Raw genomic sequence first — 230,752 nt, 5'->3', positions numbered from 1 at the left:
TAGGAAACTGTATCGCCGCCTATAACATTTTAGCTCCAGAACAGCATTTGGGAAGGCAGAAGCCTCTCTAGGATATATTTTTAATTTAAAAGCCTCTTACAGCCATGACAGAAGAGACTGGTTTGTAACACAGGCCTTTGGAGTGACAGTGATTTTCTCATTATTTTTCCCATCCACCCTATTGAGCAGCAAGAGGGGTATAAATGGAAGCTGGGAGATTGGGCAGCCCTAGCTGGTACCTGTGTGCGAAAGAGTGTGTGGTTGGGCAGGTGGCAACCAGAGACAAAGCTTTTTCAGTGGTGGCACCCCTCCTTTTGAATGCCATCCTTGAGGCTTACCTGGCATCTACTGTTCTATCCTTTAGGTGAAAGATTAAAACATCTTTACCCAGCCTTTTAACTGAAATGTCCCATCGTTTTTAGCTGTCTTTATAGTCTATTTCTAGATGTAAGGTTGTTTTATGAATATCATTTTTAGGCTGTATAATTTTTTAAAGGCTCGCTTTAATAGTGATAATTTTGCATTTGTTGTATGATTTTATTGTATTTGTTTGTAGCAGGTCCTTGAAGAGGTGGCATATAAATTTTTCTAATAAATAAATAGCATCCATCCAGGGCTGGATCGATGGGGGGGGCAGGTGGGGTAGTCTGCCCCCGGTGCCGCCAAAGAGGGGGCATGCCGGGAGCATGCAGGCGGCAGCGCAGGGGGCTGGGAGGCCTCCTGCGCCATTCACCTGCCCAGCAGGACAGGGGGCGACCAGCTTGCCACACGCCCCCTGTCCTGTGGGGCAGGTGGATGGCAGTGCGGGTGGCTGGTAGGCCACCCATGCTATTCGCCTGCCCCACAGGACAGGGAGCGGCCAGCTTGCCACATGCCCCCTGTCCTGCGGGGCAGGTGAATGGCGCGGGTGGCTTCCCAGCCACCCGCGCTGCCTCCACCAACTCCGTGGCATGCCGGGGCAGCCAGCGAGCTGCGCGGGCGGCACGCTCCTCCCTACATGATGATGTCACAGAAGCGATGTCATCACGCAGTGCCAGGAGCACAAGCGCACTGCGCACGCGTGCGAGGAGCCAGACTTGGGTTGCCCTGGGTGCCGGCAACCCTAGATCCGGCCCAGCTTCCATCCTGAACACCAATCAAGCTGTGCACACACACAGCATATGGAACTGTGAACACAGCAGTCATCCTAATTAGCTGTAGAGCAAGGAGAAAGGATAGGGGGAGTAAATGCACCCCCATTCCCGCCCTCCAGAAGACCTGATGGACACAGTTACTGCTTTTTTTTTCCTGGGGCTCCACAGTCTAAATAAAATGAAGACCTGGACATGCAGCAACCTTTGTTAATGCAGGTTTTGTCCAATTGAAGATCTCAATTTTGGAGATTATTATTTTTAAGCCTCGAATATTAAACAGAAATGAGATAATACTGCATATTATGACAGATAAAGTAAAACATTTAGTGTCTACTGAAAAAAAAACTCCCACAGAAAAAGCAGTAAAATTCAAAATGCTGAGCTAAAAGTAAGAATTCAATGTTAAGCCCATAAAATCCAAGTGAAATGAGAAGCCGTAAGTCAGAAGAAAATACATGAAGAAGCAATTGATTTGTATTTTTAACTCCCAGATCTTAACTGGAGGGAGATCTGGAACCCCCTAATGATCTTTCACTTGTGATAGTTGCCTGTTGCTTGAAGGAGAGTGTTTTCCCACTTGCAAGCAAAATAAATTTTTAGCCAGAAAGTGAGTTTCTTCTTCCTAATCAAAAGTGAAAGCTATCTTTTTTACTTGAGACACACATCAGTATGAAGGGCTGGTTTTATTCCAGTCATGGTCCTTTTGCATCCTGCCTTCAGTGTTTTCCTTCACTTAGAAAATTCAGACCATTGCCAACAAGGAACGTCATCCTTCTGCATTTTGCTCCTTGGTGGAGTCTCCAAAAGAGAAGAGTTCTGCATCTAGCACATTTGGGGAGGGAATGGGGGGAGAAAACACGGGGTGTGCACCATTAAGGAGGTGATCAGCACTGCCAACTCCAACAGTGCTGAACACTTTTTCGGAGAGTGGGACTAATTCCAGAAGCATATTGCTGCATGTGAGGATAAATGGATTGGGACTCCTGCCTGCAGATTTGATCTTTACCCAAATTGTAGGCTTTAATAAGTCCTTTTCTTCATATATTATCTCATAGGATATGACTAAAGCAATGTATCTTCAAAAGCATATGAAATATTTCCTATTTCTGGAAATCTATGGCTTTTCTAAACAGATTTGTTGTATAAGTATCATTGTTCTCCCAGTAGATACAAAAAGTCATGTAAAATTTGTTTACTAATAAAGAACTTTTGTATGTCAAGAGCAAATAAAGACAAAATGATTTTGCACAAAACATAGATATGGAACATCTTTGCTAGAAGTCACTAACTGTTCTGGTTTTTCATTATTATCTCATGCACAGGAAAAGCTCTATGTGTCTCCGTGCCTTCAAAAGGTCACTAGAGTGAGAGACTACTACTCCATTCTCTTTTGTGTGGCATTTTTATAGCATCGGTGCATGCATACACTCACCCAAAAGACAACAACATTTTTATCTGGATGATCTGAGCATTTTGTAGATGCTTCTATTCATGCTACACATCAGAGTTGTAGGTAAAGTGTTGCAAGAACTGTATGTGTCTAAAGCTCATTCCAACTCTCACAATTTACAATGATGTCCCTTCTTATCTCTTGTATCATGCAGGTGAAGTGCTGATGGCAACAGAGACCAGATTTCATCGATCCTATTTGCATTTAGAATTAGAGCACTCCCCTCCATAGCTAGTCCTAAATTGATCAGTTCTGACTTATTACTCACCCCAGAGGCCCTACTCATTGCACGTATCAAAGGTGCAGCAATGCAACGGCACTAGGCATCATTCATGATAATGATTAAAAAGAACATTATAGGGGGCTGCTGGGAACCATGGGCAGCATCCAGGGCCACTATGATCCACGAGGAAAGCCATTCCAATGCTTTCAAGTATCCCTGGACGCTGGTCCTGCATGGTTACAGCAGCATTAATGGCCACCAGGAACTAATCGAACTACATTGCACTCGCTTGTTAACGATGAGACAGAAAACAGTGGGAATGAATAAACAGCCACCACTTGATTAATTAAAATCTGTGACAAGAAAAATTAATTCTGATTAAACTTGTCCCACCAGTGCTATGCCAATGTGGATAAAGTGGTGTTCAGAGGCCCCAGGGACCATACCTGTATTGATTGTGACTCCTCTCAGCTTATACATGTGTTGAGGAAGTCCACAAAGCTTTGGGGAGGCATTTATTCTCTAAGAGAGCTCCTGCCCAGTACAGATTTAGTCCTGGGGGACTAAATCAGAGGGGGGAAACCCTCAAAATGGTGCCACCTGTTCTCAGCAATCTCCTTACACCCATACAAACAGTGGTAAGTATAGAATAGGACTGATATTTAACAGAAACTCAGAGCAATCCTGATAACAGTAGCATCCCCTTCAGCAAGGCATAGGCTGCTGGCAAACCTTCATTTCCATAGATAATTTGGATCACTAAGGGGAAATTATTTTCAGCCTTGTAAGTAACCAACTAGCCCCTTACTACACTGCTAAGGAAGGAGCTTGGGTGACTGGCCTCTGGCATAAATAGTACTTTGCTTCCCATTGACCATCTGGAATGCAGGCAGTGGATGCTGACGGCTGTATTAATGTGGTCTATCAACTCTCCCTCAAGAAGTGGCATAGAAAAAGCATCCTTTCCCTTATACACTTGCACATAGGGAAGGGGGTAGTGAATCCCCCAGTGACTGCCCCAGTACTGCTGCAGGAGATTTCTGGAGTGCTCCCCACTGCTGCCTTTGGGAAATTTGGGGAAAGAATGTGTATGGGGAAGCATCCGAGTCAGTGGTGAGGCGGCCATTTAATTGGATATTTTACGATATCTAGTAGCAAATGATTGATAAGTGCTGAGACTGAGATGATTGAGTGGCCTGGTGCTGCTTTCCATCTTACCCACACAGCTGCTTTTCAGTCACAGTCATCCACAGGCTATGTAATGGTGAAGTAAATGGGCTCCGTATTTGGAGCACTGAACATTATTTGTAACATACACAAACACAGTCCAGCCCTCAGGATTACATTTCCATTTGATTTGGAATTGCTTGTAAAATGACATCAGTTTATAGCTCACTACAGTGCAACTCTTTGCAGTGATGGATGAGGGAGCAGAACGGGGGCTTTTGTATAAGATTACACGGGGAGATCAATCTTACTCTGGGTGTACTAGGGAAAAATACACCGAAGACTTCTTTCAATGATTAAATACCAAGCCAAATCCTACTGAAGGCCAAAGAAAATGATGAAGAGATTTTGCTTCACATTCTAAATTATATTCTATCACTGCATATAGTACCAATGGTACCCAGAAAGATTTGGCAACATGTGACAAGTGGTTTCCTATATTTTGAGAAGAGGGTGCAAAGGTTCCAGTAGGAAAGGAGAAATCTCAATTTTCCAGGAAATTAGTAGAATCAAAGAAAAACATCAGCTCATATTGTGCATGTTATGTGCCGGCATCAAGTCGCCTCTCACCTATGGCGACCCTATGAATGAAAGTGGTGCTTTCGATGGTCATAGATCCAGAGGAGTTAGCTGTGTTAGTCTGTAGTCGCAAAATAGTAGAGTCCAGTAGCTAGTCTTAAAGGTGCTACTGAACTCTTTACTATTCTATGAATGAAAGACATCCAAAACGTCGTATCATTAACAGACTTGTTCAGATCCTGCAAACTGGAGGACCTGGCTTCTTTTATTGAGTCAAGCCATCTCGTTTTAGGTCTTCTTCTTTTCCTACTTCCTTACACTTTCCCTAGCATTATTGACTTTTCCAGAGAATCTTGTCTTCTCATGATGTGACCAAAGTACAATAGCCTCAGTTTTGTCACTTTAGCTTCTAGGGAGAATTCAGGCTTGATTTGATCTTATTTGCCTTATTGGCTGTCCATGGTATCCACAAAACTCTCCTCCAGCACCACATTTCAAATTAATTAAATTTGAAGTTGACAATGAGGAAATTGAAATTGTTCAAGATTTTCTATTCCTTGGCTCAGCTCATATTACATGGCAGATAACCACCAGATCTCAAAATGAACACAAAACAGATTCGGGAAAGGGTTGTAATTTCCAAGCATCTTGGATTTATATTACCATCCTGGAGAATCATAATAATGTCTTGAAACATTGATTTCCATGTATATCGCCAGTTCTGAAATGTCAAAATACACACCCCTAGTAATAACTTTGTATCAGAATTGTGCTGATGGTTACAGACATTTAAAGAGTAACTCCTATCATTTCTAAGGCATTTACTACATAGTATGAGGTAGCAAAGCATGGCTATTCCCTACTAGGGCTGAGATGGCTGATTCTCTGAACCAGGGCCAAGGTCACCAGACAAGTGCTATCCAATTTCACAATGGCTGAAGTCATTAAAATTATATCCTTACAATGTTCAATCTTGTAATTTACTACCACAATGTAATAATGCAGCTTCCTCGGTGATTGGTCTTTGAGCAAACATATTTTCAACTTTTATTCCATAAATCCTCCTTAGCACAAGGACAGTGAATAAGCAGAAAACAGAGGAGGAGAACGCCACATAACTTCAGTGAAGTATAGATTAGTATCCTGGATGATTGGTAGGTTGGGCAATGACTCCGTAAATGAGGGACAATTGCACTGGATTAGATACTTATATCATCTTTCCATTGGCTGCGTACTATTTTTCCACGACGCAGTCAATACTATTGAACGAAATAAAGGAGAACATCCTCATATTACTAGTAACCATAAGCAGTATGACAGTAATGCTGCTATAAGAAAGAAAGATCGCCCATTCCAAAGGAACACTAAAAATAAAAATGAACCAACATTGTATTGATTAGTGTGTCATTACTCTGGTGAAGAAGACCAAAAGTGGGAAAGGAAAAGAATACCCCTGGCCTACTTTCAAAGAAGCAGTGACTATAAAATGCTATAAAGTTTTTTTTTAAGCATTCATGTAGACTGACATTTACTCAGAGGACAAGTTAATGTTTGGAACGTCTTCCCAAAAATAAAGGGCATGATAATGCATTAACTTCTGTGGGTTTTTAAATAATTTTTCTCAGCCATTATTCCTGCTGACCTGTGGTTTACAACTCTTTATTTAACCTTAAAACACATCTGGTATTTTTAGGATACTTCTAGGATACATTTTTTCCCCTTATCTGTAGTGTTCAGTTTGCCCTGACCTGGATGGCCCAGGCTGGCAAGTCTCATCAGATCTCAGAAGCTAAGCAAGGCCGTCCTGGTTAGTACTTGGATGCAAGACCACTAAGGAAGTCCAAGGTCACAATGCAGAGGCAGGCAATAGCATGACTTTGTTCATCTCTTGCCTTGAAAACCTATAGGGTCACCATGAATCAGCTCCATCTTGATGTTACTTTACACACACACTGTGCCCTGTTTAAGAAAAAAACAAACCAGCATGAACAACCTGCATGCAAAATCCAGCAGTTGCTTTTCCATTCCCCTTAACATCTTGAACGGCACCCACAAATGTGTGTTGTGTTGAGCACTTTGGCTCTAGGCATGATTCTCATTGCTAAGTCTACAGCCACCCATATTGTCTTATTCTCTGAGTGGTACAGTCAGTGACGTTTTTACAAAGATCGCAAGTGAGCCCTTTAATTCATCCCCTCCCACTGTAATTTTTTTAAAGACCTTGTCATTTTGCAAACTGTGTTTGTGTTTCAAAAGATATTTGCCCTGCAGTATATGAGAGTGGTTGTTCAAGAAACAGAAGTTCAAAGTCTACTTTGGCACCTGTGTGTTCCAAGCACATATAACTTTTCAAAGGCAATATGAACTTTTATTTTCTAGTCCTACATTGAAGCATTACTTTATGAGTAGTTCCAGATGGGTAGCCTTGTTAGCCTTGTTATTCAAGTCTAACAAATTCAAGTCTATTAGCACCTCAAAAATGATCCATCAGCCCTTAAATTCATGTCAGAAGGTGGGAGGGGTGCTACAGAGAAGGGCCAATGCAGAGGCACTATGCAAAAAAAAGGTTGATGGATCTTATTCTTTATTCTTATCTTGTATCTGATGGGCCACAAATCAATACTCTGCAGGTTTGAATCCCACTACTGCCATGAGCTCTGCAGGTGGCCTTAGGTAGACCTCTTCTCTCAGCCCCAGCTGTATTGTGGAGATAATAATAACACTGATTTTGTTCACCTCTCTTAGTGGGCACTAATCTATATACAGGAATGGTATATAAGCACAATTATTATTATGATTATTACAAAAGTTTAAACCCTAGAAAATGTTATTTGTCTTTCATGGGCTACTGGGCTCGAAGTCCATTCCAGATCTTCAGTCTTCTTTTAAAAAGGATGGGGGAGAATGGGAAAATGTAGGACACTTGTACTCATGCTAGAAAAGAAATGATATGTCTAGCTTTAACATACATTCCCTGGCAAGGATCCCGCTGTAAATCACCACTAATGAAAAGTGTTTCCGTCCACAAAATGGACTTCTTCCTCACGTTCCCACTGCTGCTGCAACCCAAAAGGGTGCTCTTGAGTGATTGGGACAGGAACATCATGGGGGTGAATCAGAGCCTGTAGAGGAAGGGGGAATCAGTGAAAATCGCCACCCCTTCTATTCATGGACATTTGGGGTCCAAGCCCCTTTCTGCATCTCCTTTATAACAAGGATGACTATATAGTACAGTCTATCTACCAATACATTTTATCTATACAGTTTTATCTCTTCCTTTTCTACAAGAAAATTGTTTGAACTTTGCATTTATTGGAGGAGTATCCACAAGCTGGAGCTATCCACCCTAATTTGATTAAGAAACCAGGGCCACGGTCTAGAATATGCGCAGTTCACTTTCCATGTCCCAGGGTGTCTTACTGTTTTTAAACACTTAATGGAAACTTTTTAAGTACCCTCACAGAACTCAAGGACATCTCAATGGACGTTTGCAATGTGGCACAGCAGAGTTGCTATTCAAAAAGAAAAAAATCAAAAAGTCCACTGGACACATAAAAGCCCTGAGTACAACTAAGTTTTCTCTCTGGATTACTAGTCTCAGGTTTATGCAGAAAAGTAACTAGACATGGAAGAGCTGAATATACATTAAGGACAGGTACTGTATATATAAGTATTGGATCTGCATTACCTTTTAATTTGCCTTCTAATTATTTTATATATGACTTGCAGTGTCCCCAATTCCTTTATTTAAGGTACAAATTAAAGTACTTCTGTATATACCCTCCCACAAAAATTCAGAGCAGAAGCAGGTAAATTTCTTAAAGGGCAATTCACTCACTTGGCTGCATGGATGAACACAAGGGGAAGAAGAACTGAATAGGAGGCAGACGTGATTAACAAATCTGTTGAAGTGGAAAAGGGAAGGTGATTCACTGCATGGCCTTGTGTCCTGCCATAATGAAAGAAAACGAGATGCTGTGTATGCGGTGCAGAAGCCCTGGAAAGAAGTAGCAGAAAATATAAGAACTTTTTTTTTTTTAGAGAAAAAGTGCATCCCTCATGCATTTTCTAAAGAAATTGATTTTTTGAGTTCTGAGGTTTAAACTGTGAACTCATGAATAACATATTACAGACCACCTGCAGAGAGAGTCATAAATGGAAAAAGAAGAGATAAACTGGTCGTTGGGCTCCAAATCTCTGGAATGGTGACAAAGATTGTTAACTCTTGCTAAAGAAAGTGATTTTTTTAAAAATAAAACCTAAGCAATATTAACCCTTGAGACAGTCTCAGAGCTTGGGATACTATTCCCCGAGTGGGGGCGGGAGATCCCCTGCTCCCGTCCTCCACCGCCTGCCTCTACTCACCAGGCCAGAGGTGGGGGGGGGGGAACCGGGCCTCCCAGACACATTTCCGGGCTGCACAACATCATCTCTGAGAGTGATGTTATCACACCACCCCTGAGAGGGCTCCCATGCTTCTCAGTGGGCTGATTTTGGCCCCAAATCAGCCCACTGAGAAGCGGTGCATGCTCCCACACCTGCATGATGATGTCACTTCCGGAAAGTGACATCATTGCACAGGTGCAGAGTTCCCTCTCCCAACAGGAGATTAAGGGGACCTGGCATCCCGACTCAGAGAAGATCAACACATTGGCTACAACTGAACACAGTTGTCTTCTCATGCTACCTTTGTGTTATGTGAGAATCTGAAGAGTGGATGCTTTCCAAAGTAAAGTCAAATGTTCCTGGCCATGTGGGAGGACACTACACTGCAAACTTCCCACATCTTGTCACAAATGTACTACTTCCCTTATCTCAGGACAGGAATCCTTCCATACAGACTGGACTTCATATGTTATCAGAGCAGTATGGAAAGGAGCAGCTCCTACACCATGACGGTTACATGAGAAAGTACTCCAGGGAGTACTGTCAGATTTGGTCCACCATGTTTAATATGCAGAGGCCACTGGGAATGGCATCATAACCCTGCCATGACCATAGCCTGTAGTAGTGGTCTGTACTTCCTACTTTATCACATTGGATGTCTCTGTACAAGCACTGCATGCATTTCCATGTGAAGAGGAAGTATTGACCAGTACTACATGCAGTAGCAACAGTTGGGATAAGTCATTGATAAAACGTACTCATGCCACAGATGTTAATTGCTTGAACAGAGATTCTTCCCTCCAGGAAGCCCTGGGAATTCTAGTTTGGTAATGGGGCCAGCTGCACTAACAGGGGCCATTGTAAAACTGGGCAATATTAAGCTTTTAAATTTAGACAAAAGTATGAATAGATTTAATAGACATTGTTCATAGGCTCCTCTGTCTGTCTGTCTGTAAGTCAAGGCATCTCTCAACCAGGCTCTCTCAGAGTTCTCTATCAGCTTTTTATTTCTCTCAGGGATCTTGTTCCAGAACTTTCTCCTCTGCTTCCTGAGGCTTCAAATACATCACCACTTCAGGGCAAGTTGAAGTGTTCATTTGTGTCATCTGTGTCATGTATACTGATTTTCTTCAAACATTTAGAAGTGTTGTATTGTCGAAGGCTTTCACGGCCGGAGAACGATGGTTGTTGTGGGTTTTCCGGGCTGTATTGCCGTGGTCTTGGCATTGTAGTTCCTGACGTTTCGCCAGCAGCTGTGGCTGGCATCTTCAGAGGTGTGCTACACCTCTGAAGATGCCAGCCACAGCTGCTGGCGAAACGTCAGGAACTACAATGCCAAGACCACGGCAATACAGCCCGGAAAACCCACAACAACCATTTAGAAGTGTTATTTGACCGCTAAGGCACATAGTAAAAAAACATTTGCAGCAAGATAGATCAGTGATCTAATTCCATATAATGAAATTCCTTATATTTAATATTCAGCATACCAATAAATCGTTCTGGGATTTACTGCCTTTATGTTGTGAACTACCCAAAGTTATTGCACTCAGAAGTGGAAATAGCTACTAAGTTAGAGCAGTGGTCAAATCAAACAATATCCAGGTGTCTTCTTATCATGTACTTCCTTGATATTCTAAAAAAAAAAGAGTTTCAGACTACTTGCAATTTTAGTATTAAGCCTTCTACATAACTGCTGTTAGATAACAGAGTAACCATATCTCCTAATGCTCATCAGAAGACATAATAATTCTTCACGGGATGGATGACTGTCAGGTGTTTAAAACTGAACTGTTTTTCACTCAGATTAATACACCAAGTTCTTATAAATGAGATCAGATTTGAGTTCAGGTTTAATTTTCCCGTGTCAATAAATTGTCTTCCATTTGGTACCAGGAATGATTATTTTATAATGAGTAAAATTAACCATTTGAGACTTTACACATTGCTTCCCCTGCAAATTGTTTTGTGAACTATTTTTTATAGTTCCAAACTCATAGGCATAAATATTTTCTGCTGATGAGGAGTGATATGTTCAATGATGTTTTCTACTATACAAGATCCAGAGGAGTTAGCCGTGTTAGTCTGTAGTAGCAAAATCAAAAAGAGTCCAGTAACACCTTTAAGACTAACCAATTTTATTGCTTATGCTGCAATAAAATTGGTTAGTCTTAAAGGTGCTACTGGACTCTTTTTGATTTTGCTACTATACAAGAGTGTTTGATTATGGTTACTTGTGAAATGACACTTTATTATTTTTCATGTACTCTTTCCTATTATTCACCATCAGTTGTGACATCTCCTGATGTTTCCCAGGCTAAAAGAATACCCTTTCCATGTCATAATTCATTCATTATCATACAGTAAAATGGTCTTTTTGTTTGCATGTGTAAATTCATGTACTTGTAATTGTGATAATTGGGTGGGGTGGGGGAAGGTCTCTGATCCCCCAGCTGAGGAAAATGAGGAGTATGCTGGAGATCTCCAAACCAGAGGAAACCCAGATGTTGCTCCTTAAACCAGGGTACAAGTGCTGACTCTGGCTAATGCTGTGTAAACTAGCAACAGAGTAACACTACAGGGGTAACCCTTGCTTTGCATTAAGGATAGCTTTGACAAAATGGTTCAGATTATGTCCAGAAAAAAAGACCCCATAGCCATGTCTCAGTTTTAAAAAGAAGTTTATTCATGTATTAAGAAGAGAAGAAAAGAAGCTGGGATTGGAATGAGTTCTCATCACAGATGAAGAAAGTACTTCAGCAGAATTCACTCAAAGGCAAAACACAAAAAATTGAACCAGACATATAACTGGAACCATTTCCACAGGTCTCCATCTTGAATCTCCAGAATTTTCTTCCTCTGGTCCTCTTCCTTGAGTCAAGGGCACAATTCATGGCTGAACACAGCTGCCCCTCTAAAACAAAACAACAAACGAGATCAGTCAGCTTGATGGACCGCCAGGACTCCATAGACATATTTTGTTTACTTTGTCTATTTGTATAAATGATTGTGGAATCTGGAACTTTTTAAATAAGTGCTGTGTGTCCCTCCAGAGAGAAAAGCAGCCCCCAAGCGCTTAAATAAATAAAATAAAAACAATCCTACACACTCCTATTGAACTCAGTGGGTCCCATTTCCATGAAGACATGCTTGGCATGTTCTCTCTCCTACTCTTTGAACGATATACATGGGCTGGGAACTTGCCTCTCAGTTGCACAGCTGAAGGTTTAGTTAAAAGAGGCTGGTGGTGGCTTTCTACCCTGGCAGGGAGGCTTCACTTGCCAGTTCTTTTGGAATTTTGCCTTTTGACATCAGCAGGTGACCAGCAGCACCCCCTGGGGACCTAGGCAGGCTTGCCAGAAACTGCTACAGCACCTTACATGATTCTCTACATGTTTATCTTCACAACAACCTTATGAGGTAGGTTAGGCTGAGTGTGTGACTAGCCCAAAGTTCACTAGTGAGCTTCCATGACAGAATAGGGATTTGAACCTTGGTCTCCCAGATTTCAGTTTGAAATTTTAACCACTGTTCCATACTGGCTATTTTGAGGTGGCTACTATTGAACAGTAGCAAGCTGCCAGACTTGGGCAGTTGCTGCCAGGCTGGGCCCCAATGAGTCCTCCTTCAAAGGCCAAAATAGCCCTAGAAAGGGCCTTGCCCCTAGGGTTGCCAGGTCCAGGTTGGGAAATTCCTGGAGATTTGGGGGTGGAGCCTGGAGAAGGCAGTGTTTGGGAAGGGGCCTCAGAATTGTATAATGCCATAGAGTCCACCCTTCAAAGCAGCCATTTTCTCCAGGGGAACTGATCTCTATCACCTGATGATCAGTTGTAATTCTGGGAGATCTCCAGCTACCACCTGGAGGCTGGCAACCCTACTTGCCCCTTCCCCTCCTTTCACTCACAGAAACCCCTGTTTGAAAGCTAGCGATACTGTTGTAATTGCCTAGAAACAACCACTGAAGGCATTCATTCTATCATTTTGAAGAGTTTTAACTCCTCAGTCCATTTTTCTTTGTTTTCTATTCTTCTTTCTTTTAGATTTCAGATTTTTTCTGTAAACTTGGGGCTTTTCTACAGTTTGTAGAAAGATCTGTCTTGTCTATCCATGGTTCCAATCTCTGAATTTAAATATCCACATATGATATCATGTTGAGCGTTAGATATATTGGTAATGGCACACCAAGATATATTGGTAATTAATGGCACACCAAGTATTAACTGTTTTTAAGAGTCTACTGTAATTACTATTATTTGCATGGGCACTATTTACATTGCAGTTGTTTAAAGAGCTGCTTTAATAGCTAACAGTAAGAAAGCTATCAACTCAGTGTGGATAATGCCAACGATAATGAGAGATGCTCTCAGAAAAAAAAGTGACCAGGCTGTAATGGATTCTGGAGCTAATTTTAAAGGGTGCCTCCCTCAGCCTGTAAATATAAACTAAATTAACTAAGTAAATGATTCAGAAAGAGTATGGGTGGGTGGCTATTGGCAAAATGCAAACTGGGAAAGAAAGTTATTAGTAGGAAGAAATGGAGAGTTTGGTTTAATGTTAAAAAAGGGATGGGGGAGAAACTTTTGAGGGCTTTTGGTGATTGACGTTAAAAACACCCACCCAGCTTTGAAACCTGGGAAGCACAACCATAGCTAAGGGCACATTTTAATTTGAATTGAAATAGGCAATGTAAAAGAAGCAGGTGGTAAGATATTTCATTTTTTTAAAGGAAATAGGTCTCTATTAGACATGCCTTGTGGTTTATACCAGTGTTTCTCTAGTGTAGCTACCAATGTGATAATTGTTCCACCCTTGATCTCTTCTTTTTAATTACCATCTTCCTGAATATTTTTAAAGAGGCAAAATGCTGAGTCACACTGAGGAAAAACAAGAAGAAAAAGGAAACCTGTTCATAAAATTAAACCAAATATTGGCACTGAGGCCAATCCTATGCATAGAAAGGGAACTTGGTGGGACTGGAAAAGCACCTCCCAGCCAGTGCCCACAAGCAACCCTCCCTGGGACCACTCTAGAGTAACCACTCTGCACCCAGATCATCGTGCCTGCTTGCCAAGATGCCAGCCACTGCTGAGATCCCTACAGGAACTGGGATCAGTAGTGGGCCAAGGAGAAGCCATGTTCCAGAAACAGTTTAAAAGGAAGTCAAAAAGGACAACTATTTTCCTATGGGAGCCATGACACACCAGTGTTCCTGTGACGAACCACTTGCTAGGTATGCCTCTTGGTATGTAGATGTCCAGCCACAGACCAAGACATGAAGCAAAATGCCTCTGGATTCTGTTATTCTCGTATCAAGATAATTGCTCCAACCCATCAAGCCATGGACTATTGGAAAATCCAATCATTCCTCACCTGTCCTTCCTCCTTGCCCTTTTGTCCATTCTGGAGTGTCACAAAAACAAACATTAGATTCCAGTGTCCACCCCAGATTCCTTATGTCCCACTAAAATGGCACATTAATTACTTTTGTTAAATTGCCTGAGAACCACTTTCGAGGCGTGGAACCCACCCTGGGTCTTGCCTTGGGATAGAAATTGGCTATTTAAGACCACCCCTTCTGGTCACTAGTCAGATGCTCGGACCCCTCAAGATCTCACTCCATCCCACCTCGTGTAGTGCTGGTCACTCCACTAGGCATTCTGATCCTCCCTGATGAATCTATGCCTCTCGATGGACAGGTAACATATTGCCTATCAACGATTTTTCCTGCTAATGCAACCGTCTCTATACCCTTTCCACCCTTTTTCCTAGTTCTGTATTGAATGTATGTGTGATTCTTAGACTCTGTAAGCTTAAAGGTTCTCAAGTAAAAGCTGTGATTCGTTTTAAAGTATTAGTCTCCTCCGTTATTGTGCGTGCTCCGGAAACTCTGACCCTGGTATACACAGGTTATGATCCCATAATATATGCCCATTGCCTATTAATTCCCCATCTTTGAGGCAATTCAGCTAACATCCCCCCTCCCAGTGTCATTCGGGCTCAGAAAAAATGACATGGGGGTGACAAGGGCCTTTCCTCCCCCCACCCCTTGTCATCATGGTCCCAGTCAGAGTTGTTCCCCTGTAACTTTGTTAAAAGAAGTTTCCCAGTGGGAACTCACTTTACAAAATGGAGGTGTGTACCCGCTATCCTTCTAGATTCCTTCAAAAGTGTTTGTCTTCATAGTCTCCTCTATGGTGGATAGCAGCCTTAAGCAGTAACTATCTTTGCTACCTGCTGTTTCTTACCTCTTGAAGAATGCAACATGAAGCTAGGTAGATAACCCCACATTTATAATCCCCCCAAGTATTGGTTTTGAGCAGTGACTATTCATGGAGATTGGGACCAGTGACTGGATAGATTTGCTTTTGGTTGATTTTTTTTTTTAGTTGAACAGGTAACCTGAATTCAGTGGGGGCTTGAGTCTATTACAATTCCAATTCAGTTCAACAAAACTGACAAATATTTGTTGTTGGGCTTTGGTAACAAGATGGGTTCAATCTTATTTTTCAGTCAGGTTTGGCTTGACTCCTTGGTTTTAAATTGTTACCACAGAATTTAGAAAGATCTTGTTTGCAAAATAACTCATTAGCCTCCCTGTGGCCTGAACAGATCAGTGTGTCCGGTTACACTATAGGATTATACCACAACCAGCATGAAGTAAAAGATCATTAAATGTGATGAGACACAAGGAACATAAGTACATTTACTTGAAATCTATTCAGGGTTGTGTTATTAGACTGTGAGTCACAGCTGACACATGCAATACTTATAGCTCACCTTTATTATTCCACTCCAATCATCCACTAATCGTTTAGTAGCCTTAGCAAAAACGTGTTCCTACTACATTCTTTATACTTATTTTTATTAACAGTGTTATTCTGTTCGGCAGATGCCACAAGACATTGTTATAGATCCAAAAGACTATCCAGACAAGACAATTCCCAGAGTTTGCCTCAGGGACGCAAAAAATTGGTCTACTTTTTGAACATATTAATGGAAGATATTAGCGAAAATTGCTTATGCAAGATGAGAGAATACCACATGCCTTGTATAGTGCCAAGAAATATTTTAAAAATCAGCAGAGCATTACACCAAAATCCTGTTTTTGTAGACTTGTATGATGTCAAATATCCAAACTATTGTGTTTGCCAAACGCCACTCCAGCAGTAAGTGTTCCAAAGCCTTCCCGTAACGTACTGTCCTAGCATCAGAATACAATTACATTTCCATGGCAATTGGTATGCAGGCTTTAGATATAGCAACTGTGTGCTACATTAGGACAATTGTGTGGCCATATATTCTACTAAATTAAAAAAAAAGCTTTGAGATTATGTGCTTGGCTTTTATAGGTCCTTTAAAGGTTTTCTCTGTGTTGTTATTTCTGGCACAACTGAACAAAATAGCAAAGAGGCTAAGGAAAGGGCTACATAGCTTCCACTTCTCCCTGGTCTGGAAACATGTACTGAAACTGCTTAACCATCTGAGAAAGGGAATTATCAGGGATCAATCTAGGCACAGGTTGAACATGGGGGTCTAACAATGAATCACTGCCAAATATTATAACTGAGTGTGAATCGCCAAACCGTATACTGCTACATGAACAGCCACTGCTAATATTCAATTAATGACATTATCAAGATGCAGTCATTCTTATGGAAACCTAAATTTGGAATTACACCTCTGGAAGCCCCCAGCTCTTGGCAGAGGCTTTCCCAAGACTGCAGGGGAAAGGAAAAGCTGGCAACATAGCTTCCATAAATTTGCGCCATTCTCATCGGCACTGAATGCTATCTATTGTTATTAGATCTCAGACTCAAGGATAAGGCAGCTCCACATGTTAAAGATAATCTCTACACAATGCTGTATTGTTTTACATAAGCACCCCCCCACACACACTGCATTGACTAAAAACGGCAGGAGTTTGTGCTTTGTGAATCAATGCCTTTCAATTAAAGTACAAAGGGCAGAAGAAAACTGATGCTGTTAAGAAGAAAAACAAAGGGCTCCAAACTAAACTGAGTCATTAGCAGAGAAAAAGAAATTACTTAACCTACATAGGAGAAATCTCATTGCTAACGAAACCCCATGGCTTTGGATTCTTTAGCAATTATGTACTGAGAAGACTTTTTTTAGTGCCTCTAATGCAAACCTGGTGGGAGAGAGACAGCCATAAATCAGACAATTTGCAAAAATTTGATTTTTTGATCCAGCCATAATAGAAGGCCTGACAGGGGAAAAAATACCATAGCCAAGCAAAATTGTGGAGAAAAATAATTAGATAGATATAAACACAGCATTCTGCTGATACCTGACCACTTTTAAAACACTCAAGAAAGAGATTTAGGTTTCTTCTGTTGACTGTGGATTTCCTACTATTGCCATGAGCTCAGCAGGTGGCTTTGGGTAAGCCACTCCTCTCAGCCCCAGTTCCCCAGATGTATTGGGGAAATAATAATACACTGACTTCGTTTACTGCTCTGAGTGAAGCACTAATCTGTCTAAAAGAACAGTATATAATCACAGTAATTATTGTTATTACTATTATTATTATTACTGACATCACTAGACCTATAATGGCAATCCCTCTGTATAAAAGCTGGTTAGCTACATCTCATCATACTCTTCTGTGGCAAGGATGGCTAACAAGCAACCCACAGCTAAATCAGCAGCAGCAAAAAAAAAAAAACCATTCACTTTCTCCCATATAAATGAATAGTTGCTATTTATTCCTATGGGAAATCTCCCGTGAGAGAGATGTAGAATCTTTGTTAGCAATTGAATGCTAACAAAGATTCTACAGGGGCTATAATGTGACCATGTGCAGGGGTAGGTTCTTTCTTCCAGCATACAAACCCTTCCTCTGTTATTCCATAATTATTCTGATGAGTATATTGCTGGTCAAAATAAAAAAGGCACTTTTAAGGTTTGCATTAATTCAGATCATATTCCTAAATATATGCTACAAGCAAAAGCATAAATATGATTTACACTGTAGTACATTGTCTGAACAGTATATTTCAGGATGTTTACTTTGGAACTCAGCCATGTAGTAGACTGTTTAGATAGCAAAGGAGCTGACTCGGGAAGACTTTGCTTTCCTCTAACAAGTTTTAATGGCTGTTACGTGGTTTAGGAAATATCACTGAGGGTAAAACTGGCCACACCAAAAATGAAGGGCTCAGTTGTAAAAATCAACTAGAGATCAATTTAAAAGTCAGATATCTCACAGGCAAAAATTTCATAGGACCTATGCCTAGCAGAATTTGTTCAGTAGTGTTAGAATACCAGATATTCTGCCCTGAAAGGTATACTATTTTCCTATACTAATAGGATAGAGATGAAATCTCTGCCTAACATTTCCCATGCCAAAAAGTGAGTTTAGGGAGGAGGAGGAATATTCTTTAAAAGATCACTCAAAACTTACATTTTTGCTTTGTTTTACTCACTATTATACATGGGCACAAACAGCAATACGAACTAAAAAAGCCACGAACAACCCAATCAGCTGTTCACGGACAAGCTGCTTGTGAGGCCCCATTCTAAACGAACAGGTGGTTGTTGCAAGCCTCCTTGCCGTTCATTGATGTTCGTCAAGCCAGGCAATCTAGCACCTGCAATCAATTCCCTTGGCAACTGGAGGCAGGGACTGCCTGAACTCTGTCTAAACTCCTGCTGTTGCCCTGGAAACCCCATTCTAAGCCCAATTTAGCTTTGTAGACAGGTCTTCTTTTCAAGTGTGGAGCTCCAAATTTGTTACAAGGAAGCAAAGAGCAGGGGGGAGGGGGGCTCCCAAAGCTCTGGTTTTGTAGACAGTGAGGGAGAGACAATTGCTTTTGGCATTTTGAGAGAAAGACAGGGAGTGCATTGGAGCTTGAATTTTCTTTGTGTGTGGTGGAATAGGGATCTACTTCTTCAAGTTCCAGGACTGCTGCCAGGCTCTGGGCCAAGCTATTATTTATTACTGGTACCTTTCCTACTGCCTGCTCAGGTAAAGTTTCTGGGAAGATTGTGGTAGGGATCTACCCCTTCAGGTTCCAGGGCTGCTGCCAGTCTCTGGAGCCAAGCTATTATTTATTATTGGTACATTTCCTGCTGCCTGCTCAGGTAGGGTTTCTGGGAGTGATGTGGTAGGGATCTTGATGGCTGGAGGAGAGTCTGCTGGCCCCCACGAACAACGAACAATGAACATGTTCATTTAAAAAAAATTATTAGGTGAGTACAAGTTACAAATAAAGTTTTTAATCAAGAACCTAAATATCAATTTTCCCCCACCCTTTCCCTCCCCCCTTTTTCTCAGACTTCCAACAGCTTTCCAACCCATATCTTATTCTATAACTTACTTATCTATTCTCTCTATATGTCATTATCTCCTATTTCCTTAATAAACTATTTGATATCCGTTAAAATCAAATCTATTCAAAACTTAAACTTAACAATAATTAAAACTTCACTTTAAATGGTAAAGATCCCTCTCTCTAATAAATCCCCCAATTAATAACTTTCAAATTGCCATAATTTCTCCTTCACATCCCACTTTTTCTCCAAATACTCCTTCAATCTCCCCCAGTCATTGAAAAATTCTTCAGAATTCTGGTCTCTCAACCTTCTTGTCATTTTGTCCATTTCTGCCATGTACAGCAACTTTTGTATCCACTCTCCAATAGATGGTATTTCTTGCATTTTCCATTTCTGCGCATACAATATTCTTGCCCCTGTTGTCATATAAAATAACAGTGTTCTATATTGCATAGGAACATCTTCCGTATTTAAGTTCAGTTAGCAGGAGTTCTGGGTTCTTTATTATTGAAATCTGCAAAATCTCATTTATCACTTCTAAAATATCTCCCCAGTACTGCCTAGCGACCTCACAAGTCTACCACATATGATACAGTGATCCTTCATGACTTTTACATTTCCAACACTTGTCTGACATCTTAGCATTTCCAAAAGCGATTTTTTTTGGCATTAAATACCACCAATATATCATCTTGAAAACATTTTCCTTAATACTGGTACAAGTTGAAATCTTCAATGTATTTTTCCATAAATACTCCCATGCCTCCATTGTTATGTCTCTTTGACAATTTATAGCCCACTTCACCATCTGGACTTTAACAGTTTCATCTTAACAACGAACATGTTCATGACAGGATCATGTTTGTCAGTGTTCATTGTTCGTGGATGGCAGCGAACAACGAACACCATGTTCATTTTTTTTCTGTTAGTGCCCATGTCTACTCACTATTGTTCCTGTTCATGGCCTCTCTCAACCACTATTCTGATGACATTTTTAAAAAGAAAATGAGAAATTTTCATACAGGCTATGTGATCCAGGTAACCAAGTGCCGTGTAGTGAGATTTGTCTGCCTGATAACTTCACAAAGACAACCAGAAAGAGGATAAAGATTTCTGCCCTCATCCTAAACGGAAGAAGAGTTTTGCCCCATTTCACAGAAACTCAGAATAAGGGGACGGGTGCATTTCACAGAAAGTTTTTTTTTTCCCCACAAGCTGCATTTCTCAATTTTGTCTCAGGGCCAAGCTACACATGATGAATGACACTTGAACGGCAAGTGGCTTGAGTGAAGGGCAAGTGAACAGGGAGAAATACACTTGCCATTCAAGTGTCATTCGTCATGTGTAGCTTGGCCCTCAGTCCTATCTTTAAACGATCAACTAGGATCAAGTTCACTTTTTGGTCATCTCACAGGTGTCCCTTCCTGTAAGAAAGTAGCCCTCATCTGTGTTCAGACCTAAATGTGACTTTGAGTTAAAATAAAATGCAGAAGGCTGCTGTTTCTCAAAATTAGTTAAAAACAGTTGCACACAGCTGTCATGTCAAATTTCCCCTCCTGAATTCTGTTTGAACTGATAAACACACTTGAGCCTCAGTGAAGAAGTGGTTGAGGTTCTTAGTAAACAAAAATCTCAACACAGAGAAAATTCTCCTTTAGCTTAATGGGAGTGCTTTGATGAGGGGTTTTTTTCTGCCTTTGAGGGTACAAGAAAAGTATCTTTGACACATTTCAGCCCCACTCAAAAAATAAAAAAGTCAAGCCTTACAAGTACTTCACAGTGCATATTTCAGGAATGTGTGGCTAAAGCCTCTTATTTAATGAGGTAGCTGAAATTCAACGGCTTCCCTTAACTATTTTATTCATATGGAAGAGAGCAGAGGAAGCACATTTTTCTTTTTTATGTTTGCCAGCCTGTTGAACTATAATATCTGGGATCTGGCCAAGCAGCATGAACAGTTGGAATGGATTGCTTTCTGAAAGATAGCTTCATTTTCTCCACCTCACGTAGTTACTTAGTGCTTCTACTCTGTACTACTGACATTTGTTTTTTATATGCCATGGAGGATCCCACTCATACCTGGCATCCACTTCGTGAACATCACATTTAGACAGGGGCCTACATGAGCCAAATGAACAGAGGCCTAAACTACAATATGGAATATACAGACTTTTGACCCTCAAATGTTGATGCCGTGTTAGGAGGAGGGGCCATCACAGCCCTGCTTTCCCACCCAATGTAGAGAGCCAGTGTGGGATAGTGGTTAAGAGAGTCAGACAGGACCTGGGAGACCCAAGTTTGAATCCCCCCTCTGCCATGGAAGTTTGCTGGGTAACCTTGAGCCAGTCTTTCTGTCTCAGTCTATCTGAACTCACAGGGTTGTTGTTGACGCATAAAATGGAGAAGGCGAAAGTAATCCTTTAAGCAGCTTTGGGTTCCATTCAGGAGAAAAGCAGAGTAAAATATCTGAATAGATTTAAAAAGTACAAAAGTTGGCATAGATACTGTTTCCTAAGAGAACCAAAAAGGGCGGGGGGGGGGGGTTCTTCTTCAGTAATTGGAAGAAGAACTGAGAACTTGAAAAGCAAGGCTATATAAACTGAGAACTTGAAAAGCAAGGCTATATAAATACATTTTTAGCAGTTCACAAATGCCTTCAGTTTTCTTAAAAATATATATCACCCACAAGATCCAGTATGCTCAGCATTTTATTAGATTTCATGCTTTTATTCAGTCAAAGGGGGGAAAAGAGGTGTTTCCAAGGATACATGTATGTGTGTATTCACAGGGCACACTTAGCCTTTGTACACATAAACATATTTAGAACTGATATAATGGAAAAGATGAGGAGGGCATTCCAGTTTCAGAGGTTCAATTTTATTGGCCACAAGAGATGGATAAAACAGAGGGGCAACAAAATGTTGTGGCTGGTGTCGTGGTGACATTGGAGAGATCCAAGGTGGGTCTGTCAAAGGTGAGAGTTGTGGGTGTCCCTGAATATGTAAGCAGTGCACAAAGTTGCACAAAGGGGGAACCCCATTCTCCTTGCCTTTGCTTCCCCCTCCCAAAGATGCTTCCATGTTTCTTTCTCCCCCCCTTCCTAAAGATCATTGCCTGTTCTTTTACTCCCTTCTGTGTTACTGTCCCCTCACCCTGTCATAGTCTTTCTCTATCCCCCATTCACCCACCCTTTCCCCACCTTGTCCCTTTCTCTTCCCCCCTTCCTCCCACCATTTCAGCATCTTTCTCTCTTGCTTTTCTCATAGCTCTTCTTCTGCTGAAGCCTTTCTGCAATAAGACAGTTGTCTGGAGCAAGGGAACCCCCCGCCCTGCTTTTCTCCCACTTCAAGATTGATCAGCTCTCATGATCCACAACCCACCAAAGTTACAGTGAGCAAAAGTAGTAAACACTCCTCCCAGCATGCAAATTAAGTAGTTGCTTTGCCCAACAGTTTACACTCCCAAAGCTCCAGGTGTAAATGAATATAGTCATTATGAATTTTTTAATTTGACATACAAATAGGAAGCTGAAACAAAAGTATCACAGCATCATGTTGTTCAAGAATCAGTATACATCTCATATGACTGTGGTTTGAAACAACACTAGGTGTTATATACTTTGGTTATAAACTTAGGTCACTATGGAATAGTGAATGGACACAAGATTCACCATGAAGTATCAGAGAAGAAATGCAGTCATATTAGGAGAACACGACAAACCTACATTGAAATGCTACACAGCACGTATAAAAGAGGCAAGGTCCAAAACAGCATTTCATGTCTCTCAGTTTCTTTAATCTTGAAAAGGTATTCATGCATAGAACAAGTTTATACTTAAGACTGGACTCTTGGAAAGTACTTAACTCTGGATTCAGCACAGTTAGTGCCAGTGATAAACAAGAGAAGTTCAGGAGATAACCTCAGCAGCAAAAAAGGTTAGCTTATAAAATTTTCCTTTCAATTTCTGGAAGAAAGTCTGTAATGTTTTAGTTGTAAGAAAGAAGGGTTGTTATCTCAGACCCTTTCATGCACAGGGTTTTTTCAAAGATGATTTATGGTTTTTATGATAAATTATGCCATTTAATGGTACAATATTTATAATTAAGTAAGCATACCAGATTGTTCATCAGTAGGTTTTACTAGTCTACACACATTCTTAGAACCGGCTTTATGATTGCATGTTGATAATGTGGCTCTCGGTCACTAAGAACACTGACTTACCATGGAAAATGTGGACCATTTCCACTGCAAAACAGTGCATTCGAGGCAATTTGAAAAATGTGACGCTAAATTTGTAATGGCCACTCATGCATGCAGTTCACTCTGTGATGTTGTATTCATTAAAGGATGAACAGAGTCGAGTTGTTTTAGAAGCCTGTGACTTGGATCAAAGAACAATCAAATGTACATTGTACATAGAAAACCTGTTCACAAGTTACAGTGAACCCATGTTCAATCTGTGTACAATGTACACTTATTTTTTCTTTACAGATATGTTGAGTAATTCTTGTTACATTCAACACATGTACAGATGAGTATGTGATTGAAAACACAAATTTATCCAGGTGCTGGTCTTCAGTTTCATTTTTAAAACAAACACATGTTGGCTCTTTCTTACAGATGTATGCATGTACAGGCAGGATACACGTACATTCATTGTAACGCTTGAACAAGGCTGAATCGTATGTGTGTTCACTGTAACTTGGGAGCAGGGTTTCCATCTTCCTTTAAGAATGGTGAAAGGTTTTCAGATGAAGAAAAGTCTTTTGTTGTTGCTGTTGAAGGAAATTGGAATGGCCTTATAAGGCTTCTGTCTCTACCCCTCCAGCATTCCCCAGATGCCCAGAACCACTCCGCTGCCTCCCCCTCTGAGGGGGCAAATCCCAGCCCCTGGCCAAGTGGCTGTTGCCATGGCCAGGAGTGCTATATTCTGTTGGAGGAAAACATGGTAAAACTGAGGCACAAGATACAACTCAGTGGGGGGGGGGGAATTAAAAGGATCCATGCCTGTGTTTTTAGGATTAATGTATATTTTATAAACAATGCTCAGCTATAAAATATAACATGGATTTTTATTTACAGCTGTGATCCACAATTTATTTTGTTCTAGAACAGCCCTATTGATAATAAGAGAATTCATCTACAATAAATGTGTAAATGTGTAGAGGAACTCCAGTCTTAAAAGTTTTCCAAGTGTCTTTAAAGGAAACAAATGTAAGAAAGCAATGATTTAAAGTTTTGTTTGAAAACAGGAGGTATCTTATTAAAAAATTGGCTGTCCAAAGTCCTTTGTTATACAAGTTCATAGGGTGCCATCCCCAATACGTTAATGAAACCCTTCGGAAACATTTCTATTTATCTCGACTTTGTTTGATCTGACTTTCCACAGTTATAGAAAAGAGAGTGTTAATCTTCTGATTATTTGAATATTTAAAGAGATTGGAAAAGGATCACTTTTTACGGAGCTGAAAAAACAACTTAAATGCATATTATATGCTGTTTCTATGAACTGTAATCCTAACGTTCATTCACTGTAGTGTTTTCATTTTTTTCCAGATGAGAATCTTCATTTTATTCATAATTTCAATAACAATGGCCAGCATGGCTATTTTTCTTTCTTTTGTTCAGAAGAGCAGAAATGACTTATTCAGTAAGTAAAAATAAGACAACCTTTATTCCCATGCATACTAACACTGGGAGAAAAATGCCACTAAATATTTAATTTAATTTAATTTAATTTATTATATTTATATTCCGCCCTCCCCGCTTTCACAGGCTCAGGGCGGATATGTAGTAGTTGGCATATCTGCAAAGAAAGAAAGTCCAAAAGAGACATTTTGTTCACTTTAGTATTTTTGTGGCTGTATTTTAAGATTTGTGAGTTCTCCCTTCTTTGACAATCTTCTTATACTCACATCTTTCCCATTAGTTGATGTCTGACATTTAATTTTCCTATGTTAGTGTTTGCTGCATTGGAGGCACTGTAAATGATATCAAAAGCAACCTTGAGTGCCACCTGTCAAACTTTTATTTCACACATAAAATTAAGTATCTTACTGGATGAGAAAAATGTTGATATGCAGTATCCTGTGATGAATATGCCCAACAAGTTATCTGGGTTAATTCCTGTTGTGGCTATTTGATATAGAATCCAATAAAGTTTTAGTAGTTCCATTTAAACCCATTAATTTAACTGGTCTTTGGTGTGCCTTATTTTTTTTTGATGAATTGTCCTGATTCTGTTTTGGAGTTAGCAACACCTGTAGAGTGAAGAGAAAGAAAAAGAGGCATCATTTCCAGATGCAGTTCTCAGAAGGGAACTTATAGGCTATATAACACAAATGAATTTCGAGAATATGTGGCTTTTTGTCAGACACATTCATTGCATGCTGTGATTCTGTTAGTGTTGTGCTAAGGATATTACAAGTTGTGCCAAGTTATGCTCTGCTTCTATTTGCACTCTTTCATTTTTATGTGTAGGAAAAACAAAAAAGCATGGAATTATCAGAACTATCCTGGATGCAGCATCTGTAACAGATGAGGAAGCATATAAAATACCCGAAAGGTAAAAAAAAGAAGAAACAGCCACCTGTGCCCTGTGAGCTTTTGTACATCCATAATATTAGCTGAACTCTACTGTCTATAGTCATTTTAATGGTACAATGGGTGGGAGGAACTGTGCAGAAGGAAGTGGATTGTACAGGGGGGAAAGTTTACTAAGAATAAGTCTGAAATTCTCTTTATCTGAATCTCTGTACTCATGAGTTCTGAATTACTTGGTCATGTTACTGAAGTAGATCCAATGCAGAAAGAATCCTCTATCATACTGCGAGGCCCCGCCCCACCCGCCACTGCTTCCCCACCCTCCGTCATCCTCCTTGGCTCCGAAGGGGGAGAGTTCCCTCCGCCTCAGACTGTGGCAGGGACGGTGGTTGCGCCACCTGCGTCCATCTCCTGCCAGCTGGACTGTGAGCCTCAGTCTCTCCTTCTCTGCTCTAGTGCAACTCCTCCTCCTTGGCTTCACCGGGACTCTCCCCCTTTATAGTGCCTCCCCGTCCCGCCTCCCGTGTCCTCCACCATTCCCCCCTGGCTTCCCCTTCCCCAGCTCATTTCCCCCCTGTCTTCCCCCTCCCGATTGGTTCTTGCCCCTGCCCTTCCCAGCGGGTCTGCTCTTGCCTTTTCCTCCTCTGGCCCCCCTCTTCCCCCGTTTGGCCAGTGGCTGTCCTGGGTGGCTGAGTTTCTACGCGCCTGTCAGACTGGGGTGCCTTCCCTGGCATCTCCCAGCCAATCCGAAGGGCAGGTAGAAGGCTCCCTAGCCCAGCTTCCCCCAGGGCTTCTGGGCCCGCCCACCACCTGGCATGGGCCTTGCCCAGCCACTGCCGATTTTATGGTTTGTGGGGGAGGTGGTTTGAGTTGGCAACCCTAGTAAACTTTTAGGGGAAGACTGCATACTGTTTAGAATGTGGGGGGTGAAGACCAATCAGACCGCATATGCAAATGACCTCTGTGTTCCAACTGTCTCTTGGGGTGGGGATGAGAGATGGAATGTGAGCCCCAATCAACCTGCATATGCAAATGACCTTGAAAAGCTAGCCCAATCAGGGAAGTGTGGCCGAGCTGGCAGTGGGCAGAGGTGCAAGCAGGCAGCAACGTGCCAGTCACATAGGGACGCTTTATCCCTTTGGGAAAACACGTTTTACCCCTTTTTACCCCCTTAGGGGGCGAATTTCTTAAAATCCCTTCTTAATGAGTCTTTACATCATGAGAGGAATGTTCTCCCCAAATTTCACGTTTCTAGGTCCAGGGGTTTGGCTGGGCGTTGATGAGTCAATCAGGATACTTGTCTTTATATAATTGTGTTGTTTCTAACCTTGGGATTCAGCCTTACTACAATGATAATTGTTTGTCTTATATTGTTCCTATTGCATTGCTAAATTTTGTGATCCACTTTGAATCTTAGCAAGAAAGGTGGATTATAAGTAAATAAACATATAAATAAATAAATCTTAACAAGCACAGGCAAAGCATCAATTGTGCACAACAGTGTCCTTGAGCTACCAAGTTTACAGCATGCACGAATAATGACAGCAACCTCACCACCCACCATACTGAGTAATTTTTTTGGTGCAAGACCCTGCCCACCAAGCATATCAGGCAGAGACTGATGGATTTCAAATTTCAACATTTCATTTGTTTTCTTCCTGTTTTTGATACACAATGAAGTAGAAAGGTGGGGGGGGGACCACCTCAGTAACTATCCTGTGTCCATTCCCTCAAGGTTTCTTTTTTGCAGTGTTTTACCAGTACAAACATATGGCACAGTAAAGAGTTACAAATAAATTTAAAGAATTGAAAGTTGCAGTTAATAGAAATTATTTTAGAAATTCTCCTGATTAGGGGTGTGCACGCCAAAAATTTTCGGCTAAAGCCGAAAGCAGAAAGCCGAAAGAGGATTCTCTTTCATATAAGCCGAAAGCCGAAACGGCCAGCCGTTTCGGCTTTCGGCTTACTTTCAGCTTTCGGCTTTCGGCTTTTTCAATGGGAAAATGCCTCCGGCGTCTTCCCGGACGTCTGGGGGAGGCATTTTCCCACCGAATCAGCCCAAAATTGGTGGGAACCTTCCTCTAACCCCTCTCTACAAACCCCCCAAGTTTCAGACCGATTGGACTTTGGGGGGCCATGTTATGGCCCCCCAAAGCAGGTCCCCCTATCCTCCCATAAGAAAGCGAAGGAGCAGCATATTGTTAGCATGCTGCTGCTCATCTTCTTCATTATTTCCTATGGGGAAAAATGAAGAAGCAGGCTTCCTTTGCCAGGGGTGGCATTTTGCATGCAAAATGCCCCCTTACCCTCAGGGGCCCTTCTCCCACCCTTCCTCCCACCCCCCACCAAGGCTCAGCCTGCTCCCACTTGGGGGGGGGGCATTTCATGGCCTCCCCAAGTAGGTGCTCTGCTCTCATCTCTACCACTGACAGCTGGGGGAGGCTTGTCTTGCCAGGGGTGGCATTTTGCATGCAAAATGCCCCCCAGCCCTCTGGGGCCCTTCTCCCACCCTTCCTCCCACCCCCCACCAAGGCTCAGACTGCTCCCACTTGGGGGGGCCATTTCATGGCCTCCCCAAGTAGGTGCTCTCAGCCCCCAAAGTCCACCCCCTACAGCCCCACACAAACCCAATTCCCACCCAGCTGCCACACACAGACCCAAATCCCCACATTAGCTCCTCACAGACCCAAATCCACCCCCACCTGCCCCACACCCATAACCCCAGGAACAGGCTGGCAAAGGCCAGCCCTCTCCCTTTGTTCCCTATGCTGGGAACTTCTAAACTCTCTTTCCCTGGGCAATTCTGCACAGCCCAGGGGTGCCACGATGGTGGGCACACTTCTGAGTGCCAGCTGGTCCCTGTGAAAGAGCACCTGAACCACAGACACCCTCCCTCAAATTCCCCCACCACCTACAGAGATGGCTGGCCAGCCAGCCCCATTGTTCCCTATGATGGGAACCAACTGCACAACAAAGAATAAAACAAGAACAACACAAAATAAAGTTTTTAAAAAATTATTTTCTCCCTTCCAAAGTACAAGTAGGCAAAGCATAATGACACATTACACCAACAGTCCTCCACACAGAAAAATAACACAACTCACTTAACATCAGAGAATCACAAAGCACGATTTCTGTCAAAAACACTTTATTTCTTGAACAGCTTTAGGTTACACAGCAGGGGGGAACACCAAAGGGCATGGCAGCACTATCTTACACAAAAATAACACAACTCACTTAACATCAGAGAATCACAAAAGCACAATTCCTGTCAAAAACACTTTATTCCTTGAACAGCTTTAGGTTACACAGCAGGGGGGGAACACCAAAGGGCATGGAAGCAGTATCTTACACAAAAATAACACAACTCAATTCACATTAAAGAATCACCCCAAAAAATTGCTGTCAAAAGCACTTTATTTCTGTAACTGCTTTAGGTTACACAGTAGGAAGGCACAACAGAGCAGGAAAGCAGTGTACTACACAAAAATAACACAACTCACTTCACATCAGAGAATCACACAAACACAATTGCTGTCAAAAACGGTGAAGTGGGTTGTATTATTTTTTGTAGTACATTGCTATCATGCCCTGTTGTGCCCTCCTACTGTGTAACCTAAAGCTGTTCAAGAAATAAAGTGTTTTTGACAGGAATTGTGTTTTTGTGATTCTCTGATGTTAAGTGAGTTGTGTTATTTTTCTGTGTGGGGGACTGTTGGTGTAATGTGTCATTATGCTTTGCCTACTTGTACTTTGGAAGGGAGAAAATAATTTTTTAAAAACTTTATTTTGTGTTGTTCTTGTTTTATTCTTTGTTGTGCAGTTCGTTCCCATCATAGGGAACAATGGGGCTGGCTGGCCAGCCATCTCTGTAGGTGGTGGGGGAATTTGAGGGAGGGTGTCTGTGGTTCAGGTGCTCTTTCACAGGGACCAGCTGGCACTCAGAAGTGTGCCCACCATTGTGGCACCCCTGGGCTGTGCAGAATTGCCCAGGGAAAGAGAGTTTAGAAGTTCCCAGCATAGGGAACAAAGGGAGAGGGCTGGCCTTTGCCAGCCTGTTCCTGGGGTTATGGGTGTGGGGCAGGTGGGGGTGGATTTGGGTCTGTGAGGGGCTAATGTGGGGATTTGGGTCTGTGTGTGGCAGCTGGGGGGGAATTGGGTTTGTGTGGGGCTGTAAGGGGTGGACTTTAGGGGCTGAGAGGACCTACTTGGGGAGGCCATGAAATGGCCCCCCCAAGTGGGAGCAGTCTGAGCCTGGGTGGGGGGTGGGGGGAAGGGTGGGAGAAGGCATTTTGCATGCAAAATGCCACCCCTGGCAAGACAAGCCTCCCCCAGCTGTCAGTGGTAGAGATGAGAGCACCTACTTGGGGAGGCCATGAAATGCCCCCCCCAAGTGGGAGCAGGCTGAGCCTTGGTGGGGGTGGGAGGAGGGGTGGGAGAAGGGCCCCTGAGGGCATTTTGCATGCAAAATGCCACCCCTGGCAAGACAAGCCTCCCCCAGCTGTCAGTGGTAGAGATGAGAGCAGAGCACCTACTTGGGGAGGCCATGAAATGCCCCCCCAAGTGGGAGCAGTCTGAGCCTTGGTGGAGGGTGGGAGGAAGGGTGGGAGAAGGGCCCCAGAGGGCTGGGGGGCATTTTGCATGCAAAATGCCACCCCTGGCAAGACAAGCCTCCCCCAGCTGTCAGTGGTAGAGATGAGAGCACCTACTTGGGGAGGCCATGAAATGCCCCCCCCAAGTGGGAGCAGGCTGAGCCTTGGTGGGGGTGGGAGGAGGGGTGGGAGAAGGGCCCCTGAGGGCATTTTGCATGCAAAATGCCACCCCTGGCAAGACAAGCCTCCCCCAGCTGTCAGTGGTAGAGATGAGAGCACCTACTTGGGGAGGCCATGAAATGCCCCCCCCCCCAAGTGGGAGCAGGCTGAGCCTTGGTGGGGGTGGGAGGAGGGGTGGGAGAAGGGCCCCTGAGGGCATTTTGCATGCAAAATGCCACCCCTGGCAAGACAAGCCTCCCCCAGCTGTCAGTGGTAGAGATGAGAGCAGAGCACCTACTTGGGGAGGCCATGAAATGCCCCCCCAAGTGGGAGCAGTCTGAGCCTTGGTGGAGGGTGGGAGGAAGGGTGGGAGAAGGGCCCCTGAGGGTAAGGGGGCATTTTGCATGCAAAATGCCACCCCTGGCAAAGGAAGCCTGCTTCTTCATTTTTCCCCATAGGAAATAATGAAGAAGATGAGCAGCAGCATGCTAACAATATGCTGCTCCTTCGCTTTCTTATGGGAGGATAGGGGGACCTGCTTTGGGGGGCCATAACATGGCCCCCCAAAGTCCAATCGGTCTGAAACTTGGGGGGTTTGTAGAGAGGGGTTAGAGGAAGGTCCCCACAAATTTTGGGCTGATTCGGTGGGAAAATGCCTCCCGCAGACGTTCGGGAAGACGCCGGAGGCATTTTCCCATTGAAAAAGCCTAAAGCCGAAACGTTTCGGCTTTTTTTCTTTTGGCTAGCCGAAACGTTTCGGCTTAGCCCGAAACGTTTCGGCTAACCTGAAAGAAGCCGAAACACTTTTGTTTCGGCTTTCTTTCGGCTTTCAGAAAGCCGAAATGCGCATCCCTACTCCTGATTAACCAGGATCTAAGGAGGAGTTGAAGATAATGCAGGGAAATTACAGAACAATAAGGGCCAGGGGAAACATTCCTATCCCTAAAGTCTGCGTGAGCTCTTTCTGAGCATTGTAATGGGCATAGGACAATGGACTGGAGTGTTAAGGCTCAAGCAGAAAAAAATAATGCATTAATAAAAACACAGCTACAGAACTCTCAGATATAGATGTAAAAGGGGTGGCATAAAGGGACTCACGGACTTACCTGCAGGTTATATTGCGGCTGGGAGGTGAGACTGAGGCAAAGGGAAGGGTATTATCCTCAGTGTATGTATTGGCAATGTATGCCAATGGGGGGGTTGAATGAGGAGGACCAAATGAGGGGGTTGGTGCCACACCAGAAGTCTCTCGTGATCCTCTCCACCATTCCTCAGCAGCGGAGAAAGTGGACAGATAGTCTCCTTCCCTTCTTAGGTGCCAGTGATGGCTGGAGGTACTGTCATAGCCTGGAAGTTTTGGGTTATTGGGCCTGGTCCACTGGGATGAGTCATACTGGGTGAGCTGTTCACCCCCTTTTAAATATCCCCTTAAGGAATCTGGGGGAAGCCGAAGAGGATGCACCAGATCTGGCCATTGCAGGCTGGGTGGCAGGGATCACCAGACCATGCCTGGACAGTCACTACACCTCCTGTCATCCCATGGTGCTCAGCAGGCGGGCTGAGGAAGGCATGCCATCGAACAGCGGGCAGATCATTCAATGCAGTGGATCTGTGCCCTATGTTACGCAAATTGCTCCAATGGCAGTAATCAATAATGTTGCATCTTATTTTTCAGCCAAGATTAGTGTATTGTTTATTCATGCCCAGGCACTAGCCTCATGCATTGCCTATGCAGCTGCAAAGTACAGAACATATTAATGGCAGGACTCTGTACATGTTAAAAATCTCTGGAAATTGTGGTACCCCTTTCTTTAACTTTATGTACAAATAATTACCATGGGCCTAATTACATGCAAAATTTACAATAATACTTTAAATCAGGTTATTATGGCCCTGGCCTGGATAGCCCAGGCAAACCTGTCCTTGTCAGATCTCAGAAGTTTAAGCAGGGCTGGCCTTGGTTAGTAACTCAATGGGAGACTTCAAGGAAGACCAGGAACACTATGCAGAGGCAGGCAATGGCAAATCACCTCTGTTAAGTCTCTGAAAACCCCAGCAAAGGGTCACCATAAGTCAGATCTGAGACTTCACGGCAATTTCCACCATCATTATAGTTACTAAAACTGCTTTCCATTGACTCTTTGTTTGCTGAGATGTGAATCTGTAGGTTTACACCTTAGCATATTTATTTATTTATTTATTTATTTATTTATTTATTTATTTATTTATTTATTTATTTATTTATTTATTTATTTATTTATTTATTTATAGTCTGCCTTTTTCACTGAGTCTCAAGATGTTTTAGATAGTGTGAGATTAGTACAATCAGTGTCAAGGACATTTCCATACAGTGTCAAGGACATTTCCATCAACAATGCCATAGGGTAAATAAATACAAGTTTACAAAGACATAGCATTAGCAAGGATCTAATACAGAATTGAAGAAATGCTGAAACAGAACAGAATAGATTCTAGGACTGACATTAGACAACATGAAGCACAGATAGTATAGAGTAGTACATATTTAAAGCAACAGATAATATGTAAGGCAACATAGTGGTAAAGTCTATGTTCCCTATTGGGGAAACTCGCAAAAGGCATGACCTATTTTGTTCTGTTTTTTGTTTTGTGTGTGTGTTTAATAGAATAGATAACCTTGGTATGTGATAATAATTTTGATAAAGTATAGGTCTTTTTAAGGTCAGTATGCACTGGCTGAATGATTTTTTTATCCTCTAGAATTTTATTCAGTAAATATAAGTTGAAAGGAGGGTTAAAGTGGTCTTTATTTCTTTTACTTCTCTTTATTTGTGGTCAGCTTGTCTCACAGGTTATTGTGTAAATAATATGACTTGATGTGTTTATTTATATTCTGCTTGATTCACTGTGAATGTAATGATTTTTTCCAGATATACAGATATAATCAACAAAATGCATGGGGGTTGGGGGTGAATTCTGAAGTCACAATCCTACTCTCCCCTATGTTCATTAAGCACACAATCCCCCGCCCCCGCAAAACGTGCCTCAAATCAATTATTTGTGATACTTTCCCAAAGTTTAATAAGTTCAATTTAGTTTTTTGGAAATCGTGGCCATTTTCACACTACAGTTCTCGCTTGAAATTGCGCCAGGAAGATACTGTTGTTCCAGGAGCTTGGCGCAATGTTCTGTGGCCGGTAAGCAGTGTGAAAACGGCCCGTGTTTCTATTGGATTTACCTCATCCACAAAATAATGGTCTTGCATAGATGTGGCCACCAGCTAAAATCTTTGTCTCCTGTCCTCCTTGATATGTGGTTAGCATTGTTCTGATATCTAACTTCATTCTTCATAAACAACCTTAATCTCCTCCCTGGCTGATTTTGGGCAACCTCAGTATATTTCCTAAGTAATCAATTGGATAGCTTGAAAGTATTTTCTAAATCCTTGGCAGTTGTGGAGGCTTGAATATGTCTTTTGGTCTCTTTTTTTTCCTGGAAAGACTTGCTTTACCAAAGTTTGAGAATTCTGGACATGGAGCATAAATAGTGCATGGGGGGGGGGGCAAGACAGTGAAAATACCTAAAAGAAAACAAATCAAGGAAGAAAAAGTGTACCGTTCCAGATGTGATCTTCAAGAAGTTACACTGTTCACAGTACTCTGAAAATCAAAATGTTTAGCTCGCAAATAACTGAAGACATGACAATACAATACAAGGGACTTCAGCACTGCCCTTGAGAAATGAAAAAGCACTCCTGGGTTGAAGAGGCAGTTTCTCATCCAGCTTCAGACTGGGAAACTCTTCATCATTCCCTGTACAATTTTTCAGGGTTAAGTTTCCTGATTTAATGAACTAAGTTTTGGAATGACTTGCGCTGAGTGAACAGAACTGTGTACCATCTGTGACCTTAATTTGAACTTGCTCACTGATCTGTGGGCAGACATCCTCATTTTGAAAGGTTTCCTTCCCAGACCTCACAATTTTTAAAAAGAATGGAGATGACAGGAATACCTTTTGTGAATGTGCAGTTGTGTTTTTTCTTGTTGCTGTCGGTTTGTCCTGCCTCATTGTGTAAAAAGCTGCTTCTTGAGTGATTCTTCTGCCACTGGTACCTGAACTCTTGCCTAGCAGAGGCTGTGGCTGAGGCTTTTTTCTGAGCTATCTGGGTGATATGGTTCAAGCGGCCATACTTCCTTCTTTATGTGTCCACTTGTTTGTAGAATGAGATTCAAATTCCCTCTTCAGAGGTCCCAGGAGTATGGTAGATGTAGTGCTCCTGTGGAGCCTGCCCCAGTCCTTCATACAGTGAAGGGTACTTTATTTCATTTATTACTTCCCTTGTTACGTGAGTGGGTGGGTGGGTGGGCACAGGCTGCTTCCATATCTAATAGGCACAGAAACATCATTGGCAGCAGGACTTGATTAGTGGATGTTGGCAGTATTGATATGAACTCCAGAGAAGTTGATCCGCCATCAGCTCCTTGAGGATGGGTCTTATTTGACATTTTTTTCTCTAATGAGAGAACACAAGATACTGATTAGCTATCAACGATGCATCAGAGTCATGGAGTTTAGATTTGGGCTGTACATACCATAGCAGAACATGAAAAGAACAACTAAAACCCATAAGCAGAAAAAAATATACTACTCCAAAGGAGGGGGTTGGGATGCAGTCACTCAGGCAAATAGATGGTGGTTGGTTGATTGGTTGGTTGGTTGGTTGGTTAAACTCACTGCCTAAAAATAAGATCAGACAACAAGTGGATAGTTAGTGGGATTGTATTCTTCACACAAGGAGTCAATGCAGAAAAGACTTCCTATAATGGCCATTCTACCCCTCCTGCTTGATGTCATTTTAACTAGCAATGGTAGAGACTGAATGCAAGACCTTTTATGTTGGAAGTACATATTATACTACTGAAGTATGAGCCCTCCTGGAAAGTTCTTGGGATTGGTTAGATTGTTCCCATTCTGTCACAGAATGTTGGAGAGGGAAAATGTACATGAAGTTAGATAAAATTACTCTAAATAGGTAAATTAAAGTTTTTAAATGAAACATAAGTGCATAAGTGAAGTATACTACTAATTATCAAAGATACACAAAACCTCCAAAATGAACAACTGATTTCACTAGTTGAGAAATTCCTTCTAATTTCCAAAGCTAAATATAGCCGTTCATACTGTTAAAAGCAATCTTGCAACCTCCAGCAATAGAATTTTCATAGTACTTTTGACACCTGTTCATCAGTCTTGTCCAATCATCTCATTAATGCAGCAAATTCTTTTAAAGTGAAATTTATTGAAACTTTGTAATAAGGTTGATCTTATAGAAGTGAGGCTGATTGAACTCAATGAGACTTAAATTCCAAATAAACAAGTCTACAATCAGATGGCAAACTGTGGGAACCTCTTTGGAGCAAGGTGGGAAGCAAAATGTGATATATAAATTAATTTTCATTGCCAGTTTTTGGAAGTCCTCAATGGGGATTGTCAAATATAGATGAAGGAAGATTTTGACCTTTGTTTTAGTAGATAGATAGATTATAGACATATTAGATAGATTATAGTGTTAGCTGAATTGCCTCGAAGATGGGAGAATTAATAGGCAATGGGCATATATTATGGGATCATAACCTGTGTATACCAGGGTCAGAATTTCTGGAGTTCGCACAATGAAGGAGACTAATACTTTAAAATGAATCACGGCTTTTACTTGAGAACCTTTAAGCTTACAGGGTCCAAGAATCACACACACATTCAATACAGAACTAGGAAATCAAAGGGAGGAAAGGGTATAGAGATGGCTGCATTAGCAGGAAAGATCACTGGTAGGCGATACGTTACCCGTCCGTCAAGATGCAGAGATTTGTCACCGAGGAGCAGAATGCCTAGTGGAGTGACCAGCACTACACGAGGTGGGATGGAGTGAGATCTTGAGAGGTCCGAGCATTTGACTAGTGACCAGAAGGGGTGGTCTTAAATAGCCAATTTCTATCCTGAGACGAGACCCAGGGTGGGTTCCACGCCCCCTAAGTGGTTCTCAGGCAATTTAACAAAAGTAATTAATGTGCTGTTTTAGTGGGACATAAGGAATCCGGGGTGGACACTTTGGAATCTAATGTTTGTTTTTGTGACACCCTAGAATGGACAAAAGGGCAAGAAGGAAGGACAGGTGGGGAATGATTGGATTTTCCAATAGTCCATGGCTTGATGGGTTGGAGTGATTCTCTTGATACGAGATTAACAGAATCCAGAGGCATTTTGCTTCATGTCTTGGTCTATGGCTGGACATCTACATACCAAGAGGGATACCTAGCAAGTAGTTCGTGACAGGAGCACTGGCGTGTCATGGCTCCCATAGGAAAATAGTTGTCCTTTTTGACTTCCTTTTAAACTGTTTCTGGAACATGGCTTCTTTTGGCCCGCTGCTGATCCCGGTTCTGGTAGGGATCTCAGCAGTGGCTGGCATCTTGGCAAGCAGACATGTTGATCTGGGTGCAGAGTGGCTACTCCAGAGTAGTCCCAGGGAGGGTTGCTTGTGAGCACTGACTGGGGGGCGCCCTACCAGTCCCATGAAGTTCCCTTTCCATGCATAGGATTGGCCTCAGTGCCAGTTGACACAGTTCATGTAAAGTCCGTGTCAAGGTTCTGGGAGGGGGTTCCAGGCAACAATAGTTCAGAACTGGGGGTTTCTTCACTTCTTGTTTTAAATTTCGTAAATGCAATGGCTGTCTAAATATAGGGATGGATCCAATGAACTGTGAATGGAATGAATTTACCTAACAAGTCATTCCCCCACTTTCTCTGCAGCCTCTTTTACCCCTGAAAAGCTCTGAGGAACCATCAAGAGCATAGCAGAATGTATACTAAGGAGGTTGGAACAAGAAGAGGGGTTTACAGAATCCAGAGATACACTCTTGCATGAACTCTTGCTCCATCTATGGAAGAGGTCATGCAAGAGGGGATAAGGACAATTTTTGCTTATTTCCTCTTGAGCTGCTGCCCCTACCCAAACACAGTATCCCACTTTCTTCCCAAGGATCCCACAACTCTTTTGGGGACCCAGAGAGCAAGAAAAAGGGAGAGGTCTATTTAATGAACACTTTCTGTTCACAATGAATTTGATCTAACCTACTGTCTTCAATCAAATGAAGTTATTTAAGGCTGGTTTACAGGGTACAAAGCAGGGCTTTTTTTCAGCAGGAACACGGTGTAACAGAGCTCCGGCACCACATGGCCAGTGGCCCTGCCCCCTGATCTCCAGACAGAGGGGAGTTCAGATTGCCCTCCACGCCATGCGGCGCGGAGGGCAATCTAAACTCCCCTCTGTCTGGAGATCGGGGGCGGGGCCACCGGCTATGTGACCATTTTCGCCAAGGGCGATTTAAACTTTTAAAAACTCACCCCTTGTTCCAGCTGGTCCAAAGTGATGTCATTGTGTGGTCCTGAGTTCCACAACTGAGTTCCACCACCTCTTTTCCTAGAAAAAAAGCCCTGGTACAGAGTTTAAGTCTTATCCTGTGTCTGGCCTGACAATGAGACATGAGATGTGGGTTCTAGTCAGTTTCCACATTTGTTGTGCCTAATTTGGATCAGGATCATGATGCATATGGAAAAGGGGCTCCAGCTTTCCCCTCTATGCCATTTTCCCAACCCAAAATAGTCTCGGGGAATCCTATTTGGGGAAATGTATTCCCTGGGATACAAAGGGATTTCCCCACAGGGAAACATATCCCCAGGATGGTTGCCGGTTGGGAAAATATGGGGGAGGGAGGCTGAATCCCCATCACCGCTGACCCATGGTTCTGATCTAAATCAGGAACCGCACACACAGGTGGTTGAGAAGAACCTGCAACTCATGTCTGACTATCCTGTCTGACACTGGGTGGGGATCCCAGACTCAACCTTTATAAGTCATAATCTGTGGATAGATCATTGGTTGTTGCTGTCACTGCAGCCAATGGAACTATTAGTCATCATGACAAGTTCATCCCATTACTTTTTATGGAATATAACCATGACTCATGAATAAAGTTAGTTAGATCAAAGCCAGTACCCATGAGCCATACACTTTTTTCATTTTAGAATTTTATCAATGGCATATCAGCTTTCCCCCCTTCTCATAGCACAACAGTGTACCTATGAAATGCCAGTGCACAGCTTCTCCAAAGGGTAAATAAGTCTGCAAAACCCCTCCAGATGCTGTCACTTCAGATTCGCTCACCTGCTCTAATGCTGGTGCCTATTTGTGTCCTGGTGAGAACACAAAGGGGACCATATGGTATTCAAAGAAGCAGAAAATTGATTTTATATGCCCCAAAGAAGAAACTGCTATTTCAGAATGTCAGTAAACATTGCTATCACTCTATGGCCATCAAGACGAGAAGAAATGAATGAAATGCAGCAACTTTGCTTCATGCTATGTAAAACAGTTTTGCTCCAGTACATCTTTCAGGAGCATAAACAGACTCAGAGATATGTATATGCTCTATGGAACTTGTAACTGGTGATCAGTGGACCATCTTAAAGACTGTTCTGCTTCTGCCATATGTGTGTAAAGTGCTGTCAATTCACAGCTGACTTATGGCGACCCTGCAGGGTTTTTAAGGCGAGAGACGTTCAGAGGTGGTTTGCCATTTCCTGCCACTGCATAGCATCCCTGGACTGCCTTGATGGTTTCCTACGTAAGTACTAACCAGGACTGACCCTGCTTAGCTTCCAAGAACTGATGAGATCAGACTAACCTGGACTATCCAGGTCAGGGTGCTTCAGCCATATCTAATATCATATAACCATTGAATGTTAGCCCCTAACCTGAACGTTACATTTTTGAAATGAAAGCTCATAGCGAAATGTAATTCAAAAATCATGGACAGAAGAAACAAGAATCTAATTCTGAGGAGCAACCTGTAAGCTGATCTATACTTATCTCTTTGCATGATTGAGGAAACAGGCTCACAAACCTTGTTCCCTCTGGATCTGGAAGCTCAGAGAGTTCTGCAGCCATCCCAGGTCTCTGCCTGGTGATGCATCAACTTTCCTTCATCCCTTACTCACAGAGGATTTGTCCAACTTCTCTCTGGGTATTACCTACTGCTAGAATCTCAGGATAGAAGGATTAGTGCTTCAGGCACTCCTTACTGTATTGGCCTTTAAGGGCTCCACATCTCCTGTTTCACTTGAACTAGCTAATGCAGAGGTCATCTATTGCACTTTCACAACTTTGCACTTTGGGGATGGTGAGCTCCTCCATGGCCCCTCCCCCTTGAAGCTGTTTGGAAAGAGTGACTGAATTAGGCATGGCAGGAGCACAAAAATCAGGTTTTGACCATTCAAAATCATAATAAATAAAAAGCACACACATGATCTGTACAAGCATCAGTCTGAGCAAGCTTTTAAAGAAAAGGTAAAAACATGCAATCTTCTAGCCCTAACTCTAGACATACCATAACAATGTTGTTGTTAGAATAGTTTACAGCTTTTAAAATGCCCTCTGTTGCCTCTAGTTTAGGAACTTCTCCCCATTGCCCCTCCATATGCAGTCATGATGGAGTCCTAATGTAAAAACCAGCCGTTCATGGCTTGGAAAGTTGAAGAGGCAAGCCAAAAGAAAAAAGTTCCCCTTGTGTATCCAGAGAATTTATAATCTCTATTTTAGAAGTCCCTCCCTTCTCTGAAGTAATTCCTTTCTTCCTGACCCCAAAAGAAAAGATACAATCTAGCATGTGGCTCCCCTAGTTTCTTACCCCTAGGTGTGACATTCTGGCTAAGTTATAAGATGGTAAACATTTTGTATCACTCCAGCCAGGTTCACTAAGGGTCTCGCTAGACAATAAGTTCCTACATGGGCATGCACTGGTTTTAATGTGCTCTCTGCAGTCAGACATCAGCTGAAGGGAACTTCTTTAAAAAGAGAGAGCACTCAGAACCACAAACCCAAGGAAAGGGAGTGCTCCTGCCTCCCCCAAGCTATTTTCCTGTGTGAAAACAGCACAAAGGGGGAATTATTTTGCTGATTTTGCTGCTCCATGTGCTGAATCAGTGAATTAACTCGCCTCACACGTTATTTTCATGAGAGAAAACAGCTTTAGGGGGAGGGTAGGAGCCTTTCCTCCCCTGTGGTGCTGTTCTGAGCTTGTTTGAGCACTCTGTTTTTTTAAAAGAAGCAATTCCCTTCAGCTGATCTCTGACTGCAGGAAGAACGTTAAAACCAGTGCGTGCCCATGCAGAAATGGATCACCTAGCTGGATCCTAAATATAGGTTATTGGACCAGGTCCATCCTGGTAGAGAAGCACGCTCTGTACTTGTCAAGGGAGAGAAAATAATTTTGTTTGCATATGTTGACTTTCCCCCATCCATATCCTTAACACAGATATCAGCATTAAAACTTTTAAATATATAAAATCACATATATTTCTATGTCTTTTGTAGACATCTTCAAAAGAGCAGAACAATGACTCCTTCGCAGTTTCTGGCTTTCTTCAAACATCCAGAACAAGAGACTCAAGCTGTCTCTCGAGCAGCTGAAAAAATGGAAGCGTCGATACAAGTTTTAAAAGAAAAACTTCACCAGAAGCATAAACGATCACTGCTTCCAAGTGGTAAATACACAAGCAGATATTCACAAAGATCCCCTGTGGATGCTTGCAGGCTGTGCCTCTTGGATTAAATCATTATTGACTTTATGTTATTGTGGGGGGTTTGCTGCAGGTAGGAGTTAAATTTATATCTAGACTTCAAAGTCACAATTGCATGTTTTAAAAGATCTTCGAAAACTCTTATTTTGTGCTTCAGAAGAAGAAATTCTGATTTTCTGAACAGCATCTGTGTCCACATATACAATCATGGTGTTCAGTTCCTCGCATAAATATTTTAACTGTTGGTTTGCTATGTTCAGTATCCACAGTATTATCTGTTTCTTGATGTATGCAGCGACGGGTGGTTTGAAGCATTTTAAAAAGCAAATTGAGGTTGGCTGTATGAATTTCCACAATCCATTCAAATAAGTCTCCAGTCATGGTCAGAAGGCGCACAATGTACCAATGTTGTGGAAAATATGCTTGGGAGCAGGCAGTGCCTGGTTGGGAGACTAACTAGAACTTTGCCACTTTATGTCATTTTGTGGTCCATAGAATAAAAGTGGACGGTAAATATAAATTAATATCAGCCGGCAAAGTTTTGACAAGTGATGCTTACATCAGCTCTGTGACTGGAAAACTCCTCCCAGTAGTGTTACACTCATAGTAATTGCAGCAATAACAACATTTATGCATTAAAATGTATTATTTTTCTTTAAAAATACTGAACTGAATACACTGCAGGTTGAATTAATAACAACAACAACAACATTCAATTTATAATATACCGCCCTTCAGGACAGCTTAATGCCCACTCAAAGCGGGTTACAAAGTATGTCATTATTATCCCCACAACAATCACCCCGTGAGGTGGGTGGGGCTGAGATTGCTCTGGAAGAGCTGTGACTAGCCCAAGGTCACCCAGCTGGCTTCAAGCGGAGGAGTGGGGAATCAAACCCAGCTCTCCAGATTAGAGTTCCATGGCGCTCTTCTTAACCACTACACCAAACTGGCTCTCAGCTTTGTGCTGGGAAAGTAGATGAGTCCCCAGCAGTTTCCCAAACAGCACCATACAACCTCCCAACAACTGATTGTTGAAGTCGTGGGAACCTCATTGATAAAAAGCCAGAGAGAGTGGGGAAGCAGACAAATTGCCTCTTTCTTCTGCCATATTGCCCCATAAACCCTTATTCCCCTGAATGTAACTTAACATGCAGAAGGGAATTGGTTTAGGGCTCACTTTATCTCTCTTTTCTTTTCCTCCCCACGGACACAAACTGGAAGGGCTGTGTACAGCCCCTATAAAATGCATTCAGCCTTCTCTAGGGTGCAGGAACATGTGCACAGCTTTTTACAGCCACATATTTAAACAACAAAAACAGTCATGAAGTTAGAAGGCCATCAGGGATGGGTATTGTGCAAAGTTTTGCAAAGAATGGCATGTTTATTATTATCTGCCTGGTGGACAGAAGTTGTGGGTATGTGCTTGATGCATTAAGCCGGTCTGTTACCTTTAGGCTATCGTTGCTGAGAGAGGCAGAGAAGTAGGCATACAAGACCTGCAAGAACTGTCCCACACCCTTGCTGACTGCTCCCCTGCAGTCATGGAGATTAAAGATTTCTAGATGAGAAAGGAAATGTCCCCCTAAAAGTGACACATTCCTCAGGTGACAAGTCAATATCCTCTCATGGCAAGGATACTGCTCTGCAGTTGAGGGGATCTTGGGATGACAAGATAGCCCTGAAAAGGGCCCATCCTCCTCACTTCTGCCTTTTACTAAGAGAAACAAAGGTTTGAAGACTGGCAATATTGTTGTGGTTGCCTAGCAACAATATTGTTCTGGTTGCCTAGCAACACTCACAACACAGCTGAGATCTCAGAGGGCATTAATTTCTTAAAGGATTCGGTGCTGCTTCTATTATTTATTACTTATTTAGAAAATGTTTGTGCTACCTCTCCATAAACCTGCCCAAGGCTAGCTCAGAAAACAAAAATAATAAAAGCAAAACACTAAAAGATATTAATTAAAATCCAGCGTTAAAAACAAAATCCAGCATTAAAAGAACATATTCAAGTTTTTTCTGCAAACCTGGGGCTTTTTTCAGGTTTGTAGAAATATCTGTTCTATCTGTTTATGGCTTCATTCTCTGGATTTAAGTATCCACAGATGGGGTTGTGCTGAGAGATGCATTGCTAAGACTCCATGTATGGATGATACATACCAAGGGTTCTGAAGAACTCATATGTGAAACTTAATCTTCTAGCTAGTATACCTTACTTGTCAGTAAAATCAGACTGCCTACCAAAGTATTGGTAAGTAGCAAATGTAAAACTAGTTCTCATTTAATAGTCCAGTTAGCCTAACATCTCATCTGGGTAAATTAGCAGAAACTGTTATTGACAATAAAATTATTAATCACATAGAAGAACAAGGCCTGCTTTTGGGGGGGGGGGGATCAGGATTCTTTCTGTAAAGGTATACCTGGTATATCACAGCTATTTCTTCAGATGACATCTTTTATTCTAGAGCAGTATTGACCATGTATTGTGTTAACCATTACATTAATACCCATATTTCTGAGAGAGATATATGAACTTCCATCTTTAATACAGTACATTTAAATCCAAATTTAATTTAACATGTTGAAACTAGGAACTCATTCCCTTCCTACAACATTGGAGTAAGGCAAAAAAACCCAACAACCCATACCATGTATTGTCAAAGGCTTTCACGGCCGGAGAACGATGGTTGTTGGGGGTTTTCCGGGCTGTATTCAACAGGAAAGAAGAAACCTTAAGAATGAACAGAGCATGGGCTCCAGTTCTGAAAAACACCAGGCCAACAAAACACTCCACACCCGACAATAGCCCTGCAGAGAAGATTAGCACATCAAGCACCAATCCATATGCAAAAGAACCTCCTCAGGATACAGTGAAGCCTCCCGCCATTAGCATTCCACACCCTGGGAAACTCTTACAGAATGACTCAGCTCAACCCCACCCCTCCTGAGTAGATACAAATGACCTACATCTTTTCCACACTGTGACACTGAGAGATCTCTGTCTTTTGGTGCTACACCTCTGAAGATGCCAGCCACAGCTGCTGGCGAAACGTCAGGAACTACAATGCCAAGACCACGGCAATACAGCCCGGAAAACCCCCAACAACCAACCCATACCATGTTACAGTCCCTTTGATGTTATTCAGTACTGGTAATTGTTAAGAAAATATTGGTAATATTGAATGTGTATATTTAATTTCCAGATCTGCTATCCCCTGATGTGCTGAAGATAGCCAGTGTATCTGGATGCCTACCATATATTCTGCCCCCAAAATGCCCCCAAAATTGTGTGACCAGTAAATATAGACATATCACCGGTGTTTGCAACAACAGGTATGTCTTATAAATACAATACTACCAATTCCTTCACTTTGAGTGGGAAATTCCTGATTCTAGAACTGACGTCCCACCTTTCAACTGAGTGATTTGATGTCTTCCCTTTGGCTTGAATGCAAAGGACCAGCAGAAACAGAAATGGAACTTAGCACAGTCCCACTTGCATGAGATCTTGAGCAATACCTAGCACTTTCCTCCTTATATGTTAATGCCTAGAAATTAGTTGCATGAGATCATGCACAAGTGGAAATGCAAGTGGTGATAGAATAAATGTGACTTAGTACAATTAGCTACTGTGGGTTTGGTTGGTTGCGGGGGTTGGGGTGTCATTTCTGCTTGGGCAAGAGCTCTAATACAAATGGGAATTTTGCTCAGAATTCTACCCCCTGGTCTTTATTTCTTCACTTCGTCTTTGCTTTTCATTGAAACTTGAGCTGACTTGGATGATGTACATGTTCACATTAAGAAAGTGAATCTAGAATTGTAGCAGTTATTTGGTATCAAGGAGAAATATTTGGCTTTGTTCAAACTATAGGGCTGAATTTGGCTCAAAACCTGTCTTTCTGTACATCTGTTCAGTGTGAAATTTCTTTTAAACTTTGATCTAAGTTTGAGAGATCCCAATAAGAATCTTACAGAATTTGGTAACTTGGTAACTTAATATATAAGTAACTTAAGCACACAAATGTTTTTTCATTAAAACTATGAACCACCACAATTTATCCACAAAGGTATCTTTCTGGCATACATCCCAATTGAGAGACTGCTGTGCAATCCTACACGAATATGGACTCTTGCACATGTGAATTGTCCATTTGTTTCAAATAAGATCTCTGTTTAATATGTACAAAGGTGATGAAAGTTTTGTCTATCCCATTAAAATTAAAGGCAAAGTGGTTCGACTACAAATCAGTACTCTACTGATTTGAATCCCACTACTGCCCTGAGCTCAGTAGGTGGACATGGGCCAGCCACTCCTCTCAGCCCCAGCTCCCCAGCTGTATTGTGGGGATAGTAATAACACTAACTTGTTCACCGCTCTGGGTGAGACACTAATCTGTCTAGAAGAGTGGTATATAAGCACTGTTGTTGTTGTTGTTGTTGTTGTTGTTGTTGTTGTTGTTGTTGTTGTTGTTGTTGTTGTTGTTGTTGTTGTTGTTGTTGTTGTTGTTGGGGAGGCTCCATATGAGCATTAGAGCTTCTGAATCAGAGCTCCATATGAGCATCAGATATGGTGCACTTTCTTTGTCCATAGCAAATTTCCTTTAAAAATCCAGTGGAAGGTGTCTTATGCCCAAGTTCCAGTGATCTTTTAAAATATTAAAGCAATCATGAGGAAAATCACTGGTTAAACTGTTAAATTAACATATCATTACTTTTAATTGAATGAAATAGCACTATGTGTGGTATGCTATTTCAGTAGAGATGAATCAACTGTAACTAATTTGAATGCTTTATTAAGGCATATGTCAACCTTCAAGCGTGAATTATTGCTGTTAATTAAGTATATTATTGTCCCACATTGCTTTTCAAATAGAGCCCTTTGGTATTCTGATGATCAATGAAGTATTACTAAAAGTAACTGTTCTCTGTTTAGTGTCCCCACAGAAATGCAAGTGTTTGTCCCACACCAAGGAAATCCACTTTCCCACTGAACATTTACACCTGTCAAGAGCTGAGAGACAGATGTATATAAGAGACTGCCATAAGTTTTATTATTTCCAGTAATATTTGGCATGGCTATTATTATTCATTACTGTTGTACTTAATTCCTGTCTTCTTTTAGAAAGTTGGGGGTGATTAGATTGGGCTTCCAATAATCTTACATTCAGGAATTGCCATGCCAGAAGTTCATTAACCCACTCTCCAGATCTTTCTCCCTTCTCTTTCCACTCAGTGAAAAGTGCATATGCATACAGACTCCCAAGAGAATCCTCCAACCATGCACACAGAGCTACTACCACTAGAACAAAAGTAGTTCCCTCAGTAAGTCCAGCTGTTGTCCCCCTGTCAAGAGGAATTATCAGTTTGATCAATCTGTTGCCTTCTCCTCTCTGAGGAAAGCTTTGTCAAAGCAGTGGGGTGAGCTTGTTCTGGCTAACTTCAGGCAGGTCAGGTGTGTAAAGGAGTTCTTTTACCTGAAAATTTAACTGAAAATTCCTCAGTCGTCTTCAGATGAGAATAAGGAAAGGAAGAACTTGGTTTCTTCCTTTGAAGTCTTAATTTTACATAGGTTCCTTTCTTGATTGCATTCATATGGTTCTGATATATTCAGAAGTACTATAAGACTTCCATGTCCTTATTTCTCATAAATCTATTATCAAATGAATATGTTGATTTAAGTCTGTAGATAGTTGCCCATTTCTCTTTTGTAATTATTACTTTAAGTTAATTGCTTTTTTTTCCAAAATCATTTGCAAGAGAACATCCTAGATGGGGAGCTTCCAATACAGCTCTGGCTAGATGGCTTCCTCCAGCTTATGAAGATGGATTAAGTCAACCCAAAGGATGGAATTCAAGTTTCTTACATAATGGATTTCCACTGCCATCGGTTAGAGCATTTCAAATGATTTACGTATCTGTACTAGTCCAATGGTTCTGAAAATGGGTTGTAAGCTTCATTTGGAGGCAGGAGACATGGAGAGAATGAAAATCTAGGTCTAGTGTAGTGGTCAGAGTGAGAAGACCCAGGATTAAATCTCAACTCATCTATGAATATTATTTCGTCTTCTTAGGCTGGAGGAAAGTTCTTTGGAGGATGGTTGGATCTACCAATCTATCTCTCAGCCTAGCCTAACATATAGAGTTACTATGACGGGAGGGGGGGCAATGTATGCTACCACCTTGGAAGAAGGAGTTGACAAAAATGAGCAAGATAGAATTCTGAAGCAGACAGTGCATTCCTTACTGTGCAGTCAGGAGGACCCAAATAAACTGGATGCTCCCTGGCAGAGGACTTTCACTGATCAATTGTAGCTTATATGGGGTGGGGGAAGACAATCCCCTCATTGCCTGAGGTGATTTGGAAAGAAGGAAGCTCAGAAATATCTGCTGCTTTGTTTGGTTAGTCTTAGTTTTCTCAAAATCTAGTATTTTTAAATTACTAAAATTAGTTCTTCCTCTTAAATAGCATAATTTATATAAAATCAAACTGAAAACTGGTAATGTTATACATTCTAATATAAAATATTAGAACCATCATTAATTAGAAACCATTTAAGACTAAACTTTTACTACTCTGAACTTGAAGCACGCATCTAGTGTGAAATGAAGCCGTTTTATGCTATAATAGCAGTCTATAGGTTTGTGGAAATGAAATTCTACTGTACGAGTGTCACAGAATTCAGATTCTGTCATTTGAAACTACTGCTAACAACCTATATTACATCAAGGCAATCATTCTTCCAACTTCTCAAGAAATTGACAACATGTACAGTTTCTCAGATCCTTCTTTTCCACTGTAGCAGTGGTCTCCATCCCATGGATCAAGATTACAAAGCCACAATTGCTAGGTTGCAAGTCCTTATAAAGCAACCATTTTTGCTGCCTTTTGGAAGGCCTTTTTGCTAGCTACACAAGCATAGAAAGCTAAGATGTCTGTCTGTCTTTGCATGCAAGTATGCAACATGGCAACAAAGATCACTCATTGCTTGGAGAGGACTTCTCCATGGCTGGTTCCTTAGCACAGTACTCCTGGAGCTTGGCTTGGTTTTCCTGCCCTGATTCTTTGGTCTTCTGGCCAGAGTCCTGAACTTGACACATGTAAGGCCATAAATCTGCCCCTCCCCCCAACATGGCTTCCTTTCACTGCTTGCTGCTTAGCAGCTCCTATGAACAGAGGATTCTGGATCTAGAAAATATGAAGAACATTATCCTACAGGTTCCTTGTGCTAACAGCTACCCACTACATTTTGATTTGCCCTTAAGTATGACTATTTGATTCTTATTTTGTTATCTGATATTCTTTCTCATTAGCTCTGAAAGCTAAGCATCTTTCTCAAAATACTTGAGGATGTTGGATTAGCTATCCTTTTGTAAGATGTTGGTGGAGATAAATATGCATTCTCCCTTCTACTTGTCCTGTTAATAATGACAGAGATGACATTGCATAGAAAGAGGGAGAGTGATGTGAAGCAGACTTGATTTTCAACTGGTCAGAACCTACCTGGACTGTAAATGTAATGGTGCAGTTATTGTGATTGATAGACTAGGAAATACATCATTTGCCACAAAGCTTAATGGCTGAAAATTTAGAAGGGCTCAGCATCATTTGGCAGCTATTTTTATGCTATCTAGTATCACTGTTATCACATATGTGGCAGGAGACACGACCCTTAGCCCATTCTCTGTCTCATTCATTTCTATATCTTATAAAATCACATAGATAGGATTTTGATTCTTTCCCCTCTGGAAATATTCAGGAATGGATACTTGCAGGACTTCATTTTGAACCAAACATTAAGCCAACAAAAGTAGACCCAAATATTACAAAACACTTGTAGACAGTTCAAAAGATGGTGTGTAGACTTTAAAAGATACAACGAGTACAAACTGATAACCACCTACTGTGGTGGTCTGTTAAAAAGTGGTACTTCTAGCTTCTTGACTAATAATTTGATCATACTGTAAGTTAAGCGTTGTTCTCCCCTGTTCTATTCTATCTCTACGACACCAACTCTAGAGGAAAGCTGCGAGTGACTGGTCCAAGGCCATCTAGCCAGCTTTGGGGGATTTGAACCTGGGTCATAAAAATTCTAGTCCAAAATGCTGGCTCAAGTATCAGTTGTCATTCTACACGATTCAAAATGTAATATCTGACTTTTAAAGTGACCATTTCATAGGACAGTCATTTGTTTCTGCCTCAAGGTAATTAAAATAAGTTTCTTATTTTACAACTGCATAGAAAATATGTCAGTATATATTTGACCATCTCTGAGATACTGACATATCAGCCCCCCCTCCCCATTTCAGAGCAAACATACCGGCCAGTCAAAACATTAAAAATAAATAAGCAAACTGAAAAAGCCAAATCCTTATAGAACAGCTTTACAACATTAGACATTCTGCCAAAAGCAATACGTTTCATTACTATTTTTGCTCACTTAAGCTATTTTAGCATTTATGAAACGTAAACAGTATGTATCACAGCAACTAAATTAATTCTTTTTTTCTCCAGGTGCGTGAAGTAACAAGAAAAATTATCGAGACATCTAATGAGGCTGTTACAGAAGATGAGCTACATTCCGATATTTTCATTGTATGGGGGCAATACATAGATCATGACCTTGCCTTTACACCTCAGAGTACAAATCAACCTTCTGTGCTGGGAGAAGGTGATTGTCAGAAGACATGTGGGAACCAAAGTCCATGCTTTCCAATACAGGTACAAGTCAAATGTTGTTATTAAGATGCATGAAGATTGAATAACGTTTGCCTCCTTGTCCTAGAAGTACTGAGATTTTTCTTACTGGAGCTGGTTACACACGTGGGGATATCCATGTAGCACTTACTTTGTGTTTTGTGCATTGAGTTTCCAGTGCTGGTGCACACTTCTGTTTCATCTTTGCACACATGCCTACACCAAAGCAGAGTAAAGTCACTTCATGTAATCTGGACACTATTCTTTCATTGATGCAGTCCAAAAATACATTTGCCTTTTTAACTATTGCATTACACTGTTGATTCATGTTCAGTGGACAGTCTAATAAGATCCAAGATCCTTTCCCCATGTACTACAGTGAAGACAAGTCTTTCCCATCCTATAATTATATATTTGATTTTTTTCTACCTAAATGCAGAACTTTACATTTATCTCTGTAGAAATTCCATTTTGTTAGATTTACGTTTTCCAGCTTGTCAAGATCATCCTGAATCATGCTCATACTGTCTACTGTATTAGCTGCCCCTCCCAATTTAGTGTCACCTGCAAATGTAATGAGAGTTCCATTTATTCCATCATCAAACCAGATAATTATTTAAAAACCTAGAATTCCACCCAAACCAAACTGAAGCAAGGGACACTGTGACAACTTAGCCTGACTGAACCAGTGTCACTCATAGAAACCAGGCAGACAAGGAGAGCTCCTGCACGGATTGGCTACTCACTCACTCACTCCCTGTTTTACTCCCTCTCCCTCCTCCCTCCTTCCACCTCCCTTTCCCTTCTTGGAAAAAAAGAGGGAAAAGCCCAGGAAGGAGTCAGCCAGAGGATGAAGCCACATTTCCTGGATTTACCTGGATTTATCCAAGGATCGGAATCTGGGTTCCCAGATCAGATGCTGGATTGTTTTATTAGATTCAGGAAATCCAGATTTAGCCAGATCAGCAAAAAATCTGGCTTTCTTCCTGAATCCCAGATCTGGATTGCATACTCCTAATGATTAGTCTGACATTGCCTTCATTCTCCCTTTCTCATTCTTGAAGATGGGGAAAACATTTGCCCATCTCCAGTCTTCAGGCAATTAAAGCAATTGGAAGGAATTTTACACAATATACCATGTCAGAAGGCATATACGATGTCAGAAGAACACACCTGGAGAGAGAATATCAGGTTTTAGATGTTATTATGTATGATTGGAAGTGTCACTCTAATCAGAGTTACCCTAATCAGACTTCAAGGGACTCTGAAGGGAGTAATTCTGCTTACAATGGCATGTAAATGTACATCATTTGCAAGAGTTCAAAGTTAATTGTTCCATCAATTAAGATTATAAGATATTTTTCCAGTATGTATAGGGAACAACTGCTTATACAAGCTTCCATGCATGAGGATGGCTCCATTCATTCTGATGGAGGTACAAGATGATGACTTTGATGCAGTGGAGCAGTGGAAAGATTTCCACCTACAGAGTGTGACTTTCTTGCCTCTCCCATCTTGCTTCAGAGAGGAACTACAAGTGACAAAAGGCACAGATTGGACACTTGTCAGCTTCCCTCAAGTTTTGATGGGAAATGTAGGCATCCTAGTCTTGCAGCTTGGGTCTCTGTCTGCTGTCCAATGGACTTTTCAACTGTCACTTGTCCAACATTCCGCCAAGCTGCCTACATCTCCCATCAAAACTTGAAGGAAGCTGACAAGTGTCCAACCTATGCCTTTTGTCACTTGTGGTTCCGCTCTCAGTCTGAAATGCCCCTCAAAATTCTTCTTCCATTTCTGACTCCAGCGTGAGGGAGGAAGTAAGAAAATCATGTTCTGCTGGTGGTAATCCACAGAAACATCCAACCCAAAGCCTCTGTTGAAACAATTGGAGCAGCTCTTGAACATGGATGGGTTTCACATGTGTATCAGAGCTGCCTCCTGCAAGAAGTCGGATGTGGTTTCATGTCAGCTGCCTTTTGTATATGGCAAGATAAATCCACTATGAATTTCAGTGAGAAAGGTGAGCTACAAATGAAGTAAACAAAGAAAACCAAGAGAACGGATACCCATATTCAAAAGGGCCAGTGGAAGGCTGATGAGCTTGGTCTCCTACCATTCAAATGTCAAATGCAACAACTTTTCTTCTTACTTCTTTCAAAGTAAATCAGAAAACACATCATGGCAACCAGAAGAGGTATTTTTAAAAGAATGGCACACTGAATGAATAAAATATTCCCAAAGAATAAGAGAAATTTCTTCTGAAAGTCAATGAACTTCTCCCTTTAAAACTACAAAACACAATCTGGCCTTCATACAAATTGGCTAGGTGATGAGAATGAAATGTCAAGCGCTGCTGCTATTGGTGCTCCAGCTTGTATCCACTCCCCGCTGCACCAAAGCAAAATGTAGCTCAACGGGTAGTTCAGTCTTCTCAAGAGGGATCTCAAACTGTGCCACCACATGTCCAGACAGAACATCAGGGAGAATTTGTTTTTCTTACAAATATTTGGGGGGGGGGTGCTCTTTTATCCCTTTCAGAAAAGACAAGTAGCCACATCTAAAAATAGGGGTTGGGATAGCAATAACCTGGGCCAAAGGATGGGCATCCAGTCCTATCAATAGGACTGTTAAAGATGGCACCATTGGGACAGTATATTGTACATCAAGAGGGAGGCAAGGGACAGCAAAGCTGAGGAAAGAACTGAGGCCAACTGATTAAAATTTGAACAAAAGGTAACAAAAAGGTTTTATAAGACCTTTCAAAGCCTGACAGTCTTTATGCAGACTGCTGTAGTGGCTATGTTGGCACAATTTTCCCTGTTCTGTGCCCATCATGCTATGGTATTCATCAGTTGCAGTTACATTATTTAAAAAATCATTATCAAATATTAGGTGCTTGAGGTTACTCCCCAACAACCACAAGGAGTTTGAGGAGGTAGATCTTCTTCACATTCTATTTCCCCCACAGCCCTTGTTGACTACTTGAAAACCAAGTGTTTCACATCCCTGCACCCTGCTGAACCAAATGCAATGTAGCACAGCGGGCAGACTCAATTGCCCTCCTTTTCTCTGCATGAAACACAAAATAATATAATAATAATAACATTTGATTGTATACCACCCTTTAGGACAACTTAATGCCCACTCAGAGCGGTTTACAAAGTATGTTATAATTATCCCCAGAACAATCACTCTGTGAGGTGGGTGGGGCTAAGAGAGCTCTGAAAGAGCTGTGACTGACCATTTATGTACAGATTGTTTCTAAAGAGCAGATCAGCAGCCCAAGTCTCCCAACATTCAAAGGAGAAACCTGGCTGAGGCTAGTTATGGCTTCAGATTGTGATTCCAAATCTCTATAATGCTTTCAAGTATAAACAGCTTTCACTGACTAGCCACCAGGTTAGAACCTTTCGCACACACAGAAGATTCTCCCCACACCAGCCTACCCTTTCCCAATATTCAAACTAAAGGGTATGAGGGCTGCTTATCACCAGAGACAGACCCCATGACTCTGTCCTCTCCCAGAACTAGAGGTAAACCACTCTGCCACAATTCCAGGCAGACCCAGCCTTCATACTGCCTGCTCTCTTGCTGAGGCAGATACCTACTGAACTGCTGCTGAAGATCCCTCCAATATTCCAACTCCCCTCTAAAAGGTGATGGGATACTGGAGCAGCACTCCCATAGGCTCAGAGGTGAAACAGCTGGGTGGCCATTCTACCTTTCAGGAACAGGACAAACCTCCTATCCATCACCAAGTCCAACAAAGTTCTAAGTGCCCATGATGACTACTTCAATACCCCCCTCGAAATATCAACTTATTTTTTTAAAAAAAATATCTCTCTCTGGTGCCCCTGCCAATTAAGGTTGCCAGGTCCTTATACCCTCCTGGCAGCAGGGAGGGGACCCAGTAATTACTAGGAGAACGATCTCCGTGCATGTGCAAAGCACTTCTGGAAGTGATGTCATCGCAATGGCAGCAGGCATGCTCCTGCACTTTTCATGGGTTCAATTCAGCCAGTTAGGGGCCAAAATTGGCCCCTGCAAAGGGCAAGAACATACCCGCCATAGATGCGATGATATCACTTGAGGAAGTGACATCGTCACGCTCCATTAGAAACGCTCCTGCTGCACACTCACCCAGGTTGCCTGCCAGTTGACTACCTCCTACTAATCACTAGTGATCAGTGGGTAATGGAGCAAACCACTGGAAGATTGCCTGCCACTGGTGGGCAACTGGAAAACTTACTGCACATGCTTAGTCTGCCTGTTGGGTAGTCTAGTTATGTTTGAGGTTGAAAGTTGAACCAACAATACTATATCATCAAACAATCTGATTGATTTGCCTCACCTGTGTTGTGGGCCACTCATTGGAAGGGAATAAATTAACATTTTGTTCGTTCTCTTCAAGACTAAGGTGCAAGCCTCGAGCACTATAGCACAGAAGTTGTTTCAGCAAAGACTGAGAGTGAACTGTGGCCTTAAATACTCCCAAGGAGTATTTAATACTTGCAAGGAGGTGGAGATGCAATCCATGCTCTTCCAGGTGCACACTAGTATTTGTAAAAGGTGTCATGTCTGGTTAAGCCAGAGTGTACTCTCTTGAGAGACTTAGTTGAGGAGAGATCTCAGGGGCTGCATTGGGCTCTGTGTTGCAGGGTTCAAGGCTGACATCTGAGTAAGAAGGTAGGGCTGTATCCCAGAGTGAGAAGGTTGACTCACCTTTCTGGGACACCTCTAGCATATGAAAGGAGTTTCCTAGAGGTGTCTCTTGACTGCCTCCCTCTGTGGTGGTGTTAGCTGATCAGCCTCTTCCTAATCAGTCTTCAATCTCTTTGCCTGAAAAGGACAAGTTTGTACTCTGGTCTGTGACAATCTTTTCCAAAGAAGTGAAGATTTAGAATTGCTTTTTCTGGAAACAGGTAGCAGGGGTATCCACAAAAACATGGGATACATCTAAGAGCCAAGCAACATGTTTCAGTGTCCATGTGCCCAACATGTGTCTGTCAATGCCATTTTAGAGGAGAATTTAGTTCTTTAAATATTGCTGCAAGAGCCCCATCCTGATCGGGCATGCATTGCAGCAGCACCTTGTGATCTCATCCCCTTCCCCACACATTTTCAAGTTCCAAAACAGCCCCCCCCCCCCCTCTATTTCAGCACTTGGAGAGGTATGGGGGGCAAGATTACAGGGTGTCCCTGTGATGCAAGGCCGATCAGGATTGTGGCAATTTTAAAAACTCTCCTCTAAAATGGCAGTAGTGGCCATGGGTTGGACCCATGGCTTCTGTAATGTGTGATTTGGCTGCACGGTGGTAAAAAGCCCCAGATAGGGGGAAAGGAGAAGAAAGTGATGTGGGAACAGTGTGAGTATGGGAACAACTCATGTTGTATTTTCTGCCTTAATTTCCTTATGTCAGTTTCTTTCATCTTCACCAAGTTTTAAAAATAAGAAATCTCTCTCAGAACAAGGGATTTTTTTTCTCAAAGCAGAAGAACCCTCTTGAGTGTGATAATTACTATTCAGAGACTGATTTTAATAGCTGGTAGGTATTTGATGGCCTCTGCAGTAATTAATTTGAAAAAGTCAGCATTATAATTATATTTTATTTAAAATAGCCTTGGTGATAAATATAATTAAATAGCTGGGAATATTTTCTCCCAATAATTAAGTATGAAACATCCTGTGAACATACTGCCTCTAATTTTAAATGGAGCATCTTTAACTGAGCCCTCGGAGAAACATGCAGTGAAATTCTTTTGTCAGGTAGATTGGTTTTACCAAATCAAATATTCCATTCTAGAATTACTTCACAGTGGTATTTATTTATTTAGCAAATGTATATGCTTCCTCTCCAGAGACAAGCTTGAGGTGGCTCATACAAAGAGCAGCATAAAAATTTTCAGTAATATATCAAAACCGTAAAAACAACATTCCACAACATATATCAGCCATAAAACAGTCTTCAGGCTAGAAGCAGACCATAAAACTGGTTAAAGCCATGGAATCCCCTCAACTAAAACCATGGAATCCCTCAACTAAATGCCTGCGTAAAAAGAAACGTTTTGGCCTGGCACTCAAAAAACAGTAAAGTAGGTGGCAATTGAGTTTCAAGGCAGAGAACATTATAAAGGCAAAGTGCTAACATGGAGAATGCCCTGTCTTTGATCAACATAAAGGCAGAGGCAAAAAGTGAAGGCCTTAGAAAGTGACTATAATAGACAGGCTGGATAAAACAGAAAGCCTTTATAGTCACCACTGAATAATACCAGATACTGAAGATATACAACAAGGAGGGCTCCCCAGAGGCCATTATTGGAGGCAGTTTAGTGTACTAGATAGACTCTTTGAGTGCAATCCTAAACAGAGTTACTCGAGTCTAAGCCTTAGACTGGAGTAACTCTGTTTAGGATTGCACTGTTGGTCTGATCCAGCCTGCCTCTTCTTATGTTAAGAATTATCAGCGCTAGAAAATGTTGCAGTAACCCACATCCATCCAGCTATATTGGGAGAAACCCACTGATGCTGCCCAGTTTGTAATTTCAGGATTCAGTTTATGAATTTGGGTGGCTTACATTATGCCCACATAATGGATAGAGAGTTCTTTTCAGGCTCAGATTGTACTTGAAGGTGAAAAAGAATGACTCCATCCTATTTGCCTGGAAGTTCTGAGGAGATCTCTTTTTCCTTCTCCTCAGGGACACACAGTTTCCAGGGGCCTTGACTTCAACAATAAGTAAGTTAGGCACCCTGGAAAAATATATTCACAGATTCTCCCCTCATTTCAGAGCTGATGCTGTGATTGTGTTCAAAGCATCACAGAGGAAGGGAGAGATGTCCTGTTCACTGCCATTGCCACCAGAGCTGCCAAACAAAGTACTAAAGAAAGGAGATACAAGCAGAACTAAAATTTTGATCTAGCCAATGCAATCAGTAAGCTACCGTTTGAACATGCCCCTAATTATTTCCTTTGTAGGGTAAACTGAATGTTTACCGTTTAAAGCCTGATATAACTAAAAGATAAGACAGCTGTTTGATCAAAACAGGTCAGACAAGTAAGGTTACCACCAACTCCAGCTTGAGAAATTCCTAGCGATTTGGGAGCAATGCCTGGGGATGGTGGCTTCATGTACTGGGTAAGCTCCCTTCCCTCCCTAAAGTCCACCCTCTGAAGCTTGCCCTTTTCTCCAGGGGACCTGATCTATGTACTCTGGAGATTAGTTGTAATTCCAGAACACAAGACCTGATCCTACAAAAGAAGCCACCCCAGCTATGTATTTATTACAGTTGTATCTCAACTTTCCTCCACGCCGCCCAGAGTAGCACTTTAGCCTTTCAAAAATCCTGTGAGGCCGGTGAGGCTGAGATTATTATGACTTGTCCAAGGCCACTCAAGTAGCTTTGCAGCTGAAGCATGGGTGAAATTATCCTGCTTTCCATACTGTTACTGTCTGTCTTGGGGGGACTGAAGTAGAAGATGGGGAGCACCGTTTTGCCACATCCCCCAGTACCCCACACTAGACCATACCCACTTAGGCTGAAGAAAACTGAACTCATGTACAAAGAGCTCTGCCTGGGGTATAATGAGTGAGAAAAGGGGGTACCACTCCTGCATTATGCTGGGAGAGGTAAATAAGGGAATAATCAGACAAGCCAATACTATTTGGCCAATTAGCACCTTTTCTTCTTTTGCATGGTCAAGGATTTTCTACAAGCAGATTCCATCATATTATACTTCTCAGATTTGTAATATAAATAGCATTCTACATGAATCCACCTAGTTCGAGAGATGTTGCCATGTGCAGGCTAAGCTTTTCCTCTGGCATGCAGAGTGCAAAGGAACGGCCTCATGTGAAGATTCTTCATTAGCACTAGAGTAAAATGTTAGTCATAGCAAGTGCGTAGGGGAAGATCATCATCTTCCCAGCACATATTTGATGTTGCTTAAAAGACAGCTGAAGGAAATGCTCATTTGCACATTCAGCTGTTGGCTGAGCCCTTCAACTCATAAAAAATAAATAAATGAGGCAAAGGGACTTCATTATGCTGCTCCACCAGTCCCTTAAGGTTCGTTATTGCTGCTTTATCACGAGCCATACTGAATGATGTGGGCTAAAACTGCAGAGGCAGTCAGCCATAGACTATTCAGAATGCAAAGTCCCAAGTCACTGGGTATAAGGTGGCAGCTTTTCTGCTTTCTACCCTGTTCAGTGCATTAATACAGAGTGAATCACTCCAGGTTCTCTCTCTTCAAATGGGTGTCCAGAAGAAAAGTTGATCAAAGATAGATAACGATACCATACAGATTCTGATTTTAAAGGAAGTTATGTCAGGAATTAGGATTTATTTTGTCGTTTAAGTACACAACACCTTACAGGCTAACAACCAAGGAAATAAAGTCCCTGCCTCAACAAACTTACAGATTCCTACCTTGAACAAATTAGGCAAAGGAGAGAGTGGGATGAAAGAAGAGAAAGAGGAAGGAGAACGACAGGAAATGTAAGAGCTGATTAACTAATTAAAGCATTTATATTTTGATATTTCAGAGGTTGCTTCCAAAGATCAAATAAATCAATGGTTAAATAGCAGGACTAGGAAAAATATATAAGCAAGGTGCATCAAATAATCTTGTTACAGTATTCAAGTTGGTGTAAATTAGGGCTACACTAATAACAGAGCAATCCTAAGCAAAGTTACTCCAGTCTAAGCTCACTGATTTCAATTGGCTTAGACTGGAGTAAGATAACACTGTATGAGTGGGAAGAGGGAGAACAAAAAAAAATCAACAAAAACTCTCAGAGAACATGTTTACTGGTACCTAAAGTACAGCAAGGTTAGCACTGGGTAAATCAGTGTAGGGAGGGACTTCCAGAGCCAAAGAGTGACAACTAAAAAGGGCATGTCTTTGATGCTCATTCATCTTACCTCCATAGGTGACAACATGCAGATCAGGGCATCAGAAGCAGATCTTGCCTGCTGGGCATGCTTGTACAGGAATAGGTGAGGCTTCCAATACCCTAGTCCTAAATCACTTATGGCTTTATAAGTAATGATCAGCTATACAATAGTAGTGACTGTAAACAACTGAGTTGAGAGAGCCCCTATAGGGAAATGTATTCTGGTAGGACAGGAAACAAGAAGCAAAAGGGGGAGATTTGACCTGGACCTATTCTGTTTAGTGATGCAGCAGTTGTTCTGTTTGTTTAAGATATACAATAAACCTAGTTTGGAACTTAAATTGTATTCAGTTACCTGATAAATTAAGGTTGCCAGATCTCCTGCTATCATGAGAGACCTCCTATGGGCAATCACTGCTGCCTACTGCTGCTCTGATGGCAAACGGGACAAAAATAAACTTTAAAAATTGCCATCGGCCTCATGGCATTACCTACTTCTGGGAAAAATTTATGTCAGTTCCTAGAAAGGCATGACATCACTTCCAGGTTTTCCAGAGAATTAACATAACACCATCACACTGGTGGTGTTCTCTCATGTCCCTGCCCCCCAGATGCCAACTGGCAACATTATACAATACCAGCACTTTGAATGATGCCCAGCAAGGAATCTGTAGCTAGGATAGCTCTTTAACAATGCAGTCCTAAACAGGGTTACACCTTTCTGAGTCTATTGAAATCACTGTGCTTAGAAGCTTGTAATGCCTCTTAGGATTGCACTGTCTATTGGCAAAGCATGCAGGCTTTATTCATTTGGGGGCAAAGGTGGAAAAGAGATCTAATTATGTACTCCATTTCAATTGAAAGGGAATATAAGACCCAACCAGATAACCACATGAATAAAGGATACAAAGGCTGCAACAGGGAATCTCAAGCAAAGAAAACTCTTGATTACACAACAGAGGTAATAAAGTGTACGATTAACCGATGAAATATTCATTGTCAAAATAAAGGATCACTCTTTGGAACTCTTTCCACTGAACTAATGAGTGCAGAAGTGGGAGCATTTATTAATCAAACAAGTTTTAATCAGCTTAGGAGATAAGCAAGTATTTAACATAATAGCCTACTTGATAGCATTCCCCACATTAATGAGTTTTCTGTGGTGTTTTAAAAATAGGTGGTCTATTGAATAGTGCAAGGGGGGGTGGAATGCCATTAAGGAACAGATTTTAAAGCTCCATTATAAGTATCTGTTCAGTCCTCATCAACTCATTTAAATTTCAAACCTTTCTCTGCCCATCTGATATTTCTTGCATTTCAGAATGTTCCTCCAGTCTTCATGTTTATACTTGCATCAACATACATTTATAAACCTTTCTTATTTAGAAATATACTTTACAAGGAAGGGATTTGACAAGCAACTATATTATAGGGCATGATCGCTGCAAGATTAATATCTGGATCTCTCAATGACTGGTACAGTGAGTATATGTGTGTCTATGTACGTGTATAGACAGACAGACAGACAGATATATAAAAACTCACTCTGAGCAGCATACAGAAGAAATGGTGGTAGGTCTATCTGCAAAGGGGAAGCATTCTTCTTTATCAAAAGACTGAAAAGAATTCCCTTGTGTGTCCATTTTACTGAGCAGCATCTATCCCTATATGCTGTATTTTAATATTTTATACCCGCCAATTTTAATTGTTTTGATATGATGATTTAATGTTTTTATAATGTTTTTACTGTTTTAAGCCATTGTTAAACCGCCCTGAGCCCTTCTGACGGGGAGGGCGGTCTAGAAATGTGATTAAATAAATAAATAAATAAATAATTTTTAAAATCAAAAGCATTGAAATTTTGTCCCTTCTTCAAAGGATTGAATATTTTTTGAAATTCACAATGGTGTTCCTACAAGGAGTCCTCACTAGGGATTGTTCTGTAGGGCTACTGAGTCCTGAACATTTTTGTTAAACCTTATCATAGTTTATTATACCATGAGATACTGGGGGAAAATCACTTAGAAAGGGAAGGAAAGAGCAGGAAAAAACTGCTTCTTGTAGATGATATTAGACACTTATATACTTATTTAGCTTATTTATAACCCACCTTTGTCACTGAAACTCAATATGGGTGACAGAGTAAAAAAGAGAAAATAAATGTCATACCGTATGGGATGTCAAATGAACAACGCAATAGGACTAGAATACAAAATTGAATTTCAATACCAATGCACTAGAACTAGCAATACAAAATTAAATGACAACGTGAACATCAAACTGCTCAAGATGATGTCGTGTGAACACTGCAAAGTGTGGGATTACAAAGGTACAAGACAATGCAAACCCCATTTCCATATGAAAGCGCCCTTCTGGACTCCTGGGGTAGAGTTTTCTTAATTTAAACTATAAACTATAAACAATAATATAAAAACTATAAACAATAAACATAAAGAAAAAGAAAAACACAACATTCTAAACAGAAGACACCTGAACAATACATAAATAAGTTTTAAAAAATGCCCTTCTGAACTCCTGACATTCTGCTAACCCAAACGAAGCCATAATGCAATCCAGAGATAATTTAGTAGCCGGCTATGCAGCAAACATGAACCATTCTTATCCTGGGGTTGCTTGCAGGTTCCAGGTACATATAATGAGTCTCTCCTTCTTTGCCTGTCCACCTCAGACATACCATCCTGGTCCCTGGGCTTCAAGTGAGACAAGACATTAAAATTCCAGTGTTATAGTTCCATCATTTTCAAAACCTGGTTCAAAAATATTTTGTTAGGCTATCTGCTGAGCTTTCAACAAATTGGTCATGTTTCCATAAATAAGCATTAGGTATTCCTGCAGTATCTACATTCTCAGTGTATTTCAATCTTAATTTAGCCAAATCATTTGCATTTTTGTTATATCTTATAAAGGAAAAACAATTCCCGCCCCCCTCAGAGTATAATACCTATTCTATGCCAAACCTCCTTCATTCTCACAAGGAAAACATGTATTTGTAAGGGCTGAACTCTCTACAGAATAGGGTGTTAATTGGCATCCAGTCAAAAGCTGCCAAATGTTCTTTAGGTCTTTCGACAACAGTATATCCCTGGGAGTTTTGTGGATTCTGCCTGATTCTCTGCTATGTCATGCAAAAGTTCAATAGGACGCTGATATGTGCCAACAGAATAACTTTAGGAAATTATCTAAGCCATATGCTTTTCCCAACTATAGTTCTCTGTGTGTATAAAATAATACAGTATTTAAAGTATTTAAGTCACATGGGAGAGCCTGCAATGTACTTCCTTCCCATATTGCTCTACTCCAGTGCCATATCACAGGAGTCTACAATGTATTGGTCCCCCCCCCCAACTTTGTTGTAACCCAGAGGGTTAATAATGGTAGGAAAAGTAGACATATCACTAGCCCCATTAACCTCTGCCTGCTAACACCAAAAGAATGGTGCAGGAAAGAGGCGTCTACATCTCTGAAGTACAATGGAAGGATATACAATGAAAAAAGAGTGGAATTATACAGATGAAGTGGTGGAACTATGAAGACAAGATTGGGCTCCCCTTATGAGATAACAAGGGTCAGTTTCTCCCTACACAGTAATGTGCCTTAGTAAATAAACCATTTTATCTGATCTCATGGCTTATTCACAAATCACAACTATAAGACAATATTTCTGGGGTTTTCTTTTGAAAGAACTGACAACTGGATTATTGAGGCTGTTATTATCATGTTAATACATAATGTTTTTAATTTTTCTATGAGATTATTTCAATTATATTATTGGAAGCCACCTTGGAGCCATTATTATAGCAAGGCATGTCTTGCAGATAGCTACATAGAGTCTCCCTACATGAGACACCTCGACACGTTTGTCAAGTGCAGGGAAATGCAATGTTAGCCAGGAAGAGTAGTTTTAAATTTTTTTTTAATTTAAATTTTATTAAACAATAACATTTTGATACATAAAACAACTTGATATATATAACAACTTGGTACATGAGAGATAAGTTGCAGTCATGTTGTGAGGCTAACATGTAGGAAGCGTAGTTCTAAAAGACAGAGCCAGTGGAGATCGCTCCTCAGAGAGTGTGTTAACTTCATAATCACCTCCCCAAAGACTCTGTCACTTTCACTTCTCCAGTCTAAAACTGTATGAGATCACAACCAGAGGGCAATGAGGACTGGAAATGGGCTGGAGCTGCCTTCCAGAGCTGGGCTTGGGCCTGGAGAGATTATAACGGGCTGAAATTTCTCTCCTGGCATTTCACAGTCCCTTCACAAAGCTCTACTGTACAGCAAAGCCTTTGCCCTGCCACCAGCTCTGTCTTTTAAAACTACCCTTCCCAACTAACATGGCATCTCCTGACACATATTCTTCACGTGTCAGATGTCTCATGTAGAGGGACTCAGAGACAGAGGCTGTATCACGGAGCACCATCTGTGTACATCTGTGTAGCTGGTTTTATGATCTCATGGGTGGAAGCATATAAGCACATCATGCTCTCCATCATGTCTCTGCAACATATTGTTATATACTTCTGTATCATACCCATCATAATGATAAATATTTAAATAATAATCAGGAACAAAAACATTTATCATCATATATGATAAATATATGATAATTTTAAAATTCAGGAACCAAATGCGGTATATGAGGGTAACGTAAATTTCTGGGATTATCAGTAATTGAAATGAATAAAACAGCATTTTTCTGTGATTTGTGCCAAGGGGAAAGTTATGTACGTCTGCCTGCACCCTTAATGATGTAATGTGCCTGTACACAGTCATCTATTTTAAAATGCTGCCGACTTAAGAATTCAGCTACGTTCAGTACAACTTGCAACTAAAGAATGCCACAAGCATGTATGGAAGGGAACCTCTGGTTCGTGGGTGGGCGGGCAGATGTGCACACTTTACTTGTAGGAATGAATAATACTGTTATATCTGTGCTCATAATACAGGCATATTAATTTTACTAATGAAAGATGTTTAATCCACAGGTTTTTGCAAATGATACATTCTCCATGGAAATGGACTGCATGCCTTTTTACCGTTCATCCCCTGCATGTGCCACTGGTCATCAGGGAGTTCTCTTAGGAAACCTGTCAATCCTAAATCCAAGGGAACAGATTAATAGTCTAACCTCCTTCATAGATGCTTCAACAGTTTATGGTAGCACACCAGCAATAGAAAGCAAACTGAGGAATCTGACAAGCAAAGAAGGCCTCCTGAGAATAAACGCGCAATACTTTGACAATGGCCATGAATACCTGCCTTTTGTCGACAAAATCCCCTCGCCTTGTGCGCAAAACCTCAAAGCAAATAAAGTAGAAAGGATTGAATGCTTTATGGCTGGAGACAGCAGATCTAGTGAAGTTATTTCATTGGCAGCTGTGCATACGCTGTGGCTGCGAGAGCACAATCGCCTGGCAAAAGCTCTGAAGAAGCTGAACCCCCAGTGGAGTTCTGAAACAGTCTATCAAGAAACTCGCAAAATTGTTGGGGCTCTACATCAGGTAGGCTATTTGGTTTTAAAATCATGCTTATTAAATCTTTAGCTTTGAAACAAAATCAGAAGAACATTTTGAAGAGTTTGCAAGGCTTGGGAACTTCATTGCTTCTTTTCAGTACGTGTACTCTTTCTTCCACTTTGAACTTTTTGCTACAAGATGCAAGACTCTGAAACTGCTTGATATTTATTCTCCTCCCAGCCTTGAGTTACTAGCTTGAATTCTGTGGGTGGAGTTCAGCTTAAGCAATTGAGCTTTTCAGCCTTATGCTTCCCATTGCAGCCCCAACACCTCCAGCAAAGCTGCTCCCTTGTGACTGGCCCACAATCAGTTATGCTCTCAGGTAATTTTATACTCTGAAAATAATGCTCTCCCTCCTACTTTAGATGGCAACTACACTTCTTTCAGATATGAAGCACAGAATAAAGATTCAACAACCTTGTCTCCTCCTACCCAAGTGTCTCCCCATGTTGCAACATTATGCTGAACATATTTATTCAGACTTAAGTCACATCCTGTTCAACAGGGCTTATTCCAAAGTGTGTGTATGCACAGGGTTATAAACAGCTGTGAACCTCCCACCTTCAAGATCAGCATCTAAACTAAAAGAAGACATCTTCTCCCTACTCTACCCATCAATCCAACTGTGGTGTTTCCACAGGGAGCATTTTCCCCATTTAAGTGATCAGAGGGGAATATAGGTTTGGTGGGGGGGGGGTTGTTTTTCATTTATCACATCCCATTCATATGGAAGTTATAATCTCCCTGAGCTTCCTTTCCTTTTCTCTGTTCTTTTTAAAACCAGAAAAGTAGTATTTCCATTTCTACCATTCTTGATGCAACATTAGTCTTTTTATGTAAAGAAGAAACATTTTCTCATACTGAAACACTTTTCTCATGCCCCGTCCTCCATTGTTTATGCCCCTCCCGTGCAACTCAGCCTTCAGTGAAGAAGCACACAAGTAATCCCAGAGGACATTCCTAAATTGTACTTCTGAGAGGCTGTTTTCTTTGCTCCACCCATGAATTATCCTAAACAAATAATCTTAAACTGTTGGGGAGGGGGAAATAACATTTAATAGTTACCAGGTTCATTTCTGTAATTCACTGACCAGGATCATGGGATCCCCCCTCCCCTCCCCATAGCCATTTCAGATCCCAGAAAAGGTTATTCCTGGAGTTGAGGGACTTGTGTACTAATAGCTACTAGAGATGGGCACGAACCGGAAAAAAAATAAACTGTACGGTTTGTGGTTCATTGCATTTCATGAACCACGAACTTTCATGAACCTGCCCCAGTTCGCGAACCGGTTCATTTGGTTCATGAAAACAGCACATCCAGGTCAGCAAATCGTCACTTCCGGGTTAGCAGAAGGCCATTTCCGGGTCAGCAGAAGGTCTGGAGGAAGTTCATCCCCTGTTGCCTAGGAAACATTGATCAGCGCCTGGTTGTCTGCAATGACGAACCAAAAAACGAATCAGATGAAGCAGCCTAAAGTTCATGGCAGTTTGTCAGAAATGCGCTCTGAAGAACCACTGGTTCATCATGAACTTCGTATTTCGGTTCGTGCCCATATCTAATAGCTACACCAATCATTTGGTGGCACTGGGGAGAGGAAAGGAGATGAAATTGTTCCTTTCTTTCTCTTCCCTGAGTGTTGCTCTACTCATGGAACAGGCAACAAGGCCAATCTCATTCCTTTCCCACTGCCCACCACAGCTACCCCCCACCACTACCAGGCAAGTGGAGAGGGTGTGAACAATACTAGAAGAAACAACAAATTATCACTATCAGCAGCTCATTTAAGACTCCAAAAGAAACCTGAAAACCATGCATGCTACACAACAAGGAGACAAAAAGAGAGGGAGAAAGAAGGGGGTTGTGTCAGGAAAGACACTGTTGCTCAAGGCAGAGTCACAATGTCATGCAGGTGACATTGCATGACCAGAGAGTAGCATGACCAGAGAGTAGATGCAGAACATACGCCCACTTGGGAAGGTGGCGTGATTAGGTTACCTCTCAGAGTACCAGCTCGGGCTGGTTTTAAAAAGGCTGAGCAGATACATGATGGTTTTTTCAGGCTCTTGAATGAGTTATGTTGGGAGTCTTGCTTATTGTCTTGCATACTTGAATTAATTATTCATAGCCAGGAGGCGAGGGAGTTCTAGAGGCTTGCAACAAAAGGTCTTTTATCAATGTACTCCATAGAGCATTTCAGCAGGTAGGTTACTCCCTTTTTAGAGTGCCTCAGGAAATTCTTGTGTTTCAGAGCCCCCCAATTTAATATCAAACTAGATATTTCATCCAGGCCTCTGGCAGTTTAGCTAGAAGATATTTAGGGATTAACAACAATGGAGAGTCTTGAGACTTCCGGTTCGGGATCCATGAAGGTCTAACGCAGCTCTAATCGTGGAGCTGACCGGGCTGCTGTTTAAGCAGCTGGCGGGGCAAAATCCAGCCCGCGGCCGACTGTTCTCAGGCGGAGAACAGGCATAGAACGCTCAAGCACCTCAGGGCGCGTCGATCTCGGGCGAGGGGGGGTCCTACGCAACAGATCCTCTCCCGACCCTTGAGGTCCCACCCTAAGACAGGTTGGCTATAATCTCTGCGGCAGTCCTGGTGCCAATGCGGTTGGCATAAGACCTACATGCCCAAGCTTCAACAGGGGAAGGAAGAGTGGATGGGAATCTAAGATTGAAACAGCGATTACAACCCAAGGAAAGTGAATGAGAAGGTAAAGATCACTATCTCTTGAAACGGGACAGATTACTAAAAGTAAAGAAGAATTAAAGTAGACTTTTAAACTGCAACAGACTCAGTATAAGGAGGGGAGGACCCGGCAAGAATTATATTAGAAAAAGGACTAAGTTAAACGAAGTTATTAAAGAGATTGGACTATTGTTTTGAATACCTGTGGCTATAAGGAGATATCAGGCTGTGAGAAAGTTTCACCATCGCGAGAACTGCTGTGGGAAGTCGGGAAACAGGAAGTACGTAACAACAATAGAGTTGCTGGAGAGAGGCGGCCCTTGCCAGAGGGCAGGAAGTAGGGAATCGACATTTTTGAAAGGGGAAGAGCCGCGGCTTCAGCGAAAGAGGAAGTAAGCCATATTGGATTACAAAAATCATAGAGGAACCATAGAGAAAAGACGCCTGACATTTTGGACTCTTTAAAAGTTTTTTTTTTTTGAAAGACCGGGACATTTAAACTAAAAGGACATTAAATTAAACGCCACGGAGCTAAGGAAGAGAGCGGACTCGTGGGAGCGAGCCAAAGCAAGCCCCACGATGTCGAAAAAAGAGTGGCAATCGGCGATAGAGAATTTGGATAAAAAACTTTTAGAAGTGATTAAAGAGCTCAAGGACATGAAACCGGAGTTGGTGAAAGAGGTTAAAGAGGTTAAAGAGACAGTGAAAAATGAGCTGGCAGAAGTGAAGAAAGGTATAGAAACAATGCAAAATGACCTGCAGGGAACACAGCAAAGAGTCAAGGTAGTGGAAAGCGCGGTGGAGAATTTAGCAGATACGCAACGAACAGAGATGAGGGTGATGAGGGGGAGAATGGCGGTTGCGGAAAGTAAACATATGGAGAAGCAGCTGAGGTTTCGCGGCTTGCCGGGAGTGGAAGGAAAGACAGCTCAAGAACAGATCACTGAGGTGTTAGCTGAATACCTGGGGAAGGAGGAGGAGGAAGTTGTGGCTATCCTAGATGTGGTATATCGTGTAAATTCAAGAATCGCGACCCAGAGGAAACTACCAAGAGATGTGATTGTGCAATTCACGACCAGAAATATAAAAGAGAAGATTGTGACTAAACAGTTTCAAGATCCATTGGAGATTGATGGCAAGACGATTATTATCATGAAGGAATTACCCAGATCGGTGTTGCTAGATCGAAAAAAATATAAAGCTCTAATTCAGATTCTGAAGGACATGAAAATAAGGTACAGATGGGAACTACCAGAAGGAGTGTCCTTTGAATTTGGAGGAGTGAAAAAGCGCATTAGATCTGAATCAGAGATGGAGCAGTTTATAAGGGACAATGAAAAGGACTTACCAGCAACAAGATTATGAATATGGAGTGCAAAGTTTTATCTTGGAATGTAAATGGACTTAATTCACCGAATAAGAGAAAAGGTATTTTCCACTGGCTATTAAAACAAAAATGTGATATTGTATGTTTGCAAGAGACTCATTAGAAAACAGGATGCAAAGTATTTAAAATTGAATAAATTGGGCAGTGATTTTGTAGCGGCCTCTAATAAGAAAAAAAGGGGAGTGGTATTGTATATAAAAGAGGAGCTACAGCCAAAGTTAGTGTATAATTGTATAATGGAGATAATTTTATAATTGCAATGAAGGAATTTAAGTAAGGTGGGAAAACATATATTAAGGTATAGATGATGTATTAAATTGATTGAATTGGTTTGGAGGTATATATGGGTCAAATTGGTTGACTATTTTTTGTGGATAGTTGCATAATGGAAGAATAATATAATTATATAGTTAAAACAGTATAAAGATAAGATATGTAGAAAAGTAATATATAGAGTATAAGTTAAATTGGTTGACTTATATTGAATGTACTGTTTATAGAAGTATCTAAAATTATGCTAAATGAGGGATAAATTGTTTGTCCCATATTGAAGATGAGATTATAAGATAGAGTATAGAGTACCAAAATTAGCTAAATGATTATTATCAAAAGAAAATATGCCAAGAATGTATTATTTAGTTATGTATTATTTAGTTGTTAAAGTAAGTAGGAAGACAGAAGGAGCACTGTGTTATATAGATAAGCTTAGAAGAAAGTGAAAGTCTACGTTTGACAGATAGAATAAATTTAAAATGAGTAAGGGAAAAGGGACAAGGGGTTGGAAAACTGTTGGAAGTCAACAAAAGGGGGGGAAAGGGAGGGGGTTAGAATTGGAAAAATTAAAGGAAACTGATTGTAATGTACAATTTAATGACATCTAATCCAATAAAAAATTTTATTAAAAAAAAAAACAATGGAGAGTCTTGTAGGTATAAATAGCAGCACGGATTCCCCGGTACACACACAGTTTTCTCTTTCACACACACAATGAGGAAGTCTGACCCTTGAGTGCTGGCCACTGTAGCTGGACTTGGTTCCTCTCTGTTTCATTTCAGGATGCATAACTCTTCTTTGTGCTGCTCAGAGCAGCCCAGCAAGAAGATTTTGTTTTGGTCACTGGCCCAACATCTCACCGCTTCTGAAACTGCACTCACTTCATGACACAGAATACATGTACCCAGGTTTCCCAAGCAGCATGAAATGGTGACAGTGGTGATGATATTGATATTGATGATGATGATGTGTGTGTGCTTACAATGTGAGAGGCAGGCAACACAGGCGGCTACTACTGCCCAGTGCTGGCTACAGCTTGAATTTGGCCCCCCTCTGCTAACCTTGTTAGCTAAGGCACCAGATTGCAACGGTCCTCAGTGCATGGGAAATTCCTGCCTGTTCTGCAACCCAGAAGAAGCTGATTCGAGCCCAGACATGACACCTGCCAGAGCTTGTACTTTTCAAAATTTAGAGAGTAGCTCAGTGGTACAGCATGAGCTTTGCACGAGGAAGATTCCAGAATCAATCCCTTGCATCTCCTATTACAAAGTTCAGTTAGAGGATGGTGGACTCTACCTGATACCCTGAAGAGCAGCTGCCAGTCCGAGTAGACGATACAGTCCTTGATTGACCAAGGGCCTGACTCAGTGTAAGGTGGATTTGTGGGTTCAGATTTCCATACTAAAGCCTAGCCCTGATGATACATCATGGGAAACTGCAGTGGGTGGAAGAGGGAATTGTCAGAATTCAGAGACCACCACCCCATACAAGTGGAGATGCCTTTTGCTTGGACAAGGAATACTTTTCTCCCGTTTTCTTTCCAGATACTTTCTGCTTCTTCTTTCAGGTGCCATATTTGTTCTGTTTCATGAAATCTCTTCCTCTTCTAGCTTCACTTTACCGCTGGGAGGAAGGGGTGACCGCATTCCGTACACAAATAACAACTCTCCTCAAAAAGCTATTTGAGAGTTATGAGGCATGAACCTCTGCCTACGAGGCTTTTCCAGTACAGGCTGAAGCAGTTTCACCCTTTCAAGGCCACTGACTTCAGTTGACTTAGAAGGGTGTAACTCTACTAAGGATTGCACTGCAAATTACATACATATTCTGAAAGCAGTGGTGACAGAATATAACAATTGATTATATGGGGACATGGGGAGGAATCCTTATTAGGTTTACTCAGAAAATACAGCAAATCCTATATTATCCAATGAAGCTTACTCCCAGGAAAGGGATTTTAGGATTGCAGCCATAATCCACTTACAAGACACCTGTGTGTGGAGAATTCCAGTTGAGCTCCACAGAACTCTGTTTGCCCTACTATGCCCACATATGAAAGTGTTGGGTTATGATTTTTGATTATAATATTTTAGCAGAGTAGAGCTTTGCACAGCATATAAAGAATCACAGAGACATATGTTCCGCTTCTAAAATAATGTTTACTACATAAAGGATAAAATAATAAAGGTTACATTGGTGATAAAATAAAGAAGAGCTAACTAGCTTGTACATCCTTACATGGTGGAGGTAACTGTGCAACTGACTGGTGGGCAATGGCGTCCTGGACAAAGGAAAGAATGTTAATTGCCCCCAATAAACCTGGTCAGCCAATAATCAATCCTAGATTAGTTTATTAGGCATGCAACTCCCCTTTGCCCCGGTGGGAACAGTTACTCAACACTTAACTGGCCTCATGCTAATTAATTATGCCTAGCTAAGACTCAAACAGATTAACCCTTTCATAACAGAAGTGAATGACACGTGCAAATCCCAACACCCCTTCTCATGTGTTAGTAACTGAAGTCATGAAGGTTCATCTTCTCTCGCAGGTGCTCGAACTTCACTCTCACTAGCAGCTTGGTGAGAATGTCAGCAACCATTTCTTCTGAAGGGCAATACTTGAGATCAATTACTCCTTGTTGCTGCTTCTCTCGAACGGAGTGATATCTGACAGCTTGCTTGCTTCTGGCCTTGATGCTCTCACCTTTGGATAAGGCAATGCAAGCTTGGTTGTCTTCAAATAGAGTTATAGGTTTAGGTTCATCTATGCCAAAGTCCTTCAGCAGGTTGATGATCCACTCAAGTTCATCACAGGCTCGTGCAGCAGATGTGTATTCGGCCTCTGTGGTAGATTTGGCAACTAAAGATTGTTTCTGGCTTGTCCAGCTGATCAGGCTTTTTCCATAGAAGAATAGATATCCACTGGTTGATTTGAAGTCAGCTTGGTTTTCTCCCCAGTCATCATCCATGTATCCAGTTAGCCTTGGGTTGTCACAGGCTGAAATCTTTAGTTTCAAGTCAGCTGTTCCTATGAGATATCTGGTAAGCCTTTTGACAGAGTTCATGTCATGATGGTAGGGCGAATTTGTCTTTCTGTATAGGATCCCAACCGCCGGAGATATGTCAGGTCTTGACACTGTACTCAAGTAGAGAAGTTTGCCAATTGCTTCTCTGTATTGTTTGTTGCTTTCAAGTAGCATTCCATCTGTGAGCTTGAGGTAACATGGTTCAAGTGGTATGCTCACTCTTTTTGCTTTTTCCAGTTCCAGAAATTCTGCAAGATCCTTGATTTTGTGTTTCTGGTTTAGGAGGAAACTCCCACTTTCTGTTCTCTCAATTTGGATCCGAAGATAATGTTTTAATTCTCCTAGATGTTTTACTTTCACACTTTTGTTTAGTTTCTCAGCAATTTCATTTGCATGTTCTCTGTTCTTACAGCATAGGATCAAATCATCTACAAACACAAGAACATATTCAAATTGTCCATTCTTTAGTCTTGAAAATAGGCAAGGTTCTGCCTTTCCTTGTTGAAATCCTTGTTGCGTTAGTAGTTCAGATAGCTTCTCATTCCATGATCTCGCTGCTTGGCGCAAACCATAGAGACTTTTGTTGAGTTTGCATACAAGGTTCTCTTCTCCTTTCCTCTTGAATCCATCTGGCTGAGTCATGTAGATTTCCTCGGTTAAGTCTCCATTGAGAAATGCTGTTTTGATGTCCAGATGTTCAGCATACATCCTTCTTGATGCAGCTATGCTTAGCAGGGTCCTGATTGATGTGTACTTCACAACAGGTACAAATGTTTCAGTGAAGTCAGTCCCTGGTTGTTGTGTAAATCCTTTAGCCACTAAGCGCGCCTTGTATTTATCAATACTTCCATCAGCTTTGTATTTCACCTTGAACACCCATTTGCATCCGATGGCTTTTCTTTCAGGTGGCAACTCAGTGAGTGTTCATGTGTGGTTGCTTTGTAAGGATTCAAATTCCTCATGTGCTGCTTCCATCCATTTGTTTCTCTCATGGATAGGCATTTCTGTCATCTCCTTCCAGGTAGAGGGCTCACATACAGGTTGCATACTTGCACAGGATTCAAATCTTTGTGGTGGTACTCCTTTGTTGATTCTTTGTGAACTTCTCACAGTGGTCTCAGTCTCCTCTGGCCTGGCATCTCCTGCTTCCCCTTCTGATTCCAGGGTTCCTGCCTCCCCTTCTGATAGTGGAGCCTCTTCTTGATGCTGCTCCTGTGGGTTGGCATCTTGGACAGGTAGCCTTGTGACCAAATCAGTAAAAGAGACTTCTTCAGCTTCCAGTCTGGCTTCTACTGTGGAGTCCTTCTCAGGAGCTTGAAAAATGCCACTTTCATCAAAGGAAATCACATTGTGTTATTTTAACAGAGAATGTGTCAGGATCCATAATTTTAAATCCTTTTCCATTGAGTGCATACCCAACAAGAATTCCCAGTTCTGCCTTGGGATCAAGCTTCCCTCTCTTTTGGGCAGGAATGTGTGCAAATGCCTTTGCTCCAAAAACTCTGAGATGTTTGAGTCCTGCTTTTCTTCCAAACCACATCTCAAATGGAGTTTTCCCTGTAGCTTTTGTTGGAACTCTATTATAAAGATAAGCCACTGTAATGACAGCTTCTGCCCAGCAGGTGTCGGGCAGTCCAGCCTGAAACAATAAGCACAGGCTTGTCTCTAATAGACTTCGATTGAAGCGCTCTACTGCCCCATTCTGTTGAGGAGAGTATATTACACTTGTTTCATGCATTATTCCTTCCTCCTCTAGGAACCTTTGGGACTCACTGCCACAATATTCAGTTCCATTGTCAGTGAACAACACTTCTGGGGCTTTGTTAAACTTATTTCTCAGAATGGCAACATAGTTTTTGAATTTTTCCAGCACTTGGCTCTTAAATTTCAGTACATAAACAAATGCATATCTTGTTGCAGCATCCAGAAAACTCACAACATACTTATGTCCTCCAAGAGAGGTTTTAATTGGTCCAATCACATCTGAATACACTTTCTCCAATGGCTTTTCAACTGTCTGGCTTTGCTTCTTGCTATATCTAGGAGCAGTACCTTTTGCCTTTGCACAAATTGAGCATCCATTTCTCATCCATTTCCCACAATCAATAATATCAATTTCAGAGCCTTTCAACAATTTCTGAATAGAATCAAAGCTTCGATGCCCTAATTTAAAATGATAGGAAGCTAGACGTTTTGTGTGAGGACAGTCATTCGGCTTTGCTTGGCACACTGGGAAAGTTAGTTCCTTCAGGTAAAAATAGTCTCCTAATTTTTGTGCCTTTATCTCAACATCTACTTTAGGATTATAATTGCTGAAGACATCTCCTTTAATTGAAAATCCAATTCCACTCTTTAACATCTTTCCAAGAGATAGAATGTTCTGATCTGATAGAGATAGAATGTTCTGATCTGCCTTTGGATCATACATACAATTTTCCAGAGCTATTTCTATTGTCTCTCCATTAACATCCATGACTTTTATTGACACTGTTCCAGTCCCTTCAATCTTTAATGCTGATCCATCAGCTAAAGTCATGCTGTGCTTAAATCCTTCATCCAAGCTTTCAAAATAATCCCTTTTTGAGGATATGTGGGAGGAGCTCCCACTGTCGACGAGCCATAAGCTTTGGGGGTTAAAATTATCATTTGAAATCATGCAAGAAAGCTTTCTATGAGGATTTTGTTTTGCACTATGTGGGAATCTTTTCTTCCCATCAGATTCATCAGCTTCTCTTTGTTCTCTAGGGGCCGCATGTTCAGCAGGGGATTCTCTTTGTCTCTGGCGTGTTCTACAGTATTTGGCATAGTGCCCCCTCTTGTGACAAAAATCACACACTATGGCCTTTCTATCAGATACTTTAAGAGCTCTCATGCCTTGTGTGGAGTCTCGGATGGACCTCCTCCGAGCTTCATCTCTCAGTGAATTCAAAACATACGATAGCTCCACATCACCTTTTGTTTCTAAGACAGTGATATGGCTGGAATAAGATTCTGGTAAACTATTGTATATTGTAGCGGTAATCTCATGGGTCTGAACGACAGCTCCAGCAGCTCTCAGCTCATTGACTAACGACATTACATGGTTCAGATGAGCATCCATATCTCCCCCTTCAGGCAACTCAGAGTTATACAGCCATCTTCTTAAGAATTGCATCTGGCTGTTTGTTCTCTGCCCATGCCTTTCCTCTGGAGCCTCCCACAGACCTTTCGCTGTGCTGGCATTGATAGTCAGAGGAGCGGCCCTTTTATTCAGGGTAGGGAGCATTATAAGTTTTACTCTTGAGTCGTTTTTCATGAATGTGCGTCTCTCTGACTCATTATCAGGCGGCTCTTGAAAGATCACATGGCTGAGATCATGCACATCTAGGGCACACAATACACTTGCTCGCCATATGAGATAATTATCTTCCTCCAATTTAGGAATAGAAAAAGGGATGGATTTGATCTCACCAACTTGCAGTTCTCTTGCTTCTCCCGTCGGGGCTGCATTTTCCCTTGGGGTTGCACTCGTCCCAGCAGCTTGATCAGTATTCATCGTTCTGTTTGAATGGAAGGGCAGCTGGTTGCTTTGATGTGCAGATAGATCCTGTCTGCCTTTTGGCTGATGCAAACGAAGGTATTCACTCTCTGGCTGTCCCACATGGAGCGCTGGCACAGGGAGCCTTCTGCAGTTTGCAAGTCCAAAAAGGAGTGTAGGGGGGGAAAGTCTGCTTGCCCTTGCAAGCTGAAAACAAACAATGCTGTGATTAACAAAGGTTGGCGTCCATAACCTTTGTTGGGTTATGATTTTTGATTATGATAATATTTTAGCAGAGTAGAGCTTTGCACAGCATATAAAGAATCACAGAGACATGTGTTCAGCTTCTAAAATAATGTTTACTACATAAAGGATAAAATAATAAAGGTTACATTGGTGATAAAATAAAGAAGAGCTAACTAGCTTCTACACCCTTACATGCTGGAGGTACTGGTGGGCAATGGCATCCTGGACAAAGGAAAGAATGTTAATTGCCCCCAATAAACCTGGTCAGCCAATAATCGATCCTAGATTAGTTCATTAGGCATGCAACTCCCCTTTGCCCTGGCGGGAACAGTTACTCGACACTTAACTGGCCTCATGCTAATTAATTATGCCTAGCTAAGACTCAAACAGATTAACCCTTTCATGACAGAAGTGAAGGGCACGTGCAAATCCCAACAGAAAGCAGCAAAACAGAAAATCAGAGCTAAAGCTCAGAGCATTAACAACTTGGGCAGCTTATGTATTCAGGCTGCATTACTCTATGCAATCATGGTCTTGACTACTTTTGTGAGCAGAAAGCCCTACCAATGGATTCTCACTTGTACGTCTTCCCCCACTGGCTCTTTTTATACAGAAGTTGAATATTCATCTTTTTACACATATTGATATTACGACAAATAATTAAATGCTAAAAATGAGCAAGGCATTTTATTTTATTAACAAGCTGCAATACAAGTTGTGCAATATGAGTTGTCACCATTCCCCCCCTGCCCCGAACCAACATTAAACCCCAGAAAACATTATTTGGATAAATTAGCTATCTCATTTGTACTTTTTTGGTAGAAATCAGAGAAAAGAAATTATAAAATATTTTTCTACTACAACGCTGGCCATTTTCACACTTCTTACTGGCCACAGAACATCGCACAAAGCTCCTGGGATGATAGCATCTTCCTAGCTGCAGGAAGATGCTGTTGTCCCGGGAGCTTTGCGGGAGGTTCTGTGGCCGGTAAGAAGTGTGAAAATGGCCATTGTCACCTAAACGCTATGTGCACAAAGTACAGCCACTTACAGTTTGCTTTCTGTTACAACAAAATCTAAGTATAAAATAAACCCCAGATAATCTATGCATTTTTGGCATTTTTTAAAAAACTGCGTGACATATTTTAGTAACCTATGAATTTATTAAGAAAATAGTGATCAGGGAGCACTATGTAAGTGTTCTGGAGAGATACAGCCATTCAAGACAACCACAAACAAATAAAAACGTAGGACATTTTTATCCCTAGATAAATGGGAAATTTCATTTAAAATGGAAACAATACCTCAGATGCAAAGGCTGAAGGTCAGACTGTTTTGTTTATATTTTGATGTCAGTCTCACAGAGATGGTTTATTTCAATGGAAATTACTTTGGTAGATGTTCCTGCCTCCACAAGGAGCTTTTGCACTTTCCAAGTGAGGCTTGTGTCACACGTTTGCATTATCTCAGAAGTAGATATTTTGGCTGCTAGAATGTACCCAACCTTTGTGAAGGGGAATATGACCATTAATAGAAACCACTTTTATAGTAAAAATGATCCTTCCATCATTGAGAGCTCAATGACAGAAGATGTGGGTTTTGTCCTTTATGAAGCTGTGTACATTTTTATTTGAATTTCCTATCTGGGATACAAAAAAAAAATTGCACACATCATTTAATCTTAATAAAAATCTTTTAACCAGCCTGCCCATTAATCTTCCTTATAGCTTCTCCACTGTGCAAGTTCCTCTGTCTTAAATGTGCTGTTTGCTTTATAATAATTACCTCAGAAGGTTCAGAATGGGTTTTGGCACTAGTTAGCTGAGAACAAATCTGAAAAACATGCACACAAGGCTTCCGGGCACTCTAATATTAGTGGCTTAGAATCAGACACTTCATGCCCCTTAGACAAAACAGTTTCCAAAAGGCATTTTCCCTGTATGACTCTGGGCCACTCATCATCTGTCTGAGTACCACAGATTAATGAGATCAGCCTGTGGCATGTTAGAAATGAGTTGGAGTGGATGAAGTCAGTTCAGGGACACACATTCCATCTCTATATGCAGCTCCTGCTCCTGCTAATATAAAATATTAGAGCAAAAGCAGCAGCAGCCTCTACAGCTGAGACTGTCTAAGCATTTAGTTTCTAAAAAGTCTTTCATAGCGACTGTTACCTTGGGAGGGGGGGGGGAAATAACCCAGGAAGCCAAAAATAGAAAAGCTTTAAAGCAAAAGTTTTAAACACTGATTGAAGTGATTTTAAATTATCACTGAGGTGCTTTCAGGAGGGGAGACAAAGGCGTGTCGTTTAGTTTTTCTTTTAATAAAATAATGTAGCAAGCATTGCTTCACATGTGTTAGGTGTGGCTCCAGACCACTAATTCTCTTAGAACAACCTTGTGATGGATCAAGGTAACATGACTATTTCATAATAAGGGATTCAGGCTTCAATCTTGTCAAAAGTGGGTTATTTAATAGACTTCTTATCTGGAGGGGATGTCAGTGAAGGGTGACTGTGTGGAGGATTTGTCTTTGATCTGGGCGTAGTAGTCAGCTGGGTGTGATCTGCATTCCCTCCCCACAGAGAGATTGCTTCCCTTGTAGTTCACAGGTACTTCTTTCAGAGATGGGCATTTAACAGAAGTATTATGCTGGAGGAGCAAGCCAAAGGGCAAGAGCAAAGGGGCTCTTGGCCTGTGATTCTTAGCCTGGGGCATGCAGCTGGGTGCAGTGGAGGATGCTAGAGGAGAGGAAGAGCTCCACCAATTATGCACCTCATTACCAGGAGCAATTGAGATAGAAACATCACCTGTTGGACAGTTCTTACATCAAAACATCATGACCATAGCACTGGACTGTTATATGAATTCTTTGTGGCCACTATCATGTTTTATGTGTGGTTTCTGGGATGCATTTTTCAGCTTAGTGCAGGAGGTATGGTGAATGTACTAAAATGCCTTGGAGGGTGGGTTAGGATTCCAAATACATGCTCTATTGAGGCTGTGGTAGGAGCTTGGAATGTGAAGCTTCTTGAAGCTATTAACAGCATTGCTCCGAGTCCTCACTAACCTCTCCAACCCTTGAGATGGAAGCCAGCCCCATGGTTTACTATATAGCTGGGAGACTTAAAGAACGATGGCAGAAAACTTGCACTGAATCTGATAGCGCATGCTACAGACCTCATTAGAAGACCTATGAAGTGCCAGTGAGAGCAGCAAAGAAACATTATTTCTCTGCAACTGCTGCATCACGTAGTTTACAACCATGCCAATTAGTATCTTGCAGACATCTTCTAACTCCTAAATCCAAACCTTTATAGTCTCAAAAACAAACAATTAGCTGTGATGCCTTTGCCAGACAAGACAGAAGTGATGTTGGTTGGGAATGCAAAGATCTTGAAGAACATTATACTCCCCACTTTTGATGGAGTTCATCTGACCCTTGCAGACTCAGTTAAGAGCCTAGGGGTTATACTGGATATGGCACTACTGCTAGAGAAGCAAGTTAATGCAGCTGCAAAAAATGCTTTTTACAAACTCAGTCTAGCCTGGAAGATGGCCCCTGGGTCCTGCCTCAACATGGCCTATCTAACCACCTGAATCCATGCCACGGTTACATTGAGACTTTACTACAGTAATGCACTGTCCATAGGTCTCCTCTATAAGTTAACTCAGAGGCTCCAGTTGGTGCAGAAGTCTGCAGCTTGGAGGAGCTGCATATTACTCCAATTCTGCAGTTACTCCATTGGCTATCTATCATTTAATAACAACAACAACATTCAATTTATATACTGCCCTTCAGGACATATACCAGGCTCAATGCAAGGTGTTGACCTTCGCATATTCTTCACAGTCTTGGTCCATCATATATATATGAGACTGCCTCTCTCCCTACAGGAGTTTCACTACAGGAGTTTTGTTCATCTGAACAGGGCCTTCTTCAGGTTCCACCTCACACATGTGCAAAATCAACACATGCACTCTCTGTGGTGGCCTCCATCTTATGGAATGACCTAGCTGAAGAGGTCAGGAAGGCTCTCATTCTTCCAGCTTTCCACAAACAAGGCAAAACTGAATTATTCAAGAAGGCTTTTTACTCAGATAGAAGGGGTGGACTGTAAGGAAGTAGTCTCAAAGAGATGACTGAGTAAAGGGATAGGGACTATAGACTTTACTACTATGTACTTTTTGTTGCTGTAGGTATGATCCTACTGAATAGTTTCTATGTCGTTTAGCGTGTCAGGCTTAGAATTGCTTGCGCTCTGTTTCAGTATTTCTTCAGGTCTGTACTGGATTTCTGCTTGTCTTAAATCTTTACAAATTTGCATTTCTATATGCTATTACATCAGTAATGAAATCTCTTTGAACTGTACTGACTCACACTGTGTAATCCACCTTGAGTCTCAGTGAGGAAAGCAGACTATAATTAATGTAAATAAATTCTTTAAGAACTTTGCACTACTTTCATATTGCTACTCTTTCTGTTTTCCTTTTGTTTCAATGAATTCTGTTTACCAGTTTCTTGCTTGCAAAACCAGTTTTGCTTACCAATGTTAGTTGCCATGGGACTTACATATATATAAATATATGTACATATATACACACGTATACACACACGACTCATATGTGAGTACCTTCTCTGTGGAGCTGTCTCACATAGCTATAATACTCATGTGAATTTTGCTACCACACTGTTCAAAATGATATTTTTCTTACCTATGTGATATTGTCCTGCCCAGCACTGTGCAATTTGGGAAGGAAAGATACACTTGATCAGAGAGCCCATGCTCAATATTCACCTGCGCCCAGCACAGCCATATGGATTACCTAAGGGGGGAATGGGCTGGCTAAAGTGCTACCTCCTCTCTTCTGCTTCAAGCCCTCTGAGAGAGATGGTACTAGTAGGGCGAAGCTACAAGTGACGAATGACACTTGAACGGCAAGTGTATTTCTCCCTGTTCACTTGCGCTCCACTCAATCCACTTGCCGTTCAAGTGTCATTCGTCACTTGTAGCTTGGCCCGTAGACTCTTAAATTATTTAAGACCCTTAAATTATTTTCATCCCTAGGATTACCAATACCAGGGAAGCTCTGCTCAGTATGTGAATTAAGGGATTGTGTGTACATTACCTCTCTAATTGCATATAGATTGAGACTGGGAGTGGGCAATGATTCTTTATGCTTTTTCTAAAAACCACTAGGAAAGCTTATACATTACATCGTAAGATATAAAAGGCAAACCGTGTTGCTGACGTCTTACTTCTTATCCATGCGCATGCACAGAACGCAGGGATAAAAAGTGAGTGGGGGCAAAATGGTTTGCCTCCCCACCACGTGACTGTGGGAAGACCACTGCCTCAGGGTTTCTCAGCTGGGCAGAGAGAAGGCAGGCTTTCTCCCTGCCCAGCTGATCTGCAGGTGAAGGGGGGGGCGGTGGTGGAGCCCTCCCACCTCCCTGCCTCTCAGCTGAGCAGGGAGAAGGCTGTCTCCCTGTCCAGCTGATCCACAGGCGAGGGGGTAGTGGCAGAGCCTGTCCGCCCAATGCTCAGCTGGGTAGGGAAAGGCTTCCTCCCTGCCCAGCTGATCTGAGGCCCGGCCCAGTGGCCTGCTGCAGCACAGAGCAGCCCGGCTGGCAGCCTGCTGCAGTGCAGGGCTGCCCACTTACTGCGATGCAGGCTGGCCTGGCCCAGTGACCTGCTGCGGCCCGGCCTGCTATTGCATGCGGTGGCCTGGCCACAGGCTCTGCTGCTAGTTTAAAAATAAAAGAAAATCCACCAAGCATAGCTGATGCACCGTTGCAACTAAATTAAGGACAGAAGCCTCCATTCACAGTGAGTTCTTTTTACTTTTGCTTTTTCTTTTTCAGCAGAGACCATGTGTGTTTGCTTTGTTTACACATGTCCTGAAGGAAGACTTTCTACTAAAGATGCAATCTTAACTTCAGTCTGTCTCTCATTTAATTCAAAACAGATAAGGGCAACAGTCTTCAGTTTGCTTTTCTAGCCCAACCACCTATAATTCCCCAGGCTTGTGCCAATGGTCACATCGAAAGGTGGTGCTGGTAGTAGACATTTAATTTCTATTCCAAGCTATTCCGTTTGCTTTCCTTTCAGCAGGACTTGTTCAATTCAGGTCACAGCTGTATTGTAAAGGTGAAGATTGTTTGTTGTTTTCCTTAACAGGACGGGATGTCTCCAAGGCACAATACAGACCATGGCTTGCAACAAAGGCAAGCTGAATGAGAACGTGGAGTTTTCTTTTTGGTATTAAGTCAGAGTCTTAAATTGTACCCAGTGTGGATAGTCTTGTACTAACAGGAATCCTGGGAACTTCATGTTAAAATACCAGATCCTAATTTAAAAGGATCATTTTAGTAAATCCATTGACTCAGTTCCTTGTCTCCAGTCCTGCCAAATGTCAGGTATTTTACTGGTTTATTCCAGGAATAGGAGACCTTATTTCAAGCTGAGACAAATGTTTAGGAATGAGGGGAGTGAAGAACATCACACATCCACTCAGACAAATATTTGCTCTAGATCCCCATATTACCACCCATACTCAAGCAAAACATGATCTGAAAATAAGCTTTCTACTAAAAGAGCCAGTTTGGTGCTTTCTTTGGTGCTTTTTAGTAGAAAGAGCCAGTTTGGTGAAGCGGTTAAGAGCGTGGGACTCTAATCTGGAGAGCAGGGTTTGATTCCCCACTCCTCCACTTGAAGCCAGCTGGGTGACCTTGGGCTAGTCACAGTTCTCTGGAGCTCTCTCAGCCCCACCCACCTCACAGGGTGTTTTGTTGTGGGGATAATAATGACATACTTTGTAAACTGCTCTGAGTGGGCATTAAGTTGTCCTGAAGGGTGGTATATTAATCAAATGTTATTATGTTATTATTTGTACCAGGTTCCATGAGTCTCAAGATGAACAGGCTCCCTCAGAATTTTGAATGTCTTTTCCTTCCCCTGCCCCAACCTCAGCAGCCCTGTTACGCTTTAAACATGACTAGGAATTACAGGGTTGGATCCAATCAGCCTTTTTGCTCAAGCTTGCCAAATGTTCCTCCTTACGATAGTCCTCATCTCATGTGGCTTTTGTCTATGTAAGTCCAATGATTCCCTGCATAGTCTTCTTGCATGCTCAAAAAGCTGGGCGGATCCAACCCGTTGAAATTTTTGATTGGATTGGACTGAAAATTATTATTTTGCTCATTTGTAACCAAAATAATAGTTATTTAGCTTTCTGAAAAAGGACCTGCCCCATATATTCAAAAATATATCAGCAGCAATATTGTAGCAACATGCTTCAAAACAAATACTAATGCAGGATTAAAACGTTAAAAGCATACATTATTTTGAAACCTCAGGAAAAGCAGGCTGCTTACCTATAATTAGAATTCTTTCAGTGGTAATCCAGTACATGCAGCTCCATTGGAAGATGCTAGTCAAGTTTTTCCCCCCCATCTCTCCCTTCTCTCGGCCAGTTAGCCTTAGAAAGGCAATACTAAGGGCTGAGGAATCCACCCAGATGAAAAGTAACATAGATACATGCACTGAGGAGGAGAAAGCAGGTAAAATTGGCCCTTCTTCTTCTCTGTTCTGCAAGCATCTCTTCCAAGGTTCCATTTACAGGAAAGGCAGAAAGATGCAATTTCACTCACTTTCTCCTCTCCAGTGCAGCCACCCGTGTTGCAAGGATTTTTATCCACAGGGACTCCCCAGTTGTCAGCACTACTTGATGAAAGAGGGAAGGAGGAAAAATTTTCTTCCTCTGGCACCTTCCTGGTACAGGAATCAGATCCCAGGCCATAGGTTCTGTGTTGGAGGAGAACATTTCTTCTCAGGCACAGGATCCATATGCGAGACTGAAGAGACCATGAAAAACATGGGAATTTTCTAAGGGAACTTGCTGACCACCCATAACAAGAACCGCACCAAACAGGTAGTATAGGTGAGAAGGCACCCTAACACAGAAGGCATTCCAACTTGCAGAAATTTGCCACTAGCACTGTGGGTTATGCACCATAGTTGTTGTGCTGTGGGTTCTTTTGTCCTTTGAGACTAGCAGTTATTACCTTGGGCACACATACAATGAGTAAAAAGTGTCAGGTATGGTCATGCATTGCTGTCATTTCAGGAATGCTAGCTGAACATAGTTGTTAAAGTACTCTGTCACCAACAATGTTTGTACAGCTGAAATAACTAATGATGATATAAAATTCTTATATTATTGGAGGGCTTAATGAAATCTATAAACCCTAACACACCTCCCACGTTTCACCAATTTGACCTACCTTTAGCTTTCTAGGTGGCCCCCAACCCTCCATAGTTTAAGAGATGACTATAACTAGGGTAGAGAGATAAAACAGCTGCTTAAAGCATAACCAGTACAGGAGCACAAAATCAGCATCAAAATCTAGATTGTTATTAAAGTCAAGTCAAAGTATATGAATGTTAACCAGACTTGTTTTCAAGGTCATAAGGAAGAAGCCAAGTATCAAATTGCTCCAAGGCTTAAAAGGGCAATTCATATTTTTAACACAGATTTTTATCCATCATTTTCTGCAGGGTCACTCCAAGGATAAAATACATTTGTCTCGCAAACAATATTTGTATATTTCTATGTTTCTGGGGAGAGTTTGGGTGAACAATTCAGTGAACTAGGTATCAAAAGTTTGAGTTATGGCACTCTGAATATGCTGGGAATACATCAAAATAAGAGAATCACACAAACCAAGGTGAAAGGTACCAATCACCTGAGCCAAGGTGTTTGATTGCTCTCAACAAAATGAGCTCAGATGGCATCCCACTTCCAGAAAATCTAATGACTTGGCAGGCACTGTGTAAGAAACCCAAACCTTAACATCAAATGTGCTGCTTCTTAATAATCTATCATATTTCAGATAGGTACTTTGCTGTGAGCATGGTTAATTTACAAAAAGCATCACGGAAAGCCAAAAGTAATGAGCCAGGGAAGCCAAGCTGGCCTCTACCAGCAGCTTGGAGAGGACCACATCTTCAGTAGTTTGTAGGAACTTGCCTTTTTGGTGTAACCCCCTCCTCCAAATAATGAAGCCCATTATCTGATGAAACTATTTCATCCCTGCCAGAATTTTCAATATGCACTATATCAAAGTGTATAGAGTATTTGTCTGTTCAGTTTATTGCATATTATATCAAACCTATCATGTATTTTATTAGCTCTCTATACTTCATATTCATCCCATTATGCTTTATTAAGTCCAATGTAATCTTAAATCTGCAATGCAGTTTTCATTTTATCCATTGCAATATATAATTTCCTTTCTTTTGATCAGTATTACTTATACGCTTTTTCTATACGCTTCAATGCACCCATTACATTATAAAAGCATTTGCTAGGGAACACTTATCAGCATTTCTATAACAAACTGTATGATTTTAGAAGACCATGAATTGGCTATAGATAGGTATAAATGGGTCTATCAAATGGATTTTGTGAGCAAGATACCTTAAAATCTGGCTCATCTTATACACTGGAAAAACATTTCCTGTCAAAGGCATGGAACTAATAATGGAATCAAGAACAAGAGACCCCCAGACAATTTTCACAATGGTTTAATGGGTTTTGGCTATCTTTAGGGTAAATAGGTTTTACTGCTAAAAATCACTTGACTGAAATCAGGGATTTGACAAAGAACATTAATGTCCCTCAACAGTCCTTGCCTTTATTTTATTTTATTTACATCATTTCTACCCTCACCTTTCTCCCCAATGGGGGCCCGAACTTGCTTACATCATTTTCCTCTCCTCCATTTTATCATCACAACAACACTGTGAGGTAAGTTAAGCTGAGAGTATGTGACTGGCCCAAGATGACACAGCAAGCTTTCATGGCTGAGTAGGCATTCAAACCTGGGTCTCTCAGGCCAGGGACACTCTAACTACTACACTGTACTGGCCTTTGGAGTATGACACCCATCAGAGTTTTAAGGGAGCACCTCTAGAAATACCTTGGCACATTTCATTAGAGAGACAGAGGGCAGGATGGAAAGCTATGAAATAACAGAAAATTTTGTTTGGAGCATGATGCAGGAACAGTAGCTTTGATGCCTTAAAAGACTTTGCCTCCTTCCTATAAGCTCTACTTACATATGTAAATAGAACAAATATTTTGTTGGGAATCAGCTTTATTACAACAACATAACTTGCCTGTGCTTCGTCATTTTAAAAAAACCTAAGTCCTATAGCATTTTCCTTGGGTTTCTCACTGCTTAGACACTTGGGGAACATGTAACAATGTATTGATTCCCACTAAAAATTTGCCCAAGTAGTTGGAAATTCTGAGGCAGCTTTCATTGTCCAATTTTCTTATAAGTATAAACTGCTATGAAGACATGTGATATGTTAGTAACATTTCTTTATAAGTACACAGAATAAGTTGGTAGGAAGATTTCACAGGGAGAGTTGCAAACAATCTGGAGGGAAATGTCCCTTTACCAGAGGTTTGAAAAATGAAATCTGCCCCTCAAGTCATAGTTGACTTATAGCGACCCCTAGTGGGGTTTTCATGGCAAAAGACTAACAGAGGTGATTTACCGTTGCCTGCCTCTGCAGCCTTGGAGAGCCAGTTTGGTGTAGTGGTTAAGAATGCGGGACTCTAATCTGGAGAGCCGGGTTTGATTCCCCACTCCTCCACTTGAAGCCAGCTGGGTGACCTTGGGCTAGTCACAGTTCTCTGGAGCTCTCTCAGCCCCACCCACCACACAGGGTATTTTGTTGTGGGGATAATAATGGCATACTTTGTAAACCGCTCTGAGTGGGCATTAAGTTGTCCTGAAGGGCAGTATATAAATCGGTTGTTGTTGTTGTTGTTGTTGTTGATCTCCCATCCAATTACTAACCAAGGCCAACCCTGCATAGCTTCTGAGATCTGATGAGATCAGGGTCCCCTGGGCTATCCAGGTCAGGGCTACCAGAGGTTTAACAGGAGGTTTAACAGAGGTTTATCAGTTATTTACCTCAGAACCATAAAAAATCAGCACCCCGTATGCAGTCCTGTCAAGAATGCTTCATAGCTTATAATTTTGATATCATAGGCTTATCACATTTAATTGGCACCAAGTGATTCCTTTAGCCCCAAGCCAGCAGACAGAGGTGGATTCAAGAATTTTCCACAGTGACTGTAGGGAATGACTAGTTTGGACCATGGGTGTCTATTTTTTTAAAAAAAACACTTTTTGTTCACTTTCAATAAGAAGGTTATTAACATTTGGAAAGAGAAAGGTATTTCTTTATTTGACACAAGGGAATAGCACAGGCCTAACAATACTGGTTTCACACAGTGTTTAAAATTAAGAATGTTTAAGATAAAGAATGTAATGAAACATTGTTGAACATTTTGAGACCACTCCGTGTCCTGTCTAGGCTGGCTCTGGCTCCAGCTCCTGAAATGTGGGTTCAAATAACCTTGAAGGTGAGAAGCCACTAAATCATTGTTGCTTGGAGTAGGAAACTATCCCTGCAGTCAAACCATTTCCACATTTGTTTCCTAGGATGAAAGAAAATAGTCAGATGATTTTTTTTAAATCCCCAGCATCCAGCAGATTTCAAGACTTTTCAAAGCATGTTCACTAAAGTAAATCCCAAATATTTAGGACTGCATTCTTAGAGTAATATTTGGTGTCCCTGAAATCATTTTATAGCAATAGTGTTGTAAACCATTTGAAACTAATTTGATATTGAGACAACTTCCAGTGATCTTATTGAAACATTAACTACTACAGTATTGTGAAGTCAGCTGGGTGACCTTGGGCTAGTCACAGTTCTCTGGAGCTCTCTCAGCCCCACCCACCTCACAGGGTATTTTGTTGTGGGGATAATAATGGCATACTATTTTTGATATAGTCCTATAACAAAGAACATAAGCAGGGAACTTGCAAGGACTTGTGTGTGAGAGAGGCTTCATTTTCTCTTTCCCTACTATTTAGTTTTTCCCCTTCCTGAAAGCCTCCGTAGCATCTTCCCTTTTTCTCCACTTCCTTTGCTCCTTTCCACCTACCAAACAACCTACCCTTATCTGCCTACCTGATCTTCAGCTTTTTCTCCTTCCCTTCCCCTGGCAGCCTGTACTCAGGAAAACTGTGGCCCAGGTGTATGCTGTCAGCCACCAGGCCAGGTCCATTTGTACAGTGGAAAACTTGCAAGAACTTGCAAGTGACACCTCATTTTCCCCTCTATCCTTTCCCCCACACCATTTCCCTTCCTCACAACCACCATATATTCTCCTCTTTCCCTGCTTTCTTCTGTCCTTCTCACCCACCAACTAACCTACTTGTTATCTGCCCCCAATATTCAGCTATATTTATTATTTACCTCATTTATTCCCTGCCTTTCTCTACAATGAGACCCAAAGCTGATTACATCGTTCTCCTGTTTCCAATTTATCCTCACAACTCTGTGAGATATGCTAGGCTGAGAATGTGTAACTGGCCCAAGGAGTAGTTTGATTCCCTACTCCTCCACTTGAAGCCAGCTGGGTGACCTTGGGTCAGTCACAGCTCTCTGGAGCTCTCTCAGCCTCACTCACCTCACAGGGTGATTGTTGTGGGGACAATAATAACTACCTCGTAAACTGCTCTCAGTGGGTGTTAAGTTGACCTGAAGGACGATATATAAATTGAATGTTGTATTGTTATTATTATTGTCCCTACAACCCACACAGTCAACACTCTAGCCACAGCATTCTGTACCAATTGTAGCTTCTGGACATTCTTTAAGAGCAACCCCACACAGACAAAGTTGTAGTAATCTAATCTGGATGCTACCAGATCATGCACCACGTTGGTAAGATCTTTTCCACCCAGGAAAGGCTACAGCTGGTTCACTAGCCACAGCTGGTGAAAGGTGCCCCCTGGCTACTGCTGCCACCTGTTTATTCAACCACAGGCCTGGGTCCAGCAACACTCCAAGCTACAAATATGCTCCTTTAGGGGGAATGCAACTCCATCTAGAACAGAAGATATCCCTTCTCCTGGGTCAAATCTTCCCTCTACCAGTAGCACCTCCATTTTGTCAGGATTAAGTTTCAGCTTCTTAGCCCTCATCTACTCTAAAACTGCCTTTAGGCATCTATAAATGGTTTCCACATCCTCTCTGGGATCTGCAGGAAGCATAAGATAGAGCTGTGTGTCATCTGCATATTGGTGGTAATTCAGCCCAAATATCCAGATGACCTCTCCCAGCAATATCGACCTCACCCAGAAAACTGTAACACAGATCACAAATTTGCACAGTATTTTGAAAACATTATGGATCAGGTACAAACTAGTGTTTCTGCAGCTACAAAAATTTCCTCCCACATAATGCAATTTTCCAGTTTTTGTTCTCCTGGGGCAGCCCCAAATCCTTTCCCTGAAATCCTTCCCCAGAAACAGGATTTCGAGGGACGTTTCAGACATCTACGGGGAGGGGGGGGGGCTGCACTCTGTGGAAGTACCCACTGAGAGTGGGACCACAAGTGACGCCTGACACAGGTTGGACACTTGCCAGCTTCCCTCAAGTTTTGATGGGAAATGTAGGCAGCTTGGCGGAATGTTGGACAAGTGACAGTTGAAAAGTCCATTGGACAGCAGTCAGAGAGTCAAGCTGCAAGACCAGGACGCCTACATTTCCCATCAAAACTTGAGGGAAGCAGACAAGTGTCCAACCTGTGTCAGGCGTCCACTTGTGGTCCTGAGAGACTAGTCTGCACCCAACCCAATGATACCTGTTGTTAGCAGATATCCCAGTCTAAGGAATACAGCCAAAACGCAAGCATCTGACATGATAGTTTCCTCATATTCAGAGGCTTATTCAAACAAATGAACACTTCAATTTTTTGCAGTTATTCCAGTTTCTGTTTCAATGGGCAAGGACTGGACTAACTCTGTAGAAGATTGAGCTGTACCTCAATGCAATGCATTTCTGTACTTTAAACCATGTTTGTGAAATATTTGGGTTTTCTTTGTTTTCCAGATTATTACCATAAGAGACTACATCCCCAAAGTTATTGGTCCAGATGCTTATAATCAATACATTGGTCCTTATAAAGGTTACAATCACACAATAAATCCCACTATAGCCAATGTCTTTTCTACAGCAGCTTTTCGCTTTGCTCACACTGCAATTCATCCAATAATAAAGAGACTGAATGCACAGTATCAGAATGACCCAAATCTTCCTAGCCTTCATTTGCATGAAGTTTTTTTTGCACCCTGGAGACTCATTAAAGAAGGTACTTGTAGTTTGATTACATCTTTTTACATTATCGGAAAGCTATCATGAATTGAAATCTTGTAACATCAGGAAATGTTTGTTTTCATAGTCAACCCAGACTGTTAAACAATCAATGTAGAACAAGTGCTGCAACATTTTATTCTGCTGCTTTTTAAAGAAATACCAACAGAATAAATTACATATCCATTAATGCACAACCAATGTCGTCTGTTTGAATAAACTTGACTTGTAAAATAAGTTGCGACTTTTTTGTGTGCGGAAGAATAAATATACAGATTGAAAAGTTTGTGTTCCCTTAAAGAATAACCAAATTTCTCCCAATTTAAATAGCTTTCTAATATATAATTAAGAAAAATATTTAAAAAAAGATAGACAATATACTATATGTAATAGTTAGATCATTCTTGAGAATCCCAGTATGTGTCTTTATAATTTTTTATAAAGAAAGCATTATGCTTAATATCTGTTGGTTTGGATAACAATATTTATATTTGCTTTGTGGTCACTTTTTAAACTAAGTTCCATTCAAAGATGATGAAAATGTTTTAGAGCATAATTAGAGAAAGTTAAGGTTACATTAAAATAGTGAATGAGTTAACTCAAGACTGGTGAATTCTTGGATCCACTGCTACTACTATGACTGTGTTTTTGTGTTTAAGGTGGTTTGGATCCCTTGCTAAGGGGACTGCTGGCAACTGCTGCAAAGCTCCAGGTACAGGATCAGCTGATGAATGAGGAATTAACTACGAAGCTCTTTGTATTGTCTAATAATGGTTCACTGGATTTAGCATCACTAGATTTACAACGGGGACGTGATCATGGGCTCCCAGGTCTATTGCTTTTTAAATTTCCTATGCTATGCACTAGGTCATTATTTCTTGAAACATCAGCAAGGAGATGGATTCAAACCTTTATTGTATAAGCAAAAAGTCACTTCTGCTCATGCAAGAAGGGAGACTTATGTTCAGCTGTGGCCCTCACGCCAAATGCCTTTCTATTTTATAAGGGTCCCTGACCCTCAAGAGTGACTTTTTGGCTAATGCCTAGAGCTATAATATGAAGTGGGAGGTGGTTCTTTGGATCCAAAACTTGTTACATATTTCCTAAGTAATATCAACTGTGGGTGTGTGTTTGTGCCCTCAAGTCATAATTGACTCATGGCAACCCCTAGCCAGGGGCTGTCAAGGCAACTGTGAAGCAGTTTGCCAGTGCCATCCTCTGCAGAATCTTCCTTGGTGGTCTAAATACCAACCCTGCTTAGCTTACAAGATGTGTTGAGATCAGGCTATACCATGCCACCTTGCCTCCTGTAATATGAACTATAGTAAGTTATAAGTTATAATATTAATTTTAATTATGATTCAATTCTCATATGGTGTATGAATAAGGTGCTGGACTTGGGATGCAGGCAGTCTTGTTCACTCATCATGAATCTTAATTTAATTTATTAGATTTCTTGTCCACCCTCCCCATGAGAGGGCTCAGGGCAGGTTACATTATATAATGATATAATAAATTAACACAATACACAATAAAAGATAAAATACACAATTTCATAGTTCCAAAACAAAAGTTATATTCACAATCTAAAATACAGCATGTGATGGCTCACCATAATACATCCCATACACCAGTATCATGGAGGTAGGGCAGGCGGTCACCAGAATGTAAAACAAGCAGACCAGAGGCCAACTGGGTAGTTTGCCCATGCCTCAACCACCACTGTAAGCTTGGCGGAACATCTCCATCTTACAGGCCCAGTGGAACTGTAACAAGTTCCACCAGCTCTAGTCTCAATGGAGAGACCATTCCACCAGGCTGGAGCCAGGGTTGAAAACACCCTGGCCCTGGTCAAGGCTAGGCAAATATCCTTGGGGCCAAGGATCATCAGAAGGTTTTGTTGGCAGAATGAAGTGCCCTCTGGGGAACATATAATGAGAGGCAGTCCCACAGGTATATTGATTCCAGTCAGTTAAGGGCTTTAAACATCACAGTCAGTGCCTTGAACTTAACCTGGAACTCAGCTGTGAGCCAGTGCTGCTGACACAAAATAGGTTGATCATGCATCCTAACCAGAGTCCTGGTAAGAATATGTGCCTCTGTATTCTAGAGCAGCTATAATTTCCGGATCGGCTGTAACTTCCAGATCTTATCTTGGACAACTGACTTGTGCATGTTTACACAGCAGTAAGTGCCCAGTGGATTCAATGAGATTTACTTCCAAGTTCCAAGCAAGTACATTCTGAATCACAAGTCTTAAACTCATGTACTTTGGGGGGCTGTTGCAGTCCATTGAATTCTTACTTGGAAGTAAATCAGTCACACTGAATCCCACAGTACTTACTGATTAGTAAATATTTATAGGATTTGACAAATAAGCATTCTGAGCTCTTTGGAGGAAAGGAAGTATATAAATCTGATAACTATATCTTCCATGCCATGCCACATAAAATAGTACTAACTACTACACTTGATCTTAGCCAAAAGGCCGAGAAGTGATAGTGCTAACTAGAGATCGGTATGAACCAAAATTTGTCACGAACTGGGCAGGATCATTGTTCGAGAACCAGCGGTTCCTCAGAGCCCATTTCTGAAGAACTGTGACAAACTTTAGGCTGGTTCATTTGGTTCATTTTTTGGTTTGTCACTGCAGAAAGCCTGGCACCAATCAATCAGTTTCCTAGGCAACCAGGGATGGGCTTTCTGCAGTAGAGTTGTGCACCTGGCAACTTTTCACCTGATGGGAGGGGGATCAGCTGGCATTTGAAAGCAGCAACACTTTTCTTGCATGAAGTCTCGTTACAGTTTCAGGCTTTCAGGGCTTTGCAATAAACGTCAAACTTTTAAAAAAAATGTTGAGCAGGCATAGTAACGTTGCAATGTTGGAACCTTCCCCCCTCCCCCTGTATTTGCTGATTGAGCTGTCCCTCGCCCACTGGAGAGGCAATTGGTGGCGGAGTTCTGGGGAAAACATGTACTTTTTGTGCATTTTACACTCTCATTTATTTTTTTAAGCCAAGCCAGGAAAGGGTTAAAATGCTGCTGCTTCATCCCTTCCCAGCAACTTCCCTGCCACTTTGTTTCCAAAGGGCTGTACAAAATGCTTGATTTTTCCCTTCTTTGGCAAAGCCAGAAACATGCCTGGGAGGAAGGGAAAAGCAGCCATTTAATCCTTTCCTGGCTTTTAAAACAAGGAGGAATGAGTATTAACATTAAATGTTACTATGTTACAATGTTACAACCCATTATTTCCTTTTAAAAAAGAGTGTGTGTGCAGACCCTAAAGGAGGAAGGGAAAAGCAACATTTAACCCTTCCCTGGCTTTTAAAGCCAGCAGAAAATAAGCAACAACATTAGGAATTGTTCCTGGCTTTGAAAAAAAAATAAGAGAGTGCTTGTATACCAGGAGGAAGGAAGCCAATGGTGAAGCAGCCTTATGACCCTTACCTCACTTTAGCTCCCTGGGAAAAGGAGAGCAGCAGGGATGTGAAAGCAGCAATAATTTTCTTGCCATGCAAGAAAAGTGTTGCTGCTTTCAAACTCTGGCAGCTTTTTTCAGATGATGGGGGATCCCCCTTCCATCAGCTGAAAAGTGGCAGGTGTTTGAAAGGGGGAAACTGGAAATGCACACCCCTATTCTGCAGACCTTCTGCTGCCTCAGAAGTGACATTTTCATGAAGCAAATGAACCGGTTCACGAACCAGAGCAAGTTCATGGTAGTTCGTGGTTCCTGAAAGGCCACGAACCACAAACTGCACAGTTTGGCATTTTCCTGGTTCGTGCCATCTCTAGTACTAACAGATAAACCTGTGCTCTTTCTCTGCTACTGACTACAGTCACCAGGGCCGCACACTCAAAGTTAAGGAGACGTTCCAAGATCATCTCTTGTAGCACTTTGTTCCAGAATTTTAAAAATTAAACACTGCTGGCACAGTAAGGCCTTTAGTAGAAATCTGTTTGAATTTTACTATAAATATAATATTTTTCTAGGTTACAATGAATGGCGAGAATTCTGTAACTTGTCAAGACTAAGGACAGAAACTGACTTGGCAACTGTAATAGAGGACAGGAATATGGCTAGAAAGATCATGGAACTATATGGCAACCCTAACAACATTGATGTCTGGCTAGGTGGTATAGTCGAAAACATTTTACCAAATGCCAGAACAGGCCCACTGTTTGCCTGTATCATTGGAAAACAAATGAAAGCATTAAGAGATGGTGACCGGCAAGTACATCTACATTGTTTCTTTTTTAGTTATGCTTTGATTTAAAATATCTTGGTACCAGGACAGGGCCAGAAGATGAACCCAGGTAGATTCTGGCAGGACTCAGGCTTTTTACACTTGTAATTGGTGTTGGCACATAAGATGGGCCTACTGAGCCTGCATTTAACTTCTAGTTGTGGAACTGTACAGGGAAGTTAATGAGAACGCGGTCTTTGCAACTGACCCTGCCAAGTTACAATCTTGCTCTGCCTCTTGTCCTTTGAGCATGTGATAAAGCTACTCTATGCCATCACACTCTTTTAGACCAATCCTAAGGACAGTTACTCCAGTTTAAGCCCATTGATTTTTATGCAAAAAATTCTAACAACCAACCTAGAAGGAGGGAGGAAGGCCAACTAGCTTTGTTTTCTCTAGTTGGTTGGCAACTTTATTATTCAGTGTGTGCCTGGGGCATCATTCACTGAACCATTGTGAAATAGTGACTTCTCTGAGTAAGGAATGATCCAGATAGAAATCTTTTTTCACAAGTTATTTTCGGTAACTTCTCACTAACCCCGTCTTAAATAAGTTTGGCCTTCAAGCAAACAATAAATGTCCAAGGATTAGCTTGTGTTATACTTATTTTCATTTTGTTTGCTTAAGTTATTCAAAAATATTCTCATCCTATCACGTGTTATAGAATCCTTAAAGAGGTTCATCTATAAAAACAACATCATTCATCTCAGCCCCTGCTAAGTACTGAGCTCCATTGTGAAAACGCAAGGGCCTTGAACGCCTACTGATTCCCAACAAAGCCTCTTTTCCAGAACAAATCTGTAAATTATTTCAAGCAGTATATTAAATTAGCTTGGGGAAATAGTGATTCAATAACAGATTTTTCTTCTAATACAAAATCAAATTCCTTTTCCATACTGATACCTATATTTTACAGTTTTAGTTGGGCAGTTGCATTGGTCTGCAGTAGACCAGCAGAATTTGAGTCCAGTGGAAGCTTAGAGACCAACAAGTTTTTCAGGGTATAAGCTTTTGAGAATCAGAGTTCTCTTATTCAGATATCTGAAGATCTGCTTAAGATATCTGATGATCTTCTGAAGATATCTTAAAATCTTGTATCTAAGGTGCCACTGGACTCAAATCCTGCCATATTTTACAGTCGCACTATTCACAAGTTACAGTGAAGGAATGAACAATCCATGTACAATGTACAACTGATTTTTCTTTACGTATGTGTACATTGAGTAATTCTCATGCTACATTCAAGGTATGTACAGCTGTGATTTAAACCCCACATTTAAGCAGATAATGGTCTCCGGGTTTCATTTGTAAAGTGGGCACAAGTTGGCTCTTTCTTACAAACAGATATGCACATGTACACACAGGATGTAAATGTGTTCCCTGAAACTTCAGAACAGGTGTATGAGGGGGCAATTTTTGTGGGGTGCATATTTCTAAGAACTACTACTCGCAGAAGAATTTCAACTATTTCTTAACATGTGTATACACCAAACTATTTGGATGGGGCGGATGTGTGCAATATTTATTATACAGCATTGAATCAATACTTGTGGCTATAATCCAACACAGTTATGTAAAACCCACTGAAATCAATGAGCTCCAGCACAGCCAACAATATGTTGTATAGCAGCCTTCTAATGCTTTATGATTTTATGTCTCTTCTCCACAGCTTTTGGTGGGAAAACAGTAACGTTTTTACAAAATCTCAAAGGCACGAACTCGGAAAGTATTCTTTATCCAGACTGATCTGTGATAATACAGACCTCACTGCATTACCTCTTGATGCTTTCATGCTTGGAAAGTTTCCTGAAGATTTTGAGAGTTGTGAAAATATACCCAGCATTAATTTAGGAGCTTGGCAGGAAACCCTTCAGCCAGGTAACTGAAAGTTTAAACATTTCTTTAGTCAACAACATTCGGAATTTAGAAATGCACTGAGGATTTTTTGTGGGGGGTGGGGGGACAAAATCACCAAGATCTGCTCTGAGTTAGATGCTGGCATGGATGCAGGGTCAGATGGTGTAGCTCTGGAATCTGCTTGTCTGGATACCTTTCAGCTTGTGAAGTCTGAAGATGTGGACAAGATCCTTGCAAAGATAAGAACATTTGCCCTTCCTAGCTGCCAGAGGGGGACTGGCTGACTGGGTAAGGGGAGTGATAAATGCTTCCTTGGGAATGAGAATTGTATCACCCTTGCCCAAAGAAGCAGTAATCCAACAAGTGTTGAAAAACCCTCCCTTAGCCCTACTATGTTGGAGAACTTTCAGCCAGTCTCCAATCTTCCATTTTTGAGCAAGTTGCAAGATCAGGAGGTTGCTTCTCACCTCAAGGGTGACCACGCCAAAACTTAATCTTGACAAAACAGAGGTTCTCTGAGTTAGTAGCGATGTGAGATCCCCCTGTCTTGGATGGAATTAAGTCACCCTGAAAAGTCAAGTTTGCAGCTTAGGAGTACTGCTTGACACAAGGGTCACCTTAGAAAGTCAGGTGGCTGCAGTGTCTTAGAATGCATTTCTCCAGCTTTAGCTGTGCCTGTTCATGGTTCAGACAGATCTAGCCACAATATATAAAATATATTTTAAAAATATATTTTTAAGAATATATTTTACTTTATACGCTACCCTGAGCACCTTTGGAGGAAAGGCAGCTAATAATGCTTTAAATAAATAAATAATACAAAATAAGGCCAGAACCACAGAATTTACCTAGTTTTCAATTTAGAACATCATTGCAAGCATGGTGAGTTGAAAGTAGATTTAAAACAGACAGTTTGATATATATTTTTACTTTAGTTATTATACGGCTTTAGTTATTACATGGCTAGAAGTATAATTGAATTCATTAGTTAGTTATATGACAGTGTCATTGTAACCTGAATTGCACCATTCTAAAATTTTCTACTTAAATAAAATAAAAAATTGTCAGGTTGGGGGGGGGTGTTGTTAAAGGACAAAAAGTGGGAAAAGATTTGTAGGGAGGGGGGATGTAAATGTTATGCTACAGAAATCAAACACTAGAAAAGAACTCAGCAAAACTATAGTAAATACTAGGTTAGGTGTCACCAAGAGTCAAAATGGAAAATAACCGAGGTAAAAAGTTTGTCATAAATTTAAATAGTGTCTCACTTAATTTTGCTGAGGGAGAGGTAATTATTGGTGGTGATATGAACGGTATGTTGGATTTTACTCATGAAGATCATCATGATAGCCTCTGGCCCTAAGTAGCTGCAGGTGACATCAGAGTAGCAGAGGGGCCTCCTGTCTTGCCTGGTATCTTGGGAGCCACCTCTCCTAGCATGAGCCCCTTGGGGGTTTGTCCTGAGTGTCAGAGACTGTGGGTTTGATCCTGGCCATGGATTTCTTTATTCCACTCCCTTTCTCTTCTTGCTTTTCCAGGAGAGGGGTGCACGTGTCTCGGAGCAGTGGTGGCAGGAGGGCCTTTGAAAGTGGGTAGTGCTCTCACTGCCAGCCTGGCATTGAGAGCAATAGGGTGGACTTCCTGTCTGTACCTTGGGTGTACATCCCCCGCAAAAAGCTGGAAAGGGCTCCTCTCTAGCCATGAGTCTCTATTGGAGTGTTGCACAATCAAGAGGTCTTTGTGCCCTGCGCTCCCACTCTCAGCAGGAGACAGGAGTAGCATTGGCAGGTAGCAGCAATCATGCCCATGGAGTGGCTCAGCCTTTGCATGCCACTCACAGATCTGTCAACAGCAGCTATCCTGCAATTGGTGGATGCTGTTGCTGTTTCCAGGGATACAAGAGAGTGTGCTGTGCTGGTCACAGCTGGCTTAACTTGTTCACCAACATATCTCCCTCCCAAAATTCCTTTGGAAGAGAACATATCAAAGTTAAACAAGTGGCCAGCTGCCTCCGCTGTGGCAAGGCTGACAATTGCACTGCCCATCTATTAGATGTTCATGATATTTGAAAAAACAGATATCCAAATGAGACTGCATTTTTTTCTCTTGGTTGCAACACTTATTCAAGGACTTATACATTTTCTGAGTCTAGCACGCTAGTCAATAAAAATAGCAATGGTAAGGTCAACCACATAACTCATGCCTATCAAGCCTCAATATCTATATTATGCAAACAGTAAACATTGAATTATTTAATTTGTCTGTATTTAGAAGCTAAACAGAAAATTGAAGCAAAACTGAGATGTTTTGAAGGTAAAATAAAATATAGTAAAATTAAGTAAAGTTCCAGTATAGCAATTTACAAACCAATCCTGCTGTTTGACACCAATTATAAAATAGTTCTATTTTTGCCTGAGTATAAACTTTTTTGACTAACTGCTGTTTGAAAGATATTAGTAAAAGCACTTAGTTATGCAGAAGAGAGCAATTTAATAGTACCGCTAATATTTTTAAATGCAGAAAAGGCCTTTGACAGTATGGAAGTGTCCTTCCTCTGGGAAACCTTGAAAGCACTTGGTTTTGGCCAAAGGTTTCTAGCATCGATCCAAGGTATTCAAAAGTATATATAATAGAGCTAAAATAGTTAAGATACATGATTTGGATTGTTTGCAATTTTTAAAAAACCCAGTTAGCTACCCAGCTAGTTTCTTTGAAAATATCAGAGGAGTCACTGAAGGACAACACTTCTTTCCTATTCCTCTTCCATAATTTAAGTAGTCTCTTTGAAGTTACAGTTCAACTGATAGGAAAAGACAGATTCAAGTGTATGTACCTGCCTTTTCCCATACATTAAGCTAAGTTTCAAAAGGGCAGTTTAATTTGTGAGACAGACAAAGCACTCCACCAGCAAGCCTTCTACAAAAATTGAAGTAGCCACCAGGGCTGCTGATTGGCTTTTTAACAGTGGCTGAACATTCAAGAAACTAAACGGTTTAAATGAGTTAACAGTAAATCATAGAATTAATAACTCTTAGTAAATTGTAGAAATCACAAATGTAAGAGAGAATCAAGGAACAGAGTGGTAAGCTGAGTACTGCAGCCCAAGCTCTGCTCACGACTTGAGTTCAATCCTGGTGGAAGCTGGGCTCAGGTAGCCGGCTCAAGGTTGACTCAGCCTTCCATCCTTCTGAAGTCAGTAAAATGAGTACCCAGTTTCCTGGGGGCAAAGTGTAGATGACTGGAGAAGGCAATGGCAAACCACCCCGTAACAAAAGTCTGCCAAGAAAATGTCGTGATGCAACATCCCCCCATGGGTCAGTAATGACTTGGCGCTTGAACAGGGGACTACCTTTACCTTTACCTTCTTTAAAGAGAGAAACAATTGACACAAGTATCAGCTTGGCCCAGAGAACATTTCACTTGTTTTTGTTACATGTATTATATCTGAGAACAAAGGAAGATTATTTCCTCTTCTTTAACTGTCTCTCTGTCTCCACCTCCATTCCCTCTTCATCACTCAATAAATGAAAAAAGATTCATTCACAGAAAGAATCATCATTTCTATGGCTTATCATTTGCTGGGTCAAGAACTTCAGGCTTAAATAAAATGTGTATTCAAATGTGCATGTGAGTGTGGAAGCTGTCTATTGAACCCAAAGAAGTATATGTGTGTATAACATGTGCCCTGCTTCACTGCTCTATATACATTTTACTGAACATAAACAGATCAAAGATCCCCACATAATAGTCATGCATGAAACTGCACCTTGTTCAAAGTGAATGATGAAGTTCTTGTAGATAAGATGGCACCTTATTTGCACAATAGAACATCTATTCCTGCAAAGAGAGAGAGAGAAAGCAAGAGAGATTACTCGGTCAGGTAAAGGTGTGCATGGTGCATGGTCATTTTTTAATGTTGCTACTTTAAAAATATAGTTATGTTCTTTTAATGTCTAGAATTTACTTGTGGTTTCCCAAAAAGAGTGGAGAACGGTGACTTTGTACATTGCTCAGAAGCAGGACAGTCCAAGGTGACCTACTTGTGTAATCAGGGATTCAAGCTACAAGGTGAAGAACAACTATCTTGTACAAATTGGAGGTGGAATACACATCCACCAGTCTGCCAAGGTATTTAAACATTGGTTGCAGTGGGAGTGGTCAACAAGAATAGCTTGGCCATATTCGGAATTTAAACACAATTTTTTTTAATGCATCTCTTCAGAGTTCAGTAAATTCAGATAGGATACCACTGTCTTGTTTGAAAATTCATTAAGCTTCTGGTGAGGTCACTTCTCATTCTGTTACCAGAATTAGTCTCCTTACGAATAGGAGGGAATTAGCAGCGAGAAGGCTATGCAAGAGGGGTACCAAGCGGGATCCTCCACTGATTTTTATGAGGTCCCCTTGGGGTCCCCAAGGAGACTAACGAGACAGGTGTTCTTCAAATAAAGAGTAACTTTTATTAAAAGGGGAAAACACAGCTATAGAAGATTCCTATGAATAACAGAGGTGAAATTGGAATAGATTTGAGGGGTTTCAGGTGATAATTACCTATCCAGGAAGCAGGGATGGTCCACAGAGGAACAGGGCTTCAAATGCGTCTTTGGCCATAGAGGAAGGCTCAGAGAGAGAGACTCTGGGGCACACAATTTTAATGGGGCTAAGCCAGGATTCTTATTGGGCAAATCAGACCCTAGGGCTGGAGAATACTTCAGCCATTGGGACAAAGGACCTTAAACGTCATCTCCTTGGAATGACAAAGGTTTGAGTACCTTTAATTGGTTGGTTTCTCCTGGTGCCTTACAAAGAAATGGCAAGTAATTAAATGTTCTCAGAGTTTGATAATAAATTTTGGAGGGGCCAGGAGTCAATCATGCCCGATCACTCTGCATTTGCTTTCGCATTTCATTCATGACTCACACTCCCATGTGGGACTCGGCAATGCTTTGCTCAGCTGGCTGAGTCATTAATGTGATTTAAGGTGCATTAATTCATGAGGCTTATGATTTTTATATCACAAGCAGCTTTTACAATGGTAGAAGCCAGGGTCAATGGCTCACAATTCTGCTATTAAGAAATTCTTTTAGGTGGCCATTCTTTCTGTTTCCTATTATTTATTTATTTTATTTATTATTTATTTATTTTATTCTATTTATACCCCGCCCTCTCCACAAATGGGCTCAGGGTGGCTAACAACATTAAAAATACATTAAAATCACAAAAACATAAAATCAACAATAATTTTTTAAAAAATCATTAAAATAGTCCAGGAGCAGACTATTTAGACAAATATTGGGAGTCCGTATACGGGCATAGCAGATGGCCGAGGGTAGCCCCAGAAGAAGTGGTGGTCTTAGATGGAAGAAGGAGGACACCCGCTGGCACTCAGCTGAAGGCCCAGTGGAACATTTCTGTTTTACAGGCCCTGCTAAACTGTAACAGGTCCCACAGGGCCTGAATCTCCAGCGGGAGAGCATTCCACCAGGCCGGGGACAGGGCAGAAAAAGCCCTGGCCCTGGTTGAGGCCAGACAGATGTCCTTCGGGCCAGGAACCACCAGGAGTTGCTTGTCTGCAGAGCACAACACCCTGCAGAGGACATAATGGAAGAGGCGGTCCTGCAGGTATGCAGGTCCCAGTCCGTGAAGGGCTTTATCTAGCCTCAGGATGCAATAAGATATTGAATCATCTGACCACATCTCTAAATGTCTTTGTCTTCAAAACAATCAGTAGGATTTGGATTGGCACCATAGTGCTGAGGGAGGGGCATGGGGAAATTAACTTTCTCCTTTACTCCACTTTCCAGACAGTCTTTCCTACCTAGCCTTTGATTCTTATTAGTTCTAGAAGGAAGGCACAACAGCTTGTATCTCTTTTTTCCCTACCAGAAAAGCCAGAGTGGTTTAGTGGTTAGAATGTCTGACTAGGATCTGGAAGACTCAGATTGAAATCTGACATGGAAGCTTGCTGGGTGACTTTGGGCAAGTTGCATCCTCTCAGCCTAACCTACCTCACAGGGTTGTTCTGAGGATAAAATGGAAAAGAGGGGAATTGTGTAAGCCACTTTGGGTCCCATTGTGGAGAAAGGTAGGGGACAGATAGATGGATGGACAGACAGACATACAGATAATTGGCTCGAGGTCCTGATTTATCACAGTGAAACAGTTTTAGACATCCTTCTTATCCTAGTTCTGGTGCCCCAATCCAAGTCAAACACACACATGTGATAAAAGCAATTGGCATCAGCAGACTCAGACTTGCCACTTATAGGGGATCCCATGGACCAAGTTATGGTTGCCCCCAGCATTCCCCCATCTAATGTTCCCCCAAACCAAGTGAATCTGATATATGGGAATTCAATCCCACCCCCAAACACCAGAAACGTCACCCTCAGATCACAACCTTCCCTGGCGCAATACATTCAGAGTACCCAACTGATCCCTTTCTGAGAGGCAAAACAATGTAGGCAAAACAAGCCCAGAGCAGGGAGACAGGATCAGCAGCATATTAAATGATAAAGTGCATAGGCTGCTGAAAATGACGGGATACAATACCCCTAAGCCCCATCGATGTCTAAGTGCCACAGTCCCAGGAAGCCCATGGGAACTTTATAAAGGGGAAGTACTATCAGAATGGATGCAGAGATTAAAGCTTGAAACAAGCACCCCAATGTGAACCCCTGTAGAACAAGCTATGATAGGAGAATGCAGCACCGACTTATTCAGCACAGCAACACTAGAGGAGGAAGACTTACAGGAGGAAACCGATACCCAGATACATGGGCTGACAGGGCAGGACACTGTAACAGCATTAGCACCGATAAGGCTGAGTGAGTCTCCGGTAAAATTGGACATGACAGAAGATTCAGGAGGGGGTACTCCAGAGGCAGCCAGGATGATGCCCTTGCAAGAATTAGCTACCCAACAGGCACAGTCTGTCTTTGGGTAGCTGCTTCTCGCAATGTTATTGGCATGGGCATTGCAGTCTCAGATGATGCCCAGAGGGAGGGTCCCATATGTAGAGAAGATGTAGGATACAGCCAGGACACCACGCCCAACCAAGGCTAAATTGCAATCAGTGCTTGATTTGTCACCAGGAAGGACACTGGTGGGCCAATTGCACAAATTTGCCACCGCAGCAGGGTCTCCCTCCACCCCCTCCATATATTCTGTCCCCAGAGGCCCCAGTATTTCAAAATTTGCAAACAGCAGCCCCCATGCTGGCTGGCTCGCAAGCACAGATGCCCCACAGAAACCAAAATGCTGCATAGGGGTATCAGGGGCAAGAATTGGCAAATACTCCAGTCACTGAGCCCCTGATAACACTAAGGGTGGGGGATAGAGTGTATACTGCATTAGTAGATTCCAGAGCTCTGTTTTCCTCTGTCCCAAAGGCACCCCCAGGCTGCTTTGAGAGCAGCTGCAAAAGAGACAAAAGTAGAAGCTAGCACTCCCTTGCAGGGAGTGAACCCATTAGTTTGGGCAGAGGAGGGAACTCTAGGCTTGGCTCAGGGCATTGCGGCAGTAAAGATTACCCTGAAATGGGGAGCACAGCCAATTTGAGTGAAACAATATCCATTGTCGGCAAAAGGCCACCTGGGACTCAAGCCAGTCATTGAAAAACTGATAGCAAAAGGAAGGCTAGAGGAGTGCTCAACCCCATATAACACCCCGATCCTCGCTATCCCAAAAGATGAGGTGCAAACCAAATGGCGCCTGGTGTAGGACTTAAGGGCAATCAATGCAATTGTTGCAAGTACCCATCCTGTAGTCCTGAACCCATAAAACATCCTCTCGAATATTTCAGGGGACCACAAATGGTTTACGGTTTTAGACCTGAAAGATGTGTTCTTTAGCATCCCTCTGGACCAGGGTTCAAGAAATTTGTTTAGTGTTGAGTGGGTAGACCCCTCAACAGGAATGAAATCACACTTAAGGTGGACGGTGCTTCCCCAGGGTTTTGTAGATTCACCGACCCTTTTTGGAAACTGCTTAGCAGGGGCACTTTGGGACTGGAAGGGGGGAGAACAGGTGACCCTCCTGCAGTATGTAGATGACCTCCTTTTATCTGGGGCAGATGCCATTAGAGAAGCCACTGTGTCCCTTCCTAACTTTTTAGGGGAACGAGGGTTTCAAGTCTCAAGAGAAAAAGCGCAGTTAGTCCATGAGTCCATTAAATACTTGGGATTCACGATATCAGAGGGACAGAAAGAACTGCTAAGAGACCAGAAAGAGGTGATTTGTCAGCTCCCTCTGCCCCATAACAAGAAGGCACTTAGGACATTCTTCGGGATGGCGGGCTTCTGCCGCTCATGGTTCCTAGATTTTAGTGCGCTGACCCAGCCCCTAGTTGCAAAATGCCACCAGGGTGAACCAGAGGTGCTAATGTGTACACCTGAAGAAATCCATGCCTTTAGCGAAGTGAAGAAAACTCTGATTTCAGCCCCCACTTTGGAGTTGCCAGACCTTAGAAAACCCTTTCAGTTGTTTGTCCATGAAAAGGGAGGATATATGAGCAGGGTGCCAACACAAAGGATTGCATCCCGGTCGAGCCCCCATGTGTAGCCATGTGTTCCACATAATCAGTGGTTCAAATGTCAATTCCAAGAGACAGATGCAGAGTCCTGTAAATGAAGCAAGTCTGTCTCTTCTTGGAATTGGCTGACGGACATTTGAACCACTGATTGTGTGGAACACATGGCTACATTTGAAAAAATTTAAGATATGTATGAGAGCTAGTCGCAAATCTCCTGTGCCTCATCTATTTTTCACACTCACAGTCCACTAATCCCAAACCTGGAAATAGTTGGGATTGAAATGGAATTTGAGATGATATGCAAAAGAAAATTTTATAGACCCCTGAATAACTTCTATTCCCTATGCTGCATTTATAGATTTACTATCTAGACACTGCCTATTAATTCTTCTTTGTGTTCAGCTTGACTGTTTTCATTCTTTGGGGTTTTTTAGTATGATGGGGAGGTGGGAATCCTTGCTGACCTGAGTAACAAGATCCCACCCCCACCAACTCACAAGGGAGCCCTGTGGTGGACACAGCAGCCTGATGACAAGGTCCTAACAGCCAGTCTATACCAGGTGTTGTTGACCTCACAAGGGCTTGGTGGTAGCCTCAGTCTTGCTCAGCCCACATGGAAGTAGAAATGGGTGTGTGGAAGGAGGCAAGAAGCTAACAATGGCAAAATGGGGTAGAGCCAATGCAGAGGACATCAGAAAGAAGTGTGGAGCAAGAAGAGAGGAAAGATGAGATGGAGTCAGGAAGGGGATGCGGACAAGTAGAGGCAGGGACAGAAAGAGAAAAGTACAAGAAGAGGCAAGGAGTGGAGGAGGAGGATAATCTTTGGGTAAGGGAGATTGCCTAACAGAGGCTCTCTCACCATGGCCTGCAGAAGAGAGGGCCAAGTTTTAGCCTCTTCTGTAGACTAGAGTCAAGAAGTAGCTGTTGAGTAGAATCATATAGCACAACTCATAAGTAACTAGAAAACAGAATAAAAGTTTCATTGTTGGCAATTGATTTCTATCTGCATTCTCAAAAAAACCCCACATGTAATATTGTCCTTTCTTGGTTTCATTGATACCTCGTTGCAAGATTTAAGTCCAGTAGGACTCTGGGGAGAGGGCCTGCAATAAACCAAGATGTCACCTCTGTCCCCACATTCCCTTTGACAACATAACCACTGGACCTACCAACACCAGCCATGCCATCTCATCCTCTTCATTCACTTGTTCATCTTCCATCAAGTGTCAGCAATGCCCTTCCACTCTCTACATTGTTCAAACAGGTCAGTTCCTATGCAAAAGAATAAATGGAAATAAATCTGACATTAAATATCACAACATTCAAAAACTAATGGGATAACCGTTTAATCTTCTACGACATTCCACTGCTGACCTAGAAGTAGCTGTCCTCAGAGAAGCTTAAATGGAAGAGTACAGCATGAAATTGCTGAATTTGAATTCATTCCCAAATTCAAAACAATGGAACTCCAGGCTAAACAGAGTCACAGGATTCTTATACAGATTTGTCTGCATTTCCTACCTCTAGGCATTTCTCCCCTGCTCTAATCAAGCTGATTACCCCTTCCACCTTCTGACTAGGATATAAGGGCTCAGGGCTCTCAATTCCTACTTGTATCTGATGAAGGGAGCTTTGACTCTCAAAAGCTTATAATATGTAAATCCTGTTGGTCTTTAAGGTGATACTGGACTCAAATCTTGCTTTTCAGCTGAAAGGCAACAACACAGATACACATTGAACACTTTTAAAGTTTCCTTGCATAGCTCTTTTGTCTTCTCAATTTTCTCTTTTTCTTGTTGTGGAACACAGACCCAAATTTTGTTCCCTGTAACATGTTTGTGGCAGAAACTTACAGGGGAGGTAAGTTTCTCTTTCTCTGCCCCTCTCCTCTGCTCACCTTCTGGCTTTCTGTCAGTTAGTGGTGTTGCCCCAGGAACAATCTATTCTGCCTGACTAAAAACCTACCTGCCTAACTAAAAACTACTCATAGTAGAAAAAAGACTGCCAGAAAAAAAGACCTGCAGCACAGTTGAAATCTGAGGTCACTCACGGTTACTAACAACTAGAGCTAAACTGAAGCCTGTGCATTTTCAAAGTCCTCAGACTGCTCTTTTAAAAAAAATAAAATACACATTTATTTTTACTGCTGCACTTTCTATAACCCTGAGTTTGGGATGGGGGAGGTTGCAGTTCCTCAGAAAGTACTTGCTAAATTCAAAACTTTTCTTCCGGAATACTACAGCACTACTTTTGTAGGGTTTTGTATGATTTTCTCAAAAACCTTTTAGTTAGTGCCTACAGGCCACAAATGAGATGGTCTCCCCACCCACATATATACAGTTCAAGAAGGGTTTAAAAATGTATATAACTGTTATTTGTTTATTTAAAACAGCAAGAAGTGACTGTTCATTCTTTTTACCACCTGAGTTTTCTTAGCGCCTTCAGAAAGAAAATCTGAACTGCTAACCTTTTTCCCCCTGAACTAATTCCCCGACAATTTAAGAATATTTTTTCTTCTGAGGGATGCCTGCTTGAAATCTAGAAAGAGAGAATCTCTATTTTTGTGTACAAGCAGCAAACAAACTTTCTCCCGCTGCACGGCTCACATCCCCATCCTTAATTCTTTCTTTCCCATTACAAGCTTACAGTTACTACACAATTGTTGAAAGATTGGATCTGAGACCATAGTAGCGCTAGGGGCAAAGCTGGTCCCTTGCTCATCTCTACAAACCAGTACTTTACTCCCTATATCCATTAGTAAATCAAGAGAATGTACCAAGGCTCCCCAAATACAGCTAAAGCATAACAAAACCTGGGCAGCTTTCCTGGCACAGCTCATTCTTGTTTTTATTTTAGAGGAATATAGATCAAAAGGAAACATTGCAGGAAGCCTTAATGCCCCTGGAGGACCTGTATGTCTTTTCTTGGGAACCAAAAACTGTGCAGAATTTAATTAGAGCAGGCATCAATAGGCCTCGATCCCCATATACAGAACTACATCTTTGCCTTGTGAACTTGAAAAAGAATATACAAGTGCATCTGTATGGATATTTCTTGTGGGGGGGGGGGAGGCATTTTCCTGCTACCATCTTTTTCAAACATTTCTTCTTGCACATCTTAGGGGGAGGGGAATCTCTGTATCCAGAGATTTTTTTCCCAGATGGACTTTTTATTTGGCCACCTCACATTCACAATTGGGAGAATCATAGAAGAATTATAACTCCATCTGAATGAGTGGGGCGGGGCTAGTCTGCATTCAGCTACAGAAATGGTTGCAGAAGGCAGTGCTGGACTCTAGAAGCAGGGCTTTCCATATCATAGATGAGTTGGAATTATTATTCTCTAAAGATTTCAGTGGCTAGTGAAAGAAGGGCTCCATTGCTGTGCTTGCCTTTCACCCATTCTTCATTGTGATCCGTACAGCAATCCTGCAATGAGGTTAGCTTGAGCAATAGCAACCCAAGGCCAGAAAGTTTCATGCCTGAGGTCAAACAAGTAGTGACATTGGTGAACTGATCTCCTGGGTTTTTTAAAGCTTAAATGCCAGCTACATAGGGTTACCAATTCTAGATTGGGAAATTCCTGGAGATTTGGGGTGGAACTTGGGAAATGCAGGGAGAGACCTCAGCAGGTTATAATGCAATACCATCAATGATCCATTTTCTCCAGGGGAACCATTCTCTGTCACCTGGAGATCAGCAATAATTCCAGGAGAATGCCCATCCCCACCCGGAGACTGGCAAACCTACAGACTCAACAGCCTCAACATGGGTGGGGAAGGGCACTTTTCATATGCATTTTATAGTAAAACTCATGTCAGTCCTTATAAGCTGCTGTTTGACCCACTTGTCAAAAATAAAGGCAACATGATCCAACAGGTGTACTTTTCCCCTACTGGGTCAATTTTTGGTTGACAATAATAAGCAGAAGACACACCACAGTTTGCGTGAAATGGATTTGAGTTTTAAAAATTTACCTTCATTTGCTTGGGAAGGTATAGATTTTCTAACTCTCAAAACTGTTAGTCAACTCAAGAAGCTGGGCATGCACAACATGGCAAGGCCTACCAGAGGATGCACTGGCACTCTTGTCAAGACACTAACTGGGAAAGAACAGAGAAAAAGACTCAACACAACTCTCATCTGCTTCACAGTATGAGTGCTATTAGCAAAGATCTCCACTCCAGATCAAATGCCATAGACACGTTCCTCCCCATACCATGCATTAACAGAATTATGCTATTTCTTTACAATGCTCTGCAGAAGTTTAGAAATCTGTAAGCCATTGTACATAGAATTTCCTTGCATGTATGTGCATGTACAACCCTGGTAAGAACTTCTGGAAGAGATTATATTTAAGAATTCCATTTTCCTGAAGATGTTAAAGCAGGTGGTGCTTTGATCCACATGCACAAAATGTTGATGGTCCTGAATTAAGCTTGTTTATCAGCGTTTCTTGAGAGAGAAAGAAATTCAAATAATTATACACGTGAATGGGTGAGAGAAATCCTGCAGCCCTCTCTTTAATTCACCTCCCATGTATTCCATAAATTCCATCTACCTAAATGCTTTGCAAAGAAATAAAGCTGTTAAAATGAAATTATAATTCCTCCCCCCCCTCCCCAATCAGATTAATGTTCTGGCAAGAAACTGAATGGATAGATTGCATGAATCAGTCATTCATTCCTTCTGTTTTCTGTTAATATGTTAAAACAATGTAAATCAGCTGCAATCTATCTGCCATACCGAAACAAAGAAATATAATGAGGTCTGTGCTTAATAAAGAAGAAAAACATTATCAAAAGACCACTCATTTTAGAATTTCTTCCTTTTGTTTCACATATGCTTATGCAATGTTTGCCTATTCTTACATACAAAGCCATAGATTAAAAGTGAATTAAGCACTAAAACAGAGTTCAGCAGCACTTCCCCATCTTCTTTGTTGCTAGCCCAGCTGCAGACAGAAAGAGGTTTTAACACACAGAGCCCTGTGAAGAAACACAGGATGGTGGGTGGAGAAAGTTGACATAAAATATGTTTCTCTCCCCCCACCCTAGAACTCATTGAAATTGGTGGGCAATTGGTGGACTGATAAAAGGAAATAATTCTTTACTCAACAAGTAATTAAATAGTAGAATTCACTACCAGGTGACATACTGATGGCTTCCAAAGGGGGATCAAGCAGATTCAGGTCCAACAATGGCTACTAGCCATAGTAACTGAAGGGACACTCAAGTTTTAGAGGAAGTAAACCTTTAAAAACCAGTGCTACAAAGCAACATCAAGGGAAGGCCTTGGCCTTGGACTTTATGCCTTGTCCCGCCAGGCACACCAGGGTTAGGGTTTGAGAATGCTGCCATGCAGAGATGCTTCAGTGTCTTCAATTTATATACCACCCTTCAGGACAACTATCTATCCTTCCCTCTCTGGCAATCTGTGATTAGCCAAAGATGCTCTTCAAAGAAGAGAGAAAGGAACAAAGAGTCAGCTGTAATGGCTATACTGTAGAATGGGGGAGGGGGAGACAAGGTAGCCATGGATTCTTTAACACTATTACTTTATCATTTTGCTGCCCTTTATAGTTGCACTATGGAAGCAGAAATATGTTGCTGGCATAGATTACCTCTGTACAACACGGCCTATAATGTCAAGAAGCCCCTCAATCTGCTACAACCTGCCAAATTGTCATGAAGCTGAGGTTCTGCAATGTTTTCTCCAGCCCTGGCTTCATGAGCCAATGTACTGTACATTGGATGAAGTAGGTCTGGACAATGGATTCTACAGAATAGAGGGCCAGTGATTTTCTCAAGTGGTTCTTCTCATAAATTGCATACAAACATCCACTTTTACGGACCACTTGTTACATGGTTTCACCAGCCTCAAGTGTGTATGCCACAATACTGCATACCATTAGCTCTGAAACTTCGTGCAGTTGTAAGTTTCATTCACACTATCAATTACTCTTTTCTAATCTAAGGACAGGCTTGTAAGAATATACTTCTGTGCAATAACTTCATTAATGTTGTTCCTATCTGCAGATATCAATGAATGTGAAAACAAAACCAATCCCCCATGCCACTCCTCTGCTAGATGTGTGAACACCAAAGGCAGTTTCCAGTGTCTTTGTACAGATCCTTATGAATTGGCCGAAGATGGACAAACATGTACTGGTAAGATGACTATATTGCTTTGTGAATTAAACCATGCAACATAAAACTACAATTCCCACATTTTTCTTCAGTCGTACATTTGAGGTTCACCCTATTGTCTTCCAAAGATACAAGCCATTTTCACACGTCTTTAAAACAATGCAATACTCATGGAAGGCTGCTGGCTTCCTTGTGTGATTTTTGACGCCATCTGTGAAGATGGTGCTTTCGTGGCTGCCTGCCTCCAATTTGTAAATGGATGACATCAAAAATTGCGCAAGGAAGCTGGCAGCCTTCCGTGAGTATTGCGCTATTTTAAAGACGTGAAAACGGCCATATACTGTATAAGATGTATAAATATAGATAACTATAAATACTACATAGTATGTATGTATAGCTATAAATACTAAGTGACCACAACTTTTTTAAAAAAAAAACTTAAACATCCATAGAGAACCAAACAGCACAAGTTTAGGCAACAGGCAATGATTGTCCAAAAGCCATCAAATAAGTTTTGCAGCGGAAAGGAGGTTTGAATCCAGATCTCCCCAGTACAATGACAACAATTCTTTCTGCTACATCTTATTAGCACTTCTTATTAGATTACTTATTTTCTGCTCCTGATACTGCCGTGAAGGTATGGCACAGATACTGAATGCTTAAGCGAAGAAGAAGCAGGAAGTTGCTTTACTCCTCTTCAAGTACTCTACCAGCATTTGAGTCACAGAGTTTGATCTTGTGACTGAGAGCCAAGCTACAAGTGACACCTCACACAGGTTGGGCACTTATAAGCTTCCCTCAAGTTTTGATGGGAAATGTAGGCATCCTGGTCTTGCAGCTGTAATTGAGAGCCAAGCTGTTAAACCAGGACACCTACATTTCCCATCAAAACTTGAGGTAAGCTGACAAGTGTCCAACCTGTGTAAGGTGTCACTTGTAGCTTAGCTCTGATTCCTTTCTGTAGTAGAATCAGGAATCACAACTGGAATTACAGAAGCATCACATCTGTTATTTTGTCACGTACATCCTAATGTCATGGGTTTTGTTATCATAAAGTTGAAAGTGTGAGGCAAAGGTCTAAACTGTTAAAACAAAAGAACCAAATCTCTGGATAGGATTCATTTGTATTCCTTCACGTGCCATGAATCTTTTTTCTTGTTTGATTGAACATCTCAAACTTACTTTTTTCAATCAGTCAACAGCTATTTATTCTTGTTTACTCCAAAACACTACCATCTTAGGGCCAAACAAGAGCTGACAGGCTTTCAGTGCAATTCAAAGCCACATACTAAAAATAAAAGGAATCAATGATTAATACACCACAGTTGCCATCCTTGCTAGAGGGCTCCTTTTAAAACTCTGTGTCCATGGCAGACGCTTCCTATAAAGGTACTGAGTATTTCATTCCATGCAAGCAGGGCCATAGTCAAGATGGAGCTGGCGGGTATACTATACCATCCCACCTGGAACACTGATTCGTACCACTCCTATGACCATTATAACAAACAACCTTGTTCATTTGTGATTAAACAATTTCCACTAAAAGAATAAGAGTTTCTGTTTAGAACAGGAACATTTCTGGCTTGAAAATAGAAATCAGTGACAATTGATGCCCCCAGAATGATAGTGTTCTGAACTCCAGCCACCTAGCTCTGTCCACCCAAGTATTCTATTGACTCCAGGTGAAATGCCCAAGAGAACTATCACTCTTATCATGCTGAAGTGATCCAGAACCAAATTCCCCTTTAGCTACTGAGGTTTGGATCCTATGACAACCTTCTTATGACCCCCTGCTTTTACTTTTGACACAGAAAGTTTCTCTCCAAAGAAGAAAGGAAGTGCATAAACTCACCACAGACTGCGTTGCTACCAAGGGCTAGGCTGAGGTGGGGGCGTGGTCCAGCGATGGAAGAGGAGGAGTGGCAGGAGACCTCTTCCAAGGGTGACAGTGTGGTTGGCACCATTCCAGAGATGCATTGGCAGGAGCAGGATGCTTTCCTGCCCACTCACCACTCAATCAGGGCAGCCAGTGGGCCTGTCGTAACTTTAAGGGTTTGGCAGTTTTGAGGCATTGGTCTGGATCCTTAAGGGGTGAGCAGAATATTGGGTGCCTCACCCCTGTAGAAAAGGGAGGCAAGGATTGGCGAGCAGTGCTGGTGGCAGAACACCACTTGCCATCCCACAGTGCCGGCATTGGGTTGGTTTATTATGCATTGAACAGCAAGGGGCCTTTCAGTTCCAAAGGATCCGTTGCCCATATGCCTGGCCAATGCTCCAATCTGGCTGTAATCAATAAAGTTGTGGCCATTCCAACCAAACAGAAATGTCTGTGCATTATTTGCTGGAACCCAGCCAGAACATAGCACATAGGTGGCAAAGACTATTTCCCAATGGAGAAAGCCTTCAACTGATGGAGAAAGTCTTTCTTCATTAGACTTGGCAAACGCAAGTAATAGGATCCAACAGCAGGTGGGAGTCAGTCACAAGATCAAACTCTATGATTGAAATGCTGGTGGAGTAAGAGAAGTAAGGATAACTATTTTAGAAAATAAGTGGGTAGAGCTTTTGAAGTTCATTGCTAGCAGATGAAAGATCCTGAAGTTTACATGCACATTTATGACCCTTAACAATTTATAAAACCTAAAATACACCTGTACACTTAGCAAGAGGGTACAAAAAGTTTCTGTTGGTGGTAAAGAAGTCACTGATTATTTATACATTTCCATGAAGACCCCAGTATTGCAGCCCTGCCTAGCAAGGAAGCCTCGCTGTGATCTTGTCTACAAGAAGAGATACAGCCCATTCAGCCCTCATTAATGTGGTGTGTAATGCTGCAAACTGTAGATTCTGTTTATAACAAAAGAGACAGACGTTCCATTTCCCATGAAAAGAAACTGCTGGCATAAACAAAGAAAGAAAAGGCAGTCGATGGAACATGGCAACCTAACTCGTGGCTGATAAAGCTGATCATATCCCACCCATTGTCTACTGCAACCTGTCACTCATTGGGAGTCCCTTTCAGCCATTTATGCAGTTCAAGTCAAACAGAAAAAGACCAGGAGTTTATCAGCCCCAGTAGGTTGGTATAAACCAATGGATGGTAGGATGTGTGTGGCTTGATAGGTCACAGGTTGTACATATCTGTACCAAAAAGAGGAACATTCAACTGCACTAGCGTTCAGTTTCAAATAAACATGTAGTCTTAGTATCACCAAATTTCATAACAAAGAACTTTGAAAGCAGTCTGGATCAAATAATTACAGCTCATCTCTGCTTGTGATTTGCTTATTATCCTAAGACAGCATTCAGAATTGAGAAATTATTGGAATGCTGGTGTTGTACCATTTGAGAGCAAATGAAAAATGATTAACATGCGTCTCTTCATTCCAGCAACTTCAGTCTTCTAACTGAAAGTGCTCTTAAAAGGTCTGAGAGACCTAGTGATAATAACTGCTTTGTGCACTCATAGAATCTCAATTTACTTGATGCTTGGGATTTGCCGTTAAAGACATCTTAAATTATTATTTATCACATTCATATTGCACTGTTCCTGCCAGGGCAGCTCGCAGGGGATCCTCCCATTGTTGCCCCAGTCGGAAGTAAGAGACAGACACAGGCTTGGATGAAAGGGCCGTTTATTAAATGACCATAACAATAACGCACAGCAAGGGCTAACTAAGCGGTACAGGTCAAGCCCTGGGGTCAGCACCTGACCACCGCCTTGCCTGTCTGGGCGAGCCCTCAATGCCCCGGGTGTAGGCCATCTCCTGAATGGCTGCAACCCAGCCAGCTAGTCCCTGGGATCCCCACTCAAGCACCTGTTGCGCCCCAGCCGCCAAGCATGAGGTAAGGCCTTGTTCCCGGGGATCCCCTCAGGCATCTGCCCTCCCTGATGGTAGCCACCACAGGCATACCGCCCTAACAGCAGACCCAGTTCCCCAACCTTGGGGAATGCCACAGGGGCTCACCAGCCCGCACCCTATTCCCAAAAACTCCTGCCACTAACCACTAACTGGCTGAACCCAACAATACTCATACCACTGCCATTAGTGCAAGGTAGGCGGAAAAAAAAACCCTTCCTCACGGCCAATCAGTGAAGGAAGGAAAAAATTCCTACCTGGCTCTGTAAACAGCAGCCAGCTATTCCTGCACTAAAAACAAGGTGAGGTGGGTGGGCCGAGCGCTCAGAGCAACTGACGCCGGGAAGGGGCAAAATGTGCCCAAGAGCGCTAAGCTCCGCCCCTTCCCAGTACCAGGATGCAGAGGGAGGGAGTCTGCCTCCTTCTCTGTCTGGGGCCCCAATTGCCGGCTCCCAGCTTATGTGGCAAGCCGCGGCTGGGAGAGCCGAATTGTTGCCCCAGTCGGAAGTAAGAGACAGACACAGGCTTGGATGAAAGGGCCGTTTATTAAATGACCATAACAATAACGCATGGCAAGGGCTAACTAAGCGGTACAGGTCCAGCCCTGGGGTCAGCACCTGACCACCGCCTTGCCTGTCTGGGCGAGCCCTCAATGCCCCGGGTGTAGGCCATCTCCTGAATGGCTGTAACCCAGCCAGCTAGGCCCTGGGATCCCCACTCAAGCACCTGTTGCGCCCCAGCCGCTAAGCATGAGGTTAGGCCTTGTTCCCGGGGATCCCCTCAGGTGTCTGCCCTCCCTGACGGTAGCCGCCACAGGCATACCGCGCTAACAGCAGACCCTGTTCCCCAACCTTGGGGAATGCCACAGGGGCTCACCAGCCCGCACCCTATTCCCAAAAACTCCTGCCGACACAAGGGTCAAGCCTCTGCTTAGACCCTCGCACCCCACAGGTGGCCTAGAGCCACCCGAAGCCCTTGCCGCAGGTCATCTAAAAATATATCATTTCCCTCAGGTGACAGATGGACACCATCTCCTCCGTAGAGGTGGGCAAATTCGGCCCTAATCTTGGGGTGTGGCAGGTAAATACCCAAGCCTTTCCCTAAGGCCTTCCTGATGTCATAGTTAGTCTTGCGTCGGGCCCTCTCTATTGCCCTGGGATTTAAAGCCTCCCGCCAAACCCGACGTTGTAGCATCTCTGACCATATAACAAGCACACCAGGCCATTGGTCGTTTATGTATGCTAGGTCCACAGCTACTTGCATCGACAGGGCCTTACCCTGTACCAGGCCAAGGTCATTCCCACCCAGGTGGATGACCACAATGTGCGGGGGAGGCTTCAACCGCCCCCTAAACAAGAGGGGCAAGAGGCCAGGCCACCTAAGGCCCCGCCTTCCCTGCCACTCTACTGTGGCCACAGCACTCAATCCCAACTGGGATCCAATCGGCATGTTCTTGGCTTGATTGGCCGCCCAAAACACCATGCTGTGGCCACATATCAGGATCCTCTTCCTCTCACGGCCCGACACGGCACCTGAAGAAAGAGCAGTTAGTTCGCCATTTAAAATTGCTGTAAGGGTCAGATATAAGACCTAAATGCTCTCAACCGCCACCTACCCACTTTCCGAATAGCCTGCGGGGGGGTACCCCAAAACAGCTGCCGTGGAGGCTGCACCAATCCGAAAGCAACTGACGCCGGGAAGGGGCAGAACGCGCCCAAGAGCACTAAGCTCCGCCCCTTCCCAGTACCCGGATGCAGAGGGAGGGAGTCTGCCTCCTTCTCCGTCCGGGGCCCCAATTGCCAGCTCCCAGCTTATGCGGCAAGCCGCAGCTGGGAGAGCCGAATTATATTCTCACAAAAATCCTGAGACTGGCTTGTTTCCTAGAAACTTTGCTTAGCCAAGTCTGAAACCTTTCTCAAATGGAAAACGCTTTTCTGCCAAAGGAAAACCCTCTTCATAGGCTTCTCAAGCTGTAGGAAAGCTTCAAACATAGCTGCGCGGAGTCACAGGATACAAGCCATGGTGAGCTGGATAAGGCAACACTGAGAAGTAGAGAGCTGAGGGAGCTTTTGAACCCAAGTCTTCTCAGTCAAATCCCAATGCTTTCACATTACTGGCTGTTAAGAAACACTTCTTGATCATTCAGAAACGTTGCCTGAACTTTTTGACTGAAGAATACAATTTAATTTTGCTTGGGTCCTGTTTGTCCAGGAAGAATTCTTTAATTCACCTGCTCAAACAAAATAGGAAGTCCGACAGTCAAAAGCTGAAGGTGAAGTCAGATACATAAAGGTTTTTTGAAGAAAGCAGCACAACGGATACTTCTGCCATCAAAAGAAACTATGAGGCTTTCTTTGGGCAATACGTAGTCTATTTTTATGTACATTATTTATGTGTTAAGTATGTAGGGTTGCTGTTCCTCTGGTGAGGGATCCCCTGCTCCCACCCTCTGCCCCCCTGCCACCACTCACTGGGCCAGCAGGGAGGGAAAGTGGGGAACAGGCCTCCAGGGCACAATCCTGGGGTGGCAAGACAACATCACTCCCAAGAGCTATATTATCATGCTGCATCAGGAGCACTCTCGCACTTCGCAATGGGCTGATTTGGGCCTCAAAGGGGCTGAATCCGGCCTGTTTGGGGTCCAAATTGTCCTGGTGTGAAGCCCACATGCCTGAAGAGCAAAAAGAAGGTTAGTGCCAGGTCCCCTCTCCCAACAGGAGGGTAAGGGGGGCTGGCAACTCTGTAAGTATATGCATCCATGAAGTAGCAATCTTTAAATATCTGGCTTGTTTCTTGTGTCTTGCTTCCCTTGCCCTTCAGCTGTAGCCTTATAGTTACTTTTCTATTAACATCTCGATGGCATGGTTTTAATTATTCCTCACTTCATTTGGAGTTGTCTAATGTGCCTAATAATGACTCAACCAGTAATGGCAACTTAATTGTGTTCTTCAGAATCTCTGCATCTCTGCTTTAGTATTAATCCTCCAGTTAAAAACAAAATTTCTTTTTTGGATTTTTTTGGGGTAGTGGTTAAGAGCGGCGGGACTCTTATCTGGATTTGATTCCCCACGCCTCCACTTGTAGCCAGCTGGGTGACCTTGGGCTAGTCACAGCTCACTGGAGCTCTCTCAGCCCCACTCACCTCACAGGGTGTTTTGTTGTGGGGATAATAATAACATACTTTGTAAACCACTCTTGAGTGCGCGTTAAGTTGTCCTGAAGGGCAGTATATAAATCTATTTTGTTGTTGTTGTTATTGTTTGTTGTCGGGTTGTTGTTGGTAAATTAACTAAATATACAGATATTTCAACAGGGATGCTTTTATGCAGAACTTGGTCTACAGCAACTGATTCATTTCAATTAGTATTTATTAATTCGTACAATACTGTTCAATTAATTCATTCAAAAATGTTCCAGATGTGGCAGTCACTTTTTGAGTTTAGGTCTCATACTTTTCCAGGAAGATCTGTGAAACTTTTTAAGACCCAAGAAGTAACTGTGACATCTGTCTATCCTCTGCTATTCTTGGATATAAGGACCAAACACTTGGAAATAGCTTTCACATTCAACATATGGGTAGGCTTCTAGTTGACAATAAATTTTACTACCAAAAAAGAGAGGTGGAAATGGCATTAGGTATATTTAAGACACCTTGAGGGTGCATTCATGGAAATTTAGCCTTAAGAAAGGCTATAATTTTCTTGTCAATTTTTGATGATTTTTTTCCATTCAGTGCAAAATAAGAAAGTGTAAGAGGCCCCTTAAAAACCTGCTGGTTTTAATAGCTCTTGTGCCAGTACAGTACAGAGTCATTGCTTTAGTTTTCTCCATTTCCTAGAGGTGACAGCTAGGCTGATTCTGATGGTTGCTGTTCCCAACCATGCCAGGCAAGCTTGTTTTGCTCTTGGAACATTAAGGGCACCCAGATTAAAAACGTGGGGTCCAAGTGGATATTCACAACTGCTATTCAATAGAAACTGCATTTGTGTTATATACAAATCTATTATCAACATGCCTTAGCTTTTTTAGGAAAAACTTTGGTTGCATCCTCACATCTTTGAATATTGCTCTCTTATAGTGCTATACTAATTTTTCACAACTAGAGTGTCCACACAGGGAAATCTTGTGTCATAACAATATAACAGGGCAATTTCCAAGGATGTGTGAATACAGCCTCTGAGTCTCCAGTGAGAGATCTATAACAAATTAAACTCAACTTGAGCCCCACACTGGGAATGGTTGGGCAGCCTGTAATACCTCAACCTTGCTGAAGCTAAGAAAGTCTGAGACCTCCCAGAAATCTGTATACAACATCTTGATCTCCATGAAAGAAAAGTGGGGAGAAATGTCACACCCTAGTATTTAAATCTCTCTTTTGGGCCATTGGGGTAATCTAGGTTTTATTCCAATTGTGAATATCTCAGTGATAGACTGGTCCTTGATAATATTACAAAACAAGAGATAATAAGTAACCAACAAAAATGAGATGGGAAAATTCTTATGGCTTACAAAGGTGATAATGGGTTGGATCCAGCCATATTTTTCACTTGATCTTGCCTGATTTCCCTCCTTACTATAGACCCCATCCCATATGGCTTTTGTACATGCAAGTCCCATCTGCAGCACATCTTTGTGGTGGTGGTCAAACGGGACCACTCCTTCCTTGTTCACCAGCAGAAAAGCTGGTTGGATCTAACCCAATACATAGGGTGTTTCAGCAAGTAGAATAAAAAGACTTGTTTTATTTAAAGTTGGGAGCAGGAAACAAATGGACAATGAGAATGAGGAAAATGAACTAGCCGAAATTGAAAATACCCTCTATATATGGTCTATACAATTTGGAAGCAGTATGGGCTGCAAAGATGCAATTTAGGACATAACAACCTACATACAAAAGAGTTGTCATAGCTCTTGTATTGCCTGAATACTAATATGATCCTGATCACAGGATTTTGTGGTGACTTTGCAGGTTTACAAAGACTCCTCCTCAACATAACAGACCAAAAAGAATTCTGGGAATTTCTTGGCTCCTTAAATAAATCCTACATTTCACTGTTTCAGATTCAGGAAGACTTCCCAAGAGCTCTGTAGTTGCCATCATCTTAGGCGTTGTTTTGTGTAGTTGTCTGGCAGTCGCAAGTTGGTTCGTGATTTGCCAGTGGTAAGTATCAGTGGCTACTTGCCCCATCTAACTAGCATGGGAGATTTAATTCTTTCACAGGAAGGAGGACTTCCTTATGTCTTCATCACTATATTTTAGATGCCATTTTTTATCTGTAGTCCTGCAACCTGTAAAGACATCTTTTTCTACTACCCAGCAGCCACAAATACCTACCAGATAGCATTATATTTATATTGCAATCCACATCGAAGTATACTAAACAACACTGAAAGAGATTGGCTCCTGTCTTAGGTTTTGTTATTTTTAAATTAATGCAGTGTGCTTGCTATCTCAGGGGAAATAGAAATCTTCAGCAAAGAAAATGCTTAGAAGAGAGAGGGTAAAGATAAATGTGTACGTGAATATTGATAGCTTTCAAAAGCAGATTCTGCATGCTTGCTGCTACATTATGCACTTTGACTACAGAGCCATACAAGGGTTGAAGTTTGCCTCAAGGTTGCTTTCAGATCTCCTGGTTTCACAAATACTACTTTAGCACCTGTGTTCTGATAGAAAGCTGCTGTGCAAGATTGAAAGCATTAGAGCAACATGCCATGGGTAACCCCATTTAAGCCGTTGAATGCTTGTGCCTGAAATGTCCACATTTTCCTTCAATTCAGTAGTCTAGAACCCAATGCTTGACCCAATGATAAAACAATGTTGGTTTGTTCCACACAGGGATGGGATTTTGTTGTATCCCTATTTCACCTCGTACATCTGCAGATAAAGCACAGCTGCAATGGGCCTTCCACATGGCAAGTTTCCTCAAAATCTCCTGTCCCAATCCCCCAGAAATGTTTTTTTAAAAAAACCCTCCCCAGGCCACCAGGCTTTTGCCATTTTTAAAACAAATCAGCACAAGCATATCATATTGATATACCATTGTAATAATAGGTGCCACATATTCTCTGAATTCCCAGCTTTCACTTTTAAAAAGTTTCTAATTCCTTCCGTTGAGATGCTCTGCCTTTTCACTTATAATAACTCCACAAGGGAAGGGGCTAGAGAATTACTTTTTTTCAAAAATGGAAGTGGAGAATTCGGAGAACTGGCTACATCTATTGTTAACATTGTATATCGATATAATGTTATTCTAGTGCTGATTTTTTAAAAAAAGGCCTTCCCCCCATGGTGGAGGGAGCTCATGGCAGCTGTGGGGACAGGGTCAGGGGAAATGGCTGTCATATGGGCCAGAAAATCTAAATTTACCCACCCACGTGGCAGCCATCCAGGCTTTACTGTGATCTTTCCCAAAACTTCAGGGCAAAGTAGGTTTGAGAAAGATTGGATGCACCAATGTACCATGATGGGGAAGCTGGGGGGAAGTTTCTCAAAAACATTGAACTCAAGGCAGATAACCTGTGTGGAAGACCCCAGTGACAAACAAAAGGCACACAGCATCTCTTCACTCGCACATTCCTGGCAGTGAGGGATCCTTGTCCCAGTGGTGTGATGCTTTGCAATGAGGAGTATCTGTAAACATTCCAAACATGCAAATTTAAAAGCTGAAGCAAGGAATGTATTTACAGCCATGGTAGAGGTATACCCGGTAGACAGTGTTGGACAGTCAACTGTTTCAAATGCCTACTTAGTTGTAACACTCGCTGAGTGATCTTATGTTTGTTAGTATTTATATTGCTCATCATTCTATATTGTAAGGAGGAGGGGTGGATCAGTGATGAGCACAGCTTGGAGGAATAAAAATGGAAGAAATAATTAAATGGGATAAAATGTAATAAAGTTATACATTAGGCTTTTCTTTGGGTAGATGTATCCAACTATGGAGAGCAATGACTGGACTCCACAGTTGTTATAAGCAAGTTTAAAAACACATTTTTGGAATGACAGAAACTCAAACAGCTATATATGAGAAGATATTACAATTCAAGCATAGGCTGACCTTCTGTCAATCTGGCTAGATTGGAAAAGGTGCCCTGGGAAAAACACATCCACATTGTAGTTTCCAGAGCAGAGCAATAAATTCTCCAATTTTCAGGAGTGACTTTAAACAAACTGGTGTCTTTGGGCAATGCTATTTGTACTTCGAAGTAAAGGGACTAGCCCTTTATTGTACAAACAACACCTTAGAATGGATCAACATCAGACTTTCAATCTGGTCCAGAAAGTGGTTCATCAAAGATATTTTGATTAAAGTCATTTCAAGCGTATTGTTTTCAGTAGGGCCAAGCCTTAATTAAGTTATGGGTCAGGCTAATCATCTTTAAACCTAGAATACTTATTTTAGCAGAGTACTCGACAAGTTGCATTGAAGTCTATAGAAGTAATTCAGAGCGGGCCTCAGAGCTTGTGGCTTGCTTATTTGAGAATCCAGTCTTTAGTTGTACCTTGCCGCATGCCATTCAAAGACCTGAAAATGCTTCCCTTTAGCTCAGCGGGACTTTTTTCAGTTCACATCAATATCTCAGGCTTGGGGAAAATGCTATTATCACTGCTCCCTGTTGTTTTTAATGTTATGTCAAAGGGTCTTAAAAGGCTGATCATACATTTCTTAAAAGTTGCTGTTAGGTGAAAAAAAAAATCATTTTCCCTCTGAGCACAGCAAGGGGATCACAGCAAGCAGTGCATCACCGCCAGTACTGATTTATCACAGCAGGCTGCAAGCTTAGCCACCATTATGATGTCTTGACTCCATGCCCCATCAAGGTTGGAGGCTCAGTTAACTGGAGTGGACACACGGCCTGACTTCTGACACAACTATCAATGAAACAACAACTGTGCAGCTTTAAGTTATCGGTCTTGTTGCAAGGGTCATGAGAGCTGTGGAAAGCACTTTCATCCTTCTGATAGTTTTCTGTGTTTGCATGGTGACTATCAAAAATAATAATTTAATTGTGAAAGTTACAGTTTAAAGAAGGAGAGCATCCACTGGGTGGCATTACAACAACATTTGGCAACAATATTACACCACAACTAAAGATCATGTCAATGTAGTCTCAATAGCATCTACTATTCTTCCCTGCAGGGAGGAAAATTGGTTTGTCTCCACTGAACAAAACTTATTTGCAATACCAGAAAGCAAAGTTGTATAATTAAACTTCTTACAGTGCAATTTGATACAAGCAGACCTAAACCCACTGGATTGGGCCATACCAGCTTTTTGATTTCACCCAGTTTCCCTCTTCAAGGAAGTTTCTCTGAAGGCATGATGAATGATCTCCGCCCGGGGTAGCCTTTTCACTGGTCAAACAAGCATCCGCCTTCCTCTTCCAACAACTGAAAAACTGCTAGAATCCAAGCCAATGACTTCAAAGGGTTTTGGCATGCCAGTTCCTTATAGAATCAGACTGTTAACTGAACTTTATATTTTGAGATTTTAAAAAAGACTATAAAGTGCAATTGAGGTTTAAGCCCTTTCTCTCTTCACCTCGACAGTCTATTAGCCATTCTAAGAAAGAAAGAAAGAAAGAAAGAAAGAAAGAAAGAAAGAAAGAAAGAAAGAAAGAAAGAAAGAAAGAAAGAAAGAAAGAAAGAAAGAAAGAAAGAAAGAAAGAAAGAAAGAAAGAAAGAAAGCTTTATATATCAGAACTTACATTCTCCTCACTTCCCAAAAAAGCAGAAATCTAGGGGAAGTGCTAGAGTTACAATGCCTTTGAATGAGAGAGCAAAACAGTGCACTGGAGGCTTGAGTGGATTTGAAATGTTTGCTTTATTTATAAAATATACAAGCCGAGTATAAGTGAAGGCAAACAGACATTCCAACAAGACAAAAGATCCTTTACTGTGCTCAGATCCTCAGAGATATGAGAATCCTTGCACCCCCAAGGCACTTCACCTACTGCCAACCCACAGTTCTCTCTATACTCTTCTATGTTTGCTCCAACTTCAGAAATGATCATTTCTCACAAATAATCTGCCAAACATTTTGTCTCTATGACCACCCCCATTCATAAGCTCACCGTTCATAAAACATCCGCATTGATTAAAGAATGTTATGGTCCTTTTATGTCAAATCCGAAATTCCCATCAGGACTGGAGTTAATTTAGGCAAAACTATAATGACAACCCGTTCAAAGTAATTGATTCACAACAGAGTATTAGAAACTATACATCACCAATAGTCGCACTATCTTTCCATTTTACCTCAAAATAGATTTCCTAAGGAAATTCTCAGATTCTTCTCTCATTATAATTTTCTGTGTAGCACAGTGGTTAAGTGGTTCAGCTGCGAATCAGCACTCTACTGGTTCAAATCCCACTACTGCCATGAGCTCAGTAGGTGGCCTTGGGTAAGCTACCCTTCTCAGCCCCAGCTCCCTAGCTGTATTGTGGGGATAATAATAACACTAACTTGCTCACTGCTCTGGGTGAGGCACTAATCTGTCCAGAAGAGTGGTATATAAGCGCAGTTGTTGTTGTTGTTATTTATTCCATTTCATTAATGCAGTGAAGTTCTCTAGATATTTTTTATTGATCCCAGTGTAGGTGTTTTAAATGTATTGACTGGTAAAAATGCTGTGTGGTAGGCTATAATCCTACTGAGAGTCAAACTAAATGCAACACCGATCACAGATAACCATTTTTCTTTTTAAGCTCACTTATAGCTGTGCATGGCCCAGAGTTTGGAGTGGAACCACGCTGGTGAGGTTAGCGCTTTCAGCCGCAAGCAATAATTTTTATTTTGCTATTCCTAACCATCCTCACACTGTTCCTAGCCATTTAAAGAAAAAAACAACTGTATGTTTTTCATTGTCTCTTTTTCTTAAAGATCTATAACAGTGTCTGTCTTCAATTTGCAAAACTGTAGAAATGAAAGGGTTAATTCTTGTCCCCTCCTCCCCAAACCATATGACCCTGGTACAAATCAGGGTCATGTGGACCTGTAATTGAGCCTAAACAGACACGAGGAAGAGCTAATCATCAGTCTCACACCTTCTCATCTGTTTTGACCATCAGAAACTGTAAGCCTTCAAGATGGACCGGGTCCACCTCCCAGCCATTCATCATCCTGACTAACCTCTTCGGAGGGCCTGAGGGCCTTCTCCCAGATCCCAGAAATGGGAACACTAGGTGAGGTTGTGTCACCTGAGCCTACACTGCTTCCCTGAGAGTGGCCTCTCAGTTGCTTACTCTTCTGTGGCTGAGTCTCCATCACTCTACCTTGACCTGTGCTCAGAACCCTCCATTTATCCCCTCCTTCATCTTTAATCCCACCTCCTATCCCTGCCCTCAGGGTCTGAGCCAATCCAGAGACTAAGGACTGGAGAAGCTCCACCCAGGGTCTGGTCTGTCCTGTCTTCCGTCAGAGCATTCTGCTGAGGTTGGGCAGAGTTACCCTGACATGGCTGAGATGCCTGCTGGTTGATCAAGGGACATGGCTGAGTGGAGCACTGTCATGATCAGTGCTAGGGTGATCTCCGTCCCCAGAGCTGGGCTTGCCAGCAGCTTGACTCCTTCCTCCCAACCACATGGAGGCCTCATGAGCCAGCTGAGAGGATGTCTCATGAGAGACTGGCTCAGCTTGAGGTGCGGCTGGCTGTTTTGTGCACTGGCTGCTGTGGACTGCTTGGCACAACACTGGAACTCTGCTATGGGGACAGCAGGTGAGCCAAGGATCCCATGGATGTTTTGGGGGTGGGCTGAAAGCTCCCAGGAGTTGAGGCCACTAAGTACAGGGTGTGGGCAGCCATTGTCTCCAGGCAGAAATGCTTGTCTATATAGTGAGGCACCCATTAATTACCACACTCTCCTAACTATTTGGAACTGCTTGGTTTGCAGCATGGATCGGGTAATGTTCTCAATGGAGATTCTTCACTAAGTGTATGAGGGGCCACTGGAAATGCTGGTGGCATTAAGATAATGGTATCTGTGATAAAAGAAAGCAGAAAAAATATGAACACAGTTAGGAAATGGGTAGGGTGTTTTTCTGGGGAAAGAGGTGGGAGAACTCTCTCTTGAGGCAACTCCTGGCAGGAGGTGGCACCCTGTCACTATATGCATGCACACTCTTGGGACTACACATGGGAATGAACCAAAAAAATTTATTGAACCAGCGGATCGTGGTTCGGTGCCAACGACGATCCCGAGATCGCGAACCGCAACGAACATTTTCCATTGCCAAACCAGTTCACAGTTCACGGTTTGTGGGGTGCGGAACGGCCCCCGTGGCACTTAGAGAGACCATATTCCCGGGGAGTGTTTTGCAAGCTCTCCTACAGCCATCATCCTAGTTTGGACAAGATTGCAAAAGGGATCTTGGAGTTATACCCTCTCCAATCCAAGGCCCCCAGGAAACTCCCACAAAAATCCAAGCTGAATTATACTCTCAGTTTCTCTCCCCAAAGGCTAGAAAGTGGCAAGCAAGAGCTCTGTCCCACTCCACTGCTCGCTGAAAGTCAAACCCAGCCTGGGAGCCCACGGCTATTTATAAGCACAGGTCCCATTGAGCAATGCAGGAGGTCTGTGTTTGGCCGTCAGAGCTGCCTATCAGGGTTTGCAGGGATGAGATTGGAGTGCCCATGGCTACAGAACACCCCCTTCCCCCTCCCTCCCCTGGGTGTCTTCTCCCAACTTGTAACCGCTTTGCAGCTCTGTGGCTGCCGATCAAGGTAAGCTGGGCTTCCATTCGGGTTTCCAGGGTGACAGAAGGAGCACAGACAGAGTTCAGGCATTCCCTGGCTCCATTGCTAGGGGAATTGATTGCTGGCACCTGACTGTCTGGCTTCCCGAACCGTGGCTGAACGCACTGAACCAGGCGTCTCCCGAACGCTGGTTCATTGGCTGTAGGTAATCATGAACTGCCGGATTGCGATCGCGCGATCGCCAATTTCGTGGGGGTTTGAAGTTCATAATGCGGTTCGTGCCCATCTCTACCTGGGACCGTGCAAGGACATCACTTCCAGGAAGTAACTTCATTGCGCACGGTGTGGCTGCCCCCCGGGAGGAAGGAAGGAAGGAAGGAAGGAAGGAAGGAAGAGAAAGGAAGGGGAGAGGAAGAAGTCTAAAGCCTGTTCGGGGCTTCCCCGGCTTCAGCTGGAAAGAGGGGAATCCCTCCTCTCAGCTGAAGTTTTAAGCCCATTTGGGGCTTCCCCAGCTTCAGCTGGCCCGCGGGGAAGTCTTGGGCTGCAGGGAGAGGTGCTGGAATGCCTTTCCACCACATTCCGGCTGAGAAAAAGCTCTGGAAATGGCTGCCTGGGGCTGCCTGGAGTGCTTGGACCCAGCTGTGGTGGATGTTGTACATAGCATAACATATTACAACATCGGTAGATAGCCTAAAACCCTACTGAGATGAGGTACAAGTTAGAAGTGAGCAACATCATGATTCTATTTTACATTTCAATGAGGGTTGAAAGTAATTTAAATTACTTACCAGTACTGTCTCTCTTTAAAATTTCCCACCTTGATATCTCGCCTTTGGTGTACACCATGTGGAAATGTTACCGAAATTCACATGAGCAAGGGTATTCAAAAAGGTAGCCTACCAGTTACTTGAAGATATGGCCGTCAGCTGAAATTGGCAGCTTAAGTGTTTAACATCATTGCAGAAAGCTGGAAAGGAACCAACATCAGATAGGCTGCCATTTGAAGCTGAAAAAGCCATGCTAGAGGCTTTGGGGAGATCTGCTAACATATGGAGAATGAAAGCATATAAAATTTAGATGTCAGGTCTGTGGACAGCCTGTATAGTTATGGCAGCTGTTGCTATTCAGAGGGTTTAAAAATAATTCAAGGGGAGAGTGAGCAGAAGAATGTGCTCCAGGCAACATATTTGAATTTGAGCGAAGCTTGCATCAAATCAGGATTTGTCCCAGCCCAGAAAAAAAATAAAAGGAGTGTTACACTGATCATTCCCTTTCTGGAGTTTTCAGGTCTATTGCACAAAGGGAAAAAAGATTATATCCTGTTCTGGACGTGTTGTGCATAAAACTTGGACTGTAAGTCACAATATATGGTCAGCACTATATCTGTAGTCTTTTCTTTGTCTTTTGGCCTTCACTATTGGCTTCTGCTAGTACTGATTCCTTTTCTCTTTTTAAGGCTGTTCCTGACAATGCAAATTCCTGGTTTGTTTTTAAAGAGCATGCCAGAAAGAAGCCCCCAGAAAATGGGCAAAATACACACCTATTTGTTATACTAGAAGAGTCAACTGGGAGTATGAGACACGGCTCTTCCAAATCTATTAGGAAATTTTCTAGTCTCAAACTCTCCTCTCTCCTTTCAAGGAGACAATGATACAGCCATTATACATAGCTTTTTAAAAAGAAAATATTACATCAGAATTTTCCCTTTTACAGTTCTCTATAGCAAGAGTCAACTGGCCTCAGAAAAATATGAGCCACTTGGTTTGCCTCATCCAGTCCCAAACACTCAAAAGACCATACAAAATCCGAAAGCATTTCTTACAAGATCATAGGGAAAGCTGTGGGAGTCCAAGCCTATCTTCCCCCAATCCAGTTTACGTACTACTGCTGTGAAGGAAGGTGACAGCAGCAGGCAATACTGAATGCAGCTAGCCAATCAGTGGGTGGAAGGAGAGAAGAGCATTCCTGCCTTCTTACCCTGCCCCTCAATTTCATATTTGCATTCGCAGCATCCGAGGCTTACTTGTTATATCTGGGGAAACACAATCCACAGAATATCTTAGATACCTGATATTTCTCTAGGTACATCAGAGAGGGCACATTTTAGACACCGGATCTAGTGTCTAAGACGGCAAAGTGAGATGACAGCAGGAAAAAGAGGCAGCAAAATGTCTCTCTTCGCCTTCCAGTCAGTCATAAGGTCAACATATTGCCTTGTTGGCCAAATTTTATTGGGAATCTGGGCGTGGCACTTGGCGCCTGTTAAGCCCATGAGCTGGCCCAAATTCCCAACTATCAAGCAAGTCTGTAGGCCTTCTAGATCTGGAGATCCAAGGTAAAACATGCAGATAGTTTTCTGCCTAATTTTACAATTGAATCAGTCCTGCTAACACCTTTCCTTAATGCTATGGAAGTCACAGCTGCAACTGACAGGTAGGGGAAGCAAGAGGGATCTCTTTCCTGTCTTACTTGTATTAGCTATTTCTCATTAGCTTGACTGCTGAGAACATGAAGCAGTAACTTAAAGCAGTCTATATTTTCTTCTTCTTAGCCTTAGATGGCTGTAAAAAAATGGACTCTCTCTCTCTCTCTCTCTCAAATATAAAAAGGCAGTGCTTATCTAATCTATCTCTTCCTTAGCTCTATCTGTATGGTTGTAACAGTGAGTGACCTTTAAACATAACAATAGTTTCAGATGGTGCACTTGCAAGTCAAAAGGAGCCAAATTGGGTGGCATTATCCTAGTGGATGGAGATCATGTAACTCTTTCACTCTTCAAAGTGCCTAAGGCACCCTGTCAAATTTTTTTGGACGTGGGGGATGATAGGATTCAGTAACACTCTGAATGGTAACACACTTGTAAGTTTAGACTAATCTATCTGCACATTAGGGCTCTCTTCCTTCTAGTATATTAAACACTCTTTTTAAGAAGTATTATTCCTATTGTCTGATGATCTTCAGCATATGGCATTCCATAAAGTATATTCAGATTCTGCAAATCTGGGGTGAAGCAACAGGATAGCCTGCTCTTGGCAAGGAATTTGTGACAGCACTTGTTGGTATTCAGTTAGCTGGCTCAGTTATCATCAGCTAATACTAATTTTGAGTTTTGTTGTCAGTATCCTCATTTTTTGTGCAGAGAAATTCTTAAGAATATCAGCTCCCACTCCTAGTGGTTTTGGAAGCTGCTTTTGCGTCACCTCCTTTCCAAGTAAGAAAGACCCTGAGCTTGCTTCAGGGAGGCAAGCTGGGAGGCTGGACTCCCTGTCAATCAAAAGCGAAGAAGTACAAGACAAGGATGCCCGCTCTCCCCCATCCTTTTTGCGATAGCGATTGAACCCCTTGCCAACCATATTAGATCATCCCCTGGAACCAAAGGTATAACTATCAACAAAAAGGAATATAAATTATCTGTGTTTGCAGACGATATGGCAGTATATATCTCTGATCCCCTTAACTCTATAATAAAACTAGAGAAGATAACTAAAGAATTTTCAAATGTGTCAGGCCTTAGCATTAATAGTAATAAAAATGAAATTTGTCCAATATATATACAGTCTAGCTTTACAGATATTCTTAAAACCAAATTCAACTATAAATGTGTCAAAAAAATCTTGGAAATACTTAGGAATTAGAATACCTATTAATCTAAATGATTTAATGAACACCAATTACTCAGAAATTAATCAAAATATTAATTCATTGTTGGAGGAATGGGGTAAAGTTGCTTTTTCTTTACTAGAAAGAATTAACCTTATCAAATCATTTCTATTTCCCAAATTCCTCTTTCTGTTTCGAGCCATTCCCATAATAATACCAGACAAGTCTATGATTCGATGGCAATCAAAAATCAGTAAATTTATATGGAATAATAAAAAGCCCAGAATCTCAATGGAAACCCTTAAAAGACCCACAAGCAGGGGAGGCCTAAATTTACCAGACCTGCAAACCTATTATGAAGCCACTCATCTTAAGAATCTTGTGTTTATATCTAACGATCCGTGGAGGCCGGACTGGAAAAACATTGAACAGACTTATCTGCAAGACAGTCCAATAGAGGAATGCCTATGGAATAAAAAATCTGAACGCCCATCCAGCTTAAAAAATAACCCTTTCTTGTTGAGCGATATTAAGACATGGGATAAATACAGACGCAAACTAACTCAATCATTATCTTTAGCCTCACCTTTTGTGGGGCAACACTGGTTTGTACCGGCTCTTAGTCCCCATTCATTTAAGTGGTGGAGACTCAATAGCAAAACCCAGATTCTAGATGTCATAGAGAAGGGCAAAATACAAGAAAAGGCAAAATTAGAACAAAATTCAGGGACACAGGTTCCGTGGTTAGAGTATCTACAGGTCCAACATCTTCTTGAATCACCTAAAATCAAAGATTCATTGGACAAACCATTAACGAAATTTGAAAGGATTCTGATTGACAAACCCGACCAGCAAAAGGGAGTACTTTCTAAGATCTACTCAATCCTTTTAGAAAAAACACAGGAATGTAAAATGCTATCTTATCAAAAGATCTGGACTAAAGAATGCAATCTAGATATATCAGGCGAGGATTGGAATTCAATATGGAAATCATCAAATTTCAGATCAAATATAGTAAATATAAAAATGCATACAATAAAGCTGATCTCTAGGTGGTATATGACCCCGGTTAAGTTCCATCATATAAAACACATTACGTCAGCCAACTGTTGGAAGCAGTGTGGGGAACTGGGCACATACTTACATTGCTGGTGGGGATGCAAACACATAGGTTCATTTTGTACAAAATAATTGAAGAAATAAGAACAATAACAGGATATTCCATACCAAAATCTCCCGAAGTAATCTTGTTAAGCCTTTGGGAGAATTCAGAAATACCGAAAGTGAGCCTCAATATTATTTTTTCTCTCTTGACACTAGCTAAAATGATGATAGCCGCATGCTGGAAACAAAAAACAGTCCCTTCAGTCAAAAATTGGAGAGCCCGCATTTGGGATCATTTTATCATGAAGAAAATCACAGATCAACTAGCTCAGAGAGAAAATATACACCATAAATCTTATCTCTTAGAGCAATGGCTCCCAATACTAGACTATTTGACTAAGAATGACAATTGGACAAATAATAAGGCGAAACAAGATCTTTACTATTCAATGGCTTACCTCTAATTATACGATGTTAGGTCACGTAAACAAGTATTTTAAATCTTTTAAGTGCAGACTAGAAGACGCGGTATTATTGCAATTGAGAGATGTGAAGTCGTTCATAAAAAGCTGTTGTTACTATTTTTCTTCTCTTCTGTTGAATATTGTTGAACTGTTGATATCACTTATAGTTCTTGAAACATTAATGACTTAATACGTTTACTGCTTGTAAGATTGAATGAAAAATACAATAAAATGAAAATTATTATTAAAAAAAAGCGAAGAAGCGAGCAAGCCTCATAAACTTGCTCCTCTCCTATAATAGCACTTTCTGTTCGAAGCTGCCCACTTGCCTATCCTGGTAGTTTGGCAACATGGGAGTAGCTGGCCACTTCAGGGTCAAGCAGAAATTTTTAGAGTGTTTCAGATTGGCTGAAAACAATTCTTTTTTGTCTGTGTCACTTCGCTGGGATGGGATGTTTCTAATTAGGCTTCAGTAAGACTGGTTAGGCCCTAGGGGAGTAGCTGGAACACTGCATGCTTTTGCATAAGTTAAGGAACTATGGAGAGAACCCTGAGCCATCTTATAATGGGGGAAGGCTTCCCGAACTAGGCTTTCATGGCTTACCTGTCAGGGGAGTTGGGACAGGGTCAAACCTTATTTTTGCCATCATGTCTGTGTTGGGGGGGTAGAATTAATTAGTATGCAGGCCATGAAAAGTGATTGGCTTTGCATGTGTGCACTCATGGACTGCACAATGATGTCACTTCCAGAAAGTGATGTCATTGTGCAGGGCCTCATGCTGCCCCTGAGAGCACTCCCGTGCTCTGCAGGAAGCCAAACCAGGCCCGTTTGCGGGCTAAATTGGCATGCTGTGAAGTGTAGGAGCTCTCCAGGGTCCTCCCAGCAGCACTCCTGTGCTCCAGAGCAGGTCAAATTGGAACTATTTGGGGCTGAAATTGACCCACTGTGGAATACAGGAGAGCTGCCACAGGTTCTTGTAGCGCTCTTATGCTTCACATAAGAGCACAGGAGGGCCCTGCTATGGAGCACAGGAGGGCCCTGGAGAGCTTCAGCACTTCACAGCAGGCCGATTTAGCCCACAAATGGGCCCAGTTTGGCCCATTTGTGCTCCCAGTTTGCCCACTGAAGCACATAAGCATGCACTGCACCACCTGGGAGCATGTCCTGGGAAGTGCATTTACCTTATACCCCTGCCGGCCAGGTAAGCAATGGCAGGTGGCAGAGAGTGGGAGCGGGGGACTGGTAACCCTACCTACAGCAGCAGCAAGTTAGTTTGTTTTGGGAGAAGAGGAAGAAGACAGGAGGGAAGTTCTTCCCTGAATCAGATGTACAATCTGAGCCAGAGAAGAATTTTGAGCTGCAATGCTCACCTTCATATTGAATCACTGAAAATTATATTCTGAGCACAGGGGATATGATTTTCAGTACAACATCTCTAATTCATCTTACCATTTGTTTTTATAGACTTAATGAACAATCAGGATCTCAAATGAGAATAGTAATTGTAGCAGACACTGCTGTGGTTTGGCCAAGCAAATTCAAGCCTCTCAAGGAATTGTGGGATGAAGAATTACTAATCTAAGGGTCTCTTAGGTTCGGTTAGGCACTGATAATTATAGTATTTTGTCATACTGTTAATTTGGAAGCTGATTTCATTGTTGAAAGTGGCTTCTAGTTTGGGTGAAGGGTTGTTCAGATAATACTTTACAGATAAATCAAGGTGACCTCAAATGGCTGTAAGTTTGATGGGCAAGAACAATTTTCCTCTTTTAAAATCAGACTTACATACTGCCTGCAAACTAAGAATATGCTACAATCTTCTATGACAATTTCCATTATGTCTAAATATTAATAGACAAGTACCATTTTTGAATTTAAGAGAAACAAATAATGCACTGCTCAAGTTGTGGTCAATGAAAATCCCTGCTGAATTTTGTACACAGAAAGGCGTGTGACAGTAATTATTTAGCCATGATTCAAGCAATTTCTCCAGTATCTAAGCATCGTCTGGAAATGCTGAAAAACCTTCCTACTGGCTCACTTTTGATGGCTGAAATTAAACTGGCCAGGATTAGTTTAAGTTTTGGTCTGTGGCAGTGGAATGTTTACAGTGGTCATTTACTCTCGTTTTTAAGAGGATTTTTTTAGGTTACTATATTTTAACTTGATCCTGAATCTTCAGGAGAGAAAAGAAAGTTGTTTAACATTTAAAATCTATTTATTTCAATGAAGAGATTTAACTATCTCCATTGAAATCAAAAGATCACAAAGTATTTAAATGGCACCCTTTATAAGATTCTTCATTTATTAAAAGAATCTATATGCTGCCCTTATGCGAACACCTTCAATAGCCCATATTTCTTGAATGAATTGCTAGATTGCACTCTGTATCTCTTCCCAGAACACTTGTACGTAAAGGAGTGTCTGTCCCTATATGAGTATGATGTAGTGTTTAGAATGTCAGACTAGGATTGGGAGACCCGAGTTCAAATCTCCACTCAGCCATGGAAGCTTGAGAGATGACCTTGAACCAGTCACACTCTCTCAACCTAACTTACTTCACAGGGTTGCTGTGAGGGTAAAATAGAGAGGAGGGAAACAATCTAAGCCACTCTGGGTCCCTATTGGAGAGGAAAGTAGGATATAAATGAAGTCAAATATAAACAAATAAAATATATACACCTATGCAGTAGCTCTGTTCACAACGAAAAGGCCTTTTATCGGTTCCTACCTGTAAATGTATAAAAACTTTCACCATACAGGCTTTGGCTTCTTCAGAGTTCATCCAAGTGTTATGGAACAGTCTTCCAGAAGTTTTAGGGATGGTGCCTAACATCTGAATTTAAGGAAATATTTTAAGACCGAATTGCTAACGAGAACATGTGAGGAGACTTAAGTAGATGGCTGGAGGATTTTGTTTTGATCTATGGCTGTCACAGACTGGTCTTTTATGTTTTTATGTAGTTTTATGTAGCTTTTTTGTATTACGCTTTTAATCTGTGCCTTCAGTTCTCCTCTTAGGAGAAAGATGGGGTAGAAATACAAATAATTAACATTGCAACCATGGGAATGTTTACATTCAACCAAGTTAGATCCAGCCAGCTTTTTCACTTAATATCATATGATTTGCTTTTTTACTACAGCCCCATCCCTCGTGGTTTCTCCCCACGCAGGCCCCATGATCCTCAAAATAGTCTTTTCAGTGCTTAAAGAGGACCCCCCCCCCTTCCTTTTTCACAAGCAGAAAAGCTAGTTGGATTGGATCCTGTTGAACTTTTGTATCAATGGTGCTCCTTTGGCACATGAGAAAGCCTCCTGGGCCAGCAGAAGACACCACGTGCTGGAAGAAACCCCACTGTCAAAGGAAAAGTTCTGTAGGAGCCACCTTTTGCCAACCAATTTTATAAAATTTCCTTTCAGCAACTATGTATTTCAAGATTAATTTATTTTCTTGCATGCGTATATACATTTAGGACATTATAATTATTGGATTCAATACCATTCGATTCAATACATATTCCCCAGGTTTAAGTTCACTGAAATCAAGTAACAGAACAGCTCTGAATTTACCTTCTGAGTTACTCATCCCACTTCCCAAAATACTAGCTCACTGTCCTGGATTTTTTAAAAAATGGCTGCTCTGAACTGTTTATTCAGTATATTTATCAAGGTTCTGTTCTTTTGTACTCTTAAGCCTACTGGGATTCAATCAATGGGAATCGAACAACCCTATTTTTTCAAAGCCACATACAGGCTACAAAAAGGCTACTTTAATTAATATTACACAGCAAATTCTTATACCCAGTGCTATGCTGGTCTCAAATCAAACAAACTTTGCTTTATAGCTCAACTGAACAACTGACATTGGTTGGTGGTAAAGAATGCCATCCAGTCATAGCCAAACCACCTGTTAGAACCCCTGCTGGGATTTTCAGTGCAAGAGACTAATAGCGGTGGTTTGCCGCTGCATAGCAACTCTGATCTTCTTTGCAGGATCTCCCATCCAATTTCTAACCAAGGTTGACCCAGTTTAGCTTCTGAGATCTTATGAGATCAGGCTTGCCTGGGTTATTCAGGTCAGGACAACATTATATTAATGAGAGTAAATTCCATTACACTTTCAAATCAGATACAATAAGCTCTTGTCTTGGCTCATTATACACCTCTGCTTACACAATTCAAGTGAAACTCTCATAATGAATGCTACTTTGTAGTTCTGAAGTATTGAAATTTCTCTCCAAAACTATTCTACGTTATTACAATGTACCTTGCTACTATTTTAATGGGTTATAGGGCCTTAGAAGCCTAGTTCTTGCAATTCTTCTTCTGAGAATTGTACATTTTAAAAAGAACAAACTTGACTTTTAACAAAAAACTATCAGGAGAGCATTCAACATATGACGACACAAAGAGGTAATAATGGTCACTCTCATGTAGATGATGTGAGCTTTCTGTTGTGTGCTTTTCTCTATTCACCTCAAGTTTCCAGTATGTTTTACATGTATCATTAGCATTACTTGGGCGGGGGGGAGGTATGCTTGGTTATATCTGATCTGAATATATACCCGAAAAATACTTCATTGGTATTTTTGAGTATACTCAGGTTTCTGGAATAGTATTCAGGATTCTTAGGAATAATGGTATCTGAGTCCCATATATTGCCAAGAAACATTTTAAGGGTCCAGGCCTGTCATTCCCACTTTTAACAGGTGACTCACAGCTTACCATATTCTTAGTCAGCCCAGCAGAGCTGAAGGTCTGGCTGGCTCATTCTCCTTTCCTTCCTCCTTTATGGGGGGTGGAGCCCTTTTCTAGGGCTATTTTTTCCTTTCAGACCACAGCCTTGCTGTGGTAGGATGGCTAGGGAACCTTGTTCAGGGGCTGATAGATTTGGATCACTTGGTCAAATTCACTTGAAACTTGGGGGGGGGGTCTTTAATGGACAGGCAGCAAGAGCTCTCCTGTCATTTTGATGTCACCTGGTAGAAAAACAGCCACGTTAGCCTCCCCCGAGAGTTCCCTCATAGGGAATAATGGAATCCAAGTAATTCTGGAATCCCAGAAAAACCTGAATTTGAATCCCAAAATGGTACAAGGGGACACAAATACCATCAAATACTGGTATTTATGCCCTTCCTGAAATCCAAATCTGAAAAATACTGGGGTTTTTTTTTCCAGGTACATATCTCTAAGCATTACTTCCAATGGAGGTTGTTGTTACAGTCACAACATGTGCTGATGATACCATAACTGTACTGGCTTTTGCCTTCAAGTCTCCATATCTGTTGGCTTTGGTTCTTTCCCTCTATCTCGGCACAGTGGCCAGCTCATCTTTGCAATTGGCACTCACATTGGGCCCAGAATGTGCAGGAGATTCCTGCCATTTCCAACACAAAGGGCGAGAACTGGCAAAGAGGGGGCAGGATCAGGACATACCCAGTCTGATTCTATCAGAACACAATGATAGCCCAGGAACACATGGATCTACCTGCTACCAAGCTTTTGGTTAGAATTTCTCAGCAATTAATTAAGGTGCATCTTGATGACACAGATGCTTTGATTCACTAAAGCATTTATATGGATGAAAGGATTCCATCCATAGAGTGCAACTTTCTCACCTCTCCACCAGAGGCTCGGCTGGGGACAGGGGCTAAATAGGGTAGGTAGCAAATCCAATTGAGAACAGTGGAATTTACTTCTGAGTTAATATGGTTAGAAATTGGCTATATCATATGTTTATCTTTGAAATAATTTTGTTGAATGCTTATACTGTGCTTTGCGTTTTGAAGTTACCATTTAAAGGCAGGACCATAAGACCATTAAAATTACCTAACTACATCAGTACTCTCTTGGGTTATTATGAGGTTCTGAAATTGCATTTGGGATTATTGGCTACCCAGACCTAGGTTGTCTGATGCGCAGGCTCAGAGCTTTGTCCTAGAATCTTGCTCTGCTCTTACTCTCCCCTTATTTCCCTTCTTCCCCTTCTTGAGCAGTACAAGAATGTGTGGATGTTTGGAGCATATGCACTTCATTGTGGTCATGCTAGTATTTGGTGCTATGTGGTATGCTTAATATTATTTTGACTGCTTGAGTGTATTATTATCCCACCCCCTTCCATAAATTTAGAAGCGCCATCACCTTGTTATATATCCTAAAATTGAAGCATAATAGTCTTAGTTCAGATTTGGACATCTCTCTCTTCATGTGTGTGCACGCACGCACATGCGCACTATCAAGTCACAGCTGATTTATGGTAATCCCAAGGCAAGAGATGTTCAGAGGTGGTTTACCATTACCTGCCTCTGCATAGCAACCCTGACCTTCCTTGGAGCTCTCCTGTCCAAATACTGACCAGGGCCATCCCTGCTTACTTTCTGAGATGTGATAAGATCGGGCTACCTGGACCATCCAAGCCATCTCTCTATATACAGTTGTTAAATTCTAAGCCAGCAGCTCCTAGGAATCAGAGCTGGCAAAGAGGTGATATCTTCCCTATGTTTGGCTATTTGGCATGATCCAGATTGAGAAGCATGCCCATTTACACACACACATGTAATAACAACAGTAACATGGCCTCCCTTAATAAACAATGTTTTACACAAGTCTCTGCTTGCAAGAACAACATAATATGCAAAGATATTTTAAAAACACCACATTTTACATGGGAATATCCAGGGATTTCATTTCCCATGCATTAAAAAGCACTGGAGACTTTCCTATATTTTCTTTATTTACAAATATATAAGAAAAACATATTGGAGGCAAGGAGGCACTTGTTCAGCAGAAAGGAGATTTACTGATGCTACAAGATTCCCAGATAGTAGCTGTAACAGCCCACACAAGGCGATAACTCAGTTCGGCTAACTCCAGCAAAACTCTCAACTCTCTCTTTTCCCGTTTGAGGTATCCAACTCTCCCACAGACACCTGCAAAACACTCATTGCAAACCATACCCCATGCAGATGAATAACCCGTTCTTGAAAATAGTTTTAGGTGGGTAGCCATGTCAATCTGCAGTCGAAGAGCAAGATCCAGGTCCGATAGCTGGCCAAACACAACAGGATGAATTTATTTTGAGCCTTCCCACTCTTGCCTAAGCCTTTCAACTAGTTTTTAGTACAATCCGATTTTTAGTACAAACCCATAAAAATTAAAATGCAGGATCATATGTGAGTTATGTTACCGACAGATCAGCTCCTTTTGGAGCCACTTTGAAAAGCAAATGGCTCAGCTACGTCAATTAAGCTTCTTCAAGAAGAACAATACAGAAAAGAGCACCTTTGGGTAAGGGGTCGGATGGAGAGCCAATTTTAATAGGATTAATATCTTTGAATGAGCCATCACCAATATAATAGATCGTGTATATTTTTGGCACTATATGATGGAGAACAGCTGGTAGAGATCCTATGAATATGTTCCAGGTTAGGAGGAAAAGAAAAGATGAGGGGAAGGGAAGCTCAAGAAACTATATAGATTTAAATGAAAAATTAGTAAAATATTTACTAAGGTACATTTGAGACAAAGTAGAACTGAGGCCAAGAGAAATTTTAATAGAGTTTAAACTGGCTTTCTAAAAGAGGTACCTGAGGTTTGAAAAATCTGGAATCCAAATAGATATTTCTCTGTGTTGGGTAAAAGGTTGGCTGGGTCAATCAGACTGGTAAAAAATAATTATGGGCCTCAAATCAGGATTGAACTATATGCTCCACTAACAGTGTGATCCTAAACAGAATTACAGCTTTCTAAGTCAGTTGAAGGCAATGGATGTGAAAGGTATATCTTGGATTAGAATGGTACTCTGGCACAGTCATTACTCCTGTTTTGAAATATGTATTCCAAATATTCTCTAGGGAAAGAATGGTCATACCAAATCGATGCATTCTTGCTACTCACTGAGCTGTTCACAGTTTGCATCCCTTATCCTATCCTGGATTATATTAAACTGCTCCTATACTTCTGTTAAATCTATACAAGATTCTCGTAGGATATTCAAAACATGTTCTGTTCATATACAGGGTCCTCACCTTCCTGCTGGGGGTGGGTGATCTTCTGCCCTCTGCTCTCATTACCTACCACAGCTCATTTGGGTGGTGGGAGGAAATGCCCAGGTGAAATGCCTTGGCACAAACAGCATCCCCAGCATGCTGACATTGCTTCCAACATAATCCAGAAATGATGCTCTAGTTTGCCCAAAACACTATGGTTAGACCATAGAGTTTGAAGTGAATGCTAGAGCATCACCCGGCTGTGTTCATATGACTTCTAGGTTGCTGGAAATGATGACATTGCACCAGGGATGAAGATCACTCCCCCATGGAAGTTACCATTTACCTCATCTCCCCCTATGTCTCCCTTCCACCAAGTCTTCCTTCAACAGAAAAATACTTCCTCTAATGGAGAATTAGTTTTTCAGGTGGAAAAAGGCTTCCTTTGTTAAGAAAGTCTTTCCTTGTTGAAGGAAGTATTTCTCTGTTGGCGGAAAACTTTGGAAGGGAGCAATATGGTCAATTTGATGGAAGGAAGTCATAGATTCCAACATTTTTCATTTGTGATTGGCATGGAATCAACAACAGTGATGATGACAACCGTGAGATTAAGGAACATGGCATTGTGCCTATGGTTGCTGTGTGCTATGACTGCTATTGCAGAAATGCCTTCATCTTTGAAGGGGGTGATCCCACTGAAGTGAATAGAAAGAGAGTATTGCAGTGTTAACATCTTAATAACTTTCTGCAGTTTCTGCTGATTTGGTCTCCTAGAGAGCTTTAATATATGCTCTTCATCTTATACATATATCAAAAACAAGTAAATAGGTCGATGGTATGCATCATCCATTTTGCTTCTAACATTATATCACATAGTGAGATGCATCATAAAAGGTCATCTTTCCATTCTTTTACATAAATAGAACTATTTGCCCCAAATGACAGTGGAGCTGAGTGGGTGTGCCTTATGCGGAAATCAACTTGTCCAGTACCTGTGTTTTCTTAATACGGCATATAGCGCAGAGTAGCTATTAACATGATGGACTGAGAGCTGCATGATGATAATGAAGGCTGTTTTACGAGGTTTCCCTTGTAATGAGGGAAGACTAAGGTCAGTGCCACACAGCTAACACCCTACAGCAGAGAGAGTGCCAGTGTAATAAGCAAAAGCTGCCAAGCCCACAAGATTACCTTTTAAACAACCGAATCAACTTCTTCTGTTTCTGTTTATAATCACCTTTCTGACCTCATTCTCCTCCAAATACTGTATAAAGCATCTTTTTCCTATATAGTGGTCGAAAATGTCTTTTAAACACCAAAAGTAGCTTTGAAAATGGATCTTGAGCAAGGCTTAAATTGCATGTGGGCATCTGGGGCTGCATAAAGTTTGATTCTTGGTGAACTTTCCTACCAATGTACTCCTTTGTGCCTACAGCTGCATTTCAACTACTTCTGATCACTACTGCGGGGGGTGGGGGACCCTTCACCTCTGAAAGGGCGGCTGATACATTTTTCATCTGTAGTAAATCACCGTAACAGGAGCACTACATGTAATTTTGAAAAAAGCATGTATTTTTAATGTTGTTTTGGCAGGCACTATAGCAAAGAAGTTAAGCATGCGAGGTATTAAAAAATGCATAAATTGGGGCATGGGTAAGTCATATGTGAAGAACACTATTTTCCATGGAGATGATAGGATAGCAAAAGCTAGAGAAAGAGAAAGGGAAAGGGAAAGAGTCTTGATAGTTGTTCCGGGTATGACAAGAGTGTGGCCAGGGCTTTTTTTCTGGGAAAAGAGGTGGTGGAACTCAGTGGGTTGCCCTCGGAGAAAATGGTCACATGGCTGGTGGCCCCGCCCCCCTGATCTCCAGACAGAGGGGAGTTTAGATTGCCCTCTGCGCCGCATAGCGCGGAGGGCAATCTCAACTCCCCTCTGTCTGGAGATCAGGGGGGTGGGGCCACCAGCCATGTGACTATTTTCAAGAGGTTCCGGAACTCCATTCCCCCGCGTTCCTGCTGAAAAAAAGCCCTGAGTGTGGCAGGGAGACCATCACCAGACTGCTTAGATGTCAATATGCAACTGGAAAGCTGAAAAACAGGGCACTTTATTCTCCTTCAAGAAGGTTCTTTCTTTGGAAAATATTGCAGTAAAGACTGCCACCAAAGTAGCTGAAAATCCTTATCATAAGTGTACCAAGCCTTTGTTCTATAGAGGCCATTTTCACGTCTTACCAGCTCCGGTACATCGCGCAAAGCTCCCGCAAGGACAGCGTCTTCCTGGCACGATTTCCCGGTTCTAACGCAAAATCACACCAGAAAGACGCTGTCCTTGCAGGAGCTTTGCGTGATGTACCGGAGCCGGTAAGATGTGTGAAAATGGCCAGAGATCGAATGTTTGCTATTTCAAAAACATGAAGAAATAATGGTTTTGATGCGCTTTAAAAAAAAATCACAGCTCCCTTTGGGACTATATGCTTTAGGTTGGAGTTACCCCTACTTGGGCTTAAACACCGCTGACCTCAGTGACAGCAATTTCCAAGTCAGCAGGCTTAGGACTGGGCTGTTGATTTGGTTAACAAAGATGGGGGGAGTTCACCTGTACCACCAATATTTGTATATTCTTAATCTGATGCCCAGTAAAACTGAATGAAGCTTGTAAAGAGTAAATCTGTTCATGTTGTGCTTCTGTAAAGCGGCACAGTCTTTGGAGGAGAAAAAGGGCATTTGCAAAATACAGTTGCGCTAAATTGATTTTGATGTCTTGAGTCACTTGAGATGGCTAACACATAAAGGTGAAAACAGCTGTCATGCTCAGAGTCTGTCTCTGGGACATTGCAGTGTACTTTTTGTGTGAATGTGTGGCTGGAGGAGGAAGCATTTTTAACCTTGCATCTGCTCCAATCCCATCTAATTTAAATACTTCTCATGGCATGCTACTCCATGTGTCTCTTTAATGTCTTCCGCTAGGCACGTTCTGCCTGATTGAGGCTCATTACGTTATTCCACCTGTCAAATAATATGTAATGAAGATAAGTGAGCCTTTCCAGGGATTCAATCTTTTCATTGCCCCGTGGACAGCCTAAAACTTATTTCCGTTTCAAGAGTTCAGAGGAAAGAAACAATGTAGCACCTATGTTGAACTGATTTACATGTTTAGCTTCCTTACCTGAGCAGCATGAGCAACAGCACAGTTGCAGTGGCGAGACGAGACAGGTGATGAATTGGCAATCCATTGTTAGGCTTCATGCTATTTATTGTCCTTTTTAGACATCTTGTAGGTAAAGGACAATGCACAAGTTATTACTGTTAAGACTCCATATTAAACAAATATTTTTAAAATGTTTACCCAAGAAGAGTAATGCAGGACAAAAAACAATCCCCCTCCAGCTCTAATACTTGATTTTATGTTCTTTATTTTATACCATTCCTTAGCCCGCAGCTTAGTGAGAAAGTGCAAGCTTTGGATGCAGAAGGTGGTTCAGTCTCTGGCTAGTCCAGGGCCAATTCCGCACGGCTTACCTGAAGCTGGAACGTTGCAGGACGTTGCGGAATTTGCCAGCAAAAATGCGAAAGATTGCATTTTCTTGCACGAGTTTTGCGTGATGTCGTGCAAAACTCGCGCGAGAAAACGCAATCTTTTGCGTTTTTACCGGCATGTTCCGCAACGTCCCGGCTTCAGGTAGGCCATGCGGAATTGGCCCATGTTAAGGATTTTAAGTAACATGTTGGGAAAGACCATTGTCTGTCTGAGACCCTCAAGAGCTACCTTCATTCATAGTAGGCTATACTGGGCTGGAGAGACCAAAAACTTTACATAAGGGGTGCATTCATGTGTGTGTGTTCATATGATAGTTAGATAATGACAATATGTGTTTAACAGGACGAACTCAGCTAGAGGTTCAACTAATTCACATGAGATACAAGGCAGAAAAAACCTAACTGCTGAAGGACACTGCAAAAACTGCCACGAAATGAATGCATCACAATCAGACGTAACAGTAAATTCAGCTGAGAAGGTATGACATCTCAAAACTTTGTGGAATATCATTTAAATTAGCACAAAGCTTTTCAATCAGTTTTATTTTCATAGCTTATGTATCAAAATAGTAAAGAGTCCAGTAGCACCCTTAAGACTAACATCTGATGAAGAGAATTGTGGTTCTCGAAAGCGTATGCTACAGTAAAGTTGGTTAGTCTTAAAGGTGCTACTGGACTCTTTACTATTTTGCTACTACAGACTAACACGGCTAACTCCTCTGGCTCTATAGCCTATGTATGTAACTGCAAAACATGCATTCAGTGTAGGACTCAGTAATGTTATGGATTTATTACCCGATTAATGTAGATGAGTGTTTTGGGCTAAAGATTCAATTAATGATAGGGTGTATGACAAAATAATTTTATTATTCTGTAATGTCTATAGATTTTTCTTCGGTGCAAACTAATGATTATGAGATGGATAGTTTTCTTGTTTAAAGAAACATTCGAACTTGAATAAGGTAATATTCCTCTCCCTAACAGAGCACATGTGGGAAAAAAGGTGTTTGGAAGTAGTGAGTTGTGACTTGGCTAAAATGTGAAGTATCTTGTGTGTGGGGGTCTCTTTCTCTCTGGGAATCTTCTGTTGGGTAGCTTTGTCATTTCCTTGTAGGAGTGGTGCCTCTCGGCCTCCACCTATACTCTATTTGTATATTTGTTTCGTTATTACGATGACCACTTGAAGGGAGTTCAACACAATTCAAAAGATATTTAAAATGGAAAATTGTTCAGTCATATATAATGAAAACACAAGCTAACTAAGCAAAGATGAGCAAGATGAATGATAGAACAATTTTTGGAAAATGAGGAATGCAATGAGAACTGGCTTTTCAAACATCACAAAACATGTTTAGAGACTTCAGCTGAATAACACAAGCATGTAATCAAGCGATCAGATGTAATTATAGGACTAAAAACAATTCCACAGGTTTATTAAAATTTCTTGAACAGCAAAACATCTGGTTACTTTTTGATATACCCAATTAAAATTCAGCATAATGGACCCTAAAGTAAGTTTCATTCTCAGAATGATTCTTCTTCCCATGTTGGTACCTTCCTGTCTTATTAGAAGCTGTCCATAATAGATGCTACCAGTGTTATATTTCAAGCTACAGAACAATTGCTATCAAAAAATTGAAAATATATTCAGAGTCCAAAGGCTAATTGAGGTTCACATTTAAAATAAAATCTTCTATGCTCATTAACGGATGACCAGACTAATGCCCAAGAAGTCAAAGTTTAAACCCACAATTATGAATACAAATATACCCACTTAAAATCTGCAAAACTTATGCTTAGGAAAGTTTGACAATTTAAAAAAGAAGCCTTGCTATGATTGGTCAGGCTGGCCACAGATGGAAATCTGCTGGCTTTTAATGGCTTGTACCTCCATGTCCACCATATCCATTCTCATGTGCCTGCCCTTGCCCATGGCAGAAATCACCATCCAAAGCAAATACCAGAGATTATACCAGTGGCTCATGCTATTCACACAGGCCACCATATCACAGTATCTCTCATTCTCACAGATGTTACTCCGGTCTGCATCAAATATGCTGGGAACAGATATTTCCTAGCAGCATTCCTCACTCTTAGATATAAGAGTTCATGAATATTGACAAGAAAAAGGCTGAAACTGTCTATGTACAAGACCCAATTTCATAAACTTGCTGGTTCAATTTGTACATCCACATATGATTTCACTTGGCCCTTGAAGGAAACAAGGACATGGGTCTTTATTTTGCACCATTTTCTATTTTCACATGCTGAATGTAAATAACTTGGGTGGACCAAACCTGATGACAATGAAAACATATGAAGTCAAAAAGAAATGAAAATGGCAATGTCCGAGTCTTTCTCAATTTGTCCTGAAGCATAAGGAAAAGACTTGATGTATAAATCTTTACCAAGTGAGGTGACCATATCTTGGTCTAAATTACATAACTGTTTCCTGGTTGATGATGTGGTGTTTGGTTTAAGTACTTATCACATGGATTGACTGTTGCAAACAATGGCTGAATCCACACATACCGGCACAGCACTAAACTGTTGGAATGCCAGTGTCTTCCTAGCATGATTTCTGACATCATCGCGCCACGATGCTGCTCTGGTGCGATGATGTCAGAAATTGCACCAGGAAGACACTGGCATTCCAAAAGTTTAGCTCTATGCAAGTATGTGTGGATTCAACCAATAATATACACTGCATAATAGAAAGGATATATTTTTTAAAATTCCACTGCAATGTATTCCCTACTCCAAGGTCAAGAGATTCCATGTCCCATAAGTTATTGCTACCATTCTAAAGGAAGTTGTGGAGGCTATACTTAAAGCCAGTTCTTTGAAGGGGGACCATAGGCATATAGTTTCCATTTCTTTAGATGGCTGGGAACTCAGAGTCGAACCACACGATACGAATTACACGAGACCAAGCAAGTGTCAGGAGTCCTGTCTTACCCCAAATGCCCATGTCCAGCATTCTATCGATGAGCATGTGTCCTGGTCCAGGCACGCATTCAAAATTTTATGCTCCAGTGTAGCCACAACGGCGCGTGTACGTGGTCACAATCAGTAAGTTGGCAATGCAGAGCGTCCTTATTTCCTATATCTTCCACTTCCTATCTGTGCAAAGTGGAGATGCATGATGGGATATCTTGGAGGTACGTGGAGAAAACCTGTGCCACCGCGAACACGGGTTCGATAGAGGTCCTGCAGTCCTGGCGCGTGTAGTTGAAAACAATGTTGGAACACGTGTAAGTAAGTTTTCGTGTCATTTGCATGTAATTCGTATCGTATGGTTTGGCTCTCAGTGACTACCAGATACTGAAATCCTTGTTCCCATGAGCATAATGCAAATGTATGGAACTCAATGGGCTAAAAAGATAACATCAGATGGTCATGGAAATCATGAAGAGGTTTCCTGTGGTGGCAAACTAACAACTCAACATGAAAAGGCACATGGTAACTATCAGAAATGAATAACTATGTCACATGAAAACAGAGAACTGCCCATGGTGAGTTGTATGGTATGTGTTTTTTATGTACTGTCAAGTCGCTTCTGACTTATGATGACCCTATGAATTAATGGCCTCCAAAATATTCTGTCACTGATATCCTTGCTCAGGTCTTACAAACTGAAGGCTGTTAATTCTTTTATTGTCTTTTCTAGTGGGTCTGGCCTTCTCATGACGTGTCCGAGGTACAATAGCCTCAGTTTAGTCATTTTAGCTTCCGAGGAGAATTCAGGCTTGATTTGATCTAGAACCCATTTATTTGTCTTTTTGGCTGTCCATGGTATTCATAAAACTCTCCTCCCACACTGCATTTCAAATGAATCAATTTTCTTCCTGTCAGCTTTTCTTCATTGTTCAACTTTCACATACACAGTAATGGGGAATAGAGATGGGCACAAACAGCAACATGAACAAAAAAAAGCCACAAACAACCCAATCTGCTATTCATGAGCAAGCTGTTCGTGAGTTGCTGTAATCTTTGATATCCTTTTTCAGCATAGGAATATAGATTGAACATTGCTTTGTTTTCCATATTTGTTGGCATATTCTTGTTAAAATTTTGATGGACTCAGTTTCTGTAGCTTGAAATAGTGCTATTGATATCCAATCTACTCCAGGGGCTTTGTTTCTCCCAGTTTGAGTGCAGCATTCACTTCATTTTCTAAATTTACAGGTTCTTCATCAAAAGATTTTTCTGTGAAGGAATCCATCATACTTTCATCTCTTCTGTATAATTCTTCATATTGTTTCTATTATTTTCTTTATTTTGTACTGATCAGATACTGCTTTTCCCTATTAATCTGTCAGCATTTCTAGCTGTGGTTTGAATTTCCCTTTCATTTCTTGGCTCTTGTGGAATAGATGTCCTTTTTTGTTGTTTTCTTCTATTACTTTGCAATGGTTATTATAATAGTCTTTATATCACATTCAAGTCATTAAAAAGCTGCATTAAGAATTCTGATTCTAGATTTGTCAGCTTTTATTTTTGTTTTTCATCTGTCTTCAGCAATTTTAAGAGTTTCATCAGTCATCCATTGAGGCCTTTTATTTCTTTTGACTACAGGAATAGTCTTAGCACATTTTTCCTTGATAATGTTTCTAGTTTCAACCCACAGTTCTTTCGGGTTCATGTTCTGTTGAACTTAGTATTGCAAATCTCTTCTTTACATGGTCTTTAAAATCTTCAGGTATGTTTAGATTATATTTTGGCACTGAGATTTTTTAAGAGTTTTTCTTTAGTTTTATGCCAAGTTTTGATATTGACAATTTGTGGTCTGTACCATTATCAGCTCCTGGTCTTTTTGTAGCAGAAAGAACACAGCTGTTCCATCTGCTGCTTCTGACTATGTAATCTATTTGATTTCTGTATTAACCATCTGGTAATATCCACGTATACAATCATAGATTCGATTGCCAGAAGCATGTGTTTGCAATGAACAAATTGTTGGCATCACAAAATTCTATGAATTGTTCTCCTGCTTCATTTTGTAATTCTGGTCCAAATTTTTCAACAATATTTGATTCTGTTTTGTTTCCTACTTTTGCATTCCAATCACCTACAGTTATCAGCACATCTTGTTTAGGTGTATGATAAATTTCTTCCTGGACAACTTGATAAAAGCTTTTAATTTCTTCCTCTTCATTTTGTAGTTGGGGTGTAAACTTGAATGATAATTATGTTAATAGAGTTTCCTAACATCTTATTATTTGGTCAGAGTTTGCATTATAGCCTCTGTTTGTTTGTACTATGTATTTCCTCACTATTAGAGAAATGCTGTTTTTCGGGTTTTGTCATTTCCATAGTAATTATCTGACTGAAAATGCCCTAATCCAGTCCACTTGAGTTCACTCACTCCAGGATTACATTTAAATGTTACAATTCTCATTTTACAAGTTCTAGCTCACTTTGATCCATACTTTTCACATTCCATGTTACCATATACAGCTTCAGACTTTCCTTTTGCATCTATCATTAAGAACATCAGTATTCGTATTTGTCCTCTGCTCTTCCCCAGTACATAATTAAGTGGCTTCCAGCCAGGGAGTCCTGTCCTCCAGCATTATATCTTTTGTTCTGAGTTGTCTCATCATGGGATTTTCAAGGTAGCAGATGATCAGAAGAAGTTTACCATTAGCCAAAGTGTCACTGCCATTTTTTGTGAAAAATCCTTTGCCAGTGTTACCTTCCACTACTGCTTCTGCCCAGTGGCTACCCTGCAAGAATTCCTCCACTTCCATCACCACTGGAACTCTCCATTCTCTTCTGCTGATGTGACTGTTAATTCCTGAAGGGGGTGGGATGGATCTTAGTCTGGTGTCTCAACTTTGACCATTCCTCCTGAAGTGACTCTGCTAGAAATTTAGACTCTTGATAGAGCCCAAGCTCCTAATGGTATTGCTCTCAGCTTGATTGACATACTCACACTCCCTCACCACATTGAGGCATGTATCATACAGACAAGTCTAAAACTACAAAAGAGAATGAACAAATCATGCCAAGTGACAAACTCTGTATGGCTGAAACTATCATAGGGTGCATTTGTTCCATTTTATGCCATTACATTGGAGGAAGGACAATTAAGACATAATCTATCCCAAGGAGATTCTGAACAGAGCCAAATATGAAAAATGACCCAGACTACAGCCTGGAAAAGAAATTGTTTGCTAATGCACAGTCCCAAACTAATTTGGATGGAAACATGCTATCATCACAGAGTGATAACTAAAGTAGTAAGATATATTTGTGGTTGTGCTAGGTAAGTGATTAATCAGCCACATTGCAAAAAGAAATGTCATTAAGGTCTTAGCATTGTAGCCAAATGTTTTTCAGTGCTTTTCTTCATGGGGGCCAAATTTAAATAGGAAATTAACTCAAGCCTTTGTTTTCTTCTTCCTTTTAGGATTGTCCTAGTCCCTGCATTCTACTTTGCATGTGAATTATGACAACACATGATAGAAGATTATATCAGAAAATGTTTTGGAATAAGAATCAGAGAGAACTTGTCAGAACAAATTATCCAAAGATATATCTATGCCAAATTAATCTGCTCTTAGTAGAAATACATCCCTTAACTATGTAATCTTTCATCATTCATTTGCTTAGAAGGGGCCAGTTGTCTTCAATAACATTATATTTTAATCTATCAATGTCATAAAGCCAATCTGCATGTATACTGTCAATTGAGAAAGTTAATTTTTACCAAGTGCTAAGAGATCTTCTTTAGACCTTTTTTGCTACAAGAATTATGTTAAATATTAGAAGGGCAGAAGGAGAAGAAAGAAAATGCATGAGAGAGCTCCCTGCCTACTACTAACTTCTCTGCAAAGAAACTTTTAGAATCCTTCTGTGCTAGATCCAGAGGAGTTAGCTGTGTTAGTCTGTAATAGCAAAATAGTAAAGAGTCCAGTCATCTGAAGAAGAGAGCTGTGGCTTTCAAAAGCTTATGCTACAATAAAGTTGGTTAGTCTTAAAGGTGCTACTGGACTCTTTACTACTTCTGTGCTAGGATTACTAAAGTGTAATCCATTCCCTGACACTTTAAAAAGACTGGATAGAAGTCCAGTGGCACCTTAGAGACTGAAAAGATTTTTAGTGTGCCTTTACATCCTAACTCCCTCTTTGCTTCGCCCCACCCACTTCCTGATTGGGAAATATAGGCTTAGAGATCCCTGTATCTCCCTGTATCTGAAGAAAGGACTCTGACTCTTGAAAGCTCATACCCTGAAAACTTTTTGGTCTAAGGTGGTACTGGACTCAAATCCTACTGTTCTACTGCATGGCTACCCACCTAAAACAAAAAATCTTGTTGGCCATGTGCAATTTTATTTTTATTTATTTATTCAATTTTTATACCACTTCTCTTCAGTTAAGATCTCGAAGTGTTTCACAACAATTACAACAGTTAAAAAAATACAAAAATATAATATTCAATAAAATCAGAATAAAACAGCCTAATACAAATAATGAAAAACCACTCTAGTCCCAACTCCAGCATATAAAACCCTGAGAATAACATAAAAATTGCAGGTAGATAAAATGCACAGCTATTTACTCTGCCTCACAAAGAATATTAGATAGCAATAAAGTTGGTTAGTCTTACCCCTTATTAGGCAGACATGTTGCTGGTCATCCATTCACTTTGTTCTGACTGAGATAACATACACAAAAACAACTCAAGCCCTATAGAGGCATATCATGGAACATACATAACAGAAGGTTTGAAGATTGCTATGATGTGGCCCAACAATTTGCGACCCATCAAGTTGAGCAGAGTTGCATGTACAGTGACCTGCTAAGTGCATTTCCAAGCAAAAAGCAAAACCATAATGTTTATCAAGCCCATGATAGGCTTCCATATATAGGTTATAGGCAACTTGATGGGTCAAGAGATGCAGGGCAATTAGAAGTAGTTTCCATTTCCACATCTTTTTCTTGAAAATTATGATAGTTTACAGGTACAAATAGCACAACTTACAATTTCCATAATTTGAGATATGAATAAACTATCTTCTTATACTAAAGGTGTACCTTTTTAATTCTAGAATTAAGCGTTGGTACCAGTGAGACTAGAACTCTACTATTGCAAGTCCATGTCCACATAAATGTTTCATAGTTGTGAAATACTATGCATACAAACAAGAATATTATGGCTGTTTTATTTATTCATTTCATTCTATTCATAAATGTTTCATGTCCAGTCATTGGCAAACCCACTTAAAATATGATACGTCCCTGAGCTATACTCACTAGAATTATTATATGCTGTCCTAACTAGTATATCATAATCTGTTGTTTCCAAAAGCAGTGACCTCAAATCAGCATTGGGTGAATAGAATTAATATAGATCCTTGGAAACAATTCAAATGAGATCCATAGTGCACAGAGTATTGAAAAGGCAGTCAAAGTGCAATTTGAACAGATATTTATAATTAGTTGTGCCTGCAGAAACATTTTAGAATCCAAGTCTTAATAATTGTTCTCCTGCCTTTGGCCATTTCCACACGGCTTACCTTTTGCCGGAACACAGTGTCTTCCTGCGCGAAATCACGCCAGGAAGATGCTGTTATTGCGCGATTTCGCGTGAGAACATGCTGTGTTCCGGCAAAAGGTAAGCCGTGTGGAAACGGCCTTTGACTGGTACAGTAGTTAGCACTGTGAAGGCAAGTTTGTATTTGTGGCTTACGATACCAGTAAAGGGAGACAGTATATTTATGAACTTCAGACCTGAACTAGGAAAAAAAGTTAAGGTAAACTCAGCTGCTTTAGATACAGTAACAATTATTGGGGGGGGGGGGAAACCCAGCATACGTGACTATATTCTACACATTAGAGTTGTTTCAGTACTGTAGTTCTCAGCACTGGTGAAATTCAAAAGTAGAGATGGGCACGATCCACATTACGATCGGAAAAAACCCACGATAATGGCGCTTGCGTGATCGTGACCCGGCGAATCCTGATCGTCCACGGCCAATGATCCATCGATCGGGAGGGGCCTTGATCAGGGCATCTGGGCTCGGATTGGGGATCCAGACACTCAGGCACCAGCAATCTATTCCCCTGGCAACAGAGCCAGGGGAATGCCTGAGCTCTGTTTGCCCTCCTTCTGTCGCCCTGGAAACCTGAATGGAAGCCCAGCTTTCCTTGATCAGCAGGGCTTCCTTCCAACCACAGAGCAGCAAAGCAGTCACAAGTTGGGAGAAGACACCCAGGGGAGGGAGGGAGAAGGGGGTGTTCTGTAGCCATGGGCACTCCAATCTCATCCCTGCAAACCCTGATAGGCAGCTCTGATAGGCAGCCAAACACAGATGGCCAAACACAAACACAGATGCCGCCGGCATCACCCATCATTCCTGTATCGCTGGGAACAGCGGGGCGTCCCGCTGCTTTTGCCTCCACTATCCACAATCCACGGATCGGGAATGGGAGATGCTCAGTGCGGGTCGTTAATTCAGGATCGTCGCCGGCGCCAACCCACAATCAGCTAGATCGTTAATTTTTTTGGGATCATTCCCATCTCTATTCAAAAGTACCAACAGTGCATACTACTACAGTAGCAAGGGATATATGACCATATATCCCTTGCTATACACGGCTATACAGCCTGGAAAATCCACAACAACCATCGATATATGACCATATTTTTTTCAAATCTCCCACTTCTTAGAAGATCACAATCCATTCCCAGTTGAAAGACTGAGCTCAATAGTAATTCACTCTACTGGAATGTCCAGGGCTGCTGAGCAAGGGGAAAAATTCACAGGACTCAAAGTCAGATTGAGGTTTCTGAGCTGGAACTGTCTCGTCAGCAGACACAGTATCATTTAGCTTCCCTGGATGAGTTCTGCTCTCCTCTGACCCTTTGACTGCTGCCACTGAGCTATGATTACACACACAAAAATAATAATAATAATAATAATAACATTCGATTTATATACCGCCCTTCAGGACAACTTAATGCCCACTCAGAGTGGTTTACAAAGTATGTCATTATTATCCCCACAGCAAGCACCCTGTGAGGTGGGTGGGGCTGAGAGAGCTTCAGGAAGCTGTGACTGACCCAATGTCACCCAGCTGGCTTCAAATGGAGGAGTGGGGAATCAAACTCGGCTCTCCAGATTAGAGAACCACGCTCTCAACCACTACACCAAACTGGTGTCTGGCTCAATTTCCCCTGCCCGCTCCCATAGTGTGCCTGCTGGTAAATGAGCCCCTAACTGGAGAGGTTCTCAATTATCTCATGTCCCAGAGAAGATGATGGAAGGCGCAGGGTTATGAAACCTCACATTGTGATGCTAGAGAGGCAAAAATATTGCTAGTCAGTTGCTCAGAATGAGCATGAGACCAAGGAAATACAAATAAGTGTCTGAAAAACAGTGTAAATTCCAGATGGGGGTGCCAACTGACCAAGAAAGAGACTTTTGCTGTTTTGGCTTTAACAGAAGCCTGATCTACAGAAATCAGCTGGTGGAACTGTGCCGGACAGGAGCTTTGTCCTGCCTCTGAAAGGTAGAACAGCCACTCAGCTGCTTCCTCCCTGAGCCTATAGGGGTGCTACCTCAGCATCCAATCACCTGCCAGAGGGGGATGGAATGTTGGAGGGAAGCACAGCATCACTTCAGTTCAGGGCTGCCTCAGAGTCTCTCCACAGGAGATGCCTCAGAGTAGGGAGACACAATGTTAGCCGGGAAGTGTAGTTTTAAAAGACAGAGCCCACAGAGATTGCTTCTTAGAAGGTTTGTTATTTTCATCTTCACCTCCCCGAAGGCTCTGTCAATTTCACCTCCCCCATCTAAAACTCTGTGGGATCTCAACTGGAGGGCAGCGAGGAATAGAAATGGGCTGGAGCTGCCTTCCAGAGCCGGCCTTGGACCTGGAGAGGTTATAATGGACTGAAGTTTCCCTTCTGGCATTTCACAGCACCTTCACACAGCTCCAGTGTATAGCAAAGCCTTTGCCCTGCTGCTGGCTCTGTCTTTTTTTACACTACCCTTCCTGGTTACCATTGCATCTCCCAACACTTGTTCTTCACATGTCTTGTGTAGAGAGACTCTCAGGGAGAGAGCAGGCAATATCAACGGTGGCGCTGCCTGGTAGTGTGCACAGTGGTTTAACTCTAGCTCTGGGAGAGGACAGAATCACACTCCCAGGCAAAAACTTGCCACACTCGTTTTCTCATTGTTATTTAATAATCCTGTCTGTTTTGCTTTAAAGTTTCTTACCTAATGAGCAATTATTATTCTATTCATGGTAACCGATGATATTTGGGTTTGATCAGGGTCAAATGGAGGGGGCCCTTTATAGTTAAAAGAAACTTACTTTAACTCCACTTTCTCATCCTCTCTTTGCACTGCCTGTACTCAGTTAACTCCCACTTGAGCTTCCCTCCCAAGGCCTCGCCTGAGCAGCTACCCTCACTTTGCCCTAGAAGCCTTAAACCAGAGAGGGGGATCAAAAACTCTTCAAATACTCACACACTGAAGTCTCTGAGCATTAAAATTAGCCAAACAGAATTGCAGTGTCTGAAAGTGAACTTTTGGGTTATTTAACTGGTAGCAAGCCGAGTTGTTGCTTTATTGAACGTTGCTTTAAAGGAACTCCAGCTCTATTCTTCAAGGAGCTTCTTTCAACAATTAAATTGGATAGGAATAAATTGTAGTAGTAGGTAGAAGTGCTACCAGATTGCACATGTGGGTTGGGTAAATTAGCTACACTTACGCTTGATAACCTGCTTTCTCTAATCATGCCAACTTAAAAACGAAAAGCAACATTGCAAAGTACTGATTTTTGGAACATAAGCTTTTGTGAAGTTGATCTCACAAAGATACTTCACAGAGAAGAAAACAGTGCTACGTCCCTGGCCTCACAAGTGCAAAGTTCTGAAGAGAAATGGTGTTTTCCTCCCCATACAAATACTTGTAATCTTCTTGCTTGCTGCTACTGATTCACAAACACAACCCGTTTCCAAGAAGAATAACACAACTATCATTAGCATCCTTTCTAACATAAAACATACTGTGTGGCAGTACAAATTTATGAACACTTCTACTACTCACAGTTAATCACTTTGAAATATCAAATGTGCCTCCTTGACTAAAGGAGAAAAATGTAACAGCTCTCCCATCACAGCCTAAAGAAAATATATATGTAAGAACATACTAGTAATCTTAACTCCCCCCAACCTTCAACAAGAAGGGAATTAACTTCATATCCCCCCAGAGATTTTGGTGGTTTATGAATTTCCAGTGTTTGGAGCTAATCTCAAATACATTCAAATTGCCCATTTTATGGTAACGTTTCTGCTATAAATAGGTGAAAGCACTGGAACAAAATGCATTTTCTATATGGTACTGGAACATTCAGTATATTTTGATGCATTATTTCACTGAATAACTCTTTCTACCACCCCTTACACGCGGAGGTGTATTATTACTAGTTTAGAGCTGAAGCTTATCTAAATTGGGTTGCCTTTCTACCCTCTTCCTCTTTTCCAAATGTAGATACTAATGCAAAAGCTATGGTAGCTTTCTGTTGCACAGTCCAGTCTCTCCCACTTAGGGTTGCCTTCCCCTCTCCCTCCCAGTAGTAGGGGGAATCCAGTGCTTATCTTTTCTTCTCAGCAGCCTCAAGTGTGCACAACCCCACGGTGGCACAATGATGTCACTTCCCAGAAGTTATGCCATCACACATGGCAGGAGAGGGCACAAATGTTTCACAGTGGGCCAATTTGGGCCCCAAACAGGTCAATTTGGGACCCGAATGGGCCAGCTGCAAAGCGCAGCAGCGCTCTCGGGGCAGCGCAATGACATCAGTGACATCTCATCAGCCCTGGGAGCACACCTGGGAGGCCCGTTCCCCCCTCCCCCAGCTGTCCCAAGTAAGCAGTGACAGGGGGCAAAAGGTGAAAGCGGGGGATCCCTTCCCCCCACCAGGGGAATGGGATCCCTATTCCCACTGGTGGCAACTTGTGCTCCCCCTTCCTGCTCCTTCCTCACTTCTTGTTGCTAGTTCTTGCTTCAAGTTCCAGTATCTTGATTAAACAGTGAGTTCCTTCAGTAATACAACAGACCTTACCACTTCTGTCTATATTTATACACTGTCCTTGGCCACTGGGATTTTCACAACAGCTGAGAGTAAGGAACATGTGAATGAAACAGGTCTGATTAACAGAGAAGTGGGTTAAAGTAGGTTAGGTAGTAGCGGTTAGACGATCTACCTCCCAAGATCCAGGGAACTGGAGCCAGGCGCACAAAGTACAGTCAAATGCAACTCCAAATGGATCAATATTCAGCAAACAGTGGAAACCAGATAGGCCAGAATCATGAGGAAAACAGACAGCCTATCCTTGGAATGGGGAAGCGCAGGAACTGGCAGCAATGACTGGAATGCCACTCAACCCAAAATGAACTTGCAGAAGCACTGGCAGCAAATACTGTGTCCCTTCAAGTTGCCCATAAATAATTTCTTCTTAGGTGGGATTATTGCAGAATGCAGACTAATTACAGATTAATCACCTACTGTTTGGGTTCTATGATGCAAAAGGGAAGCCTTATTACAAAAAGTGATAATGGACTAGATAGATAGGCAGAGAACTAGAGAGAACATTTTCTTAACCCGGTAATAGTATTTTGGATTCACAGAATGCAGAATTGTGAATAGATATTCAGGATACGAATTCTACACACTTCCGTGCATAAATATCAGTGATTTTTCCCCCCTGGGTTTCTGTACATGCCTAACTTGGCACAACATCAGCATCCCAAAAAGCAATGACGCATCATATCAAGAAGAGTGACAAAACTATTGATTTTGAGGTTCTCCAAATATGTCCATATATTAGTGTACTGACTACCTGGAAGTTTCTCTAAGAGAGCTCTAATTTTGGAAGATAGGTCATCACAAGGAATCACATATCCCAATTTTTATTTTTTATTTATTTATCAAAATTTATATCCTGCCTTTCTGCCCTCACAAGGGCCACCAAGGCAGCTAACAAATTAAAATGCATACTAAAATTACAACCATTAAAACAGCCAAAACATCATTAAAACAGTTAAAACCAGAGCTTAAAAACATACAAAGATATAAAAACAACAACTAAAACATTTAAAACAATTTAAAAATTGGGCATGAAGGAAGGGAAGGATCGCTGAAGGAATGCCAAACAAAACAAAAAAGTCTTCATCCTCTGGTGGAAGATGGAAACAGAAGGGGACAGACAAATCTCCCTGGGGAGAGAGTTCCAGAGTTCTGGTGTTACAGCAAAAAAAAAAAAAAAAGCCCTCTCCTGGCTTGCCACCCATTTAATCTTAGAAAGCAGGGGCACGCAGGGCCTTCAAAGATGACTGCAGTGGTTGGGTAAATTCGAAAGGGAGTAGGTGGTTCTTCAGATAAATTAATCCCAAACTAGATAGGGCTTTAACCATCAACACCTGCAAATTCAATTGTGCCCAGAAACAAATTAGGAGTCAGTGTAGATCGGCCAAGACTGGCGTGATATGGTCCCTCCGACCCACTCCAGTCAACACCCTGGCGGCAGTATTCTGCATCAATTAAAGTTCATGTACACTTTTCAAGGGCAACTCCACACAGGATGACCAAGGCTGGTTCGATCCCTTAACTAGGCCTAAAACCAGATTGAAAAAGATCTAAGCTGTTTGCCTCATCCAGGAAAGCTTGAAGTTGTCCAGCCACCACCCATTCAATCACCTTGCTCAAGAATGGAATATTTGAGACTTGTCAATAGTTGTTGAGATCTGATTTCAATCTGATTGGATCATATACATAATGAATATTCATTTCCAAATATTCTTTTCTTTTTACAAACACATGGACACATAGAAAGGCAGGATGATGACGATGATGATGACGATAATAATGATGATGCATGTTCCAGCACTCCATTGGTACAGATGCTTAATACTGCATTTTTGACAGGTTCACATTTAAAGCTGCAAACAAATGTTATTCCAGCAGTTTTGCTATATAAAAGATCATTTTGAAACATACAGCTTAATTACAAGAAAATTAAGCACTCTTGAACAGCAACTGTTAACATTAAATGGTACTTAGGCACATAAAACTTTATCAAGATTGTGCTGACTTTTAGTCAGCTTAGATAGAAACTTCAGTAGATAAAGTCTGGGTTAGGAAGGAGGAATGGCAGAGGTCATCATCACCAGCGACTGCTAGCACTGTAGGAATTCCTAATTCTGTTCCTTCTATATATCTTCTAAGCAAGATGAAGATCCTCACTTTGTCTCATCTTGACTTCTATTGTATAACTTCCCATCCCATGTTCATATTCAACCACCTCACAGATAAAACTATTAAAGCAAATCTCTGTTGAAATCCATTTGAGGGCATACAAGAGAATGTCGTTTGATACTATATCATACAATTAGAAGCACCACCAGCTGTTCAGATGTACAGTTTGATTCCAACATCATAGATAATTGTGTTAAAGATTTCTCATCCAACCCAGTTTCTTTCCTTGTAGACTTCTGGCATAGATACCACAGTGCCTAGCCAGTAATCAGTTCAAAGACTTAAGCATTAATTCCGTAATATGGATTTTGACAAACACTCTTCACACACACACACATACAAAAAAAACCCCTACTCTGGGCTTGTAACAACTTGGTGCAATAAGACCTGGGATGCCTTCTTTATGGAAAAAATCTCCTATCAGTTGAAGCTAATGGATTCCGTTAACTTGAAGCAAGGCTTTTGGGACAATTGGTTACCAGTACTTGATTATAGGATTGCTCATGAAATATCACCTTGTACCCCTTACCCAACTGATTCTTTTGCTTCTAAACCTCTTTTTATTTATTACTCTTTTTATGATGTTGTATATCTATATAGAATTATACCTGTACTGTTATGAGTAGCACTCTTATATTTCATGGTTTTCAGCAAATGCCTGTGGTGGACTGTTATACTTACCTTTGAAGTTACTTGTTAGTGTGTTTGTTTGATTAATTTTGTTGTGTTGGATGTATTCAAAAATATAAAACTTGTCAAAAATAAAGAATTTTTTAAAAAAACAAGACACAGTACCAAACCTTAGCAAAAAAGGCCTTCTCAATAGCCTTCTTTTGAGTAACACACTCTTTTTGCCTAGACCCAAACTAAGAACCTATGCTAAAGTAAGGTTCAATTTCTCGTGTCTCAATGGTAGACATCAGCAAACAGCCCCAAGTTCAATTCTGGCCCTTCCAGTTAAAAGGATCAGGTAGTATTATTTATTGACTTCCTTCATTTATAGTTCGCATTTTGCACTGAAACCCAAGGAAGATTACATGAAAGACCTCAACTTGAGACCCTGAAGAGCCACTGAAAAAGAGCCCTGAATAATATTTTTCCCAGCACACTGCATTTTTCTCTGTATATCACATTCTTAACACTATATCCAGGAGTGCTTCCACACCAGAGCAATTTTTCATGGTTTTCTGGTTGCTGATGAGATTTGCGTGAAACTATCCTTGCAATGGAGATTTCAGACAACCTAGAGTAATCAGTTTTTTCTCCATTCTCAGCTGTGGTTTCCCTTTCACACCTGATGCACACTGAGGCTCTCTTCCTGCTGTGTTCTCATGTGACCCTCAAAATTCCCCACTCACCCCACTTTAGTTTGTTTGTTTTTTAAATGAGCATGGGTAGCTCTGTATAGAAATAATAAATGTAAAGGGCTTTAAGAAACCTCCAAAAATTCCCTTCCCCTCAGAAAGAGACAGAGCCGTGGGTGAATGTTTTCTGGGTTTTGTTTTTTTTGTTTTTTTTGCATGAATAACACTGGATAAGAATAAGGCAATACCTTTTACAACCTTTAAATAATCTTCCGGGGAGAATCCCTTCCCCATGCCTAACAGGCAGGCATTTGCCTTCTGTTATGTTAATTTCTGCAGGTTTTTAAAGATTTGGGTCCAGGTTCCCCAGACCCAACTCAGGTTTCCCATAGCCACAAAGCAGCTGTGAGGAATGGCTGTTAAAAAATAAAGGAGAGTCCAAATGGCCTCAGAATACCACTACAGGAGAAGGAAGAGCTCCTGCCCCCTCCAAGCTGTTTCATGTGTCAAAATAACACAAGGAGAGCACATTTCCTTTTCTTTACTGCTCCATGTACACAAAATACTCCGCATAGAGCAGCAGATACAGAAACCCGCCCCCTCCATGCTATTTTGGAAAATGGCTTGAGGGGGAAGGCAGGAACCCTTCCTCTTCCCGCAGGAGCATTCTCAGGCCATTTGGGGCCTCCTTTATTTTTTAACAGCCATTGTACAAAGCTGCTGTGTCGCTGTGGGGAACCCAAGTTTAGCTTGGGGAACCCGAATCCAATTCTTTAAAAACCTGCACATCTAATTTGACACTAGCACTTCACTGATTATAGGAAAGATGAAAGAGACTGCCCATGCTCACAGACTCTTGCCTAGGAAATATCCAATTTTTTGCAAGTTTAACATGAGTTTTTTTGCACGCTTAAAATAAAGCTATTTGTGTATTTGTGAAAGGCTGTTAATGGTCTGGAAAAAAACAAAATGGGGGGGGGGTTGAAATATTTGCAATACTTTCCTAACAGACGTGAACTTCTTTCACTGTTGAACAACATAAAATGCATAATTTATAAGTTAGCCCACGTATAAAATTGTATTTGCATATTTATGAAAGTTGCTAACTGTTACACCTTATGCTGCTACAGCATATATATCTTTAAATTTTTGCCATCTGAGAGGTGGGGCAAATTAAAATTGAAGGTAGAAAAGATGAAGCTATTTTGTAGTAAACAAAAGGAAGAGTATTGTTTGGGCAGAAATTTTCTCATACAGCCACAATAGATAGGACTGCCAGCAGGTTTGGATATTAAACTAAATTTTATAGCAGTAAAAACACTGAACATTTACTGTGCAATCCTAAGCAGAGTTACTCCAGTCAAAGCCAATTGATTTCAATGGGCTTAGACTGGCGTAACTCTGCTTAGAATTGCACTGTTAAATAATGAATTATCATTAAAACAGTATAGTATATTAACTGTTGCCAAAAAATTTTATAATTGAATTCGGAAATGCTAATATGTATACATTGGAGAGTACACATTTGCAGTTCTCTACAGTACGAATAAATATCTGGATTTCCAGTTTTTCAGCATTGTATACAAATACAGTTTTGTAATGTATAACCAAATCTATCTCCCTCTATTGTTGACTTCCACCAGTGAGTGAAGACTTTCATTCTCTTTGGCATAGGTCAAGTAACTGTTATCGGCCTCCTCCTTGGTTTCTGGCGTTATGTCTGTAAATATGTATCTATTTAATTATATATCATTTATTATAAATATTTTAAAAGTTGAAATGTTTTAATGCTCAGTGTTTGCTGCCTTGCGAACCCCATTTGGTTAGAAAGGCAGTATATAAATCTTACAAACAAATAATTTGCTGCGCTTTTGAAAAGGCAAGCACCAATATATATTATATACTTATTGGTATTAAACTGCAAATGGAATGTGGTTCATTTGTACTTCGTATTATTGTCTGAAAGCGAACCCCATCTTGGCTCAGATCAATGGTCATCTGTGTCAAGAAACAGGGATTTTGTGTTGTTTTGTTGCATTTGCAATCTTGCTGGTCTCAGCTGGGTGCTCCTCGATACCTTAATTATAGATTAGAGGATTGTGCAGCTGCTTTTCTGAGTTGCAGGACTTCTGGTTTCTTACGGTGAGTGTTACATTTTTCTTTTTTACCTGTTTTATCTGCTATTTTAGTTGCCTCTTTGCATTGGTTATTTGTTGCTGTTGTGAAGGTTTGTATACTGCCTTGATCGCCATGGTACGGCAAAAAGAACACGACAAAAATAAATAAGTAAATGTAAGTAGAGACTATAGTCAGACAGGAACATTAGTGGTCCTAACAATAACGCCAGGTGCATGAGAAAAAGCAAAAATGGAGTGCAATCCAGATAAGCTGAAGCTCTCTTAAGGACTACTGATTGCAGGGGAACTTTATGCATGCAATTTGAGCATTCTGTTGATTATTTCCATAGTAATGAGGAAGTAAAAGGAGACAAACCATTATAAAGTATTGTGCTCTACAAGAAACTAAACTAAACTAAATTTTTGGCTGTTAAAAATATAAAGAGGGTGCTTTAAATTCATGCAATGCCACTAAAATACTGGGGAAAGTTAAAGAATACAACAAAATCACTGGGCAAAAAAAATGGTGGTGGCTGCCTGAACACCTACACATAAGGATGCCATGTCCCTCTATCCTCCCAGCAGGAGGGTTGAGACCTGGTACTTACCTTTTGCAGCCCCGGTTTGAATCCTTGTGTGTGCGTGCTCCAGCCACGGCATGATGACGTTACTGCTGGAAGTGACATCATCACGCTGGCCATGGGAGTGCTCCCGGGCTCCACACAGCTCTGATTTGGCTGGTTTGGGGCTAAATTGACTCCAAATGGAGCACGGGACACTCCTGCAACCAACATGATGGGTGGGAGGTGCTTGCCAGTGGCGGGCAGGCTCCAGGAGTTTGCCCCCTCCCTGGGCGATTGGCGGATGAGGGGACAAATCCCCAGGAGTTTGCTCATCACCCGCGGGCACCTGGGAACCCTACCTACACAGCCCACGCAGTGGTGGGGCACTTCCGATGACCCAGCCAGAAGTAAATACAGCCCCTGCCACTGGGGCTTCCAAAGTCCGATGATGGACCAGCAGGTTGTGGCCCCTTCTTACATGCCCAGGGTAATGCCAATCACCACCTTGGGGTCAGGAAGCAGTTTTCCCTAGGCCAGTTCGGCTAGGGATCCTGAGAGTGTTTTGTCATCTTCTGGGCATGGAGCAAGGGTCACTGGGTGTGCATGGGAGAAGGGGAGGTAGTTGTGAATTTCCTGCCTTGTGAAGGGGATTGGACTAGATGACCCTGGAGGTCCCTTCCAACCCTATGATTCTATGAAGAGGGGAGCCAGGAAGTGACATGTGGGGGTTAAGAGGACACCAGGTGGCTGAGGAGAGAGCAACACAGAGGTTGCTGGGCCTGGGGCAGCCTGGAAAAGAGCCAGTAAGGGAGAGCCTGGGAGAGAGCCAGTAAGAAGGCAGAATCACCACAGTCATCAGAGGCCCAGATAGAGGGAGAGCCTGGGGCAACATGCCCACAAGGCCTGGCACAGCCCAGGTCAGAAGGAGGGAAAGTGGTAGAAGCTGCCAGAGGCAACTGTGAAGGAAAGGCCTACAGGTAGGAAAGCAGCCCAGCCCAGCCCAGTCCCTGAAAGGCCAAGAGAGGCAGCCTAGCCTGATGGGCTCCTGAAGGCATGGGGAATGCTGGAAAAGCCCAGGTACCTCCAGGCCATAAGGGTGGCCAAGGAACCAGCCCGAAAGAGTGAGGCCTTCCCATGGAACAGATATTTACCTGGGAAGCAGACCGCACCAAATGAGATGAAGACATGGAAATGTGAAGGGTGCTCGGGAAACCAAGAGCTGTAAAGGAAACAACTACTAAAAGGTCAAGGAAGAACCTGTGGGAAATGTTCCTAAGTTGTAAAGAAGAAGACCCAACCTGAGGCCACTGGAAGAAGAGACAATGGTATATGCATGATGTATCTGTTCTTTAGTAACCTTCTGCTCCCATTTTCTTCTTTACAAAATAAGTTCACAATTTGGTTAGTAGCAAGTGCTTGTTTCAGGGATGTAATTTCATTTTAAAGGAAAAGAACATAACATGTGCCTAATGTCTCCCAACCCTTTTTACTCAAGTGGTCTTTGTACAATAAGTCCTATGCTAAAAATATATTTATTATATTTGCAACCAAACATGGGCTACCAAGGAATTAAGAACGAATGAGAAGTAAAACGATTCAAAATGTTATTCCGGGAAGGAATGATCAACTGGATGCTTCTTCCTACTGATGACATCAGCAGCAGTTGGAGGCTGGAAAGAGGGTGTCCTCCACTGGATTTGGATCCAGGCACTATGGAATGTTGGAATGGTGCAGGAACTCACAGTGTTGTCTTACATTACACATTAAAATGTGTAGGGCCAGGGTCCCCCCAACCTGACTTTCATGCTGTTGGTAAGTAAGACATCAGGAGCAGGAGCCCCAAGCACCACAATTCATATCAAGACCATGGCATGGGGCAAGAAGGGACTTCAGCCTCCCCCTCTGTTATGTTTCTGACTCAAAACAGCCCCAGGGGTTTATTCTGGATTATTCTGGTCAGGCCTGATTCAGATACAGGCATGAACTTAAGCAGCCCTGAGCTAGTTAGCTTTTCTATATCAAACCAATTAACTCCTGGCCAGAGGTACGCTACAAAAAACATCTTAGGTTTGTTAGCGGGTATCGTACACAAGTAATACAATTATGGAGTATCTGCTTTTATTTTAAGCCTTTATTATTACAAAATAATTATTCAGCATTCCTCAATCAACAGAAAATTATACCATCCATTAAAACTACATAGATCATTAAAGGAGAGCAATTACGTGAGTCCAAAAAAGTATCTTACCCAAAGATATGAAAGTCACAGACAAGGAGCCCCTTCTAAGAAGAAGCTCTTTATCAATTTAACTTGTCATATTTATAGGGTTTCAGAACCTTCTCTTAACAATAGCTGCCTATCTCGCTCCAAAGACTCAACTTATTACCTTATGACTTCGTACACAAAACAAGGTTATCCATTTTTTAAACATCTCCTTGAAACATGTAATCATTTATTCTTGCTTCTTCTTATCTTAACAAAATCTATGTAACATTCGTGATTACAAGTTTCTCATACAAGTTTCTCATACATCGGAATAGCTTTTGGCCCTCTGCCAATGCATCTATCCTTGAATAATGTTGCCAGCCTCTATGAAGTTAGACATTTCTGCCATTCTCAGATACTTCCTGCACCTGGGCCTTGGTAGATTGTATATATTGATATATACAAACAGCTATTGATATATACAAACAGGGGACAAACAGCTTTTGGTGGTCCCTGGCCCAAAGCCTCGACTAGAGCCAGGGCCTTTTCGGTCCTGGCTCCCACTTGGTGGAATGCTCTGTCTGCTGAAATCAGGGCCCAGCAGGACCTACTATCTTTTCGCAGGGCCTGCAAGACAGAGTTGTTCGGCCAGGCATATGGTTGAGGCTGGGCCTCTACCGGCCTGGAAAAAGGGGTGTATAAATCTTAAGCCTCCCTGTGAAGGCTGTCCACCATCCTGTTTTAAATGTGCTGTTTTTAATGTACATGAATTTTAAAATTGTATTTTTCATATGTTGTTTTCCACCCTGAGCCCGCTCGCCGGGAGGGCAGAATACAAATCTGCAATAAAATAAATAAATAAATATGAGTTAGATGGCTCTTCTAATCTACACATGGCAATACAACTGTGTAACTCATATTGTTTTATATCCCTATCCAAGGTTTTTAGATTCTAGGCCTTTAGACTCTCTTTGTGGCTGTCTAGGTATGCAGCCGGGCTATCCCTGTTTCTGTGTGCAAAGGTATCTTTAATGATTTTCTTGGTCATATCCAGCAACTGTTCCCCTATAGTTCTAGCTACATCCATGACAGGTTGTCTGTCTTGTGATGGGTTGATGGAGCAAATAACACCCTAAAGCCAATCTGAGTCAAGAAAAGGGTACAGGTAGGAAAGCTGATCTTCCCACATAGTGTATTCACAAAACACAAAACTGGACTCTCAGTCTTCTCACAGAATGATTCTTGGCAATCAGTTTTGTGACTGGTTAGTTGTTCAAACTAGGCAATTGATGACTGAGAGGGTAGCAGACAGTCAAACTCACTCTAAATTCTGGAAAATGAATTACTCATCATCTGGCTTCATATACTGAATTTGCATGCCCTTGATTTGCCTCCAAGCACCCACAAGTTGAATCAATATAAAAGCAGGTTTGTGACATGTCAAAACATCCATATATACACGCACAGCGTTCCATGGAACATCGCAGCATGCTTTGGCGGTGCTGCAAGGCAAACTATCTTAATGATAACCAATGCCACCACTAGTTTTAGAGCAAATTGCAAAGGAATGTTCAAAACTGAAGTTTGAAATTGCCTGGGACTTCCGGTTTGGGATTCATGGAGGTCTAACGCAGCTCCACTTGCGGAGCTGACCGGACTGCCGTTTTAACCGGCCGGTGGGGTGAAAATAGCCCGCGGCCGACTGCTCTCAGGCGGGGAGCAGGCAAAGAACGCTCAAGACCCTAGGGTGAGTTAGATCTCGGACGAGGGGGGGCTCTACACAACGGGTCCCCTCCCGATCCTTGAGGTCCCACCTTGCGACGGGTCGGCTATAATCTCTGCGGCAGTTTTGGGGCCAATTCGGCTGGCACAAGACCTACATACCCAAGCTTCGATTGGGGGAAGAAGCTGAGAGGAGAACTTAAAATCGAAACAGCGATTACAACCCCGAGAAAAGTGAAGAGAAGGTAAAGATCATTATCTTCTGATACGGGACAGATTGATAAAAACAGAGAGGAAAAAAAGTAGATTTTTAAACTGCAACAGACTAGCGAAAAGGAGGGGAAGACTCGGCAGGAATTGTATTTGAAAAGAGACTAAGTTTAAAGAAGTTATTAAAGAAATCGGACTATTGTTTTGAATACCTGTGGCTTTGGAGCTGTGAGAAAAAGACACCATCGCGAGATCTGCTGTGGGAAGACGGGAGACAGGAAGTGCGTAATAACAATAGAGCGGCTGGAGAGAAGCGGCCCTTGCTGGAGGGCAGGAAGTAGGGAATCGCCATTTTTGAAAGGGGAAGGGTCGCGGCTTCAGCGGAAAAGGAAGTAGGCCATCTTGGATTACAAAATCATAGAGAAACCATAGAGAAAAGACGCCCGACATTTTGGACTCTTTAAAATTTAATTTTTGCAAGAAGACCGGGACATTTAAAACAGAAAAACGTTAAATTTTACGCCACGGAGTTAAGGAAGAGAGCGGATTCGTGGGAGCGAGCTAAAGCAAGCCCCACGATGTCAAAAAAAGAGTGGCAATCGGCAATAGAAAACCTGGATAAAAACCTGGACAAAAAACTTTTAGATATGATTAAAGAACTTAAGGACACGAAATTGGAGCTGATAAAAGAGGTTAAAGAGGTTACGCAGACAGTAAAATCGGAGCTGTCAGAAGTGAAAAAAGGTATGGAAACAATACGAAGTGAATTACAAGGAACGCAGCAGAGAGTTAAAACAGTAGAAGACGCGATGGAGAATTTAGCAGACACGCAACAAACAGAGATGAGATTGGTGAAGGGGAGAATGTCAGTTGCAGAAACTAAACATATGGAGAAGCAGCTACGTTTTCGTGGCTTGCCAGAAGTGGAAGGAAAGTCAGCGCAAGAACAGATGACTGAGGTGTTGGCTGAATACCTGGGGAAGGAGGAGGAGGAAGTTGTGGCTATCCTAGATGTGGCATACCGTGTGAATTCGAGAATAGCAACCCAAAGGAAACTACCAAGAGATGTGATTGTGCAGTTTACAACACGAAATATGAAAGAGAGGATTGTGACAAAACAGTTTCAAGATCCATTGGAGATTGATGGCAAGACGATCATTATAATGAAGGAACTGCCCAGATCAGTGTTATTGGACCGGAAAAAATATAAAGTGCTAATTCAGATTTTGAAGGACATGAAAATCAGGTACAGATGGGAGTTACCGGAAGGAGTGTCCTTTGAGTTTGGAGGGGCCAAAAAACGCATCAGATCTGAGCGAGAGATGGAGCGATTTATTAAGGACAATGAAAAAGACTTACCAACAAGATCATGAATATGGAGTGTAAAGTATTATCTTGGAATGTAAATGGACTAAACTCACCGAATAAGAGGAAAAATATTTTTCACTGGCTACTAAAACAAAAATGTGATATTGTTTGTTTGCAAGAGACCCATATTAGAAAACAGGATGTAAAATATTTAAAATCCGGAAAACTGGGCAAAGAATTTGTAGCGGCCTCCAACAAGAAAAAAAGAGGAGTGGTGTTGTACATAAAAGAGGAGCTACAGCCAAAATTTGTTATGAGAGATGTGGAAGCCAGATTTGTAGCAGTGGAATGTATTTGGAATTTAAAGAGAGTGTTGGTAGTCGGACTTTATGCACCTAACGGTGCAAAAGAAAGCTTCTTTGAGGATTTAAGGAAGCATTTAGACGATCTTGCATATGACCAGATAATTCTTGCTGGAGACTTCAATGGAGTGACAGACTTGGAACTAGACAAAAAGACTACAACGGCACAAAAGAAAAGAGGACTATTACCAAAGCTTTTTTTTGAGTTGATTCAACAAGAGACTCTTGAAGATGTATGGAGGAGAGAATATCCTAAAAGCAGACAGTTTACTTTCTATTCTGCAAGGCATTTTACATTATCAAGAATTGATATGATCTGGGCCTCAAAAGACTTAGCGTTATGGACTAAGGAGGTAGAAATAATGCCGATGGTAGGCTCAGATCACAACCCAATTATGTGGAAATTTGGAAAGAGGAGAAAAAGGAAAGCATGGAGAATAAATGAGGACTTGTTACAGGAAAGAGAGAATATGGAAATATTGAGAAGAGAGACAAAGTTTTTTATACAATACAACGTGAATAAAGAAGTACCAACCAATAAAGTTTGGGATGCTTACAAGGCGGTTGTAAGGGGCATACTAATGGATTTAAATGGTAGAGCAAGAAAGAAGAAAGAGGAGAAAAGACGAGAGATTGAGGAGAAAATAAAAGCCAAAGAAATACAGTTAAAAAAGAGACCAGGGAAAAAGAAGATATATCAGGAAATTAAAATACTTCAAGAACAGCTAACAGCAATGAGCAACAAAGAATTGGAGTGGAATCTTAAAAGACTGAATCAAAAAGCGTTTGAGGGTGCTAATAAACCTGGGAAGTACCTGGCATGGCAATTGAAGAAGAAAAGGGAAAAGAAAATAATAAATAAAATTTGTGAAGATAACAAAACGTATTTGGAGCAGACTACCATTAGTAGAGCCTTCTATAAATTCTACGCTAAGTTGTATAATAAAAAAGAAGTAAACAAAGAATCAATAGCGTCATATTTGGAGAAAACCAAATTTCCAGAAATCTCGGAAGCTTGGAGAAATAAGTTGAACAGTGAAGTAACTGACGAGGAAATAAGTAAGGCAATACAATCGGCAAATCTAGGAAAGGCGCCAGGGCCAGATGGACTTACGGCTAAATTCTATAAGACAATGGCTAATGAACTGGCACCATTCCTAAAAGAGGTGATGAATGGGGTTTTAAGGGATCAAAGGATTCCAGACACTTGGAGTGAAGCGAACATATCATTGATCCCAAAAGAGGGCCAAGACCTGACTAACGTGAAAAATTATAGACCCATATCGCTACTCAATAATGACTATAAAATTTTTGCGAAGATATTGGCGGAGAGATTGAAGGGGTGGCTCTCGGAAGTTATAGAGGAGGAACAAGCAGGCTTTTTGCCAGACAGACAAATAAGAGACAATTTAAGGACAGTGATCAATGCTATTGAATATTATGACAAGCGTTGTGACAAAGAGGTTGGTTTCTTCTTTGTAGACGCTGAAAAAGCGTTTGACAATTTAAACTGGGACTTTATGTTTGCCACTATGGAAAAGCTACAATTGGGAGAAAGATTCATCAGAGCAATTAAGGAAATTTACAGAGACCAGACTGCAGCAATCGTGGTGAATGATGAATTGACCAAGAAATTGACGATAAGTAAAGGAACAAGACAAGGTTGCCCGTTATCTCCATTGTTGTTCATTTTAGTATTGGAGATTCTGATGATACAAATACGTCAAGATGAGGAAATTCGTGGAATAAAAATAAAGGACTATTCATATAAGGTCAGAGCATTTGCGGATGACATAATGTTAATTGTAGAGGACCCATTGGAGAACATGCCAAGAGTGATAGATAAGATCAAGGAGTTTGGAGACTTGGCAGGTTTTTATATTAACAAAAAGAAGTCAAAGATATTATGTAAAAATATGACTAAGCAGAAACAACAATTATTAACGGAAACAACGGACTGTGAAGTAACAAGTAAAGTGAAATATTTGGGAGTCGAATTAACTGCAAAGAACATAGATCTATTCAAAAACAATTATGAAAAACTATGGACTCAGATAGAGAGAGACTTGATTAAATGGAATAGACTGAATTTGTCATGGTTGGGTAGGATTGCAGCAGTTAAGATGAATGTGTTACCAAGAGTAATGTTTTTGCTACAGACAATACCAATCATCAGAGACTCTAAACAATTTGAAAAATGGCAGAGGAAAATATCAGATTTTGTTTGGGCAGGCAAGAAGCCTCGAGTGAAAGTGAAAGTTTTACAAGATGCAAAGGAAAGAGGCGGAATGCAACTGCCCAATCTGAGACTTTATCATGATGCAATCTGCCTAGTTTGGTTGAAAGAATGGATGACATTAAAGAACAAGAAACTACTAGCCCTAGAGGGATATAAAAAAATATTTGGATGGCATGCATATTTATGGCATGACAAAGTAAAGGTCAACTCGATGTTCCTGCATCACTTTGTACGGAGAAGTCTATACACAATCTGGAAGAAGTACAGAATTTATCTACAAGAAGGAACCCCCTTGTGGGTGGTTCCGTATGAGGTGATAGACCCGAGAGCTGTTGATAATGAACAACAATGTTTAACGTACAAAGAAATAACTAAAACTGAAGCATCCAAACTCAGAATAAAGACACAAGAGGAACTATCACCTAACTACGACTGGTTCCAGTATAGACAGATCAGAGACTTATATAATTCGGACTCTGTAAAGGGAGGTATACGAATAGAGAACTCGGAACTAGAGCAGACCCTTCTTAAAGAAGATAAGAAAAGAATATCCAAGGTATACCAAGTACTGCTGAAGTGGTATACCGAGGATGAGATAGTTAAAACACAAATGGTGAAATGGGCTATAAACTTTAATAAAGAAATAACAATGGAGGCATGGGAATACTTGTGGAAAACTACAATGAAGACAACGACATGTACTAATATCAAAGAGAACATCTACAAAATGATCTATCGTTGGTACATGACACCAAAGAAAATTGCGCTAGGGAATTCGAATACTTCTAATAAATGCTGGAAATGTAAGAAGCATGAGGGCTCCCTCTATCATATGTGGTGGTCGTGTGAGGTAGCTAGGCAGTACTGGGGGGAAATAATAAGAGAAATGAGTGAAATTTTACAATTTCAAATTAATAAGAACCCAGAACTCCTGCTACTGAACTTGGGAATGGAGGGAATTCCAGCCCAATACAGGACGTTGATATTTTATATGACAGCAGCAGCTAGACTTTTGTATGCGCAAAAATGGAAAGTACAAGAAGTGCCAACTGTTGAGGATTGGATTTACAAATTGCTGTATATGGCTGAAATGGATAAGATGACAAGAAAACTGAGAGATCTGGACTCAGGGCAGTTCAACACAGACTGGGAGAAGCTGAAACAACACCTGGAGAAGAAATGGGAGGTGGGAGGAAAACTGTGGCAGTTTGAGAACTACTGAAGCACTGAAGTAGAGGGGGGAGACTTTACCGGGGGGAGAAGAGATAAATGTGAATTAATAAGCAGTCAGATTAATAGATTGATATATATATATAGATATATACAGGTTAACAAACAGAACATAGATAGAAAATAATTAACTATAAGGATTAAATATAAGGATTGATTAACTAACAATATTTTCTTTCTTTTTGGTAAGTTTTGTACCAAACTGAATGTCTGAAGATATAGATGAGTTAAATTGATTGACTACGTGATGAGAGATATATAGAATTATTACAAAAAGATAGAATGAGTAATATATAGAGAATAAGTCAAATTGTTTGATATAAATGAATGTATGATCTATATGGTTTATGATATATAGAAATATTTGAAATTGAAAAATGGGATAAATTGTTTATCTAAGATGGAAACAAAGACTTACAGTTTGGGCATACAATGTTAAAAATAGTTAAGGATGTACTGCTTAGAATAACGGAGAATATATATTTGTTTTAGATAGAGGAAGCTAATAAAAGTAAGGGAAAGGGGACAAAGGGTTGGAAAGCTGTTGGAAGTCAACAAAAAGGGGGGGAAAGGGAGGGGGTTAGAGATGAAAAAATTGGGGAAAATTGAATGTAAATGTAAAAATAATGGATTCTAACCCAATAAAAATTTTTTCAAAAAAAAAAAAAGAAAGAAATTGCCTGTGTGTGCACGCACCCATACAGTTTTTCACTTTGGTACATTAATCTTAAAGTGCAGCATTGACAAAGCAGAATTTTGATAATTTTGTAGAAAAAAGGCATTCTTTATCAGACAGTGCCACCTTCTGTGGAAACTGAGAAACACAAAAATGTTCGCAAAAGTCAATTGTTGTATTTGGATGTGAAGTTTGAATTGTTTTATCTTACCCTCTCCCCTTTTAAAATGTCATGCTAATGGCCCGGTTTGCAATTAAGCATAAACCTAAGTTGAAATGGGATAGTTAAGCATGTGCTTAACTTCCTTCAGTAGGAATTAGTAACACTTTTCAATTCATACATATATATGTATAAATATTTTCCATTTCTTCTAGCTTACCATATGACTTTGTGGGTTTGTTTAATAACAACAACATTCAATTTATATACCATTGTTCAGGACAACTTAACGCCCACTCAGAGCAGTTTACAAAGTATGTTATAGTTTAAAATAACTTCTCACATGTATCCATCCAACTTTTAAGAGCTGATTCCAAACCCCTCAAGAGTTTTTAATATCTATAAATGGCCAGTGGCTCTGTTGCTTAACAATTGGATTTCCCTTAATTGTGTAATTTATTACTCTCAAATAACCATTTGGCAGTGATTAATAATTAATGTACAAAAATTCTTCAGGTGCATCTTCTCTCTCATGATACTGGCAATGAGGGCAGTTGACAGCTATTCAGTTTACAGTAGAGATGGGCACAAACCAAAATACGAAGCAAAGTTCGTGACAAACAAGGCTGGTTCGTGGTTTGCAAACTGGTGGTTTGTCAGAGCCCATTTCTGATGAACCACCACAAACTTTAGGCTGGTTTGTTTGATTCGTTTTTTGGTTCATCACTGCAGACAGCCTGGCACCGATCAATCAGTTTCCTAGGCAATGGGATGGACTTCCTGCAGACTTTCTGCTGACACATAAGTGATGATTTGCTGATCTGGATGTGATGTTTTCATGAACCAAACAAGCTGGTTCGTGAACTGGGGCAGGTTCATGAAAGTTCGTGGTTCGTGAAATGTGACAAACCATGAACTGCATGGTTCGGTTTTTTCCAGTTCATGCCCATCTCTAGTTTTACAGGTATAATGACAATACTTTGGATTATCAAGCAAGAAAAATACAAGGAAGCTCAGTGTATATACGTGTGTACAGCCAATGTGCTTCATGGGGAAAGTGGAGCTGCCTGCTTGACCCCCATTTCATCTGAACATATTCATGATAACGTCAGCTCAGAGCCAATGTGTTCATATCCTTATGCTGTTTTTACTGCACTGATCACAAAGAGCCCCCTACACCCAGCCAAAGATACAGGAAGACATCTGTCCCTCATCCCTGATCAAAGAAACTTTTGGGGAGCCAAAATGAACATGCAGATCTTGTGGCACAATAACTTGGCATTATTTTTGAATTAGCCAGCATCCTTTACAACACAGACCAGCCTCATAATCTAATTATGTCTTTAACCAGCAGGCAAACTTTATATCTTGCCTCATTAACATTTCCCTCACAGTAACTCAAGTAGTAAGAAAACCTTGTTCCTGTGACTGCCAGAAAAGGCAGCAAATTTAATGTATTAAAATGATACACCCACCATTTTGAAATGAAAAATGAAAATGAAAAACCCACTATTTTGAGGCTCAATTACCCCAGCCCTCACTAAGTGTCCTCCAACACTGGCAGTGCAATCCTAAGCAGAGTTACACCAGAGTTACACCCATTGATTTTAATGGCCTTAGACTGGAGTAACTCTTCTTAGGATTGCACTGTGGAACTCAGAAGGTCCAGTTTACCCTCACCTGAGGACTGCCCCCCCCCCCACAACTCTTGTCTATGCTCGTGCTCTAGGATCAAGCAATATATGAAACTTCCCTCTGCATCTTTCATTTGCAGAAATCCTCTTGTCGATCCAAGATGAAACACATACCCCAGTAAGCAGATAAAACTCAACCTGAAAATTTTTGTTTCGTGAAAAGCATTTTATAGGAAGACAGATAAAGCATTTGTTTCTACCAATGGTTGCTGAAGAGCACGGCCAGGAGGATGCTGTTCCAGTGATCCTGCCTGTGAGCTCCCTAGAGGCAGCTGGACACCCACTGTGTGAACAGAATGCTGGACTGGATGGCCCTTAATGGTTCGATCTGGCATGGCAGTTCTTATGTTCTTACAGGAACTAATCTTCTGAAACCCCTGAGATTTTATAGAATCCTACAAAGAAGGATTTCAGAAGCTGGGAAAGGATTTCAAAAACATTTCCCCTTCCTATACTATTATGCCGTATAGACTTGATGTCATCATTAGAGATTTGCAGATCATTGTATAATTTGGTGATTCCTTTTTCTGTATTTTTTTCATTCTTCATATGTTCATGAAAAAAACTTTCTTCTTTAGTATGATGTATATGTTTGTTATATAAAATCAGTTTTAAAAATGTCCCCCCCCCCTGTGATTCTTCACAGGGCGTCATTTTATAACTAATAAAACTGATTGAAACTGTAATCTCAGAAGAATAACTAATTTGAATGAAATTATCTCCAGCTTTCAGTGAGGGACTGGACAGAACGCATCCAAACATTATTTTTGATGACACAAGAATATCTGCCTTGTGCTTTCACCTTCCAGTTTCTTCTGTCATCTTAAACTGTACACTTTCTAAGTAGATTAAGTAAGCATGAAGTCAGACACAATATTGATGACGAAGGATTAGATAATCTATCTCCATTAGAGAACTACTTATTCAGTATCTAAGATTTTTTTAATGTCTTCTTAAATTATAGTTAAAATTAGCATCTTTGGGTAGACCCAATATTCTGCCTTCATTTGAAATGTGGTTCTACAGGAGAGTTTTGCGGATACCATGGACAGCCAAAAGTACAAATAAGTGGGTTCTAGATCAAACCAAGCCTGAATTCTCCCTAGAAGCTAAAATGACAAAACTGAGGCTATCGTACTTTGGTCACATCATTAGAAGACAAGATTCTCTGGAAAAGTCAGTAATGTTAAGAAAAATTGAAGACAGTAGGAAAACAGGAAGACCCAAAGCAAGATGGCTTAACTCAATAAAAGAAGCCACGTCTTCCAATTTGCAAGATCTGAGCAAGTCTGTTAATGATAGGACATTTTGGAGGTCTTTCTTTCATAGAATTGCTTCTTTTATTGAGATACAGTTTGGTGTCGTGGTTAGAGTGGCAAGACTCTAATCTGGAGAGCAGAGTTTGATTCCCAACTCTGCCACTAGAAGCCAGTTGAGTAACCTTGGGTCAGTCACAGTTCTCTTAGAGCTCTCTCAGCCCCACCCACCTCACAGGGTGATTGATAATAAAAACACACTTTATAAATCACTCTGAGTGGGCATTAAGTTGTCCTGAAGGGTGGTATATAAATTAAATGTTGTTGTTTTTAGATCAAGATGGGTAGCCCTGTTTGTCTGTAGCAGTAGAAAAGAGCAAGAGTCCAGTAGCTCCTATAAGACAAACAAAATTTGTGGTAGGATATGAGCTTTTGTGAGCCACAGCTCACTTCTTCATATGCTTTTGTTGTTGTTGTCGTTGTCGTCGTCGTCATCAGTTGGGGGCGACTTGACAGCACATAACACACACACACAGTATTCTGCCTACTTGCAAGTAAAGCAGAAGTCTAATTTTTGAAAATAAAAACAGAGCATGCAGGTAAAGGAAGGCAAATCTTTCTTCTTAACTTTACCACAGCAAATGATTTTTTCCCCCAGGGTTTTTTTCATCAGCAGCCCAGTCCACATGAGAGAACTTTGCCTCTAACATGGGGAAGCTGCCTCCTACCTGCCTGAACGTTGAGAGAGAGGATCACTCATGTGAAGGAAGCAAGCCCTGAGACTTTTTTCCCAACTGAATAGGAGACAAAAAGTTACAGGCCAAGTGAATGAATGAAAGGGATATGTTAAGATGGGATAAGATTCAATTATCATTGTTGGGAAGAATAGCTACAATTAAAATGAATGTTTTTACCTATTTCAAACAATTCCAATATTGACAACTGAAGCACCATTTAAGAAATGGCAGAAGGATATATCGAGATATATATGGCAAGGCAAAGAAAAACAAGGCTTAAACTTAAGGTTCTACAGGATACAAAGGAAAGAGGGGGTTTGGGTCTACCAGATTTGAGATTATATTTTGCGGCCAACTCTTTGGTTTGGATGAAGGAATGGATACTGTTAAAAAATAGAAGACTATTGGACCTTGGAGGGCACAACTTAAAATTTCAGTGGCATGGGTATCTATGGTATGACAAAGTTAAGGCCAATGCAGAGCTTAATCATAATTATGTAAGGTGTGCCATTTTGAGAGTATGGAATAAATACAAACCTAGGTTTTGTTTGAAAATACCCCTTTGGTTGTCGTCGCAAGAAGCTCATTTTAGAAGGGAAATGATGAGTCCAACTAAATAGTTAACTTATCATGACTTGTTGGAATTTTCTCAAAGTCAAGTAAAATTAAACCAAGAGAGGATTTAGCTGCAGAAGGGCATGCTTGCCAGTGGTTTCCCTATATGCAAATCTCTGAGAGATTTAAACTAGACAAGAGTCAATATGACTTTGATCAATCTAAAACTGAATTTGAAATAGCACTCTGTACAAATGATGAACATGTTATTTCTAAAATGTATAAACTTTTGTTGAGGTTTGAGACTGAAGAAGAGCAAGTAAAAGAATGTATGATTAAATGGGCAAATAATTATGGACATGACATATTAATGGAGCAATGGGAAAATATGTGGACAAGGAGGTTGAAATTTACATTAAGCTCTAGTATCAAAGAAAATTTCTACAAGTGTCATTGGTATATGACTCCTGAAAAACTTGCTGGAATGTATAAGATGCTGCAAATGTATGTTGGAAATGTGCTAAACAAGAAGGGACATTTTATCATATGTGGTGGACATGTAAGAAAGCAAAGAGTTTCTGGTTGCAGATACAATCACTGATTTAAAAGATTTTGAAGATTGAAATCTAGTTGAAACCAGAGACTTTTTTGTTGGGAATAATGGACAGCCAGTTGGAAGAAGCTTTGGAACTTTGTTTTTATATTTTATTACAGCAGCAAGAGTACTCTATGCACAAAAGTGGAAAACTCCAACACTGCCTACAGTGGAGAAATAGTGGATAAAAGTGTTGGAGTTTGCGTCAATGGCAAAACTTACTTCAATGATTAGGGGAAAGACATTAGTTACATTTTTGACTGAATGGAAACCATTTATCGACTTTTTACATGAAATGGATAATAAGGACTTGATGGCATCTGGATTTACGGATTAAGAATCATGAACAATAGAAAAAATAGTTTTAGGGTTTCTTTTAGGGTTTCTTTTTTCTTTTCTTTTTTTCTTTTTTTACTTGTTTATGTATTGTTAGTGTCTTCTTTTTAGAATGTTGAGTTTTTTATCTTCTATGTTTGTTGTCTATAGCTTTTATGTTATTGTTTATTGTTTATAGTTTAAATAAAGAAAAATTCTTGTTAAAAAAGTGCATTTTCCACTGAAGCCAACAGAAACACTATCTGAATACAAAAACCCACCTTGCATGAGTTATGATTTAGTTAAAGAATCTGAACGAAATGTAAATGAACAAAATGACCCAAATGAGAATAAAAATCCTGAGTACATCCCCAGAAGTGAGTTAAATTCGAGGCACAGCTGTTTAAAAGTTATTGGGAAGCCATGGTAGTATAAGAACAGGAATGTTCTTTGTGGGTATCATAGATATGGGCAATTTAAGCTACTGTTACAGGACTTGTAGTGTTCTTGTTGTGTGTTCCTGTGTTCTCATTATTTAACAAGCCCATCATTGCCTCTTACCAACTTCTTCATACATGAACACATACATTATTTAATGTTTTGAATCTCTATAGTCATTGTCAATTTTACAGGGGGGGTTCTGAAGTTTTTGAGTATAAATCTTAATATATATATTATCCTGCCCACAAGGCGGTAGTGTTACTCTATTTTTGTCTATTTGTTTTTTCTGTGTCTTTAAAAAAAAAATCAAAGAAACACTGTTCTTATACTACCATGGCTTCCCAGAAAGATAGTTTTCTTATATCAGTTGAAGGAAAGAGGAATTCAATTATATATACAAATGAAAATGCTAAAGCTAGGAATGTCTCAAAACAACCTCAGGTATTTTATTCATTTTCAGCCATTTGCTGATGCTCAAAAGGCACAATCCACCATAAAATTCCTCTACATGAACTCCACACAAACGGATTGCAATTGTGCAAGAGTATAGTACTGATCCCATTAATTTCCATGTAGCTTGCACAGGAGAACAACGTATTGTCTTTAAGCATGATTTCTGGATGGTTTGTGAGGCTGTTCATTGCAATTCTTTTAGTATGGGTGAGGTTTTATTGTGAGAGACGACGTCTCTTGATCACATCTGTTTGGGCTTGGTGGTAAAAGCATATGTAGACATTTAATGTAGGGGGTGGGGTTCCTACATAGAATCCTTCTTCCTGTAGTGTTAGGTGGTTGGCAATTGGTGGTCAATGTGTTGCCCATTGGAGGGTTGGAGAAATGGCAGTTGGTCAGCAATAGATTGTGAATTGTTGTGTCGTGAAGATGCTGCCTGTCTATCCAAGTTCTGTTCTGATGCTTGATGAAAGTACTCCTTCAGATGCAAAGGGCAAAAAAGGCTTCCAAGTCCCCACAGAACTGTATCATCTGTGTAGATTTAGTTGACCAGAAAGATAGTCCTTATGAAAGAACAGATTCCTCTGCCAGATTGTGCTGTAAAAGGTTGATAGTATTGCTGGAGGAGATGTTGTTATGGCCTGCAGCATGCATGAAGCTAGACAGTTTTTTGTCTTTCTGTTTCTTCAGGGAGATGAGTGGTGAGTTGTAGACGGCTTGCTTTCTTTTGCAAAAATCCTGGTAACCAGGTTAATTCCTTATGGAAATGTCCAGATCAGAGAGGTTCCCGTTGATCTGTTTCTGCTTGCAGTACAAGACAGATGTTTAAGCAGTTTGGTTTGAAGTAGATTCTTTATTTTCAGTCCCTTAGGTATGATATCCAGTCTTCTGCATTTCGTAAGAAAGATAATATCAGATTATACCTGTGCATGTTTTTTCATGAGGTCAATAGATTTGGGATAAATCAGGTTAGGGGTATTTGCTTTTTCATTGGCATGGCACACAGAATTGATATTTTCATTAACCGATCCACCATAACTCCCAACAATTATTTCCTTAGTAGCCACAACAAGTTCAGGTGTATGCCAGTAATTCATGTAATTAAGCCATGGGGTTTCATAATTCATACACATAACTTCAGCAACATGAGATTACATCGCCCCCCAAAAAGTTTCCTACAGCGCTATGGATATATGTAGATGGGACCTAAAGCACAGTCCAAGTTAATCTGTTTTGTCCTAAACATTCCATGAAGCTATTCAAGAAACAAATTCTGCTTGAAATATTGATGTTTCACATCTCTATGTAAACTGTGTTTTCCTTGGCTTAACTTTCTGGACTTTTATTGTTGTTTGCAAACAGTGGGGCAAATGTGTAGCAGGTTTATCCTTTTGCCCTTGCAGACTATAAAATAGCTCACCGAAGTCCCCTTTTAATCTCTCACATATAAATAGGCCATTTCATTCTTCATGGCAAAAGCACACAGGGATTTTCCTCCTTTCAAATCATGGAATGAATCAAAGCCTATGCTCCTTTATCCCTAGGTGCCAAATACAAGCTATCCTAAGAGGCTTTAAAAGTCATGTGAGTGGGATGCTGGAGAATTTGATGCATCACACTAGGTTTGACAGACATTGCTTTTATTTACAGACAATGAAATGGTTTATAATACATTGTAAATGGTGAGCTAGTCCCACCCCCCTGTCAGAAAGTAAGGGGTTGGGGGGGGAATACGAACGAATGGATGTTGTTTACTTTTGTGACCATATTTCCCAAGCTGTTTGCAGGAATGTGGAAGCTGCGCTTCACAATAAGTTCATATTTTAGCTGGCAGCTAAAGCATCATGTGGGAGAGAAAAATTATTAACACATTAGCAAAGGAAAGCTTTGCTCATTAGGCAATTTGTCTCCAGCACAAAAACTAAACATCAGCCTATGACACAGAGACAGAGACAGAGACAGAGATAGGTGGAGAATCTTTAATGAATGACATTAAAAGTGTAAGTCACATTTTCTAACTAAATTCCAAAGTGTTGCCAAAAGGCCCACCCCCAAATAGGCCCAAAGAGACATTCTATGGATTAAAATATTTATTTCTTCAGTAATCTGGCAAAAATGTTTCAGACATTTACATGACCAAAAAACAAAAGCTCCAGAATTGCATTTATTAAACCTGTACAGAAAATAAAGAAATTATTGATTAGCACCATACTATACATAACAAAGAACTATGGGGTCTGGGAACCGTTTTTAAAAGACTTGTCTAGGTATGAATCAAGGCAGGCACAATGTATCAGAGTTTCAAAATAGATATTTTAGTATCTTCTGAGTATCTTCTGAGATATTTTAGTATCTTCTCCTATCCTGCTTCTATCTCCAGTTCTGCTCTGTAGTCAGCACACAAGTGATTCTGCTAGTTCCAACTAGTCTCTCTGTTGCTTCTAACAGGGAGAGAACACTGTTACACACACAGTGGGAGACTGCTACCAACAAACAGAAACAAGACCTAAATGAAGTCCCTCCTATCCAGGCCTTGAGGGGAAAACAGAAACTAGATCGTGAAGGGTCACAAAAAGGAATATATGCACCCATACATACATTACATCCACCTTGTCTGTAATATAGACCAGGAGATTGCTTATGATGGAGACATTCTTGCAAATGAACCATGATGGCACCGCTCAGTTTGATTCTCACAACTTCAAAAGCAACTAGTGTCACATTTCTCATTGCCGTATGTATTTTCTCATGCAGATGTTCTGCAGTATCCTGAGTAGAGATGGGCATGAACTGGGGAAATGGTGGTTCATTGTGGAAACTGGGAAAATTCGTGGTTCATCGCATTTCACGAACTATGAACCACGAACCGGCATGAAATTGCCCGGTTCATGAACCAGTTTCTTTGGTTTATGAAAACATCACTTCTGAGGCAGCAGAAGGTCTGCAGAAAGCCCATCCCCCCCGTTGCCTAGGAAACTGATTGATCAGTGCCAAGCTGTCTGCAGTGACGAATCAAAAAACAAAACCAACAAACAGGGCTACAAATCATAGCAGTTCGTCATGGGTCATCAGAAATGCCCTCCGACGAACTGCCGGTTTGCAAACTGAAAAATGGCCCGGTTCATGACAAACTTTGTTTCGTATTTCGGTTTCTGCCCATCTCTAATCCTGAGGTATTGCGTTGACCTCAGGCCCACCATCTAACTTAACAGGAATTGGTAAACTGGATACAGTGACCACAATATTACCAAGCATCATCTGGGCTCCCCACATACTAGTTACCTGGTGTTTAGTTACTGCTCCAATGACAAGAGCATTATTTGGGCATGTGTTGTGCTTTACACATTTTTGCAAAATGTTTCCTCCCTGTACATTTATTGGGAGTTTCTCCAGAATCTGAGCTCTGTCTGGGCCTGTAGATACATCCACAACTCTTGCAGGAATCGCTCTTTGTGGTTACAAAGCTATCTGCCTGAGAGGATTGCCCCAGTGGTTTGTGTGTGTTTTGGGGAGATGTTTGGGTTGTTCATTCCTGTGTTGTGCTGTTAGGATTCTTGGTTCTATAGCCATTGCTAATGCTTGAGTACTAGTAACGGCCTTTGCTGTGCCAATATCAATGGCTTGGGAAAGAGTCAGTTTGGGGTTTTCAAGAAGCCTTTCCTTGCGCTTGCTGTCTGAAATGGTGAAAACAATCTTGTCTCCTGGCACTAAGTCTGTGGAGGCCCCAAATCCACAGTGCTGAGATTCCTCCCTGAGTATTGAACAAGAGAGTCTATGGCTCCTGCCTCATCATAGGGAACTTGACAGAACTGGAACCATTTAAAAACAAAGGGTTTGGCAGGGAGGGTGAGGCTGAGAATAATCTTGAACACAGCAAGGGCCTCTACTAATGTTTTATTTGCAGAGTTTTCACAGATACCAGGCATGTAGGGACGTACCACCAGAGAGGTAGTTGTGAATTTCCTGCATTATGCAGGGGGTTGGACTAGATGACCCTGGAAGACCCTTCCAACTGTATGATTCTCTGTCATAGATTTCTAATGCCCTGTCTCCTAGGCAGGCTAGAATTACAGCTAAGTGCATTCTTAGTTTCTGTCCTGATTTTCTCCAGTTTGCTCCTAAATTCCCAGGAAAGCTTAGTTCAAAGGGGTTTAAAACTGTTCCATCCTTGTTGCTTAATACAAGATTTGAAACCTGGAAACCCCTCTGCAAATTGTTCTAGAAGATGAGCATTCCACTTCTTATACCATGTAGTATCCTTTGAGCTACAGTGGGCAGAGTGAGCGTACTTATCCTACGTCAGATCACCATTCTCTCCTGCTTTGTATGAAGCACACAGGTAAGGTTGCCAGGTGGTCTCTCAAAAGAAACCAGATGGGGGCTCCAGCACTCACCCTATTTTTCTCCTTCATATGCTCCCAGCTTCAGCATGATGATATCTGTTCAAAGGAAAACCGGACATCTGGCAACCCTACACACTGAATTGACTGGTAGCTTCAGCAACTGGTCTCCATATTATTTCCAACTGGAAGAGAAGACTCAAAATGGACAACTACAGTGGGGGCCTGCAGCCAACACACAAGAAAACCTAAGTGAGGCCACTCCCATACAAGCCTTGAGGGGGATACAGAAATTAGCTCTTGAAGACTCACTTAAAGGTATAAGCACACACATACAAAACAGAAAGTACTAGCCTCACCAAATAGGTTTGTTGCCCTTACCATCCTGGCAGGTGGTGGGAGACCTGGCACTCAGCTTTGTTGTAGAGCTTGCACGTGTGTTCCCAAGCTGCATGATGATGTCTGGGAAGTGACATCATCACACAGGGCATTGTGCCGCCCCTGGGAACTCTCCTGCGCTCCACAGTGGGCCAATTTCAGCCCATTTGGGGTCCGATTGGGCCCAATTGGGGCCTAAATTGGTCCACTGTGAAATGCAGGAGCTCTCTGGGGCTCTCCTGTGGCAGCTCTCCCACACTCTGCAGTGGGCCGAATTGGGCCTGTTTGGGGCAGAAATAAGCCTACTGCGGAGCACGGGAGTGTGAGAGTGCTCCTGTGTTTTGCAGTGGGCCAATTTTAGCCCCAAATGGGCCAGATTCAGCCCACTGCAGACAGCGGGAATGCTGCCATATGGGCCCTGGAGAGCACCTGCACCTCACAGCGGGCCAATTTAGGCCCTAGACAGGCCCAATTCAGCCCATTTGGGGCCAAAATTGACACACTGTGGCATGTGAGAACACACCACACCACCCAGAAGTGTGCCCCAGGATGCGCATTCCCCAGCTTTTTCCCCCTGCTGTCCAGGTAAGTGGGGGGGGGGTGCGGAGATTGGGCTCGGTGGATCCTCTGCTCCCAGCAGGGGACTGGTAACATCATCAAATGATGTCTAAAGTCTCACTCTATAATGAACACTTTTTACTGTTAGCTCCCCCCCCCAATTAAAAAACAGATCATACATGAGTCTTCAAACTCCTCCCTAGACCAAGTGCCCTTTCTCAATGGTCATACATCCGGATAATAGAACTCTGATCAGACCAGTTTATTCAGATATGAATAAATCACAATTCTGATATGAATTCTTTCACAATAAGGCATGGGGATATCTATGGACCCTTTATCTGCATACCATCCTAATCAGCTTTAAAAGAGCCAACTGAATCATTCACAAATTGTTTGGATTCTTCAACTGATCTATGGGTATTATAAATTTGGCTAGCCTGCAATGGTCTTTATAACCTTTGTTCCATCACTTAATTTAATATACTTGTGGATAAAGACAAACCCATAAGTCTTTTACACATGGTTTCCAGACCTCAAAATAATGTCTGAGCATGAAATGGCTTTAAAGCAACCTTTGCTATAACAATCAGAGATTCATTGTGGCTCATCTCTCTTTTACAGACAAAGCACAAACAAGTGAAGAAATTTTGAAAACAAACAAAGCCAAAACATTACAGAAAGGCAAAGCGAATTCCAGTAACAAAATGTCAGGCAAATATGCTTTTGGCACTCTGTACATCTAATATAAACTACCGAACTATACAGCCTAAATACGATTACTGATCGAAGTCTGAGAAATACTAATAAAAAATAAATAGGATCCAGTCAAGTCTTTCAGGCCTTTGCCTCAGGGATGCTCATGCTAGGATTGCCATCGCTGATCTTTCTGGTGCCACTGAACGTCTGTTTTGTTCAGCTGTAAAACATAGCAGGAGCTCATTGATACACTGAAAGCTGATGCAATTTATTAGTCCCCATCCACTTCCCTCGCACATACACATAGTCTGCTGGGTGCTGTGAGCAGCTTCCATGGGGAATGGACTGCTGGGTGGACTGAGAGGGTGTATGGCTGCTCTGGCATAGGGGGGGTGTCTCTGGGTCCCACACTCTCCCACAGCACTGATGGCAGCTTGGGGGTACGGGTGAAGGGGAGCCAGGGGGGAAGCAAGGGAGCCACTGCATGGGTATGGAGGAGGGGAGTTGAATCCCTCTCAGAATAATGGATATCCAGGACAATCTATCAGCTGGGCCATCCTATTCTCTCAGGTTTGTGGTTCGTGAAACAGGATGAACCAGAAACCGAATGGTTCTTTTCCCCCCGGTTCATGCCCATCTCTGCAGGCGCCAGATTCGGCCCCAGTCAGGGCCGACTCTCATGGCTGCAGGGAGCAGGAGTGTGCCAAGGGGCTTGCCACCCCCAGCAGCACTCCCAGCCTTCAGAGCCCCCTGATGTGGGCTGTGCAGCAGAGCCCTGCTAAATCAGTTTTCTAGAGCCTGTTGTATTTTTTCCACAAATGGGCTTTGTTACTAGTTTTTAAATAAAGTATCTAATGCATATGATTTCCAATTTCAATAAAATGACAGGTGACAAATTTCTCATCCCTTACCTGCATCAAATTCATAAAGTGCCATTATAACAACTATAAATGCTAAATTATTATACATGTTCAACAACAAAGTCATATTTCTTCACATTGTCAGGTTCTAAATTTCCTTGAAATTTTGGTTTTATTTGAAATGCTTCTCAAATAAAAAACAAATAAAATATTAATTTGAATAAGCCTGAATCAATTTAAATTGAAGTATTTACTCCAAGGAAAGTTGTTTATTTATAAATCCATATACATTGTTGAAAAGTTGAGTGCTTGTGTTTCTTTTTTTAAAGTCCTACAATGCAGGCATTAGGGAAATAACATATAGTACCAAAGCAGAGTGACAAAGAGTTCTGCCTTGTTAAACAAGGCAGAACTCCCTTTGAAACGGTATCATATGGTAAGATTGCAAAGTTATACCAGACTAGTTTCCCAGGAATTGTTACAGTCATAAAAGCCTTTAGGGTGACATGAGATGGCAGCACAATCTTACTTACAACATACAGTGGGGGGAAAAATTCGAGTGGATGTTAGGTGGTCACATAGTCATATTTTTTGTGCTATATTAAATTTGACATTTACTGACATCTGCTACAACAACTTTGCTTTTGTTTTGTCCTCAAATTATGTCACAGTGATTCCTTGCTAGCATCTAAATTGGACGTTCATCTTGCATTGTAATAGATAGCAATACTTGGGGAAATTTCTGTACTAGATAATCATAGATGGTGTCTGGGGATGAGTACCCTAAGCACCCCAAACTTGCCACAGACCCCTTACCTGCAAACCAACGGCACCCCAGCAGCAGGCACAGAATTCCCAGAGGAGTTGACAGAGCTCCAGCCAGTGGAGAGGGAGGGGGGAAAGGAGCCAGCTGGAGAAGCCAGCCAGACGTGTGCTGACCAGCCAAGCTTAAAGGGCAAGAGGCACACACGAATACCTGGGACACCAACACCAGGACAAACAGCCTAGATGCCCCTACCCAAGTCCTAGGGGGAACCAGCAGCAAAGTTTACCCTGGGGAACTGGCCAGAACCCAGGAGGCTAGGGTGGCTCCTCATGAGCAGAGACAGAGGTGGCCAAGCTGCATTGCCTGGAAAGGCCCTGCCAGCCCCATCCTGCAGGAAAGGATAACCCAGGAGGCCAGGGTGGCTCCTCGTAGACAGAGGCAGCCAAGCCACATTGCCTGGAAAGGCCCTGCCAACCCAACCCTGCAGGAAAGGATTAGGGGGCAAGGAGGAATGAGAGGAGGAACACCTGAGGGTGCCACCAGCTGGGTTCCATCTAGCCCTACCCTGCAAGAAAGAATAGGAGAGCAGGGAGAGACTGAGATGAGAGAGGAAACACCTGAGGGCATACCCAGCTGGAGGGCATCAGGGATAGGGCAGAGCCTGGGAGGAAGGGAGGGGGAAGTTGGGAGAAGCCCTATAAAGGCAGGCTCAGTAGGGAGCTCGTGGTGGGTTGTGTAGGATGGTGAGAGAGAGGTGGAGAGTGGTGAAGGAGTGAAGGGTTTTGGAGAGTATGTGAGCGGTAGGGGAGTGAAAGAGAGGAGGGTTGGAGGCAAGAAGCAGAGGCGGAAGGGAGCTCGACAGATTGAGCAGGCCTGTGAGTGGTAGAGAGGGAGCAAGGATGATGTATACCTTCCCTCCTTCCACAGAGCTGGAACCTGTGCTGTCCCTGTCCATGCCTGGGAGCTGTAGTTCAGGCCCACCAGCACTCTACGCCGCTGTGCCCATGCCAAAGACTGACAGATGGGAAAGTACCACAAGACCTTGAGGAGCAAGAGAACAAGGCTCACCATAAGGCCAGCCCAGTGAAAACTATTGTGTGTTATATGCTGTCAAGTCACTTCTAACTCATGGCAACCCTATAAATTAACCAACTTCCAAAACATCATATTATTAACAGCCATGCACAGAACTTGCAGACTGGAGGCTGTGGCCTCTCTTATTGAGTCTATCCATCTCATGTTGGATCTTCCTCTTTTTCTTTTGCCTTCAACTTATCCTAGCCTTTTCCAGTGAGTCTTGTCTTCTCATAATGTGACCAAAATATAGTCATCTCAATTTCATCATTTTAGCTTCTAAGGAGAATTCAGGCTTGATTTGATCTAGTACCCACTTATTTGTCTTTTTTGCCATCCACATGGTATCCACAAAACTCTCCTCCAGCACCATGTTTCAAATGAATCAATTTTCTTCCTGTCAACTATCTTCATTGTCCAAGTGTAAACTATTATTTGTACCAATAAATATATTGACTCATGCCTGGCAGTCCAGAATTAGACCTGTATCGTATTTGAAGAGATTCAAATGATCTAGGGATTCAAGCAGACAATTGGTTGTACACCAGTGCTGGGGGTGAGGATTGATTCACTACTTGCACCAATCGCTCCTTTTCTACATATAGGCATATGGCACATGGAACTACAAGAAATTCCACAATGATTTCCCAGAGTTTTCCGATAATGAGATTATGGGATGTGAATGTGTATTCTTAGTCCTCCTGACCATTCCACTGCTAGCTGGCACATGCTAACTTCTAGGGCAGTGATACTCATTCAGTGGCTCAGGACATGCCACTTGTGGCTCTTCTGACCACCATTATTTATTGTGGCACTTGCTTCACATTTCAGAAAGGTGGGCAAGGCCTAGTGGGGTTTGTGGTTGGCAGCTGGAACAGTATAATAGTTCACATGGTGGTGTTGTGTTGGTTTGCACTTTGGACGTGCTCAGAGGGACCCATCTAGCAACCAGAGGACAAACTTGAATAGCCATGTGGGTAACACTTTCTCCCTCTTAAGAAATGTTGAACATGGACAAAGGATTGTTCTACGAATTTCCAGATGAAAGAACTGTTCTCCACCTTTTTTAGTCTGGTTTCCTAACTTGTTTGGAGGCCTGTTTGGAACTACCAATAGATTGTCTGTGCTTGGAAGCTAAAGGAAGAATGCCTCCTTTTGAGTTTTCTAGACCAAGCCTGAATTGTGGCCCATTATACAGAAGCAGCCCATGGCTCAGTGAACCTTTATACAGGTGTTTTTGGCTTTCTAGGACTCTATATTCTTGAACCGAAGACATTCCTACACACACCCACAGAGCTACAGAGCTACTTAGCTACAACAGATCTTGGACAGAAACTCTCCTGATGTTTCAGTGAAGTTCTCATGAAATTGTTAAAAAGTTCAACCCTAACATCATTTAGATTACTGTTACATAATTCCTTCAGTTTCTCCCTCTGGTTATGTAAAGAAGAGATCTGAACTATTTGTTCCAAGTCAAGGAATACCATTAAGCACTTATATTTAATATGCCCCTGATGTGTACTTTACAAGAAGTTAGAATTCTGCTCCTAATACACAGAAAATTATTTCCAGATCCTAAAAAATTAGTTTTCTGCCTTGCTCTGTCTAGGCATTTTTATTTTACATCTGGGAAGTAATTTCAATTCCTTGCTGGTCACAAATCTTTGTGCATGAGTGATACAGAAATAGTTGATAATCCAAGTCAGGATGTTTAGAACACAGATACTAATATTTGGCATGTTTTCCTCTATTTTTCTTTCTTCCTTTTTTTTGGTATTGCTAATCCATTAATTATCTCTAAAATGAATTACAGTGCAATCTGAATTCAAAGCCCATTGATTTCAATGGACTTAGGGTGTATCTCTGCTTTGGACTGCACTGTTAGCATTCTGCGAGGTATTATACTGAATTTCTAGAGTATATTTTATTTTATTTTATTTATTTATTTATTTAGATACACAGCCCATCATGTTCCCTTTCTCCATTTTATCCTCACAAGAATCACATGACATAGGTCAGGCTGAGAAAGACAGCAGCTGGCCAAAGGTCACCTAAGAAACTTTCTTGGCAAAATGGGGATTGGAACTGGGGTGGGTCTTTCAGATCCTAATCTGACACTCTAATCAATATATCTTGTCTCTAAAGGGTTTGCATTTGTACACCCAGCATAACATACTGGATGTGCTATAGACTCACCAAAGTGCTGTTCATGTAAGCACCTAGAAGTGTTACTGAGGTAAATTCCAGATGCAAAATAAGACTACACTTTTCTAGCATCACACTATTCTGTAAAATACACAGTCCATAGCAATTCCAAGGAGAACGCCGAAGAAACAGACAATACAAATCTAGAAATAAAAATAAATACAATGCTAATAATATTGATGTAATGATGAGTACACATTTTAAAAATCTCTCTAGGGCTATTTGATTTCTCCCGGTTGTCAGCAAAAGTTGTTTTAACTACTTAACTCAAGGAAGCTTAAGGCAAATTAGTTCACCGGAACATTTCAGCTTGGGAAAACAGTGGAGGGAGAAGGCAGGAGCTCCCACCACCACCACCATATCATTATCCTAAACCCAGCTGGTCTTCTGGGGACTTTAAAACTGCCTTTCCTCACAGCTGCTGTACGACTTTGGGGGAATCAAGGACCGAACTCATCACACACACACATACACAGAGAGAGAGAGAGAGAGAGAGAGAGAGAGAGAGAGCAATAACATACATTGGCTTAATGTCAACTTAAAATGATGTCTGAATGTACTTGTTTCTCCATGCAACTGCTTTTATACTCAATATGCAGCTGACAGAGAACCCAAGCAAGGCATTTCATCCCCTCTGACGGGAGATATGAGCTAGCCAATGCTTCTTTCAGCATATATCTGCCGTTCATTTTTGTTTTTCAGCTGTCCTCTGATAACTGCCACCAAACTGTTATTCTTTCAAGCCTCATAATCTGGTGCTGCAGGGTGGGGGGGGGGGATCCCTTCTCCTTCCAACTTATAACACTCTGACAGCTTCTACAGATCTTCTTGACACCATTCCATATTGCATCAACTAGACTTCCCAGAGGTCCCATCTCTTTTTAAAACCCAGGAATCTAATGGTAACATAAAGGACATTCTCCCCACAGACATGAGAAATCACCAAACAGGAAGTTGCTTACTATACAAACCATCTGGCAATCCTACCCAATTATCATAGCAGTACAGGAGCAGTGTTCCAGTGCAAAACAGAAAAGGTCAAAGAATGTCTGAGTAAACATATTGCTGTGATTAAAGATCACACATTAAACGGTGGGAATCACACACTGTATTTTTAGACTCATATTTTTTTTACATAACTGTTTATTCCCCTCATCTGAACTGAGTTCCTGGAGGCACTGTTTTAAAACAATAAATTCCAAGGACTGTCTTTTGGGGAACCAAGTATATCAATAACATTCTCATATTGTCAAAATATATTTGACTTTACATTCCATTTTGTAACATTATATGATAAGTACATAGGAATGCCAGACCCGCGGAGGGGGTGGGGGATTCCCCGCCTCTGCTCCCCACACCCTGCCCCACTTACCTAACCAGCAGGGGGCGTGGCACGCTCCTGTGTGCAGCAGCCGCCAGGATCAGGGCTGCTGCGGAGCGTGGGAGTGCTCCTGTGCTCTGCAGCACCTCAAAATGGACCTGTTTTGGCCAAAATTGGGCTCGTTTCAGCATGGATTGGGCCCATTTTGAGGCACTGCGAAGCGCAGGTGCACTCCTGCGCTCCACAGTGCCTCAAAACAGGCCCGATCCGAGACAAAATGGGCCTATTTTCGGCCGCTGCAGAGCGCAGGACTGCTCCTGTGCTCAACAGCACCTCAAAAGGGGCCTGATCTGCAGCAAAACTGGCCCATTTTCGGGTGCTGTGGAGCACAGGAGTGCTCCTGCGCTCTGCCTCAAAACGTGCCCGATCCATGGCAAGATGGACCCATTTTCAGGTGCTGCAGAGAGTGCAGGAGCACTCCTGTGCTCTGCAGCGCCTCAAAATGGGCCCGTTTCAGCACGGATCGGACCCCTTTTGAGCACCTGAAGAGCGCGCTCTTCCTCCTTGTAGAGGGGCTGTACTCACAAGTTGGGGATCATGTGGAGGTGGGACCAGCATGTTCATGCTTTCTGTCCTTCTTTGGATGTTCTGTCAGTGCTCAGACAAGTTGTGCGTACAAGGCTAGTGTGCTGGATTCTGAGTTACAGAGATCTGCAGTTTATGTTATAGATCTAAGCTATAGTTTACCTTTTGATAAACCACTCTTGATCATTGCTATAACCTTCCTCATTGAGGAGGGCTATGGCTTAGTGCTAGAATGTTTGCTTTACACAAAGAATGTCACAAGTTCAGTTCCCAGCATCTCCAATTAAAAGGATCAGGCAGTAGATGAAGTGAAAGTCCTTGACCAGAGTCCCTTGAGATCCATTGGCAGTCACAGAAGACAATATTGACTTTGATAGGCCAATAATCTGACTCAATAGAAGGCAGCTTCATGAGTTCATAAAACCACCATGAGGATAAAATGGATTAATATCATGTGTACAAGCATGATCTCCTTGGAGGAGGGGATTACTTCAAATGTGGTAATATAACACCAAATTGCTCAGAAATCAAACAGAAGAGACCAACATGTGAAGGAAATCTAGATACACATGGTATCTCTTAAAGATGTCACACATCCCAATGTTTTAAAAAATCTCACAAAACATATTATGACTTTTGACTTATAAGCGTTGCTTCTGGATACAGCTGCAGTTATGGCTTAATACAATGTGGTTAACTAAAAGATCTACCCACAAAATTGGCTTTGCTAAAAATCTAAGATCAAGGGCATGTCTGCCCAGCGTTATTGCATCAGTGTTGCCCCCAAACTATTTCAGTTTATCCCCAAGCTTCTGCAAGTTCTCTTTAGCCTTACTTTTCACCTTGCATTTTTCCTGGGTTTCCCCCACCCCCCACCCCCAGTTCTTTTGGGACTACTTTTATCCTAATATTTTTCTAACAACTGATTTTGAGTCATGCTTGTTCCTATATGTAATATTTCTTGCAGTTTTGTTGGTTCCCCCCACTTCTCACCTACTTTCTGCTCACTGGACTGTAGGTTAACCCAATCTTGTGCTCTCTTTCCTCAGTAATAAAAAAATGTATCCCTTGTATCAGCAAATTTTTAAGCATTAATTTTTTTTTAAAAAAAACTTGCCTCTTAGTGATATATTGCTATAAGAAGCCACAGCAGCAATTATTGCTCTTCCTGCATGCTTGCAGTAATCAATACCTTCTTTCTTTGTCCCCAAAACATATATATATTTTGGAATGGCTATCTGCTTCCTTGCACTTTCAGATTTCCTTTAACAGTAACCAAAACCAAACCAAGCAATATATTTCAAAAGGCACAAGAAAGCTCATTGCTCTTTCCAGACACTCAGCCTTCACTCTTTGCCTTTGTGCCTGGCTCTCGTGGTAAGCTTTGACCCCCTTTTTCCCCCATGCAGAAAGGATTCTTTTCCCTTGCATAGGCAAGTTTTGATTTTTTTTAAACACTCCTTGATAGAGATAGATCACTATAAGACATGCTTGTGCCTGGATATGCAGCACACACCCCCTTTACTGTTTCTCTTTCTTGGGGATTTGATACTTTATGGAGCTTGGGAGTATTTATAATTTTCAGTTCTGGTTGAGACTGTCACATTGGTCCACTAGATGCGTGAGCAACTGACTCCTGTCCATTTGCCTACCATTTGTCAATGGAAAATGTATAAAAAATCAGTTTGCAGCTCCAACCATCTAAACATTGAGGTGAACCTTTGAAAATGTGGCAACAGAGACAATACGGCAATTGTCATACACCCAGATGCCCAGCCCCTCTTCTAACACTAGGCTGATATATTGATACAGTGCATGAGTATTTTAAAAAGTGAAACAGAAAGGAGGTGGGTGTTGTGCCACCACTGGAGATTATAGCATTCTCGTTCAGAAAACCTGATCAAATAAGAACATAAATTGATGTGGCATTTGGGAAAATGTAGAGGGAGGAAAGACACGTGGAAGCTCAGCTTCAATCTAATTCTGCTGCTATGGGCATGACAACTAAAAAAACAAGGGCCGCTGTGCAGAAAAGCTTCGATCTGCTTCTTGGTATTTGAGAATCAGGTTTGTGATTCCCAAAGCTTTATCTACCCAATCACCCAGATCTTTTCCTTTGATAAGTATTGCCAATATGGTTAAATATGGCTGTGGTGGCTATATAAGATTCTTGCTGGTATAGTAACTGCTTCTGCATGGGCCAGTTTTGACAGTCCAGTTCCTATACTGCAACAGTTCAGCATAGGATCGATGCACTGATGGGTTTAGAGGGAGAAATCCAGAAAATAGATTGTTCCAGCATGGTATTGATTCATCATGTGTGCAAAAGAAAAAAGAAAAGGCTGGTGCTGTGACATCAAGCGCCAGTACTCATCAGTCACAAAATATTTTGACATGGAGCAGACTAGAAAGAATGGCACCACACTGACCAAACATGAGAGGTGCTAAAGGGCCCCGAGTCCAGCAGGGCAATGTGGAAGCTTCGTAAGTTGTTTGCAGAGAGAATTGTGCTAACTTCTGACTCAACTAATAGAAAAGGTTGAGTGTTCCAAAACAGTTTCTACAGGACCATCTTTAGTAGCAAGCTATGACCACATCTGTTAAAAGGATGGTTATACTCCTCGCCATAAAATCCACATCTCTTCTTTTACTGCATAACACAAAGCATTGCTGTAAAATATCTTAAATCAGCATGTAATGGGGGGAGAGGGGAATAAACCTGTTGGGGGAAGGCATAAAACATAGGAAGGAAGAATAGCAGCCATAATTAAAAATAAAACCAGACACATAAGAACAATAGGCACATCTTGTACAACCCTCTCTTCTTTTACTGCAGTTAAATATATATCTGTACTAACAGATATTTTATAGGTCAAGGCTTCCTCAAAGAATCATGGAAATTGTAGTATGCTGAAAATTTCTTCAGACCACAACTTCCAAGGAAATTCCTGGAGATTTGACGGATGGGATCTGGAGAGAGAGGGGTTTGGGGAAGGGAGGGACCACATTAGGCTATAATGCCATAGAGTCTGCCTTCCAAAGCAGCCATCAACTTCCAGGAAACCAAGCAGGGGAACTAGCATCTATGGCCGGGAGATCAGTTGTAATTCCAGGAGATCTCCAGCCACCACTTGGAGGTTGCAAAATTAGAAGTGGAATCACACGAGTAGGGAAAACACAAAAGCCTAAAATAAACAAGTTCAAAGAGTCAATTCAATATATTATGGAGAAGAGCTCTCCTATGAGGTAAACAATTCTATTGACAGTCAACGCAATTTACAAAATATTCTCAGTACAGGAACATCAGGCAAGTATCTCTGTCATCTAGGTGACAGAATGCCAAGTGCAAGCCCACTTGGCAGGAGGCAGAATGCCAAGTGTAAGCCTACGTCACCCTACATGCAGCACTGGCTTGAATCCAATGTTTCGTCAGATGACCTCTTCAGGTGCGATAAACATCCACCAAACCTAAAGTCAAACAGATGAATACAACAATTATAAGCACCAAACAGTCAATTCTATCACAAAACAGTCAAATGAATCACATCCGTCATCCTTGTACTTGGCATTCTGCCTCCACCGGCTCCACCTGCTATAAAAATATCAAAGTGCACATTAATATAAGGACTTTTCTGAAACTTACCTTACATTCATTTGTGGAAGCTTACCTGAGGGATGTCTTCCCGGTTGTAATTGTATTGCACCTAGATGACAGTGATACTTGCCTGATGTTCCTGTATTGAGCATATTTTGTAATTTGTGTTGACTGTGAATAGAAGTGTTTACCTCATAGGAGAGCTCTTCTCCATAATATATTGAATTGACTCTTTGTTTAATTTAGGCTTTTGTGTTTTCCCTACTCGTGTGATTCCACTTCTAATTTTGCATTCTTTGAGTAGGTGCCTCTCTTGATTGTATTTGACCACTTGGAGGCTGGCAACCCTCTGCCAGTTTGGTGTTGTGGTTAAGAGCGCAGGACTGTAATCTGGAGAGCCAGGTTTGATTCCCCACTCCTCCACTTGAAGCCAGCTAGGTGACCTTGGGCTAGTCACAGTTCTTTGGAGCTCTCTCAGACCCATTGTTAAGACCCCACTGCTCTCTTATCCAAAAGGAACAACCCAGATATCACTACCCTGGAACATTGTATCACCCAGGGAATGGGAGCACGGGGTAGTGCTTTTAGTTTCCATTGATTTTAGTGAGACATTGGAGTCCTTATCGTTGGTGTAATTGTGCCCTTTGTGTGCATACACTGATAGTTCCAAGGGGGCTTCCAAAATTAATTTTGAATAGTGACACAAGAACTCAACACCAACACAAAATATCAGGTTTAGAAAGCAGAAATAAGAGTTATAGTAAATTAAACAGTGGCTTTAACCAAGATTCCCATTTTCTGCTATGCTGTGTATCAAGAACATCTGAATACTATTACATTTCTGAATGGTGGAAATGTTGTCACCATACCCTTTAAAAAAAATTCAGACATCATCATCATCCCATGATGAAATTACTTTAAACCACAGCCTCTTTGAGGATAGTACATTCCTTTCCCAAAGCAATAAGGAAATAATAAACAGAAGAAATAGCTGGAAAGAAACGTTGGGTAAGGCAGTAAACACTTAATTAGTCTTTTTGGGGGGGTAGCCATAATAATGTAAAGAACTTGACAAGTATAGTTTCAATTATGGCCTTTTTTAAACAAAAGATGTGTTTATGGGTCAAAACAAAGTTATAACCACTTTTAAACAGCATCTATATTTCCTGTCTGGTTTATTTAACATAAATATCTCATTTCAGAAACAATTGTGTTTCTGTCAAGGACAAAGAATATACTATTGAACTAAGCACTGGGCTTTACCACCACAATTCCACCTTTTATGAGAGTAGAGTGCCTGTTACAAGAGAACTGGGGGGTATATGTGTATGTAAAAGCAAGCAATAACCTCACATAACTGAAAACCTAGATAATGTCAGGTTGTCTTTTCGATACAGATTAAGCTGCTTAGGCCTGCCCCAGAAATAAGCTTTTTGTCCCAGATATATGTTTTTGAAACATATTCTGCCAAATGTCTGGAACAAACATCCAGTTCTACCAATGAACCTGTTGAAAGTTTAACATTCCAAACGATTTCAGCAACTTTTAAAACTGAACTGTTCCATATATGCTTAGATATCTGGTGCATCTCCATTTGGCACAATCACCGCACAGTGCATGTAGAAAGTTTCTGAAACATTATAGCCATGCCATACCTCAGCAGGACTCCAGCAGTGAGTCCTCCTAATCCTATATGTATGTGCCATGTGAGATATTTATTCCAAGATTCTGTAGAAGAAATTCAGCAGCATCGCTATGTTTTATATTAGAATGGACATTTTTATCTTCAAAATAGTAATTATTTTGGTCCGAGAGTTAAATTCTTTTTCTCTTCATATTGCATGGCAATGCATAGAAAGTTTTCCCATTTTATTTTCACAATTAACTGAGAGACTTGGCCTCAGGGACTGGTACATACTTGTAACACACTCATCCATACATGTAAACCCACAATCTTATCATGAGGCCCAGTCCGCAACCTTCATCCTAGTCATTATCAGTATATATAATTCTCAACAGGGCCAACTGTGGATACTTAAATATGAAGATTGTGTGACCATGAAGAGACAAGACAGAACATTCCACAAACCTGAGAAAAGACCCAAGTTTGCAGAAAAATCTGAAAACTTAAAAAAAAAATTGGGGGGATTTAAAGCCCCCACCCCAAATAATAGAAGCTACACCTGTAGCTTTAAGGAACAAATGCCCTCAGTGATGACTTTGGGCCAGTCACAAGGAGTGTACATCCTGAAACTGCTGCTTCATGGCCATTACTGTCTTTTCCAAAACTGTAAACAAAAATCTGGATTTCTTCAGTATCACAAAAACAGCCTCCCCGCCCTGCCTAGTCTGTGTTCTTTTTCAGAGTTGGGACATAGCAGAACAGGTCAGGCATCTTGTTTTCCTTTGATTTTTGATTTCCCAGGCAATGGCATTTCCCCCTTCCAAGGGGATCCTAGGATGAGAGATCAGGAGAAAGCTCCAAGCCAGTCACAGGAGTCCATCACCAGAGAACAAGCCTCAGAGAAGGCTGCAGCTAGACATGTGCACAAACTGAAAAAACCTGAACCACCTGATTCGTGGTTCATTACGATTCCACGAACCAGGAAACACGAACTTCCACGAACTTTTACCAGTTCACAAATTGGTTCGTGGTTCATAGTTCGTAGAATCCAGTCACCTGGCGCCAGCTTCTGAAGCTGGTGCGGGGTGTTTGAAACTGACAGCCCCCTTCTCCTGTCGCCCCGAAGTGGTAGAAGAAGTCTGTCAGTTTCGAAAACACCCCGTGCAGGCTTCATCCAATTGGGTGAAGCCAGTGCAGAGCATGTGAAACTGATAGCACTGTTCTCTTGTCCCCCAAGTGGCAGGAGAATGGGGCTGTCAGCATCACTCACACCGCACTGGCTTCAGCCCATGGGCTGAACCCGGCGCAGGGTATGTGAAACTGAAAGCTCCCTTCTCCTGCCGCTTGCTGGCAGCAGGAGAATGGGGCTGTCAGTTTCACATACCTCTCAGTGGCACCAGCCTGTCTGGGGTCATGAACTGCTCATGAATCGCACGAACCGGGTCAAAAAAGTCATGGGGTTCATGGAAAACGCGGCCCCCATGAACCGCATTTTCCCGAACCACGAACCTACCCGGTTCATGCATTGTTTTGGTTCGTATTGCAGTTCATGCCCACCTCTAGCTGCAGCATGTCTTTTTATTGTGATGTTCATTTAATATTGTTTATTTTATATTTAATTTTATTTTCATTATATATTGAATATATTGTGATTGTAATGAAATTTTATTTCACTTTATCACAGTTAGCATTGTGGGCAGGTAAGGCTGAATCTATTCTATTATGCTCTGTTTCTTTAAAAAATTTTCCACCACCTATTTTTGGGCTTCTCCTCTCTTCTCTCTTTTTTTTAACACGGGCAAGGATTAGCTTCCTTTTAGTTTGTATGTAGTCTGGGGTGGGGTGAGGTGGGCAGTTGAAGTTCTTAATTGGTCCTCCCTCACTAGGATTCCAAGTTCCCATACCTACCTGGTGGGAGGGGGGACCTAGTACTCACTGGCATGAGGCTCGTTGCACTTATGCAAAGCACACATGTGGTCCCGGGTGCCAATGTCATGACCCCAATTCCAGGAGTGACATCATCATGCCGGCCGGAGGAGTGCTCCCGCACTTTGTGTTATGTCAATTCTTTGAGAATCAGCCTGTTTGAGGCCAAAATTGGCCCCAATCCACTCTTCTGCCTAGGGTGCTTGCCAGTGGTGGGCGATCCCCAGTTATCCTGCAACCTTTCACTGATCACCAGCAACCACTGGGCAAGCATGCAAACCACTGGGAGGTTGCCCACCACTGGGGTCCCTAGCCCTCAGTACATTTTTCTCTGGAATTATTTGTAGGTGTGCTGTTGGTCTGTAGCTTGTTTGACTTGGGTTGCTTTTTTTGTTTGTTTTGGATGAGTAACTAGCATGTGCAGCCCAGGACAGGGGGTGGGATTAGGAATCCCTCATCTTGATTCCCCCTTTCCATAGGTAGCTGTGTTTGTGGGGCTGTGTTACAGCCCAGTCCTTCTGCACTCATGTTTTTTTCTTTTCTTTTTTGCAGGGCCAAACTACATGGTACGTCCCCAGGTGCAGCCTAAGAAAACCTTTTTCCATGAAGCTTTGTTTTGGAGCCTGCTGTGGGTGATTAAAAATGTCACAAAGGCCCAATCTTGATTGGATCCACAACGTGGAAGGACAATGAGTTCTTGGCTCTCCCCTTTAAGTGTGGTTTTGGCATTTGAAAAGGCACAGAAGAAACAAGAGCAGCTTGTCCCCCCACCGCCCTGCCCAAGTGGTATGTTTAGGGTGGTAGCTGGAGGCATGTAGATATGAGTCTCCATCAGTGGGTTTCTGGTATAATGTGGTATTTATCTGTCCATTATGTAGTTGTACAGTGGTGTCCAGGAAGAGTACCTGTTGTGTAGAGTGGTCCAGGTTCAGGTTGATAGTAGGGTCCAACCCATGGAAAAGAAGCCCTTAAGAGATTTCATCAGGACTTCAACATCTTTCACCGTACTATCAATCAGTTGATGTATCTGACAAAGAGAACTGTGGTTCTTGAAAGCTTATGCTACAGTAAAGTTGGCTAGTCTTAAAGGTGCTACTGGACTCTTTACTATTTTGTTCACCACTCTGAGTGTGGCACTAATTTGTCCAGAAGGGTGGTATATAAGCAGACTGTTGTTGTTGTTGTTGTCCCCCGCTTTCCATTGGTTTTCACACTTGTGGCAACTTTTTAGTCTAGTTTCAAATATAAAATATATAAATGTATTATCTCTCCCCCCGCCCAAGAATGATTTCCTGGCTAACACAGTCTTGTTTTAGATAGGTTCCTTTCTTTATAATTTCTGGTCTTCTTTACCTATTAGCGTGTGTAACACACTTTGTAAACCGCTCTGAGTGGGCGTTAAGTTGTCCTGAGCTGGATAGCCCAGTCTAGTCAAATCTCAACAACTATGCAGGGTTTGGCCTGGTTAGTATTTGGATGGGAGGCCACCGAGGAAGTCTTAGGTTGCTAGGCAGAATCAGGCAATGGCTACCTACCTCTGAACATCCCTTGGCTTGAAAACCCTGCAGGGTTGTCACAATTCAGCTGTGACAATACCAAAAAGGTATTTTTTCATGAATAGACTTTAGATTGATTTCTACTCCCTTTCCCATGATTAGGTACTTTCATGAACCATGAAAAAATGTTCATTCTAGTTACAAAATTACTGTTACATATTCTACATGTCTGAAAATACCTGCTTTCACAGCTTTTGTTTAATAATAACATCCAGCCTGAGAGTCCTACAAGTTTTCTATTTCGTAATTTTTTTGTCCTAAAAAGAGATTATCCTGCCAATGTCTCTTTAAGCATATTCTAATGGATCAATATGGTTGTAAAGAGTAGGCCAATTAACTTCAAGCTTCATTTTTCTGGCCTTTTCATTGCAGAATCATGAACTAGCTCCCTAAAGTCAATTTCTCTTGCAAGTTCATAGGCTCAGCAGACAAATGGCTACTCTGCCTATTGAGTAGTCCAGTCCTGCTGAAACCACTTGTAAGAAGCATCCATGGAAGTAGTGAGTCATACATCAGCTAATGACAAGATTGCAAATTGTATTATTTTGGGGTGTGTTCTTTCTTCATACCTAGGCTGTGCTGGAATTCTGAATGCGTTGTTCCTCTTATGACTTACCAAGGTCCTCTTAGTTTTATCTAGCTTTTTCCATGAAGCTTTGCACTAGACATATCCTCAATTAATGTATCCCACTGCTAGTATCTGCCACAGGCATTTCAATTTTAGGGCAATTTTTAAATCATTGTATACAAACTTTTTTGGGGGGAAATTGCTATCATTTTGACTTTAAGACCAATACCTTTAAGAACAATTTCATTTTGACTTTAAGATCAATGTACGTTTCTGTAGTTTCTCTTATTGGCTATTTTATTGCACTATTCTTGGGGAGAAATTTTCTCTCTTTTTATACAACATGGCATCACAATCAGGCTGGCTCCATTTACAAGACTTTGGAAATTTAACTTTCCATGAAAAAATGAAATATAACTATTAAAATTCTAGGAGGCTCAAGAACTTGGTCCTTGTTTTCAAAGTGAGTCAAACAGCCAAGCAATATTGAGCCAAGTGACCTGGCAGCATAAAAGGGACATAATATGGCAACAATGAAATCCTGAAACAGAATTTCGACAGACATCAAAGGTTGCAAACTTGAGCTCAGGCAGGTGCACTGATGCGCACCAGCTGGCTTAGCATCTGGAAGCAAGCAAATATTATTGTTCCCCAGACAGCATTAAAATGTTGCCCTATCAGCAAATATCTTTTGCCAGCATTTTAGTTTTTATTGCGTGCGCTTTTTTGAAAGCTGTATCATATATATGTTCCCCCAGGTCTCTTAAAATAGACTTTCCTGTTTGTGATTCAGAATACACTCTGAATGTGTATGTGTGTGTGTGTGTGTGTGTACACAAGTCCTTGTGAATGTATCCGGTGCAATTGAACATTTGTTGAACTTAAGGTTAAGAATGAAACTACAAGGACACTTTTCCTCCTGAGAAATACACAAAACAGTCTCCAAATTTCCAGCCTTTTTTGTTTTAAAGCAGTTTTCTAGCTCTTTTATTTATGGAGATACAGTTCACAAGCAAGATTTTACTCAGCTGCCTCTCAGTGGATGTGGGGAGGAGGGGTGAGCCACAAGAAAGCACTGGAACTGGTTCCCACCCTGCAACAGTTAACCCCTAATGGACAGAACTCGTTCTCCTATGCCCTGTTCAGGATCCTTTTTCATCTCTCTCACTTGTTTCCTTTCTCTCTTAATGATGGACAGATCTATCCAACCACACATTCTGAAGAGTTCAGGGCTGCTGCCAGATCCTGGGGCCAAGCTCAGTGGTCACCTCAGGCTGAGGACTCACAGTACTATCAGTCCCTGATCTGATCAGGCTTCTGGGAGTTATGGGCTAGGGCTCTACCCCTCCCTCTGGTTCCAGATCTGCTGCCAGGCCCTGGGGCCAAGCTCAGTGGGCATCTCAGCCAAGGGTTCACAGTACCAATGCAGCAGTGCGTGTTATTACGAGAGTGCCAAATAAGGCGTATATAACACTGTTCTTATACATTGATTGCCAGTGGAGTACCGGATCAGATTCAAGGTTCTGGTATTGACCTATAAGGCCCTGTGCAGACTGGGACCAGCGTATCTACGGGACTGTCTCTCCCCATATATTCCTCAGAGGACACTCTGATTAGGGGACAAACAGCTGTTGGTGGTCCCTGGCCCCAAGGAGGCCCGCCTAGCCTCGACTAGAGCCAGGGCCTTTTCAGTCCTGGCTCCCACCTCGTGGAACGTTTTGTCTGCTGAAATCAGGGCCAGCAGGACCTACTATCTTTTCGCCGGGCCTGCAAGACAGAGTTGTTCCACCAGGCATATGGCTGAGGCTGGGCCTCCACTGGCCTGGAAAAAAAGGGGGTATATAAAACCCTCCCTGTGAAGACTGTTCACCATCCTGTTTTAAATGTGTTGTTTTTTTAATGAACATGAATTTTAATTGTATTTTAATTGTATTTTTAATATGTTGTTATCCGCCCTGAACCTGCTCGCAGGGAGGGCGTAATATAAATTTGAAATAAATAAATAAAAAATACTATCTGTGCCTGATCTGATCAGGTTTCTGGGAGTGCTGCTGGGCTAGGGCTCTACCCCCTCCCTCTGGTTCCAGGGCTACTGCCAGGCCCTGGGGCCAAGCTCAGTGGGCACCTCGGCTGAGGGCTCACATTAATATCAGTGCCTGATCTGATTAGGCTTCTGGGAGTGTTGTGCTAGGGCTCTACCCCCTCCCTCTGGTTCCAGGGCTGCTGCTAGGCCCTGGGGCCAAGCTCAATGGGCACCTCGGCTGAGGGCTCACATTATTATCACTGCCTGATCTGGTCAGGTCTCTGGGAGTGCTGGGCCCTGCTCAGTGGGCTCTACCCCCTCCCTCTGGTTCCAGGGCTGCTACGAGGACTGTGAATTTTGACTGTATGTCTCTATAGCAATTTGCACTCTTATGCACTTTATTCCTTGACAAAATAAAACCGTTGGGGGGGGGGAGAAAGGGGGCAACCAGCTCTTCTGAGCAGGGATCAGGGGGAGGGTCACCTTGCCCTGAGGGTGACGCTGGTGGGAGTGGAGCGCTCCAGCAGGCCATGCTCGCGGAGGTTGTCCCCTTTGGGTCTGGGACAGTGCCACTTAGAACGTCAAGGTTGAGGGCAGATAGAAAGATACAGATTCAGACAGATAGTGGTGGAAACACATAGAAAGAAACAGATAGAGATAGAAAGTTATGAACAGACAGTGAGAGAGAGATACAGAGAAACAGATAGAAAAGGGTTCAGAGATATCAACAGTTCTAGATCTAGAAACAGAATTTGAATGCAACAAATAGATATAGAATCGAACAGAACATGATACATACATAGATAAAAGGATTGAAAAACAAAAACAGAGAAAGATACAAACATTACAGAATGTATAAGTATAATGAACATACACTAGAATGTATGTACATACATTAGAGAATGTATGTTAACAGTTAGAGAATGGTATATAGTTAGAGAATTGTATGTAGACAACGATAGAGATAGAAATAGAAAGAGAGGGGACATCACCCGCCTTCCGGCCTGCACTGGGAATAAATGCATGCTCCTCTGAGGCCTAGTGGGTGGGCACATGGGGGATGCCACCGGCGAGCAGCCAGACCCCCTGCTCCCTGAGGGGAGGCAGCACACCACCACCTCCCCGTGCTCACCAGGCCTGGCAGCCACCAACATCACCCACCTTCTGGCCTGCGCCGGGAATAAATGCGTGCTCCTGTGAGGCCTGGCGGGCGGGCACATGGGGGGTGCCACCGACAAGCAGCCAGACCCCTGCCCCCTGAGGGGAAGCGGCACGCCACTGCCTCCCCATGCCCTCCAGGCCCAGTGGCTGCTGACATCACCTGCCTTCCAGCCTGCGCCGGGGAACAAATGCGCGCTCCTGTGAGGCCTGGCGGGCAGGCACATGGGGGTATCCCTGGTGAGTAGCCAGACCCCCTGCCCCCTGAGGGGAGGTGGCACGACTTGGAGTACACCCCTTGTACACTGGGCCAACGTCAACTGGTGGCTCTAATTGTATCGAGTGCGAGTTTCCTGGGGGCCTCGGATCAGAGAGGGTATAACTCCAAGATCCCTATTGCAATCTTGACCAAACTGGGGTGCTGGCTGGAGGAGAGCCTGCTAAACACTCCCTGTGAATATGGGCTATCTAAGTCCAACAGGGGCCACTCTGATGCCCACGAACCACGAACCCTGAACAGGTTTGTCAGCGGGAAATGTTCGTTGTGGTTCATTAGTTCGGTTTCATCGCTGGCACCGAACCACGTACCGCGGGTTCATTATTTTTTTGGTTCATGCCCATGTCTATTCAGGACACGTTATGGGATGGAAATTTCTAACAATTCCCTTCTCTCTCCACTGGAGCCCCTTGAAAGTTTGTTCAAAGGAAAATGTGCCTGAAAGCACTGAAAGTGCCTTCTAATTATCATTGAAAAACACCATCAGTCAAACCCCAAGCCTCACCCTTCTCAACATCTGGAATTAGGCTTAAAGGTACAATACTCAAGCAGATTAAACCTCAGAAATTCTCAATGAATAAACTAAGGCATGAAAGGGGGGGTCGAAATAAAACTGAGGATAAAGCTGTGCTCTTAATGCCAAGGTTGCAAACAGGGAAAGGGGGAAGGACTTGCCTTTCCCTTTTTCACACAGTAATCACACACATCTAGCTACCCGGTATTAGAGGATAATTTCATAGGTTGTGTCTTGAAAGAAGGTGGAGCCTGGTGACATCTCTCATTTGACCAGTGACTACCTGCTTCCCTTCCAGTCTTTATTACTTTTATTTGTTTGGGTTTTAACCCTGATCTTCCTCAAAGGAGCTCAGAGCTGTATTTGCGTCTCTCACTTTTTCCATTTTAGATCCTCACAAGTGTAGTAGGTAGGCTAGGCTGGTACTTTTTCCAGCATCTCGGGCTTATTACCTCCAACACTTCTCAAAAGAAATGCAATTCCTTGTGTTATGATACTAAAAGGCTAATAATAGGCAAGTGTTTCACTGAAAATCAAGCTTTTTCACTTAAATATGCAGCCAGTCCTGCGACTATGGAGCAGGACAAGACAGAGGCCTTATTTTCTCTCAGCACATGGTTCCAGTTTGTGCCACAGCTTTCCTTGGCTACCTTATGTCTTTCTAGTTCACTATACTGCAATGCATAACCCACTTACTTTCCCCTGGAAGGTAAATCAATCTTCTTTCCTGAATACCTTTTCTACTGCCAGAAGAGGAGAGCTTCAGAACTTCCAAACACTCCGATGTTCTTGTATACAGAGAAATGTCACAAAGCTATATTTCCTCTTTCATTTCATGCACTTTGGCTTTGTGTTTATATTTTTTCTCTTCTGTACCTGTGTTTATATCTGCCATCTAAGGACAATATTTCATGCATCTGTCGAAGGGGGCATATGGCCATGAAAGTGTAGACCGTAATAAATCTGTTAGCTTTTGCCTACAGGTCACTTTGCCATTTTTGCTACAACAGACTAACATGGCTTCCATCCTTCTGGAAGAGACACTGCCAATGTTCATTCTCAGGCATTTTAGGGTGCAATAAGTCACAATAGGAAAAGCATTTCCTATTGTTTAATCCAAAACAAATGAAACCAATTGGGAAAAGACCACATGAATTAAAAACTTTGTGCGTCAGCAGTCAACCAATAATTATAAAAGGTAATTCAAAATGTTTAAAGAATGAACTCTGCTAATCATTCCAAGATTCCTTTCTTGCACAGAACTGCCTCGGCTGTAATTGATCAATTTTGATATACTGAAATACACATCATCTGTGTTCGTTGTGAGCTAGGAAAACTCTTCTTCAAATATCATGTAATCCATCCACTTCCCTCAGAACATAGCACTCACTTACAGCTTCATCTCCCTCATCTAGCATATAAGGGTATTACACTGTCCTCGCTTACAAGGTTTATATGGAAAATATGCTTTATTATTTTAAACAGGAAGTTTACTTGTTGTGATCCATCACAGTAAAGGAAGCTGACGACTTACCGGCAAGCTGAGTTGGCATCGGGTGCAGGATGAAGTGGAGGTGGGATTACTTGGAGGAGGAGAGTCCATCCTGCGCTGGTCCAGCCACGTGGTCAGTGCCATTCCACACGAGCATCAGCAGGAGCAGCTTGTCATTGGGCCGGATCCCAACAGGGTGAGTGGGCCTTTGGAAATGCTCACCCTGACGGATCTGGAAGCAAGGGTTGCCAGGCAGGGCCGGCGATGGAACAATGCATGCTGAGGTGCCAACAGGAGGCTGGCGGGTGATGCATCAGTTGGCAGCCAGGCCTCTGATGCCAAAGGGGATCCGTGCCCAGATGCCAGGCCAATGCTCCATCCAGCTGTAATCAATAAAGTTGTGGACATTTATGACCCAAGCAAGTGTCTGGTGTGATTCATTAGCCGCAACACAGTCTGACATAGCACATAGGTGACAAAGTCATTTGGTTGGACCCCATGCTACCCTGCAAGTAGCCAAAAACTCAACACACCTCGGCCAAACCAAAAACTCAACACATCTCAGCCTGCCTATGTCCAGAGACAACTCTTGTTATGCTCTATAAATGGCTGTTCTTCATTTCATATTACAATGTGTTTTCTATATAAAGAATTTGCATGGTTGGAGAACTTTCTTTCTTAGCAAAGGACCCACAAACTAGATTGCTAATGGTAGGGGTAAATGAGAGGATCTAAGAAAGGGGACCTCAAATGTTTTGACTTTGCAGGCATCTTTGGAATTCTGTTACAGGGTAGCATGTGTAAGCACAAAATGGCTGCCTCAGGAACTGAAACCAACCACAAGATGGCTGCCTTGGGAGCTGGAGCCAACTGCTACAGAGGCAGAGCCAACCACAAAATATCAGGGACTGAGGTTATGCGTAACTTTAATAGTAATACTTCAACATTTGAAGGCAGAAACTCTGTTTAACACAATACCTTTTAAAAATAAACTTATTGTTTAAAAATATTTTCTTGCACACATACTGCTTACCTTCAGTCACACCGTGAATATCCATATGCTGTGGTAGGAGCTGCTGCTGAAGCAGTATTTTTAAAAAAATCTGCACAGTCTAGCAGATCTCCAAAGGCCAATCAGAAACACTGCTGCACAAAAGCCCCACCCACTTTCTGAAAACACTATGTGGGCAGCAGGAAGGGTATTGGCAGTCATCATGGCACCTTTAGGCACCACATTGGGAACCTCTGATCAAAGACATTTTAGAAAAGCCCATTTTTCCTTCCTACCTACACACAGCCCTTGTAAAGTAGTTGAATAATTAATCCAAGACCAGTAATGGAGAGCTATCAAATCTGGAAAAGAATATGATCCACATAGATCTACTCCTGAGACTTCTTCCCTGTTAGCATACACCCTGCATTCTGACCTCTTATTCTGCAGGCAGAGCTGTCATTAAGTTTCTTCTCACCAATTCTATAGTCCAAAGTCAATTCGACTTTCTTTTTTAGCTTCCCTCTCTCTGGGTGTGTTTCATGTTACACATCTGTTAGCAATTCACTTTAGTGGCACAGCGTTCTTATATGAAAGCTGTCCTTTGCAAAATCTGTGCTTTGGACTGCAATCCTCAACACATTCCAGTTTATTACATAGAATACATGCTGCTTAGAAACTGAATACAGACTACACATTACTTACACGTAACGTTAATTATGAAGCATGCATATGTCCATGTATTACGATGCTGAAGTTTTATTTTAAAATCAATATACAATTAACTTGTGGAATTCACTGCTACATGATGTTGTAATGGCTGCTAGCTTAGATGACTGATGTTTCATGAAGCACCAATCCATCAACACCTGTTAGCCCTGAAGCCTAAATTGGTTCTTCATGTCCATTTACTGAGGGGACAACAGTGGAAGGCTGCTCAGATCCATTTTGGGATTGTTTGCCACTATGAAAAGCTGGATGCTGAAGTTAAAAAAGAGAGAGGAAGAGAGGGAGAGTTAGATCCAAACAGCTTTTCTGTGGGTGAAAAAAGGAGGAATTAACCCAAAAGGGTTAGTCATGGGACCTGCATGTACAAAAGCCATGTTGTACAGGGTCTGTAATAAGGAGGAGAATTAGATGAAATTGAGTTAAAAGTAGACATGGGCACGAACAGAAAAAAAAAAACCTGAACATGGTGTTTGTTGTTCGTTGCCATCCATGAACAACCAATGACAAACTTTGACGAACATGACCTGTTCATGAACATGTTCGTTGTTCGTTGTTCGTGGGGGCCAGCAGGCTCCCCTCCAGCCATCAAGATCCCTACTGCACCACTCCCAGAAACACAACCTGAGCAGGCAGCAGGAAAGGTACCAGTAATAAATAACAACTTGGCCCAGAGCCTGCAGCAGCCCTGGAACTTGAAGAGGTAGATCCCTATCCCACCACACACAAAGAGCTCCAATGCACTCTCCCTCTCTCAAAATGCCAGCAGCAACTGTCTCTCCCTCACTGACTGCAAAACCAGAGCTGGGAACCCCCTCCCCCTGCTCTTTGCTTCCTTGTAACAAATTTGGAGCTCCACCCTTGAAAGGAAGACCTGCCTATCAAGCTAAATTGGGCTTAGTTTGGGGTTTCCAGAGCAACAGCAGGAGTTCAGGCAGTGTTCAGGGAGTCCCTTCCTCCGGTTGCCAAGGGAATTGATTGCAGGTGCCAGACTGTCTGGCTTGACGAACAGCAACGAACAAGGCTAACGAACAAGGCTTGCAACGACCACCTGTTCATTTAGAATGGGGCCTCACGAACAGCTTGTTCGCGAACAGCTGATTGGGCTGTTCATGGCTTTTTTTAGTTTGTATTGTTTTTTTTTTTATAAATTTTTTTATTTTTCATAACTACAAAACACTACACCAGACTATCACAAGGAAAGGGGAGAGGGAAGGGACAAAGGGGGGTGGAAAAAGAAAAAGGGGGGGGAATGAACTACAAACACTAAACACTACACTTCAATGTTTCCCTTCATACTGTCATAATACAAAAATAGCTCCATAGAATAATGATGGAGTGGTTAATCATACAGAAAATAAACATTTCAAATTCTGATTAAACTTTCCTCCCCCTTCTAGGTCCCGGACGCAATTCTCTCTGTGCAACTGCTGTTGCGATGCTCTCCTCCTCCCCCCCCCCCTCCGGCTCCTCCTTTTCTTCGTTCTTGGTGCAGCAGAGTTCTGGGTTTTTATTCTCAAAATCCTTTAGTTGATCTTCTGATAATATCTTATAGGCCTGATCTTTATATCTGAACCATATTCCTTCCGGGAATAACCATTTGTACTTTATTCCATGGTCCCTCAGAAGAGCTGCAAACTTTTTATATTTAAAACGCCGTTTCCGGACTAGAAATGGAACGTCCTTCAAAATCTTGACTTTCAAACCCATAAAGTCCAAATCCGCATTGTATGAGTTATATAGGATGGTGTCCCGAATCTTTTTAGTTGAAAAGTCAATAATGATCTCACGAGGCAACTGTCGCTTTGTTTTAGTTTGTATTGTTGTTCGTGCCCATATCTAGTTAAAAGGCTAGTTGGATCCAACCTTTTAGTTATAGCCAGCAGAGCTCTTCTTCTATTCTTACTCCAGAGATGTTACAATTTCTTTTTCTGTGATTTCCCCCCCCAAATAGGTAATCTTATACATGTTCAAATAAATATTTTTTACTTCTGCTGTGCTGACTGCCTTTTCATTTCTTAATTACTGGACAATTGTCTGCAGTGGTTGATACTCTTAGTAAGTGGAAGCTAATAGTTAATTAAGAGATTTGCCTCTAGATAGTTGGAAATATGCCTGTGCTTTTATCATGGGCTGCCCATCAGAATTTGAAGAAGGTGGTATCACTCCAGCTGAGGAGACAGAGCAGAAAGAGAAGTCTGGTATGTGGGGAGAGCATGAACTTCATCATATCTTCTAGCTGGAGCTCGCTCAAACTGGTAGTACAGCCTTAAGGGACTGCCCAAAGTGTTCTCCTAGGGATCTTATTTGGCAGTAAGGATGCATTAGTATCTACTTATTCTTGTCTTGTATATTTGTGAAGGAAACAAAGACACAAGTTTTTAATTCAGGCTTGCTGCTGCTGTGAATTTATGGTTCTTGCTGAATTTGTACTTTGTGCAGGTATCTTTCTGTATTTGTGTAATTTGACAACAAATTTTGCTGAGGAAGGATATAAATCATTTATATTAAATAATATTAAAATGTTGCGTACTATAAAACTGTGTGATTTATTCCTTGATATATAAAGCTGATCTCTCCTCACATTGTTGAGACAGATGCTCCCATGACAAGTAGATTTGATGAAGATTGCTACATCGCTATATGTCTTAAAAACAAAACAAAACACTTTTGTTCAAATCTGGCATTCATTATAATTATTTGCATTGTTTATATGATTTGAGTGAGGTTCCAGGGTTTTTTTTTTTGCATCTTGATGCTGTATAAGATTTTCCTGGATAAAACAGTGATTTACACTTTTACTGTATTTCAGGTTTTTTAAAGAAACATTTTACTATGTAATTTTTTGCCAGTTACAGATAGGTTTGTTATACTTCTCTTAATGGTGGTTTATGTATTTGTTAACATTTGTGCTACCCCTAAAGAAGGTTTCGAATCCAATCTGGTGGCAGTAATGCCAGAAGGGAGCCTGTGTTACTCTGTTGCAGCAAAAACAAACAGTAGTCTTGTGGCATTGTAAAGACTAATAAAATGTTATTCCAGCTTAAACTTTTGTGGACTAGACTCCACTTCTCTAAAGTGCCAGTTTAATCTAGTGGCATGTGAAGCTGTTCCTGCTATAAACCTAAACTTTGTGTATGTGTGTGTGAGAGAGAGAGAGAAAATGCATTTCCTGTTGCATTCATTCATTTTACACCAACACTGAGTCATACCATTCCTTCAAATCCTTTTCAGACCTTTGTGTCTAAACAGAATAAGCTTGCTCAATGCTTTCTTTATAACCCATATTGTAACTCTGGGCCATTTTCTCCAGATGCAGGAATTGTGCTTTTGCCAAAATTTAGGGTTTTACTAATCTGGATTTAATTTGGATGTGAAATGACTGGGGAGAGGGTAATAGCTGACAAGCTGAGTCCAAGGTCAGGAAGAAAGAACAGACTATTATGTGAACATGGTCGCTAACTAAATGATTCTTTTTAAAATTAAAATAGATTTGTCTTAACATTTTTAAATTACAGGAAGGTTAGTGTGTTCTAGAAATATAGGGATCTCTAAGAACATAGTCCTGTGGGCCTTTGTGCTGAAAATGACTAGTTAACTTGGAATCTAAGGGCCAAGACACAGGCTACTCTGGGGATTTGTGTGACTGGATTCCCAGGTGTGCTTTTTAGCTGCAGAAAAGAACAGAGGGAAGGCCCAATCTAGATGGGGGGAGTCACATTGGAGAGGGTAGGGGGAGGTCAACTCTTTGCCCCCCCCCCGTTTCCTAATTGGACATGCCCCCTGACTGCACCATACCTCAGGAGAAGGGGGAAGAGTGGGGGGAACACTGGTTTTCTTTCTTGGAGTTTTTACATTTTTTTAATCTATAAAGACCACCTCTTATCCCATGATTGCTAAGCTTACTCTGGAGATACCTTGTCAAAAGCCTTTCAAAAGTCCAAATATATAATGTCTGCCAGATAACCTTTATCAACAAGCTTGTTAAACTGTACAAAGACATCCAAAAGTTTAGTGAGGCATGCCTTCCTTTGACAAAAGCCATGCTGGTTTCCCCTTTTTCTATATGTTTAATAATTTTATCTTTAATAATAACTTCTGCTAATCTACATGGAACAGATGTTAGGTTAAATGGCCTGTAATTTCCTGGATCCTCCCTGGTCCCCTTTTAAAAAGTTGAACTTCATCCCTTAATTTGATGCCTGACACAGGTTGGACACTTGTCAGCTTCCCTCAAGTTTTGATGGGAAATGTAGGTGTTCTGGTCTTGCAGCTTGGCTCTCCGACTGCTGTCCAATGGACTTTTCAACTGTCACTTGTCCAACATTCTGCCTAGCTGCCTACATTTCCCATCAAAACTTGAGGGGAGCTTACAAGTGTCCAACCTGTGTCAGGCGTCACTTGTAGCTTGGCTCTCAGTTCTTCAGACTTCTTTCCTGAAAACTGTGGCTCCAGCATGGGATATGCCCCACAATTCCCAGTGAAAATTGATTCAAATAATTCATCCAATTTTTCTGACCTCTCCCCATCTTCCTTAAACAATCTTTTCATTCCTTTGCCACCCCTGTCCACTTTCTGGCTTCTGATGCATTTGAAGAAATGCTTATTGTTTGTCTTAAAAGCTTTTAGCAATCCGCTTCTCCAGTTTTCTTTTTGTTCATTTTATTGTCAACTTGGATTTGCTTTGCCAGTACCTGTTATCCTTTCAGTTCAACTCTCATTTTTAAAATGAAGCTTCCCTCCCCTGCCCCCACTTCTAATGGCAAAGTCCACTGACACACAGAAGAAAAACAGTTTCCAGGGGCACAGAAAGCTGCAGTAAGAGGTGGGAGTTGGAAGTGTTGTTTTCCTTGAGCGGAAATTCCTTTGCATTCCTTAGGATCTAAGCCTATGATTCTTACTTTTTTAAAACTTAAGGTTTTTTTTAAAGAATGAAGGCTAGTGAACTATGCATGTAGCCTGCTGTTTCAGTGCTATGGGAGGCGTCACAACAACTTTGCCTGATAAAGGTAGGTGTGGGGAAGAGGAAGAATAACAGCAAACAGCCATCCTTCAACAATGGCTAAATGCAAAGTTTGTATCCATCCTCCTTGCTGTTGAAGGGCGGCATACTGAAAAACAGCCTTCTCTATTGGCAGCTCTTCCTTATGAATCTATGATCTCCAAGGGTCAGAGGCCCTGATCCTTTTATAGAAGTGTAACCCTTTCAGGTTTACAAGGGCCAGGTCAGTAGCCGCAGAGTTTTAGATATCCCAATTGAAAGATGAACCAGTGCTTAAATAAACATAGCTTTTATTGAAATGCAGGCCAAACAAAGGGTATAGAGTTTTGTACAAAACACTATTGACAAAAAATTCGAGCGAGTATACAGCCAAATCCAAGGTGAGCGAAGAAGTCAGTGTCTTTCCTCTCCGGGATCTTAAATTCCAGGAAGGTCTGGATGCTTGGCGTGGTCTCTCTCCTCTTCACAGGCTCTGAGAAGCAACTTTTCCTCACTGCAGCAAGAGAAAGCTCAGACTCTGCAGAACAAAAACACTACACCAGAAGATGGCTCATCTGCCAGCTGCCCTTTTCACTGTTTCTCAGGCTGCCTTCCCTGGAACTCCTTCCGTAAAAAGAAATCTTCACCTCCTCAGGAAGAAAACATCCCTCATGGATTCCTTCCTCCCCCACCCCATTCTGCAATCCCTCACCCAGCCTTTGCAGAAATCCCTCTAGAAAGCAGCATTTCCAAATCAGGGCCTACTATTCAAGAAAACATTCTAATAATAAAGTATTTTAAGGGCTTATAGAAATAATAGTGGAGTCCATAATGTCAACACAATGCACACAAAGCTGTCTACATGTGAGGTTTCTAGAAATAGATTTACAGGCACAGCAAGGTATAACGAGAACACAGGTCAGCATATAGATAGTGCAAGTTTAGTGTACCTTTTCCTGAAGGGCAGCCCACCTTCACCTCCCCTACAGGATTCTTCCACAATAATTTTATTGTCTATTGAAACTACACTACAATGCCAAGAATACACATGGATGGATGGTGGAGAGAACTGATCACTGGTCCAAATGTGAATTAGGACTTCACCTTCGCCTTCAGAAATGTAACAAAAGAGCAGAAAATATTCCATCCCTTTACCATTTGTTTTGACTATCTTAATTGTAATTATAGTAGGGTAGTCAAAGAGTATTAAGGGGGAACTAACACACACTAAGTAATCTTGACTACATGCTACTAAACAATGGCTCAGAAAATGAAAGTAAAATAAATTATTAAATTAGAACCAAAGTACTGCACTTATGTAGCAGTGAGCTATGGATTCCTCCACAATCATTTTAATATCTGCCAAGGTATTTATCTTGGCTGTCTTTGTTTTCCATAAGCATTCTGCCATTATGATCTCCTCTTGATGTTTATGTGAAATTTGCAAAGGGACCAAACTTGGAATTTCCTTAAATCAACAATCAGCTAGAAACCTGATAGCAAAAGTTATGTCTAATCAGGTATGCTGATTAGACAAGTCCATGAGGATTTTATTTTATAAAGCAAAAAGGGCTTTGCATTTTACCTTTTGAACCACAGAATGGCAACTAAGTGATTTTGTATTAAATCATTTCAAATGTTGCTCGGTTGCTTTGTTTTGGTCCTAATTAGACATGGGCATGGACCAGGAAAAAGCCACGGACCACAGATCCCATGGACCATGTTTCACAGACCCCCAGACCATTCACGGATCCACTCAGGTTCATGTACCAGTTCACTGGTCCATGGTCCATCAATTTCAAGGATCCTAGCACTGCCACCTTTGCACTCAGAGATGCCAAACTCACAGTGTGTCTTCAGAAAGTTCTCCTCCAGTCACCCTCCAAGTTTGGCCAAGATTTCATTTTGGACGTCAGAGTTACAGAACCCCAAAGCAGCCACCCCCAGGAAACTTCCAGTACATAGAATAGGAGCCGCAAAAGCCAATTGACTTACATTGGCTTGCAATGGGCGGGGGCCCAACACCCCACTATCAAATAAGAATTGAAAGGGGAAAAAATGAGACAGAAGAGTGAGCCCTCAAGGAGCCCAATAAGCTTGCACCCAAAGCCTGACTGCAGCTCTGAGACTGGGTTGCAGCACAGCTGTAGGCTAACCTACCACCCCACAAGCAAATAAGAATTGAAAGGGAAAAAAGGAGAAACAAGAATGAGCCCTTAGTCGAGAAAACCCAATAAGCTTGCTCCCACCCAGAGCCTTGCTGCAGCACAAGCCCCAAGCCTTCCTCTCACAACACACAATGCAAAAAAACCCCTCCCGCAGCAAGCAGTTCCTCGCTCAATAACTGCATGCTGGAAAGTGAAACTAGCTCTGCGCTGTGTCTTATATACTAAACCACTCACCTAGAGAATAATGGGAGCTCTCTGGTTAGCAGCCAGAGCTGCCTATCAGCATTTTCAGGATAAGATTGGTGTGTTTCCAGGGCAGCTGAACATCTGCATGTGGCTCCTACGTTGCCTAGGGAGTTGATTGCTTGGCACTGGGATGTCTGGTTTCATGGACCAATGGATTGATGGACCTGCCAAAGTCATTGCATCCGTGAAAAAAGGCATGTCCCATGACTCACCAGCTTGCAAACACTGAACCAGCTTGGTCCATGTAAAATTTTGGTCCATTTTTCAGTCCATGTGCACCTCTAGTCCTAATCATGAGCTTTATGCCTATGCTGAGTCAAACACTGTAATGCAACTTTAAAAACTGATATAAATTGAAAGAGTATTTTTAAAAGTAGCTTCATCAAAAAAATGCCCACTGTTGCATATTTTATATGTAACTGGTATATATTTTAATTGGGACTATGCAAGCACTTATTGGTACTATTACAATAAATTTCCAATGTTACAGGGAAGCCCTAATTTTAGTATTGTATGAGAGCTGCTGTAGCACAGTGGTTAAGTGGTTTGGCTGAGAATCAGCATGCTACTGGTTCGAATCCCACTACTGCCATGAACTCAGTAGATGGCCTTGGGTAAGCCACTCCTCTCAGCCCCAGCTCCCCAGCTGAATTGTGGGGATAATAATAACACTAACTTGTTCACCGCTTTGGGTGAGGCACAAATCTGTCTAGAAGAGCAGTATATAAGCACAGTTATCATTATCATTATATGTCTGACACTAATTTTGCCCACTTCCACACATCTTATGGATCAGCAGGATTAAGAACAAAGTGTCTTAAAGTGAAAAGACCACTATTTCCTGGACAAAACTCATGCCCCATGCTCTCATATGATTCCTTCTCTTGCCCAGTCCTGTTTCCCCAACACATTTTCAGGCCAATCCCCATTAAAGAGGCTAAATTAGTCTCCATTTTGTGTAAATGGATATTTGCTAAAGCATTCCAGATTTGCAGAGTGCCCAGCATAGTCCAAATAAATGACATTTCCTGTTAAATATTCCAGAAGCGAATCTCATACTGTACACTCCGACAGCTCCCTTACTGCAAAATGCATTAGATGTGTACATATGATTAATGGTCAAGGTTGTGCCAGAATTATCCACACAATGCCTTCCAAAAGTAAGCACTGGAGAGGGGGAGAGGATAAAAGAATGTAACAAACAGGCTCCAAGAGGAAAAAACAAGCAAAAATACAAGAGCCAGTAAATTAGCTTGCAGGTTGAAGAACCGCAAAATGGGAAGGGAGTAGACAGCTGCATGGGTGGAGGCCAAAAAGGACCTTGTAGCTTCAGTCATTCCTTCCTGGTCAAGCTGGTGCTGCATTTCTCTCTCAGGAGAGAGGAAGACCCTGAAATGCAGGCATGAAAACCCTAGTGTTGGGTTCCTGCTCTCCCTCTGGTACTCTCCCTCTAGCGCTCTTACCTCCCTCTCCTCTATAAAGGTGAATGGCTTTTAGAGAGTTATGGTTTTAAAGTCAAAAAGATTTTGGACATGGTGGGGAGGACCTTATCTGATTGTAGGGTCACCAGGACTTGGGCTGGGAGATAAGCTTTACCCGTTTCAGCCATATCCTGAGACATGTACTGAGGGGCCTCAAGATGTTGTCTATTTTTGTCCATCTCTCTTGTTTCTGAGAGCAAAATCGGAATTAGTGTAGAACAATGGAGCCCCCCTCACCACCTCCCACTGGAGTCAGGCCTTTTGTGGTATGAACACTGCACGAATGGGGTGAAGAAAACATTGTGAGGAGATTAGTACACATCCCAACAGGAGGAGGAAACTTTACTTGAATGATTTACCAGCTGGAAACAGTTAAAAGTTCTTCCAAAGTCTGATCCTGCTATTCAATAGAGAAAAAAATGTAAAAGGCAATCAGGCTGTCACGATTCTTGCTGCCAGCAGACTTGTTCAGTGATGAAATTCCTAGGAAAAGGACAGGAGAAATGGCCAGAAATTTTCAACATACTACTATCCCATAGGAGGAAAGGTAAAGTTTAATAGCAGCTGATATACAAGTCTTGGGACAATATCTTATACTTCAGGCAATGCCCAGAAAAAATAGATGTTAATGTCACATTGTTATTCTCCAAGCGTGGTTATTATTAGGGCTGTGTGGAATGGCCAAGGTTTATATATTTAAGAAAGGGATCTAACTGTAGGTCAGATATGTACTCATCATATTTAGACACAAACAATACCCGTTACTAAATACCAGAAATGTTCCAACATCTTTTTTCTGCTTTCAGCTAAAATTAATTGTAGAAATGCTCACACTGACAAAAATTTCCCAAACAGAAGGATAAGAGAATGACTGAACATCCACAGAAATGCACAGGGCAAAGACCCTGGGAATAGGATTGCCTGGCAGGCATACTTGTGCTCAGCATTTCCACTCTTTATCTCTTATGAGCGATAAGCAGGAAGGGATGCAAAATCTAGCCCTGTGCAGAAGACCCATCTGTGCACACAGGGAGGGAGAAAAGGCACAAACGTGCCAGCCCCACCTCCAAACAATCGCTGAGTTGTCCGCACAGTGCAAACATGCAAAGGATGTGCATGCCCCCTTCCTGCGCTCAGAATTTGATAAGAGTGTGAAGCACCCCTCAGTAACAGGCATTCACTTCTAAAAACAAAGAGGAAAATACTGTTCAACACTAAATTAGCACATCGATCCAATAATCTGAGCAGCTGGATTCGTACACATTTGGCTTGAGAGTTGTGTATACCAGAGGTCTTTAATGTATGAGGGAATGGGACAGGGCAAGGATGTGAGAGAGGAAGAAGAGGGGAGGCACAAAACAATGATAATTGAAATTGTCAAACTGTCCAGAAAAAAAAGGCCAACTTTCCGCCTGATATGTGGACATATGCAGAAATCAGCAGGTAAAGGTTCTCACAGCATGGGAGAAACCTTATGATCAAGCTGCTACATCTGTTACAGCTACAGGGAACATCTGAAAAATTAGAAACCCAATCTGAAGTGTGTGCAGGGGTCTCATTTTAAATTAAAGCAAGCTTGTGTACTCCTCCTTCCCTGAATGTCTGTATAGATTATTTAGATGCTATAAAAACAAATACATCATGATGAATTACGGCTGTCTGTTACAGTGAACGCACATACATGCTGCATGTATGTGCCCACATCTGTTTGTAAGAAAGAGCCAATGTGCAGTCACTTTACAAATGAAACCAGAGACTAATAAATGTAGAGTTTAAATCACATATTCAGCTGTACATGCATTGAATGTAATACGAAAAATACTCAGTGCATATATATAAAGGAGAAACAAGTATACACTGTACAGGGATTGTACGTACTTTCACTACGAACAGGGCTTTTGTGGTGGACGACGGTATCCTGATTAATTACCTTTGACAGCTAGTAGTTACTCCAAAAATCAAACTACATAAACTGCAGTAGTTCTTGAACTGCAATTCCAAAAGCAGCTTTGGAGGACCCAGAATAGATAAGGACTGCTGGGAAAGCAGGTCTTAAGTCTTCCTTGCATGCCATTTCCCTTATAAAAATACTTCCTTCGCTACCACTTTAGAATGGTACTTATTGTGACTTTTTCTCTCCGCCAGATCTAAAAACAACTGGGAAGAAGGGAATTATCAATAAGGGAAATAGCATGGGGAAAATGTTACGCCCCCTACCCAAGTACTATGGCCCTAACCTATGTTACCCCTTCCCTAGACTGTTGCGGGGGGGGGGGACACTAAGGACAAGTGTTCCAGTCATGTACCTCTTGATCACGTGCAGTTTGGCCCTGTGTTGCCAATTTTGTGTCATACCCCATCTGCCCTAGGGAAGAAGGTACAAGAAACATTTTGATAACCAGTACTAAAAATATGTATACCTAATTCTACTCAGCCTAAACAGACATGGCACAAATAATCTCCCACAAACATTTTCGGGATGAAAGCATTGTTTTTATCTAAGAGGTTGGCATGCTACTTGAACCTCCCCACTTGCTGACTGTCCCTCCTCTCCATTCACTGCTCAGCTGGTAGCTGGCTGAATATCTTTTTCAAGCTAAGGCTGTTTCTTCATGGAAGTGATCCCAGCCAAGTGGGAATCATGCAAGGAGTGTGCTGATGTTACAGAATCAACCCGATTGAACGTTTTTAATTCGAGACACTTATGTCCTGTCTTTCCAACATATTTGAAAATACAACATAATAAATATATATAATCAGGGCTTTTTTTCTGGGAAAAGAGGTGGTGGAACTCAGTGGGGTGCCCTCGGAGAAAATGGTCACATGGCTGGTGGCCCCGCCCCCTGATCTCCAGACAGAAGGGAGTTTAGATTGCCCTCTGCACCACTCCAGCGGCGCGGAGGGCAATCTAAACTCCCCTCTGTCTGGAGATCAGGGGGTGGGGCCACCAGCCATGTGACCATTTTCAAGAGGTTCCGGAACTCCGTTCCCCCACGTTCCTGCTGAAAAAAAGCCCTGTATATAATATAAATATATAAATATCACAGAGAAAATTTAGAGACATGGGCAATGTCTCCTGGAGCAGCACTGCTGTCTCTTTGAACAGGTAAATCCTTTCACCCCTTTTTCATAGTGCCTTCCCAAATTCACTGAAACAAAAGGCACTTTTCAGATCTGATTAGGACATTTCTATTCCTTGGCTCAATCATCAACCAAAAGTGAGATTGCAAGAAAGAAATCAGAAGACTGAGACTTGGAAAATCAGCTGCAGGGGAACTAGAAAAGATCCTTAAAGTTTCCAGAATCGTTGCTTGATGTCATCAGAAATTGTGCCATGAAGAGGCCCTCGTTCTGTGAGTGTTGTGCTATGTAAAGATGTGTGAAAACGGTCAGTGTCTCTCTGGGACCAAGATCGAGATTGGTATTCCCCATTATTATGTATGGATGTGAAAACTGGACAGTTAAGAAAGCTGACAAGAAGAAAATTGATTCACTTGAAATGTGGTGCTGGAGGAATGTTTTGCAGGCACCATGAACAGCCCAAAAGACAAATAAGTGGGTTCTAGATCAAATCAAGCCTGAATTCCCCCTAGAAGCTAAAATGACAAAATTATACTTTGGTTACTTCATGAAAAGACAAGATTTTCTGGAAAAGTTAATAACACTAAGAAAAGTGGGAGGTAGTAGGAAAGGCCCAAAATGAGATGGCTTGGCTCAATAAAGGAAGCCATGAACTCCAGTTTGCAAGACCTGAGCAAATCTGTTAATGATAGGACGTTTTGGACATCTTTCAGTTACAGAGCCGCTGGAGGCCAGAGGCGACTTGACGGCACATAACACACCTGTCACCCATATTATGAGTCCTAGTCTAAAGGTCAGCAAATCTGGTCAGCTAAGGGGACATTGAGAAACAGTTTGCAACTATTGGTCTTTCAAAAGTTATTTGGGAATATTAGTATCTAAGCCAGAGTAATATATTGTAATGGTTACATAAGCATCCCTACCAGTGGGTGGAGCTGTTATACATCTAAATTTTTGGACTGGTTCTAGTTATGAGTTCTGGGGCAGTGGGAGCAGACATGGGCACAGATCAAAATACAAATCAAATTTTGTGATGAATCAGGCCGATTTGTGTTTCACGAAACGTGTTTTGTGGGGCCACAATTTTCACAAAATTCTTGACTTTTTGGGCCAATTCATTCAATTCGTGAATCATTTGTGATGACAGACAGGCTGGCGCCGATCCATTGATTCCCTAGGCTACATAGGCCAAGAATGTCTGCCGACCTTTTGTTGCCATTGCAAACCCCAATCTTAGCCCACATAACCTTGATAGGCAGCTCTCCCTGCCAACTGAAGAGCTCCCATTCTGCCCTACACAGCAAAGAGCAGGAGGGTTAATCCCCTAGGCAACTGAGGAGATAGGCCTTCTGTAGCCGTGGGAACACCAATCTCATCCCTCCAAACCCTGTTAGGCAGGTCTGTCTGCCAACCAGAGACCTCCTGTTCTGCTCTATGTGAGCATTTCTTATATAAGGCACAGCTCTCTGCCTTGTGCTTTTCAGTTCCAGTAGACAGAGGGAGAGGGAGGACCTGTTGCTGGGATTTGGAGTGAGAGAGTGGAATTGGGAGCTTTTGGCTGGATTTGCTGCTGCTTTAAAAGAAACTGAAAAGCCTCTTTCTTATTTTCAGCTCTTGGCCTTGCTGGGAAGGTTGTTGGGTGAGGGTGCCTTCTTTCCTCCACCCCACCAAACCCCACTCTCAGGGCATTGTCTGGCTCTGGGGCCTAAATTGACTGAGGCCTACCTTTTTTTCTTTAATTTTCTTTGCTTATATTCTTATTTAAAGCATTTGTTCTTGCTGGTTTGTTGGGTGAGGGTGGGTGGAGGAGAGCCTGCTGAAGTCTCCCTGTGAGTTTGGCATCTCTGCGTATGAAGGGGGCCATTGAAGTGCCCTGGGTTCTGACGAATCATGAAACTAACGAGTTGTTTTGTGAAACGGGACAATTTTGTGAAAGTTATTTGTGGAATGCGACGAAACATGAAACACTTGTTTCGTTTTTTCCCATTTCATGCCCATCTCTAAGTGTAAGTTGACTGTTTAACTAGTCAGTCAACAACAGTCAACGACAAAGTTTATTAGCCAGAGGCCATCACATTCTCGAAATCAATTCAAAATTACATTGACTGTTTAACTGTTGCAACTATCTTAAGATCTATGCTGGAGATGAACTGGAAATCTTTTATAAGTTAGTTCTTTAAACCAGTGTGGTAAAATATTTCTCTGTATATTTTTTCCCAAAAAAGTTGTTCTTGTATTGTCATTTCTCTCTCGATCTTTCCCTTCAAGCATTACAAAAGTAGAAGCCTGTTATAAGCATCTTGACAATGAGCAATCCTTTGCTTGTCAAGAGCCATAGCGGCAGCTGTAATCCAGAGATTTAAATTTTTCCTCTCCTTTTTCCCCAATGGTCAAACAGAAAATGTCAGAGGTTGCAGTTTTAATCTTTTCCTCCCAATTTCCATTTTGAATGACATAGTGTTTTAAATGAGCCAGCCTTTTAAATCTGCCTCAGTGTAAAGTCATTCCTTGATGCCTTTGATTCTTTCTTCCTCCCAGACCTCACACAGACACACAAAGCTATTCATCATATAGCCATCACTTCATTGTATAGGATGACAGCTGTGTTCTCATGGATCACTAGGCTATGTGCCTGCTAGTGTTGGCTGCCAATCCCATACAGCTGTAACCTTGGCCCATTAATTCTATAAAAGCTATGCCACCAAGTGTACAGAGAAGAACACAAATACCCTTTGTTCAAATGGATAGCAGGGAAGCAGATTCAGTTACGATTTAAATAGCAGTGACTCTGACATTCACTCATCTATCTCATCTTGCAAATTTTTAGAAACTTTAATAAAAGGCAGATCTGGATTCCCTTTGTGACTCTTCTACTCTGCAACAAAGTTTAGAAAAATAAGCTTGTACTTTCCTGTAATTTGATCAGATTGTCATCTGTGTTACAGAAACAGCATATGCACCGACCGGACGCAGAAAACCCATTCATGAATTCCTATGGGAAATCTCCTTAATAGATCTGTTATTACATTGTCAATTCCAGCAATGTGGATTACTCAGATTATGATGTCATGAGCAAATTTGCCAATCCCAGATGATGAGAGGTGAGGTCTACAGATTCCGAGTGGGGGAACTTTTGGTTTTTCCTTGTGGCATTTGCACTCCAATTATGTTTACTGAAGGATGCATAAAAAGCAAAGAACAGCCCTATTGAATGGCTTTATGCACCTTATTTTATTGTACAGAAGGGAAAACTGAGTTTGATTTCAATCAGGGTTTTACTGTGATGTCCAAAAATCCTTGCATACTTTAGAAGGCTGTAGAAGGCATACATGCACAGTATAGGACCCTTAAAAACTTCATTCAGAGATTTACAGTGCTCACCTAAGCAGAGTTACACCCTTCTAAACCCATTTACATCAATGGGATTAGAAGTGGGTAACTCTGTTTAGGATTGTAGTTAGAAACAGAGCAGGTCATTGCTATGTGTAATGACAGCCATTACTGAGTTGGGAGTCCCAAAGATACCATAGCTCAGGAAGGTTCAAATGGAATTTCTGACTACGCAAAAAAGACAGGACAATTTTCCTTCTGGATCCACTATCCATGACCGTAATTTGGGTATCAATATTTTTGTCTTTTTTTCTCTACTTGAAGAATTACTGGTTGCAAGAGTACTGCCTCTACTGACTACTTCCTTGGTATATTCTGTAGTGGATTTCAAGAGAATGGATGTGGGCTGCATAACATGATTTATCTCTGCAACTAGTAAAAGACTGATATTCCCAGTCATAGACAGAGCCATGAGGACAATTACAATCAGAAAAATGTTCTGTTCTTGTAGGATGTCAGTTCCAATCATGGCATCATTCCAAACAAGATTCTGTTATAAATAGTTCAAGTTTGTCTCCTATTGTGCTTTCATTCAACCCATGTGTGTCGGGAAGAGTAAGTCATCTGCTTCAATCTCTCTGAATTATAAAGAATAGTTCCCACCTCTTTGGTTCTATGGGTATGAGGTGACAAAGATTTGGGGACTGGAATCAAGTCATGGATTTTTTCCAGGACCAGCTGCACCACAGAAGAAGGTTTATCCCACCCTCGAAGTGCACATAATTGGCTTCCCCACCTTGATTTATGTTGTTTATGTTTGGATTTTTTTCTTAGCCATCTTTATAGAAGGCTCTGATTGACTGCATTAAGTCCCCGTTACTAGGAATTTTGAATGCTATAGGCACTGTCTTTTGGACCCAAAGAAGTCGTCTTTGGGTCTAATCATGGAATCAACAAAACACAGGCTGAATGTGAAAGGAATTCCAAGAAAACTTCATCTTATTTTGACAAAGGTGGATTCATGCTATGTGCTTTCTAGAACATTCTCCTGCAGAATGGCTGATGGTGCCAGTCATTTCAAGTCTTTGGAGATACCATGCCCCTCTCCGAAGCATAACAGGCACAAGGAATGGTCATTTGATCATGCCATCTTTCCCTCATATTCTGTATGAACAATGGAAAGAGGGACAGTGAAAAAATCAGAGATTTTCAGAGAGAACAAAAATCAGAGAGAACACAAGTTCTCTCTTAGTTGTATGAATACTCTCCAGATGTGTCTTTTTTACAGTCACAAAGAGACTGAAATGGAAGAAAAGCGATTGGATAGGAGGCAAGGGAACTTGTGTTCATATGTCCTCCAGAATTTTCCACACTTCACTTGAGCATGCACTGTTCCCATGTGGGATTGCACAAAGATGATGAAAAATGAATTTTCCTCTTTGCACTTTTTTAACATTCAGGATGCCAAACGCTGTACAAAATAGCAGATTCAGTATTTGTGTGGTACACCTGTAGGTATGTGGAATGTACATATTTCTGGCTACGATGCAGGAGTTTTCAGGTGCTACAATTTATCACTAGCAAAAACAGGTTGCTTTCCTATATCTGTTCTTTGAGTATTCATCTGTGCATTCACACTGATCTGCTTTGTGAGTACACGGAAACCAGCACTCAGAAGCTTCCAGGGCTAGCATTTTTGGCACCAAGTCTTTCCCCTCAGAAACACACAGAACTGGACTGCACCTTATTCCAAGGGGGAGAAATCACACCAGCCTGCTCACTTCTTTGTTGAACACTATATAATTCATGCTTATAGTTGAAAGAATTCACTTCAACATTAATAAAACAACACCTAACCATGCCTGATGGATCCAATTTATTTTTTGCCCACTCTTCAGGATCACGTATATCTGATACAGGAAGAATATACAGTTCCTGCAGCACTCTGGTTGTAAATAGCTTCTCCATCTTCAGGATGTTAATAATCAGTGATGGTTTGACCAGCTTAGAACAAGCTTGCAAACCCAATTAAATGCAGCCAAGTCATGTTTGATGGCCTGATTTACCTGTCTGTCTGGGTCTGAAAAAATCACACTCTACAAAATGCATTCTAGAATGGTATCTTGCAAGTGTTTTTGTACAGAGGTAATTAGGCAATTTAACACTCTTGACTTAATGTTCTTATGCCTCCCACCCATCACAACATGAAATTCTTTTTAAAATTTGGTTTTACTCTTTGGGTTCACTTTCAGCACACCATGATTTTTAAAAACAAACTTCTATTATTTCCCCCCTTTAATTTTCTCTCTTTCTAAAAAGAAAAGAGTGCTTTTCAGTGTAGAAAAAAATTACTCAAGGGGGGTGGCATGTCAAAGGTGTATAAAACTATGTATGAATTGGAGGGACTAAATGCAGGTGTCTTTCTCTCCCTCTCCCAAAATACCAGCACTTGGGGGAGTCTAAAGAAGTTGATGAGTGTTAGATCCAGGGCAGATAAAAGGGAACAGTCTTCACGTATTACAGTACATAATAAACTGGTGGAATTTACTGTCGCAAAGTGTGGTGGTCCGCTAGGTTAGATGCCATTTCAGGGAGATCGAGGAAATTCATGGAGGATGCTTGCCATAATGGTTGAATGGTCCCTCTAAATGGGACTCCTTTTAGGCTCTGTGCTATAAACACTGTTCTCTCCCTCTAATTTAAGAAAAAGTGTATCGGTGCCTTTGGCACATATTGGAGTATTTGTGGTGGTGGTATATATATACTGTGTTGGGCTTGTAAAAAAAAATTCTGTATAATACAATTCTGGATGCTTAAAATGGATACCAAGTTTGAATGATTATTTGAAAATATAGCAGTTTGTATTCTCTGTTCTGTAATCTTAATCTAATGGGATTCATTGCAAGAGGTTTCTCCATGCTGTGCCCCTGATAAACAAATGAACAGTCTTGCATGTTGATTTGCATGAAAGCTGAATAAATCTGGTAAACATCTGGTAGATCTTAGGAGGCACAGCATGAGACATGAAAGCTGACAAGAGAAACTATCCTATGGGGAATCTCAGTTTTCAGATCTACATAAGAAAAACCAATACTGAAGTTGTATTTCTGCAAACCCTCTTGACAAAGGCAGGATGGAAAGAACAAGCTGGTGAAGTGTTTTTGCAGCACTTGTCAATTTTGGCAAAGTGTCCAAATGTGAAATGCACATCTGCTAAACTGAAAAATTATTACCTTTGACAATGTAGGTAACTCAGAATAACAATGTAGATAACTCACTCTTACCCATGTTGTACAGGATCTTAAAGCTGCCTGCCAAAATGCTACAACCGTCTGTTGAAAGTCTTCTCTATCCCTATGGAAACAGCTGAAGCAAAAAGCTGTTGTTAGGACAAGTGGAAAATATATTATGAGGAAACCAGACATTCCAAAGGGAGGCAGTGGAAAAGAATCTCTGCAGTTTACCAGCAGTGAAATAGGCCAAGGTTATCACTCAAAATATGTAGAAAAGGCGCCAAGTAGCACAAAGGGAATGATAATGAAGAGGAAAATGTGGACAAATTGGCTGCAGTTCCTATTAATTTTGTGCAGTACAAAGGTAAGCAGTAAGGAAATGGTGAAGCTAACCTTACCAGACATTTCTTCCCAACCTCCACAGTGATTCAAGATGTATTATGCAAATGTGTCATGCCAAACATTCAATGAGACTTGAATAACTTCCATAATCCTTATATAGATTAGTGCATTGTAGGATTTCCCTTACTAGTTCTTTCTCATTTCCTTTTCTACGTAAGTCATCTCTCTTTCTGCTAGTTTACTTATTGGACATAGTTGGACATTTTGTATTATATGAGTTGAAGGTACCATATATCATTGAATTTTATACTTTCCCCACACATTCATAGCTTCAGAAAAGGCATTTAGGTAGAACAGACTGCTTCCTTGTAACAGATTTTCTTCAGTAGCCTTCTGTGAGTTCTGCACATATGCAAAGCATCATTTGAAACTTTTAAGAGTTAGGAAAAACTTTAAGCTTGAGGAAGGAGTACTAATGTTAATGTTGCAGGGACATGTCTGTACCTTTCCACTCAGTATTTCCTTTATTGGTGCCTCAGGTAAGAAAATAACTTGTTGCAGGACAGTAGGTTGTGTGACAGCACAGATGGCCACACAAAAACATCACTTAGTGGCAGGGGTTTTTTTCTGGGAAAAGAGGTAGCGGAACTCTCAAGAGGCAAATGAGGAAGAAACACACGGGATTCTTTGAAATATTATTTTCAAGCACTATTGCCGAGTATTTTCAAGAGGTGCTGTAACTCCGTTCCCCTGCGTTCCCCCTGAAAAAAAGCCCTGCTTAGTGGTGAACAACCTGCTTTTCCTCTTCACGATATCTGGACAGCCACCTCAATGAGATATGAATAAGCTGAACTAAATGGAATAGTGAAGGACAACTCTTCTGAAGGTAACATCAGATTAGGCTTAAGTTTTCTTTGTTTTTTAACTAGGGGTAAAATCCTAGTCTTGCTATTTTGTTTCAGGTAATAGGTAATAGGTAACAACAACAACAAAACCCAGCCTGTTAGGAATCCTGTCATCTGTTCTTATGGAATAACCCAAAATACATCTAATGGATTAGGGGAAAGTGCAGATTAACTGCATTGCTTTGCAAGAGATTTATTATCATTGAGGTATATGGGAGCAAGCAGGAAAGGAAGAAGGATGGGGGAAGTGAGGTTGATTAGGAAATATGGCTATCTTGAGTTCAAAAGTGGGGAGGGGCAAGTGTAACCAGCTTATAGGATCTCTTAATGAATGTACGTAACATGATATGATACTTGGAGTTCTGAAGAATAAAAGAATAGCCTAAATTTAGAATGGCTGAACAAATAGAAGGCAATGGGAAGGAAATGGTTACAAAACTAGGTTGAAGAATAGTATCTGAACAAATTTTGTTAGGAAATAGGCAAGAGAAAGGATACTTACTACACATACACACTCGATAATAACTGCTGCAAAGAGAAAATGGTTGACTTAAAATGCTCAATGACTAATAGTTGAAATAAACATGTTTTACATGCCCTCCTGAAGTCTAAGAATTAATTTCACAGATCCTCTGGAAAGATGTTCAGAGAAATGGATCATCGATGGAAAAGGTTTAGAGAGGGAACAGTCATGAGCGACTGATGGACAAACCTAAATTTAGGCTGCTCTGTATTCTCTATCTGGCCTCTTGCCTTCTTTCCTTGCTGCTTGAGATATAAAAAAACTGTATTTTCCATGTGTGCATTTTTCTAATAGTACACTCCATTTTTACTTGTACTTGTGTCACAGGGTAAAGTTCCTACTGTAAATCAGTGGTTCAAACCTATCCCATCCATCTTCAGGAGCCATTATTATTAACAGTAGAAGTGAAGTCAACTAAACAAAAAACTCAGTGGAGAGGGGGCCCATGCAACACTCTCCCAACACCCACCCCCATGCCAGTGCACATTCCCTCTTCCCCACTGATTTTGAGAATAGAGGAGCAGGCCCAGGACAGCAATTGTTAAGGGGCGATTTAAGGAGGAAAGAGGAAAGCTGAAAAATTGAGAAGTAGCTCCTGGGATTCTTTAGAAACAGGTCAGCCTAACACTGTGCTACTCATTCTGTCCCTGAAATAGGGATTTAAGTCCCCTGTGCAAGCATCAAGTCATTATTGACCCATGGGGGGATGTCGCATCATGACATTTTCTTGGCAGACTTTTTGTTACAAGGTGGTTTGCCATTACCTTCCCCAGTCATCTACAACTTTACCCCCAGAAGACTGGGCACTCATTGTACCAACCTCAGAAGGATGGAAGGCTGAGTCAACCTTGAGCTGGCTACCTGAACCTGGTTTCCGCCAGGATCCAATTCAGGTCGTGAGCAGAGCTTGGGCTGCAGTACTGCAGGTTACCACTCTGTGCCACGGGGCTCTTGGTGAAATAGGGATATATTTCTTGCTTATGATTTGGTATTACCTTGTTCAGCCATACACATAGGGAACTTGACTTATGGCTAAGGCACCAACGAATTTTGAAATTATGTCAACCTCTTGTGGCAGCTCCTTAGTTAAAACATAAGTAACAGAAATAGCCACTATGCCTTCTCTCTAGCTTGCTAGGATAAGTTTTTGAAACAAATAGCTATAGTCAACAGGATTGACAAATCATAACGCAGAGTACTTTCTTGACTCTTTACTTCTTGTTTGTTAAGGCAATCGGTGGGAACAGTGGTCAAGGATAAGCCATTGCTGAAGCACTGCACCCACCAAAATATTCCAGTGTGCTTTTCCCCCAGAGGAATACATGACACCCTCCCCCAATACCACTTAAGTTTTTTCCTCAATCCAGCCCAGTGGTGGTTGTAGTGAACATCTTTGCTCATTTAATTAATACTGGGGGTAAGGCATTATAGGGAATAGGTGACAATAAAAGAAATTTAACAATGTGGGGAAATGATTTGTGTGTCTCTCTGGAAGACTTTTCTATCATCTGGGTCAGGTAGCGTACCAGTCTCTTGTCCATTTACACATTGTCGCTTTTACACAGATCTTTTGCCTTGGTTTTTGATACAAAACTATGGTCTGAAGATAGGTATCACAGATACTGTCTTCTTTTGAAGTACTCGGGGATTTCTGGATGAGCACTATGGGAGACAGAACGCTGGAACACACGGACTTTGGTTTGAGCCAGCCTAAGATTTTTTCTTTTTAAAGAATGCTTCAGTTACCCTTGGGGATCACTATGGTTACTTTGGTGTCCTTAGCAAATAATACCTTCCTTCAAAACAAGATTCTGTAGTTTGAGGTCCCCCCCAGTTTCGCTTCCGACATTCCTCAAGTGTGTGGGTAGGAGGACTTTGTGGATCCTGCTGATATTCACACATCCATAAACTGGCACATTGCTCACATTTCCTACTGTTTTTGAAACACCATGCCATGCTTTTGAATAATCAGGAATATACAAAACTTATTTATCTCTAATATATAAGGCTAAATGTGTTGCCGACGTCTCACTTTTTATCCCTACACATGCGTAGGACGCCGCGCATGCGCAGTATGCTGCGATAAGAAGCGAGTGGGGACAAAACAGTTCGCTTCCCTGCTGCCTCCACGGGCGTGGAAAGGCCCAGCCTTGGCACTGGTCCTTCCCGCTGTCTCATGGCTTTCAGAGGCCCAGGAAGACCCAGGCCAACAATGGAAAAACCCAGCACTGCGGTGCTGAGCCTTCCCACTGTTGAGCCTACTGTGGTGGGCCTGCACAGCCCAACAGTCTGCTGTGGCATGGGGCTGCCCAGCCTGGTGGCCCAGCCGAGGCCTGTTGCAGCACAGCCTGGGCCGTTGTGGTGCAGCCCAGTTGCACACTGCAACCTGGGGCTGCCTGGCCCATTGCAGTGGTGGGTGGCCAAGCCCGTTGCAGCACAACACAGCACAGCCCAGCCCGGCAGCATACTTCAACGTGGGGCTACCTGGCCCATTGTGGTTCAGGGAGGCTCGGCGGAGGAGCGCGCCCGCTGTTCAGCTGGGCAGAGAAGGCTTTCTCCCTGCCCAGCTGAGTGGTGGGCACTCCGCTGCCACCCTCCCCTCGCTTGTGAATCAGCTGGCCTGTGGGCAAGAGGGGCAGTGGCAGAGCGCCTGCCCATTTGCTGCTCAGCTGGGCAGGGAGAAGGCTTTCTCCTTGTCCAGCTGATCCATGGCGAGGGGGTGTGGCAGCAAAGCACCTGCCAGCTGATGCATGGCCCAGCCCGATGGCCTGCTACTGCCTAGCCCAGCAGCCGCTGCAGCATAGGACAGCCCAGCCAGCAGCTCGTTGTGGTGTGGGGCAGCCTGTCCCACTGCAACAGCAGCTGGCCTGTCCCTCCGGAGGCCGTTGCAGCGGTGGGAAGGCCAGCCCGCACCGTTTTCTAGGGCCCGTTTTTTAAAAAATGGGCTCTGTTACTAGTATGGAAATAAATTAGCAAAGGACTACATCATCATCATCATCATCACATACTTCATAAACCGCTCTGAGTGGGTGTTAAGTCATCCTGAAGGGCAGTATATAAATCGAATGTTATTATAATGTTATTATTACATACTGGGG

At 41.7% G+C, this 230,752-nt stretch overlaps 1 protein-coding gene and 1 pseudogene across 1 annotated transcript; one reads left to right on the top strand and one right to left on the bottom strand.

Annotated features, from left to right (window-relative positions):
* The first annotated feature begins 24,790 nt into the window (after window positions 1-24,790).
* On the top strand, window positions 24,791-146,415 carry TPO (thyroid peroxidase). The gene is made up of 17 exons (XM_054971173.1): window positions 24,791-24,884; window positions 25,715-25,799; window positions 40,940-41,109; window positions 44,352-44,481; window positions 46,906-47,035; window positions 49,661-49,867; window positions 63,754-64,269; window positions 89,410-89,668; window positions 90,330-90,500; window positions 93,661-93,898; window positions 95,584-95,792; window positions 99,729-99,899; window positions 110,342-110,473; window positions 119,374-119,473; window positions 120,743-120,745; window positions 143,050-143,185; window positions 146,377-146,415. The coding sequence occupies exons 1-17, from the start codon at window positions 24,791-24,793 to the stop codon at window positions 146,413-146,415; spliced, it is 2,790 nt and encodes a 929-aa protein (XP_054827148.1).
* LOC129345858 (U2 spliceosomal RNA) lies at window positions 92,072-92,170 on the bottom strand (annotated as a pseudogene).
* Window positions 146,416-230,752: the final 84,337 nt, after the last annotated feature.

The sequence above is a fragment of the Eublepharis macularius genome, chromosome 1, assembly GCF_028583425.1.
Source record: "Eublepharis macularius isolate TG4126 chromosome 1, MPM_Emac_v1.0, whole genome shotgun sequence".
In the NCBI taxonomy this organism is placed as follows: Eukaryota; Metazoa; Chordata; class Lepidosauria; order Squamata; family Eublepharidae; genus Eublepharis; species Eublepharis macularius.
Note: the sequence above shows the minus strand (reverse complement) of the source record. Positions and strands in the feature narration are given on the sequence as shown.

Excerpts from the sequence above, each read along its gene's own strand:
- TPO (XM_054971173.1), top strand. The coding sequence starts at position 24,791 with ATGAGAATCTTCATTTTATTCATAATTTCAATAACAATGGCCAGCATG. Across the intron at positions 44,482-46,905 it reads ACCGGTGTTTGCAACAACAG|AGAACATCCTAGATGGGGAG; the intron begins GTATGTCTTATA and ends ATCATTTGCAAG. Across the intron at positions 90,501-93,660 it reads ACGTGATCATGGGCTCCCAG|GTTACAATGAATGGCGAGAA; the intron begins GTCTATTGCTTT and ends ATATTTTTCTAG.